Source organism: Rhinolophus sinicus, linkage group LG03 (assembly GCF_036562045.2).
Source record: "Rhinolophus sinicus isolate RSC01 linkage group LG03, ASM3656204v1, whole genome shotgun sequence".
Classification (NCBI taxonomy): domain Eukaryota; kingdom Metazoa; phylum Chordata; class Mammalia; order Chiroptera; family Rhinolophidae; genus Rhinolophus; species Rhinolophus sinicus.
This window is the reverse complement of record NC_133753.1, coordinates 188,497,407-188,785,764: the sequence shown is the minus strand read 5'-3', so window position 1 is coordinate 188,785,764 and position 288,358 is coordinate 188,497,407. Positions and strand designations below refer to the sequence as shown.

The following is a 288,358-nucleotide window of genomic DNA, read 5'->3' as shown; positions in this document are numbered from 1 at the left end:
TGCATAAAAGAAAACATAGGTACTAAACTTATGGACCTTGGGTTCCAAGAGCATTTTATGAATTTGACTCCAAAGAAAAGGGAAGTAAAAGCTAAAATAAATCAATGGGACTGTATCAAACTTAAAACCTTCTGCACAGCAAAAGAAACAATGGAAAAAATAAAGAGGCAACTGACTGAATGGGAGAAGATTTTTGCAAACAATGCCACCAATAAAGGGCTAGTATCCAAAATATATAAGGAACTCATACAACTTAACAAAAAAACAACAAATAATCCAATTAGAAAATGGGCAGAGGACCTGAATAGACATTTCTCCAAAGAGGACATACAAATAGCCAATAGACATATGAAAAAATGCTCAACATCACTAAGAGAAATGCAAATAAAAACCACAATGAGATATCACCTCACCCCAGTTAGAATGGCTATCATCAACAAGACAAATAGTAACAAGTGTTGGAGAGGCTGTGGAGAAAAAGGAACCCTCATACACTGTTGGTGGGAATGCAGATTGGTGCAGCCACTATGGAAGGTAGCGTGGAGGTTCCTCAAAAAATTAAGAATAGAGTTACCATATGACCCAGAAATCCCTCTCCTGGGTATCTACCCCCAAAAAATCTGAAAACATTTATCCATAAAGACACGTGTGCTCCAATGTTCATTGCAGCTTTATTTACGGTGGCCAAGACATGGAAACAACCAAAATGTCCTTCAAAAGATGATTGGATAAAGAAGTCGTGGTATATATACACAATGGAATACTATTCGGTGGTAAGAAAAGATGATATAGGAACATTTGCGACAACATGGATGGATCTTGAGATTATAATGCTAAACAAAATAAGTCAGACAGAAAAAGTAGAGAACCATATGATTTCACTGATGGGTGGTATATAAAACTGAAAACAACAAAAGAACAAGACAAAAAAATGAAGAAACAAAAACTCGTAGACATAGACAATAGTTTAGTGGTTACCAGAGGGTAAGATGGGAGGGGGGTTCTGGAAGAGGGTAAACGAGGTCAAATATATGGTGATAGAAGGAGAACTGACTCTGGGTGGTGAACACATAATATGAGATATAAATGATGTATTACAGAATTGTACACCTGAAATCCCTGTAACTTTACTAACAATTGTCCCCCAATAAACTTTAATTAAAAAATAAAGTGTCAGTGGTTGCCAAGGGTTGGGGGGAGAGAAGGCTAAATAAGCAGAGTACAAGATTTTTCATGCAGTGAGACTATTCTGTATGATATTATAATGGTGAATACATCTCATACATTTGTCAAAACCCATAGAATTTGTAACACCAAGAGTGAATCCTACTGTAAACCATGAACTTTGTGTGATAATGACATGTCAAAGCAATGCGGGTTCATCAGTTATAACAAATGTACCACTCTAGTGCAGGATTGTTGATAATGATGGGAGACTATCCATGTGTGAGGGCAGCGGGGATTTATGAGAAATCTTTGCATCCTCCACTTCATTTTGCTGTGAACCTAAAGCTGCTCTAAAAATTATATTCTACTTTTTTGAAGTCTCTGACAAGAAATAATTCCAGCCTCCACTTGTCAGATGGCATATGTAGGTGCCATTTATGGCTCAAGCAGACATCGTTAGTAGGCCCACAAAGATAAAATCTCTAAAGGAGACAGAAGGGTTGGAAGGGATGCAAAAAGTTTGCCTTAAGCCTGTCAGTCTAGGCAGTGATACGCTGTCATTCAAGCAGGATGCAGATTATATTTTCCAAGATGGCCACAATAAGAGTCCCATCCCACATTTCTTCTTCCTATGTGATGCTGACATTCATCCCACAGAGGAGTGGAGCTTTGTTCCTTCCCCTGAATCTTGGCAGGCCTGTGATGACAGCAGAATTGATGGTATGGAACTTCCCACGGCTAAAACATATAAGGCCGTGTAGATTCCAGCTGGTCCTCTTGAGACATTTGTTCTGGAACTCAGCCACCATGTTGTGAGGAAGTGGCAAGACCATGTAAAGGCCAGGGGTTACTTTCTGGCGAAAGCTCCAGGAGGTCCCAGCCAATAGCCAGCATCAACCTCTTGACACATGAGCAGGTGAGCCACAAGATGACCCTAGCCCCAAACATCATTAAAGCTCCCAAGCAAACACCACCTAAGTGCAGTCAACACCCACAACAACGAGAAAAAATAATAAAGTGATTTTTGTTGCTTTGGTGTGATTACTTATATGGTAATAAATAACCACATAAGTACAACAGGTGCAAAAAGAAGCCCAGGTGGGTGGTTGTTGCTATTTAATAAACCAGTAGAAAACAATAGTTAATAATATCATGTCTAGTTCTTACGTTCATTTTTTAATATGTTGATCAAGTTATCCAAGATCTCTCTTAAGGACTACCATATTGCCCGCCATTCCTAAGGGTGCTACCAAGATTGACAGGATCCTGCTTTCTCCAAGGCAAATGGCCTACAGGCACCAGCTGCCTAGACAAATACAAATTATGTTCAAATCATTATCCATATTTTTAATCTAAAAAAATTGCTTATCATTCCATAGGTACTGAGCTGATAGAACCAAGTCACAAGATATGAAATCCTAGAGATACAATTCATTTTAACCTCCTTATTTTCAACATATTAATTCATCTTTTACTTTTTCTACTGATGCAGTCATACATCTCCTGGGATCAATAGAAACCTTGGTAAGGCCCATGGCATGTACTTTAACCTAATTATAGCAACAACTCCAATGGCCTATCATTCACTTGGATGCAATGAGATGCATGACTTAACAGGGTCACATTCTTGGGTTAATTCTACTCTTCAGTCCGCTAAGATGCAGCTGCTTGAGCACGTCCAAGGACGTAGAATGTGGCCACTCATGCTTCCAAGCCAACCTCCACCCCCTTCATTCTCTGCAAAGAAATTCTCTCCCACTTTAGGGCAAAGCATAACATCAGCTCTCTGGCTTCTGCTGCCCAGTTTTTCTTCTTATTTGTATTATCACACTCCTCATCTCTTCAGAGTCTGAGAATGATGTGTCCTTGCTATTCCAAGTCAAAATTGTCATCTTTCTCCTTAAGCCTACCCTTTCCCACCTTCTCAGAGACTTTCCCCATAAATAATTCCCTCTTTCCTGTATCTTCAGACCCTCCCACTTTCCTGACTCTTGATGCTCTGCCAATAAAACTTTTTTAATTTTCCCATTCTAAAGATTAACTTTTCCTTCTGCTTGCAGCTCTATAGATACCACCCTATCTTTCTTTTTCAAACATCCTTCTCGAATATCTTGTCAATATTGTTTTCATTTTCTCAATTCTTATTTATTCCTTATTCTAGTATCATGTGGATATTGGCCACACCATTTGAATTGCTAAGGTCACCAATGATCTTCTGAAATTATTTCTAGTCTTATTGAACTTGATCTTTGTAGGTCTTTAGAGATTTTAGACCATTTCATACTTTGGAAATAGTCTATCTTCCCTGATTTCCGTGTCACTCTCCTAATTGGACCTGCCTTCTTTCCCTCCGTTCTTCCCTTCTTCCTTCCCTCTGTCCCTCTCTTCATTCTTTCCCTTTTTCTTCTTTTCTTTCTTTATCTCAACAACATATATGTTCTTGTATCAGTCAGCTTGGGCTGCCATGACAAGATATTATAGAAGAAGGCGTGGCTTATAACAGAAATTAATTTTCTTTACAGTTCTGGAGGCTAATTAATCCCAGAGCAAGGTGGCAACCAATTCAGTTCCTGGTGAAGTTTCTCTTCCTGACTTGCAAATGGCCACCTTCTCACTGTATCCTCTCATTTGCCTTGTATGTATGCAGACAGAGAGAGAAATCGTGTGTGAGGAGCAACACACCTTATATTTATAAAGTGTTTTACAGCGTATGGTGTCCTTTCTGATCTATGTAATTATCTAAACTATATGTTAACCTCATAAGGTAGATAAACCAGATATAATTTCACAGATGAGGAAACTGTCACCTTTATCAAAGATGACATGATTAGAAAGTGACAGAACCAGGATGAAACTCAATATCTTCTGATATTTAGTCTAGTGCTCTTTGAAACTTGCCAACCATTTCAAACTTAAAAAATAAATCTCTCTGCCTTTTCTAAAACATCATCAGGATCACACTGGAATGTCCAGAGCACAAAATTGCTTATAGGCTTTTGTCTACTTCTTTCTTTTTGCCATTTTAGGTTTGAAATGGCAGCTCTTGGGATGATATCCAAGGTTTATACTGTGAAAATTTTATTTCCCAGGACTTGGGAAAGTCTAGTCAATATTGTTGAAATACAAAACAAACAAACAAACAAACCCAGAAGATTGTCCTCATGTAATATTCATAGGACAAATGAATTTTTAAAACTTGCCAAGATGGCTGAGCTAAAACTTCACAAGTTGTGTTTCAAAATACGTTAGAGTTCTTCTATTTGTGGCCATCACAAAGTAACTTGTACCAGATTAAACTTCTCACCAGACAGAACTATAAAACTGGACAAAATATAGAAACTGATTATTTTAAGATAACAGGCAACACAAATCTGTGGTTCCTGATAATCAGAGACATAAGATGAGCATCACGGTTACACCAGCTTTCTTTCCGCAGGTTCTGCAAAGAATAGTGCAGGGGGAGGGAGCCCAAAATGCCAAGGACTCACTGGGCTGAAGAGGCAGATACCACAGCTCTGGCTGGAAATTGTGAGGCAGGAAAGGAGGAGAAGGGAGCTGTGCAGAAAAAGAACATAAAAGAACAAAACAAAACCCCAGAATTCTGCATATAGTTCGCCTTAGTCTTTGGTCCAATACATAACTGTGTATGCATGGGGCAAAATCCATATGATGAAACAAAAAAACAACTACTGAATAAAAGAAACTTACTGGAAAAATTTGAGTTGAACAGCTACTAGGACTCACTGAGGCTGGGAGACATTTGAGTACTGGCCAGACAGAGTAGAGACATCTCACTGAATAACCCTGACATGGAATAGAGACCCAGAGAAAGTCATGCTAATCTAGTTCCACAATAAAACCTACTCTAAAATTTCCCTTAAACGGCTTAAACATGAGTCAAGCTTTAGTAAATTAACTATTGTATCTGCTGGAACAAAACTTAATATTCTATTAAGGAAGACGGTGAAAGCCAGTTATTCAGCAACATAGCATCTATAGTATCCAGCCTACGATAGAAAATTACTAGACTTTTTGAAAAAGCAGCAAAATATGATGCAGCACCAGAAGAAAAGTCAGTCAACAGAAAATGTAAATAGTTTATTTTCAGCAATTTTTATCGGGATAAATCTCAATCTTTAAATGTTTTAAAAGTATGATAGCTTTTTGGAGAAGGACTACTTTCTAAAATAGATACAGGGATAAAGAGAAAATCTTAAAAGGAGTCAGAAAATACGAGTGACTGTTAACCTCATTAAAACAATTAGAAGACAGAATATATTAGATTGATATCTTTAAGGTACCGTGTTTCCCCGAAAATAAGACCTAGCTGAACCATCAGCTCTAACATGTCTTTTGGAGCAATAATTAATATAAGACCCAGTGTTATATTATATTATATTATATTATATTATATTATATTATATTATATTATAAGACCTGGTCTTATATTAAAATAAGGCCCGGTCCTATATTAATTTTTGCTCCAAAAGACACATTAGAGCTGATGGTCCGGCTAAGTCTTATTTTCGGGGAAACACGGTACTGAAAGGAAAACTAAAATTTAAAAAAAAAAAAAAAAAGGAAAAACAAAAATCTAAAATTTTGTGAAAATATCCTTCAAAAATAAAGGAAAAATAAAGACATTTTAGTCAAACAAATGCTGGAAGAATTTGTCACCAACAGACAGCACTACAAGATATATTAAGAGAAGTTTTTCAGACTAAATGAAAATGGAAATTCAGTTCTACACAAAGGAATGGAGAGCTCCATGAAAAGTAAATATGTAAATAAATATAATTTTTTTCCTCATTGCTTAATTCTAGAGGAAAATGGAAGTATACTATTGTAAGTATTATAATTGATACTTATATTAAATCAAACAGGACTCTAATTATAAGGTATAGATTATCAGACTGGATTTTTAAAAAGCAATATGCTGTTTGTAAGAGAGAAAAGGATGGAAAAAGTATACTTCTGAAATATTCATCATATGACTTCTGGAGTGGCTATATTAATATCACATATATTAGACTTCAGGACAAGAAATATTGTCAGAGTTAAAGAGGGACACTCCAAAATGAAAACATGGTCAATTCACCATGAAGATGTTAAAATTGTAAATGTGTATACACCTAACCATAGAAATTCAAAATACACAAAGACAAAACTAATGGAACAGAAGGGAGAAATAGGAAATTCTACAACTAAAGTTTTAGATTTCGGTGTCTCTTCTCAGTAATAGATATAGAATAAGTGTACAAAACACTCTGTGTGGGTATAAACTTGCACAATGTTGTCAACTAACTTGACTGACACAATACGCATTTTTCCCCAAAGTGATCGTGGAGCATTCACTAATATAGACCATGTGTTGTGTCATAAAACAAGCTATAATACATTTAAAGAATTGAAATCATACAGAGTATATTCTCTGATAAAAAAGTAGTTAAGTTACAAAATTATTTAAAAATAGATATCAGAATATACCCAAATATTTGGAAATTAAGAAACTATGTCTTAACCCCTAAGTCAAAAAAGAGGTTAGAAAATGAATAATAATGGCAATACCACATATCCAAATTTATGGAATACAGTGTTTAGGGGGAATTACATACTTCTACATACTTACATAAAAAGGAAGAAAGGATTAAAATGAACAGTTATTGCTTTTACTTTAAGAATATAGGGGGGAAAGTGCAAATCCAAAATAAGCAGAAGGAAAGAGCTAATAATGGTAAGAGTGGACATTAGTGAAATATAAAACAGATGTATAATAGAGAAAATCATGAAAACAAAATGTAGTAGATCGAGAATATTAACAAAATTGATAACACCTAAGCGTGGCTGATCGCAATTAAAACAAAGACAACACAAATCACCAACATCAAGAATGAAAGCGAGAACACCAGTAATGACCCATAGACATTAATGGAATAATAAAGAAAGTTTATGAACCACTTTATATTAATAAAGCCAGCCATTTAAAGAGCAAATTACTTGAAAGACACAAATTACTGAACCTGACATAAGAGGAAATGGAAAATCTAAATAGTCCTACAATAATTACAGATGTGCATTTTTACTCAAAAATCTCCCCAAAGCAAACTCCAGGTCCACATGGCTTCCCTCATTAATGCTACTGAACAATTAAAGAAGAAATAATATCAATTTCATAAAATGTACTAGAGCTCAAAACATGGTTTTTGTCTTTACTCTTTTACCTTCCGAGTAACAGTAGTTTTAGAGATTGGCCCAATCTCTAAAAGCTATGACTATCATACAAATCTTACAAATTGGGTTGAGGAACTAGAACTAAATCAGAACAAGAAATCTAATTTAAAAACACCAATGTTTGTGATTCTTCCCTGAGCTCAGTAGTGGGCTAAGGGCACCAAGCCAGAGAGTTCAGATAGGTTTTACCCTGCTCTGCCACAGTTATACTATGCTATATGACCCTAGCTACTGCCTCATTTTTCTGTTCTCTTTCATGAGTTATCCAAACTCACTGCTTCCACTTCCTCTTCGCCCAGTCCCAGCAGAGACATCTAACTCAGCCTAGAAATGAGGAGAGGCCAAGGAAGCTTCTATGAGGAGGTGATGTCTATGCTGGGTCCTGAATGTTGCACATGTATTGTATGCAGAAGTAGGCAAAGAAGCCAGGAAAGGCAGTCTGGCCAAAGGTACAGACATGAGAACCTTGGCATGTTAAAGAGGTTCTTCCACATAGGACCAAAGAGCAATAGAGGGGTTCAGTCTGAGGCCACATTCTGAATGTGGCATGCTTTTGAGGATCTGATCTTTAAAAGTGGGAAGCTACTGAAGGATTGCAAGCATGATCAAATTTGCAGTGTAGAAGGAAAATTCTAATAGTACGAGGGAAGAATTGTAGGCCTGTTTATTGGATATTGCAAGACGATGAGAGTCTGACCCATATTAGAGACAGCGGAGAGACAGAAAAGAGGATAGTGGATACAGGTGCAGAATCCATAGGACTTTGTAGGGATCAAATGTCAGGGGTGAGGAGTAAGAAGGAGACTGATTCCCAGGTTTCCTGCTTAGATGGCTGTGTGGATAGTGTGTCATTCACTAAGATAGGGGTCCCAGCAGGCTAGGTAGATGCTATGCCTACACTTGTGAATGGATGAGTTTTGAGGTGAAATGTGGAGGTCTGGTAGGCATTTGTATATATCTCGCACTCAGGAAAGAGGACTGGAGATTAATATTTGAGTTTCATCACCACTTGAATTAAATGTACAACCATGAGTACATAAAATGAAAAACAAGAAATATGTGGCTATTGAAGCCATGTGAATAGATGAGATCTCTAGGATATAGAAAAGGACATTAGATAATTAGAGTTAAAGAGGAATTTTCATGTTACAGTTATGAATATATAATTTTTTAAAAATAAATTTCATTGGGGAATATTGGGGGACAGTGTGTCTCTCCGGGGCCCATCAGCCCCAAGTAGTTGTCCCTCAATCTAGCTGTGGGGGGTGGGGCACTTCTCAGCTCCAAGTCCAGTTACCTATATTTGCAGGGGATACAGCCCACCATCCCATGCGGGAATTGAACCGGCAACTTTGTTTTTGAGAGCTCGCACTCCAACCAACTGACCCATCTGGCTGCCCCTCCAGCAGCCCAGTGGGGAGCTCGTTGTCCTCAATCCAGCTGCGGAGGGCACAGCTCACCGGTCCATGCAGGAACCAAACCCACAACACCGCTGCTCAGAGCTCAGGCTCCAACCGAGCCATCCGGCTGCCCCCTGAATATATAATTTCTATGTAAGCAAACACTTTCCTTGTTCCAGATCCAAGTTGTATATTCCTAACTTCTGATAGTAATTTCAAGGACGACTTCTTTTAATCATAAAGGAAACTATTTGAGCAAAACAACAGAAAAGCTAACTCAGTGATTATCTCTTGATTACAAACTATTAGGAAAAATATTAAATGTATAAATGTGTACTAATGATGGTGTCACCATAGGTTAGCAATAATTAATTCTCCTTCAAGCTATGAATTTTACAACAGATTCCCTCTCCTCTACAAATGCTACTCCCAACACCTCTTCCTCGTGCTTTCTATTGTCATAATACCACACAAAGTCCTTTGAAGCTATAATGCAAATTAATATCCACTCTTCAACAAGATAACACCAATATTCTGATGGTAAAGTCAGATGGGATTTACTGTGAAGCTACTAACAATTAGCCTTGTGTTCATTTGGATGTACAGTTTCTAATATTTGCAAAGGTAAGATATTTTTATATTCTTTTCTCAAAGAGGTCGCCCAAATTATAGGAGCTGCAGCTATCCTGCACCTCCCCCCCAGAAAAGGACCATAATACAAATGTTACAGACAATAGATTAATGAACTTAATCTAATAGTTTTTAATTAATTCAATTAAATTAATAAATTTGAGACTTGGGCCTCACACTCAAGTCTTCTGACATCAGGGCCTTTGTGCTTTCCACGATAGCAGGAGTTCTCCACCCTGGTTGCACCTCTGAATCACCTAACGGGCGTGCAGTGTTGAAAATCATTGCATTAATGCTGCCTCTGTTAACATTTCTTAGACTTAAATGAGTCAACAATTCCAAAAACACATTCTCAAGGGAATTTTCCAAAAGGCAAAATAGTGGAAAAACAAAATGGAAGCTCTGTGTTTATTTTTAAATAATCAGTTCGTTGATAATTCAATTATCCAAAGTTGTTTTCCAATCTGGAGAAATTCTAATATGACAGACTATTTATATTTGTTCCACAATCAGTTATTGATAATTTTTCTGACTTGGAATGCAGAATTACATTTCTAGCATATCTGTGTTGTAATCTACATCAGTTTGAATCAAATTATTTTTATTCAGGTTTTATTCAGTTGTCCTTTGAACCTTCCATTGAGGACCACCACCTGCATGGGTATCTTCACCTCATTGATATGTTGTCCCTTGCTTGATATTCTAGGTATGGAGGAGAGAAGTATTTCCTTCCACAGAGGAGTATTTCCCTGCTATTGCCTAGTTTAAGCCTTAACATTCTTTATGAAAACTATTTTTTCAACCTGTCTTTTCAACAATTAAATTCCATCTCTAATAAGGGGCAGAAAAGCAAGAGCAACTATATGTGACAGAAATTACTTGAAAATTTTCAAATTCCCTAGCGATTCTTTGGGCACAGAGTTTGCTGTTGTTTTGTTAACCTCTTCAGCCATTTGAATTAAAGTGTCATTTCTTACCTTCCATGTACATTTTTATTTTTCTCCTTTTAGGCAACTCAAACGGACCTGTGATGCAGGAAATAGATAACTGAATAAAAGTCTTAGATGTTTGGTCCCAACTGAACAGCTATGTAAAATTGACCAGGATTCTTAAACTCTGTGAAACTCTTTTTTTTTCTTCTGTAAAATTAGAATATAAATATTCTAATATAAATCTGTCCAATTTATGCAGTTGGTCAATGACCAAATGTGATATCTCTACCATGTTTTATTTGACAGGAAGATATTTGCTCTTTGAGTGCAAAATCTTTGACTAAATATATGCCAGTTTGGAAAGCTGTATCATGAAGTATATTTCCAAGAAATAGTTTATCCAACTAAGATTTTCACCTGAGTGAAACTTTACCACTAAACTACAAGAAGCCTGATGTCTTTCTTCACTAATTGGAAAGGATTATTTACATTCAATATTTCCTTTTATTTAGAAAATGTCTCCTAGGAAGAAATATATTCCCATAATTTGAGAATACGATGTTTCTGAAAGGTTTAAAATATGATTAAGATTGAGCCATTTCAAGGGTCACTCTTGATTACTAGATATGAGTACCTATAGAATTATTTCCTTGTGTAACATTATTTCTCAAAGCTTCTGAAGTCAGTAGAAGCTCTCCAAATGTGTGATGATAAAAATCACAGCAGTGGCTAAAAGTCCATGAAAATGCTAGAGCAAAGACTGCTGCTCACATAGAGTCATTGAATGAGACAGAAAACACATATATTACCTATTGAGCAGAGGGATCTCTCATTTGAGAGATAATGAAACAGATTAAGTAGTTATGTCAAGAAGATATTTTGTTGTAGAATTGGGACTAAAACCCAAGTCCCCTAAATCGAAATGTAGAGTTCTTTTAACTACTCCATACCAACCATCGAGATAGTCTAAATATCTTTAGATATTTTCATATTAAAATAGCAAATTTTTTAAATTGGTGGAAGTGGGGAAAGAATATGTTTAAAATGTAAGGAAGCCACATATTCAGATTTTTATCCAAACTTTAACAAAGATTTCCATTTTATAATGAGATATATGAGATTTGTTCATTCATATAACATCTGAGTTCTTGATTCCAACACAGATTTTCTATTAAACTATTAGAGCCTAGTTAAAACATATTTAATTTAGTTGCTTATTCATATTTGCAGTACTGATCTTAAGTTAGAATTTAATTATAGAAATCATTACACTAAATTAATCTCATTGGAGTTCATTTTATTATCCTTATGCAGCAACTTTCAAAAAATTATCCTTAAGAAAAAAGAAAAAAAAACCCAGAATAGTCTCATATAAATTCTTTCCCAATTGATTGATCCACTTTAAAATCTACTAAACAGCCTGATGAGGTAAATATTCTTCTTTATTCAGGCCAGGCATTAGGTGTACATTTTCAAAGTAATGATTATCGAGATGTTAGCATCACTAAATATTGTCAGTTCTGCAAAATTACACGTAAGGTGTTCTGGACATTTTTAATCTGCATAAAATGTAAAGCAGGGAAAATCACCTAGAAAATTTAGCAAAGATAGTCAGTCTTGGCTTTGTCCCCGGAGTGGGGGAAGGGGCATTCTACACTAAGCCTTCTGCTACAGCTGCTCCCAAATTCCTGTGTGGCAGTTGCAAACAGGAATGCTTTCCTCATAAATGTTTAACTCCAAGGTTATTGCCCTTTCTTTAAGAACTAGACTTCTTTCCAGTTGTTCCCTCTTAAGAAAGGATTGCAGTAGGTGGATATAAACTTGTTATCAAAATAGAAATTATTTTTTCTGATAAAGAAAATAGTTCTCAAACATTATGATGGTAAGAGGGCCTGATTACGTTGGAGTCCCAGCTCTATTATGAATTAATGTTGGAGAATCCCTCTACCCTCCCTGAGACTCGTTTTCCTCCTGTGTGAAATGATAATCCTTATGGCCCATTCTATGTCAACTCTGAATCCTCCCAAATGTCCAGCTTCATTGTTCAAAGGAGGCCTGTGAGATCTTCACCAAAGGCTAAGATTATACAAAAAGTGAATAATTTATTTTGCTAAATTCAGTGCCACAACCCTTTCTCTGTTAATGAATGAATGAACAGAGTACAAATAATGACAATTATGTAGGAGCCAGGAGAATGAGAAGGCTGGATATTCATTGTTAGAATGACTAATAACCTAGATTACCATAAGATGTGTCAGATATATCAATGGAGTGAATGAAAACATGTCTTCTAGGAAAAAAATAATCTCCCCATTTGAGGTAAATGATTTTTGTTGGGTATATTGTTTGCTGATCTCTTTCTGTTTCATGCACACAGAAAGGGCAAGCTACACTTTCACATGAAATCCACTCAGAAAACAAAACTGATGAATTCTGAGAAGTGTGATGAAGGAATTTAACCTTCTGCAGGAGGGTATATCTGGTGAAAGTTTCCAACCAATTTTTTTTAGAGATGAATCACCCACTGTAATGACTATGATATCGTCTAGAAAAAAACATGGGACCAAGAGATGGAAAAACTTGAATTTGTCCCCCCCCAAAGAAGGGGGGAACACATCTTTCTTGTTTTACTTTGCATCCCTAGAACTTAGCTTGGCACATGACATAGAGTGAGCACTTGAAAATGAGGAACTTCTATACTGCTTCCTGTGTAAGTGTGTGCTGAGGTCTCTCCTAGGGAGGTATAGCTACAAGGCATTGAGAATGAAGAAGAAAGAACAGAAAGCAAATAAAAGGTGGTATGTATGCTTACTGAGCCAGGAACAGATTGCTAAGACAGACACAGCTGGTTCCTAGCGCAGGATGTCATCCAAATGGACAATGTAGAGCCCCAGAGCCTCAGAACCACCCACCAGGAGGAGAAATTTGTTTCTCAGTCCCTACCTATGTCTCATCTCTCATTTCCCACCCTGTGGCATTGACTCCCACACACTTGAGTGATGTGACCTGGCCCTGCTGGGCAGCTGCTGGAGCAGCCATATTGCTTTGCCCACACACAATGCCTCATCTGAGCCCAGAAGTGGAGGTAGGTAGAGGAGGTAGAACCTCTGGCTAAGTCAGGCTGAGCTTTGGCACAGGAGTGGCTCTTCCTTCAGAGATGTCATGGAGGTCATGCCAAAGGCCAACACCCCCAGAACACCCCCCCACACCAGGCTTAGAGAGTCTAATGGCTCTGAGCAAATGGCTAAGTCCCAGGAGACAAACAAAACTAAGTGAATGTGGGGAGGTGACAAACTGGGTCAGGGACAATGTGGCATTTTAGAAAATTAGTTAACCCAAGTCTTAGTTTCCTCAGCTTTAAAATGGTGATCATATGTATGTCTTCACACGTCCTAAGGGCATCATGAGGATAAAGTGAGACACAACTTCAGCCTTCTCGCCCCTCTCCTTTCTCTCTAGTTTCCACCTCATAAACCTCCTGCGCAGGAAAAATGCGCCTACCCACCAACTCCGTGTTTAACACCAGGTGCTGTTAAAAAAAAAAGAAAGAAAGAAAAAGAGAAAGAAAAGAAGAAAAGAAAAACCCACACAGCCAATCAAATTGGTATCGCCAACCTCAAGTGGGCTCTCCTCCAGGTCACTCAACCTTGGTGCGTTTCCACATTAAGCTCACACTCTCTCTGAGCCTTTGTTACTGGACCAAACCAGGTCCAATTATTCAGTAGTTGCCAGCCAAAAGACAACTCGGAGATACTTTTATGGGAAGGAACAAACTTTATTGTGAGCTGGCAAGCAAGGGGGGTGAGTGGGAGGCGGGGGTCACTTCCCAAAGTGGCATGTCCCCGAACAAAGATTGGATTCTTCTTTATTCAGGGAAATCAGGCATAAATATCAAGGTGAGCTTCATCGTGGAATGTGTAGGTGGGGACATTCCTACACATGCGCAGTTAGAAAAATATGCCTATAGGTACATCGCATGTTTAAAAATGGCTGAAAATCTCTGCCCCTGGGAGGACATTTCAGTATTATAATGAAGGTATGATGAGAATAGTTCATGAGGAGGTCAGCAGAGGGTCCTCCAGGCTGTTTTGCCTGGCTTTAGGCAGTTTCAGAGCTATCAGCCCCCAAGTCCTGCAAATCACCTTGAAAAACAGCTCTCTCTGGCAATCATCAATGTCAGGGATGACATAGGTATGGAAGAAAGTTTAATTAATTAAGTCTCAGTCCTTCTGTTAAACGCTTAGCAAATTACAGGATGTGTTTACACAAACCTTATAAAATCTAGGGTGAGCTAAGTGAGTACACATGTTAATCTAAACAAAGTTATTAATTCTAAATAAAACAGTCTATGCTAGACTACCTACAAGTCTCGCTCTTTCTCGCTCTCTCTCTCACTCTCTCTCTCTCTCCATATATATATAATCTTCAGTTACACCTTTCCTCACCTTCCCCTCCTCTCTTTACTCTCAGCACTCAGCCTTAGCCAGGGGCAGAAGTGGGTTTTGTAAGCCTTACAGGTAATGCAGTATTTGGAATCCCTCTTAAGAAAAAAACTACAGATATGAAGTTTGTCATGAAAGTGAATGCTTATTTCAAATGAGCAAAGAAAATACACCAAATACTAGACACTTGGGAATCCAGGTCCTTTACTTCTGAGATCTCGTTAGACAATTACCAGAAATGCTTACTGATTGCAACCTGGTTTACCTTCCTAACCTAGAATACCCAATAGGAGTGCTTCTCAAACCTCTCAGGAGCCATGAACATGTGGGGAACTTGTTATGATGTAGATTCTGATCAGTAGGTGGGCTCTGAGATTCGACATGTCTGCCAGTACCTAGGGCATGTCCAGCAGACTCAGGTGTTGCCCAGTCACTAACGAAACTTCAAGTAGCAAAGCTCTTAACTCCCAGCACTTAGTAGGTCCAGTGCGATTGAGGTCTCAGGAAGCTTAACTTCATTCACTACAGTGCCACCCACTCCCAACCATGCCAAACAAAGGAGTAACTCAAAAAGTTGATATAGGTGTTGAGAAAGTGTTGAGAAAGAATAACTGTAGCCACTGGGTAAAAGATCCTTTTCCAATTCTTAGCTTCCACACACCACAGGAGAACCTTTTTAACAACCAATCCTTCTGTCAACCAGTAGGTTATTCAAAATGCTTTTTGATATACACACTCTGACTTTTGCCACATAACTCAGAAGGCATTTGAAGAATCAAATGGCTTTGCTAGAACAAAAGTCCTTCCAGTCTCATCTATTTATTTCTGTGAAAAGTTTTTTGGGATTATATTAATAAAAGTAAAAAAAATAGGAAAATATTGATGTGGAACTCTGTCTCGTTCTCACAAAAAGTAATATTAAACAATGGATACTTAAACTACTTGGCAAAAAAAAAAAATCCCTCCACCTATCTCATTAACAGATACATTTTCAGTACCTTTTATATGTTTAACAATTACTGTCAAATTTTATAATGCGTTATATTATTTTGACCAATTGTAAGCAAATATTAATGTAAAAAATTCAATACACAAGAACAATATTTAATACTTAGAAGTTTATCGTTACAAGACTTTCTTAAAATTTAATTTCAATGTCCATATTTTAGTGCAAACATTGCTCAAAAAAGATTTCCAAACATAAAGATGTATTATGAAAAAATCCTGTAAAAGAAATCAAATGGAAATAAGATTACAAGGGAAAAAGAATGGCAAAAAATTTCCAACTCGTTCATGAATATTTTAAATGAATTACTGAATATCAAATTGTTATTGTATGTTGATTTTACTAGATATGCTTTAAAAGACCACCACACAATAGTTTTATCTTAACATTTCAATAACTACAACATGCCTGTTATACTGTGATGTATAATTAGAAATATGTTTTTGGCCTTCATCCCCATTTCATCAGCTCCTAAAACCCTTGGGATTTCCTAAGTGAGAGAGTGATACAGGTGTCTTTTGTTAGGTTAATGAGGTGGCTTTTGGACCCCACTAAGGATGGGCACCAGAAAAACCAACCAACCATGTGATTAGAGGGCTTGAATTTTCAGTCCAACACACCCCACCCCTACCTCCTGGGAGGGGAAAAGCACTGGAGGTTGCGTTAAATTGCGTGATTTATTCAATCATTCCTATGTAATAAAGCCTCCATAAAAAACTCAAAAGGATGACGTTTGGAGAGCTTCCGTGTTGGTCAGCATGTGCAGAGGGCATGGAAATTCATAGCCCTTTCTCCATATCTTGCCTACGCATCTCTTTCATCTGGATGTTTCTGAATTACATCCTTTTATAACAAACTGGTGATCTAGTAAGTAAAATGTTTCTCTGAGAGCCACCCTAGCAAATTAATCAACCCAAGGAAGGGTTCGATTATGTGTTCAACTAAATTGAACCATGATTCTAACATTTTAATAACAGTAGTTATATTTTATAGTATGTCAGCTTAAACATAATTTCTAAGGTCCTTGGATAACCTTACACCTTAGACTATAATTAAACTGAATTAATTAATGGAGAGCCTTTGGATATCAAGATAACTTTCATGTAAAATAGAATACTGAAACATAGACAGCTAAGTCATACACACACACAATCACATCCCAAATATACACATCACATTATATATATATATATACATATATATATATATACACATACACACACACACACATATACTAACACATCCCAGAAGTATAGCCATCCTATAGCTTAAAAAAAAAAAAAGAGCGAAAGTGTACTGGGTCAGGATATCCAGGACTCTCTCTAGTGCAGAAGCAGAAAACTTCATGAAAGCAGAGAGCTAATCCAAGACCTCAGAACAAGAATGAATTACTTAGGACTGAAGGAATCGATGAGTGACTAGTGTAAGCATTTATTTTAATGTTTCATTTTCTCATGGGTATATAAAAGAGTCTGTTCTTATGCTCTCCAAGATGGGGGAGAAATTATTCTGCTGAGACTCTCCTTCCCCCAGTGCATTCTCTTCCTATCTATCAAAACACTTTCTCTTGTTTTTCTCATCGCCTATTCATAATGTCAATGGCCAATGGATATTAACTAAAACACAGCCAGGCTTAAAGAGAGCCCAATTTGGAGTACTACTACTGAGGTTCTGTCCAGACCCTTGCTATCTGGGCTAGCTTATTTTCAAAGCCGCTGATCACCTGTGGGGACAGAGCCAGGAGTGCAGTTTCCAGGCTCTCAGCCTCACATGGAAAGGTGCTGGCTCAGGTAGTAAATGGCCATCAACTGTCTTTGGGTGGCCATCAGCTGTGGCTAGTTGGCCATCAGCTGTAACCAGTGAACCATTGGCCACTAATATAACTGCCGTGGCTACGCTAGCAGAAAATGGGGGGCTAGCAAGAAGATGGTGGCTGAGCCTGCAAGCGGCAGAGTGAGGGTTGCGAACAGTGTGGCTCCTGCTTCTTGTGTCTCCAACCCAGCAAGAATATGGCAATATGACTCCCCTATCTATGGCTCCATGGGTGTTCCTTTCTGGCCTCACCATGTCCTGCATTCTTGTGTGGGGAGCGGGACCAGAAACCCCACAGGCCGCCCCGCACGACACCACCATATACCGGTTACTGTCTAAATGAACTTCTCTTGCAAAAGAGAAAATATATTTGGGAAAAAAAGTTTTTTTCATTTATTTCTATGACTTTGACACAGAAACAAAATTTATTTCAATCAAAACAATTTACAGAAGACCTTTCTTTTGATGAACATTCAAGTTTATTGATAAGATAATCATCATCATAAGTCATTTTAATGGTAAAGCAGAAAACCTGCTACTTTTTCCAATGCTTCCTATATAAGTATTTCAGTTCACAGTTATTTTTGAACTCTTCTTTCCTTCTTGTCAGCCTCTTCCCATCCCATATATAATACTTAACCATTGACCTGCCTTTTGGAAGCTACTGCCAAAATAGAATGTCTCTTTTCCCTTTGTTCTCCGTTCCTACTGCCACTAACCTAGCTAAGACCAGGGTTACTTCTAATCTAAACTGTGACAACATTGTCCTAACCCATCTTCCTGACTCCAATCTCCTCACTCCTTCAGCCTAACTTCCTCGCCCCACTGCCAACAATCTGCAGCCTTAATTATCCACACAGAACCCAGCTATAATCATTTAACTACTTGGCTCACAGAATAAAACTCACATCCTATCGTGGAATTGCAAGACCTTCTCCCATCTGGTCCCACCTTCATTTTCCCATTTGTAGGTTTTATAGACCCCTCACACTTTCCAAATGCGCTGCTTCTGTTCAGAGTTCCCTTTGCTTAGAAAGCCCTCTTTTCTCCTATCTATACCCCATCTGTGTTTGCATGTTTGAATTATACCTGGGCCACAGTTTCCTCTAAGAGTGTTTTCTGATCCTTTTATGTCTGTTAAGAAAAATCGTCTCAAGCTTTCTGTTTCTAGAAACGTTGACCTTTACCTCTACTGTGTATGATCATTTACTGCTCTTATGTTCTGCTTGGCATCCGTGGATTCCTTTGAACCTCTAATGTCTCCATATTGATGGTTAAGCTTTAATTCTTATAAGAGAATTAGAATACTTCTCCTGTTTCCCATCATCTCAACTGATTATTTTGGGGATCCAGGATTTAATAACATCCCCAAGGAGCTCCCACATGAAAACACTATTTTCACTGTCGTATATAATAAGCTCATATAAAAATTCTTTATCTCAGCAAATGCCTGATTTTCACTTTGCTGTTAAGGCCTCAGACTCTGTGAAATTTCATGTTTACTTGTAGATTTTCTCCTGGTAGAAAACATAATCCTCAAGGTTCTGATTTTCCTGCCCTGTAGAACATTAACCAATTTTATACCTAACCTACTTGTCAGATTCTAACATTCTTTTCTCAAGGTGCCAGTGAACACTCAGTTCCTCAAAATACTTTTTGGACCAGCTTTATCATTCAGTGTTTCCCTCATTAATGAGTTAATAAAACTCTTATGTCATTCTGTATTTGCATGAGAATATTTTTAACTTTTTAAAAATTATATTTTAACACTATCACTTAGAAGTACATTATACGACTCCTTTTAATTTCTATAAAAATCTGTTTCACTTGTAGTTTTCTGTGCTGTCCATTTTATTACACTATCAGCTCCTGGAGGTCAGGCCTTTGGAAAAATTGACCTTTAAATTCTCTAGAGACTTTACATTGTACCTTACAAGTGGTACACACCAATAAGTATCTGTTAAATGTAAGGGAAAGTATAAAAGAAAAACTAACTCTTTTTTATATCAACTACTTAAAGAAATCATTTTAATTGGAAAATATTGGTTTTAAAAATCTATTTTAAAACATAGATGTTTTTCCCTCCTATTTCACTGGAAACAACTTCAGAAGCCCTCAATGACCATGCCAGCTTGATACCTTCTTTAATTTGAAAAAGTTGTCTGAGGAGTAACAATTTCACTCAAGGAAAAGGCCCAGTATCTTCAATACCATACTTTTAGTATTTGTTCTTATAAATAACATGAAGTTTCTCAAAATAAATGATCATAATAAAATAATCACTGAAAGCAAACTGGAAACTTTCCAGCATAATTTTAGTAAAACAAAAATATCTCTCATTAACGTATAAAAACAATTAAGGAAATAACTTTTTGTCTTAGTGTTTTTTCAAATGTTGCTTTACGTGAAGTTCTTGAGAGCTGAGATCACCTATGTTAGCATGATCTGATTACTCCAGGTAATTCATGCCTTGAAAGATAAGACTGTAAACCAATAATTAACTTCACCTTTCGCTCCAGGAAATCCTTGCAAGCCCATATATCAGGCAAACAGTTTGCTCATCCAGGCAAACAGCTCTCCCATCAGAGCAATAGTTTGCTCACCTATGCAAACAGCTTGCTCATCAGAATCCTGCTTTGCTATGTTACCAAACCTATGTTTTTATGTCATGGGCCTTCAGTCCTACTCAATCTTTGCTTTGAAAGACCCATCTTAAACACTTGGTCCAGAACTCAAAACTCTGTTTAAAAACAAAAAACAAACAAACAAACAAAAGTCAACCATAAAGCACCATCTTTCCCTAACCTCTTCCTCTTAAGATGATGATCTCCTTTGCTGCAGGAAGTTTAATAAATGCAGTCAACTTTGCTAACCAACAGATCTGTGGGGAGGAGGCAACATGCTATAATCAAACATCACAAAAGAGTTATCTACTACTCCAAAAGCTAGTGTAGCAAGCCTTATGATGGTTTTCAAATTATTCTGCTGTAAGTCATTGGCTGATACTGAACACTGCATGTTAAAGATAGAATTAGACCTCTAAAGGATACTTGGAGTTTATAGATAACAATGTTATAGAAATGTAATCCAGACCGTACTGGGCACATGGTGTGTCTTCCTTATTTTTCTATGACTGTTCTGTGGAACCCACAGGGAAGATGAAAACATGAATGAGTTTTGAAATGGTTGGGCAATCCATCTCACCCACACAATATTCACTACTCAGAATTGACTCCAGGCAAAATTTTAAAAACAGACAATTTATCTTTGAAATTCCCATTTTCTCTTCTTTATAGATTTTATTTTCTCCACTCTGTCAGGAAACCAAAACCTTCCTGTAGGCCTCTTGCTTCTATTGCTCACAGGTCTGGATCTTATCCTGGATCAGTCCTTCACCCCTCGGTATGACTGGGTTTCCAACGCTTTACCTTCCTCCCTCCCCCTCATCCCAGCCTTAAAGTTATTCACCTGTGTCATCTCCTCCATTATACTTTCTCCCAAGGTATTTCCATTTGAAATCTTTTGTTGTTGTTGTTGATGATGATAAAATGAAAATATTTATCAGTTAAAGGAATTTCAGAAAACTAAGAAAATTTTGGCAAGACCAGAAAATTCCCTACACTTACTCCATTTAGTGTGTCCTTTTAGTCTGTAAGAAAGCCAGTCATACTAACACTAAGGTAATTCAGATTATTGTAGTGAAATAGGCAAAAATATCCAATAAGAAGAATAAGTTGTCATGCAGGGCAGCATGCAGGGTCTCTAGTCCTGCTCCCTACACAAGAACACAGGACATGGTGAGGCCAAAAAGGAACACCCACGGAGCCATAGATAGGGGAGTCATATCACTATAGTCTCGCTGGCAGCTGGGTTGGAGACATAGGAAGCAAGAGCCACACTATCCGCAACCTGACATCCACTTCCCTGCAATCTGCAACCTGCACTCCACCGCTTGCTAGCTCAGCCACCATCTTCTTGCTAGCCCCCATTTTCTGCTAGCATAGCTACGGCAGTTATATTAGTGGCCAATGGCTCACTGGTTACAGCTGACAGTCAACTAGCCACAGCCGATAGCCATCCAATCATGGTTGATGGCCATTTACTACCCGAGACAGCACCTTTCCATGTGAGGCCGAGAGCCTGGAAATTGCACTCCTGGCTCTGTCCCCGCAAAGTAAAGATACCGTAAGAAGCAACCAGATAAATCCACATGTGACATTCTGGAGGACAACTGGCCTAGACACATCAACAATTCAATGTCATGAAAAACGAAGACTTTTCTAGATCAGGAGTCAACACATCTTGTCTGTAAAGGTTCAGATAGTAAATATTTTACACTTTGTGGGCTGTACGGCCTCTGTCACAACTACTCAAATCTTTACAGAGTGAAAGCAGCTATGGACAGCACTTAAATAAATGAGAGTGTCTGTGTTCCCATAAAACTTTATTTACAAAAATAGGCATTCTGATGGATTTTTCCTGCAGCCCTTGTCTGAGATGACAGACTTACTATAACAACAAGACGCATTATATAGTCCTGGTTTAGGTTCTTCTTGGAACAAACCAGCTGTAAAGACATTAGGGGCAATTTGATATGATTTGGGTATGGGATGGGATAGCTTTGTTTACACAGAAAAGTAGAAAATGTTAGATGACAAAAGCAGATCATTTACCACATATGTATCCAAGCCCCACACCAGGCTCCCCAGCCCTGAGCCAGGGAAGAAGCATTCCCACAATATCTGACAGTGAAAATCAGCTGGAAACCCAGACACTGTCTTAAAGAGCTTTTTCACAGACTTGCCTGCTTGCAAACACTCACCTGGTCTCTGGTGGAGGCGCAGCAACAGGAGAGGTGCCAGAGTCAGACAGGAAAAGACTGAGTTGTGTGGCTTTGCCGAGAGGGCTGAAAGGAGAGGACCCATTATCCCTGTGTGGAGCCTGCCTCACGTGTAGCCTACAGCAGGGCGTCATCTTTCCCATGTTGAACCCTCTTCCAAAGGACCAAATCTGAGATGGCACTGGTGTGGTGAAATCCGCCCATGCGCACCGCTTTGGTGATACCCAGAGTCTCTACCCTGCTAGGCTAGTACTGCATCGCCCCAGGGCACTCTGGGCTGCTGAGTGGCCGGCTCCGCCCCCATAAGCAGCAGACAGCCTGCAGAGGCCCAGGGACTATTGGTGAAGGACAGTAACCCAGACCCTGCACTTTGGCCCCTCTGGGGCTCTCAGGGACCTACAGGTGGCTGGCCGCAGTGTTCACAGGGCATTTTTATGAAGTGGTAGCAGGCCCAGCAGGAAACAATACTGCATTAATTCTGTAAAAACTACTGCCCACCCCCCCCCACAGCTCCCTGGAACCAGGCCCCTCCCACTTAGGGCTGCCTTGCCACGGGCATTCTCAACACCAGGTCAACCAGTCTGGCCCACACACCTAAGGAGGCTCTTTCAACATCTGAGCCTTACTGGCTGCCAGCAGGTGGTAACAAATACAGGGAGCCCTGGGCCTTTTGCTAAGCTGCCTCAGGGCCAATACTGGTGGCAGCTGGTCTTCATTCACAGCTAGGCCACCCCCATGACTCCAGGTCCAGCACAGGCAGCAACCAACCACATAAAGCTGTGTAGCTACTACTGGGTAGCCTGGCTGATCACAGGCAAAGCTGAAATAGGCCTTCATGGGAGACGCTCCCAAAAGACATCAGAGAAGACACACTGAAAGTCTGGCTTCAGATCACACCAGAGCATTACCTGGTTAGCCCCACAATTGCACACCCAAAGGATAGACTCAACAGGCACAAGAGCCCATGGGAGCAACCCACTTGGAGGGGTCAGCCCCTACACAGCAGCTCATAAACTGTGGGTGCAGCCGACCTTCACAGTCAGTCAGCCTGGAAGACAATCCCATCCACTGATCCCCCAAAAGTAATCTAGCTAGAACAAGAGCATACACAAAAAGGACACTTCTAGAAAACATGCACAGGTGATCAGGGAGTTTGCACCACTGGACCACACAGGACATTTACCACACCCGGCAAAGACTGAGAGACACAGGAGGTCTGCCCAATACATAGGAGCAGACACAGAGAGGCTGCCAGAATGAGAAAACAAAGAAACATGTCCCAAATAAAACAGCAGGAGCAATCTCCAGAAATAGAACTAAATGAAACAGAGGCAAAAAAACATACCAGAGACTGAGTTTAAAATACTGGTTATAAGAACGCTTAAGGAACTTAGTGAGAATTTCAACAAAAGGATAGTAAGCATAAAGAAGGACTTAGGAACCATAAAAAAGAATCAGTCAGAAATAAAGACTACAATAACTGAAATGAGCCCACTAAAAGGAATCAACAGCAGATTAGATGAAGCAGAGGTTTGAATCAGTGATTTAGAAGACAAGGCAGCAGAAAACACTGAATGGGAACAACAAAAAGAAACAATTTTTTAAAAAATGAAGATAGTATAAGGGGCCTCTGGAACAACATCAAGTGTAATGACATTCGCATCATAGGGGTACCAGAAGGAGAAAAGAGGGAGCAAGGAGTTGAAAACCTACTTGAAGTAATGACTGAAAACTTCCCTAACCTGGCGAAGAAAATAGACATATAAGCACAGGAAGTACAGAGAGTTGCAAACAAGATGAACCAAAAGAGGCCCACAACAAAACACATTATAATTATAACTGCAAAGGTTAAAGACAAAGAGAGAATTCTAAAAGCAACAAGAGAAAGACAACTAGTTACTTACAAGGGAGCTTCCATAAGATTGTCAGCTGATTTCTGAAAACAAACTTTACAGGTCAGAAGGAAGTGGCAGGAAATAATAAAGATCAGAGCAGAAATAAACAAAATAGAGGCTTAAGAAACAATACAAAAGATTGATGAAACCAAGAGCTTGTTTTTTGAAAAGATAAACAAAATTAATAAAACTTTAACCAGACTCATCAAGAAAAAAGAGAGAGGACCCAAATAAAAAAATCAGGTAGAAAGAGGAGAAGTGACAACAGACATCACAGAAATATTTTAAAATTTTTAAGAAAATACTACAACAAACTATACACCAACAAATTGGACAATGTGGAAGAAATGGATAAATTCCTAGAAGCATACAATCTTCCAAGGCTTAGTCAAAAAGAAACAGAAAACCTGAACAGACCAATTATTACTAACAAAATTAAATCAGTTATCAATAAGATCCCAACAAACAAAAGTCCTGAACCAGATGGCTTCACAGGGGAATTTCACCAAACATTCAAAAAAGAATTAACGTCTATTCTTCTCAAACTATTCCAAAAAAATCCAAGAGAAGGGAAAGCTCCCAAACTTATTTTATGAGGCTACTATTACCCTGATTCAAAACCAGACAAAGATATTACAAAAAGGAAAACTATAGGCCGATATCCCTCATGAACATAGATGCAAAAATCCTCAACAAAATCTTAGCAAACCAAATTCAGCAATACATGAAAAAGATCACACACCATGATCAAGTGAGATTCATTCCTGGTATGCAAGGTTGGTTCAATATCCACAAATCAATTAATGTGATATACACCACATAAGTAAAATGAAAAATAAAAATCATAGTCATATCAACAGATGCAGAAAAACATTTGACAAAATTCAGCATCCATTTATGATAAAAACTGTCAGCAAAGTGGGAATAGAGGGAACATATCTCAATGCAATCAAGGCCATATATGACAAACCCACAGCTAATATCATACCCAATGAGGAAAAGCAGAAAGCATTCTCCTTAAGATCAAGAACAGGACAAGGATGCCTACTTTGAACACTTTTATTCAACATAGTTCTGGAGGTCCTAGCAACAGCCATCAGACAAGAAAAAGAAATAAGAGGTCGGTGCCTGGTTAGCTCAGTTGATTAGAGTGTGGTGCTAATAACACCAAAGTTGCCAGTTTGATCCCCACATCGGCCACTGTGAGCTGTGCACTCCTTAAAAAAAAAAAAAAAGAGCATCCAAATGGAAAAGGAAGAAATAAAACTGTCATTATTTGCAGATGACATAATACAAAAAAAGTCCACCAAAAAACTATTAGAATTGACAAATAAATTTAGTAATGTAGCATGATACAAAATTGATATTCAGAAATCAGTTACATTTTTATACATCAATAATGAACTATCAGAAAGAGAAATTAAGAAAATGATACCATTTACAACTGCATCAATAAAAATACTTAGGTATAAACTTAACCAAAGAAGTGAAAGACCTGTACTCAGAAAATTATAAGACATTGAAGAGAGAAATTAAAGAAGATACCGATAAATGGAAACATATACCATGCCAATGGATAGGAAGAATTAATATAGTTAAAATGTTCATACTACCCAAAGCAATCTACAGAGTCAACGCAATCCCTATCAAAATACCAATAGCATTTTTCACAGAGCTAGAACAAATAATCCTAAAATTTATATGGAACCATAAAAGACCCTGAGTTATTATGGCAATACTGAGAAAGAAGAACAAGGCTGGAGGTATCACACTACCTGATATCAAATTATACTTCAAGGCCATAGTAATCAAAACAGCATGGTTTTGGCATAAAAACAGACACATAGATCAATGGAACAAAATAGAGAGCCCAGAAATAAATCCATGTGCCTATATGATCATTTAATCTATTAAAAAAGAAGCAAGAATTTACATTGGGATAAAGACGGTCTATTTAATAAATGGTGCTGGAGAAACTGGACAGATATATGCAGAAAAATGAAACTTACACCGTCTACAAGAATAAACTCAAAATGAATTAAAGACTTAAATGTAAAACCTGAAACCATAAAATTTGTAGAAGAAAATATAGGAAGTAAACTCTCAGACATTACCCTTAGGATTATTTTTACTGATATATCTCCTCAGACAAGGGGAAAAAAAGAAAACAAACAAATGGGATTACATCAAACTAAGAAGTTTTTCACAGCAAAGGAAACCATCAACAAAACAAAAAGACATCCTACTGAATGGAAGAAGATATTAGCCAATGATACATGTAATAAGGGGTTCACATCCAAAACTTATAAAAAGCTCCTGCAACTCAACACCAAAAAAACAAACAATTAGAAAATGGGCAGAGGACCTGAACAGACTTTTCTCCAAAGAGGACAGATGGCCAATAGACATATGAAAAGATGCTCAACATCACTAATCATCAGAGAAATGCAAATAAAAACCACAATGAGATATCACCTCACACCTGTTAGAACGGCTATCATCAACAAGACAAATAATAACAAGTGTTGGAGAGGCTGTGGAGAAAAAGGAACCCTCATACCCTGTTGGTGGGAATGCAGACTGGTGCAGCCACTATAGAAGGCAGTGTGGAGGTTCCTCAAAAAATTAAGAATAGAATTACCATATGACCCAGCAACCCCTCTCCTGGGTATCTACTCAAAAAATCTGAAAACATTTATCCATAAAGATATCCAATGTCCATTGCAGCTTTATTTATGGGAAAGTTCACTTTTAATTTGTAAAATATAGAAGAAAATTATTTACTCAAAATCTTTAAAAATTAATATGTTCCTTGGGTGACTGGAAAGAATGAAGAAAGCTTTAAAATTTCATCTTTTAATTTTTGTATAATTTTTTATGGTAGGAATACAAATAAGCTAATTTCTTTTTAAAATATATTTTGTAGAATGAACTAAAACAAAAATGATTCCACAAATAAATAAATCTCCAATTATTTTAGACTTTCTTCTAATTTTTGATAATTTTTGGAACTGTCCTCAACAGAATAAGAAATAGACTGCACACAGATTTGTGACTTGTAAATCACATTTATTACTGCCCACAGGAAATTTCATACTTAATGTATGCAATGAATTATGTGTAGCAATAAATGTATGTCATTAAAAATATATAGAGAGCTATTAACTCTGGATTTTACATTTTATTAAAGGAATTCTGTAATGCATTTCTAAGTGGTTATTATTTAACATATCTAGGCGGAATTTATACAAGGTAAGTATTTCTGAGTAAAGTGTATTATTTGACTCATATTTTATTTTATTTTATATTTTTACTTTACTTTGATTTTCTTCCTATAATAAGTTTGAGACTGTAGTTGTAATACTTGTGTAGGCACATTTGCTTGGGCCAGGTATTCCGCAGAAAAATGTAGTAAAGTGAAGTCCCAGGTCAGATGATGACAACTTACTCTACAGGTAGGTGCTAAGGGTACTTTTTCTGCACCATGGAACAGTGACCTCCACACCGACACAATAAGCTTTCTTAGATAACACACTAGACTTCTGTGGACTTCCCATTTCCTTTTTGAAAGTGAAGGTGTTTGGATGACTCCTTCTGCAAAGGCCCATTTAGAGCTGCTATGCCTTGGCTTACTAATTGTGTATCTCATTCATTCTTCTTTCATATTCATTTTTTCATTACAGATAAGAAAACAAACCCTGCCATAAACAGAGCGTAGCTGGCTTCTCACTCCTATTCCCAGTGCCCTCAGCTCATCCTCTATTTGCCCCAGATCAGTCCTCCCAACACGGCTACCCCTCTGTCCAGAGCAGCCAGGCTCTGCCTCACTCCTGCAGGCTTTCCAGAACCCACCCAGTCCCCATATTAGCAGCATGCACAACAGTTGAAAGATGGTTTTAAGTTTCCTTCTTTGCACACTCTTCTGCAAAGTCTCTGTACTTCTTTAAACTCATGCTAATGTCAGATATGATTGAAAGGGCAGCAAGTCGGGGTTATGAATCCTGATTGTCAGACTCTAAAGTGCCACACAGTGAGATCGCCATACTGATGAATTCTCCGATTCTTCTCCCAGAAGAAGAATCCAGCCTGCACTCCTCTTCCTGTCTTGTTCCTTTGACATGTCAGCCCATAAGCACGCCCTTCTCCTCTATATATCACAATCATAAAACGAAACTAAAGTTAATAATGGCCAGGAAAGAAATAGAGACAGTGACAATTTTACAAAGTTTTGCGTATAAAACATGACAAAAATTAAAAGAGTAAAAAAATAAAATAAATATTGCAGTGTAAGATAAGAAAAAAGTCACTGTAATGGGTTGAATGGTGGCTCCTCAAAAGATTTGTCCAAGTCCTAACCTCTGGGACTAAGGTCACTGAAAATATGAAGTGATCTCAAGATGAGATCGTCCTGGATGAACGAGGTGATCCCTAATCCAATGGTAAGTGTCCTTATAAGAAGAGGAGAAAGACACGGGGGAAGGCCTTGAGAAGAAGGAGGTGGAAGATAGGATTGCCAGCAGCCATGGGAATGTAGGAGGGAGACATGAACCAGATTCTCCCTCACTCTCCCAAAGGAACCAACCCTACCAACACCTTGATTTCAGATTTCTGGCCCCCAGAACTGTGAGAAAATCAATATCTGTCTTTTTAAGCCACCCACTCTGTGGTAGGAACCTAACACAGGAGTGGATTAGTACTTTTTATTACAAAAATATATTTTTGAAAAAGGACGCAAGATTTTTGCTTCCATTTGAGCTTTCACGGTAATGAGTAATAGCATAACGTTTTCTCTTTTCAAGTCTTCCCGTTGCAAAGTTCTCAGCGACTTCGTCAACATTGATCTTCACACATTCATGTTCAATGCACAGCATAATGAGATCTGTACATCGAGTTTCAATCAATAGTTGATTGAATCCCGCTTTTTGTTTATTTTCTTTTAGAAGAATTTCACATTAAGCCTCAGACCGGCAAGCAGTTAGGAAAAGTCTTAAATGCAAGAATAAGTTTGGTAGAGAATCATAAAAATCTGATCTCGCAATAAATTCCAGGAACCATAATACTACCCACGTCTTTGCTATCCTTTCTAGCAGCTTTTAAATTTCTCTCCTCCATTGAAAAATTATAAATACAGACAAAAACTCCAAGTGGCCACATAGGAAGGCAGAGTGAAAGTAACTTGTTTCATTTTCACATGCACAGAGCTATCACTGTTTACTTGGAATCTACTCTCTACACACAGGAATATGTAGTATCAGAAGGATTGAAGACACAAACTTTACACAAATCGAGAGCTCAAACAATTCGGAAACTTTCCCCTGAAAGACACGTGAGTAGCTGAGCCTGTCTGTGGTGCAGGCTGACTGTATAACTGAGAATTCTCCAAATTAACTTCCAGGTAGAATTTAAATGTGCTAACTGGAAGCTTACATATGTATTTTGTTTTCCTTTGCTTCAGGTGCATAATTAAAAGTCAACGATGAATGCAGCAAATGTTTAGCTCTTACAGCAATACCCCATCGGGGTGCGGAGTAATTGATGATTACTGAGGGTTTGGAATTGGTGATGCGTGCTGATAATAAAGAGACCGACTCTTAGTCCACTGTTACTACTGTTTGCTCCATAAACAGCGCACCACCTTCCCGCTGTACCCACAGTGGACTTCTCCCACCACCTTGCCTTTGGTATTCCATTGTCACAAAGGACAAAGAAAAGGAGAGGGATGTTATATTCATTTCCTAGGGCTGCTGTAACAGTGTTACAAACTAGGTGGCTTAAAACAATGGAAATTTCTTCTCTCACAGTTCTGAGACTCGGGGTAGAATTCTTGCTGGCCTCATCCTAGGAGCTTCCGTTGGTGGCCAGCAGGCCTTGTCCTTCCCTGGTGTACAGCTGCCTCCCTCCTGTCTCTGCCTCTGTCCTCGCATGGTGTTCTTCCTGTGTGCCTGTACCTGTGTCCAAATGTTCCTCTTTTTATAAGGTCACCAGTCATATTGGATTAAAAGTCCATCTTACGATCGCATCCTAACTCAATTACATCTGCAAAGACCCTATTTTCACATTCAGAGGCACCAGGGCTTAGGACTTCAACATATCTTTTTGGGGGACAAAAACACAACCCATAATAGAAGTTTACAATTTCCGAGTGCTTATTAACTGTAAAACATTTTGCATTTTTTAATGGAGAGGTCGTTTGGGGTACCTTTTTAGTGACCCTACAGATGATTCATTTAAGATGTTAACAATTCCTTTTTAGTAGCAATGTACTTAAGGGTGTATACACTTTTTTTTTTTAAATCAGACCGATGTTTTTAAAAATTGACTATTAATTTCTCCAGGCCATTTCAAAAAGAATCATGGAGCTTTGTCTCACTACTTAATATTGCTTTTTTTCCTGGAAGTTGTTTTTATCTCTATGTTATTGAAAACACTTCTAAATCACTTCGGCCACTTTATGTTAGCGCTCTGATTTTTTTTTTAACCACATATATTTTTCCTTTTCCAAGTTTCCATTTCTTGGATAATTTGTAGTCTTTTAAAAATTATCAATAATTTGTGTGTGTGTGTGTTTTATACATCTTTAATTTCTCCCTAAAGCCTTAGGTAATAAAAAAATATTTTTCTCATTTAGCTTTACCAAAGGTTGGGAGGTCATTTAGCCTAAATTATGAGATCTTGTAAAATTCTGCCCTTCCTCCATATATGTTTTGTCATTTTGTTTTTTATACCTTGTTTCTCCATTTTTTAAAAAGCTCTGAACATCCATATATCTTTTCCCCTCTTCCTCCTAGTTTTTTAATATGAAAACTTTTTTCAGTACTGTACTGGGTTTAGCATTGTATAGATATTTGTGTCCCACAATTTTTCTTACTATTTCTTCATTTTAGTCCCTACTTCCTTTAGAACTGGAGAGTCTACTAGTTCCTTCCCAGCATGGCTGTCTGCCAAAAGGCCCCTGAATTCATGACATAATAAAATAGCATTGATGTCATGTATGTATGTATAACTTATACCCTGACTCCTGCCTAAAATGCTTTGGGGAGTTTAAAGAGAAATTCAATGATCATATTTGTTGAGCCAAAAATACCCCAACTTTTTCATGGTGGAAAAGTTTATCGTGTGGATTCTTATCTGAATGACTTTGAACATTCACCTAACAATGTTAGAGAAGATAAAATGTGTGGGGACAGAGCCAGGAGTGCAGTTTCCAGGCGCTTGGCCTTACGTGGAAAGGTGCTGGCTCAGGTAGTAAATGGCCATCAACTGTGATTGGATGGCCATCAGCTGTGGCTAGTTGGCCGTCAGCTGTAACTGGTGAGCCATTGGCCACTAATATAACTGCTGTGGCTAGGCTAGCAGAAAATGGGGGCCTAGCAAGAAGATGGTGGCTGAGCCTGCAAGCGGCGCAGTGACGGTTGCGAAGTGTGGCTCTTGCTTCCTGTGTCTCCAACCCAGCCGCCAGCGAGACTATAGTAGTATGACTCCTCTATCTATGGCTCCGTGGGTGTTCCTTTTTGGCCTCACCATGTCCTGCATTCTTATGTGGGGAGCGGGAGCAGAGACCCCGCAGGCCGTCCCACACGACAAGCAGCGAGCAGGGTCTCCTGCACAACAAAATGTTTTTCAAGCCTGTACTTACAGTTCAATGCCACCATCATTCTCAATTTGAGGTGAACATATAAAACTGTAATCAATTAAAGGCATCGAACAATCAGATGTAGACCACAGATGAAGCTTTTTCATGATCTAAAGTGGTACAGCCTCTGAGAAGAGGCACTGGAGAAGATGGGTGTCCCCTGAGCAGACTTCTAGTGACATGAGGGCACTAAGTCACGGTCCGGGGCCCAGCAGGAAACAGAATTTATCCTGAGGCTCTGATCAAAGAACTCCTCACAGAGGCATGGGAAGGGCTAACAGAAAACACAAGAGATGGTGAGCCACCGAGAGAGCAGGAACAGCAGAAGTTTTTCCAATCCTAAAACTGGAGGGAGGAGGACAGGAAATGGTGTGGAAAGAAGCCTGGTGAGAGTTGGAGCCTTGGAGGAGGGACCATGGCTTACTCACAAAGGAATCAGCTACTGAGAGAGACAGGCTACTGAATAATGGAGGTGAAAATACCCTTCCTCTCTCCCCTCCCAACATCTGAGCCCCTGCCAGTGCTTCTCTTTGGCCAAACGCAACTGGAAGGGCGAAGGAATCCCAGGGTTGTACTTCCTTCCAGGCAAAGAGCAGGACGAGAGGCTAGAGAATACATTTAGGGGGACAAATGGAGACCAGCTGGCACAAAAATGCACTGAATTAGCTGGTTGGCAGAAACCAATAAGCCCTAACTGGCTTCTATTTTATTGGTTGTGTACGGGCATCATTTGAGAAACTGGGATCTCTTGCAAATTGCAATTCAAGCTGAATAAAGTGACATCATTTCTGAATTACTCAAGTTTAATTTCACACCATTATATTCACATTATTCAAGATTACTGAAAAATAGAAAATAGGAGTGAATTAAATAGATATAAGAACTTGACCTACATTTGAATCATATTCAAAAGTCACTGGACTGGGGTGTGTGTTTTTTTTTTCTTAACTATTGTCATCACTAATGGTTGCCTGATCAAAATGTGCATCTGATTATGTATTCCACCACTGGAATCCATGTGAACACTACCAGGCAGTTTTCAAAGTGTGTTCTCTCATTTTATCTAACCAAACACTCACAAAGGTGGTGGGAAGTCAGTAGGACAAGAAAGCAGAAAATAAATGCAAACTTCTGCTATGAGGCAGACCCTTCAAATGTCTGGCTTCATGCATTGTACCCAAATCCTGGAGAGGCGCTAAATTGTTCAAGGTCACACAGTTAGTAATAGACAAAACCAAAATTACAGCCCAAGTTGGCCTACTCCCAAGTTCTTTCCATTACACCACACCGCACCCATTATAAAGATAAGTACATAGGCCCAGAGATGCCATCTATTATATTAAATCAAAATTGACAGGAAGAGCTAGAGTCCAGAGCAAGCCTTACCTGGTGCAGTCTCTAGTACATTGCACCCGGAGCAGGGGCCATGAGGAAAAGCACGTGTTGGATATACTGGAAGAGGAAAGCCCACCTAGAAGGTTCGGAATGGGAGGGGCCATGTTCCCTTTCATTGCTGACCTCATTGTCCTTGGGTACCACACACAATGTGGCCGATAGGGCTATGTCTGGCCTCACACAGTGTGTCCTTCTCCAAGCTCCTTCTTTGGGGGAAGGCCATCTATCTAGGTCACTGCAGTAATAGTCCCAATGAAATTCAACCAGGAGACAGAGAAATTATGGCTCTGATTTATGCTGCTGTGATAAACTGTGAGGTGAATTGCAATAAAGATGATGCTGTGATGTCCCGAATGAAAAAAGAAAAGAAAGAAACAAAGGAAAAATAACAGGATTTTCTATGTCAATGAAAAGTTAACAGAAGGATAGGGAAAACTAGGAAGAAAAAAAAGTAATGTTAATACGAAGACCTAAGAGTAAATAAAAACCAGAGACCCTGGCAAGAATGCGTGCCAGAGTGTAAGTATCATGCCCTTTAATATAACTGTCAACTTCAAAATAGATGTTATTGAAAAGCGAGTGTAGTGAACGATTGTTTTTATGCTTCAGAGATGTTCCATTTGGCAGTGAGAGAGGACGTTTGTCACTGTGTGTACCAGACCTAATTAGGCTGACACCACGAGCAAATATGTGGCGCATGGGACAGTACTTTAAAAGGAAACTATATGTTATTTCAAATAGGTGGTCTCCATTTTTAGCATATGATTATTTCAAATTCTATATGATCAGTGAGGAAACTTGGATTGGCATTTTAAACAAAGAAGAACGATTATCAAATACATTAATAAGGATCTAGTGCCATTTCCCCCCCAGTATTGATCAATGTTTTTAAACTATTTTTTCCAGTCACTGCTGCCTCATAGGAAGAGGAAATATAACTGAATTTTACAAACATTAATTTCACACATAATTATGATTTTATACATGGAATTTGTCTGGAAACACTTTATATTCACAGAATAGAAGCAGAATGTAAAGCCTAGAGATCTGAGTCGTTTTCTATCACAATAGAAAGGAAGGGGAAACTTAAACAGCAAATGTGTTAATTAGGAAATTGCAAGGGAGTCTTGGAGGTTGAGGGGGCAACTTTTGATCCCTCTGTAAGCTAAGGCAGTCCACTGCAGCAGCTGGAGGGGGGAGAAGTAGACTGAATGTTTGTAAATGCAATCAAAGGAAAGCACTACATATGCATAAAACACTAATTTTCATCAGTGGATCCCCATGTGCTGTGTGCGTATGTGTAGACAATTCATTATTATCATCACTATATATAACTCCAGTCAGTGTGAGCTAGGAAAGAACAGCTGTCTCCCACCAAACAATGTGCCCCTGAGGAGTCCCTAAGCAAGTCTCTGAGCAATCAAAACTGATTAAAAGGATGGTATTAAACAGCAGCCAAGGCAAAGCAAAGAGGCAGAAGGATGGAGAGACCATTACTCCAAAATCAGACTCGCATCAGCCATAGGTATCACTAAACCGTGTAATCATGCTGATAGCTGTTTACAGTCATGATTACTTGTTCTAATGAGGAAATTAAAAAGGTCTTTGTTATACCACATATCTAGTTATGCAGGTATAAATCATGTCATGTTCCCAATACACAGAGTATGAGGTTCATCCTCATGCATTTGTATAGAGTACAAGCACAGCAGGCATTAAGAATTCAAATTATTGATGTTCTCTCTAACGTCAGCACCCTGGGAGGTTATAGATTGATTCCAATGATGCCCTCCAAAACTTTTAAGTTTCTCTTTTTGCAGGAGGGAGTGTATCAGTCTTTGAAGCGTTTCTCTCTCTCTCATACACACACAAATCCACGTGCACACATGCAAACACACACAAATGAACATGCACAGAAGAGCCAACTGATTACACTATTGTCATTCTAGATTTGGGGGGGGGGGGTTACCAACTATATATTATCCAAGTTTGCCCGTCATCACCCAGTAGTAGTTCACCCTTTTTTCTGTAATAATAACCCTCTGATATTTAGCTGGTATGTGGTGCATGACTACAGAGAATAAAAGCGGATTTCTCTGCTTCCCGCACAGCTAGCTGGGCTCGGTCATGTGGCCAGATTCTGGCCAATGGTGTATTAGCGGAGACAACGTGTGCAACTTCCAGGTTAGTGTCTTATAGGCAAGGATGTGCTCTACCGTCTTCCTTCCTACCTTCCTTGATGGATAGTGAGCCATCTTGGAACAGCCAATCATATCATAGGGATGGCAGATCAACCAAACAGAAGGAGCCTGGGGCCTTAGAGACTCTGCAGAGCAGAACCAAGATACAGCCCGAACTCCTAAAACAGAGAAAAATCAACCATCTTGTCTTAGATGTTGCTACTTTGGATCTGAGTCACTTAAGGACTTCTAGCTAATAGAGTTATTTAAACGTTTGTTAAATCTATCCTCACAGTGAAACAACCTGCCACTGTGATCACAAATCTTCCAAAGGATCTCTGTGAAGAAATTCTCCAAGAGGAGCTGCAGAAAATGGCTCAGCCATTGAACTGTGTTGTCTGGCTGACATCCATGTGACAAGAACAGTAATCATGTGGAAAGATACATGTCAGTGTGTGTTTAAAAAGAATTATTTGCATTACTTTTTAAGTATATAAGGGTTGCTATATAATTATATAAGCACACCTCTGAACAAACATAGGCCAACAGTGTAATGCGTGTCTGATCACATCTGCATTAGAACGCCCGTCATCACCTGATAAAGGAGGTCGGAATTCAAGTCCTCTGGATTGGTAAGGAAGGAATTTCAGAATATTCACATAATTCATAATCACATAAATCTCTTGAAAATTCCACTAGAACATATCAAGCCTTCGTATACTACTAATGCTACTAGCAGGTAAGCAACCTCTATCTTTCCATAAATGATTGCGATTGTTTATAGTATCTTATTCTGATCCTTTGTTTAATCAACTGGAAGTGGAATTCCAGTTTCCATTAGGAATTTACTATTTGAAAGTCTGGGGAGCAGCAGAGCTGATAATAAAGGAGTTGTCTGGTGTAAGACCTGGCCAGGTGTTGAAAGCATCTATTCCAGAATTAAGTATTGATTGGTGTCCTGGCTGCACCCGTTGTTAGATGTTTTCAGTACTTCCCATATTTATCGTTGCCATGGGGCTTTACTCCTGTCCTAGCTGCTGGAGAGGTGGAGTGAATGACAATTAGTCCTTGGATAAATATTCCCCTCCTACCACAGGCCACAAATGCGGGACAGAAGCCAGCTACATGAGGTTTACACCAGAGAAAAAGACTCAGTGAGGAAGCGAGAAAGCAAATCAGAAGGCAGAACAGAGATGGAATGGGGTGTTGGCCGCAAACACCTCCAGGTCTGGCTTGTCAGGATCCATTGGGGACCATTTAGAGGCCCATCAGCAATGGTGCCAAACCTGCATCTGGGCGAGAAGGATGGTTACACCTTGAGCGGGGTCTAGGGTTCGCTCCTCTTTCTTTCTCTCCTCGACTAAATTTGAGGTTCCTGCCTTTCTCCTGGGCTGCTCAGACATTGACTGACATCCTCGGGCAGTGGGGACAGGAAACCAGTATCACGGATGGTAAGAGGTGTTGGTAGGGTGTTTGGGGTTGTGTGTGCGTGTGCACGTGCATGTGCATGTGTGGGTGTGCGTGTGTGGGTGTGCACGTGAGCATGTGTGCGTGAGTGTGTGTGCATGCGTGTGTGTGTGCATGTGTGTGTGTATGGGTGTGAGTGTGTGTGTGTGCACGTGCGTGTGCGTGTGCGTGCGTGCGTGTGCGTGTGTGGGTGTGCACGTGAGCATGTGTGCGTGAGTGTGTGTGCATGCGTGTGTGTGTGCATGTGTGTGTGTATGGGTGTGAGTGTGTGTGTGTGAGTGTGCGTGTGTGTGGGTATGTGTGCATCTGTGATTTTTGAAGTTTTATTTATTTATTTATTTATTTTGGGATATCATGAAAACTCAGTTTGAGTCCTAGATTTTTGAGTTGTTATTTAGACTTTTTAGTGTGGAAACTTTCAAACATACAAAAATAGAGGAAATAGGATGATAAGTGTTCTGTTTCAGCAATTTTGTTTTATCCACAACCACCACCACTGCCACCACCTCCGCCCCCGGATCAATTTTAAAGCATATCTTAGGCAAACATATAACTTCATACAAAAATATTTCAGTGTACCAGTCTAATATAAATCTAGAAAGTAAGTTTTAGCTTACAACGAGAAGAATATTTCTTTTGTTCTTTGCAAAAAGTACAGTTTGGACCCTACTCTTCAAAAGGACAAATTGCTAATGTACTTCTCTCTCTTGCTTACTTTTCTCTGCCTCCAGAATAAATTCCATCAGGATAAATTAGTTCACTTTCCTCCTGTCGCCCCTGAAAATTCTACCCATTGCTCAAATGACAGTAGGAAAGAATCGTGCTACATCAGTTCCTTTTACTAATACATGGAGTTCTCTTTCACACTCAGTAGAAAAAATGTTCACATGGTATAAATGAGAGGTCCAAAATTTCGCTTCCACCAGTGGATCAGTCCACTGCCATTCTTCAGGCCCCTTCTTGTGATGTGAAGGCCCCAACATGAATCTCCAAGTTCGTTCCCTTCCCACTAGTACTTCCTGCACACAGCCTTCAGGGCCATAGGTCTTAAACCCCATGTTCATCATGTCACTGCTGCCCCTCGAGAACCCACACGGCTCCCTATTACCTAATAGTCTTCTACCTGACTTTTTTTTTTTTGCAAGAATCTCCACCAGTTGTGACTTCTATTCTTATTCATCTGTTCATTTCTCCACCTCTCCTTTCCAACCAGCACAAGTTCTTAAGTACAATGGTCACATAGTTTTCCTTCCCTTTGCCACTGCACAATTTTTTCCCCATGATGCAATTCTCCCCTTTGGGTGTAACTTTTTCGTGTTTGGTTGTCATTGTTCCCATTTAACTGCATTTTCTTCCCTTGTGGATGAGGTCAAATAGCAAGATGGAAAAAATTACCTCAATTAATTTTTTAGTTGGGAATATCATAGGTCAATTGTTTTTTATAGGTCATAAACAAAAACATGGGTCCTGTCACGTTAAAAGCATTAATCTGAGTGGAATTCCGTGTTTCAGACTGTACGGAAGCAAAGAGTAATGGCTGCTTATTTGCTATCCTTCCTACAGCAAGCTTTTGCCTTATAGAATTGTTTTGTGAAACATGATTTGACACATAAACTATGTTACACCATACAGTGATCATTTATGGAATATGGAGTGCTACGTGAAAACAGGTCTTAGACTCTTTCGTTCATTCAGCAATTTTTTACTGAGCCCCTATTATGTTCCAAGCATTGAGGTCTCATTCTAAGCCCTAAGGAGATATCAATAAACTAAATAGACTAAGTGCATATATTCATGTAACTAAAACTCTAGAGGAGGATCCTGAACACAAACAAGTAAGGAAATAAGTATATCATGTAATCTCAAGGACCAATAAGTGCTATGAATCAAAATAATCCAAGATTAAAAGAAAGAAATCAATACATGGGATGACCATTTTAACTAAGGTGGTTAAGTAACATTGGAGAAGAGACCTGAAAAAACCCGTAAGAGCAACCTCTTTAAAGACTTTAGACAAGTGTTCTAGTGGGAGGGGCTACAAAGTACAAATCCCTGGGCTTTATATGACCTTGGTGTATGCAGAGATCAGAAAGAAAGCCCATGCTGATAGACTGGAATAAACAAAGGAGGAAAATGGTAAATGATGAGATTATTAAGATGGGCAGGGGCCAGTTCATGTAGGAGTTTACAGGCCATATTATGGTATTTGGATTTTGCTCTGTGTTTGATAGAAAGCTGTGGATTAGAAATATACTGACTTGCATTTTAAAGGTTCACCCTGTGGAAGTTATAATAATGGAGCAGGGAGATGATGGTGACTTGGTCTAGGGTGGAAGAAGGGAACGTGATAAAAATTGGGGTTGGATTCATGTGTTATTTAAAAGTAGACCCAGCAGGACTTGCTGATGGGTTAGAAATGGCATATGAAGGAAAATATGAAATTGGGAATCAAATCTTGATTTCTGACATGAATAACTGGAGGAGGATTGGTTTGGGGAAAGGTGGAATCAGTTTTGAGTTGGAAATAAGTTTGAGATAACTCAAGGAGAAGATGTTGATGTGGCGGTTGGTTAGAAGAGCCTGAAGCTTAAGAGAGCGCTCAGAGAGAGGCACAAATGTTGGGGACATCATCATATAGGGCATTTAAAGCAATATTTGTGGAACCTCCCAACATTAAGAGAAGGGGAGAAATGATGGATTCATCAAGAGAGCAAAAGAAAAAAAGCCAATGGGGTAAATGGACAACAAGGAGAAAGTCATACAAGGCAAATAAAGTGCTTCAAGGATAGAGTGGCTACATCAAATGTGCTGAGAGTTCAAGTAAAATGAGTATCAAGAATTTTACGTTAGATTTGCCAAGATGGAAGTCATTAATGACTTGAACAAGAGAACTTTCAGTGAGTGAGTGAGTGAACAGGGATAAAAAAACTAAATAGAGGAGATTAAAAAGAAAATTCGAGGCAACGAATTGGAAATAGAAAATATAGACAACTCCTTAAAGAAAGTTTGCTTAAAAGGTAAGCAGAGAAGTGGGGTAGTTTCTGGAGATTCTAAAATCAAAGGAGAATTTTTTAAAAAAAAACTTGTGACACATTGTCACCTTTCTGTGTATGGATGAGCTGGATCCAGTGAAGAGGTACCAATTGACCACGTAGGAAAGAGAGGCAATAGTTGCAGAAGTCGTTGAGTCAGTGAGCTAGGACAGGACCCAAGCACGGGAAGAGAAGTTGGCCTGTGATAGGATCAGGCACCCTCCATCACATCAACACGACAACAGGCAGAATAGGAGAATTTAGACGTTGTTAGGTTGATAGATTTGCTGGAGGAAAATGAGGTTGTTCTCCTCTGATTGCTTCTATTTTCTAAGGGAAATGAGGAGCAACATAATCAGTTAGGGAAGAGAAAATGTCAAACAGTTGTCTCAGAGAATGGGAGAATTCATTGATTAAGGAAATGTAGCATATTTCAAGGCAGTTCTGAGGTCCTACGTGAGATCCTGTACTCATGTGTTTTCTGCAGCCACACTCAACTGCGTGGAATAAGCGTCAAGAGTTGAGCTTAACTAGAGTTAGGGTTTTATAGTCAAGTACAAAGGTGAGCAAGGGAATGAGGGTATTTGTAAGGGAGTCAAAATGGATAGAATACAGAATCTAAGCTGCACAAGGAGGGAAGTATGAACATTAGAGGGACAAAGAACAGTCAAAGAGAGGTACATCAGTTGATTAGAGGCTTTCAGAAAGTGGAAGAGTTCTTGGACTGGGAGTTCTAGGGTCAATGGGCTAAGAAGTTAGGAGGTCGTGTAGGGTGTAAGACCCCGGAAGTCAAGATGATGGTGGTTGTTCAGTTACTAATCATGAAAAGACCTAGGGCATAACCATTCTTTAGAGCTGAGCTATATGATATGGTAGCCAGTAGTCATTTGTGGCTACTGAAGCCTGAAATATGGCTAGTTCAAAACGAGATACACTGCGAGTGTAAAATACACATTAAGTTTCAAAGATTTGGTACAAAAAAACATAAAACATAGCATTAGTATTTTTATATTCATATGTTGGTAGACTATTAATTATTGCCAGTGGGCAGAAGATTCAAAGGACTGTGTGATTGTTTGAATTTGGAGAGGTATGGGAATTCATGTCCTAGAAGGATGACCTGGGAAACTTGGATCTCTGCTGACTTGGAAACCATGGTAATTTGACCCTATGCTCTCACACAGTATATAAAGGAGCTGGTCTCCTTCTCATCTAGGTCTCTTGACATTCACAGGGGTGACAGAGTGGTGTCACCGTGTGGAAGGCATGATTGTGTGTTCTTACCATCAACACAGTAGTTCAAACTGTGGTGGGAGGCAAAAGCACAGGGGATTTTGGGGAACTACCACTGCCCCCGGCCGTGTTTTAAGAAGCACTGTTCAGGTTATTTTTTACTTATCTGCTTGGCGCAGTAGGCTGAATAGTTACCCCCAACACACACCCAAATTCATGCCCACCCAGAATCTCACAATGGAACCTTACTTGGAAAAAGGGTACTTGCAGATGTCATTGGTTAAGGATCACGAGATGAAATCATCCTAGATTTAGGGTGGGCCCTAAATCCAAAGATTGGCATCCTTATAAGAAGAAGAGAGGACCCAGAGACACAAAGGGAAGAGGTTATGTGAAGATGGAGGCCGAGACTGAAGTAATGCATCTACAGCCTAAGAAACACCAAATATTGCTGGCAGCCGCCAGGAGCTAGGAAGAGGGTTGGGACAGTTTCCTCCTCAGATCCTTCGAAAAGAACCAATACTGCTGACATCTTGATTTTGGACTTCTGGTCTCCTGAACTGTGAAAGAATACATTTCTGTTATTCTAATCCAACCAGTTTGTGCTAATTTGTTCCCATAGTCCTAGGAAACGAATACACTTTGTATTAAGTGTATTTCTGGGGAAAGGCTAGGGCTTCAGAATGATATTCTATCAAGTCACCCATGATGCTAGACATGTCATCAGCAGTTAATAAATGTATTTCAAATTAACCCAACCACTTCTCAAGTCTATGAGAACAAAATTTCTTATACCCTTTTTTTTTTTTTTAAGGTTTATTCGACTGACAATTGTTAGCAAAGTTACATAGGTTTCAGGTGTACAACTCTGTAACACAACAAAAATGTTTTTCTTTCACTCTTAAACTGTTCACATAAAGAAAAATTCAGGGAGTCATTTAAAGCCATTTCCTTACTCTAATACACTTTGTGTGAGTGGCATAAAAGTTGAGCAACATTGTTTCAGCCACCTGGACACGGGAATATAAATTCCTTAATTTGCCCCGTTTCCCTCCATTAGTGTTTGCTAAGCTAGAAAGTCTGCATATATTTTTCTAAATTGCTCTTTCATTGAGGTCAAATCCCCTTATTATTCCAAGAAAAGCAAGTTCAGGAATTTCATTAAAGTTCTAAAAAATATTAGCCTCCATCTGCACAAGCATTTTTACAAAGTCCATTTGTGCTTTGGAATAGGAGAAGAACACAATCATAGTCAAGATATTAAGCTTTGTATTGATAAACCTATTTTCTGCCAAATGATTCCTGATCTCACTTTCTGGGTTAGGAAATGGCAACAGTTGGAAGTTGGCAGCTGGACTATGTCCTCTTGAATTCAAGTGACACTCTTTACCCCAATGACATTGTTCACTAGTAGGATTTTAATGTTATGGACAAATTATTTAGATTTTTAAAATCTGCTGTCTAACCAGGTTCTCTCCCCATTGAAGAAAGGCACTTAAGGAAAAATATAAGGTACTCTTGTAGGTGGGCGGGTGACCTGGAGAGCATCAGTCATTGCTTAACCCAAAATGGCTTTGGGGGAAATAAGAGTGAATGATTTAAAAGGCATAAAACAAAGAATGTTTCAGCCCTGTGGGGTTAGGGGGCAGGAATTGGGATGAAAGAAAAGCCCCTGTGTTTCTCCCAGCCTCATGCAAGAATGAGTGTGGACATTTCTCTCTATCCCAGTGTGTCACCACTGGCCGTTCTATGTTTGGTATCTTTCACTTTGAAGACAGAGGGAAAAATCAAAACAGGGAAAGGTGATATAATCAGAGAACAGTAGGAGTGGAAAATAGGGGACTAGAAAGAGGAGGGGATAAGACTTACTTTTGACTGATGTAAAAACAGTATAATAGAAGTTGCCAAAAGAAAGCAGTGCAGAATTTTCTTTATTTCCCCCTCCATGTCTCTACCTCAAGTATTGGTGGATGGGCAACCAGAGTGGCAGGCAATGCAGACTGACCTGAATTAGGAACAGCTTGCTGTGACAACCCTCCCAAGAATGTTCTTGATAAACTGGCTCTAACTAGAGCAGCAGGAATCCTTTCCTCCTCTTTTCATTTCACATTTATGATCCTTGGATGATGCTGATTGAATTAATTTTACAATACATTCATCTCTCTTACTTCTCTTCCACCAAGCTTTTTTTTGCACTTTGCTCTACTAATATGTCTATTAAGAAATATTTTTTAAAATAAATAATACATATACACATTAGCATGAGAAATAGCCCTGCCGAATAGTAATCTGTGGAAGATACATACAGTGCTTTTTTCATACTTGTGCTTAAAATATTCAGGGGGCTCCTTTTATGAAATCGCTTACAGACCCTATGTCAAATCCCTCAGAAACTGCTCAGTGTGTCATAGAAACTTAACCTTTGAGTATGGATGAGCTTTCTGGAAAGTCAGAAGCCACTCAGAAGGAATAATGGAGTCTGAAGTGGGTGGTCAAATTAGGTGATATTTTTGTACAAAAAACAAATTCACAGAAACTGTGTTATCGAATGGAAAATGCCTGCTATTGGCATAACTACTTTGGAATACAATACAACTCTCAGTTGTATTACAAGGAGGTCTACATAAGGAATGATATATGCAACATTGTTTATCATGGTGAAAAGCTATATTTATACAGTGCAATGCTACAGTAGCCAAAGCCACATGTATCAACATGGATTAATCTTAACATAATTTTTAACAACAGAAAAAAAAATGTTTCAGGTGGATATATACGGTAGGATGCAATTTATATAAAGTTCTAAAATTTTGCAAAGCAACTATACATTTTTTATGGATATATACATATTAATGAAAGTATAAAAACATGCATGCGAAAGATAAACAACAAATTTAGGAGAGTACTTAACTGGAGAGAGAGGAAGGATCATGAGAAAGTTGAGGCGTATATAATCTACCATAGCCATCAAGTTTTATTTCTTAGGGGGAAAAAAGGAAAGAAAAAAAATTTGAACAAATAGGGGAAAATACAATTTGACAAATTGGTGAGAATCTGAGTGTTTATTATAGTACACCTACACCTTTCTAATTGCTTGAAATTAATTGCTTGAAATATTTCATTTGGGGGGATAAAAACAAAGATAAGCAGTGACCAAAATAGACAGACACAAAAAATCTCTGCTTTCATGAAACTTATCAACCAACCAGTAAAGGAAGTCAGAGTGCCATGGAGATTTTTTTTTTTTTTTTTTTTTTTTTTTAAGTAGAGAGCTAAGAAGGAAAACTAGAACCTGCAGGAAAGAACAGATTCTATTTAAGCATAGTGGCCAGGGTAGACCTTTCAAAGAAAATGTGCTTTGTGCAAGAACTGAGAAGAGCTTAGGAACCAAGCTGTGTATTTTTCTGGGGTAACAGCTTTTCAGGCAGAGGGGATTCCAGTGCAAAAGCCCTCATGTAGGAGATGTCTAGAATGTTCCAGGGAGTACAAGGCAACCATTGTGACTGGAGCAGAGGGACATGGGAAAGAGGTAGATGAGGTCTGAGAGGTGACAGACATTCAGGGCTGAGGCCAGGGCGAGGCAAGAGAGGCAGTCATCTAGAACACAAAATGAAGACACTCCAAAAACTCAGTACTCAAGAAAATAATGTATTACAACAACATCCTTTAAAAGTCAAATGAATGCAAACAGGCCACGATGAACAAAATATCAAAATTTTAAATGAAGATAGGATCAGTATTTTATTCAGTTTACTGATTTTTCCTTTTACCTCAGAACCAACTATGGGACAACCCGGCACTGACACTAGTCTTGTCTCCATTCAAATTTTTAGTATTTGATTTGTCATGAATTTTTTTGTATTAATTTTGGTTTTAAAAAATATTCCCGTGAAATATTGTTTGTGTTGGTGGTCCCCTTCAATTTCGCACTTGAGACTGTAGTTTTCTGTGTCTCTTTTGAGTCTTAGCCTTGAAATTATTTTGCATTTTAACAAACACCTCCCCACCTTTATAAAAAAAATGGACTTTATATTTTTAGGACAGTTTTAGATTTATAGGAAAATTGAGAAGGCAGCACAGACAGTTCTCATATACATCACACCCAGTTTTCCCTATTATTAACATCTCACATCAGTATGGTCCATTTATTACAATTAATGAACTAATTAATTGCAATTACATTTACATTCTTATTAACTAAAGTCCATAGTTTATGCAGATTTCCTTAGTTTTAACCTCATGTCCTGCTTCTCTCCCAGGATCCCAAGCAAGACACCACATCACAATTAGTCACCACGCCTCCTTAGCCTCCTCTTGGCTGTGGCCATTTGTCACATTTTCCTTGTGTTGGATGACCTTGACAGTTGTGAGTACTGTTCAGGTATTTTGTAGAATGCCCCACTACTGGAATTTGATGTTTTTCTCATGATAAGACTTGGTTATAAGTTATCAGGAAGGAGACCGTGGAGGCCAAGTGCAATTTTCATCACATCCCATCATGGGTATCGACCGTCACCCTGATTCTGACTGTTGATGTTGAACTTCCTCACCTAGCTATGGCAGTGTTTGTCAAATTTTTCCACTGAAAATTTATTCTTTTTTTCCTCTTCCCTTCCATACTGGATTGAAGTCACTGTTTGCAGCCCATACCTAAGGAATGGGGAGCTGTGCTTTCCCTCCCTGAGGGCAGAGTGTTTATATAAATTGTTTGGATTTTTGCACAGGAGATTTGTGTCTTCCCTGCATTTGTTAATTTACTCACTTATTTATGTCAGTATGAATACATGGATATTTATTGTATACTTCAGGTTATAATCTAATACTACTTTATTCATTTTGCTGCTCAAATTTGTCTAGTTTTGGCCAATGGGAGCTCTTTCAGATGGCTCCTGTGTTCCTTTGACAGACTCTATCATTGTGGGGGTTTGGAGAGAGTGGGGGACTTCCTTACTCCCTGATGCTACCAGGTGCTCTAGGCTGATCTGGTACATTTCCTGGTAGTCACTGACAAGTGAGGTCTGATAAACCTGGATGTGAACTCAGTCTCTGTGCTTTCTATTGTATCACATATACCAAGCTCAGTAAGTAGGGCTTCTTGTATGTGTTAATGAACTACTTTATCACATATTATGGACACTTTGCATTAGTGACATTAGTGACATTAGGTACCTAGTTGATGACTGAGGATGGAGTAAGAAGTCTCATAGGCCTTCCTGTAAACTTTTCGCATGGGGGGATCCCCTGTGTTAGCTTATATTCCTGTTCCTGCACACTCGCTGCCCTCCCTGTGAGAGGATGATACAATCCTGACTGCCTTCAGGGAATCCAGGCTCAAACAGAGTCCTGCTTTTCCATTTGCTGTAGGAGTAGATTGTGTAGTAAGCGGAACCTGGCCACTAGGGCCCATTTCCTGTCCAAACCTTGGCTACTTTTTCTCAAAATTTCTTTTCAATATTTCACTGCCTCTGTTGATTCTAATGATGCAAACATTGAAAGCATTTTTTAGCCTATTGGGGCTTTACAATTTCTTTAAAATCTTACCTGTGTAATAAGTGTCCTTATTGCTCTAGTGAAATAATCCAAATTTGGAAATAAAGTATTTGAGAAGTTCTTAATTTTGTGTTAGAGTGAGGGGCCCACTGGGCTTTCCTTCCTGAATAATTACGTAACTGCTGGGTCACTCTGTTCCAAAATCCCTGATCTCATCTTTGAAATAAATGAGTCCTGTCACTTTTGCACATATGTGTTCTTCTGCCATCCTAAGAATATGATGAGGGCGGCCAATTAAGTTCACAAACTCATCCTAGAAAAAGTGCTACAGACCTCACTGCTGAATATCACTATGGTCACCTTCAAAGTGCTCCCCTTGGGAAGCTATGTACCGATGATAGCACTTAGTCCACCCTTCAAAGCAATTTTGGAACTCTTTATCTGGAATGGCCATCAGAGCTGTTGTCGTATTACCTTTGATGTCCTGAATGTCATCAAAATGTCTTCCTTTCAATATTTCCTTTATCTTCGGGGGAAAAAAGAAGTCATTGGGGGCCAGATCAGGTGAGTAAGGAGGGTGTTCCAGTACAGTTATTTGTTTACTGGCTAAAAACTCCCTCACACACAGTGCCGTGTGAGCTGGTGCATTGTCGTGATGCAAGAGCCATGAATTATTGGCGAAAAGTTCAGGTCGTCTAACTTTTTCATGCAGCCTACACAGTTTACTTCCAAATAGTAAACTTGCTTAACTGTTTGTCCAGTTGGTACAAATTCATAATGAATAATCCCTCTGATATCAAAAAAAGGTTAAGAACATCGTTGCAACAAGTTTGAGAACTTAGTTGTCCAGCCTTGTACATATACAATCACTTAAATATATTCCTATGGGCAGTATTTCTTCCATAAAATATAATCAACCTGACTATTCGCATGGCCAGCAATGGGAAGAATAAGCTTCTGTCTTGGTCATCACAGCTTTACGTGAATGTCGCCTAATTCAAAGGATAGCTTCTGTAGTGGTGCTGAACCACACTGAAAGTTAGAGCATACAAATCATGGTGTTATTTCTATCACCCGCCCCCTTTATCTTTGGGTGCCAAGGCATGGGGGTACAAAAGCAAAGGGACAGGACTACCAAGGGGCTCTCTGGAAATCCCCCCAGTAATTCAATGATTTGAAGCACTTCCTACAGGTCTCCAGAACACGTGTGTGCACATATGTGTGTTTGAGTGTGCATGTGTAAAGAATTCTGCATGTGTATGTGTGTGTGTGCGGACACACACACACATGCAGATAAGTTCATGAACTTATTGCAACCATGTTGATAAACTTTTTTCATATCAGAGGGATTATTTATTATTAATTTGTACCAACTGGGCAAACAGTTAACCAACTCGACTATCTGGAAGTGCTGACAAGCCTCCATGAAAAAGTTAGACGAAAACAACCTGGATTTTTCACCAACCATTCATGGCTCTTGCATCACGACAATGCACCAGCTCACATGGCACTGTGTGTGAGGGAATTTTTAGCCAGTAAATAAATAGCTGTATTGTAACATCCTCCCTACTCACCTGATCTGGCCCCCAATGACTTTTTTCTTTACCCAAAGATAAAGGAAATATTAAAAGAAAGACATTTTGATAACATTCAGGACATCAAAGGTAATACGATGACAGCTCTGATGGCCATTCCAGAGAAAGAGCTCCAAAATTGCTTTGAAGGGTGGACTAGGTGCTGGGGTCAGTGCATAGCTTCCCAAGGGGAGTGCTTTGAAGGTGACCATAGTGATATTCAGTAATGAGGCATGTAGCACTTTTTCTAGGATGAGTTCATGGACTTAATTTTCAGACCTTGTAAGATTAAGGACTGACGATGAAGAAGGGCAGCTTCTGAAGGACTTTTAGAGGCCGACTACTCAACAGAGATGAGGACTGAACACAGTCTTAGCTGAGCTTTCAGCCAGAGTAACTATTTTCTAATTGCAACATCAGTGAGTTAACATTTTCACAACTGTCTACCACTGATATAAACGTTAACGGATTTGAGAGAAGTAGAAAGTAACGAATTTGAGAGTGAGGGCAACCAGTTTTGCTGTCTGGACAGAATATGCAGAAGACAAAGAACTTTTCCTTCACTCGTGTGGACAATAGACCTCATAACAGAGATGGATTCCTCTCAGGATTCCTGTGCACACGACCCAACCGCTTCAAAGAGGAGGCGGATTGCAGGGCAGGCTAATCAGCAGCTCCGTGATTCAGAAAAGCAGTCATACCCCTGGGTCCCTCACTCTAATGGGCAAAGGACCAAGTGCCTCTTATCTGTGCTTCGTGTCACTCCAACTTTATCCATTGTTTTCCTCCCTTTTTCTAACCTTTTGGGTTTTCTTTCCCTCTGTTTAACACAAATTTTTATCTTAAAAATGAATACACTTCAAAATACACACAGTCGTAATTACCTTATGGTACTTAATTATCTTTTATCTCCAACAGTTGTATGGTGACTTTTAATTCCTCAGAAGACTTTAAACTAGTTCCTGTTTAAGTATTGAATCAGGGACTTTAGAAAATTATATTTAAATTAATATTAAAGAATAATACTATTACTTAATGTTAAGTATCTTTTTAAAAATGACACTCGAGATATTTTCACGGATAATTTAAGTGGATATTTAATTTATAGGAGTACATAATTTGTGACATTGTTTCAGTCTTACAAGAACCATCTTGTAAAAATGATGGTTATTTAAATTATATTTTAACTTAGCTATACTCCCAAGTTGACATTTACATACTCTTAAATATTTGCAATAGGTAATAAAATGTATTTTGACTTATAAAATAAATGTAAGAAAGTTCATTTAATTTAGTCCTTGTACAAAAAACCCCAAATATTCTGTTTTTATGTTCCATTATCTTAATATGGCAGTAACGTACTCTTTAATAAAAATAAGATATACCTCCATCATTTAAAACCAAAACTCGCAAAGTAATTTAACTTGTCAAATGATTTGCCTTGAGTGGGTATATTAAGTGAATCTTAAATTAAATTTAAATGCTACAATTTATTTTACCATGTGAATTGCAACCTCCTAATTCTTGGTTTGGAAGTCTTCATACAAAATATTACTCAAAATATTACTGAACACAACCTTTCCAATTTGTTGTTGGCTCAGGAGGCTGTGTCCTCTCTCACCTTCGTGTTGCCTCTGCAGTGATGCCACTGACAAATTGTGGCAAACTCTGACCCGTCTTTTAATGCAATCAAGGAGTCACCCAGAGGTGTGCTGTTGCTGGGTGCAATAGGCTCCCCAGACCTGACTGTCCCAAGACCTTGCAGCTCCACGTTCAGTGACATCATATTCGTAGCTTGAAATTAGCCATGGTGGAAATATTTACACCAGAGAAATCAGCAACACTACAAATTACAGTGATTTTTTGTTTTGTTCTGTTTTCTTGTCTCTGAGGCTCGCTGTTACCATTTATCTGCCCACCACTGATATAACCTCATTGGTGAAGACCTGAGTTAATCAGACAGAGCCTCAGTACCGATGAAGAGAGGCTAGGTTAGGCTGTGGAACCAAACAATCCTAGAAGCTCAAGATCTTATCAGAACAGAGGTTTATTTCTCAACTCGAGCACAGTCTGCTGCCAGTCTAAGTAATAACTACTCTCCAGGTGGTGCCTCAGGCTTACAGGGCCCCCCATCCTGTACTTGCACCATTTGGAGCACGTGACCCCCATGACCCTTATGGTCAATGCTGCAGGGAAACAGCACATTAGAGAGTCTCATGTGGAACTAAGATGCTTCACTGTATTAGTTCCCTATTGCTGTTGTAACAAATTATCACAAATTCAGTGGCTTAAAAAAACACAGGTAAATTATCTTACAGTTCTGGAGGTCAGAATCTAAAATGGGTTTACTGGGTTAAAATCAAGGTATCAGCAGGATTGCCTTCCTTCCAGAAACACTAGGGGAGAATCCATGCCTTTCCCAGCTGCTACAGGCTGCCTACATTCCTTTACTTGTGGCCCTTTCCTCCATCTTCAAACCCAGCAGCGTAGACTCTTCAAAGCTTTCTCCTGACTCTGGTCCCTGCTTCTCTGATCACGTCTCCTTTTTTTCATCTGCCTCTTTCTTCCATCTTTTAAGAACCCGGTGATTACGTAGCCCCCTGGATAACCAAGGCTAACTTCTTTGTCTTAAGACCTTTACCTCAATCACATCTGCAAAATTCCTTTTCCATACAAGGTACTATATTCACAGGTTCCAGAGATCAGAATGTGGATGTTTTCAGGGGGTCATTAGTCTGCCTGGCTTAACTGGACTCGTTGATGTAAGAAATATCTAAACCGAGAGAATGTGTATGAGTTTATTAGAGCCAAACTGACAATTGCTAGGAAGCAAAATATCAATGAATTGAGAAAATGCTCTGGAGAATGGTAGTTCTGCAGCTTACTTTACACGTTAGAATCAAAGGAGGAGATGTAAGGAGGGTTACATGAAATCCATTGGTGGTAGATTAAGGGGGCCGGAGAAAGCAAAGTGGGGAGATCTCTGGGACTGAATAAAAAATAAAATGGCGAGACACATTCTTTTAGATTTGTGGGTACAGCATAGTTAATAATTAACACAGGACACAGAAATGGTATTAAGGGAACCAAATGATGAGGGGTTCTGTGGTCTCCTGCTCTGGTGCCAGTGGTTGTGCCCTGATAGGTCTGGAAAAGGAGATTACTCTAACAGTTCCAAGGGTATGTTATCTTAGATGCAAAAAGACAAAAGACAGGTTCACTCAAGGTAGATTGACCTTTGTCAAGGAAGCTACAGGGCCAGGATGTGACTACCTGCCATGACCTGCTTTCAGTGAGGAATTTTTATGTTCAGGCCATCCTATGGGGTTCCTTTTGGTGTCTGAGTTTGTAGGACCTGCCATGCTAGCCTACCCAAGTTTGTCAGGTTCACTGTGTGGCCCCTTTTTTGTCCACAGGCTAAACATGCTTCTGCAAGAAAAATAAACATTTTCACAGTCTTTGAAAAGGTTAGTATTGTCATTATTAATTCAGCCTTCAACCCAGGTTTGTGTGTGTGTGTGTGTGTGTGTGTGTGTGTGTGTTGTACAAATATACATATAATAGGGATATATAACTATACATATACAGGTAACCCCCGTGTAACACAGCACTTCTATAACACGGTTTTGCTCTAAAGCGGTTCGAGAATTGGGGAAACCCTCATACAACACGGCATCCTAGAAAATGGATTCACTCTAACACAGTCTGAGAATTAGAGAAATCCCCAAACAACACGGAGCGTAATAAGAGCTTATAAGAGCAAAAAATATCTCATTTGAAATTAGGGAAATCCCGAACAACACGGAACATAACAAGAGCTTTTAAGAGCAACAGATCTCATTTGAAATTTTTCATTCCAGTGTGGATGTCGTATCAGATTTGACTGCAGAATTTTAAAATTTATTAGAATTTTAAATCCATTTTGTTTGTGGAGTATTAAGTTCAGAGGATTAAGCTATCTTGTCAAAAAGAAAACACCTTCAGTTAATGGTGCTTACTAGTAGTGATGACGAAGAAAACATTATTTAATACATATTAATATATATTAATATATGTATTAATGTGTTAATACATATATTAATACATAATGTGTGTTAATATGTATTTAATACATATTAATATGTATGTTATATTTTTGGTGAAAGTTGCTTTAATAAAGATATTTCTCTTAATTGTAAAAATATAATAGTATATTTTTTAAATTTTGGAACCTAACCCCCTTTTTTGTATTAGTTCTTTGTTTCGTATAACATGGATTTGCATAACATGGCATTTTTTAGGAACCTAACCATCGTGTTATATGGGGGTTACCTGTATTCCATTTCTCTTATCATTTGCTTCTTCAAGGACCATTCTTAGAAGATGCGTACATTGGGGGAAATTCTCCTACTTCTTGGTACTAGTAGAGAGAGAGGAGATGGAGTCTCCAAGCATTTCTATCAAACAACTGTGGCTCCTTGTAATTCTTTACTGTTTATTTTTATATAGGATGCATATTGGGACTTAAGTCCAAGAGTTAGGCATTGTCATAAGTTTTATGCATCAGTCAGTAGGATGTGGGACCCCCTTTTCCTGGCTAGGGACTCTCCCAGTCACTAACAATCAACCCCTCACATGAGTTTTCATGCCTGCAGTTCCGGGGAACCTATGCCTTTACGTTTCTCTTTAAAAGAAGAATTTAATTTGATGAAAGGGCCTATTTTCTTTTTTTCTCCTTTTCTTTTTGTCTTCTTTTTTTCCTTTCTATCTTCCTACTTTCCTTCTTTTCTTTCTTCCTTCCTTCCTTCCTAATGAAAACTGGGATTAAAAGTCTCTAGAATTCTAAATTCCTATACTGAAACACTTGATTTAAAATGAGAAAATATATTTTGACTCAATCTGATTCATAAAACAGGGAAATTTATCTTCAAATAATCACCTTTAGGAATGATTTTTGTTGTTCAAAAGCTAGAAATTAAAAACAAATGTAGAGTCTTACAGGGTAAACATGTTGACCTATAGACTTCCTTATGATTTATAAATATATAAAGAACACTGAATTTGATAAATCAGAGTTGAACAAAATACTGTCTAATCAAATAGCCTGTTAATGAGAAGAAATGTGCGTTGCTTGATTCTTGTGGAAGGTGAAAGCCTCTATGTTTGTGCTCGGCCAATTACAGAAGTCTATTTAGGTGAACACATGAATAGTAAGTCAGTTCCCCCAAACAATGGTATCACATGGTAGAAAGCATGGATGTTACTTCTCTTGATCATCAATTTTACTTCTACTGAAGTCTCTTTTCCCACTACTCTCTTGAAAGTGAGAAAGAAGCATGCATACCATTTCATCCACATGCAAATTCAGAATCAAAGAATAAGAAATCTTTTTGTTTTAGGCTTCAGAGTGATCTACTCTCTTTGGCAGTTACACAGGTCATACAATGGGAAATGCAAAAATCTAGGGACCCACTGAAGCTTAATTACTCTCCATTTTCCTCTGATCCCTTCTCAGCAGCCTACACCTCTGCCTTAATTCATCGCTAATAGAGGGCAGAGTCAGGGTTAATAGCCCGCAGCTCAACATTCATGAAGTCATTCACTGATCATTAAAACATCCTGAAAGTGCTTTGTGTTGAAGGTTTAATAGCAGCAATATATGGAGACTTGCTGTTCACAAATACTAATAAGGAAATAAGGAAGTGCGTGCGTCTGATGGCTAGCATTAATTCTGATTACAGTTCCACTTTCTTAACATGAATTCAAAAACAAAACATTAAGAAAACTTCCAGAAGGATGAGATTTCATTAGCAGTTTCTGACCCAGGAGCAAGTGTCATAATTTGGGGGATCAGTAAGTTCCCTTGGTGCTAACAGAGACATGTACGGGAACTGCCATGGCGCTGGCCTGGGATGTTATTCTAATCCTGGTGCCGTCTTGCAGTCTTTCCAGCAGACATCAATTGAGCACCTACGATGGAAAGGCTCTAGACTGGGGACAGAGTAGTAAACAAGTTAGATATGACCTTATGGAATCTCTATTCTAGTCACCTAGAAAAACTCCCTGGCCTCTTAGACTGAAGAATCTGGAGAATGATGAAAGAAATCATGTAGGTCTATATGCATCATCAAGAATGGGTTTCAAGCACATTACAAACGTTTTGCACGTATAGCTATTTGTGTAACTTTAAAAGTATAAAACAATAATATAGATTGTCTCTCAATACATAAGTAGGTTTATAAGTATTTTTTAAAGGACTGGAGATGGATATTGATTAGTGTTTTCTTTTTTCCAAGTTGGGGTAAAGCGTAGGGAAGATGGAAACAGGATTTGGGAATAGAATCAGGATGGTCAAAGGAATCTTATTTGTAGGAGTCCAACCCATTTATTACAACATTCTGGGAAATAACACCACTTTGTTGTGTTTCTGCCAAAAATACATAAAATGTATCTAATCATAAGGAAATATCATAAAGACCCAAATTAAGGGACATTTTACACGATAACTGGCCTATACTCTTTAAAACTGTCGAGGTCATGAAAGACAAAGGCAGCTGAGGAATTGACTAAGGAGACATGACAGCTAAAGGCAATGCACGATTCTGCATTGAATTCTGAGCCAGAAACAAAAAAATAGCTATAAATGACATTATTGGGACAATTGGAAAATGTTGACTGAACTATGACTTAAATAACAGAACTGTATCAAAGTGAAAGTTCCTGATTTTGATCATTGGAGTGTCCTTGTTTGTAGTAAACACACATGAAGTATTTTGGAGTAAACTAAACACTAGAATTTATCCTCCAATTGTTCAAAAAATAACTGTAGAGAGAGAAAGAAAGATCAAAAGCAAGAGAGAGACAGAGAGAGAGAGGGAGAGAGAGAGAGAGAAGGAAGGGTGGGAAGGAGAAGAAAAAGAAAAGAATAAAGCAAATGAGGTAAAATGTTTACAATTGGTTTATCTGGATATAAGATATAGAGAAGTTCTTTGTATTATTCTTGCAATTTTCCATTAAGTTTAAAATTATATTTTAAAAATTTATCAAGAAATGGTAATATGTCCCTATATTACCAGCATAATTGTGTTCAGTAGCTACGTAAAAAAAAATAAAAAAGATTAGAAGCAAATATGCCAAAATATTGACAGGATTAATTCTTGGTGGTGGGAGTATGGGTTTTTTTAAAATTTCATTTGTAATTTTCTACGGTTTTGAAATTTCTAAGAAGAAAAAGAAAAATCTAGAGGATTTATAGGAGAGTCAGTTAGGTCTAGGCCTCGGCACCATTCAGTGGGGATTTTGGAGAGTCAGAATGAAGTTAGGACTTATCTCTTCCATCAATATATTGACACCTCAGGGCCACTCTAGACCTAGTCTTCCCATCCAGGGCCTTGACAATGGTCTTCAAGACCCAGGTGTAGAGCTTTGGTGGTGACCCCATTTGGAGTGTCCTTGTGCCTGAAGGTGAACTCCTCTGCCCTCAGGAAGATGGAGCAGGAGGCCTCTGTGGGCCCTGGAGGCAGGCTGAGGGCCCCCTGGGCAAGGTATTCCGGGATCCCAGGACAGGTAGGGAATTCACATGGGCCTGTTCCATTGATGAAGACTCCTCACCCCAGGGGAGGAGCACACACAGTCAACGGTCAGAGTGGGACCATCTAAAGCAAGGTGCTGGGAACCAGAGTCTAAGGGTGGTGTGATCCCAGGGTTTGACCCAGGATCCAGCTAGGGCAGATAACAGGACACTCGTGCTCCTCCAGCTGCTGAGAACACCCGAGATTCTAACTACAGCTCGCTGGTCTTCTACCTTTCCACAGGATTCTTCTTTGCTTCCTCCCTTGCTTTCTCTCCCCTTTGTTTTCTCTATTTCCCAACTCCTTCCTTTTAATATTTGGTGTCTTTCTTCTTCACTTTTCTTCTTCAGTCCCACCTCTGTTTACAGAGCCAGCCCTCTCAGGCAATAGAGTGGTGTGCAAAGTAAGAATTTCCAATCCTTATTGGTGCCTCACAGATGAACTTACATTATAACACCTATCATTTCTAGGATGCTTCATATAACAAAGGCCTTCAAGCCACAACCTACTCATCTGTTTATTGATTCATTCCTCCTACATGCTTTTATTGAGTGCCTACAAAACACCAGCTTTAGAAAATTGCAGCAGAGCAGTAAAAGCACATAGTCTTTGCCTTTTTCTTCCTAGAGTAGGAGACAGCAAGTAAACTAAATAATCCAGGTCAGAGGGATTAACACTTGATAGTGTGAGCAAGAGGTTGTGAAGACACAGGCTAGAATCCTAGAAAAGATGGTTCTGAGCTGAAGTGCTGAAAGGTGAGTAGGTGCTGTCTACCTGAAGAGGAAATTGAGGACATTCAGAAATGATAACATGGAAAAACCTACATGTATGAAATAGGATGTCTTTCTGCATGGACCAAAAAGTGAATGTGGAGGGTCCAAAAATAAAAGAACTGAATCAAGAAGAGCCATACACACATGCTTGAGTTCAGGTTTTTCTAAAGGTGAAGGGAATTGGCCACTAAATGATTTTAAAACGACAGAGTGACATTTCTAGCAGAGTGGACTGAGGGGGACAAAACTGGAGGCAGGGAGGTCCCTTAGGAGGCCTCCCCAGAACTCCAAGCAAGAAGGGAGGAGGGCCTGGATGAAGGAGGCAGATTTGGGAGACACTAGGAAAGGGGACCCTGTAAGGCTTGGTACTTGATTGGGTAACAGGGGGAAGGGGAGCTAGGGAAGTCTAGGGAAAGTGTTTGGTTCCTGATTTAGGCAATATATTAGTCTGGGTTCTCCAGAGAAACAAAACAAATAGCAGAGAGAGAAAGGTTGATTGACTGATTGATTGAGTGATTAGCTGATTGATTGATTTTAAGGAATTGTCTCACATGATTGTGGGGTCTGGAAAGTCTGAAATTTAAAGGGCAGGCCAGCAGGCTGAATACTCAGATAAGAGTTGATATTGCAGTCTTGAGTCAGAAATCCATTGGGTAGACCAGCAATTTGGAAACTCATGCATGCTTTCTGTGTTACAGTCTTGAGGCGCAATTCCTTTTTCTGAAGGAAACTTCAATTTTTACTCAAGATCTTCAATTGATTGGATGAGGCCCACTTGCATTATGGAAGATGATCTGCTTTACTTAAAGTCAAGTGATTGTAAATGCTAATCACATCTACAAAATACTTTCACAGCAGCATATTGACTAGTGTTGGACCAAACAATTGAGCACGATAGCATGGCCAGTTTGACACATAAACTTAACCATCACAGACACCTACTAGCATGATGGTGGTACTAAGCATTAAGTTCAAGAACACAGGAAGAAAAACATTTGAGCAGGAAAATGAGTTCAGCTTCAGACATATTGAGTCTTGAATGCCTGTGAAACCACCGAACAAGCTGTTGAGGAAGCAATTTGATGTATGGATTTGGAACAGATCACAGAGATGTGTTTGGATTGTGCCAGTAAGAAGGGAATGTTTTTTAAGTGAAGATGAGTTGGAAATTTCAAACACGAGAGAGAAAAACAAAGACATCCATCAAATTTGCTGGTCTGGACATCAATCATAAGACTGTTGAGAACGTGGAAGCTGAATGGTAGAAAGAGGAAAAATTGAAACTAGGTGAGTACGTGTAGACTGCTCTTTGAGAAATCTTCCCAGACAGCCCACTTATTCCCAGGAACATCAGATGCAGCAAAGTTATATTTAAGCAACAAGAGTCATTAACTGGAGTCCAAGATACAATTCAGAGGAAGGGGATGAACTAGGCAAGGGACACCATTACTATGTTACCTTGTGTGACACGCCACTGAACTACTCTGATCTTTAGTCCTCTTATCTATAAAATTGAAATCATTAAATTTGGCTTACAGAAATGAGTATTAAATTATATTTACATGTATAAATTAACAGTAAATTGAAAAGAGATACAATTTTTAGTAGTTATTATAAGTTGTTATTCCTATTAAGCATTTACCCAATAATAGAAGGATCTTATGTCGAAGAACTTGGTTGAGTCTTTACTGAAAGCCTATATCATATTCTTTTATACAAAAGCATTTAGATTTATTTCATAATTTTATAGATAATAAATACAGATCTTGGAAAATAGAACCTCAGAAAACACTGGAAACATTTAACTATTACTTGAATTTTTGATGCATTAAAAACCATGTGGTTAGGCTTTCCTCTTTTCATATTTATGAACTAAGAGCTATGGTAACAAAAATAATTTCAGCATGAAGCTGTACTTGTATTCTTAACTAATTAGGGTCTGCAATCTTTTCGATAATTTGAACCTTTTGTTATCTAGGCTAAGTTTTCTTTGGAAAAATTAAAGACAATCTATTTTTAAAAGTAATTGTCATCAATTCTTTTCTTCCCACTGAAGCCAGTTACTGTGAATTCATTAAAAAAGAAAAAGAAATGTTTTAAAAAAAGAACTTAGTGACTGACAAGCAGGGCTTTCTGCTCTCTGAAGACAAACTACTGATGAGCCATAGGGGTAGACCAGAGAAATGGTTGGCTGGTCCCTGGATGTGTCCATGTTTATAACGGGATGACATCTGTACTCTGATTACTGATGTGAATAATGCACATTTATAGCACCTAAAAATCTCAGCTCCTTCAGTGTTTTCATACCAGCACTATTATGTAGGTGAGATTCATTCATAAATATTTATTACCAATACTCAGCTATTAGAATATCCAAAATCCAGGACACTGACAAACACCAAATGTTGGTAAAATGTGGAGCAACAGGAACTCTCATTCCTTACTGATGAGAATGCAAAATGGTGCAACCACTTTGGAAGACAGTTTGGTGGTTTCTTGCAAAACTAAACATACTCTTACCATAAGACTCAGCAATCGTACTCCTTGATATTTACCCAAAGGAGTTGAAAACTTACGTTCACACAAAAAAATGCACTTGGGTGTTTACAGAATAAATAATATTTAATATTGTCGTTAAATTATTAATTTAATAATACAATTATTAATTTTAATAATTGATTAAAATGAATTAATAAAGGGAGGCAAACTTGGACACAGGGAAGAGTTGGGAGCTGTTGCTGTCACACACAAGAGAAAGGGGCAGGGGGCGGGGGGGGGTGGGGGGGGATCTGGACCAGCACAGTAGTACTGGGGGTTTTGATTAGACAAATATTCAGATTGCAGAATCAGCAGGACTTGATGGCTGATTGAATAAGGGAAGTGAGGGAGACAGAAGAAATGATTTGCCAATCCAAATAACCAAGTTGCTTTCAGTTTATGTTAGAGATGGAATGTTGATGTCCCCCCGAAATCCGTATATTGAAGCCATAGCGCTCAATGCGATGGTGCTTGGGGTGGAGTCTTAGGACGACGATCAGGTTTCGATGAAGGCCTGAGGGGGGAGCCCCCATGACAGGTTAATGTCCTTATGAGAAAAGAAAGAGACCAGAGTGCTCTCTTTTCTTCACCAGGTAAAGACACAGCAAAAAGATAGCAGTCTGTGAGCCAGGAAGAGAGCCTCACGAGGAACCGAACCTGCGGGTCCAAACTTGATCTCGGACAGACTCTCCAGACTCCAAAACTGTGAGCAGTACGTGTCTGTTGCTTAAGCCACCCATTCTATGGGATTTTGTTACATCAGCCCAAGCAAACTAAGACAGTTTATAAATGTAACATTCATTTCCGTAGCATCTGCACTTCCTTGAATGGTTTTATATTCACATAACCTTACCTGGTTTTAAGTCAGTAATAACTGTAATGTAATTAAGTACTTCATTTTCAATAGTTCGCAGGAATATGTTCACTGCAAAGAATTTACTTTTTTCTTTATGCCTTCATGGATCTCCTTCTATGCTCTAACATTTCTATGAAGCTTCCACTATGGGTAGTGTTTGACATTTGTGATCTAATTCTAACATGGTATTTGCTCCCACAGGTGAATAAACATAAATTCAGATGTGGTTCAAGCATGCCCTTATTATTAAAAAGAAGTTATTGAAAGCAATTGTCACTGACGAATGACATATGTGTAAATACCTTTCAAAAAATAAATACTGAATATTATAAACACATTAAATTTTATTTCAAGATTCACTAATGTTTCTATCTTTATTAAATTTGAAAAATAAGTTTTTACAACAGCTAACAGCAAACCATGGTGTAGTCTATGCCCCTAGAGAAAGGCCAAGGCTAATGGATACATTCAAAGGTTAAGTTTCAGGGCCCTAGACCAGGTTTGATTCCTGCTGTTGTATAATTGCAGGCCCATGGCTACCCTAGTTGGTTAGCACGCTGCACTAATGAGGCCAGAGCAAAAGTTCAAATCCTCAGGCAGGCAATTTATTTTTCTCTGCTTGTGGTGATGGCTGGAACACCTATCCCAAGCCAGGCATCTGAAATGTGTGTCGGTCGTCACTGTGTTAAGAGAACGTGCCAAGGGCTTAATGAAAATCTGTCCCCTTACAAAACATCTCAAAACACACGTGCAGCTAAATGGAGGCACGGTGGTGTCACCTTCAAACACAAGGAGTAGAACATTCCTCATGTTACAACAAACAAAATTCCTGCCAGAAGCAACTCATAAATGTCACCTAGAATGAGCTTAAATTAGACTCCACATGAATAATTTCTTCATTTTTCATCTTTGACCAAACAGCACTAAATTTGCCATTAAGTAAAAACCATGTGAAGTGCACATTTACCTGCTTCCTTCCTGTCTCCCAAAATTGTTATGAGAATGAATCGGATAATATCTTGGAGGCATTTTAAAATAATAAAATATTAATCCAAATTGTCCCCTTCTGACCCAGCGGGGGAGTAGATATATTGAGTTTTCACAATACGAAAGCAACAGACGACGCAATTCAGCCTCAGACAACAGTCAATTCAGAAAAGGAAAACAGAATTTCTAGCCTGCTATCTGAGTGAAACAGTTGAGTGAGTTAATGATAAATTGGAAGCATGAAGTGGACAGAGCCATAGATAATTCTGACATAACTATTCTTAGATGTTCGGTTGACTAGAATTCAGAAGGTTGGCCCCCCTCAGAAACTATCTAGCAAGTTCAGTGAGTTTATTAACAAAAGGTCTCCCTGGGACACAGTCCCACCTGTGACATGGGGCTCTCCCTGGCATGAAGACCTGCAAGAGACACCTGACCAGCTGGCTAACTGGATATTCAGGTAGGACCTTAAATAAAGGACAAGAAACAGAAGTATGGGAAATTACAGAGGCCTGGGTCTGGCCTTTAGATTTGTAGCTGACTGAATCCATAAACTGAAATTCCAGAAGTCACACTTGAACTGTCCTTCTCGTGCACATGTGATCGTTTACTTAAACGTTCTTCTCATGCACGTCTAATCATTCTACTTCCTAAACGTTACTCAGTCCTATCCATTCCACTCCATTCCCTCTGCCATCACTCTGGTTCCGATCTCCACCATCCCCTACCTGGATTATGTGAACCGTCTTAAAACTCCTTTAGTCTGGTTTTGTTTCCTGCCATTCTTTTAGCCACATTCCTGCAAAAGTTATCTTTAGAATAAGTGCAAGTATGCCTTAAAACCCTCAATGGCTCCCCATGGGCCTTCAAATACAGGCCTTACAGTGGTTTGCAAAGCCCACAGCAAGGGAGCCTCATGTCAAAACTCTCTTACCATCGTACATTGCCTGCTCCAGCCACACCAAACTTATTCCTGTTTGTCAGATGTGCCATTCTTTCTCTCAATTCCAAAACTCACCAATGCTTTACCCTTTGGTGAAGCATTCTCTCTCCCAAGAATCCACGGCACTGAACGCCTACTCAGCCTTTAGATACCAGCTTAAATGTCTCTACCTTTCATGAGGAACCTTCTTTTTTTTTTTTTTAAATTTATTGGGGTGACAATTGTTAGTAAAATTACATAAATTTCAGGCGTACAATTCTGTATTACATCATCTATAAATCCCATTGTGTGTTCACCACCCAGAGTCAGTTCTCTTTCCATCACCATATATTTGATCCCCTTTACCCCATGAGGAACCTTCTTGGAGCTCAGGACTTGGTCCCAACCCCTGTTTTCTGCTTCCCTAATACCCTACACCTCCTGTTATCCCTGTAATGAATATTTATTATACCAATTGTAGTAATCAATGTAAATCTTGTCTTTTCTGCTAGGCTCCAAGTTCAGGGAGGCAAGGACAGAATCTGCTTTGTCTCCCTGTGTTTGTAATGAGACAAAAGCTCCATGAGCTCAGGGATTTCCTTTATTTCTACTCTATTCCCAGCCTCCAGAGCAGTTGTGATCATAGCAGACACTAAATAAGTTCTTGTTGAATAAATAAATGAATGGTAGCCATTCAAAAAATGTTTGTTTAAAAGAGTCCATGAAGGAAACTCAAGGCCACACAGAGCTAAAACAAAAGAAAACAAAACAAAACAAAACAAAACCTCAAAACTATCAAACTCATCGGAAATATTTTTTAAAAATCAGAATAGTGATGATTTATTTCTTATTTCACATCAGGAATATGATCTGCATCTGTTGTTTGCTCAGGGCACTCCCTCTTAGTAGGCAAACCTGCTTAGAGGTCCAAAGGGTATTCCATAATCATAGAATTCATTTCAAAAGGGTTAGAGGTCTTAAAAGACACCTCCACCAAACCACGGGCATTGAATGCATTGTATTCCTTTTTTTCTACATATTTCTAACTGATGGAGGCCATGGTGGTGAGGGGGCAAGAGAGTGATCTGATTCAAGGAGGTAAATATAGGTGTTCAATATTGTTTAACACACCTCAGTGCTCAGTCCTTGGAGCAAAGATATTTGTTTATGGTCAGGACATGAGCGAGAGTTGCCTCTTCTGCAAAGCAGGAAGGTTAAGCTACATGCTCTCTAAAGTCCCTTCAGACTGAGCATCGTTTCAAAAGTCAAGAAACTGAAAGTTAACTTCAATCATGAGCTTTGTCATTAAAGAATCCATTGCTATACTTCGAGGCGTAACCAGAATGAAAAGTTCTAGAACTGGGAGTCTCACAATAAAACTTCTTTCTGTGTTTTCCTGATTATACTCTGGGAAAGTCCATGAGGGTATCTTAATTAACCTAATTAGAAGTCAGAAGGTCAATCTCAAGAGGCAAAATACAAGATCTGACAATTAAGTTCGCGAACCTGCCACCATACACTTGCATTGACAGCACTATACAAACAGCTCAGTAAAGTTTCATAACGTTGGTATATCAGTGTCTCACAGTTGTATTCGTGTCAACGTGTGGCGGTGTCTTGCTGAGTGACATTCATTATTGTAGTTGCGTGTTTTTGTGTGCCATTGTGAGAATGTCTGAGCTTGAATTAGAGCAATGAACAAACATTAAATTTCCTGTTAAACTTGGCAAGAGTGGAAGTAAAATCAGGGACAAGTTAGTCTAAGTTTATGGGGATAATGCCATGAAGAAAATGGCAGTATATAAATGGATTTAATGTTTTTCTGAGGGGAGAGAATGCGTCACTGATGAAGAGAGGTCAGGGCGGCCAGTAATGAGAACTGACAAAAACATTGCAAAAATTCATTGAATTGTGCGTCAAAATGGTCAGCTGACTGTAAGAAGCATAGCAGACCAAGTAAACATTGATAGAGAAACAGGAAAATCTTAACTGAAAATCTTGGCATGAATGTGTGTGCAAAAACGGTCCCAAAGGAGCTCTTGCATCACGACAATGCACCAGCTCACACGGCACTGTCTGTGAGGGAGTGTTTTAGACAGTAAACAAATAACTGTATTGGAACACCCTCCCTACTCACCTGATCTGGCCCCCACTGATTTCTTTCTTTACTCAAAAATAAAGGAAATATTGAAAGGAAGACATTTTGATGACATTCAGGAAATCAAGGGTAATATGACAACAGCTCTGATGGCCATTCCAGACAAAGAGTTTCAAAATTGCTTTGCAGGGTGGACTAGGTGCTGGTCTCGGTGCATAGCTTCCCAAGGGGGAGTACATTGAAGGTGACTGTAGTGATAGTCAACGATGAGGTATGTAGCACTTTTTCTAGGATGAGTTCGCGAACTTAATTGTCATACCTCATGCGTAATTCTTACTTTTAGATTTGAGCACAGATTGTAACAGGTAGTTCTTCTAGAAAATTTGCAGAAAGTGTTTTCCCCTACATGTTTACAGAGACAGCGTCTTCCCTCTCTCTGAATATCCAAAGCTCAAATATGACCTGGTATACAAAAACAGTTGGCCTCACTTGCTATAGAAAAGTGAATAGCATTTTTAAGAAACTTTTTAACATAGTCAGATGTCTAGCATGATAAAGGGAAATTATCTCTATAGTAAATGCTTACTGTATAGGGAGGTAAATTTTGTAATAGAGTTCTCTAAAAAACCATGTTTCGTTCTTCCTTCAGCCTCTGCCCAGTCAACACGCAGGATGATATGAGAACAGAGCCTGAGTTCTGAAGAAGGAAAAGAAATTAGCTTAAATTAAAGGTACAGAGATTTTAGTCGGGCATAAGGGGAAACTATTGATCTTTGCTATGACAAAATATGGAAATAGGCCAATCAGAAGTTGTGAAGCTTCTATCTTTGGGTATTTTCTATAAAGACTAAAAAATGTTCTGCTTGGGGTTCTTCATTTGTTCATTCATTCATTCATTCATTTGATAGAAACAATTGATTTCCTAATGACTGATTACCAAAATATGGAGAAAGCCTATTTCTGAGCTAAAAAACAGCAATCAGGACCATGTGGTTTCTTTTGGTTTGTGGCATTTCTCAAATGTTATGATGTGTTCAATAATATGTATATGGAGAGAATGGCTGAGAGAAGTTCACCTGGGAAACATTTTGACGCAAGCAAAGAGTTATCCTGTTGCTGATTGTCATATATGGTTCTTTGTGATAAAGAACATTTCTGTGAAATGAGGGTAAGTCGTCCAGTATAATTTACTTCCGAGGGGAAAATGACCTCAGGGACAGTGAGCGCTCCATTACCAAAGTTATCCAAAAACTAGATGACCATCTGTCAGATAGGTACTAGATGAAAGTCCCATATTTTATTTGGAAAATAAAAATAAGTAACCTCAAAACGCTATCTTCTATGAATATAAAACAGTTGGCCAAATTGTTGAGCAGCAATGTTAATTGCCAACCGACACCCTAACAGATAGAAAATGAGTCCTGGCCATTCACACACACACACACACACACACACACACACACACACACACACACTCAGGAAAGAATTAAGCTCAATTCCAAAGTTCTAGCTCGATTTCTCTTTTTTAAATTGTGGAAAGTCACTTCAAATTCATGGTGAAGAGATACCAGAGAACTACCAGAGGTGGTATTCAACAGCCCAGACGGCAGAGGCACCAGCTAATCAGAGTAGGTGGGAGTAAGGTGCCTTCAACCCCTTGCTAGGCCAGGTGTTGACCCTTATTTGCTGGATCTGGGGATACCTGAGGGGAAGTGAAGGAAATGGGGTCGGGGCAACTTAAAGGGAGCCTTTGCAATAGTGGCTATTTATCAACTGGTTCAGATACATTTTCCTATTTTAACAAGCAGTACCACCATGCTGGGGCCTACGGGTTGGCAACCAGTCCTGGGAACAACCACTAGTGTGAATCCAGATCCCGTCGATCCCACTGCACCAACCCTCTCTGACAGCGAGTTCTGTGGGAAAGAAAAGAGAGAGGCAATCCATGTGGATCTAGCTAGGCTTTTCCTCCTCTCTACTGTGTGACACAGCCATTAATAAATGGGGATATAACAGGCTGGGTTTCACAACAGAGCAGGGAAGATCTGGCTGGAGGGTCATATGCAAAGAGGATTTCAATGACTGCGTGTCAGACAAAAGGAACTGGGTTGGAAATAGGGCCCCACAGGAGTTCGTTCTGAGACCAGTGATGTTTACCCACTTCCCAGTTATCTTACTTCATACAATAATACTTAAAATAATTGGCAGCTTGATGGAGGCTGGAAAAATCAAGAGTTCTAATTAGAGACTAAAGAAAGTATGAATTAGGAGTTGGGGAGAAATTCTGACTTTTTGAAAGACCAGCACAATTTCAAGTATCATTGATCACCTAGAAAAAGGCAAGGAAGAAAGATATTCCATGCAATCGAGTCACTAGGATAGGTAGGAACAAAAGTTCACAAGTATGAGACAATGTGGGTAATTTACGTGTAATTATTATATTAATGTCTGCTATAGCTGTCATTTCAGTTTCACCTATTTATTTATTTACTCAAAATATACTGAACCTTTACCATTCAACCCTTTAAATAAACTTGTTAAAGTATTCTGTAAGGAGAAAAGCACCATATCAATGACTGCTTCATAAAACTAATAAACTTTATAAAACTAACTATAAGCTTTTTATAAAACTAATTTTAATTACAGAAGTCATAATAAATCCATTTCTTTTTTAAAAAATGGGAAAAAAACTAGGCATTAAAGAAGAGTGGAATAACCATATAATCTACTATCCAAACCAGGACACTCTGGAGGGTGAATGGAAGTGCATTTAATAGTTATACCGGGACATCAGGTCTAAACCAAGACCCACCAGACCAATTGGGACACTCAGTCACCACACAGATAAGAACCCTGAAGCCCCTTGGAAACACCCTGCCTTCTCCCAAAGGCTGGATTTTTGACCTTTCTCAAAGCTAAGTGCGATTATTATTTCAGAAGAATTACAACATGAAAAGCGTTTGAAATTTATAGAATGTTTGACAGAAAATCGGAGCTCTTTTTGTAGACTCAAGGAAGGTAACGTTAGATAAAGGAAACAGAAGCACGAGTCTCTGCCAGGACATGACACATCTTCAGCTCACAGTTTACCTGGGGGGGTCACGTCTCTGATGCCCACTCCTGTGCGTCTTGCTTTGAAGCACTTTCTCCCAGCACATTTTGGTGCGATTTAACAAGGTCTGACTCTCACCAAAGGGCCTTAAGATATATTGGCAAAGCAGCTCCCCCTTACCAGCAGCAGTCTCTCAGAAACCTCTCTGATCAATTCTTTTTATGCTTTACATGGCTTTGAACGGCTCTTATTTCCATTTAAAAAAAAATAAGCCACTCAAGATTATTTCCCCACCAATATTGTTATTTCAATCTGCAGTGGAAGCAGAGATGCACTTACATTTGTGGGGGGGCGGGAATTTATTTTTAATTTCTGACATTCTAAAGAGAGTAGATAACATGCATTCAACATCCCAGATAAAAAAGTTATAGGGAAAAACTACTCTCCACCCTTCACTTATTGCTCTCATAGGGAGGGGACACACATTTGAGTGGTGGCGGGAGACAGAGCTGAGCAATGCAGGCCTTCAGAGAGACATGGCCTTCTGCACGCAGGACATTCTGCTCGGCTGAAGGAAAGGCGCTCACCTGTGCTTGTCTGGCGGGTTGGGGGACAGCTGGAGTAAACCTTTTGAATTCAGAGAGAGTATTACTTAGCCTATTTGGCCCACATTCATAGCCATGATTTCCCATCAGTTAATCAATAATAAAAGGCCAACTTTTTTTTTACTCCCTGATTGGCACCCAATTTTACCAGCTTCCTGAAGCCCCAGAAATAATGATTACCAATCCTGTAGCATGCCAAGATGACCCTACTGTGTCACTTCTAATTGGCTGGCAGAGAAGGACAGAATCCTAGACACTTAAGTAGGAAGGGGCTTTAGAACTCATTAGAGCCAATTTATCATTTTAGACTTGAGCAAACAGACCTAGAATAACGTTGCTGAATCTGTGACATGCAAATCCATTTAAGCTCCTTATGACTTAATATTTTAAGTGTATGAGACCTACTTTTCCACGTGCAGGAACCCTGAAAGTCTTCAGTTCCCAAAGCTCTGTACTAACATATTCTACATTTGGGAAAGCAAGCAACCCCAAAAAAGTTTCTTTTGTTTCTGGAACAATTAAATTATCCTCATGAGGATAGCTGTTGTAGGTTGCTGTCTTAAAACAAAACGAAACCAAGAACACCTTAACAATGTATATTAAACACAGTTCCAGGGCCTAGCAGATGCTCAATAAATGAGTATTAGCTGGCAATGGAAGAGATACATTAAAAACAAGCCCACCCACCATTGTTTGCATTTATTATAACTACATATTTTATGTAAACATATCATTAGGAGCAAAGCAGTTATAACTCTGAGGCTCTGGGCAAGTAGCCAAAGCGATTCTAAGGCACACAGTCCAACATCACTGGTGTGTAACCACACACCTGACACAAGTAGTAAATCACCTTATCACGTCTGCCTCTCCTGGCTGGTATTTCTCTTCCTCCTTTAGTCAGCAGAACTTAAGGCTTTCCTAATTTTTATTAGTTCTTCTTTCTTCTGTGATCACAGATATTGGTTCTTCCTTCTAGGATTTCTCGTCTTTGTCCCTCGTGACATTTGGGGCTGGATCACTCTGTGTTATGGGGGGACTGTCCTGTGCATCCTGGCATCGTAAGCAGCATCCCTGGACTCTGTTCACTAAATGCCAGTAGCACCTTCTCACTCCCCAATTGTGACACCCAAAATCCTCCAGACGTCACCAAATGTCCCCTAGGAAGCAACACCACCCTAGTCCCATGGTGAGAACCACTGTTTGAAAGGAATCTGCTGGAAACAACGAAGCCAAATCAAATTTAAATTCAAGGAAGCATCTGAGAGTTGAAAGGCTCTAAAAGGACTCCCCTCCACATAGTAGGAGTTTGTTTTCTTCCCAATGGTTCCCTTGACCCCGGAGATCGCTCCATATGCAATTCACCAGAAATTCTTTTTTATGACCCTCTAACCATTTGGGACCATTTCCTCTTGTGATAAACTGTGCCGTCCTTTTCAGTTCTAACCTGTTTTGTAACTAAAGCACTGTATGTTTGTGGAGAACACCAAATTTATTGCATTCAGGCAAATAATCAATGATTGGGTTTTCTTTTTTATGGGGGAGGTTCTTAATGAAAGGACATGGGGTGACTGGGAAGAGAGTGGGGAAGTCGCTTAGGGAAGTGTGCCTGGCCAATGTAAATTTACCTGATTAACATATTTGTTGATCCAGTGATTCTAGAAAGTTCTTTGCAAAGTTGGGTAACTTTGGTCATCCCTCAAGATGCCAGCCATTTATCCATGGAATTAGAATGTGACCAAATGCAATATGGGGTAGAGGTTTCCTGTATGCTTGTCTGTGCAGTACCCTCGTTTAAATTCCCTCCATCTTGCTAATTTATGGCAAAACTCCATCCAGCTCCATGTCATTAGCAGCCACCAGGGAGTATTTAGGAAACATGCAAAAGGAACAGTTCCTTTATTTCCTTTCCCTGGAGTCTTATTTCCACTCTAAGTTTTTCTCCATTTCTTCTAGTTTGAACAACTGAAAATTGGCTTGAAAAATAACTTACCACTATAATTCATCTCTGAGCCAGTATTTTTTTTTAACTTTTATGTTTCCTGAAGTGCATGTGTTTCACTTCCAATTCCAAATTCCAATGAGCAAAATGAACTCATATTTTTCATCTCCAATTAAATAATTCATTTCTCTAATTCTAAAGTATTCATTTCATCCCATCATGTTGACAGAAACTCATCTAGCATATTCATTAGAAATGCACCTTTCCTTCTGTCCCCTCCCTTGTGATGTTTTCTGCCATGATTTTGGTACTTGTTTCAGAGTACGCTGAGCCACAAAATCAATACCTCATTAAGTTATTTCAAATCGGTGAGCTACAGCTGCATCAGAGCATAAGCATGAAATATGGTTTCATCAATAGAATCCCAGACTCTGTCTACACAAAGACAAAACAATTGGGTAATTTAGTCATTCTGTTGTTTTTCTTTTTAAAAAGTCAAATGGGTTTCTTGGTGTTGGGTAGGCCAAACAATAATTTGCTTATTTTTGTCACATCCACGGGCCACAGAACTGATAGAGACTGTCATGATATTCCTAGTTCATTTCTTTGAGTTCCCGTAAGACTATAAACAGAAGAATGCCTGTTCTGTCCTTAAATGCTGCCAAGAAAAATTCTCTGCCCATTGCCCATGCGCATGTTCTTTCCTTATCTAACAAGCATGAGAGTAGCCAGCAATTATTCAGTAAAAATTGAACATTTACTATGAATAAAGCCCAAAATTAAAGAGATTTTTTTTAAAGATTATGAGACATGAGCCCTATCTTCAAATGGCCTGCAGTCTAGGTAGGGGGCCAAGACTAGCATACATGAGGAAAAAAACCCAAACCTGCCAACAATCCAAGGCAGAATGCTGGTCAACAATGTGGACGAGGGGCCAACATTGGAGAAGAGCCAAAGAGAAGCAAATCTTCAAGGTCTGTCAACATTTTTTTAAAAACTTATTAGTTAATAAAGTCTTTACCTACATTCCAAATTGTACACTATATCTAAAACAGTATTCTTCTGCATAGGAAAATGTGCTGACTTTGTTAGCAAATTAGTCTAAGCATTACAAGTTAAATTTATGCATTTAAGAGTCTGTGCTGTCTAGAGATAGAAATGGACTCATCACCATGAAATCATCCAAGAAACAAAACAGCAAGGATCTGACTTCTTCTGGCAGGTGAATAGGTCCAATAAGTCAACTCTAAATTTTTAGAGCAAATAAAGTTACTTTTTACCCTCAACAATGGCAAGAGGCGGCCAAAGTCCGGAAGAAGATTTTGGAAGCACTTCCTCTACATACCACAGGCTTTTTTTTTTTTTTTTTTTTTAATTTATTGGGGTGACAATTGTTATTAAAGTTACATAGATTTCAGGTGTACAATTCTGTATTACATCATCTATAAATCCCATTGTGTGTTCATCACCCAGAGTCAGTTCTCGTTCCATCACCATATATTCGATCCCCCTTACCCTCATCTCCCACCCCCCACCCCCCACCCCCCTTACCCTCTGGCAACCACTAAACTATTGTCTGTGTCTATGAGTTTCTGTTTCTCATTTGTTTGTCTTGTTGTTTTGTTGCTTTTGGTTTATATACCACATATCAGTGAAATCACATGGTTCTCTGCTTTTTCTGTCTGACTTATTTCACTCAGCATTACTCTCTCAAGATCCATCCATGTTGTCACAAATGTTCCTATATCATCTTTTCTTACCACCGAATAGTATTCCATTGTGTATCTATACCACAACTTCTTTATCCATTCATCTATCGAAGGACATTTTGGTTGTTTCCATGTCTTGGCCACCGTAAACAAAGCTAGACAAATAGTAACAAATGTTGGAGAGGCTGTGGAGAAAAAGGAACCCTCATACACTGTTGGTGGGAATGCAGACTGGTGCAGCCATTATGGAAGGCAGTGTGGAGGTTCCTCAAAAAATTACGAATAGAATTGCCATATGACCCAGCAATCCCTCTCCTGGGTATCTACCCAAAAAATCTGAAAACATTTAGAGATAAAGACACGTGTGCTCCAATGTTCATTGCAGCTTTGTTTACCATAGGCTTTTAAAAGCACAAGGCGATGCCTCAGAGCCCTCACAGCCAGGCTTCGATTGCAGGGCCCCTTGGAAAGGACTGTTTTCTATTTATACTCTTTCTCGATTTTCTGTTCCTTTTTCAATACTAATATTTCTTCTTACCTTATTTTTCTTCTTTTTAAATTATTTTAAATTGTCTTTTTATTGAAGAGAACCCATATTCAGGAAAAGTATACCGATATTAACATGTAACTTAATTGATTTTAATACAGAAAGTGGACACAACATGTAATCAAAACCCATGTCAAAAAATAGAGCATTGCCAGCAGCAGAAAACCCTTTCATATCATCCGTCTCCCAGTCACTGTCTTGACTTCTAAGAACAGAGAATTCGTTTTTCTTGTTTTTTAACTTTTTATAAATGGAATCATACAGTATACCTGCCCAGCTTCCTTTGCTCAAAATTGTTTATGAAATTTATCTATGTCACAGTGTGTAGCAGTGGTTTACATATTCACATTGTTCTTTAATATCCTATTATATGAATATCCTACAATTTATGTATCCATTCTACTGCTGATGAATATTTGGCCTGTTTCCAATTTAGGGTTATTGCAAAGAATGCTGCTATAAATATTCTTGGTAAACACACGTCCACATTTCTTTTGGGTGATATCCAGAAATGGGATGGCTGGTTCAACAGGTATGCATAAGTTCAGTTTTAGTAGATATTGTATTGTTAAAGAGTTTCCCTGAGTGGTTTTTTGCCTTTCCAATAGCAGTCTATGAGAATTCTCATTTCTTCATATCTTCTCCACCATTGGTTTGTCAGTCTTTTTCAGTGTATCCATTCTGGTGGGTATATGTAGTACCTTGTGGTTTTAACTTGAACTTTTCTGAAGACCAATGATGTTGACCATCCTGTCATATATTTATAGGTAATTTGCATATGCTATTGTGCAAAATGCCTATTCAAGTCTTCTACCTATTTTTCATCTCTTTTTTTTTCTTTTTGATTTTTGAGAGTTCTCTATATTTTTTGTTGGAAATATCTTCTCCCATACTTTGGCCTGTCTTAATTGTAAGCAGTTCCAGTGTTGGTTAATTCAGCAGCTTAGCAATGTCAGTTTTTCTGTAGATCTCCTGACTTTCCCTCCAGGGTTTCAAGATGGCTCCCACATTGCCAACCAACCTGTCCTCTCATAACAATATCTAAAAGCAGGAAGGAAGCAGAAAGAAGGCTTCTTTTTGCATGTCTATTTCTTTTTATATGGGAAGAAAATCTTTCTTAGAACATCTTTCATTCTTCCAACAACAGACTTCTCCATTTTCACGAGCCAGATTCGGGTCACATGCCAACTCCTAAGCCAATCACTGACCAAGAGGAATGGGGTTGCTATGATTGGCTCAGAACAATCATCATTCTTCTCTTAGGGGAGGGTCTAATAAATCATTGTTGTCAGGTTTCTAAATAAAATTGGCATTCTGTTAGCAAGGAAGAAGAAAAAAGGGAAAATGAATATTGGCTAGACAACCAACCACATCTACCAACCACACTCATCAGGTGAACTTCAACTGAAATTTGAGGGTAAAATGAGGTAAACATAGCCATTTAAAACTGTAAAATTAAGTCTTAGTTTTAATTTTAATTTAAATTGAAAAACATAATGGGCTGTTCAAGGTATTATTTATAGTTAAATAAAAATAATGAGGATTTTGGCCTAGAAATAAATTTACAGACCTAGGTATTGCTGACATACAGAGAATGGATTAAAATGACCTTGGAAATATTAATATAAGCAGGCAAATACAGTCACAGAGATAATGGAAGGTCTTGGTAGGATTTTTATCATAGTGATGGAAATTATCCAATTAGTTGTAAGTTACTAGATTATAAATAATTTGGGAATAATAACTGTGTCTGTATTAATGACAACAGTGTATACTTATGGACAATTTGACTGTTTATACAGAGATCTAGTATATAGTATCTCCTTTGAACCTCTTAACAACTCTGTCAGGTAGACAGGGCAAATGCTATTATCTCCATATTTATAGATGGGGAAATTAAGAAAGAGGAATAAAGAGAAATTTAGAAATTAATTAATAAATTAAGAGAATATATTCTCTAAGATCACAGAATTGATTTATGCAGTTGATTAGAACTCAGGTCTCCTGCTTCCTAGATCATTTATCTATCTATACATCCATCTATTTATTAATTCATCTATTGACATATGTAATAACTAAAGATCATTAATAATGATCAAATTAATGAAATATGCTTATGTTAATATTTCTCAGCTAAAGATTTTCATATTTAACTGATGGTTACTTTCTCTGGGGGAAGAAAGGCAGAGATAACTTTTACATATTCATTTACTTTATTATTTATTTGATCCAACATCCTAGAAAATATACCATGAAGGTTAGCCCTCCAATACAGTGTGGCCCCAGGTATGTTGTGTAATTTCCATGACCTTTGTTTTTTCCAAAGTTTCCTGACAGTTATTGCAGAGGATGTCTTGCAATCATAATAAGAACCAATGGGCCAGTCCAGCCACAACACTGGTTATCAATAGGCTGAGGCTGGCACACAACAAATGGGTTTGCCTATGTTTGTTGAAGGAATTTAAAAAATCAAAAGGAAAAAGAGATTGCAGATCTAGAAAGAGATGTGAGGGAATAAGGTCAAGTATACAGGTGGAAAATGGAACCTTATTAAGCAGAAGTACACCTCATTCTGGAACTGAAATGACTAAAGCAAAATGAAGAAAATAAATTTATAGGTGGGAAGAAACTGGGAAGATGGCGAAGTGCATGTCAATGCCTTTAGTTTGGGATAATTTGATAACAGTAATAAAAGTGAAAAATGTGCTTGGTGTCATTATGTGCAAGACATTCTGCTACGCATTTTCCCTGAATTATCTCATTTGATCCCCTTAACAGCCTTCTGAAGTAGATGCTATTATTATTATTATGCCTAATTTGCAGATGAGGAAACTGGGGTTTGGGTAGATTAGCTTGCCCAAAATCACAAGGCTAGCACAGAGCTACAGGGCTTATGATCAGTACAGCACTGAAACTCTATGGCATGAGATCTCTAGATCCACTGGTTACATCACTTAGCTTGAGAGAATGTGAGGACCGAAGCTTGCAGACCTTCCTCATGGTATTGGGCACAGATGTGCATCCTCACCTAGGCAAGAGGTGCTGAGGGACAAACACCTTAAGGATTTATATACATATATATATTCCATTTGGCAATAAGCATAACATTAAATTAGCTTAGTTTACATAAGGCTTAAATGGTATTTGATCTTAGTTTTCTATTATTCTCAGCTGATTAGTCTTAAAATATTGTTATAGCTGAATTGGCACTTAAAAGAGTCAATTTTTACAATTTCTTTTGAAAATTAAAGTTGCTGTGTCAGTAATAAGTCAGGAGACTCAGCATTTCAACTGAAATGTCCAATATCTTCCCATTAATTATCTCTTTTTGAATAAGGAGCATAAATCAAATGAGTCAACTTCACCCAAACCTGATAAAATCTTAACATTCCAAAGCAGCATATATTGAAGACACAATATTTCTGAACCACCATTTCTGGGAAACACACTTTCCTTTGTGGTCCAGAAGAATGAATGAATTTGTGACAATCTCTCTATAGTCTTCTCTCCATTGGTCCAAGTGACCTGGAGAATTGGAGGAGGAAGTTAAGTAGGTATAAGTACCTTATCTGGTTAGAAATGCATGCGATCACCAGGAAGAGTATATTTGTTTTGCGTGAGTGAGGGGGTGTGGGTGTCTCCAACTGCCCAACAAAACACTTCTCTCCTACTTTGATTTCATGCCTTGCCCATATGGACACTCAAAAAACTGGGTCTCCAACGTCATGGATGAAGGCATATGTTAATACTATGAGGCCTTAACCTCTTTGTCGATACATACAAAATCCAAGTAAGTTGTTGAATAGTTTCTTTGGCTCTCTCAAATTAAAAAATATTATCATAGCATTTTTTTTTTTTTTTTAGTATAGTCATCATGTACCTAGCAGTCTCCTCCAAAACAGTGGAAGCTTTTGCAATGACTTGCATAATATCTACTTCATAGTACTCAACAAAAAATAGAATTGAATTGAAAATACAAGTTGTAGAGACTATAAGATGTATATTTAGGGTGTGCTGAGTAGTATCCATATCCTGTGATCTAAAACATTTCTTACTAAATTCATATATGTACTAGTTGAATATACTGATATTTTGGTTCAAACAGGAGAAATTCTTACTTTCCCATTTATTGGTGAAGATACTGTTATTCCAGAAGTTTTAACCTTTATTTTTGAGTCACATGTCCCTTTGACAATCTAATGAAACCTATCTTTATAATTAAAGGAAAAGCTCAATTTTAGTTAGAGGTTAAAAAAACAGCAAGAAGGTAGTACTATTTTCCATCTGTTTGCAGCCTCCCTGAATTCTATGATACATGGACACCAGGTAAAGAAGCCCTCATGAAATCAATTTGAAATGTGCATGTTATGTCCACAATGTAGGTAATATTCTCTCTTTATTGTTGTTCTATTTTTTGTTTAACAATGTGCCAGATTTATTGCATATGTTCCCATGTCTTGCATATAATCCCTCTACTCTTCCAAACACTTTGAAAAGAAATGTCCTCCATGGATAACTAACTTCGAATAATTGTATATGGCTTTTCCCCAAACTGGTAACACTAGTTAGAACACCCCTGTGCAGGTAAGATGAAAACAAAGCACCCAAATCTCCATGTTTTTCTCTTTATTTTCTCCTAATTAGCCACATGGTCTGCGCTGGGGAGTAGAGAATAAAGCACAGTGTTACTATATGTTTAGAGCCAACTGCGTGGTCTTTCTCTTCCTTAACAAAGCTGCTTAAGCCACACAACTGAGTCTTGAAATTAAATCCTAAGGACAACTCTTTTAAATCGCACGTATATCAGTTCCTCAGTTTCTCCTCTTTAGCATACGCATTTATGGAACATTCTTTTTATCATGCAGTGAGAATTTGCTAGATCTGAGAACGCTGTGGAAATTCTTGGCTCTGTTTGTTATGAAATCCTAGATAAATAATCTCTCCAGTAAATGGGAAAGAAGAGCTGAAAGATCATTGAAGATTATTTAAGTTGTCCATTACAAAAAAAAAACAAAAAAACAACCCACTAACATTCTTCACCCAACTATTTTAAAGAGAAAATAATTTGAATAAAGAAATGGAATCCTTTGGTGGCTTCTTTTTCATGCAAGCTATAAGCCTCATTGTTATAAAATTTATGTAGTTGGCGGTGGGTGGGAACTAAGCCATTTCCTGAGATTGTACTCTTGCATTAGTCTTTTTAGAAATAGAGGAGCTGAAGCAAGAAATGGAGTGTGCCCTTTTATTACTTTTTTTCCCTTTAAACTAAGCCTTCTTTCAGTGACCCGTGTCTACATCCTCCACAAGCACAGCTTCAATTTTCTCTGTGAAAAATGGGCTCAGGCTACATTCTTCTCAGCTGGACATTTAATTTGTTCTGGCCTTTCTGGAAAGCATCATTCTCCTGGGTTCTGCCAGCAGCAGAGCAATGGCCCTGCAGCGTGCCATCAGGTTCATCAATGCGAACAGCAGGCATTGTCCGAAACAGAGACAATACCTGGCTTTCGGACGTTGAGAACGCTCTGTCTGCAGTTTTCCATCTTGTGTCTCCAAATCCTAGTCAGCATGAGACACTCACTCCTTAGCTAGGAGCAGCTGTTGTGAAAGAGTCGCTGGCCAGAAACATAACCAAAGGCCTATGTGGCAATGAGTTTTTTGAAACTGCTTGAAACAATGCACTGGATCTGAGACAATATCCAGGGAGAATGTGCATTGTAATCCCAGTGGCTTGCTCAGCAAGGTCCAGTGTTCTGTTCTGTTTTCTACTTGCGAACCATTATCGATGGCTTAGAAACCAGGCCTCCAGGAAGGGATTATGTTCTTCAACAGATTGTATCATACTTTGATGCCTTCACTGATTTCCCTTCCCATTCTCACTAATGTTCCAATTGTGATCTGAAAGGAACCATGGTTAGACCACAGCGGCTCTGAGCTGGGCCTCAGCAGGTAGAGGATGAGTTCTGTGCACAAAGGAACTTTGCAAGTGTCTGCTGCCACAGGATTAATTTATTTTGAGAAGCTGCTTTATATGATTGCCACCCATGGCCCTAAAACTCCATAAAATCTCCACCAAACTTGAAAGGCCCCACTACACAGCAAAAATGGTATCAAACATGAAAGTTTTTTCATTCCTTATTCATTGAGAACATGGGTTCTTAAACTTTTTTGTGTGCAATGGATCACTTTGGCATTTTCATGAAATCTATAAACTCAGAAAACGTGTTTGTTTGTTATTAAATCCTAAGATAGAATAAATAATATTAGAGAGGAAACCAGAGATACTGAAATATCATTATCAAAATACGGAGATTTCTGGTCCCGCATGTAAGGAGCTTAGAGTTCGCCGCTGTATCCTAACAAGTAAAAAGCTGAACAAACTGAAAAGTCAACAACTCTCCTTAGATCCATCAGAGAAGTGAAGTCATAGGGCACACCACTGGCCCCTAAATTAGAGACAGACGGGCAGAAACCAAAAATCACAATTTACTGGAGCAGAAACCACTTCCGGAACGTGTTCCAGGTAGCAGAGCCTGAACTATAATCGGTGAATTGCTGCAGGTTTGGTGTAGACAAGCTTAAGAGTTAAAAACTCTAGGAGAACAGTCTCAGGGTGGGTTGTGGGGAGATAAAGGTACCACATTTTCGTGACTTTTACCTGAGTTCTACCACATCTCACAGTGAATTCTGGAGAAAAATCCCCTGTGCTTCTGGAAGGGGGAGGTAAAAAGTAACCAGTTTGAAATGCTCCAGAGCATTCTCTTCTTCTTAACCAGGACTGCCCTCAGGGAAAACTAGTTAACCACTAGTTAACTAACTACCGGAGGGAAGGGACATAACCAACTAGAGCCAGCTCCAGCCCCACCCCAGCCATTCTGTCCCACCTAAGGGAGGTAGGAGGGGACCGAGAGGAGCTGGTGAAGTTCAGTCCGGGACACAGGCTCACCAAAAGATGAAGGGTAAAGACACAAGCAACTGGCTGAATCATTCATTGCTTGACTTGAAAACAAGGGAAAGTAACAAAACAAAACAAAAAGATATTTTCAATGGGGAACATTTTGTAATTTTATATGTAAATGGGAAGAGAGACCAGGAAGGTATTGAAAACAAAGGAAAGAGAAAGACTGGCACAAGATGTGGCAGCATGGAGTCTAGCTCCCAAGTGGAAAGGGTGGCATTTAAGAGAACCCCGGATCTCTGTTCCTCTGAAACAAGAACCACTTCTAATGCTAAAGTGGAAAAGAAAGAAGGTATAGCACACTTGTCAAGTAGACCATCTTCTCTTTGATAGGAGGTCATGTCATTGGCTGAAGTGTTGATAAAGGAGGACTGGGGTTGAGGCATGGTAAGATCTGGGGGCCATGCCATAAAGACTTGGCCAGAGACACAAAAAGGACACAAAAATGTGGAGCAACATTGAGGGACTGTCTACATTATTCTTTCTTAATTCAATATTTCACTTCTACTCTTAAAAAACTTGAAGTGAAGTGAGAACAACTGGCAGAGGTATAGGAGTCTCTCCAAGAATGTTTGCAAGCCTGGGAGCAGAAGCTGAGAAATGGCATGGTGTCCTTTCTCCAGGAGGTGAAGGTTGGCAGGTCTGGTGAGGAGAAAGGACAAGGGGTTGGAGTCTGGTGAGACTTGTTCAAGTCACTGTGGAACCCATCGAGACAGGGAAGATGGAGGAATGCTTAACGCATGCCATCCTTACAAGATACCCATCAAACAAACATTAGCACCTACACTTTACAGATGAGGAAACAGGCTCAGAAAGATGAAATAAATTCCCCCAGGTGACCCCACTGGGTAAATGATAAGCCAGGATTTTAACACAAGTCTTTTTGAAAATTTTCCGATTCCCCACATCTCATGTAGAGTAGCAACGGTTAAGTTATAAGCCTGCGTTACAAGTGTGAGGGCTGCAGAAGACATGCAATCGGGCACTGATTACACCGATTCTGAACGCCACTTTCTGGACAGACGAAAACTCTGTCCTGGGTGATGCTAAGACCCATCAGTGACTTTAGCTGAAAGCTCCTAGTAACTGCTGCAACTCAGGTGGTACCTGAGTGAAATACTAGTTGACACCTTAACAAAACGGAGTCTTACGAAAAGCATCACTGCACGTCTGTGCAGCAATGCACAACATAGTAAAAAATGAAGCAACTGTTTCTTTTCCTGGAAGATTTCTACAACCTCCTCCTTGGCAAGCTCCAGTCTCCTGTCAGTGTTGGGTTATATAGAAGAACCTTGAGGTTCGTCTCGTATGTGGTGCCGTTCTTCAAAATTATGGCCCTTAACCAAAGGCTGAACTCTAAAAGTTCAACTGCCATGCCTCTACTCAGTCAGATGAAGGATAAAGACACAGGCAACTGACTGAATAGTTCATTGCTTGACTTTGATTTTCATACTTCACTTATAGAATGTTTTACTCTGCCCCCGCCTCTGTCTAACTCAAGCTGTCTTCTTCCACACAAGTGAAGCTCTAAAAATAATTAAAATGTATTTATGGGCTCTAATGGGGGGATGGGGGTCCCAGTAATAACTGTGACATGCTGTGTGTCCCGAGTTTAGAATTAATAGCCAACCTTCTTTCTCAAAGACCCTATCCAGAAAAATCAATTTGGTTGAAATTGCTTTATATTAGGAGTGCTATAGATGGTTTACTTCTTGCTCCCCGCAGAGTTAACTATTCTCAGGCCATTAGATTAGAAGTGTGAATTGTTATATCTTACAAAATACAAGAATGGCCCAAAGTTTACAATAAATGAATAGCCTGATGCTGCTATGTTCACACATTTCAAGTTCGCTTGTTTCACACTGGTAGCAGGAAGTGTGACTACCATTTCCAACTATGGCAAAAGTGAAAGCATTCAGTGATGTAGGAATGCTTTCTTACACAAGGTGAGAAAGCTTAAGACCAACTTCTGAAATATACCTGGACTGTAGATTTTTATATAACTACCAAGTTTATCCAAAAAATTAGAAGTGGAAAATGATTTTCAGAAATAGAGATTCTCTAGCCCTTTCGACAGTGTGTGTGTGAACAGCTCCTTTATTTCTCAAGTTCAAGGTCTCTCCCATTCCTGGACCAGACCGGCTGTGACCCACTTTCCCATTTGTGGAGAACAGGAGGGATTTGGGGGAGGGGGGTTCTGACTTGGGGGGTTCAAAGTGGCAGTAGTACACACAAGCTATATTTGGGTGCTGCTTTGACAAGTTTAGGCAGGAAAGACTTGTCACAGCATGACACTGACCTGAGACTACTGCATTGGGGCCACCATCCAGAAGAGGAAGCAGGCAAGGGAACTCCCGGTGGTGAGGGAGATCAGAGAGGGTCCCTCACATCTAAGTGACATGACTCGGCAGGCCAGCGGGGAGTCTCTGGGTCAAGGGGCTTCCAAGGGCAGCAGCACTGACCTGGGGTCTTTATATCCCGGGGGTTTATCTTTTATATAACCAGCAGATATGGGACAGTATCACAGGGTATGCAAACAAGGCAAGCTCTAAATGGGGGGGGGGAATGTGTTTATTTGGGGTATGTTTAAAACAATTGAATGTGTAAAAATTCGAGTTTGACAGGCTTTTGAGCTAATGGGTCTCGACCTGCTGTGAAGAAATAACAATCAAGGGGTCAATCCGCAGAGGCCATCTTTGGCTCATTTGTATAACATCATCTCTTCCTTGCACGTCCTCTATCGCTGCATGGAGTTGCTGTTCTTGCTCAGTCACACCTCATCTGAGCCTGCTCCCAGGTTCTAGGGTTCTTGCCACCTCCACGTAGCTGCACCAGCCCAGCCCCCACCAATCCTGTGATTCCTTGGTTCTCCACAGGGATTGGGGTTGTGATGCTCAGACTGTTACTCCATCTCTGATGGTACATCCTGCCTGGGCTTTGTCTCCATCCCTGTGTTTTCTCTGGTACCCAGATGGTGTCCTATCTCCTGACTCTCTTCCCCTTTATTTTTCCGTTGTTGTCTTAATAGGACTTATCTCAGGCTGCAATTCATTCATTTTTAAAATGTGTTTACTTTTTAAATGTTATGCGTGTTCACCTTTCCTGTACTAGAGAGTGAGTCACCTGAGAACGCAGACCTTCTCAGCTTTGCTCCCCCCTGGATTACCAATGGCTGGAATGGTGCTCGGCACAGAGTGGATGCAAAGTTACTGACTGAAAGAATGAATGAATGAATGAATGAATGAATGAATGAATGATGAATGAATGAACGGAGAGATAGTATATATGCCTCATGGCCGCACAATCTAAACCTTCTCTGAGAATGAAGTGTACCTTTTTTCAAAGCCATTTACTTTAAGTAACCATCTTCATGCATAAGTTCCAGTAGGTTTGCTTTAAACACAAATAGATGATTAAAGTTGCTTTTTCCTACCTTTCAATATTGCATCCTGCTGCAGGGATCACTTTTTAATGATTAGCTTAGATTTGGGACCAAATGAGTCGCTCATATCAGTGACTCCCCAGGAAAAGTGACCACATCACGATATTTGTGAATCACGTGTTTCTGGACATGCGGCTTTAAAGATGGGAAAATGCTGCTTACATCTCATTACTTTATTAAATATTTATTAAACACCTATTATGTGTCACATACCAGGCTAAGTCCCCAAAGACAAAAACAGTAAAGGAAGACAGACAGAATATAAATTACGATACTCTCTATGCCAGGATTTTTCCAAAATATGTTCTGAGCAGCATAATACAAAGATATTTCTTTGAAGAAAGACCATGTTTTCCATAGTCAGAGGGGTTTGGGAAACCCTGTAGATGAGACCTTCTTATGAAGATCCATCATGCAGATGAAAATGGAAGAGGCTGTGAGAAGTCCTGTCATTTAAAAGCAATCCTAATGCAGAATTTTTGAAACTTAGATTTGACTATGGAAACCCTAGTCACATACCTCAGAACTGCTCTTTGGGAAAACATTCCTGGAGTATGCTCTTCTAGTCAGCTCAGCTGCAAACAAGCAGACAGCAGGGCCCAGAGCAATTGGTCGTGTGAGAAACTTGAGTTGCATTCCAGGGAATAATGATAAGGACTCAGGATCTTTCAGGTCAGCAGAACCACCTTTTGCAACATCCATGTTTATCCACATTTGCATTCGGGCTTTTAAATATAATTGGCAATCCACTTACAATATTTAGTCACCCCCACTAGCTTCTTATCAGAAGCAGCACTGATCATTTCATTAATTTCAATACAGGGTTTGTGCTGCGACTGCTTTATTATTGTAGCATACAAAAGCAGGTTTACCAGGTCTTACTTAAAGGAGCACTGGTTTAAGAGACTGAAAAACCCATTTCAGCCATATTCATAATAGCTAATGTGTCTTGAGTTCTTACTATGTGCTAACCTCTTTACCTAAATTATTTCCTCTAATTCTAACAACATGGTTATGAAGTAGCTGCTGATATTACTTCCAACTGACTTAGAGCAAAAAAACAGCTAGTACATGTACATGTGTGTATGTGGGGGGAGAGGGGAGGGATCTAAATCCACATCAGGCAATCGGACCAGAACCTACTTAATCACTACACTAAACATATAATGATCCCTTTGGATTTGCACCTTCCCATACAGTAGCCACTAACCCCCTGCAGCTATCAAACACACACGCATTGAGATGAGGCTGAGGGAACTTCCACATCTGAAGATGAACGATGAAAAGGAATTAAAAATGCAGCCTGAGAATGAGGAAACGGGGCAAACGGAGCATCCTGGAAGCCAAGGGAAGAAAGTGTTTCAAGAGGACAGAGAAATCAACTGTATCAAGTGCCAAAGATCACATTAGATAACTACCGAGAACAGACCTCTGAACTTGGTGGTGTTGAAGGCAGTGACGGTCTTGGTAGGAGTAATCGTGGTGCCTTCATCGGTGGCTCATGTCCATTCAACCAGAGAAGAAAAGTTGGAGACAGAGAGCAGAGACAACACTTTCAAGAAATTTTGCTCTAAAGGGAAGGAGAGGAATAGGACAATATCTTGAAGGTGAAGTAGGTTCAGGAGAAGGGTGTTTTTGGTTTTTTTCTCGAAATGGACAAATAAAATATGCTGATAGTTATGATTCAGTAGATTGGGGGGAAATTGCTGATGTAGTTGAGAGGGCTTTTAATTGCTGGAGCAATGTCCACGAGGAGAGACACCAGTGGACGGGTTATTCACAGAGTGCTGGCTCAACCATAATAAGAGAAGTAACATTACCCGGGCACAGACACAGGTAGATGGGTAGGTGTGGTGGTGGGAACTATGGCAGTTCTCTTCTGATTACTCCATCTTTTCAGGAAAATAGGAAGGTCATCAGCTGAGATGTGGAGATCTGAGAAGAGAGGAGAATGGATGAAACTGTCTCCTAGGGAGCAGAAGGTTGGATGCGCTGGGGAGCATACCTTGATGTTAGCAAACATGAATTTAGAGTGACACCAATCCACACTGCTGTGTGTTTTTCTCCAACTATATTCATGGAGACAAAGAAATGCTACTAATCAAGAAAAGAACAAGGGGGCTGAGATATTGACAAGGAAATGATTTTAATGATTGAGCCTGGAAGGTAAGGAGTGAAGTTAGGGCATGAGGGCTGTAAGGGACAGTGAGACGATGGTAGGACCCTGGGGGGCAGCAGGGTTGTTGGACGGTTGGAATCAGGATACTACAGGGAGAGAGTTTTAAAAGTAGGGTGTAGGAGAGATGCAGAGTTTGTAGTTATTGAATGACCAAGAAGGAGTGAGAGTCTGAGATGAAAGAGGATAAGATCACTAGTGCATGAAAGTCAAGGAACCGTGAGGCTACCCAGGCCCTGAAACCCGCAAGAATTAAGTCTGGAGTAGGATTGGAGACAGTGAGTCAGGAGCTAAGATCTTTTAGGAAGGGGAAAGAGTGACAGGGGAAAGGGACACATAGGCAAGCGGCCCAAGAGGACTACAGTTGGATTGGTTTAGCTGTTGTGAGTGTAACCAGAGTGAGACTGGATGGGATCTGACAGACTCAACTGCTTGACGCAGCCACAAAGCAGCCAGCTGTATGAACAGAAGTTGACAGAAACATGGATAGAAACAATCTGAACCCATCAGGCACCCTTCCCTGTGGCATCTCTACATAGAGAGCAGCCAAAAGCCTGTAAAATTCTGACTGCTAAAAGCACACTATGATATTGCCTCCTATTTGGTTTACAAACACATGTACACATTAACGGAGTAAAATGAACAACTAGATTATTTATTATCGGGGTCGGCGGGTGGGGAGTGTAGGGGACTGTCTTTCCCAAAACCCAGTGAAGCCTTTCACAGCCAGATCTTTAAATACTTGACAACAACTGGAGAAAACTGTCATTTTAATTACTTTCATATGAAACATTTTCAAAACCCTCCTCATGTAACCATTGCCACCCAGCCTTTAATTATTCATCTCTTTGTTTCAGTCACCAGCTCTGCCAGGGCAAGCCCATGCCAGCGTTCTCATCCACCGCTTCTCTCTCCAAATCTGGAATAGCTGTTTCTCACGTCCTAAAACAGCCATGTTTACAAAATAAATGGTCAATGGAACAGGCATTCTATTCAAAATCAGGAAGCAATTAATTCCACCGGGCCTATAACTCAGATAGTCATTTAAAGGAAGGCATTCTTGACAGGTAAAGAGACCACGTACACTGCATCATGCTCTCCCTTCAAGGTCTTTGTTGCACACATCCTGACTACCTCAGACATCGGCTTGGCTCACTTCTTACTTCAGTCTGGCCTCTGTTCAAATGTTATGTCCCCAGCGAAGCCTGCCTTGATAACCCTCTCTAAACTGGCACCTCATTCAATGCCTCTCTCACCCATTGAACTACTCTCTTTTACTTTCCTTGGTCGTTACCTGGGACTGTGTCTGTTTCCGTTACCAGGGGACACCCAGTGTCTAGGACACTGGATCTGACACAAAGCAGGCACTCCATAAATATTTATTGAATGAATGAACAGATGAATGTACGAATGAACAAATGAATGAAAGAAAGGCCATCCTGGGGAGAGCAAACTTTTACAAATGCTTTAGTTTCATAATAAGAAAGCAATAGTTTAAAATACACATTGAGGAAATTTAAACCATTAAAATAGAGCCATGTCACAGAAGGGAATATAGTGAAACTTTCTGTTGAAAAGAGAATTCTAGTGAACCAAGAAAAAGCAAAAAAGAAATATCAATCTAGAGGATAATTTTCCTTGAAAGGTAAGTACTCAAAAACAAAGTGTTATAATGGAAGTGTTTCATCAAGCACATTGCATGCTTGACAAAGCACTTTCATTTAGTGTAATTTATGTCATGGTTGGTTTGAGCACGCCAAGATACACACATATTAAACATAACAACGACACAAAGGTGTACACAGAACTCCTAGTCTAGCTTTGAGAAATAGGTAAACCTTACTTCTGGTTGACAATCACATTGGTATTTATGGGAATTGCTGTGTTAAATTACACAAGGTATTTCTTGCCAAAGGATCAATTTAATGTGCTACCCTAAGGAGCATCAGTCGTCTGAATAATTTCCTCCTTATAGTTTCAGGCATTGTGAGACAGCATTTGCAGATATTCCTGGCTGAAGTCCAACTCCGTATTCACAAATTCATTGATTTGGTTGGGGGAATGACGGAGGACGGGGGGGATGGGGGGTGGGTAGGCACAGAGGCCAAAGCAAACCAGCTGAATTACAACTTCCATTTGCGGTGCAGACCTACAAATAAAATATAACTATAGCCCAGTTTCAGAAATTTCACTCCTATCCTGTTTATTTTCCATTTTCAAGAAAGAAACTCTTCTAGCCTAGAGATATTACATATATAGATATTTGTCTGTCTATTCATTTCTAAGTATGTCTTATATATAATTCACTCAGCCCCAAGATTTTGCTCCATTCTTTTGTGCCAGAACCTTGGCATTTCCTTAAGCAGAAATCTACAAATGTCCTCCTGAAATTCTTTGCTTTAGTTTGGGTAACCTAAAAGTCAGAAAGGAAAAATATTCCCATCTACTCTAGACTTCACACCTAACTAGCTACCCAAGTTAAACCTTTCATAAAAATGTGTATTTTTTAAAAGACTTATAACTTGTTTTCAAGATTTTAATCCACTTTCCTGATACATAATCCTGTGGTATGTGTCACATATGTTACCCAAGTAGGAAAGGGACTATGTACACAGTTTCAATCTGATAGAACTTGAGGTTGACTCTCTTTAGTCTCAAATTTAGTGCACAATCTTCCAAGACTAAAGGACTTAGAACAAAAAGAAGGTGAGATGTGTTTCTAGCATATCAGATAATCTTGCCCTATATGCTGAGAGATGTATCCTCTGTTCCCTAGCTGGTGGCCACTAGCTTCCTGTCATGAAGTCACTCATTCATTTCCCCGTTGTTCATCAAGCCTTTCTGTGAGCACCTACCGGTGAGACGAAAGGTGTTGAAACAGTACCGCTCATCAGTAATGATTTCCTGTCCTGTTTTCATTACTGTCCCTCTCACGCTGGAAGGCATAGTGTCTTGCCTTTGTGATTTGCAGAAACTCAGTGTTTCACATTCACCTAGTGACTCTCTCAGAGAGGGGTCATCACCTAACTTCAAGAAGCAGATATTTGGATGCATAATCGTCCCTTGAGGGGGTGCTGCCTTTATCTTCTAGGGTATTTCAGGATGTCCATGAAGGATGCTCACGGAACATATTCAAAGACCCTTGATGGACTAATTTCATTGCACTATGCTGGACTCAGGAAGTGGTTCTTCTCCAAAGAGTCGGATCAGATGTCCTATGGCATTTGATGTTTTCTTTACCTTCTTCCGCCCTGAATAATTGATCAAAAAGCATTCTCAAATTCTGAACAACACAAATACAGAATGAATTATTAACACAAGCTTCCCCTAATCGTGTTGTCTTCCTCTGTGACTTTATCCTCCTTGCCACGCTTATCATGACTCAGTAAAAAAATTCTCTCTCCTGTGCTCTTCCGTCAATGGGCTGGGTACTCGAAATGTTTGTGTCTTGTTTCTTTATCTGTAAATGGACTTAAATGATTTTATGGCCTGTCAGCTAGGCTACTTTGTCATTTTGATATCAAGATTTAGGAGCAGGAGTGATTCTTTTCCCCCAGTGCAATCCAGCTGCTACTCTAAATGAAGATTTGAGAAATCTCCCAGTGTTAGGTGAAGGTCAAGGCTTAGAATTGAGGGGTACAGTTAAACTGGTTATAAGCATAATAATGGAGCCAAGTCATTGCCAGCACTTGTTCAAAAGTGGAAGCAGATGAGGAGAAAATCAAGTGGGAGACGGAAATTAGGGTTTAACGGCTCATCAACGAATTCTCTGGAGAAGATTCTTCCAGTTGCTTCCTTGTTCTCTTACTGCATGTCCTGGCAGATTTCAGGCCTTTCCCTTAATGTCAAAAAGTTTCATCCTCGTGGGTATGCTCTGCCTCTATTTACTTCTTGCCACTTTTCTCTTCATCACTCCTCTCTCCACCCCACCCCAGCCCCCTCTCTCTTTCCTTTTGTGCCCATTGCTATTTTCCCTATCTGAACTGGAGCTGAACGACATCGGAGGGGCGGAGAGCGAGACAGAGAGGGAGAGGGAGAGGGGGAGAGAGAGAGAGAGAGAGAGAAACAGAGGTGTGCACTGTCTCCTGGAAGCAGAGAAATACAGTTAAGAGCAGGGAGTGACTGTCATGCATTGACTTTCTCTGCCTCCCTTTGTTCCCGGTCCAAGAACTTTCCGTCGAGATGCGGTGCACTGTGACCTTGTGGGCAGGAAAGAAGACTTGGTGCTGGTGGTGAATGCTCTAGACTAGCATATCCGTAATGAGTGTGCAGCCTAGCGAGGGTGGTGCCTTCAGGGAGCCAGGTGTCTGGGACTCCGCAGTGACTGCTAGGAAGCCAGCAGTCTGTCAAAGCAAGTGGAAGGGGGGTGGGCAGGGAAAGAGAGAGTGAGGCGGAGAGAGCGAGATGGGAGTAAAGAAGAAGAGAGAGGGGGTGTGCATTGGGCTCTGACAGGAAAACTTGGCTAGGTCTGGGGGTGGATGACATCAGACTTTAAAGATGTTTTCTTCAGCACCTTTAAAAGGATAGCTACATCCACAAACGTCATGTTGGCAGTCTAATTAACTTATCCTGTGTGACAGAATGCCATACCTTCAAATGGAAGATGCATTATGCGTCACTGGAAAACACTGCATCTGATATACACATGTTCTCAAAAAAGGTTTCTTATGGGGTTATGAAGATTAGACTGAACTTTGTTTACTTGGGTTTAACATTTATTGTAAACATGTCATGGACCGGGCCCTGGAGCAGGAAAGGATGAGGAAGGCATGGTTTGTACTTTTGAGAAGCTGATAACTCTACCAGGGTGGGATATCGGTCCGTCTTCTTGGTTGCCAGCAACAGCAACCACTCTGGCTATATTCAACAAAGAAGGTATTTTTAAAGGAGTTTGCTGAGTAGCTCAAAGAATCACCAGATAGCTGGGCACACACTACAACTAGGAGAGGTCACTAGTGCCAAAGGCGTGTTGAGGAGCTGTCTGGTCGGGCCACTAGTTGTGACAGCATGCCCTTTTGTCACCTAACCTCGCCTTGAATTCTATTCATGACGGAACCCTGTTACATGTCCCCACGCATCAGATATCAATCTAATTATTAAATGTAAATCCCTGCCCCGAGGGGAGCCCAGCTAGAGCACAATAAACATTTGTGGCTGTGAAGTGTCGCTTAGGTCCAACGCATCTTGTCAATGGCATCGGCTTCTGTTTAAATTAAAATATAAGAAGCAGAACATAGAAGTAATGGCTTCCATTTTATCGAGCATCTTTCGTGTGCCAGGCACATACCGTGTGGATTACTTCCAATCATTGTTTAATCTGGACCCCCAAGTCTCCACCAAATAAGCCTCAAGCAAACAAGCCTCTGCGGCTTTCACAGGGGTTCCATTTCCTTGCAAAGTCCACTCCCTGCACCCAAGGATTTTGGGGGTGGGTCAGTGTGAGCTGGGCTCCTCAGGTCTGTTGAGGTGACCTCAGAGCCACATGGACACCACACCCCAGAGGCTAACTCCATGTCTCAGGCCTCTGTCCTTCGATTAGCTCCCACTGGCACCCAGCCATGCCTCCCTCAGTGTCGTCTGGGCGGAGGTGGCCTCCAACAAGGGTGAGAGGAGACCGTTTTTGAATCACACTCACAATCTCCATTTGCTCCTCTATAAAATGGGGGTTCCCGATTTTCTTTTATCTTATGGTAACATTCTGCCCCCTCAGTGGCTTGCCCTCCCTCCCAGCAACTTGGCTGCAGCTGGACCTTCCTCGTCTGTCGAACATACCTCATTACTCCTGAATCCCAACTGTGGACCTGATTTTTGTGTCTTTCCTCACTGAGGAACCCCAGTCTCTGGAGATGTATATTCTGAGAAGGGGGTTTCTTGCCAGGATCCACTCCCCCATTAATAGTCAAATGATATTTGTTCCATTATCAGCAACTTAGCAAGGAGATATTATTATCCCTGTTTTATGTAAATGCTTCCAGTATGAAATGTGGTAAAATCAAAACAATTATTTTGCTCAGGTGACAGAATCATGGGTCATTTTTTTCCTTTATTGATGTTAAATTATTTATTTGTTCATAAAAAAGCAAATAGACTTCCTAGGAAACTCAAGGACTTACTGCATCTGTCACAGAATAGTAGACCAAATATTAAATGTATAGAGGAGAAATTTTTAATTATATCCCAAGGACTCTGCATATAAAACCCCACAATTGTTGCCAGCAATCACTGCCAGGCTGTCACATTTGCCAAGAAAGCAATATTTACCTTTATGGTGACCTACTAGGCACTGCAGGATTTGTGTCTACCACCCCCTTTGTTGTCACATTCTCTCATTGGCTCACTCCAGCCATGTTAGCCTCTTGCTAGTCTTTTTATTGTTGTTTTGTTTTGTTTTGTTGTTGTTGTTTTTGTAATACGACTGACTCCTTCTGAGCAAAGAACTTTAGACCTTGCAGCTTTCTCTGTCCGTTGGACTCTTCCCCCAGGTGGCCTCATCCTTCCCTCTCTCCATCCTCAGGGCTTTGCTCTAATATCCCCTTCTCCGTGTGACCTTCCCTAACAGCCCTATCTGACACTTAAGCCCACTTCTCCCATTCCTGTCCGTTTCTGTTTCATTTTTCTCTCGAGAACTTGCCCGCATCTAACACTGACACCATAATAGCAAACACTCCTAGAGGACTCATTATATGCTGGGCCTATTCTAAGAACTTTACACGCACGCTCTCATTTCACCTTCTTGGCAACAGTGCAAAGTGGGTCCCCTACTGATCCCATTTCACAGATTAGGAAACTGAGGTGCAGAGAAATTAAATAGTTTGTGCAATATCACACAACAACTAAGTGGTAGAGTCAGGATTTCAGCTCAATGCAGTGTGGCTGGAGAGTCCACCATGCTTTTACTACTTAATGCGTGTATTTTGTTTATTTTGAGACTTTCCCCACTATATTGTAAGCTCCAAGAATTTTGATTCTTTTTTTCTTTGCTGTATCCCCAATGTTTGGCACAGTGCCTGGCCAATAGTAGGTGTCTAATAGATATTTGCCTAATTAATTAATCAGTTAGCTAATTAATATACAAAAAGTACAACAATTAAGTTCGCGATCTTAATTGTCTTTTTTGTACAACTCTAATACCTACTTCAGCTTCTGGTATATTCTTGCCGATGTATTCAGTGCCTAATAAATATTTTTTAACATGATGTAAATCCATAATGGCACATTTGCTTAACCATGTTCTCCCATTGCCCTGCTCAGGAGGAAACAAGTGAATTTTAGAACAAATTTAAGCGAATGTTAGAACAAAACTCTTTCTATCTGACTTTTGGACAAAGACCCAAAGGCCAAGAACACAACAGTAAGGACCAAGGGTCCCACATTCCAAAACAGTGATTCAGGACAGGCAAAGAAGGGTTGAGGCTCTTTTCCAAAGCCGGAGGAGAGTGGGAAGGTCATGGAGACAGGCTGGGCGCCCCTCTGCAACACGACAAACTCTCAGCTCCAGAAACTGAACCTGACAGCAACAGTATCTTCTGAGACACGCATGTCAGCTTTCATCTCTGTCTCTGTGCCTGGCCTCAGATCCAGACAGGAGCCACTCCACAGCACTTGGCCTCAATGATGGGCACCTATTCTCCACCCATGCTCCCCAAGCCTCTCCCCGGGCGCACCTGACAGGAAGCGATGCTGAGGCTCCATCTCAGTTAATCCACTAGGATATGCAACCATCTTGAAATATGCTGTAATTCATATCCACCCTTTTCACCTGTGTCCAGTCCCGCAGCCTAGATTCCACGCCACCCCACCCCTCCACGAAGACAAGAATCACGATAAAGATCAGAATTATCTGACTGCATTGCCTGCGACCTCTTGGAATTAAGCAAGGTCAAAACAGCAAGTCACAACACTTCCATTCTCTTTATTAACCTGTTGGGTTAGGGACGAGCTGCTTTAGCTGTGCTTCCTCCCACCTCTGCAGAAGAGCTCAGACTGCATCACAGTTTCATTCATGGAAGCCGGCAGCCTGCCCTTCCCCAGTGCAACTCTCCAGATACAGTCTCCATCTCTGGGCAGCTGCCGGCCAGCCTCACCATCTGTCAGGCTGGCCCTCTGCCCATGGGGGAATAGAAGCCAGTGGTTTATGGCAGCCAGTGAAGGCGCCCAGGAAGATGGGGATTTGCTGGATCAGTGGCACTGTGTTTCCACATTCCAGCCCTCTGGTTGGAAGCCCGTCCTGATGCCACCTGTTGACAGTTGTACTAGGGGAAGAATCTACATCTGACAGCAGAAGGCGCACCTGCCCCAAGCAGGGCTGGTAGAGCGATGATTCCTGACGCAGCCCCTAGGGCTCTTCCTCAGCCTGACGCCTTGTGAAAGGAAGGTCTTGGAAAGCTCAGCTCCATGTGTGTAGTCCATCCCTGCTCGTACATTACGCAAAACCACCCGGGAAGGATTTGCTAGTGGGGAAGAATTGGACCAAACTGACTTGATTGTCTCCTTGTGATCTCTGATTGCATGTCTGCATAACAGAAATAATTAGAACCTGGTCTCGGCTACAAGATGGTGTGTTTACTTTCATTGCCAATTCGCTTCATGGTATAACTTCTCGAGGGAGGGAAATTGGTGTATAGAAACTAGCCTGTCTCAGACCCCCAGTGAGCTACATTCCTATCAACTTGTGTTCTGTCTTAGGACAGAATGTCTCCCATTTGAGGAAGGGAGGTGAGTGCAGGAGGTAGACGGGGAAATAGGCATAAAGAGACGATAATTAATTACATAGGCCGATTTGCCATCAAGTCAGGATTCTGATAAACTTGTCCCTATGCACCATGTGTAAAAAAGAGAGAAATGAGCGTTTTCTAGGATACGTTAGACTTCAGTAGAACATCTGTGGAGGTCATTACAACCCGGTCAAGCTAATCAGGTAGCATCTAGAACAACTGAATAGAAACACACTCTCTTCCACAGTGTGAGAGAGTCTAGTAGTTTCGATGTCATCCTTACAAAAACACACAGTACCAATTTGGAGGCTTTGGGAATGGAGCTGAGGAATGGAACACTCCCAGACGTACACTCCTTTTAGGGGACAGAGAGCCATGAGTCTGGTTTAGCTGATTTATGATGCCAGCCAAGAATCTATGGGAAGGCCCGTAAGCCCAAAACCAGGCCTCAGGGGCCCCTTGGCCTGCTTCTATTCTGAGGCCACAGGAAACAAACCACACCCCAGTCAATTCTCTGTACGTTTCCACTTTCATCACATAAGGGAATTACAAAAAAGCATGGCAGAAACAACTCCCAATTACCTTCTTCCCAAATGCCAGTGGGACAGGTGTCTGCGTGCAGGGCACACATTACTTTTAGGGACACACCTGGGTGAGGGAAGCTCTGATTCAACATTTGCATCATCCAAACCACTGTACGTGAGAGCACGCCTCTGATCCTGCAACTACTGTCTACTTCCTTTCCCTGTTATGGACTTTCAAGAGACTAATTTATTTATTTGTGCTTCAGTGAAACCTAAGTTTATGATGGTCCATAAACGGGCATTGCTGTTCAATGATACAAGCTCTCTGCTGGGTTGCCGTGCCAGCTGCGGGGAGAGGCTCCTCTCTCACTGTGCTGGAATTCTTTTCCCACTCCACAAATGAGTCCCTGGTCACCAGCTAAATTGTGCATGGCACAGACCACTATCCACCATTTGCTGAATTGAGACCATGCAATTTACTTTCCTTCAGAAAAGAACTCTAACTAAAGCCAAGATGTTGGAGGCCATTAAACATATTTCCATCCATTAAGTAGGCCAGGAAATTGCTTATTCCTTTCACTGACTTTCTCTACATGAATTGAAATACGCATGAAAGAGGCATAAGTGTAGATTATGAAATACTATTGATTTTCCAACTTCAGTTTACCTACTTTAAAACATGTTCATACTCAAACATAAATGATACATTATTGGGACATCATGTCACAGTCTCTTTATATCCTTAAGTGAAATGGGTCTTGCATCATTAGCAGACTTCCGAAATGGACTTAACAATTGTGATAAAATTATGATCTTAAAGATCTTGGATATAAAAAGAAATAACCTGATGGGAAGAATATGACTCCCCAGAGCTAGGAAATGGCTTGTTCCTAAACCACTTGCTCCCTTCTGACCTTTGATTTCCACGTGAATTCTTCAACCTAACTTCGGTATCTCCCAAGGAACAAACCTCTCCAAAGTGACCTGCTCCAATAAGTCTTCCTTTTTCTGCTTTGCTTGCGCGCACAGACCTCTTAAATAACCTGGCTGCCAGATATTTCTCCCATTCTCCCATCGCTTTCTTATGCATTCTTATCATTAAAGCTTCTAGCTTCTAGGACAGCATTTCAGAAGAGCACTTCTAGGCTTGTTTTTCCTGAATTCTCTGCCCAAACCAAGCATGTATGCTTTGCCCCGTTTTGCTTGCAGGTACATAGTTTGAATTTCTCTTGTCTCTGTGCTGTGTGTGCATGTGTGTGTGTGATGCTTCTCCAACTGGATCTACAGATTCAGGAACTCTCATTATTTGTCTTTTACCTCTCTGCTTGCCTAGAGCCTCTGAGACAGTAGACAGTCAAGACAATGTGCTCATCAAATGAACTCAATGATGGACTCTCATGAAATCTTAAAATTCAACTCCAGAGCCATCCCTTTCATGATATTACACACACCCCAAACCCATGTGAGAATTAAATTTTCCTTCATGTGGGCTTTTAGAGCACTTTCCCATTATTGTAGTACTTATTACAGACTCCGTCCTGCAACATATCCAGTCGTGCATGTTTCTCTCCCCTCTGAGCCAATTGTATACACCTGTGCTGGCTTTACATGTATTATCTCTAATCCATACAGAGATCATTCCATGTAGATATTACTATCTCCATTGTCAACACCAGAAAAATGTAGCTTATAAAGTAATAAATAGTGAGTAAGAAGCTGAGCTAAGATATTATACTTGCAAGGTAATTCTTCTGCCCTTTTCCTGGAGTTTTTCTTCAAGAGAAGGGAACCCCAAGAGATCCAAGATAGCAGAGTAGATAAACACTGTGCCTGCTTCCTTTCATGAACACATTAAAATTACCACTACATTATAGAACAATCAACCTGGAGAGTAATCTGAAATCTAGCTGAACAGGAGTTTTATAACTAAGGATATAAAGAAGAAGCCATGTTGAGACTGGTAGGAGGGGTGGAGATATGAAACTGTCTATCCCCAAACCTCCCTGTGGTGGTTGACAACTGGGAGGGATATTTCAGCATGAGGGTTCTCCCATGAGGAGCAAGGGACCCCAGCCCCACACCAGTCTCCTTAGTCCAGAGCACTGGTACCAGAAAGAGGAGCCCCCACAACAACTGCCTGTGAAAAACAGTGGGATTCTGACCATCCGGGTAGGAGGGAAGGTTGCAGGAAACCCAGCTTTTGCTGAGTAGCTCCAAGCTCAGCACTGGCATCAAACCAGAGTCTATATTAACCTGTTGACAACAACTCTTCCCACTCTAGTGACTCCCTGAGACCCTGCCTCATGCAACTCACGTATAGCATGAGGCTTTATCAGTAGCTGAACTTTAAGGAAGCTGACAGGTGGCAGGCCTCGGGATGTCCTGGCATTTTATGGCGCTATCCCAGGCCCAGTACTGGTGGCAGCCATCCTTGGTTTGTAGCATGGCCTCTCCCACATGCCTCCAGGTTTAGCACAGGCAGCAGACAATCGTGGATCACTTTGTAGCTCCTACCAGGTAGTGCCTGGCTGCTCACAGGCAGTGGATGACCTGGGCCTGCACTGGAGCCCCTCCCAAGAGGCCCAAGAACCAACATACTTGGAGTTTGGCTCAGACCACAGCAGAGCACTCCCCAATTAGCCCCACAAGCAGCACATCCAAAGGCAGTCTCAACAGGCACCAGAGCCCAGTGGGGAAAATCCCACTCAGTGGGGTTAGCCTCCCACACAGCAACCTGTAAGCTTGAACATGGCCAAACCCCATGGCCAATTAACCCAAGGGTCAATCCCACCCACTGACATACCAATAGTAATTGAGCCTCAACTGTAACAAGAGGGCACACACAACCCACACAAGGACACTCCTGGAGCACCTGGAGGAGTTGACCGGGAGACTGTGCCAAGGTCCCACAGGGCCCACTACATAAGGCCACCCGGCCAAGACTGGGAGACATAGCAGATCTATCTAATACATAGAAACAAACATGGAGAGGCAGCCAAAATGAGGAAACAAAGAAATATGTTTCAAATGAAAGAATGAGAAAATTCCAGAAAAAGAACTAGATGGTTACATAATTGTGCAGTTGGATTTTATGTACTATAGGCTGACAAAAGCTTTATGCTTTAGGCTATATAATATTTTGAACTTGTTAAGTGAGTGCAGCTTATGCCAGCTTTGTCCACAGACCATTAACAGTCAGAATTGCTTGCACAGGATTGGAAGCTGATAAGGTCCATAAGCCTCAGCAAAAGAGCAGGGCAGTGGAGGAATCAACAAAGGCACAGGGGACCAGAGCCACGAAAAAGCATAAGGGCTCCAATGGTGGTAGCAAAGGCACCACGGCCAAATGTGATTCATACAGATGCCTTCCATATGCAGTGCCTCATGGGACCTGTGTAAATCAATGCTGGCCCTGCAGACCTCAGCAAAGGTATGGGTCATTAGCAAGTGAGGGCGGCCTCTGAGTATAGATGCTACAGCTTGTGACCTACAGAGGTGCAGGTTTTCCTACGCAGACGTGGCTAAGTCAGTGGTTCAGCCACATAGAAAAGAGCCTCCTAGACATCAGGATGCAGAACCTGTTTGCTGTTCTTAAACTACAGTGCTAGAGAATTCCTTTTTCACTACAGAGTGCCGAGTGAGGTCCTAGATTTGAACTGTTAGTGTCAGGCACCAGCAGGCAAAGCACTGGGAAATGCAGACTGGTAGGTTATGGACCTACTGGGTGGCCAAGACAGAAACATCACCTACTGGTGATGGAGGTTACAGTCATTTCAGATTTCTAAACTTAGCAAGAAGGCAGCAATGCCTCAAATGCCGCTGTTTGAGAGTGGAGATGTGGATTTCCTTCTAGGCATGGTAAGTGCCTTTGCCAGGAGAATTCTTTTCCCAATCAAGATTAAGTTCAAAGCTCAGGGATTCCAGACACTATTAGGTTGGTGCAAAAGTAATTGCGGTTTTTGCAATTATTTTTAACCTTTTAAACCGCAATTACTTTTGCACCAACCTAATAACATACGTGCTCTGACAATTAAGTTCAGGACTTGTTGCAACGATGTTGCTAACCTTTTTTTATATCAGAGGGATTATTCATTAGAATTTGTACCAAGTGGTCAAACAGTTAACCAAGTTTACTATTTGGAAGTGCTGAAAAGGCTGTGTGAAAAAGTTATATGACCTGAACTTTTCGCCAACAATTCATGACTCTTGCATCACGACAATGCACCAGCTCACACAGCACTGTGTGTGAGGGAGTTTTTAGCCAGTAAACAAATAACTGTATTGGAACACCCTCCCTACTCACCTGATCTGGCCCCCAATGACTTCTTTCTTTACTCAAAGATAAAAGAAATATCAAAAGGAAGACATTTTGATGACATTCAGGACATCAAGGGTAACACAACGACAGCTCTGATGGCCATTCCAGGAAAAGAAATTGCTTTGAAGGGTGGACTAGGTGCTGGCATTTGGTGCATAGCTTCCCAAGGGGAGTACTTTGAAGGTGACCATAGTGATATTCAGCAATGAGGTACGTAGCACTTTTTCTAGGATGAGTTCACGAAGTTAATTGTCAGATCTCATAGTCTGGAGAAGACAGAAGCTGGATGATTTTCTCTAGCTACCATCTCCCAGATTTTTCTGGTTCTCTGCTATTTCTTGTGGCAAACTACTTTCTGGGGTCTAAAAACCTAGTTTTGCAGGGAAGAGCTGCCCTTTGAGTTAGGGATTTGCTGTTTTCCTCTATTTAGTGGGTGAGTGGGGGGGGGGGGATCAGAGCTCTGATACTTGTGTGTGTCCTGTTCTCTCTGTGAACTCTTTGAAAAAGAAAGGTACTCAGGAGGGGACTTTTCATTGAATGAATACTACGTCTAGAGCCTAAGAGGAATAATGCCCATTTCAGGTAGAACCAACCCAGGCATCACCTCAGACGAGACCACAAAAGATGGCCCACAATGCCTAGGAGGGAGCCAAAATTATTTTCTTAATAAGAGTAAAATAGCATTTGTTCTTTTCATTTGTTGACATGCACACTGGTGATGCAAACTCAAAGGTCTGGTGTGTAAACTGCTGGCACCTTAGCAAGCATGACACCCAACTGTACTAGCAGTCATTGAATTCTTGACCACCACACACTCAAAAATATTTTAAATCCACTTTCCCTTAAGAATGTCCTTGACAAAACTATAAAAAGTATTAATTTTACTAAGTCTCATCCCTTGAGTACATGTCCTTTTAATATTCTATGTGACAAAATAAGAAATCCCTCATAGAATACTTTCGCCGTGTACCATATTGCAAAGGTTGTCTCGAGGACAGGCACTTGTGCAAGTGTGTGAATTCAGACCTGAAATAGCCTTTCTTTCTTTTCTTTTTCTTTTTTAAACGAGCATCTTTTTTACTTAAAGGAACTACTATGGTTATCCAAACTTGGTTATTTGGAAACTATTTGCTAAAAAATGAACAAAGAGCATGTCAGTTCAAGGAAAACAGCAGACAATAATTGCCACCAATGATAAAATACAAGCTTTCAAGCCAAAATTAGAGTTTTAAGAAATGTGTATACACCACTATGAGCTTGATCATTTCCTAATCTGAAAGACTTTTCTGATGAGATGGATGGTGATATTAACAAATGTGGGTGTGTGTTTTTTATATTGTATAGTGAAATATGTCAACATTCAGGAGATCTGCCTACCTCAGGGAACCTATATTTTCCAAACGACCAAAATATGGAACAAAATATTAACAAAATTATGCATGGGTAAAAGATCTTTTCAAAATGTCAGATATTCCAATAGATTTTAATGTAATGAAACATGTAAAGTACACTTGATATTGTTTCAATTTCTACATTTAACTAACCTTTAAGAAATTAGCACTTTTCAAGTGTTAGTGTAATATCAAAGAAAAACTCCACAATTTTCTGAAACAGGTTTGAAAATACACTTCCCTTTTTCAACTGCATATCTGTTTGAGGCTGGAGTTCCTTCAGATTCTTCAATCAAAAGAAGAATTTTACAACAGATTGTGTGCAGAAGCAGATATGAGGATCCAGATGTCTTCTCTTAACAAAACATGAAAAAGATTTGCAAACATGGAAAAAAAAAATGGTACTCTTTTTCACTATATTTTTTGTATTGGAAAATATTGATATTTTTAATAAGTATATGTTATTTATGTTCATTGTAATGGGTTTGTTTTGTTATGGTTAAGTGAATTGATAAGCATTTTTAAATGTCTCGGTTTCAATTTCTAATATAATCAACATTGACCACTACTTTGGGGTTCTCAACAATTGTTCAGAGTTTAAAGGTAGGCGGAGACAAAAAAGTTTAAAACTATTGACATAGGCAATGAGAACTTTCTGGCTAAAACAGCCAGAATATGAAATTAAGGGATGAAGGGATTATACGATCTTTGAATTTTTAGCTCACATGGAAAACAGAACTTCCTTCCACACATTAATTCCTGTGTATATGAACTTCACCTTGCAGGGAGATTTCATCTTTGGACTATAATTTCCTGCTGGTAAATTTATAATTGGAGAAGGTTTGAAGTCAAGTTGGGATATCTATGTTGTTGTACTACATATTATTGTACTTCGTTAATAATGGTGTCCCTTAATTTCATCTCAGAATTCTGAATTGGAGACACCAAAATGAACGGAATTGGACCATGTGGCTGATGATAATTAGGAATAGAAATGGAAGAAAGATTACGTTTTCTGTCTTGGGTTCAGGGAGGCGTTGGCTTTGGTTTCATTAATGCATCTTTCTACCTCATTCCAAAGAGTGTCTATAACGGAAAAATCACACGTGTCCACAGACTATCTGAATCTTATCTGTTGCTGATGATGAGCAGTGCAGTACTTTTCTTCTTTGGCCACAATTAAAATAAATAAATAAAAGTTTAACCCAATCATGTCAACACATAACTACAATGTAACATGATGGGTATGCTGATAGGAATGTGTGCTTCATATATAGAAAGACTAAAGAGAGCTGTTAACACAGTAGGGCACAGGATGAGTGTTCAATATCCGCAAAGCAATTAACGTGATATACCACGTAAAGAAAATGAAAACTAAAAATCATATGGTCATATCAATAAATGCAGAAAAAGCATTTGACAAAATCCAGCTTTCATTTATGATAAAAACTCTCAGCAAAGTCAGAGTAGAGGGAACATAACTCCACATAATAAAGGCTATATATGACAAACCCACAGCTAATATCATACTCAGTGGGGAAAAGCTAAAAGCATTCTCCTTAAGATCAGGAACAAGACACTTTCACCACTTTAACATATTACTGGAAGTCCTAGCCACAGCAATCAGACAAGAAAAAGAAATAAAACGCATCCACATGGGAAAGGAGGAAGTAATACTGTGATTATTTGCACGTGACATGATAGTATATACAAAGAACCCCAAAGATTCCACCAAAAAAACTATCAGAACTGATAAATGAATTTAGTAAAGTAGCAGCATACAAAATTGAAACTCAGAAATTGGTTGCAGTTTTATACACCAATAATTAACTATCTGAAAGAGAAATTAAGAAAACAATCCCCTTTACAACTGCATCAAAAAATAAAATAAAATACTTACAAATAAATTTATCCAAGGAAGTAAAAGATCTGTACTCAGAAAACTATAAAACATTGAAAAGAGAAATGAAAGAAGATAGAAATAAATGGAAACATATATTGTGTTCATGGATAGAAAGAATTAATATAGTCATGTCCACACTACCCAAAGCAATCTATAGAGTCAATGTAATCCCTATCAAAATACCAATGGCATTTTTCACAAAACTAGAACAAATAATCCTAAAATTTATATGGAATCATAAAATACTCTGAATTGCCATGGCAATGTTGAGAAAGAACAAAGCTGGAAGTATAACGCTACCTGATATCCAATTATACCTCAAGGCCATAGTAAACAAAGCAGCATAGTTTTAGTGTAAAAATAGACACATAGATCAATGGAACAGAATTGAGAGCTCAGAAATAAATCCATGTGCTTATATGGTCACTTAATCTATGATAAAAAAGCAAGAATTTACATTGGGGTAAAGACAGTCCACTCAATAAATGGTGCTGGGAAAACTGGGCAGATAATGTGCAAAAAAATGAAACTTATATCATATATAAGAATAAACTCAAAATGGATTAAAGGCTTAAATGTAAGACCTGTAACCATAAAACTCCTAGAAGAAATGTAGGAAGTAAACTCAGACATTACCCTTAGTAATATTTTTACTGACATATTTCCTCAGACAATGGAAGCAAAAAAAAAATACACATGTGGGACTACATCAAACTAAAAAATTTTTTCACAGCAAAGGAAATCATCAACAAAACAAAAAGCCATCCTACTGAATGGGAAAAGATATTTGCCAATGATACATGTGATAAGGGGTTCACATCCAAAACTTATAAAAAACTCATACAACTCAACAACAACAACAAAAACAAACAATCTGAAAATGGACAGAAGACCTGAACATTTCTCCAAAGAAGACATACAGATGGTCAATAGATATATTAAAAGTTGCTCAATATCACTAATCATCAGAGAAACACAAGTAAAATCCACAATGAGATACCACTTCACTCCAGTCAGAATGTCCATCATAAAGACAGCCTCTTCAATAAATGGTGCTGGGAGAATTGGATAGCCACATGCAAAAGAATGAAACTGGACTGCTATTTGTCACCATGTACCAAAATTAATTCAAAATGGATCAAAGACTTAAACATAAGACCTGACACAATAAACTGCATAGAAGAAAACATAGGTACTAAACTTATGGACCTTGGGTTCAAAGAGCATTTTATGAATTTGACTCCAAAGGCAATGGAAGTAAAAGCTAAAATAAACTAATGGGATTATATGAAACTTAAAAGCTTCTGCACAGCAAAAGAAACCATCGACAAAATAAAGAGGCCACCAACTGAATGGGAGAAGATTTTTGCAAACAGTGCCTCCGATAAGGGGCTGATATCCAAAATATACAAGGAACTCATGCAACTCAACAACAAAGAAACAAACAACCCAATTGAAAAATGGGCAGAGGACCTGGAGAGACATTTCTCCAAAGAGGACATACAAATGGCAAATAGACATATGAAAAAATGCTCAACATCACTAATCATCAGAGAAATGCAAATAAAAACCACAATGAGATATCACCTCACCCCGGTCAGAATGGCTATCATCAACAAGACAAATAGTAACAAGTGTTGGAGAGGCTGTGGAGAAACAGGAACCCTCATACACTGTTGGTGGGAATGCAGACTGGTGCAGCCGTTATGGAAGGCAGTGTGGAGGTTCCTCAAAAAATTACAAATAGAATTACCATATGACCCAGCAACCCCTCTCCTGGGTATCTACCCAAAAAATCTGAAAACATTTATACATAAAGACACGTGTGCTCCAATGTTCATTGCAGCTTTGTTTACGGTGGCCAAGACATGGAAACAACCAAAATGTCCTTCGATAGATGAATGGATAAAGAAGTTGTGGTATAGATACACAATGGAATACTATTCGGCGGTAAGAAAAGATGATATAGGAACATTTGTGACAACATGGATGGATCTTGAGAGTGTAATGCTGAGCGAAATAAGTCAGACAGAAAAAGCAGAGAACCATGTGATTTCACTGATATGTGGTATATAAACCAAAAACAACAAAAGAACAAGACAAACAAATGACAAACAAAAACTCATAGGCACAGACAATAGTGGTCAGTTTAGTGGTTACCAGAGGGTAAGAGGGGTGGGGGGGTGGGAGATGAGGGTAAGGGGGATCAAATATATGGTGATGGAAGGAGAACTGACTCTGGGTGGTGAACACACAATGGGATTTATAGATGATGTAATACAGAATTGTACACCTGAAATCTATGTAATTTTACTAACAATTGTCACCCCAATAAATTTTTAAAAAAGAATGTCCATCATCCATAAATCACCAAACAATAAGTGCTGGCATGGATGTGGAGAAAAGGGAATCCTTGTGCCCTGTTGGTGGGACTGCAAGTTGGTGCAGCCACTGTGGGAAACAGTATGGAGGTTCCTCAAAAAAGTAAAAATAGAACTATCTGATGACCCAGCAATTCCACTCCTGGGTATTTATCCAAAGAAATCCAAAACACTAATTCAAAAAAATATACACATCCCTATGTTTACTGCAGCCCTATTCGCAATAGCCAATATACGGAAACAACAAAAATGCTCATCAATAGACGACTGGACAAAGAAAGTGTGGTACATTTATACAATGGAATATTACTCAGCCATAAAACAGAATGAAATCTTACCATTTGCAACAGCATGGATGGACTATGGGATATTATGCTAAGTGAAATAAGTCAGACAGAGAAAGACAAATACCGTATGAGCTCTCTTACATGTGGAATCTAAAGAATAGAATAAATGAACAAACAAAACAGAAATAGACTCATAAATACCGAGAACAAACAGATGATTGCTAGATGGGAGAGGGTGGGGGGTGGGTGAGGAAGATGAAGGGATTAGGAAGTACAGATTGGTAGTTACAAAATAGTCACGGGGATGTGAAATACAGTATGGGGCATATAGTCAGTAATGCAAAAACTATGTATAATGTCAGATGGGTACTAGACTTACCAGAGGGACCACTTCTTCAATTATATAAATGCCTAACCACTGCCCTGTATACCTGAAACTCATATAAAATAGTATTGAATGTCAACTATAATTTAAAAAAGAAAAAATATATATATGGTCACGGGATGTAAAGTGCAGCATAGCAAATATAGTCAATGGCATTGTAATAATTATGTACGGCGTCAGAGGGATAGCAGACTTCTTGGGGCTATCACTTTGTGAGGCATGTAAATGTCTAATCATTATGTTTTTTGTACACCTGAAACTAATAATAACAAAAAATGAGTCACACACACACAAAGTTATACTCAGAAAACTCAGCGTGTTCACAAATCTTAAAATTGTCAATCACAGAATAAGATTTCAATCATTGTCACAAAGTCTGCATAGTAAAGGAAAAAAGGAAACATGCAACCCCAAAGAGTTTTAAACAAGTACAAAGTAAAACATACTATGCTTAATACTTAATGAACTAGAAAAAAGTTAACTCAGACATCTAATTTTCTGATGACTTTAATTAATACCAATTACATAGATGTGAAACTATCTCATCTACTGAGATGTCTCCAATTTGGGATCTGAAAGCACTTATCTTGGCATTACGTTTTATCCAATACACCGCACACCATGTAATGGTTAAGAACACGGCCCCGGAACCCGACTTCCTGGAACCATAGCTTCGCTCTGTAAGTGCCACAGTTTCCTCATTGCTGTTATTGGCCCCCAAAATTGATAGGTTGAAGTCCTAACCCTTAGTACTTCAGAATGTGGCTATATTTAGAGACAGAGTCTTTACAAAGGTAATTACAGATAAATGAGCTCATGAAGGTGGATCCTTCCAATATGACTTGTTATCCGTGTAAGAAGAAGGAGAGTGGAGGATGCAGGCAGGCACAGAGGGAAGATGTGAGAGGACAGTGAATAGGCAGCAATCTACAAGCCACGCAGAGAGGCCTCAGAAGAACCAACCCAGCTGACTAATTGGTCTTGGACTTCCAGCCTCCGAAACTGTGAGAAAATTCCTTTCTGTGGTTTAAGCTTCCCAGCCTGCAGTAATTTGTGATGGCAGCCCTGGGAAATGAACACATCTGCTAAACAGGACAATACTGAATCCACATCATAGGGTAGTCGTGGGGATGAAATAAATCAATACAGGTAAAGTAACAATAGTGACTAACATTTCCTACCACTTACTAGATGTGCCAGCACTAAGTGCAAAACCTGGCTGCTGCTCAGTCGATGCACTTACTGTATATTTTTATTATTGAAAAAAAAATCAAGATTTACTCAGTGAGAATAAAATATTATTCTGACCATAATTTTAGATTTGCTGTTAAATATTAACTATGGGGCTCACCTTGCTTGCAAACTTAGGGGAAAATTGTCATCCCCTAGCATGTGTGGCCGCCATGTGTAGTTTTTGATCGGTACATGGATAAACTTCTATTTGAGGAATGAAAATAATTCATTGAGCCTCATCCAGGGGGATTCATGCTATTTTATGTGTCAGACACCTAAAGGAGGTGTTCAGTTCTGACCCACATTTCCCCTCTTTAGATGCCGTAACCTCTTTACTTGGAGTGGTAGGAAGTTGGATATAAATTTTTAAGTGCTGTCAGAGTATACTTGCTATTTCTGTGGGAGGCAGAGACAGCTGGAATAAAAGCATGGTTCAGGAAGAGTCAGAAAAGCAGCACGAGAGTAGCTAGTAAACTTGCCTGGATGGGGCAGGGAGTGAAGACAAAATGGATACATTAAGCGCCTGGTGGTGAATTGAGAAGTTTAATGCAGGTTATGATATGATGATAAACGAGCCCGTTGGGTGCAGTGATTTTAGTATCGACACATAGGAATAACTGAGAAGCAGAGACTGTGCAGTGATCCTAGAAAGCCTGAAAACTTCTTACCATCACGGCGAAGGGGTCACTTGACAAAGTCACCTTGGGAGGAAATTTCCTCATAACCCTTCTGCTGGTTTTATAGAAAGGCTACGTGCAAAGGAACCCAGGACTTGTGCTGAGTTCTTCTCCATTCTGGCCCTGAACCAGCGGAAATTATTAAGGTCAAATTAAATAAAACACAGTAATGAGGAGAAAGACAAATTTGGATTTCAGAAGACTTCAGCCCAGTTTCTGTATGTCAGGGACATGCACTGACTTGAAATATACGGCAAAATATAGGCTAGTGGAAGTGCAGCTGACTTTGTTTAATGACTATTTAAGAATCACGTATAATGAAGACATCGGCAGTACTGCGGACTCTTGAACAATGTGGGGGTTAGGGGTGTCCACCTCCCCTATGCAGTCGAAAATCCACATATAACTTTGGACTCCCTCAAAAACTTAGCTACAGTCGTCCTTCAGTATCCACTGGGGGTTGGTTCCAGGACCCATCTCAAGTACCAAAATTCGAAAACGCTTAAATCCCTCATGTAAAATGGTCTAAAACAATGCACACAGTCAGCCCTCCACATCTGTGGATTCCCAACTGCGGATGGAAACTATTGTTTTCTCTCAGTGGTTGGTTGAATCCGCGGGTATGAAACCTGTGGATTCAGAGGGCGGGCTATATTTATTGAAAAGAATGTGTGTATAAGTGGACCCTCGCAGTTCACACCGTGTTGTTCAAGAGTCAACTCTATTTACGCATAATGAGTGATTTGAAGTGTATTTTTTTTATTTTAACAACTTAAACAGTTTTATGTTGTTCCACATCTTAATCAAATATCTTGTGATTAACAGATAAACTTCAGCTCAGCCTCTTGACCAACTAAATGATCATAAATTCCACATTTATTGCATCAGGTAATTGAATTCTTGGTCATTCTTTGTTTTATTGTCTGTCCGTGCTCATATCTCACTCCCAAACCCACTGCTAAGATGACTGCCCCATTCATTTACAACAAATCATCTTCCAGGAATTAAACCAACTTCTTAGTCCATGAGTTATTTTCTGTATATTCTTAATGTATAGTTTAGTTTAACTCAATATGTTAATTTACTAGGCATATACCAAACTTGGATAATTTTATCCCACAAAAAGCCTAAGCCCCACCAAATTAAAAGACAAAAATAAAAAGCAGAACGTTTTCTTGCCTCTAAGTCAGTTAATGTGATATTAAGTATTAAGTTGCCCCAAATAACATTTCCTGTTGTGAGCTATTTCAAATATGTTGGGAGTCTAAAAATGTTTTTTAAATAAGCTTGCCTTTATCCTGCATCGTGGAGTCATGGCTGGAGGGTTGCGGCTGGCGCTACACTGTCAACTAGGAATATTCTGTATAGCACAGTTTGGTTTTGTATACATTGTATACATACAATTACTAGCTGAGTGCTGACTGCAGATTTATGACTGAAAAGACAGGGTTTCTTTGCCAAGCTGTTAATTGAGTTTACCATTGTCAAAGTAGCTGTCATTTTGATTTGTACATAAAACCAAAATGATAAAGACATCACTGAAAAAAAAATTCTTGGACTTACGTTTACAAAAAGAACAAGCTTGATGATTTGCAGACTCTTTTGAATAGATTAGCTGATGTGAACTTTAAAATTCATCAAACCAATTATTTTACTGAACTGACTGCTAATTCATTTTTAAAAATGAAAAAGTTAGCCCCTTATGTAGAACTTAAATTGCTACTCTGTATCCTGACTTTGTCTTTCAGCTAAATAGCTAGCTGTAGGCCTTACATTTCTTAGCGGTTACAATTTCTATTTGCATGCCTCCTGGTCCACCTTTGACAACCCTAGGTAAAAGACATTTAATCAATGAGGAATCGTTATGTTGTAATCAGTAGTAATGTCATTGACTTCTATGAGACCCTGCAACCAACAGTCTCAGGATGGGATTGGAAATGGAAAACATAGAAATAACAGTGTCAGTTTCCAGACAGGAGAGAGAGGCCTCCCTATTGTTTCTGCTCAATGATGGAAATTGTTATTACTCAGATGGATATTAAGGAACAGCAGGAAAGTGAACTTGCATTGCTACAGATTCATGCATAGAGTGACTGGGAGTGTTAATTTGTTATCGATGTAACCACATGAAAGTTATCAACATAATTTCCTCTGATAAGTGATTCATCCTAGGAGAAAACAAAAACTATGAAGCCTCTGTGGATAGTTATCAGACGTCTGCAAATTGTTTTTCCTTCTCTCACCCAATCTGTAGGTATTCCAGCAGGCCTGACAACACTAATGCTATGCAAAGGGAAGCCTGTGATTTACTGAGGCATATCCTCTGGTATAAACACGGCAAGGTTTATTATCACTTATAGAAAGTGTCTCCAAAGGGGTGACAACGCATGTTATAAATAGTGTTTTCTAAAGATCAGAAACAAAATGAGCTGGGCTTGGCATTTGAAAACACATTGCAGACAGACCAGGGTGAATTAGTATGCACCCTGGAATTATCTCAGCCTCCTAATGGCACTAACATTTATTTTTACTTAATCGCAGGGAATGACAACTGGGAGAGGAAGACAATAAGTATAAAAGAATGAAATGTGCCAGATAGAGAGAATTCAACATCCTGACCAATTTCAGCCTCTCTCGGGAGAACTTTGTGTCAGCACTTAAAGAGGAAAAGAGAGGAGGAGGCACCATCTTCCTTCTGTTCATTTGTTTTGACCCTGTACTTCTGTTTGGGCCGCAGACTAAGCCATGAGTCATTCTGCGTAGAGAAGGGAGGGCAGAGGGAGAGACGCGGAAATGGAAGCAAGTCCTCCCTTATCTATTGGCCAGGACTTGCCAGGGCTTTATTCGAGAAAGCCTAAATATAATTGAAGCTAATATTATTAGCGTGCATCAACTCTCGGATTTTTTTTAAAGATCCATTTGTTTGATACGTTCATTTTCATAAAAGCTTTTGCATGAGTTTGATGCTTTTAACTTTCACTCTATTAACCGAAAGTGGTCAGGAAGAAAATGAATATTCCAGAGCAGCAATGGGTTCTTGTTTAAGGACCTCAACCAGATCGTTGGCATATAACCACCAGAGTCCCATTGTGTTTTTTTTTAGGGTGGTCCTGCAATACCAACTAAACAAGACTGAACACTTCATTCTTAAAATGGTGCCCACCTTGCAATGCCCTACAGTCACAAATGCAGAGGAAATGGTTTGACCAATTTTAAGTTTTTACTGTCAACCTACCAATAGTTAAACGTTTGTCTTAATATTTCTGGAAACTTCTTTCATTCATTGTTCATTTTTTCCAGCCTCACACGGGCAGCCCTCAGTTGTGAAGATGAGATGTAAAGTCATAGCACAGTGGCCAGTACATACAGATGTTCAACTATTTCTCGCCGTTCTCCTTAAATGTCCATAGCCTGTGTCTGCCTAACTTGGCTAAATCATATGATGGAGGATTGATTTGTCTTGAGATCAAACCAGGAACGGGGCCAAATGAATGAGGAAACAGTTGATTAGGCACCAACACACTGAAGAATGAACAGAGTCTGTGGATTCAGAGACTAAACACGAATACCAGTTTGGGCACTTAATAGCAACACGACTTTGGGCAAGTTACTCTAATTCTCTGAGTTTCTGTTTCATCTTCTGTAAAACAAGGTAAATAATACACTGCAGGATATTTTTGAGGACGACATAAAAATACACAAGTCAAATACTGCACGTCCTCGAATAACATCATTTTACTCAACATGATTAAATGGGGATGAGATGCCACAGGAACGTAACTCTTACTCACATCACCTAGCCTATGGTAAAACTGGTTTTGTTGTATGTCATGTTGCTTAAAGTCACAGAACCTATCAACAACATTAAGTAAGGACTTACCGTATTGGAATTAAAACATATGTAACACCTAGTACAGTATTTGGCTCATAGTAAGTACTCAATAAGTATTTTTATCATTAATTGAAGAAAACACATAATTTTGATAATAATGTTGTTAGAAAGAAAGAACAATACTGATATTTTCAGTGCAGATACCATGAAACCTTCTTTTTTCGAAGGCAGCAGGTGGTAAGTCCCACCAGTAGAGCAACTGGATTTCACGCAAACAAATTTGTTCTGCCAATTTCACCATTTGAACACAGTGGGAAAGAGGAGAAGATGGTTGTCCACTCAAGAAAGGGGGAAAGGAAAGGATTTTTAAGTTTTGAAATGTGTTCTCAAATAAATCAAGTGCTTAGAGCCGGTAAAACGAATTTAGGCTATTCACGACTTTCCCTTTCTGAGCCAGGCTGTGGATACTTAGGGATAAAATCATGCCCTCTTATTTTCTTGCTTAAGTCACTCCTTACTTGGCTACAGACACAAGTAAAAACAAGCTAATGGGAACTTGAAGTCCAAGAGCATCCTAGATCATAAACGTATTTTCCAAATGGCTGGAAAAGCTTCAATATTTTTAATCCTGTATTTACATCAGAATTATGTCACCACCGCCAGACTGATGATTCAAGGACAAGTGACCTGATCTCTAATTTAATATCAATTTCATCACTGGGTCACCTCTACATAAGAAGCCAACATCGATGTCCTAATTCAGCAACATAACCTCAAAAACTTTTTGAATATTTGAATTAAATGAATTCAAATATGGACCTAAAAGTTCAAATTCATATTTGCACTCAGGGACCTGTTCCAATGAAGCCCATACCTGTTATTTGTCAAATACTTGAACTCCCTGGCTGATTTCTAAATGTATTCATTAGCTACAACCCCCTAAGAAAGAAAAGAAGGTCTGTGCCCACTGAGAAAACTCAAGTGCACTGGAACGTGGACGGTAGCAGAGGATTTTGAAAAGAAAATATTGCCTGAGGACAGACAGAAGAAAAAGGCGCAGTGCTCTTGGTCTCTCAGAAGGCCGCTGTTATTTCTGGCCCCAGAGAGCTGTGAGGGAAGAAAGAAGCTCTTGTTGACATCACGAAGGTGGACAAACAAGACAAAGGCAAAGAAAAAGAGAATAAGACAGAAGAAACCCGCTGCTGCAGGGAACCTGGGCCTATGGGAACATCTGACTGATGCCCAGGCACTTCTGTGATGTCCAGTGAGTACACCGCCTCCCCTCCTGCCTTCCACCCCCTGCGTCCATTCAACAAATATCACTAAGCACCTGCTATATATATGCCAGGCAATGCTGGGCACTGTGGGTGATCACTGTGAATAAAGGGACACTCTGCTCTGTGCCCAAGTTCAATTCCAGGAACCACAAACAACTCTTGTATACTTGGATGCCATTCCAGCCTCAGAAAATCCTATTTTACCAAGCACAGCCCAGAATCCTAGTGGTAAGACTTCTGTCACTAGGTTTTAAACTCCTAGAAGACAATGCCTGTATTCCATACACTTAGCGCAGTGTCTTTCACATAATACGTGCTCACAATATGCTATGAATAAACTAATGTGAGAGTGGATATTTCAAGTAGAATTTTAAAATATTTTATAATTACAAAATATATCACATTGACTGTATATATAATAAACACTATAATTGGTATTTATTTATATTTATTATTTAAAGAATAATACGATAAGTCAAGACTCAGCTAAACAAACAGATTTTTAAGTATTTGAAGCCCTCTATGTGCATTTCTCCAATTGCCGCCCGATTCCTCACTCCCACTGTGTAGTAACTGATATCACTGCTTACAACCTTGGTGACGTATTAGACTCCTACTTCTCTCTTACTCCCACTGACTACCCAGTTCCATCCTGATGGTGGAAGTGTATCCTTTCCCTCCAACAGACACTTCTATGGCCCTGCAGTCATGTTCCACTTAAGAACGGGGATTTGTTCTGAGAAAAGTGTCCTTAGGCGATTTTGTTATTGTGTGAACATCACAGAGTACACTTACACAAACTGGGCGGCACGGCCTACGACACACCTAGGCTGTGTGTGTATAATCTTATGGGACTGCCATAGCGTATATCCAGTCCAGTGCTGACTGAAACATCGGTGCATGACTGTATTTCCACCTCCCATATTTCTCCCAAATTATTGAATTCACCCTCTTCATGGACTAAATTTTTTCTTATTCACATTTTGTTAATTAAACAAATCTTCCCTAAGGTATTATTTTTGTAAAAGAACAGCTTGAGCAGTGAGATAGCTTTTGGGTTTGTTTAAATGCATTTCCGGGATGTTGATATCATACTAGCCTCATTCTCTCGGGCACGCACAGCATACACAGCACACACAAAGGAACTGTGACAACAGACCTCACATCTCTTTTCATTAATTTGTACAAATTAAAGCTGCTGGCAGTACATCAATCGTTATTAATTAACCACCTCCTTGTACAGGGCACTGGGTGAGAAGCTGAGGGGGATATAAAGATGTCTAAATTAGAACCTTGTAGTCTAGAGTCCACACAATCAATTAATTCCATTGGTTGACTATTTGAATTCTTTGTTATGTTTACAGAGAGTAACGGCCAGAATTGTTAGTCCTCTATTATCTCTCTAGCCTTTAGCCCTTTAATTAACTGGACTTACTAATGTACTACACACATCCACTTCATAACTTATAGCCACAAATATAGTCATTTTTAAATCCTGGTTCAAAAGATATTTTGTTTCATCCACCCCTAATCGTAGCAAAAGTCATTGTCCTTGAGACAACTCTAATGCTTCCCCCACCTCCTTAATTCCAAGGACATGGACTTTGCCAACTCTTGAAGGGAAAACTTGGGAATTTCTGTCCTCCAAAGGAGTCCTCTATATGCAATGCCCAAACTGCCTGCAAATTCCTCACTCCCAGAGTAAAATAACTAATACCTTTGCTTAAAACCTAGTGTCATATTAGACCCCTTTCTCTCCTTTACTCCCAGTTCCCATTGGCTACTCAATCTTGTCCCGATGCTGGGAATGCAGCCCTTCCCACTAGTAGACATTTCCATGGCTCTATAGCATGTGCCACTTAAGCACTGGGATACTTCTGAGAACCGTGTCAAATGAAGTGTGAAGAATCCCATTTTTCCATTTTGGAAATCACACTATGCTTTCTGTGAGGCTGGAATAAAACATGTTAATGTGCTGAGAGTAATTGGGTAATTCGGTCCCTTTGCATTACCTGTGGACAAAGTAAGATTATCATTGTTTTGGGAGCCCTCCAGGAGAGGGGATGAATTATGTAAATGTGCCAGGACTGGTGTCGATACCTAAAGGTAGTGTCTGGCATACCTGATTTCTCAGAGAACGCGGGAGCTCACAGTTATGTCACTTGATAAAAAAATAGTCCTTTTTATTTTTGACTATACAGTCACAGACAAAAAGTGAGGTGATATTAATGGTGTCTCAACTAAAAAAAAAATAAGGAGGTTGAATTGATAGCTTTTTCTTCTTGCAGTGAAAACAAAGGGCATCCTTACAAAAGTTAAAAAAAAAATGGATTAGTTCAATGAATTCAGTGTTCATTCATTGGCTTTCTTAGCCAATGACTTCTCTTAAACATCTTATTTCTCAAGAACAAGCTGTGTCCCACCACCTGTGATGAAACTGCCACAGGAAAATGTGGTTTGAAAGTTTGACAAGGCGTTCATCACAGGGGAGGTGATAAGGCATGATGAGGTTTTTGTGATTGAGTTTACATGCGTGCACTGAAAATTCCAGCACTAATAGAATAGCTTTATCGGTCATTTTTCTTCTCTGAAAAAATGTTGCTGGACTGATGAGCAGTGCAGCAGTTACCATCTCAGTCTGCCATGTGACCTATGTGAGTCAGTGTTCTCCAGAGAAACAGAACCAACAGGATATGTGCCCATATAGGGAGAGATGTACTTGAAGGAACTGCCTTTTGTGATGGTGGAAACCAGCAAGTCCAAAATGTGCCAGGGTAGGCTGGCAGGCTGCAGAGCTGGGGAAGAGCTGCAGTTTGAGTCTGAAGGCCAGGTGAGGGTAGAATTCCCTATTCCCTTGCGCAGAAGGCCTTCAACTGATTGGATGAGGCCCACCCACTCACATTATGGAGGGTAATTGGCTTTACTTAAAGTCTGCTGTTTAAAATGTTCATCTCTTCTAAAAAATAACTTCACAGAAACATCCAGAATGATGTTTGATGAAATATCTGAGTACCATGGCCCAACCAAGTCAACACAGAAAATTAACCATTACATGACCGAAGTGGCTTAACCTCTCTGTAAGGGACATTTACCCAAGGTTTCCTGAACTATGGTTAAAAATGTGACATCAGGCCAGCCCGGTGGCTCAGGCGGTTAGAGCTCCGTGCTCCTAACTCCGAAGGCTGCCGGTTCGATTCCCACATGGGCCAGTGGGCTCTCAACCACAAGGTTGCCAGTTCAATTCCTCGAGTTCCGCAAGGGATGGTGGGCAGCGCCCCCTGCAACTAGAAACGACAACTGGACCTGGAGCTGACCTGCGCCCTCCACAACTAAGACTGAAAGGACAACAACTTGAAGCTGAACGGCACTCTCCACAACTGAGATTGAAAGGACAACAACTTGACTTGGAAAAAAGTCCTGGAAGTACAAACTGTTCCCCAATAAAGTCCTGTTCCCCTTCCCCAATGAAAAATAAATAAATAAAAATGTGACATCATGAGAGCTTCGGCAGCTGAATTCCAGACATCCGTCCTCCGTGAGGACCTTGTAAGCTCTTTTCAACTCAGGCTGCTTTTCCGGAAATTATACTCAATTCAGTATTAACCAAATATGGGTAGGGAGCTCCTGCTCCGTTTACTTTGTTTTATTTTATTATAACAAACAGGTATATCATGGTTTACAATGTAAACTTGGATGCACTTATTAAGATAAATCTAGACTTCAGGGAAGAGTTTTTGTTTCCGTATGCCGTCTTGGGCTGTGTGCCTCCATGTCTCCCGGAGGCAAGTCTTCCTAAACTTACATTTCTTTGCCATTAGGTATGAAAGTTGGAGAATTGCTGTGGGCGCTTCATCTGGGTCATCTTAAGCTCTTGCCCACCTTGAATAGGACATTTTCCATTGGTGTCTCCGTGACGCTGAAGCACAGCCGGACTACTTAGCATCACTAGGCCAGAACACTTTCAACTCCCGTCCGCAAAGGAAACAGGGACACCATTGGGCGTATTCATTCTGAACCCAAGTAGGCAAACAGTGAACCATGTCTGCTGAGCACACAGGCCTGAGTCCAAGGTGGGCTGACCCGTGCCTCCTTCCTGCTGCTGGAAGACGACAGGGAGAGACATGAGGTGTGAATCCTGTAGAGCAATCCAGCACTCAAGCTTAGGACAAGTGGGCTTAGCAGGAGGAATCTCTGAATTACTGCTTCCGATAAAACAACAGCATATGACCTTTATTCATCAAGCAAGCTGTTACGGGCACTTACTATACAGTAACAGCCCTCTTCTAGCATGCTGGCTAGGGTATGAGTCGTATGTGGGGCTTGCTTTCAAGAGGTCTGTCGGGATTCAAACATACATAAGTATGAGGGAGAATCACCAACAGTGGGCTTCATCCTAAGTATGTTTGTTACATAATTGAATTTGGTCATTCCTTTTAAGTCTTAGCGAAAAACCAATTGCAGAAAGGCTTTAACTTAACTCGATGATTTCCTCCTACTAGAAATTTAAAGGAGAAAATACCCTATTATCTAATAAATTATCTGCATTAAAAATGCATTAGTAATCAATCTTCAGAACATCTGGTGACAGCCATGTTGCTTATTAAAAAACAACAACACAGTCTCTTTTCTCCGAGCGTGCCTTTTATGATTCTTTTAAAAGAAATTCATTAAACTCAACCAAAGAAGAAAGTAAACTGCTTCACAATATATTAGTATGCTATAAATAAGAAAATGCTTTGCATAATATTTTAATTGCTATTTTAATTGAATGTATTGCTGTCCAAAATGTCTATTGCAAAAACTAAAGAACAGTTCTTACCATTGACTGGTAAACCCTAGAAAGAAGACCAGCAACAGCATTTATTGTTCCTGTGCTTCTAACGGAAGGACCAAGGATTCTAAAGTTCTCCTAGAACTAGCCAAAGCAAACAGCATTTTCCTCCTACTTGGAAAGCTCAGTGAGCACATGTCGTCTGGAGTCCTCAATATTCCTGGTTAGAAAGGCAGATGCTTCAGAAGTGCATTGGCTCTTATACATTTCTGTTGATTGTTGAATTTTCCTGTTTTCAAGCCCTAAATGCGTCCATGGTTCTTAGTACAAGTATCAGGAGAGACAAAAAGTATCACAGAATCTAATCAGCTATGGCTTTGGTTTGCGTAGTTTCAGACAAGGTGTTCATTTCTATATTGGATGGATGATGAGGCATCATTTACAAAATAGAAGAAGAGGAGACGCCACATAATGACTCAAAACTCCTAGAAGCCAACAATCCACTCTACGTCCTCTGTGCTCAGAGAGATGGGTGGGAAAGAAGTATCTGGAGAAAGAAGGCTGAGGAGCTGCCGGGTCACATGACATCCCGCCAAGCGAAAAGAAGATGGTAGTGAAAGAGCATGAAAGGAAAGAATCATTCGAGGTTTGGGGAAAAGAAGAAGAATGTCACACAGCTGGGAAGCTAGAAAGCAGAGTTAGAGAAGTAAACTGTAATTGTGGAAATAATAATGACAAAGCCAAATTCAGAAAATAAGAGGTCTTGCTCTCATTTTGAATACCTCTGTCTCCTTCCCCCTACTTGCTCTCTTTCTCATCAACTCCAGCATAGTCCTCTTTCCTTTCTTTTCTCCTCCTCTGTTTCTGTTTCTTTTATGTATGTGTGGCCTGTTTCCCATTTGCTTTTGAAGTCAGCCTCCCACAGTCACTGGCTGGAAGGAAAACCTGGTCCTCTTCCCATTTCCACCATTCATTTACTGGACTCGTGATCTTTGACGAATTTATTGTCCTCTCCGCACCTCAGTTCCATCAGGGGTAAAATAGGGACATTAGCAGATACCTCATAGGACAGGTACATGTAATTTTCCCCAGGAGTGCTGATGTCAAGCCCACTGTTGTGTAATTCCGTAATTTCTCGGGGAGATGTTTATATCCTGACCCCTGAGGCCTGACTGCCCACCCTCCCTGAGGGTACCCACCATCTACTCCCAACCCTCATGTCAACTCTGTTACTGCCAATTCCTGAAGTTCCCAAACCTGACTGATTATCAGAATCACCTGAATTTTTCTTAAAATATTAGTTCTAGGGACCAATCGAATGAGAATCTCTGAAAGTACTAAATCAGAATCCTGGGGGGGGGGGTAGAAGGAGGGTAGGGTTGGTTTGTAAACAGGCCCCCCATTTCAGAGGGCAAAGAAAGAGGCAGCCCATCCGGATTGGTAGGTGGCAGGTTTAACAAGCACGGGACTTCTGAGCTTGTCTTAGATGGCTGCAAGACCTTTGCACTGCCTGCCAGAATCTTAAGTGTTTATATAAAGGTCTTGACCGGGGTTAGTCCTGTGAATTGTCCAGATGGTCTCAACCACACTTTGCTCTCTCAAAGCTGTGTCCATAAAATGGCTCCCGCTGTGGGAAAGGTGGGCAGACACACACATTCCAAGGACAAGGGAAGGGTGAGAAGCCACGGATTTCCTCGGTCCAGCTCCAGGGTCAATCCCAGTCACATCCCCTCCTCCAGCAGGTGGGACTCAGAGGCTCTGCATGCACTTCTTGCAAAAGCTCTTCACTTAATAATTCTCAGGCATCCTCAGGCTTGGGCCCCATTCAAGTTCTATTTTCCTGTGAGGAGCATTCACCCAAACCAATGCCTGCTCTGTGGCCTTGCATTTTGGTGACCAGTAATGTTCTAGAAACCGACTTTAGTGGTTTTCCTCCCCCTGGAGTTGACTGAGTCCTCCCCCTGACACTGTCTCATTCCTGCTCCTGGCCGTGTCCTTCCCAGACTGTCCCATCCTCTGCACTGCCTCTCCCAAGCCCAGCTTTCCCATAAAGCAAGCCAACCTTAGCCTTTTACCTGTTCTTTCCCCTGGAACATAAACAGATGGTCTCCTCACATCCAGGGTACATATCTGACCACGCCTACTGGTCCCATGCTTAGTTCTTACTCCAAGACCTCATGGCTGTTTTCTCCCAAGCCTTCCTCCATTGAAGGGCATCAAACAATCCTTCTAATTAGTCATGCAAATCCCACATAGTAGTGTGTCTCTCCTGATCCCACTATAAATGCCTCGCATCCCTTATCCGGGCCCACTATGTGGGCATCTTGAGCCCTAAAAAACAAACCCAGCCTGTTGGGACTTTCCTGCTAGCACTGAGTCAATGGAATGCAAATGTTTCCTTGGCAAGAGCCTCAGGAAAAGCCTGAGAAATCTCTACATAAAGACGACAGGAGCTGCCCACGTGGCTGTAGGCATCTCATTCAGTGCCCAGACCCGGCTGTGACTCAGAGCCTGTCCTTGTCACTGCCACTTCACATTTGTGTATTTTGTTCCTTTCATCTGTGTTCCCTGGCCACTGAAAATACATCACACACACACGAGCTAGAAGGACGTGGATGAAGGCGTCGTGGGCACATGAGCAGCCTTGAGCCCGGTGCCAAAAGAAATGAACTACGTCAGTGTTTGTGACGAGGAGCTGCCTTGGGCACAGCTCCAAAGAGTGAGTGTGCAAGGGAAGTTGGAGTAAAGAGTGTATCAGCATGTTTTCAGCTGCAGGGTCCTAAGTACTCAATTAAAAGTAGCTCAAACAATAAGGGTATTTATCTCATAAAGCAAGAAGACCAGAGGAAAGGTAATTCCCAGGTTGGAGCAACAGTTCGATGATAGCATCCAAGGCTCTTTCCATCTCTTTGCTCTGCATTTCACCGTGATGCAATATCTACCCTCAATGCTGCAAGGTGGCTGCCACAGGTCCAGGCATCATGTTATGACCACAGTCATAACAGCATCCGGTGAAAAATGTTGGTGTTTCCTCTTGTGAATCTCTTTTTATTAGGGAATCCACCTTCCCTTAAGATCCCCCACATATACGCACATGTACAGCATTCTTCCTCTTAGATCTCACTAGCTAGAACCAGCTTCCAGAAAATGTAGGAACACATCTGCAATGTATATATCCTGGTGGGAAGCTGGATCTGTCAGGAATTATGAAGCCATGGGGCAGAGACAGGGGCAGAGCGGCAGTGGAGTTAAGAGCCAACACTAGCTGTCCCAGGGGCTCAGGACTGGGTGAGCAGAGGACAGAAGAATTTTTCCTGCCTGAACATTGGGCGGTCGCTCTTGGTACCACTGTGGAAGTCACCATCCAGACACATGTAGCTATACCTCAGAGGTGAAGATCCAGATACTTGGGCAGCACCGTTTTCAGTCACTGCTTAAGGATATCAAAAAGCATTTTACATCTTTCTAGGCAGCAGGAGAAACCTGAAAGGCATACACCACATAGAACCACAAATTCTGTCAAAAGCTGCCTCCATCAGCTCAGATTGCTGTAACAGACTCAGTGGCTTAAGCAACAGGAATTCATTTCTCACAGTTCTGGAGACTGGGAAGTCCAAGATCCAGATACCAACATGGTCAGGCCCTGCTGAGAACCCTTTCCAGGCTTGCAGATGGCCGTGTTCTTGCGATATCCTCACATGGCCGAGAGAGAGAAAGCAAGTTCTCTCGTGTCTTTTCTTATAAGAGCACTAATCCCATTCATGAGGGCCCCACCTCCTAATACCATCACATTGAGGGTTAGGATTTCAACATATGAACTGGGGAGGGACACACACATTCAGTCCATAGCAAGGCCAAGAGGAAAAGAGGCGAAACGGGTGGGTTCCAGTGCCTGGACTCCCAGCTCAAACTCCCGGCTAACGGTGGGCAGAGTCCACCAAGCACACTGAATAATCGCTGCAGCTCACCAGGGTTTCCACAGAGTGGAGCCGAACTGAAAGAAAGTGAATAAAGGCACTATTACAGAAGTTAATTTCACTCTAGAGCTTGTGAAGCCTGCAAATTTGTGGATAAGGAGAATTAACAAAGAAGAATGTCAGCAAGTAATTGTAGAAGCAGAGGCTTACACATCAGAATCTGGGCTGGAGTCCAAATCTTGGCCATGGATCACGGCGTGACCTTGGACAAGGCACTCCAGGCAGGGTAGGGCCTCCAGGACATCATTTAAATGACGTGCGGCATGTTCTCAGTCAGCAGCGAGAGGAAAGAGGGACTATTCCCAAACAGGGTACTTGGCAAATTCAGGTGGCACAAAAGTTAGGTCTCTAATACTCACTGACACAGTGAATAGTGAGCGAGACCCTGAAGTGTTTGGCAATTCTGTAACTTCCATAGCGGTGCTACTTCTGTGGAGAGAAGGGGCTCCACACCTGTCTAGCCCTCCTTACACGCCCGCTTAGATCTTTACCCTCCCCTCCCCTCCCCTTAGTTCTCATGTATCTGGTGCTTTATGGGGCCAGAGGCTCTGCAAGCTCGCTCCTTCAACCCCTGAAGCATGTCACCACCTGGGAATTGTCTTCTAAGCCTGTTTCTTCTGTAATATTTGCACTTTATCAAAACTTACCATTCTTTTGCTTTAGAGGCAGTATAATAAGAGTGGATACATGTGTAGGGTCTGGGGTCTGGGCAGTGGGGATTCATGTCCTGGTTCTATCACTTGTAACTGTGTGAACTTGGGCAGGCTGTTTAATGTCTCCATGCCCAAATTTTCACACAAGGAAGAGAGAGAGAGAGAGAGAGAGAGAGAGAGAGAGAGAGAGAGAGAGAGAGAGGAAAAAGGATTAGAGTAAGTACTTCAATGGATTGATGTGAGAATTTAATGAGTATTACAGACTGAACGTTTGCGTCCTCCCACTTCCCAATTCATATATGGTGGTATTTGAAACCCTAACATCTAATGTGATGGTATCTGAAAGTGAAGTCTTTGGTGATCAAGTTTAAATGAGCTCATGAAGGTGGGGCCCCAATGATGGAATTAGTGTCCTTACAAGAAGAGGAAGAGAGACCAGAGTTCAGTCTCTCTCTCTCTCTCTCTCTCTCTCTCTCTCTCTCTCTCTCTCTCTTTTGCTCTCTCGCTCTCTTGCTCTGTCTCTCTATCGCTCTATCTCTCTATCTCTCTATCGCTCTATCTCTCTATCTCTCTATCTCTCTATCTCTCTATCTCTCTATCTATCTCTATCTATCTCTTCCCCCATATTAGGTCAGAGCAAGAAGGCAGTCATTTGTAAGGCAGAAAAAGAGCTCTTATAAAAATCTGACCATACTGGCACCTTGACCTTGAACTTCTAGCCTCCAGAATGATGAGAAATAAATGTCTGTTGTTTAAGGCGCCTAGTTTATGGTACTTCATTATGGCAGCCCGAGCTGACTAAGGCAATGAGTTAATGCACGGAAATATAGAATGAAAGACACTGATTGTGGAAAGGACTTATAGACATCAGTTTGTTGATACCCTCTTAAATTTTGTGTCCAAAGTGAGTGTCCTATTCATCTCACCTAGTCCCAGTCCTGGTTACAATTCCCTGATACTTGGGAAGCACTCAGTGACAATTAGTTGTTTACAGAGATTAAAGACAGCAATGTATTCATTAATGATACTTTTACAAATATTTTGGAGTTTATTTCCTAATTGTTCTGGTAAGGAAATCCATCCACAGATCCCTTTCCTGGTATTTCTGGGTCTTCGCATTGTAAATGAGAAACAGGTCAGAATGGGATGAAAATAGCATAAGTTGTGTCACGGTCTGACCCAGAAAGATGTCTGACCTGTGGTAATAGATCAGCCTAAATTTGGGTGGAAGAGGTTTGCCCAGATAATCAATCTCCATCCAAATCCTTAAATACAGGACAAGTTCAGGATGGTTTTTTTTTCCTCTGAGTCCCACCTGCCTCGTTAGGGCTGACTCGTACCCTGTCTGAGCTGGAAACTATAGAAAAGATTCTCACTTCATGTTACATCCCAGCCACCCACAATCGATGTCCCTCCTGCATATGATGGGCATTGTGACAAACATCACCAAAAATATTTCTCCCTGTGATCCCTCTGGATATCTGTAGCCCTTTTCATTCAGGGAATTGAAATTACTTTCCAATACCCACCTATCTTTTCAACATCCCAATGCATCAGCCCAGAAGAGACATTATTTCTTCTACTTTTAAGTGAGGACACTGCATAAAGCAAGCTCACACCTCACCTAATCAGTGCGTAATGAGGTAGTACAAGCTATTCATTGACACCATGGTTCTTGGTCTTCTTTTCACTAATCCCCCAAGTTCATCTTCGTCTCTTCACTGCTGCTCTCACCTCAAAGATTCAAATATTAGAGTTCAGTTGGATCATTAGCAAAAAGATCATTGCAAAGCACTTTTAACTGGGATTCTCATTCCCAATGGGTTGAGCTCTTCCCAGCAAGTATGTATGAAAGGGAATCTTTCTATTCTAATTATCTAATTATGGACCACCAGGATAATCACTGTGGTTGTTGGTCAAGAAAGTAAAAAGGGAAAGAGCAGAGGTGCTGAACATTTGTGGGGGGGCCAGAGTCCTGGTGCAGTGGTTATTTGGAGGAGTGAGTAAGACCATGATGTCTACATGAAGAGTCCAGAACAGGTCACTAATGCAAGTAAGCCATCACTGAACTCTCGTGAACAAGAAAGAACCACCATAGAATTCTGGCTCTGTTGTAGGAGTCAGGAAACCAGACTCTTGGTCCAAGATATGTCCCTAACAAGGTGTGTGACTTTAAGAAACTCATAATATCTGGATCTTGGCTACCTAATCTGTAATACGAGGGATTTAGACTAGACAAGTGGTTTTCTACATGGGTCCCTCTGACAAGTGGAAGTGACTTAAGGCTACTGTGGGAGCAGGCATGAGGGACCCAAGCTGATGGAACTCAGGAGCCACTCTGCTCAGGCCAGAGCAGTTCCCCTTTAATCCATTTTATATTAGGACACCATCAAAAATTTCTGTCTAAATAAAGAGCTCTGTAGTTGATAATAAAACGAAACAAAACAAACAAAAAATGATGGAATTGATGGTCTGAAATATTTCTTTCAATGTCACTGGTCAATGATTTAATAAACCAAGTGATATGTTTTATACATTTACCCTCTGTCAATGTCCTCCAGCCAAAGATATCAGGAACACACCATCATCAAAAAGGCTGGGTTTATTTTTTTGTAGCAGGGAGTGGGTACATTCATCAAGAGGAATCATGAGGCACATCATTAAAATGGTATTAGAAGGAACGTATTCTAGGGCTTGGGGTTTGGTTGGGTCATTGGCAAAGGGGGAGGTGGGTAAGGGGAGGTAAGCCAGTTCTAAGGAAGTAGGGGTTTTGTCTAGATTGGGTGCTGTCAGAGAGTGGGAAAATTCTGTGGTTGGGTATATTAATACAGCTTATCTATAGGGAGAGTAGACTAGAGCAAGGGTAAAACTATAATTGGTGAAGAAGCAGCAGTCACTCATTTCAGCTGAGAGAGAGGATCGGTGGGATTTTATGAGCTGCACAGTGACCTTGTTTGGTCTCACTTCATCATGGTCTCAGTGACTGTGTCTGATGTGTTCTGTGAGATTGTTTATGAGCAGAAGAGCAGGGTCTAGTGGTGAGCATCAGGCCAGCTCCCAGATGTCAGGGTCAGCTTTTTATTTTCTCACCTCCCTTAAAAAGATGTTTTAACTTTAAGCCAAATCCTAAAGTCAATGCCTACCCCTCCTTAGATTTCTCAATACCATCAGATGTTTCTGTGAATAAGCTGGTGAAACATGCATGTGAAAAATCTTCCTCACAGTGTCTCTCTCACCTCCCTCCCCTCACACACCACAGCCCATCCCACCCAGAGCTACTGAGAGATTTGTCTGCCCTGTGTTTATATACTTGAGAAATTCTGGGAGATAACACAAAAGAGTAAACAAAGAACAAAAGGGGAGATGGATGAACATAGCTGGAGACATGTCGAATTTTTCATTAATGCAACTCAGTGCATCAATCAGCCAGACAAAATGAATACTGCCTGTTTTTCCTTCAGTTGGTGACCAGCCAGAAGCTCCATTAGCAGCAAGGTGAACTCTTTTGTAGAGAAATAATTTGGAAAGTATGTGTGTCCCCTTGAAAGAAAATGAAACTGAAATGAAAATGTGTAATGGAGGAGAGATCCAAGATGGCAGAGAGGATAAACACTGTGCCTGCTTCCTTCTGTGAACACACTAAAATTACAACTAATTATAGAATATTCATCCTGGAGTACTATCTGAAGTCTAGCTGAGCAGAAGTTTTATAACCAAGGATATAAAGAAGAAGCCACATCTTGACTAGTAGGAGGAGCAGAGACACAAAACAGGCTAGCCCCAAACCCCCGTGTGGTGGTTGAGAATCAGGAAGGCTATCTCAGCCATGAAAATTCCCTCTGGAGGAGTGAAGAACCCCAGCCCCACAGCAGGCTCCCCAGCCCGGAGTACTGGTGCTTGGAAGAGGTGCTCCCACAACATCTGGCTGTGAAAAACAGTGGGGATTCTAATCATCCAGGTGGGATGGAAGGCTGCAGGAAACACAGACGTCCTCTTAAAGGGCCTGCACACAGACTCACTCACTCACTCACAGGCACTCACCTTGGGCTCTGGAGGAGGGATGGCAAGTTGGGGGGTGTTGGAAGCATATGGGGAGCAGACTGAGGTGTGTGGCCTTGGGGCAAGGCCTGGAGGACAGTCACCATTTTCCCTGTGTGAGGCCCTTCTCCTGTGCAGCCCACAGGTGGGCACCATCTTTCCTGTGTTGAGCTCTCCCCCATAGGCCACGTCTGAATCTGAATTAATCTGGTGAGCTCTGCTGGGACCCTGCTCTACCCAACTCTACCAATGCTGGAGACACTTTCTCAGCGAGCAGCCAGCCCAGTCCACATTGCACTTTCTTGAAAAGTGGAGTCCACAGGCCTAGTGGAGTCCACAGGCTCCAGGCAGGGGCAACTGGCCTCAGTGTGCTCTGAGACTTTTGATGACTACCTCCAGGCTCAGCATTGGTACCAAACCAGAATCTACACAACTCTTCCCACTCTAGTGACTCCATGAGACCCTGCCACACCCAACTTGCATACTGCATGAAGCTTTATCGGTGGCTGAACCTTAAGAGAGTTGACAAGTGGCAGCAGGCATTGGGGTATCCTGGTTCTTGCAGAGCTACCCTCGGCCTGGTACTGGTGGCAGCTGTTTTTGGTGCACAGTATGGCCTCTTCCATGAGTCTCCACATTTAATACAGGCAGTGAACAACCATGGATCACTCTGTAGCTCCTACTAGATAATCCCTGGCTGGTCACAGGCAGTGGGTAACCTGGGCCTGCACCAGAGCCCCTTCCAAAAGGCCCCAGAACCAACCAACATACTTGGGGGTTGGCTTCAGACAACAACAGAGCACTGCCCAATTATCTATAGGGAGAGTAGACTAGAGCAAGTGATACACACAAAAGGTGGTTTCAGCAGGCACAAGAGCCTGCTGGGGTGAATCTCATTTACTGGGGTAAGCCCCCTGCACAGCATCCCATAGGCTGTGGATGTTGCTAAACCCCACAGCAAATCAGCCTGACAGTCAATCCCACCCATTGACATGCCTGCCAATAGCAATCAAGGCTCAACTATAACAGGAGGGCACGCACAACCCATACAAAGGACACTCCTGGAGCACCTAGAGCAGGTGACCAGGGAGAATGTCCCAAGGTCCCACAGACACCTACTATATAAGGCCATGTGGCCAAGACTGGGAAACATGGCAGATCTATCAAATACATAAAAACAAACACAGAGAGACAGCCAAAATGAGGAAACAAAAAATATATCACAAATGAAAGGACAGGAGAAAACTCCAGAAAAAGAACTAAACAAAATGAAGGCAAGCAACCTACAAGAAACAGAGTTCAAAACAATGATTATAAGGATGCTCAAGGAAGTTAGTGAGAACTTCAACAAAGAAATAATAAGTATTAAAAAAGGACATAGGGACCATAAAATAGAACAAGTCAGAAGTGAAAAATACAACAACTGAAGTGAAGAATGCACTAGAAGGAATCGCCAGCAGACTAGATGAAGCAGAGGATCAAGTCAGTTATTTAATAGACAAAGTAGTTGAAAACACCCAATCGGAACAACAAAAATAAAAAAGAATTTTAAAAATAAGAATAGTTTAAGAGACCTCTGGGACAACATCAAACATAATAACTTTCACATCATGGGGTACTGAAAGGAGAAGAGAGAAAGCAAGAGGTTGAGAACCCATTTGAAGAAGTAATGACTGAAAACTTTCCTGACCTGGCAAAGGAAATAAACAAACGAGGTGTGACCAAACAATACAGTGAATGTTTAAATTACAAAAAAATTATTACAGTAAAAGACACATTGCCATTAATCCCCCTCAAAATACTCCCCCTCACTTTGAACACACTTAATTGATCATTCTTGCCACTTTCTGAAGCAGTTCTGGAAGTTCTCTTTCATGAGTGTCTTTAGTTGTGCTATCATGGCTGCCTCGATGTCCTGAATCAATTCAAAACGTTTAGCTTTCATGGTCATTTTGACTGGGGAAGAGCCAGCTGTCACATGGTGCCAGATTCAGTAAAAAAAGGTGGATGAGGACACACCGTAATGTTTTTATTTGACAGAAATTGCCATGTACCAGAAACAATGTGTGACATGGAGCATTGTCTTGATGGAGGATGATTTATGGTACACTTTAAAACACACCTTCTCTCAACCATAGCTCACACCCAACTGACTGCGCCGAACAAGTTGAAACTTGTCACACACTGTCACTAAGGTTTGATGTGCCACTTCCCACATTGAACATCCCTGCCTTTCTGTTGGATGGCACTCGACAGCAGCCTTCACTGTATATTGTGATCACAATGGAAAGGCTCCATGTCACACATCGCTTCTGGTGTGGCAATAGGGATGAATGGCAATGTGTCTTTTACTGTAATACATGTTTTAAATTTAAACACTCACGAATTTTTTATCATACCTCAAGCCCAGGAAGTATAGAGTCTCAAACAAGATAAACCCAAACAAGCCCACACCAAGACACATTACAACTAAAATGCAAAGGTTAAAGACAGAGAGAATCCTAAAAGCAGCAAGAGAAAGGCAATTAATTACCTACAAGGGAGCTCCAGTAAGATTGTCATCTCTGAACAGAAACTTTGCAGGCCAGAAGGGATTGGCAGGAAATATTCAACATGATGAAAACCAAGGACCTACAACCAAGGTTACTCTACTCAGGAAGGCTGCAGTTTAAAATTGAAGGACACATAAAGAGCTTCCTAGACAAGAAAAAGCGAAAGAAGTTCATCACCACCAAACCAGTATTATAAGAAATGTTAAAGGGATTTCTTTAAGATGGAAAAGAAATCAAAATTATGAATAATAAAATGGCAATAGCTACATATCTATCAATAATGATCAATCTTTCAATGTAAATGGATTAAATGCTCCAATCAAAAGACATAGGAGGGCTGAATGGATAAGAAAACAAAACCCTTACATATGCTGCCTACAAGAGACTTACTTCAGATCAAAAGACACACACAGATGGAAAGTAAAAGGATGGAAAAAGATACTTCATGAAATTGGAAATGAAAAGAAAAAAATCTGAGTTAGCAATACTTATACCAGACAAAATAGACTTTAAAACAAAGGGTGTAGCAAGAAACAAAGGAGGACCCAGTAATCCCACTTCTGAGTATTTATCTGAAGAAACCCAAAATGCTACTTTAAGAGGACCTGGGCCTCCACATATTATTACAACATTGTTTACAATGGCCGAGATGTAATGGCAGCCTGGGTGTCTGTCAATGGAAGAATGGATAAAGAGGAGGTGGTACATATACAGTGGCATATTGCTTGGGCATGGAAGGGAATGTGTTCTTGCCATCTGCAGCAGCATGGATGGACCTGGAGGGTACTATGCTGAGTGGAGTGTCAGACAGAGAAAGACAGATGAAATGTGATTTTGATTATATATGGAATCTAAAGAACAAAATTAATTAACAACAACAAAAATAAAAAACCTAGAAACTCATAGGTGCAGAAAATATTTTGATGGTTGCCAAATGGGTGGGGTTTGGGGATATGGGTGAAAAAAGGGGAAGGGGTTGAAAAGTACAAATTGATTGTTACAAAATAGTTAAAGGGATATAGGGTATAGCAGAAGGAATATAGTAAATAATATTGTAATAACTACGTATGGTGTCAGATGGGTACAAGATTTGTTGGGGTGATAGATGGGAAGGGGTTGGAGGGCACAGTAAAAAAGGTGAAGGGATTAAGAAGTACAAATTTGTAGTTACAAAATAGTCATGGGGATGTAAAATAAAACATACAATACAGTTAATGACATGGTAATAAATTTGTATACATATAGTGCCAGGTGGGTACTAGACTAGTCAAGGGGATCACTTCTTAAATTACACAAATGTCTAACCACTATGCTGTACACCTGAAATTAACATAAAGTGATATTGAATGTCAAGTGTAATTGAAAAATTTAAAAAGGGAGAGGAGGTGAAGGGGAATAAAGGTCCAAATTTCCAGGTATAAAACAAACAAGTCATGGGGATGTAATGTACAGCATAGGGAATACAGTCAGTAATATTGTGATAGTGTGGTACGGTGTCAGATGGTTGCTGGACTTATCATAGTGATGACTTCTTTAAGTATATGAATATAGAATAACTATGGTGTACTCCTGAAACTAATAGAATATTGTATGTTAGCTATATTTTTAATAAAAATATTCTTTAAAATTCATTAAAAAGAAAGAACAGATGTTGACAGAAAGAAGTTTAAAAAATAAATAAAGATACCATGTTCTTAAACAAGGCAGCTTGTGTCAACTTCCCAAACCAGATACATAGATTTGGTGTTGCTTCAATCTAAATATCAGCAAGATAGTTTTATTAATAAAATGTTACTTTTTTCAAGAATAATAAATGTACAAAAACAACTACTAATAAAAAATGAGAAGAGTTGCTCTAATACATAAATAAATGAATAAATAAATAAATATGAAATGGACACTTTATTCTTTGCAGAGGTAAAAGGGATGAGGGGATATGAAGATAAATTATATTTGAGCTGTAAGGATATATATGTAAAAATTATTGACAAGTGGCAGCAGGCATTGGGGTATCCTGGTTCTTGCAGAGCTACCCTCGGCCTGGTACTGGTGGCAGCTGTTTTTGGTGCAAAGTATGGCCTCTTCCATGAGTCTCCACATTTAATACAGGCAGTGAACAACCATGGATCACTCTGTAGCTCCTACTAGATAATCCCTGGCTGGTCACAGGCAGTGGGTGACCTTGGCCTGCACCAGAGCCCCTCCCAAAAGGCCCCAGAACCAACCAACATACTTGGGGGTTGGCTTCAGACAACAGCAGAGCACTGCCCAATTATCTATAGGGAGAGTAGACTAGAGCAAGTGATACACACAAAAGGTGGTTTCAGCAGGCACAAGAGCCTGCTGGGGTGAATCTCATTTACTGGGGTAAGCCCCCTGCACAGCATCCCATAGGCTGTGGATGTTGCTAAACCCCACAGCAAATCATCCTGACAGTCAATCCCACCCATTGACATGCCTGCCAATAGCAATCAAGGCTCAACTATAACAGGAGGGCACGCACAAACCATACAAAGGACACTTCTGGAGCACCTAGAGCAGGTGACTAGGGAGAATGTCCCAAGGTCCCACAGACACCTACTATATAAGGCCATGTGGCCAAGACTGGGAAACATGGCAGATCTATCAAATACATAAAAACAAACACAGAGAGACAGCCAAAATGAGGAAACAAAGAAATACATCACAAATGAAAGGACAGGAGAAAACTCCAGAAAAAGAACTAAACAAAATGAAGGCAAGCAACCTACAAGAGACAGAGTTCAAAACAATGGTTATAAGGATGCTCAAGGAAGTCAGTGAGAATTTCAACAAAGAAATAATAAGTATTAAAAAAGGACATAGGGACCATAAAATAGAACCAGTCAGAAGTGAAAAATACAACAACTGAAGTGAAGAATGCACTAGAAGGAATCGCCAGCAGACTAGATGAAGCAGAGGATCAAATCAGCTATTTAATAGACAAAGTAGTTGAAAACACCCAATCGGAACAACAAAAATAAAAAAGAATTTTAAAAATAAGAATAGTTTAAGAGACCTCTGGGACAACATCAAACATAATAACATTCACATCATGGGGTACTGAAAGGAGAAGAGAGAAAGCAAGAGGTTGAGAACCCATTTGAAGAAGTAATGACTGAAAACTTTCCTGACCTGGCAAAGGAAATAGACAAACGAGGTGTGACCAAACAATACAGTGAATGTTTAAATTACAAAAAAATTATTACAGTAAAAGACACATTGCCATTAATCCCCCTCAAAATACTCCCCCTCACTTTGAACACCCTTAATTGATCATTCTTGCCACTTTCTGAAGCAGTTCTGGAAGTCCTCTTTCATGAGTGTCTTTAGTTGTGCTATCATGGCTGCCTCGATGTCTTAAGATAATGTTTGGGCCTAGTGGGCAGTGGCTAGCAGTCAGACACATGGTGACACTTATCGCTTGCAGAAAGGGGTCTTGGCAGAGAGAACTAATAGGATAGATAGAATAATAGATAATAGATGATAGATATAGATGCAAACAAGAGGAGATTTACTACAGGAATTGGCTCAGGCAGTTATGGAGACCAAGAAGTCCAACAATCTGCCATCTGCAACTAGAGAACCAGGATAGCTGAAGGTAGAATTCAATCTGAGTCCAAACGCCTGAGAACCTGGAAATCCGATGTCTGAAGGCAGGAGAATGGATGTTCCAGCTTGAGAAGAGAGAGAAAATTCACCTGACCTTCACCTTGTTTTTCTATTTGGGCCTTCAGTGCTTTGGGTGGTGTCCATCCGAGTGGGTGAGGGCCATCTTTTCTACTGGGTCTACTGATTCAAATGCTAATCTCTTTCAGAAACACCCTCACAGATACACCCAGAAATAGTTTTACCAGCTATGTGGACATCCCCTAACCCAGTCTAGTTGACATACAAAATTAATGATTAGAGCTTCTCTATTTACACTATGATTAATAATTTCCATTTAAAAGACCGTTTTTGTTTAAAAGCCTGCAACACACCATTAGCAATCCAGGTGGTTTGGATGAGTGCCTTCCCCTCTGCAAACCAATCAGAATAATTCCATCATTTTGGCCATTATTTTGATTGGTCAAATGAATACCTAACTTAGTTTTGTTCAATCAAAATGAGTCTTTCAACTTGAGAGAACTAGGAAGAAGTCTTTTTAATCTGGGAGGACTGGAGTCTGATTAAGTTTCTAGTCCAAAACAAGCTTATGAGAAATATAAGGGAGAAAAGAATGTATTAACTATTTTGGGGATGCAAGAAGCAACTGTGGGACTCTTAGGAAAATGGCATAGTTTCCCCAACAGAAGACAACAGAATGGGGGGCAGGGGGAGAACATATAGATATAAAGAGATCTAAAAATCCTATTAACCAATCACTATGTATGGAACTTATTTGGATTCTGATTCAAATATCAGAAACAATTAAGAAAGTGTGAACAGAGAGGGTATTTGACAATATTAATACCCTATATTAATTTGATTAATAACTATTGTTACAATTTTTAGGTGTGACAATGATATTACAGGTATTTTTTTTAAAGAGTCTTTGTCCTTCAGAAATTCAAACTGAAAATCTGTATATGAAATAACATCCAGGACTTGCTTCAAAATAATTGTGGGGTGGGGAGGGAATAGATGAAACAAGATTGGGTGGGTGTGACTAGCTGGTGAAGCTGGTGATGGGGAAGCTGGGTTCATGAGATCATTCTCCCTAGTATTAGGTATACTTGAAAATGTGCACTAAAAATTTTTAAATGAAATTACACATATACTTTTTTTATACAATAATTCCACTTCTGAGAAATGATACAACGTATAGACAAAAAAAGATGTTCATTTGAAGATTATTAAGAATGGAAGAAAACTAAATGTTGAAACACAGGTCAAGTAGATTACAGTAATTCTGTAATGATATGCACCCTTCAACTATTCTAGGGATAGTTTTTATAGACATGGGAATGTGCTTGTATAATATTAACTGAAATGAATTATCAAGATTATAGTATTATCTCAAATAAGTGAAATATGTATCATATAACAATACAGTAAGATAAGAAGGAATTTTATTCTTGTAACAACACCGTGAGAAGGAATCAAATGATAACTATTTACAAAATGAAAACTGAACCTCAGTTGCAGAGACGTTGAAGCAACTTTCGCAAAGGTGACCCTGGTAATCTGCTAGTGGTCCTAAATCATCTACCTCAGCCTCCCTGCTTCCTCTGCCAAGATCCCTTTCTGCAAGCGATAAGTGTCACCATGTGTCTGACTGCTAGCCGCTGCCCATTAGGCCCAAACATTATTTTTAATCCCTCTGCTCTGGTAGATAATGGTTCCAAATTCCAGGACTGGAACGATAAGGGCTCCCTCACGCCAAGCACTGGGAGCCTGGAGCTGTGTGGTGCGCCTGGGGCCGCTGATAAGTGATAGCACTCCGTCGTTCCTGTTAAATTTAATTTCTCCTGCCTCAGGTTGCCCTGCCTGGCCCCTCCAGAAGGAAGGTGTCCCGCCAGCCCATCTTGATTCTGAGGAGTTTTATCTGCACCTCGTGATTAGCCTTCTATTTGTATGCAAATAAGTGCTGGCCTTTGTTGCTTGTGTATTATTTGCTATAGTAAATAGTACTGTGTTTCCCTGAAAATAAGACCTAGCCGGACAATCAGCTCTAATGCGTCTTTTGGAGCAAAAATTAATATGACATCAGGTATTATATTATATTATATTATATTATATTATATTATATTATATTATATTATATTATATTATATTATACCTGGTCTCATAGTAAAATAAGACCTGGTCTTGCATTAATTTTTGCTCCAAAAGACGCATTAGAGCTGATTGTCTGGCTAGGTCTTATTTTCGGGGAAACACGGTAGCTCTTCTGAATCCAAAGAGTTTTGGGAATGTGGGACATAAGGACAGGAAATGACCTTATAGAATAAGGAGTCAAATTTCTTCATTTTAAAGATGAGAAAACTAGGACTCAGAGTGACCAAGTAGATGCTTCAGGGGCATTTTACTAGCGAGTGCAGCCAGTCCAAATATTGAGGTCCCCATCACCCATATTATCTCTACCCTAGAACCCGGGTTCAGCTGGAAAAAAACACCACAGCAATCCATTAATTACTGTGAGAGAGAGAGAGAGAGAGAGAGAGAGAGAGAGAGAGAGAGAGAGAGAGGCTGACTGACTCAGAAACAGAGGAAAGGAGTAGCAGTTTTTATCCCCAAATCGTTGGCTTCCAAACTGTGGGACTCATCCCCTTAAAGTGGGGATTGTGCTCAGTTAATAATAAACGTAGTCCATCAAGTCAATGAACTTCTATTTTTTAAGAAAAAGACGTTTTTATCCTTTAAAGAAATGTAGAGGACTAAATTATTGACCATTTAAATTTGGTAAACAGTCTTGTTCATTTGATACTGTTACATGAATTAAACACGGAGGCTGTTACCCTGAGGTGGCTTTAATGCCCACACACCTACACATGCAAACCAAAAATCTAAGCCTGTAAACGCCTTAAAGTTACAAAATCAAAACCTAAGGACAACTAATCATAGTCAATGAGGCTTTAAGCTACAGCCAATCAATCATTTCCTTGCTTTGCTTCAGTCTTTTCTCTGTAAAACTCTCTTCTCAGCTCCTTCCAGTTTGGTGCTGCCCAATTCCAACTGATTTTTTGCTCAAATAAATTCTTAAAATGCTTACTATGCCCCATTTTATTTTTTTATCAATACTGAAAGTACAAAAACTACCAAATGAATGCCTAATAAATATTTTAATGTAAAAGGAAAAGAAACCTCATTAACAACAACAAAAAAAGATTAAGGTTTATTGCCATATAAAAAAGGGGGGTGGGGGGACAAACGGAAATTCTGGGAGGTTCTGGCTATGCCTAGTATCCTGATCATGGTGACGGTATCAGGGGTGTTTGTGTATGTCCAAACTCATCAAATTGTCCACATTCAATATGTGCAGTTCTTTTGTTTTTCAATTATATCTCAATAGAACTTCAATAAAATTGTTTTTAAAAAGTTGTCGGGTGTGGGGTGGGGGGGACGGCTGGATGGCTCAGTTGGTTAGAGTGCTAGCTCTCAACAGCAAGGTTACCGGTTCAATTCCCGCATGGGATGGTGGGCTGCGTCCCCTGCAACCAAAGATTGAAAATGGCACCTGGACTTGGAGCTGAGCTGCGCCCTCCACAACTAGATTGAAGGACAATGACTTGGAGGGCCCTGGAGAAACACACTGTTCCCCAATATTGCCCAATAAAATTAAAAAGAAATTGTCAGAGAATGCTATTGTAAGTCAAAAGGGAAAGATAAAAGATGGGTTAAAATAATAATTTGAAGATGAAAAGAAAGGGAGTAACAACCACAATTAATTAAAAAGTAAATCATTAGCATTGGGGTGGCTGGTTAGCTCAGTTGGTTAGAGGGTGATGCTGATAACACCAAGGTTACCGGTGTGATCCCCGCATGGGCCACTGTGAGCTGAGCCCTTCTTAAAAAAAAAAAAAAAAAAGTAAATCGTTATAATAGACATCCATGCAAATAATAATAATAATAATAATAATAATAATAATGGCAAATGAGTCATCTTCATCGTCTCCATCTGCTCTGGCAGGACTAGAAAATGCCCTGGGGCGACAGCCAAGCACTCAGGCCCAGCCAAGAGCACAGAGAGAACAGAACTTCCCACAGTTCTCTCCTAAACAAGGGAGATTCTGGAGTTCCTGCCACTGATAGGAACACCACCCAAGCCTGAGGACAAACCTTTATGTGGGTGTGCAGTTCTGGAAGGCAGCAGCCTTTCTGAGGCACAGCTGATAAACACGGAACTTTGCCTGACAGTGTCTGGTAGAAAACTGATGTAAGCGCAAGAATACTCGTAATTGCCTATCTTTACCCCAAGCTCCAGACATTCTGGCGATCATGGCAACATGCTCAGGAGTGAAATTCAAATGGAAGGCACTGGGCTTTAGATGGCAAGATGGGCAAGAAAGCCCCAAAGGGCCGTCAGAAGGGCCTACAGAGGATGCCCCAAATGGTTCAGGGGGCGCTCAGAGGGACCTAGGAAAGGCCGGACTGGTTCACACATGCAATTTGCAGAACTGTGACCCCTGTGGGCAGCCAAGTCCCTATGTTGATATGCTTGGGACATATATATTTATATATATATTTGTACCCGAATGAGGAAGGGAAAGTTACTTGTGCTCAGAGATGAGGGTGAGATTGGGACAACATGGCCAGTAGCCTCCCGCATCCTGCTCACTCCCATTCCCATCTCAGCCAGGCTAGATTTGAGCCCCAAGAAAGAGGTCGTAGGTCAAAGCATGAGATAGATCTCTTCAGGGACTGGGGAGGGGGTGCCTTTTATACAGAAGGCACCAGTCTAACTACTTTACATACATGATCTCATTTAATTTTCCAACTTTCCTATGAGGTAGGTACTATTATTATCCATATTTTACAAATATAGAAACTGAGTCACAGAGTGGGTAAGCAGTTCTCCCCAAAACACACAGCACGAGGTGGAACCAAGATTCTATCAGAGATGGTCAAATTCTTATCCGCTGAGCACCACTGCCTCAGTACCTAGGGCCTGGGTGACAGAAGACATCTGGCTCCAACCTTCCCAGAAGGGAGTGAAGGGGAGCCAGTTCTGGCAGAAACCTTAGAGCAGGAGCTGCAGGGACCCCTGACCAGAAGTGTAGAGCAGATGGGGAGAGGATGCCCCACCCCCAGACACCCCCAGACATGCCTGGACCACACATCCAGGGTCAAGCAGGCGCCTAGGTGTTGTCAAGCAAAACACAAAGGTTTAGACTGTGATAAAGGACACACACATACACACACACACACACACACACACACACACGCACACACACACGGGAGGGGCTGTAATCCAGGAGGCACAGATTGAGGTAACAACGCAAAATGTGCCCTGAAGGGAACGAGGCAGGTTTAGAAAGGCAAAAACCGTAGGGACTTGCGCCATTTAGGTCGTCTATGTAAATGAAGGATGTTGGCTAGGTTAACGGGGATTGGTTAGGCCCATTATTTAAATGAAGGATGCTGGTTGGTTAAACTGACTGGCTTCTTCCAGAGTGAAGAAGGCAGATGGTCTGGTTGCCATGGTGAGCTTGAAAGTTCAAGAGTTCACTGAGTGGGACATGCAGAAGGCAAACTTCTTTATGGTCTCCCAGCTCAAATTTTCGTTCCCTTGACATAAACGACTTGGCAATTTCCATTCGGAGTGCTGTGAAGGCGTGGGTGTTGGCGTCAGCGGGGCCCACACAGGGTCCCAGCTCTGGAAGGGAAAATGGCCAAAACGAGGAGGAAGACTCTCCTTTATGCTTCCTCCAAACTGCCAGATGACAAAATTAAAATAATTTAGTAACAAGTTTGATGTTCTTTATTCAAGACAAAACAGTTGATGTGTGGGAGGGGTCGTGCAGAGCGTTTCACAGGCAGTGAAGATTCTTCCTGAGGGGCTTTGGGCAGCAGTGAGTTTTAAGGAGCGAGCGTTAGAAGAGGCAACTCAGAAACGGGCAGGATTGGCAGGGAGGTCGCGGATTTCCTTAGAAGACGGGCAGGTCTTCCTGTATTCCAGGGTGGGGTGAGTCAACTCGGGCTGAGCTGCAGGACTGAGGCTGGTGTGGTAGGTTTCCGTGGCAGGTGTTTCCCATGAGTACAGGCTGACTTAGGCTTAGGTTTGTGTCCTGGGCCAGCCTCCGTCTGCAAGTCCCAATATACGAATTAATGTCATCAGCGCCTAGGCCTTACCCAGCCTCGTCCTTCACTGGACTCTTGCCGGGGCCTCAATGACTCAAATGACAGGCATAAACTGGAGAGGCTGAAGCTGTTATTACAAACTAAGCTAACGACACCATCTCGGAAACGTACTCAGAATAACCATCAACCTCACTGAGCCCCAAAGACTTAGAAATACTCTCTGGGCTCCCAAACTAGTGTGAGAAAGTGGGCATTGGTGGAATGGGATGTGTAAAATGTGAAGTGGTTGCATTTACTATTCAGAAGAAGAAGGAGCTGGACCACTCTCGTGTCCCCTGGCATCTGGGTCTCTCGGCAGGTATGTAAAATGTGCCCAACTGCCACCATCAGCAGACTGTTGACGCTGTTTCTGCGGAGGGAACTGGCAGGAGGTGCCACCAGGGGAGAACCGACCTTGCTCCTCCCAGGTGACAAAGCCTGTGGCGTCTTGCTTCAATTAGGAAAGACCAGCTCCCATGGTACCCTTCTTTGTGTCCCCAAAGGAAACCAACACATTATTATTCCTCTATCATCCCACAAGTTCCTGAGCCTTGAAAGACCCAACAGGGGTGGCAGCTGGAGCATGGCTAAGGGGACAGCGTCACCTTTAATTGCTTCACACATGGATGCCGGTTTATGGGGCCTTCATCTGTCCTTAACACCTCAGCCGGTGATGGACTTCTGCTGTGGGAAAATGCATGCCCGTCCTCTGCACACTGTTTCATAACTGACAGGGAAAGACGCCCTCTCGCTCTGTAAATTGTATCTGGCCTTTCCAGCCCAGCAGTAATTAATGTTTGTTCTCATCCAATGGGCAGATTCAAAGAAATACAGCTCCCGTTAGCTCCTGCTCAACTAAGAAAAATGCTCTTCTGTTCCTGTGACTCAAATGCTGCTACCAAGCTGGAGAGGTGTGAATCACAGAGCTGGAAGGACCAGGGAGCCCAACAATGCCCCCAGCCCAATAATGTCCAGACTCCTCTTTTTCCCTTCCCCACCCATTCCACACCCCCCCCCCCAAGGAACGAGAAGTATGATAATAACTGATGTTCACTGAGCACTTACTCTGTGCTGTCCTAAACATGCACGTGAACCAGCTCATAAATGACACACGGGGACTAGCTCTCACAGGATGAACATGAACTAGGTAGGTCAACATGGTGCCGATGCATGAGCTCTTTAGGCGTGGTCACAAATCTATGACCCTGAGGGTCACAAGAACTTGAACAAGAGTTCAAGTCTACTCCTGCAACCTACGAGCTTGGTGACACTGGGCAAGTCACCAGGAGGAGAATCTTGTTTTACTGCACTTTCAGTAAAGATACTGCATGTTTTACAAATTGAAGGCAAAGCGCCCCACCAGCAAAAAGAATATGACTTGCTTTACTGCGGTGGCCTGGAACAGAACCCACAATATCTCCGAGGTATGTCAGTACTGGATCAAAGCCCAGTGGTAATAAGGTGACGCTCTGGGGTGGACGTCTGCTTGGGCGAGTTCCCTTCACTTTGTTTCTTTTCCTCAGCCTATACTCAGGCAGCCGACTCCCAAATGAAATGCTGGTGATTGGTCACCAGGGGTGTGAGGAAAAAGAAGAGAATGGACCAGCCAAAATCCATCACCATCCTTGAAAATAATACCAGTGATGTCATGTTTGTACACCTGTAAGTTGGAGCTCAAGATTACCAGTTGTAGGGGTGTTAACTGGCAGGGCCCCTATGGAGGACAATTTGCAAATACGTCAACATTCCAAATGCACATCTCAGTTGACCTAAGTGATTCTACTTTTAGGGATAGATCCTAAAGAATGAGGGGAATGTGTGTGCACAAGGATATTTATGGCCATATTGTCTGTACTAACATGAGACTGGAAAAATGTAGATGGGGAACTGACTAAATAAATGACAGTATATTTATACAATGGAATTAATACGTAGCTATAAGACAAATAAAGGCAGCTTTAACTAAATTCAAGTGGAATAATCTCCAAGATATTTTGTTAACTGAAAAAAAGAAAGGTGTGATTGGTATATTTTTTAAAAAGTCTATAATCATTTGTTCATATATGCATAGAATATCTTTACAAGGAACTCACAGTCTGGCACTAATCACTGCCCCTCGGTAAGGACTTAAGGTGAGTTGAGGTCTGGTGTGAGAGAAATATTTATTTTCTCTGGATAAATACCCTTGTTAAATATTGAACTTGTACCATAGGAATGAATTAGGTGGGCCTCATTCAATCCGCTGAAGGCCTTAAGAGACAAAGATTGAAATCCCCTTAAGGAAGAGGGAATTCTGTCTTAAGACGGCCTTCAGACTGGAGACTGCAACACCAACCTGGGTCTCCAGCCTGCTGACCAACCCTGCACATTTCAGCCTCCCACAATGGCATGAGCCAATTCCTTAAAATAATGAGAGAGAGAGAGAGAGAGAGAGAGAGAGAGAGAGAGATGCATTGGTCATGTTTCTCTGGAGAACCTGACTCATACACTGTCAGAGGGACAAGTCCTGTCATCACAGGTCACACAGCACTCTTGATGCAGCCTCTGCTAGTCTCGTATTTATTGTACGCGTATGTCCAGTCCAGCCAGCTAGGCTGTAAGGTCTTTGTGAGCAGGTACTATGCCTCCATCATCAATGTGTTTCTAACATCCAGGTGAGAAGCTGCACCAGGAATGAGTGACCACCAAAGATGTGTTGCTGAATGAAGCAGCACTTTTAGTGACAATGGTTCTGATGCTAAATGCTTGGTTTGGCTCATCTACAGGTCAGCCTCCAAACTAACTCAGCACAGAAGAGGAGCAGGAAGGAAAAGAAAAGGAAAGAGAAAAAAACCCACCCTTACCAGTTGTTTTCAATTATTAAGACACATTATCTTACATGGTTTTTCTTACAAGCCACCTGAAGACCTGTCAGAGGTAATCATTGTTCACGAGTCATCGAGCCGGCCACAATAGTGAAACTTCCACAACGGGGAACTTAGCCTACACTGCTTTAAAATTAAAATCAAGAATTCTCTTTTGAAATGAGATATATTTAAACAGAATAAAATATAAAGAAAAATGTTATCTGTGATTGTCACCCTCCCTGCAGAATTTCATGGCCCATTTTAAAAGAGAAAATTATGACCCTCAACTTCAGGATCAAAGTACCATTCCTGAAAATCAAGATTAAATCCCAGATTAGAGACCTCTGCAGACGGCTCTCATAAAAGTTTTTTTTTTATCATTTGCCATAGTTTAAAGGATTACAAGATTAATTCATCTTTGACAAGTCATCTGAATCCTTATGCGAATAAAGAACCAATTGGGTTAGTTTTCTGATCAATAATGCTATTTTCAATGAACGCCAATGCCAACAATCCTGTCCCCTGGGAAAACTGATTTATAAGCATGTCAAATGGAGATTTTCTTTTACTTCCTGTTTTTACTGCTCTGCCTTCAGCTGTCAACCCAGAATGTAGAGGTTCTCCCCTGAGAGCAAGGAGACCAGAGAGTGTGAGGCCTTCAGAGGTCATCCTTGAAAGCAGGAAACACTCAGCTTTGATCTGGTCTATTGAAATCAATACGGCATGGCCGAGAGAAAGGAAGCAGGTGGTAGAGTATAGTTACATCAATATTTTTCTTTATTATATAGTTTGCATTCAATTCTGCTACAAGACAAGAGGATTAAGTTGACCATGAAAGATACAAAAAGAGTATGTGATGAATCATGTCCCAAACGAAGTTTAATCAACACTGTAAGATTTGTGGGAGAGGCTTATTTTTCTTTTAATAGAGTTATCTTAGTTCTTCCATTCTATGTTATGTGGAAAAGTATGGTCTGAAGCATAAACATGAGAAACATGACCTGGTAGTCCCACCATCAAAAGATACAACCGCTAACACGTTAGCATGTTTGATCACAAGAGTTTCTCTATGCATTTTTCATATAGTTATGAATCCTGCTTTTCCATTTAACACCATAGTAAAATAATTTCTCATGTGATTATAACTCCTTATAGGGACTAATGAGCAATAGAGGTGGGATTCTAAACCTGATTTACCCACCTCCAAAACCCACAATCTTCCCACCCAACTAACTACCTTAAAAAGAGTCATTCCTTTTGATCCAGTAAATCACCTTTTGGGAATCTATATGGAATCTGAAATGTGCAAGATGAGCCTGGGACATCTTGAAAGGCAGAAAAGCGAGGAACTATTAAAGACTAAATAGGTCACGTAAAAAGACAGCCAACTTGAAAGAGACCCCTTTAGTCCAATGGCACAGTATGACTACCCAAAAAGAATAATCACGTTCAATGAAAATATTAATATACAAAAATTCATAAGTTCATGATACTTTTAAAAAACTTACTAGTTGCTATTGAAGGTTGCTGGGCACCAACTCGTTACTCTGAAAATTGATAAATATATATTAAGTTGGTGCAAAAGTAATTGCAGTTTTTGCAATTATTTTTAACCTTTGAAACTGCAATTACTTTTGCACCAACATAATAGAAAGAATCAAGAATTGGCCCTGCCTTTTCTACATAAATTGTATTTCAGGGCAGACAAATAATTGATGAAGATAATTCTTCTTTATAGAGAAGAATGGCTAACTAATGCAGAAGGAATGACAATGAGGAAATTGTAACTTCAATCCTTAATAACACACCGGATCTAGGCAATGGTTGTCGGCGAATGCTACAGCCCTACATGAAATTTCATAAGAAACTCACAGAGGATGGAGCATCTTCACATCAGCTGGGCTGATGACTGACATTATGGGAAGTGAGCCAACCAGACATCATGAGCTCTTGATATGATTTCACAGGAAGTTCACAAGGTAAGAAATATTAAGTAAAACACATCTGAACTTTAATTGAATCAAGTCACAGATCTAACTACCAGTTTATAGGGAATACAGAGAACAGAGGAACAAGTTAAAAACATCATAGAAAAACAGTGGTGCAATTCTGAAATATGGGACATAAAGGATAAATAATCCGATTTTCCCCAACAAATTCAATGGCATGAGAGGGAAGGGGGCCTATGTAGACTAAAATGCTTAAGAGATAGGGTAACCATGCAGCTTATGGTCTGTGTTAGTTCTTAATATTTGAATAACCAACTGTAAGAGAGCAACTTTGAGACAATTGGGGATCTGTGAGTATGCACTTGGTATTAGAACATTTAAGATATTGTTACTTGTTGGGTATGAATGATAATACTCAGGTGGTTACTTTTCTTAAAAGTGGAAAAGCATACAAAGTACTTTATGAGAAAAATGACACAATGTCTAGTATTTCTTCAAATATTCCAGGGGGAAAAAAATGATGGAGTGTGTGTGTGTGTGTGTGTGTGTGTGTGTCGTGGGAAGGGACAAGAGATAGAGATGGATAAATGAAACAAAATTTGCAAACTTTTGATAATTGTTGAAGCTGAGTGATGGGCACGTGAACGTTCATTATACTAGTCTCTCTATCTTTGTGTGTATTTGGAAAATTCCATAATAAAAAAGCTCAAACACTAAAAAAAAAAAAAGAAAAGAAAAAAATTTGATGTTTAAGAGGACATTAAAATATATAGAAATGAAATCCCATACACAAGGACTAGAGAGGCATGGAATAAATAATCTGAAAAAAAAAACTGTCAGAAAAACCCGCTTCATATGCTTTTTGTTGATTTCTTATCTATATTTAAAATGGAATAATCTAAATATTATCTGACTAGTTTTGAAATTGATGATTAAAGAAACGATAAATTATCTTCTACATTCTTTTGATAACTAACACTACCACCAATTCCAACAGAAAGAGTATCAAAACTCAGTTTAAGAAAGAAATTCAGTGAATTACAAGATCTGTTCTACGCTCAGTGAACATGTCTTTCCTGCCGCAAAGAAATAATTTGGAGAATTATTGGAGAACATAAATTCTGCAGAGCAATTGTCTATAATCTTCTTTAAAGAGGTTAAGGTGCTGATTTTCTTTTTCCCAAAAAATCTGATGCTGTAGATCACAAAGCGAAACAAAATTGTAAGTGGTGGGAGGAAAAGAACACTCATAATAGTCCTGCTTTTCCAGGGATACAGTGAAGCAAGCCAACAGCATTCAGGGGTTAAAAATAAGTCCATTCACCACATGCCCACACACATTCCGTATAATGACAGCTGAAGATCTAATTTTAAAAACACACTACATTTTCAAAATACCTCTGAAACATTTATCTAAACAATGGATTAGAACTTGATTAAAAAATAAATAATTGAAACACCGAAAGCTCATTGAAGGAGACGCTATCTGGATGCCTTCCCATACAAACACAGCCCTTTGTGTTCAGCAAAATGTTTTCTGCTGAATGAAACGACTGAACATTTTAATTTTCAATTTGTGAGGGGAAAATGATTTCTTCTTAGTCACTGGTTTGTTTTTAACCCCAGAGTTACAACAACTGGGAATATAAAGGCATTTATAAGATGTATAAACCAGAGCATGCTCCTAGGTCGGGGTCCTGGGAAGCAGACTCTGAGGTGGACACAGGTCCTGCACTGGGGAGCGTCTCAGAAACACCTCTGTGAGGGTGAGGGAAGTGGGGTGGACAGAGGGAGAAAAGTGAGCTGTGATGCGGTTGCAAAGAGGTCTTAGCCAACACCACAAGGAGATCCCAGCTGAAATGGCCCTTCCGAGTTTTCCTCATGGAGGCAAGGGCGCCAGGCCTCCCTAGCCTCACATAAGCCCATCTCTAGATGGCACTGCAAATGGGCTGTAACCTTGGGCCTTTCCTGAGTGGGACTCACTGATGAGTCTGGTCCCTATGCAGCAGTCATAGACACCTCTTCTGATTGCTTTGGAAATGGATGCATTGGTCCTGATGGAGAAATCCAGGGAGTGAAACTCCCTGCCTGTTCCCGTACACCTCTCGAGCCTCCCAGATCTAATACCTTCATAGAATAATTCCAATCCATCTGAAAATAGCTCCGTATGGTTCTGAACAATCTCTCTTTCTGGGGAAACATGTATGAGGAAGGTTTAGCGGATAAACTACAGCCCCTGCCACTACAGGTGACATCATTATCTTCCTCGTCTACTGTTCCTTCGAGGCTCCCCACACCCCAGAAAGCACTTCCCCTAGTCTGCGTTGCCTTTCTGCTGGGGTGAACCAGACCCATCCCTGAGTGCTCTGAGCCCTAGGTCACCATGGGGACATGGTTGTGGTGATAAATGGCCAACTTCAAGCCATAGCTACTGCACTTGCTCATTTACCGTTCAAATTTGGCAAGGGAGTACACACAACAACCGGGAAATCACTGGGTAGACGCGGCTGCAAGTAGGCAGCAGCTGTAGCTTGAAGTTTGATGGAATCCTTACTGTATACCCTGAGAGAAGGGTTCTCTCTCTGGGGACCAGGATCCAAGCGAATCTCTGTGCAGTGACAAGCAAGCACAAATCCCTGAAGCAGAGCACTGGGAGTAATGGTAAGTGGGGCCAGAATGACTTCCAACTCTTGTCTAAGGGACCCAGCACCTTTGCCTGCTGGGAGCACAGCACTGTATGTTGGGCATTGATTTAATGTCACCTCATCCTCACAGGGTATCACTTCCAGGCTGTCACCTGAGCTGTGTTTTCAAAAGGCTCTATTGGGCAACAGCTTCTGGGCGTGGTATGGTGTGGGTGGGATCCAGTGGGATCCTTGGTCCCGGGTACGACATGTGGGCTCCCATGTCAGTTTACCCATTAATCTACAGACTCATGGATGGAGTCCCTATGGGTAGGAAAGGCAAAGAACGTTTTTGAATATTGCCGATTCCAGTCAAGATACGATATTGTCGATTCCATATTGAAAGGGATCCCAGGTAATTAAGCTGCTAACAAGTGGTATGTCTCCTCAGGAGAGAGTGTTGTTTTGGGGTCTCAGTGTTGGCTTCTGTTGCTGGCAGGTTGGGTATTCATTAGTGGCAATACACACATGAGTAATTAGCTGACATGATGGCGGTGTGCTCTCAGTTACCAGGATCCCTGGGTTTGAAGGGTGGCAGAATGGTGAATTAAATGACATGATGGGGCCACAGCCTTGTAGTGCCGAGTGGATTAAGGGTGGCAGACCTGCATTGGAATCAGCAGGTTGGAAAATAATCTTACTTATTTCCATTAATCTTAGAATATATATGTTTAGCTCACATTTATTTCACTGTTTAATATTATTAGTGTGTTGGGTGTTTATTTAGAAGTTTGGTGATGTTGTGTGACCATAAGTAGGCCGTAGGAACTTCACCCTTGTATCAATTAGCCTATGGTAAAATCGGTTTTGTTATATGTTGTTTTGCTTCAAGTCACAGTTTCCGAGAACCTATTGACGACCTTGAGCACTTACTGTACTCACAATTACCACTTTCCTCAAACCTCTCAAATACACAGATCGTGCACACACCAATGCATTCCCCCCACACCCCAGCTGTCTCACCACAGGGAAAGTTTTGACAGTTGCAGGGCTACAGCCTGCCCAAGGCTAGCAGTACTCCACCCCCCACCCCCAGGGACGGTGTCCTTCCTGACCGCCCGCCAGCTGGTGACCCAGTTCCAAATCCCATTTAAGAACCTCCTTCCTTGGACCATTCCTGGCACCAATGGTTTTAGTTATGCTTCTCAGAGAAACAAACTGAGATGGAGATTTCCATGCAGGACTTTCACCAGGCAGTGCATTCAGGGTCAATATCTACAAAGGAGGAAAAGAAAAAGAATTCCACATCGGGGGGAAGCTGAACTATGATGTTGTTGCAATAAAGGCCTTAGGCAACCCCGTGGAGCATTCTGGAGCTGGGGAAACCTTCAGCGTGTCCGAATCAAGGCAAGGCGGCAGCGACTGGATGAGGCTACCCCTGCAGAGGGGCTGTGTGGCCTTGGGCCATGCTGCTTCCTTCTGCTAAGGGCCCTTGCCAGAGAGGGACGTACATGTGAGACCTCAAAGGACAGCATCCTGGCCGCCTCAGTTCTGGAGGGGAGGGCTGGCTGCACACAAATGGGTACATATTGAGCTGCTGAGTTCAAGTATCTTGAGGCATCCACCACCCCTAGATCTTTTTTAAATAACTTTAAAAAATTATTTTTATATACTTTACTGTCACACCCTAGTTACTAGGGATCCTAGGAGAAGACCCAATCACAGCTCGCTGTTGTGATTGTAAATGTTCCTAAAGGAATTCCAGGGAATGAAAGCAGTAAAGTAGCAGTAGTTTACTGTTTATAGAAATATTAAAATCCACTTTTGATGGGTAAAATTAGAGGGGGGGATTGAGGGGGAAGGACAGAGAGAGGGAGGGAAGGAAGGAAGGAAAGAAAGAAGGAACAAAGGAAGGAAGGAAGGGAGGGAGGGAGGGAGGGAGGGAGGGAAGGAGGGAGGGAGGAAAAGAGAAGGAAAGAAGGAAGGAAGGAAGGAAGGAAGGAAGGGAGGGAGGGAGGCAGGGAAGGAAGGAAGGAAAATAAAAGGGTAAAGACCAAGCCCTCACAACTCGGTGCAGCAGTCATTTCTACTTAACATCATTATTATAAAAAGTTTGTCTACTCCCCCGTATTTTAATAAACAACATTTGCTGCTCCTTGGCATGGCTGGGGAGGGGGACATTTTAAAACCATGATGCTGAATTCACAACAGTGGCAAACCTAAAGAAGTCTACTACAATTAAAAATATATATGAAGTTGGAATCAACAAAATAAAGTGCCTACTAATGTATGTAGCATGTATAGACGTCCAAATAAATGCAACTTATGTGACCCTGAACTTAAATTCAGCACAATGGTGTAGGTAGAGGCAGAAAAAATAGGTTTAAATTATTTTTATCTTTGTAGCTGCAAATTATTTTAACTGCCCCCCCCAAAAAAAAAACAGTAGTTGAAGTGGTATCTCAGGATGCGCACGCCTTGTCATAAAATTATCAATTTGGATTCTATTGAATTCTTCAGAAGTTTACTTCCACGTACCTGTAATTTTTTCACATGATTCAACATTAATTCGTAGCCAAGACTTTTATTTTCAAACAGCTTCAGGCTTTATTTCTCTGTGAAATTCTGTAAGTTGGAGATTATGAGCGTGAAACAATCAGATCGCGCTCTTGTTTACAGAGTTTTGAATGTGTTCAGTTTCCATCCATGTGAATGTAGTGAGTAATGCATTTTATTCGTTTCTAAAATATATCAACTCACCGTATCTTTATTCTTCAGAAAATTTGATTCCTGGCGAGGTGGTTTTTCAACAAACTAAAGACAAACTTTCTATGCATTCATTAAGACATTTATTTAGAAAAAAAAGACAAAAGATCTGTTGATGCTGTTAGTTTCATTTTAACACACACACACAATCAACATGTCTAACCCCCTCTCCTCACCCACATATAATAATACATAGTTGGACTTTAGTTTGTAGGCAGCTGCCAAAGAAAGGAAGTCAGAGGCCGCTGCTCCAACCCTGGGACCCTGAAAAGCTGGTTGAACGGCAAAAGCTAGCCCAGCCCTTTCTGGATCCTGAGATGCCTGCTTCTTGCTCACAGAGTTGAGAGAAGTACCTGACGCTGCACGGGCACATCCCTAGCTTGGTGCCCGCACAGCAGCATTTGGTTAGACCCACAAGCCCTTACCCACAATGCAAGACTCCCCAGAGCTCTGAATACTGAGAGATTTTGTGTAAATCTTATGGTATTGAAACCTGGCCTGGACAGACATAAGGCGATTTCTAGGACTTGGTGTGAGTGGAATAAGTTCGCCTCTAGAAACAGGAATGTGTTCCATTACCAGTGGTCCTCCAGGTCCCACAGAGGTCTAACGCACCCTATTAACTTTTTAAACCCCAAAATTTATGACTCTCTAAACACATCTGACTTCCAGTATCTAGCTGGCTCTCAGATAGAGGTTGGGGATCTGCCCTTGCTGGCTCTTTTCCTTCCCTTTTTGCAAACATGAACGTGAACCCCCTCCTTCCTTCCTTGGATGTCACTGGCCAGTCTGGGATCAAAGCCACCCTTGGTCAGCCATCCTCCCGTGTCAGCACCTGTTGGGCACCTTGTCTCACGTTTTGGTATTCCTACAATGCCCCTGCCAGGGATTTGTAACTGGCCCTATTTTAGATGAGGAATCGGAGACAGAGAGAAACAGAAGTAACTTAGCAAAAGTCAGGAACTCCCAGGCGGAAACCAGGCTCGCACCCCAGTCTCTCATAACAGTCGCTGCTCCTTCTACACACCAGGTGGGATTTACTTGAGGAAACACTGTTTCTTAAGGAACACTCAGTATGCAGCCAGGACACTTCCCCCTTGTACTGAGAGGCAGTTAAGTGTAACACAGTGGTTCAGAGTGAGATCCTGGTGTCCAGAGACCCGTTGGGGGGGCGGGGGGGGAGGTTGCCAAGTCAAAGCTATTTTCATAATAATATAAGATGTTATCGGCCCTTTGACCCTTGTTCTCCCATTAAGTTACAGTGGAGTTTCCAGGATCTATGTAACATGTGTCATACAATAAATAGACTGAATGCAGAAGCAGATATAACAGTCTAGGTGTCTTCTGTGACCCTGGATGTGAAAGATAACTGAAAATGTAAACTCCATCCACCCTTATTACAGGCTTTTTAAAAGAAATATATTTTTCGTAAAAATATATTAATGTTAACATGCAATTTTATTATTTTTAAATAAACATTTAAAACTTTTCTCAGCCTTAATTTCTGATACAGTATATAGTGATAGATGCGACCAACAAAAACGGAAGCTCTTCAGGGACCTCAATATTTTTTAAAAAGTGGAAAGGGGTTCCAAGATCAAAAGATTAAAGAACTCCTCGGGGGTAGTGGTTAAAAATGCAGCCCCTGGAAGTGACTACCTAGATTCATAGCCCAACATTGCCACTTACTAGCCCTGCAGCCTTCTTTATACCTCAGTTTCCCGACCTGGAAAATGGAAATATTTCCTACTTTAGAGTTGTTCTGAACACGAAGTTAGTTAACACATGTAATGTGCATACAACAATATCCTGTGTATAAGGTATTGGTTTTTGCTCTTATTGTTACTGATTTTTACATATTACATATTTTTGTGCTTATTACCAGAAGAAATACCCCCAAGTTTCAAGATGAATAGAAAATATATACTACCAAATTACCCAAATAGATCTCATTCACTTGGATTAGAAATAGCAAAGACTCGTGGAAGGAGAGTCATGTTTCAAGCATAAAGGTAACAATAGTTTCCATTTACTGTCAATTTAATATTCTCCTCCTCTGGCACTAAGCATTACAAAAATCTCTTCAGAAAAAACGAAAACCCCTCACTTTTATAAGTAGAGTCTTATGCTCCACACTTGCAGACGCTGTGTTAGAAATGGGTAATCCTGGGCAGGGCAACCTGCTCGAGACCCATTACCCCAGGTGACGAGGTACTTGAGGATGGAATACCAAACATAGTGATTGGTGATAAAAGATAAGGGATAAGATAACGAATGCCTTGACTTCAGGATTTAAAGGTCATCGACAATGAAATCGACATTGTAGATTTCGGAAACAGATTTGATGTCTTTAACATAGTTTTAATGTTTTGCATAGTTTCAGGTTTATGCTAAATATAGATGCATCCTTTCCTCTAAAGAAATGCATCATGTTTACTCAGCAAATAGTTTATACTAAAAGGCTTTTTGGAGTTGAAAAGGTACTACAGTGACTGGCACGTACAATGAGGAGAAACAGCTTTTCCCTTGCCTGCTGTCAGTTACTGACGTGTCAGAGTCCCATCAGACCGTCCTGAGCACCCAGGTTCAGCCCACAAGTGATCAATAAATTATTATTCTAACATTAAAATGTTTGCAGCAGCGTGAAGCTAACCAAATCTTCCTAATGTCCATCAATGTTGGTGTCAAAATGGGCTGATTACAAATGAGTCTAAAATGAAATGACATGTATTCTTCAAAGCACTTAATCTCTAGATTGCCAAAAATGATCTTACAAAAAAGTCTGCACATTGAGCTGGCAACACTGCTGGTCTTCTGCATATGAATTATTGTGAATTCCAAATTAATAACGTCCAGTGGGATCAGAAAAGGGTTTAGAAATAACTTTTTAAAGAGTTTATTAGAAAGCAGCTTAACAATTATGAACCCACACATAACCTAAATTGGCAGAGAGCAAAATTCGTTCACGTTCTAGGCAAGAAAATGTATTTTATTTCATGTGTGTAACATGTGTTACTCATGTGTGCATCATGCATGTAACATTAATGTAAACATTTGATTCCATGTATTTCTAGATTTACAGGATTGTTTCAGAGCTGCTGATAATTTCATAGACTCGAGGAAATGTTTACAACCCAGTGAGTGTGCTTCTTAGGACAGGATAATGGTCAGGCTTCTGTCCAGCGTATTGCAATATTAAGAATAACCATCTCTGGCTTTCTTCTGTGTCTCCTTAAAAAAGTTACTGACCGGTGATGAAAGGAGAACTGACTCTGGGTGCTGAACACACAATGGGATTTATAAATGATGTAATACAGAATTGTACACCTGAAATCTATGTAACTTTACTAGCAATTGTCACCCCAATAAACTTTAATAAAAAAGAAAAAAAAGTTACTGACCTGTCTTGAGTCTATTTCCTCATCTGTAAAAACAGGAATGCTGCCTACACCACATGGTGGAGGAAAAGAAATGGTGCATGAAAAGCACCTTATACACACTAAAACATGAATTCACACCCCACAGAGCAGGAAGACTAGATAAGCCTGTGTCTAGTCTGCAGCTACGAAGTGCAAACAACCAGCACAGCCGCCGGGGGCTTCCATAACATGCAAGGGAGGGAATACATTACGTTTGTTCACTTTTTATCCCACTTTTTTTTCAAAACAGCTTTGTTGAGCTATAATTCACATATCATATAATCCACCCATTTAAAGTGCACCGTTGATTGGCGTTTAGTATATCTTGAGCTGTGCAGCCATCACCACAATCAGTTTGGATCCCAGTCTTGATGTCTTAAGACAGACATGTCAATTCGCCAGGGCCACGTGGCCCTGAGGTCACTCCCAGGAGGAAAGATTCCACAAGCCGTGGCGAGCCGGCTGCCGCGGCGAGTGCCAGCTTAGTGTGGATGAAGAAACTTGGATAGCTTTACTCTGGCATCCACCATAAATGCAGACAACTAGCTGTCATAAAGGCAACAAGCAACAACAAGGGGAAATACCCATAGGGATTGGATTACAAGTATGGATTTAGCAAAAAGTTAATTTGGGGTTACTTTGGATTAGTTTTAGATTTAATCAAAAAGAAATGTGAAGAATAAAAAGCTGGAGAAACAAAAGCACTATTGCAACACCATCGTAAGTGGGGAAATTTAAAATGATCAAATATGAAGTTAATACGAAGGTACCAGCATTCCCTAGGTTTTAAGCTGCTACCCTTGTTTGCCAAGTTCTGCCTACTTCTCCAAGGTGACAGGAATAAGAAAGCAAGAAAGAACGTGTGGCTGTGAAAGGACCAACATGGGGGAGAACTGGTAACTGTAGAACTGGGAACGGGCAGGAAGCCCAAGGGATCCTAACTAAGGGAGACAGAGAGTGGGGAACTGTGTGCCACGAGAAAGAAAAATAGACACAGTTCCAAGGAGAGGATAACCAGGAAACAAACTACCAGACAGCTCCATACTTTCCTACACCACAAACAAGTCCCCTCAAAATAAGCACTTCGTCTTGTTTCTTATCTTGTTCATGCAAATGCAAGGAAATGATGTTTAAATCTCTCTTGGCTTTGTCCTCCACCCAAATAGCATTTTACTCCAGAAAGGCAAAAACAAAACCAAACAAAAAACCCACAGAATTTTATAGAATTGTGATGAGATAGTGTTGTTTTACACACCCAGAATCAGAACTAAGAAGGTATCTTACTGAAGCCTGGAAGTAGATACATAAACGGAGGGAGTATTTTACAGATCAGCAAGCGCAAGGTCCTCGCTGCCCCCCACAGGGGAAAATGCTCAAAAGCAAAAGTGTACCGATAGGAGCGAGGTACACTCTAGTGCCGGCTGGTGTGGAGACGCGCTGGAGGCCAGAGGTGCCGGCGCCAGGGAGAGGTGAGCGCCATGGGGGGCTCGCTGGCTGCCGCGCAGGCGTCAGGCGCAACCAACCAGGTGTATCACATTGAGGGAATGAAAAGACGACACTGCTAAGAGCTACAGCACGGTATCACGTGCATGCAGGTAAGTGTAAATTAAAATATACCTCATGGGAAGCTCCACCTCATTTTCCCAAGATACAGATTTAAAAACGTGTCAAACAACCAAGGATCCAAGCTGGCAGCGTCTGTGAACACTGTGCCCTTTTCCTCCCATGAACACAGTAAAATCACAACTAAATTATCAACTTGGAGATCCACCTGAAGTCTACCTGAACCGAAGTCCTATACTAGGAATGTAAGAAGCCACCATGTCAGGCGGAGTCTCTGGTCCCGCTCCCCGCACAAAAACGCAGGACACGGTGAGGCCAAAACGGAACACCCACGGAGCCATGGATGGGGGTCATATCACTATATTCTCGCTGGCGGCTGGGTTGGAGACACAGGAAGCAGGAGCCACACGATCCGCAACCTGCCGTCCGCTTTTCTGCCAACCAACCCACCCACCTGCGCTTGCTAGCTCAGCCATGGCAGTTACATCAGTGGCCAATGGCTAATTGGTAACAGCTGATGGCCAACTAGTCACAGCTGACGGCCATCTACTACCCGAGCCAGCACCTTTCCACGTGAAGGCGAGCTTGGAAACTGCTTTCTGAGCTGTCCCCACACTCCGTGAGACTGGTAGGAGGGACAGAGACATGCACAGGCCAGCGTCACCCTTGCCTGTGGCAGCTGAGAATCAGGAGGGATCACCTCCGTGTGGAGCAAAGGACCCCAGCCCCCCACCCGGCCCCCCAGCCTAGAGTACCAGTGCAAGGAGGAAGAGCCCCCACATCTGGCTGTGAAAAACAGTGGGATTCTAACCGCTGCGTGAGCCTGGAAGGCTGCGGGAAACCCACACGTCCTCACAGCGCCCGCGTGCAGACTCGCTCACTCACCTCAGGTTCCAGCGGTGGGTCAGCGACTCCAGGGCAGTTGGAGAAAAATGAGGAGATTGAGCCGTGTGGCTTGGGACAGGCAAGAACTGGTGGGACAGCCACCATTTCCCGTGTGGTACCCTACTCCCGTGCAGCTAGCAAGCGGGTGCCATCTTCCCTGTGTTGAGCTGTCCCCCACGCCCACGGCCAAATCTGCATCTGAATTGGTCTGGTGAGCTGCACTGACTCCACCCTGGTGATCAGACACCACGCCTCATCCAACACGCCTACCGCTTTATCAGCAGCAGGCCTCAGGGTGTCCTTTCTGCAGAACCACCCCAGGCCTGGTTCTGGTGGCAGCCATCCTCCCACGTCCCTCCAAGGTTAGCACAGGCAGCAAACAACCACAGATCACTTTATAGCTCCCACCAGGTAGTCCCCAGCCAGTCACAGCAGTGGCTGACCTGGGCCTGCACCAGAGCCCCTCTCAAGAGGTCCCGGAACCAACACACATGGAGGTTGGCTCAGACCACAGCAGAGCGCTGCCAATTAGCCTCACAAGCGGCACACAAAGGGCGGTCTCAGCAGGCAAGAGCCTGCTGGGGCCAATCCTGCTCTGTGGGGTCAGCCCCTCCCTGCCCCACACAATGGCCTATAAGCTGTGGATGTGGCCAAACTCCACAGCCAGTCACCCTGAGGGTGAGTCCCACCCACTGACATGCCAACAGCAATCAAGGCCCAAGTATAACAAGAGGGCACACACAACCCCCACAGGGAACACTCACGGAGCACCCGGTAAGTTACTCTTCTTAATGTCAAACTAAGTTTGGAGCAAACAAGTCACTCTTGAGTTTCCCATATTATTCTGACAGCCACAAATCAGATAACAGCTGAGGCAATGAAGACACTGTCCAGTAGACAGGTCCTGAGTCCAGTGGACACACCCCTCACTCGGTGAAAACAGAATCTTTAAACCCCGTCCAGAAATGATATTTGAGAGCCAGTATGATTCTGCCTTTTATTATCAGGTCAGAACAGATGAAGTACAGGGAGACATAGCAGCAATGAGGCTCCGTCGTAGAATTTGGCTTCCACTAGTGCTCAGTAAGGACACACGTGAAGGAGATGACGGCTCGTGAGCAGCAGACACTCAGAACACCACCTGGGCCCGGAAGTGCATCTGCTTGGTGGCGTTGTTCTTCATGCCTGTCTTCAGCATCCACTTGGCCTTCATCCTTTGGACATACTGCATGTCCCGCTGGCTCCTGGAAGCTGCCCCTTTGGTTAGGAAGGGGGTAAGAAATGAGGCAAAGGGCTGTTACTTGTCATCAAAGAAAACCCAATCTTTTCGAAGAATCTCAAACTTAGCTTGGGGCTCTGTATTTACAGAAAAGTTGCTAGCTTGGAGTCTCTACACAATGGGCCAGGGGTTACGTGCACCCCGGAACTGCATACCACAACTTCTCTCTATATACTTCTCTCTGAGATAAGTATACTTTTCTCTGAGATAAACCTCTTTTGTTTTCACCATCTGGAAAGGGTCTACAAGCCCAAAAGGTGAAGGCCCACTGATCTGCGGGGACAGAGACAGGCAGAGGCTATAATCAAGTCAGAGAATTCCTGACAAGAGTAACATGAAGTCTGTGTCTGCTACGTTTAAGTGGCCTCACAGCTCCCAGGCAGCCACGTGAAGGCAACCACGTGGATACACAGTGGCACTGAAAATGGGTTTCAGTTGTGCAGAGCTTTCCAGGCCATCAGAAAAGCTCTCGTCTTACCAGTTCCAGTGGACTCATGTTTTCCTGAAGAGCTAAGGATAGAGCTTCATACAGCAGACACAGCAGAATAGATTTAAATATTTCACAGCGATGAGGTATCCAAAATTAACAAGTCAGTGGCCTGCTTTATTCCTGACTCTTACTAAGTTTTCTTTGGGAACGTTACAAAAAGGAGTGACAGCCATCCTTGATTATGTGCATGGACGGTATGACACGTGCATTATGATATTCAACACGCATGAGTCTACGACGTAGGTCCTATTATTATCACCTTCATTTTGTAAGTGAGGAAAAAGAGGCCCAGGTGAATTACATCACTTGTGCTCATCATACAAGAACCTACCAGTGTATCAGACAGCTCATGTTATTTACCTCGGCTCAGGCTATTTGCCACGAGGATACTATCTAGTTTCCCTGTGTAACCTCCTGGACAATTTCAATGTTTGATGACTACTAAATAATTATTTTGGTAACTATTACCTTCTGAAAAAGTAGTGGTGTATATGCAGTTTTAGAAAGTTACTGTGGCAGGAATACGAAGTTTTTAAGTCACATAGCTTTGGGCTTTTGCCGTGAACATATTAAGTGGTAATGGAAGCCAAAGAGCCAAGAGGCTCAGATTTCCCTAGAGAGGCCCCACAAAGACAACATAAAAGGAAGCGGCTTCAGCCCAGCCCCTTCCTGAAAACGAGTTCCTGGGCGGGTCCACGGCTGTCCACCTGACATACCTGTGCTGCCATTCCATCCCAGGGCTCTGTACTGCTGGAGTACCCGGCCCACGGCCTTCTGATTCTTGGCAACTGCCACAGCTCTTGACAAACCAAATCGCTGTTTATAGTATCTCATCAAGGAGCGATGACCCACTCTGGCACCTATTTTTCAAAGAGCAATATTTAAACACTAAGTTGAATAGTTTTTCAAGGCAGAGTTATAAAACAAAGGCTTTTCAAATCAGACTTTTAAGGGTATTGAGCTGGAAAATGGATGTGCCAGAGGAAACGGTGCTCTATCTGCTGAAGAAAGATGAAGCAGCATATTTAAAAATGAAACAAATAAAACCAAAGAGTACAAAGATTGTTTTAAAAGAATGGCAAGTCACTGATAAGTCAAAAACTCAGCACCTTGTACTTACTTATATACAATACGCCTCTTCCTCCCTGGAAATTCACATAGCAACACCTACTAGTACAGCTAATAGGACCCTAGGAGGTAAGGGATTGTAACTTTTTTTTAATAAAAAAGGTTAAGCAGAGAATGGTCTTGATGTTTAGGACTACAAGCCACAGTCTAGATCTAGACCTTTCCTTTGCTTAAATTCTCTATGGCAGCGGTTCTCAAACAGGTGATTTTACCCCAAGGACAGTGGGAAATGATTGGAGACATTTCTGGTTGTTACAGATAGAGGGCAGCTGGGGCATCTAGTGGGTAGAAGTCATGGTTGTAGCTAAACACCCCACAATGCACAGGACAACCCTCCACATTGAAGAATTATCTGGGCCAAAATGTCAATAGTGCCTAGGTTGACAAACACTGCCCTAATGCTTTCTAAATGATGGAAATCATCGGGTGAACTAGAATTTTAAAAGATGCTTAAATTGAATTCTCTCTACAGCTTTTGCTTGTTTAAAAGGATCTAGTAAAACTATGCAAGTCAATCATGTTTTCAGAAATGATTGTTTGGTTCTTTACAGGAAATTGCTGACCCCTACATCTCAGCTTCACAGCAGGTGAAAGGGAGGGGGCAGGCCTCCGGGACAGTGAGCTCCAGGCGCCATCAGAGCAGTGGCTCTCAAAACGTGATCTTGGGCCAGTGGTATCAGCATCACCTGAGAGCTTGTGTCTTCACAAGAATATGAATTAATATTAATCAAACACCTCCCAAGACAGATTTAACCATGTAGAGATTTAATAACAGCACACACAGGGCAAGAACCAGCTATTTCCACCGAAAATGAATAAAGGAAATATGGCTAGGTAGAACCGTGTGTACAACTTCTAGGAAATTTGACATTTATACATATAAAATCATTTCTTTCAGAATCCTGTGTAGAAAGCTCATAAACAGGATACTATGAATATAGCGCATGGCTGCATTTGCTTTTAGGATCTAGACATTTAATTTACATGAAAAAATTCTGTCAGTTTATTTTAAGTCTCTCTACCTGGCAAACTACCTGAAAAGCTTACTTGCTACACAGATATGGAAAAGCAGCTACCTCCAGTTGACTGTTTTGTGATCAGACTCAAGGGATGACAAAAAGAAACATCCAAATCAAAGATGATATGGGCTTTGGATACCAATATGGATGAAAACACATTCTGCTGAAGCTGACTGTTCTGGCACCTTAAGAGTTAACAAAGCTCCTAGATCACAAGAAATAAAGAAGACACAGCGCTGGGTAAACATTCAACTTAAATGGAGGCTCTAGCAGGAAGGCCCAGCATCATTCACTGGGATTTTGTACTTATACGTTTGGTCAGGATGCTCCAAGTTTGTAACGATGACTACTTCAAATCATTAAATGATAATGCTGGTCATTAGTACATAATAAATCAATACTTTTATATTCTTAAGCAGCATTTGGAAATGTGTATTATTGAAGTTGGACTTTTTAAAACATCCTTGAAAAGGTTTCATTACTCAATGCCAAGGTTTCCGACAGCTAGCAGCAGAAAAGAAAACTTGCAGTGTTTCGAGCTGCCCTTGCCCTGTCAGTGACAGTGAGCACCTGATTCCACGCCATGTGCTGAGAACTGCTCAACGTGAAGGCCCTCACGGAGGAAAATTATTTTTAGAACACACTGTTGACTGCCCAATAGGTAACAGATGGTTATGTCTGAGTTACAGTGAAGTCACAACCTGTCCATCTACCTTTCACCACAGCAATAACCACTTACAGAACTGTCCACTCCTACTTTAACAAACAGCCTAAGAACCGATGACATAAGATACTGGAAAGGAAAATACCTCCAACTATAATTTTCCTATGATCGCCTCTGTACCTCTTGTGGGTCCACCAACAGCTCCATCTGGTCAGCGAGCAGCTAACGGGATGTGTCTTTCACACCAACTTACTCCACAGCAACTGAAGAGCAAAGAACTCCAGCGACTGAGCCAGACCACGTTTCAAAATAATGCCCACAGTGCCCTCTACCGGACGCTCTTTGTCACTGGCTCTGGGATCAGCTACTTGATCTGAATTAACGAGATTCAAGGTATCACAACTACTGCTTTTAAAACTAGTTTGAAACTAAATCTACTAAGTGTGGTGGATAAAATATGATTAAGCTCTTCACATTAGAGTCCTTCTCAAATTAGCTTCTTGCTAACATCCATGCCAAACCTTTCCGTAGAAAAAAACACTTGCATGGCCTAGTTAAGCAATCAGGCAAGAGAAAGAAATAAAACGCATCGAAATTGGGAATGAAGAAGTTAAACTGTCACATTTTGCAGATGACATGATTCTTTATATAGAAAACCCTAAACACTCCACCAAAAAACTATTAGAAATAATAAATGAATACAGTAAAGTTGCCGGCTACAAAATCAATGTACAAAAATCCACTGCATTCCTATATACTAACAATAAAATTTCAGAAAAAGAAATGAAAAAAGCAACTTCTTTTGCAATTGCAACAAAAATAAAATACCTAGGAATAAACTTAACAAAGGATGTGAAAGACCTATTCACTGAAAACTGTAAGTCAGTTTTAAAAGAAATTGAAGAACATACAAAGAAATGGAAAAATATTCCATGTTCATGGATTGGAAGAATCAACATAGTTAAAACGGCCATATTACCCAAAGGAATACACGGATTTAATGCAATCCCCATCAAAATCCCAATGGCATTTTTTAAAGAATAGAAAAAATCATCAGAATTGTATGGAACCACAAAAGACCCCAAATAGCCAAAGCAATCCTAAGAGAAAAAAAACAATGCTGGAAGTATCACACTCCCTGACTTCAAATTGTACTACAAAATGACAATAATCAAAACAGCATGCTACTGGCAGAAAAACAGACATACAGACCAATGGAATAGGATTGAAAACCCAGAAATAAACCCACATTTATATGAGCAGACAATTTTTGATAAAGGAGCCAAAAACATACAATGGAAAAAAGAAAGCCTCTTCAATAAATGGTGCTGAGAAAATTGGAAAGCCACGTGCAAAAGAATGAAACTAGACTGTTATCTGTCACCATGTACCAAAATTAACTTAAAATGGACAAAAGATCTAAACATAAGACCTGAAACAGTAAACTGCATAGAAGAAAACATAGGTACTAAACTTATGGACCTTGGGTTTAAAGAGGATTTTATAAATCTGATCTCAAAGGCAAGGGAAGTAAAAGCAAAAATAAATGAATGGGACTATATCAAACTAAAAAGCTTCTGCACAGCAAAAGAAACCATCAACAAAACAAAGAGGCAACCAATTGAATGAGAGAAGATATTTGCAAACACCTCAGATAAGGGGCTGATATCCAAAACATATAAAGAATTCATACAACTCAACAACAAAAAAACAACAATCCAATTATAAAATGGGCAAAGGACTGAGCAGACACATCTCCCAAGAAGACGTAAATGGCCAGCAGATATGAAAAAATTCTCAACTTCACTTGCTATTAGGGAAATGCAAATCAAAAGCACAATGAGATATCACCTCACACCTGTTAGAATGGCTGTTATCAACAAGACAAATAATAACAAGTGTTGGAGAGGCTGTGGAGAAAAAAAGAACCCTCATACACTGTTGGTGGGAATCTAAATTGGTACAGCCACTACGGAAAACAGTATGGAGGTTCCTCAAAAAACTAAGAATAGAATAAATCCCTCTTCTAGGTATCTACCCAAAAAAACCTGAACACATTTATCTGTAAAGATATATGTACCCTGATGTTCACTGCAGCACCATGGAAACAACCAAAGTGTCCTTTGATAGATGACTGGATAAAGAAGATGTGGTACATATACACAATGGAATACTACTGTGCCATAAGAAAAGATGAAATACTGCCATTGGTGACAACATTGATGTATCTTGAGATTATCGTGCTAAGCAAAATTAAGTCAGACAGAAAAAGAACCATGTGACTTCACTCATATGTAGGATATAAAACTGAAAACAACAAAGGAACAAGACAAATGAAAAAGAAACAAAAACTCAGACCTAGACCACAGTTCAGTGGTTACCAGCGGGTAAGGGGGTAGGAGTGGTAGATGAGGGAAAGGGGTCAAACATATGGTGCCGGAAGGAGACCTCTGTGTGGTGGACACTCAATGTGAGATACACATGATGTATTACAGAATTGTATAATTGAAACCTACACAATTTTACTAACCAATGTTACCCCAATAAATTTAACAATAAATAAAGAACCTCTTGGCTGTCGGTTAGGTCTTTCCAGAGTCTGTGTCTAACAGCACAGCATTTCTCAGCACTCTACCACCCAACCAGTTACCTTACTACATCCAAGGCTACGTCAAAGCGCTGTCCTGAGGCTTCTTATCCAAGTTTAAAATAACATGACTCAGTAAGTGACCTGCAGCTGTGAGCCAGGAAACCTAGGCTTTAAAACCAGGGACATTCAACTTTCAAGCTCATCTCACGCCGCTTCCTTTGACCAACTGATGATACAGAGGCAAAGCAGTCTGCTCCCAGTACTGCAGGGAAATACGATTCCAAGGCCCTGAGGCGTGTTGTAAAAATAAAACATCTGCCTCAACATGCTAACCACCCAGGAAATACAGGTATTATTCGGATCTCATCATCTCTTCCATTCCATTCCTTTTCCTTCTCTCATGTGTCTTCTGTAGCATCTCCCATTCTTATTAGCTAATCATAACATTGTAAACAATAGTGGATGCTTCTCGTGTTCTTGGTTTCTTCATCTCTTTATACCTGTGTTAAATTCCCACTATTATGAATACCTTTCCCCAAAGCAGAAGACAGAATTCAAACTCTAAGCCTCCCCGCTACAACCAGAAACAGACGCCGTGGGCACTGTCAATCAGACACACCCATGCCAGCCTACCACTTGGAAGTCTGAGCAACACAAGGAAACAGCAATCAATTCAAACAAGAGTAAGGTCAAGATTAACAAGAAAAACCTAGATGAGCCCCCCCCAAAAGATATTAATATATAAACAGAACAGAATAGGTCTGCATATTTGAAAAGGAATGACTGATCCAAGCATTCTGAGTCAGAACAGAAGTGAGCAAAAACACCAACCCAATTTAAACAAACAGCCAACACAGAGCAAGTGGCAGCCTTCAGAGCATACCACGTCCCTGAGGACACAAACACACACTGAGTTTTATGTTCTACTTCCCTCAGTATGGAAAAGAATGGATAAGAACATGCCTCCCCAATAGTCTCACTGGCATCAAGCTATTTATTTCTGACAAACGCACTCACCAGACGGCAGAATCAGCTCCATGGTTTCATCATCATATTCCAACGTCTTGTCAGAGGACAACTCGTCAGTCTCAGGGGGCTCCTCCCCATCTTTGTGATCTGGGTAGCTACTCCTGGAAAACAGTGAAAGGGCATTAATAGATAGATTGACACCTCAAACTTAACTGAAAGACATACATTGTATTTGCAAATGTGGCAAACCCACCAGCTACCTAAAAGGTTTGAGAGAAAACTTGTTGGCCTTTACTCTGTAGTAAAAGTTGCAAATGACCTAAGAACTCAAAATGGATCACAGAACTAAATGAAAAACGCAAAACTATAAAGCTCTCAGAAGACAACACAGGAAAAATCTGGATTTCTGGGGCTTGGTGATGACTTTAGGTATGACACCAAAGGCACGATCCATGAAAAAAAATTAATGAACTGGACTACACTAAAATTAAAATCTACTCTGTGAAAAACAATGTCAGAGGATTAAAATGCAAGTCACAGACAAAAGAAAATGTTTGCAGAAGGCACATCTCATAAAAGACTGTTATCCAAAATATAAAACTCAACAAGAAAACAACCACCCAACTGAAAAATGTGCCAAAGACCTTACAGAAACCTCACGAGGAAGATAGGCGGCTGGTAAACAAGCATGTAAAGATGCTCCACATCACATCAGCAGGGAAATGCAAATTAAAACAAAGAGATGTTTCAATCTGGCCCAAGCCCAGAGCACTGACAACGCCAGTGCTGCGAGAACGTGGAGCAGCAGGAACGCTCACTCACTGCGGGTGGGAATGCAGAGGGGCACGGCCACTCTGCAACGCCGGCCACTCTGCAACGCCGGCCACTCTGCAACGCCGGCCACTCTGCAACGCCGGCCACTCTGCAACGCCGGCCACTCTGCAACGCCGGCCACTCTGCAACGCCGGCCACTCTGCAACGCCGGCCACTCTGCAACGCCGTTGGGCAGTTTCTCATGAAACTAACGCCATACTCATTCTCTTACCATATGGTCCGGCAATCTTGCTGCCTGCTGTCTCCCCAAAGGAGCTGAACACTCATGTCAACACAAACACCTGCACATAGATGTTTACAGCAGCTTTATTCACAATTGCTTAAACTTGGAAATAACCAAAATATCTTTCAGTAGGTGATGGATAAATAAACTGTGGTCCATCCAGGAAATGGAATACTATTCAGACCAAAAAGAAAAGAGCTGTCAACCCATGAAAAGACATGGAAGAACTAAGAGAAAGAAGCCAAGCTGAAAAGGCTATATATTCAAACCACATGAAGTTTGGAAAAATCAGATCGATGAAGAAAGTAAAGATCAGCGGTTTCCAGGGTTTGGGGTGGAGGAAGGGAACATACAGGATTTTCAGGGCAGTGAAACTACTCTGCGTGACGCTGTAACAGTGGATACATGTCATACATTTGTCCCATGTACAACACCAAGAGCAAGCTCTAATGTAAACTATGGATTTTGACGCTGATGGGTCAGTACAGGTTCCTCAGCTGTAACAAATGTACAACTAGCGGGATGATGATGATAAGGAGGAGGAAGGCTGTCACGAGTGGGGGCAGGGGGCATACGGGAAATCTCTGTACCTGCTGCTCAATTTTGCCAAGAACCTAAAATTGCACTAAAAAAAAAAAAAGAGTAATCAAATGACCTAAAACTGAATTCTTTTACCTATTTGTTTCTCCCTAGGTAGGTAACCAGAGAGGAAGAAGAGAAAGGAGAGCTAGAGCTGCTGCTCTGGTCAACTTAACCATTATAATAAGTTCTACAAATTGATGGTTGCCTGATGGGCGGGGGTGGGGGCATTAAGAAATACAAATTGCCAGTTATAAACAGTCACAGGAATGGAAAGTACAGCACAGGGAATACAGTCAACAGTATTGCAATAACTATGTATAGTGCCAGGTGGGTACTAGATTTATTGGGGTGATCACTTTGTAAGTTATATAAATGCCTAATCACTATGCTGTACACCTGAAACTAAATAGTGCATGCCAACTGTAATCGAAAATTTTTTTTAAAGTTAAATAATTTCTGGAATGGTGCTGTCCAATAGAACTCTGTGATACAGAAATTTTCTGTGTGGTAGCTACTAATATGGTAGCTACTAATCATTGTGCTTTTAACCACTGAGCTTTGACGTGTAGTTGTACAACTGAAGAACTAAAGTTTTAAAATTTCAATTTCTAATTAACTTAAATAGCCACATGAGTACATCCAGTAATTACCATATTAGACAGTGCAGTTCTAGAACAATCTTTATGTTCCTAGAAATGTTCACAAATACATAGAAAATAATTGGAGAAATGCACACTAAATTGTTAGCAGTAGATGATAACCCAAAAGAAAAACAGACAAAAGACTTGATCAAACACTTCACGAGATATCTAAATAGCCAATTAACATATAAAAGGTTCTCAACTACAGTAGTAATCTCCAAAGTGGCAAAAATGAAAAGCTCTCCCTCACTATAAAAGAGAAATGAGAAGTCAGCAGGAAAATGCAAAAGGACAACAGAAAAGACCAGGACTTTTCTGAACACTTGACTATGTCACAGGGATTGCATGCCTGGCCTGGTTAACTATACACACCTGCTTGTGTAGCACACTAGGATTAGCTGTTCAAGATTGCCTAGCATAGATTCGGTGTATGACATACTATAAATTATACAAGTTTCTAGTAAAGGGTTAATGAACCACCTATGGGATAATCTCACCCATGGGATAATCTCAAATGACTAGGACTGGCCCAGTTCAGCGACCATCTCAACTCCCTTAGGAGACAGATTGTGATTCAAGGACTCTCAGGGAAACCAAAACATGACACCAAATTTCTCTGCCTCTGTTCACAAGGTAACTGGCAAAACTGAACTCTTGACCATTAAACCATTAAAACAAAACAAAACAAAATAAAAAACAACCCAAGTTTTCAAGTCACACAAACTTCACTTTGGGTCTACGATTTCTCCTTATCAGATTTCTTTATCAGATGTGTTTAACCCAGTTACACTCAGTTTCTTATTTACAAAATGAGAGGGAATAACCACCCATAGAGAAGTGTTCTAAGAGTTACAAAGTGTATATTGTACAGCGCCAGACACATATCAGGCACTGGCTTCGCTTCACATTACAATCCAGACTTACCTAAAATCATAGAAGTCTGCGAATTCCAAAGCAGCATCACCCTCTGTGAGGAGCTTACAGTGGCTTTTGTCATTCATATGCGCCTGTACAGCTTCTGTGGAGTAGAACGATTTTCCTTTCTCGTTGCACCACAAGCAAATCTTCCCAACACCAACTTTCTCTCCTGGAAAAATAATTTAAGGAAAAAAACATGAAAAAAGCTTTTGCGGCCAGATTAAGTCTCACCATTTATCTGCACAATTCATAAAACAGGCATCAAGTTTCTGATCTTCATGAAATAAACAGGTAATGAAATCAAAGACTGATGAGAAACATAAAACTAATGTTCCCTTTAAGACCTGCCCCCCAATAATGTGCTATTTCCTCCTTCAAAGGAAAGCTATTATACTTACCCAAATACCGAATCAGTCCCTTAAGATCCGAAAGATATTCTATATCAGGAATAAAGAAGCTGTGGATTTTAGTCATATGAGCCACATTCTTCATAAGAGAGCTTGAATGATGGGGACAAAATAAGCAGTCCGTTATAGGGATGGCACCGAGGGGGGCGCTTCCCCCAGCCTCTTCCTCCTCTGCTTCCTGCTCCAACTCGTCCATCGATTCAGCATCCTCACAGTCCAATTCTTCATCAGAATCAATATCTTCCCACTCTTCAAGCCAAAACATGGTTAGTTTAAAAAAAGTGGTGACCGCAATCAAAGAAATCACAGAAACAAACACCAGGTGGTACAGTCCTATGTTTGGGAAGACAGGGTGCTGACCTCCTAGGACACACCCTCTTGTAGGATCTCAGTGTTAACTATTCCTTTACCACAGACCAATCTGCATGGCTAAGAAATACCTTAATCTTTGTTTTCCAGCCCCCAGTAAACTCCTTGAAGGAGTCTTTGCTTTTTCCTAGGTCTGTATGAACTCATATGAACAGCGTTAACAGGATGTGTGATGAGAGAGACAAGGAATAACTTATAAAGTCAAGGAGACTAGGTTGCTGGCTCCAGCTCCACATTTCAGGTTAGTTCGCTGAGTTTGAACTCCATCTTATCGTTTCAATCCCACAAATTAAGTGCAAAATCATAACTAGAAACGCAACAGAACTACAAATTCCACAACAGATAACAGGTCCTCCTCCTGTGCATGCGTTTAAAAGCCTCCTTATTCAAAAAACAGAAATCGATTCATCCCTCCCCACCCCCAGAGGTTTCAGGCCTTGAATCTACAAGTGACCTCAACAGACAGAACTCCCCCGGGGATTCAGCCACGTAGGTCACTGCGGAAAGCATCTAAACCGCCCTCACTTAACACGGAGCATCAGTGTGGAAACGTGAAGGGGGCCGACGCCTGGCCCCCACCCCGCCCGCCGCGCACGGCCCTCACCGTCGCCATCCGGGCCCTCCTCCGCGCTCCCTCCCTCCGCGCCCTGCTGCCTGGCCAGCTTCCTCGCCTGCTGTTCAAACCACTGGAGCCGGGGGGGTTTCTCGGCCGCGTCCCGGTCGTCAGTCGCACGTCCTCCACCCGCCGCCGCCACGCGGCTCCCGGCCTCGTTCTCGGGCGCTGGGGGCGCCTTCTTGGGCGACGGCTGGGCCTTGATGGCCTGCTGGATGGCCGCGTTCACGGCATCCTTGTCCACGCTGTGCACGCCCAGCCCTTTCTCCAGGTTCTTCTCATTCATCATCTCCACCTTCCGAGTCACCGCCTTCTTCTCCAGCTCCACATGCCGCCGGGACTTGAGGTGGTTTTCGTAGGCATTGAAACAGGCAAACTTCTTACTGCAGACAGTGCAGTAGGTGGCCGTGCCCTTGCTCGCCTGCTCCGCCACGGCCCGCTGCGCCCGCACGCGCTCCTGGAAGCCCTCGGCGGTGACCGGGGCCATGTCCGCCACCTTGCGCTTCAGGTTGTAGCGGTGCCAGTCGGTCTTGTAGTGGGCGCGCTGCATCTCCGCGTCGTCGAACGCCACCCGGCAGGTGATGCAGGTGTACGTCGCCGTCGCCGTCGCCATCGCCAGACGGGAAGTAAGAGGAGACAAAGGTAGAAATCTAGCGAACAGCGTCCTGACCCTACGAGGCACTCAAACCTTGACTTAGCTCAGAGCCCACGGAGAACCACAACAGCGCTGACTTCCCCAATGGCTCTGCCGGAAGAGGACGTACAGGAGGAGGGCTACTCCCCGCTGGACAGGAAGTCCCGCCTCTCACCCGCGTCCTTTCCAATGAGCGGCCAGGGAAGGCGAGAGCTGCTATTGGCTAATCAGGCCCCGCCTTGTCGACCTGAGGTGGGTGTTAAATGGGTCAGCCTGAGTTTTGATTGAGTCCAGTAAGGTAGGTGATGATCGGCGGCATCCGCGGTCTCCTGGTTCCTTTGCGTTATGCGGGGGCCATGAGACGTAGTAACGGCGACCGCTGCGAGAGAAGGGGGAGTGGGGCGCCCAGGGCGGCTCCCGGGCCCCGAGAGTGGCGTGGCGGCCACGCGACCGTGCGGGCTTTTCCGAGGACCGCGCGCTGCGCCCCTGCCGCCCGCTGAATAGGCGTCACGAACGCGAGGGTTGCTGCTGATCCGCGGGTGAGCCCGCCGGCCGGCTGGAGTCCAGCGACCCCGGAGCGTCAGTCCTGCGCGCGGACTAAACTCGTACGTGAAATACTGGCCGGCTGGGAGTTAGGAGCCAGCCGTGTCGCTGCCCAGTAGAAACATAATTCAAATACGATGTGCCGTCTTAAATGGAACGGTAGCCACGACTTTCAAAGGCAAAAAGAGTTGATTGTTATGTTGTATTTCACCCGATATATCCAAAATACTATCATTTCAATATGTAATCAATCCAAAAGATTTAATGCTAAATTTTACATTCGTTTGTTGGTACTAAATCTTGGAACTCCAGCGTGTATTTTACAACAGCACATGTCAATTCGGACTCAGTTGACTCTGTGGCCTCATCTGTAACAGCACCGTTTTATAGGAAACACGAAATGTTAAAAGCGTAGGCGTCTTAGGCTCTTCTGCACGGGCTCGTTAAACCGGTCCGCGCTGTCACAGAAACGAACACTGCGTCTTCAGAAGCCAAGGGTCACTTGACACCACAGAAGACAGAGACATTTAAAAAAATCTAGCTCAAGCCAATATTGTTCTTGCTCAGAGCCATCCAGGGGTTTCCCCTGACTCAGAATGATATTCAAATACCTTAATACAGTATCTGAATGTTTGCTCCCTCTCACCCCCACCCCCCCCACCCCCGCCCCATCCCTCTCTCGTCAATTCGTATGTTGAAAACCTAACACCCAATACCCAAGGTGGTAGTGTTAGGAGGTGGGAGTTTGGGGAGGTGATTAGGTCATGAGGGCAGAACCCTCATAATGGGATTAGTGCTATTTTCAGAGACCCAGGACCCCACACAATGGAAAGTCTGAGCGGGATGAGCGTCCTCACCAGACGACACTGGCGCACTGATCTTGGATTTACAGCCTCCAGAACTATGAGAAGTAAATGTGTTGTTTATGAGCCACCCCGTCTGTGGTATTTCGTTACAGCAGCTCAAACGGACTAAAACACTTTATGTGCTGGGAGGCTCTCTGCTCTGCCAGCACTGCTACCGCTACCTCTGACCTGCTGCCACTCTGCTCGCCCCACTTCAGCCACATTGAAATTGTTGCCATTCCTCTAAAAAGGCTAAGCAAGCATCTTTTGTTGGTACTAAGTCTTAGAAGAAATCCTTTCATCTTCTGCTTGGAATGTTCTTTTGCTAGCTTGCTTCCTTTTAAGGTTTCTGCCCAAATGCCTTTATGAGAGAGGCCCATCCATACCCTCTTGTCAAATATAGTGCCCACCCCCAGTTAAGTTTGCTAAACATAACTTTTCTGTATAGCACTGTGGTAGTTACCTATTACTCTATACAAAATTATCCCAAAGTTTAGCAGCTTAAAACAACAAACTTGGATTATCCGAATTTCTGTAAATCAGAAATTTGGGTGGCTGGGGTGGTCATGAAATTGCAGGAAACATACAGGCCAGGGCTGAAGTCACGTGAAGATTTGACTGTGGCGGAAGGATCCCCTTGGAAGATGGCTCATTTACAGGCTGGTAGCAAGGTTTTGTTTCCTCCAGGCTGCAGGAGTGTCCTCATAACAGGGCAACTGGCTTCCTCCAAAGAGAGCAAAGTGGAAGCCGTCAAGTCTTTTATGACCTCGCTTTGGAGGTCACACAGTCATTTCCACAATGTGCTATCAGAGGCACGTGCTGCTTAGGGGTGGGGATAAGTTCTGAGAACTAGTGTTAGGTGATTTTGTTGTGCAGACATCACAGTGCACTGACACAAACCTAGATGGCATAGCCTATCACACACCAAGACTGTGTGGTGCAGCCTATTGCTCTCAGGTTACAAGCCTGTACAACACATTACTGTACAAAACAACTGAGATTAAATCAAGCACGAGAGAAAATGGTGCAGTGTGACACAGCATACCGTTTTATATCGAACTTGTTTTTATGGGAGGGTCGTGGAAATGGACTGGAAAAACAAGTTTGATATAAAACAGTACATTCTAAATAACAAAAAGTATAGTAAATACATAAACCAGTGACATAGTCTTTTATCATCATCAAATATTATGTACTGTACATAATTGCATGTGCTATACTTTTATATAACTGGCAACACAGGTTTTTCACACCAGCATCACCACAAATATGTGAGGAATGTGTTGCGATGTCACTAGGCTATAGAAATTTTTCAGGTCTATTATAATCTTATGGGACCACTCTCATATATGCGGTCCATTGTTGACTGAAATGTCATTATGCGGTGCGTGTACCTACAAAGGTCAGCTCTATTTAATGTGGGAGGGGTTTACATAAGGGCACGAATGGGGTGTCTTTGGGGACCATTTTGGGAAATTGGCTACCACTAGTATTTGTTGTTTGTGACTGGTTTCCCAGCTTTAGCCCTGAAAGTCTTGTATGCCCGGAATCCCCTCCATCCGGGGCAAACCAGGATGGTTAGTCACATTATAGATTCGTTATCCACATCTGGACTGTGAGCTCAGTGAGAGCAGGGCGCTTTCATTGCTGTATCCTAGAGCAATGCCAGAGTAGTGCTGAGTCCTACATTGCGCAGCATTTTGAAATGAATCTTTTGTAGTACAAAAGTTAAGTCTGATGGTGATTTGTATTGCAGGAAGCTTGATTTTGAGGTGATCAAAATCTTGTGAAATACCGGAGGCCTCTGGACAGAGACCCATTTTAAGAAATGTAGCTAAGTATTAGTAGTCATTACCTGGATTAAGCAAAACAATGTCTATTTTCGTGCTTCTCTAAAGAGTAAAGAAGATGGCTACATGAAGTAAGTAACTTCTGGTTTTACTTTTTCCTATTATTGTTCTTACCTGGTTCTTCCAGCATCTGTTCCTTCTTCAGATCATTATTTCCTCCCTGCTCCCTGCAGTCCATTTCCACGACCCTCCCATTTCAGCCTCTCTGAACTCTCCACGTTCTTTACTTTTCCTCCTCAGAGGAGCATTGTCTTCTCCACCATATTCATTCTTCTTCCGCTGTCTCCTAGCCAGTTTCACTCTTTCCTCTTACCCTACCCTACGGTACTTAATCTAACTAATTTTCCTAAACCATTGTTCCTTTTATGTCACTTATTCTGTTCAAGAATGGTTGTTGCCCGTAAGGGTGAAATTTAAATTCCTTTGCCTGGTTTTCAGTATCTCCTATCACCCTTCCTCCATTATCCTTATTTCCAATACGTGTGCTTTTCCCGTGCTACCAAGCAATTCTCTGACACCAGCTCAGAGTCCTACATTTCACCTTAATCCTTACACTCTACCTGGAAATAGCATCAGACCCTACAGATTGTTACCTGTGCTTTGACCGATGGGCTCTAACTGGAGGCTCCCATCACCCCCTTCTCAGTTTGATTAATTTGCTAGAACAGCTCACAGAACTCAGGAAACCAGTTTACTTACTAGATTACTGGTTTATTACAAAGGACGTTATTGGATACAAATGAACAGCCAGAAAAAGAGATACAGAAAGTGTGGTCAGGAAGGGTCCCAAACACCAGAGCTCTGTCCTTGTTGTGTTTGCGGTGCCCCACCCACTTGGCTAGGATACCCAGAGCTTTCCAAAAGGCACCTCGTTAACAGATTAAAAGACAACTATATAGCTCTCATCACTTAGGAAATTCTAAGGGTTTTAGGAGCTCTGTGGCAAGACCAAATGTATATTTCTTATTATAAATCACAGCATGACCTATCCTTTATAATATTCAACTGATTCTAAATTAAGACACCCCTATTTTCATTTTTGGGGTGTTATAAATGGTTAGTTAGTTGTATTAACTAATACACTAAAGATGGAGTCAAGTGCAATGAAATAGAAAGGAGCAATGGGGTCTTTACAACAGAGAAACATCAGTTAGATCAGAAAAGTTTTCATTAAGTTGATATTTCAGAAGGGTCCTGAAGGAGGGGGGACATTGAGGGCTTCTGCAAGTGGAAAAAGGGATCAGGTAGAATAAATACTGTGGAGGAAGGAAAATAAGGAACATATTTAGGAAGAATATAAGTCTACGTTGGGTGAAGCATAGGATGCAGGTAAAGAAGGATAAATAAGATGAAAATATTAAGGTATCATTGGGTAAAGCGAGGAATGCTAGAGCTTGCTGTTCATTCTTCATTTAGTAAATAGTAGGGACTCAAAAATCGTTTCAGTTTATATGGGCATCGGGAATAGAACTGGGTCTTCAGTAGACCCAGCAGCAGCAGCTGGAATTGACTGGAAAAATCCTAAGAAAAAGGAGCGGGTCTACAGAATAGCTCAATGGTAAATGTAAGTCAATTGACTAAAGGACCTGTGAGTTAAATTGTCCACAGCATATCCAGAATACTATGTTAATGTGTCTAATCACTGTTGAAAATGTTATTAAAACTGTTTGTTACCGAATCAATCATTCTATTGCAGAATTTAAATTGAGACTGCCCATGACAAAACAATTTAGATTTGAAAATATTGAAAAGTAGAATTCCTTTTGGATACTGTGACACATCCCTTAAGATAGTTCACTTGATTATCAAACTGCTGATGTTATGGTACAGTCAGTAAAAGTGACGGTACCCATGATGAGGTGCTTCCTTAGCGGTCCTCGAAGGCATTGGGATGTTGATTTTTGGTAATTACAAAATTTAAAAAGTTAGTAGGGTCACCTTGAAGTCAATTGATACTGTAATCACAATATTTGCTTGTGACAGGTTTACTATTTTCACATTTCTATACTGCAGTAGCAACTTGGTTTTTAAAAGGAAAACTGTAAAGGGGATTGTGTTGATGAGGTTAACTTTTGGAGGGTAACAAATATAGAATATAAAACTAACATACATTTATTAAATGGTTTGCAGTTTCTATAAATTGTGTTCATAAAAATATTAACTGAAGTGTTACAATTTTCAGTAAAAACAATTTTAAAACATTTTACTGGCTCTTAGTTTTTGGATATCTAGATATGCCAAGTTTTGTTCTTAATAACAAGAAATAGGAATTTATAGAAAAACCTGGTTCTTACAGCACTTAAAACATATAGGTCACATGGTTTCTGGGTTCTCTGAAAAAACAAAATTAACCTAAATCAAATACAATTAGTCTTTAATATGTGGTAAAATTCTGTTAAACTATTCAAAATTATGATCCTTCTTAATATATATTTTTAAAAAGTAGATAAAATCAACATATTAGAAAGAGAATAGGCTTTGGGGTCAAATGACTTTTCCCCTTACTAGTTACGTACCTTTGAACAATTTAACCCTGTTCTTCTGAAAAATACTCTTAATCCACTTTACCATAGAGTCGTGAGGTTTACACACGATCCTAATGGTAATTGAGTGTTTTCTATGTATTAACCCAACGGTTGGCAAACTTTTCCTATAAAGGGCCAGATAATAAATATTTTAGGCTTTATAGGCCTATGTTTTCTGTCACAACTATTCAACTTTTCGGCTATAGCATGAAAGCAGCTATAGGCAGTACATAAATGAGTGTGGCCTATTGTAATAAAACTTTGTATTTATGGATGATGAATTTTGAATTTCATACATTTTTCACGTCATGAAATATTCTGATTTTTCCCTGAACTATTTAAATATTGTAAAAATTAACCTTAGCTAGTATTCCGTATAAAAACAGGTTGGCCCACAGGCCATAGTTTGCCAACCGTAGTCTGACACATTTAATCCTCATAACATACTATGAGGTAGGTGCTATATCTTAATTTTATGGATGAAAGTAACAGGTACAGAGATGTTAGGTGATTTATTCAGAGTTCCACAGCCAATAAATGTTAGAACCATTAAAAATGACTAGTGTATAGTATAGAACCTCACACATAGTCCAGAGTCAGCTGAAATAATAGACATTTTTGCAAAATTTTTCATCCTTTTATTCCATAGCATTTATTGGATTATGAGGCCCAATATAGTGCTAGGCCCATTAAAAGAAACTTAAGAATTTCCTTGTAAGTAGGTACTTGTTGATTTTGTTTTAATGCTTTAAAAGATGGCTTAGTTGAAACACAGGCAGGGGAAAAAAATCACTATCTTGGTTTTATACAGCTTTTTTTTTTAATCCTGAAAGTGTTTTAGACACTTTTTTTTCTCATTCATTCTCAAAACATCCTTGTGTGAGAAGCATATTTCCAACATTCCATCCTAACTGAAATGCTGCAATGGAAATGGAGGAATAATACACAAAAATATATTTCTGGGACTTTCTCACTTCATCATGATAACAATTGACCTACGACAAGAGTTCAGTAAAGGTTTTCAGAATAATTTCAACCTTATAACTAACATAGCTGGAGCAGTGTAAAGAATTACATCAACCTAAATTATGAACAGAAAAGGAAAATGTTTAAATCACCTTTTTCTTAAATGTAGATTTGCTTTTAGCCTACAATCAGTAGTCTGCTGCATTTTGCCACTTTTGTAAGAGGAAAAAAAGTTGCTGCTGGCATTAGCGACTTTTGTAACAGGAAAAATAGTTGCACCTATTTCAAATATTAGAGTGAATGCCTACATATGTGGAGGATGGTTGCCAATTGCAAAACCTTATAAAAGTTTCTTTTCCTGATATAATACTACACTGGGGAAGGGCAGTTTTTAAAAAATGCCTTTTGAAGATTTTTAGGATAAGAGAAAAAGCAAAGATGTTTCAGAATGAGAATGTAAACACTGCTTTAATCCTGGGTTGACCTTCCATAGCAAGCTTGATCTTCCTGGGCCCTGCTTTATTGTTTCAGATGAAAATGCATGATCAATGTATGCTATTCCCATTGTATGGTTTTGCTCAGCATTTCCTACAGGAAGTGAACAAAACATTTTTCTACAATTCCTCTATAATTAAAAACAAAAAAATCCATACTTCAAATTTTAATGACTGCATAAATTCTCATGGTAAGGGATTCGTAGCCCCCCACTGTACTGGATCAACCACAGGGTTTATTGTGACTGTATCTTAAAATCAGAAACAAGATTATAATTCCCTTCCCACCAACACACACACACACACACACACACACACACACCAAAATACCAAAAACCCTTGACATCCCTATGTTTGTTTGAATTCAGAATACCATTATTGCATTGTGTAACTTGGTTGTCACATATATTCTTGAACAAACAATATTGAAGTGTATATACAGTGACAGTGGTACTGTGTATAGAGTTGGGATGCCTCCTCCATTGTGCAGGTAACACATTTTCTACCCTCCACTATCCTCATCCCCCCTCTATCCCTAAGCCCCTTTGAACTTATAGTTTATAACATTTGATTTAGCGTATTTGAGTTTATCTTCTCTTGTAAGCTTGTCCTGTGACTTGTAACACATTCTTTACTTACTTGGATTATTAAGCTTCTTTTCCCCTTAGTGAAGAAATTGAAATGACCTTTAACTCTTTTACTTCATAGCCAAGAATATTTTTTTAAATGAAGAAACATACACATTAAAAAAAAAAAGGATCCTGGTAACAACTATTTTATAAATATGTGACTGTATTTTTCTTCATGTCCAGAAACTCTTACTGAATAGAATTCAGGTATATTCCTCCCAAACCCACACAGGTCACAAATCTAACACCAGGTTTTCATTTGTACCAAAATGGGCAAGATAACGAAGGCACAGGGTCACTTTGTATGAATGCAGGACGTCACACACAGTCATGAGGCACTAATGACATAGAAGCAAAATCAACCACAAAAAGCAAGTGTTCCAAGTCTGCAGTAACTTTTCTCCCTTTAACATTTGGCAAAATTCAGTCTAGATATTTTAACATCTCAGAAAGAAAAAATAAATAAGAGATGCTACATTAAAATGTCAGATGACCTATAATTAGTCTTTAGGAATAAAAAGAAAGGGGACCACAGATTTCCTGTCGTCTTGGATTATCCTTCCTTTCTGAGGGTCTCAGATGTCTGTATGCATCTGTAGAAATGCCAGCTGGACCCGAAGATTGAAGAGATTGTTGGTAGTTGCTGACATGGTCCCTCAACACTATTAAAAGTTATAGCACAAAAGCAAGATCAGCTTGATTTCTGCTCTGTAGTGCTTTGTTAAAAACCTAAGTCAAATTTGATTATTTAAAGGTGACCTAAAAAGTTGAATATAAAGGAAAAATACATTGTGGCTTCCCAATGAGAAATAGATTAATATTTAAACTTCAATGGCAAATATAAATAGACTTTAAAGCCACACAAGTTTTTCTCCTGTAGGATAATCTATACAGACTACAAAAACAGTTATTGTTTCTCTACTGCTGATGACCACGTCACTCACAGAACATACCAGGAGCTAGTTTCATGGGGTTAAGAGACTTTTTCCATGACACTATATGAAAGATGAGAGCTTAACCTAGGTCTGAGCAGGTAGAATACCCCTATTACAAATATGTGACAATTAAACAACAAAACACAGCCCAATCTCGGTTTACATCAAAACCACCATCTACGGGATATAGAATTACTTGCTTTCTAGGGGTTAATACCACCCATTGCAAGACTAGCGCTGGCAGTCAATGGAACGTGCCATTTACAAATAAGCCTAAGTCTATAGCTACAGAAAAACATGGAAATGTATCAGCCTATCCGAAGGAGTTAAATATGTTTTTAAAATTTTTCCTAGGAAATTAATTTTGATATTATTTCCCAAGTCCTTCAACTAAAGATGCCTTGATATTTTTTGTCTTTTTACATCAAAATCTACCAAACACGTTGAACTGTTTCCAAGCATTAGGAACAGAGGAGTTGGTATAGCATGTATTCATGATTAATTGTTAATATTTCAGTGAGTTACAATAAACTGTTTTTGCATGCTTGAAAAATTAATTGTAAGGAAAACATAAGGAATACTTATGGAGGACCTCAATAATTTGGTGTGGGTTTTTTTTTTATGCTTTATAAACAAGCCCTAATATTCATCTCTCTATATATACAGTTGACCCTTGAACAATGCAGGGGTTAAGGGCACCACCCCTCCACACCCCTGCCGCACACTCAAAAATCTGCATATATCTTTTGACTCCCCCACAAGTTAATTACTAATAGCCTACCATTGATCGGAAGCCTTACCAATAACATAAACAGTCGATCAATCCATATTTTGTATATGTATGTGTTATATACCATATTTTTACAATAAAGTAAGCTAGAAAAATGAAAATGTCATTAAGAAATCATAAGGAAGAGAAAATACACTTATTTATTGAAAATAATCCATGAATAAATGGACCTGCGCAGTTCAAACCCGTTTGTTCAAGGGCCAACTGTGTGTGTGTATGTGTGTACATATATAAGCATTTCCATGCTTATTACATAAAAATAACTATCAGAAATATCAGTCTATCAATTTTAGTTGATATATGTCCAATTAATTCACTGCAGAAGGGAAAATAAGACAAAAAAAATCTAAAGTAATCAGTAAAGCTCACAGTTCAAAAACATTTTTTTCCTTTTCCCCTTTTTTTTTTTTTTTTTTTTTTGCTTGTTTGAAATTTTTTTGGTAGTTTATCTGTGCTCTGTTATGCAAGCTGATTCCCAGACTAATGGCCTCCGAGCAGATTTGAAAGGAAGCCTGAAGACTTCTTATTTTGCTGTGCTTCTGCTTCCTGGTCTTGTGAAAGTCCCAATTCACTCTCAATTTGATCGAGCTCTGACTGGTCAAGGAGTTCAAAGTCATCCACTTCTTCAGTGTCTGTGTCCTCTCCTGGGCTGGGTGCAGCCTGACTAAGGGCTTGCTGCGCGCCCTCTAACTGGTCCTTGATAGCAGCAGTCACTGCAGCTGTGATGACGTCCCCAGCCAGGTTGCTCATCAAGTGAAAGGTTTGGTCACTGCTCAGAGGAAGGGTGAGCCCAGCTGCGGACTGCCTCTCTTTGCTCGCTCTGCGACCGCTGTCCAGCTGTTCCTTTTTCCTCTTGAGCTCAGTGGGCAAGCCAAGACTTATTTCATCTTCATCATTTGTTCCCATGCCATTTTCTGGAGATGGAAAATCTGAAAGATCTCGAGTGAAAACTTCCTCACTAGGTCGGTCAAGATCTGTGAAATACATAACAGAGGTTCTTGTTTAAGCACCACCATAAATTTGAAATAAAAGATCTGTCTCAAAAATACCTGATTTTAATCTGAATCCTTTGGGCAACCTTGGCATTCATCTAACCTCCTGGTTCAGCTTAGATCAACTTAACCACATGTCGGACCCCTCCCAAATCTGGGACACTATCTCTCCAGGACACAAATACCACGTGTCCCGCATACATCTTTAATTTTCCTTGTAAGCACAAAACCGTGTACAGAACAACTGAAGATTCAACCCATCTAATGTTAGCTTGAGGCTTAAGCTCAAGTTTAAATGTTCAGCGTAAACAAAAATTCCATCCCGCCTCTGGGGAGAGAATTAGATTAAGCCAGTGTGGATATGTATGATCACAAAATAAAAAATATGTCAATTGGAGGTTTTCGTGGAATCTGGTACAGTAGATGTGGAATATTACCTAACAGCCTTTTCACCTGTGGAGATCCGAGTATCTGTAACCTGCGTTTGTTTAAAGCAATGAATTAGAAGAAGCTATTGCTCTTTCTATTCCATATTCAAGCTCAGAGCTTATGGAAACATTCCATAAATACAGCTGAAAGTGACCATACCATTTTAACCAAAGTCGTGTCCTGAATGTGTGTGTGTGTGTGTGTGTGTGTGTGTGGTGTGTGTGAACACTAAGATTTGGGACATTTGAAAGCAATGCCCGGTTAGTAGGCAGAGAGTGATTTGATTTGATTTTTTCACTTTTCATAGAAAATCTCGCAGTATAATGGTTAACTCTTTACAACAGTGATTCGAAATCTTTCATGTAATTACTGAAATTCAAGCCTCGTATGTGGGCTGGATTATTGTTGCCCTTTGTGTAAACCTGAGATGGGACGCTTCAGAACAAAGCGCTTTCTTATCCTGCTCGTGTAGATATTTTGAGTTGAAGAGATTGAGTGGACCCAAGAGAGCCTCTTGTCCTAATGCAGTTTAAAGATGAGGAAATTGAGGTCCACAGAAATTTTGTCTCCTGTTCAAGGTCATACAGTTAGTAATGAAGAAAGCAAGATGACAATTGGGTCTCCTAATCCCCAAATATGTCTCCTTTCAAACACTGCACAAGCTCCCTCTTTCTTCTGAAAAAGAAAGTGTGTTCTTCCTTGTAAAACTACATATAAAACAATTTATTCACAATCTTCCATTATAATCTCATATTTTCGGTGTATGGCTAACAAGATTTGAAATAATCCAATGAGACTAGCAACAATTATGTTCATGCACGAGTTGTGTCTCTGTTTTAAATTGTATTTAACTTAATCATTAAAAAACAAGAGAGGTTTTTTTTTGTTCGTTTGTTTTTCAACTAACTTTGAAGAAACATGAGAAACCTTGGAGTCAGCTTCTGATTTGGAGAACTTGCCCTCCATGCTTCCGTCCCTTTTAATGAGGACTAGCCCTGGAAATGCGGGATTAGCTTCTCTCTTCCCCTCCTCCCATTATTGCTGTAAACAATGTCACCAGACATTTCAGAAGTTAATTTTGTTTGCCGTCAATATTCATTTGCTTTCAAAATAAAGGCGGGTTTTAGACACTGACTTGCTCAGATTTTTTTTCTCATACTCAAAAAAAATAATAGCTTTGATATAATTCACATACCATAAAAGTTACCCCTTTAAAGTGTACAATTCAGCCGTTTTTAATATATTCACAAAGGTGTACAACCATCACCACCATCTAACTCTAGAACATTTTTATCACTCCAAAAAGAAACTCATACTAACTACCGGACACTCACCATTCCCTCTTCCCAGCCCCTAGCAGTCACTCATCTCCTTTCCGTCTATATGGGTTTGCCTACTCTGCACATTTCATATAAAGTGGATTTGTGTGTCTGGCTTCTTTCACTTAGCCCAGTGTGTGCAAGGTGCATCCATGTTGCAGCAAGTATCAGTACTACATTTTGACAGCCAATGGCATCCCATGGTATAGCTATACTCCCTCGTGTTTAGCCATTCAGCATTCGACAGAGTTCAACATTTCTGCAAGCACTCACTAACAAAAAGAAGAGTATCTGGAAATGGGAGCATACCGTCAGAAGTGTCTGTCTGTGGAGTGTATCCTTCTGAAAGGTTGAAGGTCCCGTTGTCAGTCCAGGAGACCTCGGATACGTCTGTGTCAGACACAGAGAGCTCTCTGGCGGCCACGTTGAGGCTAATCTGTGTCAATATAAATACCAGGCCCATTTTAAACTTCTGTGGGAAATCTTTTGAAAACTCCACACTAACACCGAAAAATGTCAGAATCATAAAAACCAGATGAGTATTTTCCTTTCAGGACTGTTCAACCATCTTAGAGAAATAGGAGGAGACTCTTAGGAAAACCATTCAGCAGGAGTGCATGTCAATAAATTTATAGCCAAACCACACAGGAACAAATTGAAAACTAAACAAAAAATACCTTAGGACAAAGAGCTGAAAAGTCTAATTCACTGTCATCTTTGTGACTTTTTTCTTTGTCTGCTTCTGTTGAGAAAAAATTTGGAAGCTTTCAGTTTCCTGGCGAGCGTAGACATAGTGTATTTTATTATCCATTACATCTCCTTACCCACATTCCTCATATTCTCCAAAGCCTTCACAGAGTTAAATGTGCGCACATAACAAGCTTCACATATTGGCAAACGTCTGAATTCCAAGGCAAATGGTCCATATCAGTGGTTCTCACAGTGTGGTCCCTCAACCAGCAGAATCAGCATCACTGGGACCGTTTTTTTAGAAGTGTCAATTAATTCTCAGGCCCTACCCTAGACCGACTGAAGGAGAAACTGTGGGGTGGGGCCAGCAATCTACGCTTTAGTAAGCCCTCCGGGCAGCTGTGATGCTTGCGAGAGTTTGAGAATCTATAAGGTCATAAGCCAAGTTAAAAAGTGAAAGTTGATCACATTGGTTTTTCCGGTATGTATTCTCTTCCTTCCCTGGTTCTTTCAATCCCACTTATATGGCTCCCACACTCTTAGTCCTGCTTGTGTCATTTTTTATTTGCAATCGTCCACCCCAAAATAAAACAGTTTAAATAAAGTAAATCATAAGTAGCAAATATAGAATGGTTGAATCCTTTTCTCCTTCCCCTGACAATTTGGATTAAAAAGTCAATTTACTGTATGTTTCAGAAAAGAATAAAAGTCAAAACAGGAAGAGGCTATGTTACTTTGGGGGGATTAGTTTCTGTGATATTAGTAAGCGGCTAAAATACCCTGAAACGTATTGAAGGTTGATTTTATAATAAATAGCCCCGATGTCTCATTTCATGCATGGAACCTAAAATTCAAACTTTACCTACCAGATCTCTCACGTTTCTTCTGATTAATATATTCTCCAATTCCAAAATCTAGTTTCAGCAGAACTGATTTGATTTTGCTGTATATTTTTTGTCCCATATCATTACACTTAAACAGTGGACACAAAAATGCACACAGTACTGAAATATAAGAAGGAAGAGAGTGTAAATAAGATGATCTTTCTTTCAAAAGGCTACAGCTTTCAATTTCACAAAAATATTTCAGTTTCCTGGACTGAAAACAGAATTTTTTTTCTTAGGGAAATGCCTTTGTGAAGTAAGTTCATAATTTCAATTCTTCCCCCGTAATGAAAACATCTATACACACACACACACACACACACACACACACACACATACCATACTTCTAGTCATTGTTTTCAAAGACTTGCAATTAAATCAATTCCCTTCCTTCAATCCTTTTACCGTCAAAATTTATACAAAGATTCCATGCTTTCCAGACAACGGTCCTGGATTAAAATCTCAACTCTGCTTTTTTTGTTAAACACCCTGCACCATGGGGAGTCACTATGTATTAGCCTCTCCTCAGTAATATTGAGATCGTAACATTATTTCTCAGGGCTGTTGTAAACAATAAATGAGATGGACAGATATGATGTGGCTGATGTCTGCGTCTATTCGACCCTCCTCTCTGGCCCTTTCTCCTTCACCCGCTGCACAGGGCAGACCAACAGGCTCCTATCCTACGTGAGTTCTACGGGGGAGAACAGACTCGAGCTCGGACCATTTGCCATCTGTTATGCCTCAGGAATACAAAAAGAAATGAAGGTTGTATCGTCTTCCCTAATGTTTATTTCTTTGTTGTTGTGAGGAAATGTGCCCATTTACCTTTCAAATGGGAGCTGCAAACTCATATATCTCTAGAAGCCAAGGTGGTACATGTAAATTTTAGAAGCTGGTGTGAGAAAAACGGGGAGATGCGAGTTAGTTAAGTGGAGTATGCCCTCTCCACCGACAGGTGGCAGCACTAGATCATACTTCTCAGGAGAAGCAGGAAATCTACACCTGTTTTTTTAATGGCATTTTCAAGTTATAGGTGATATACAGTAAATTCACATATTTAAAGTGTCCAATTTGATAAATTTTGACATATACATACAACTAAAACACCATCGCCACAATCAAGATGGTGAACATATCTACCACTCAACCTAATTATTTTGGGATTCATCCAGGTTGCTAAATATGTTAATTTTTAGTGTTGAGTAGTAATCCACTGTATGGATAAACCACAGTTTGTTTAGCCATGCATCTAATCATGGACATATGGATTGTGCTCCATTTTTGGTTACTACAATGAAAACTGCCATGACTATTCATGTACAAGTCATTTGTGGACGCATGTTTCATTTTTCCTGGGTAACCAAGCTGTGGAATGGCTGGGACCATATAGCAGTTTTTAAGAAACCACCAAACTGTTACCCAAAGTGCTTGTACTATTCTCATTACCAACCAACAGTATGTGAGAATTCTAGTTGCTTTATATCCTTGTTAATGCTTTAATATGATCGGTATTTTTCATTGTAGTCATTCTGGTGTCATGGTATCTCGCTGTGCTTTTAATTATCTTAAAATAATTAAAGCTACAGAATAATTAGAGCTACAGAATGAATATGCACAAAGGCAAAGGTATTCGTGTTTGTGGGGGTGGGGGCATAGAGCTTATTTATAGTTTTAAGACATTGTTTATAATACTGCCTTTTGGCAACTATTGTTCCTATTTTAAACTATGTCTCTAGGAAAAGGAGAAACTTCATACAGGTCGAAAGAAAAGAATGATTGACTTTCTTTATAAATAAGAACACACCCCTCCTCTTCCAAACTATGGCAGGTCTCGCAGACCATTAAACGATACCATACGCATCACATAAATTAGCCACATGTTCCACTGTACTTACAGAGTAGATAGCTGAGTATAACCCCAGGAATGTAACTTCCCAAGATCGTAAAAAATGTGCACACACTGCAGACCAGGAGACAAAACTAGAAATTATAGAGATAACATGTGACAGTTAGCAGAACACCAAGACATTTTAGAGCACAGGATACACACACAATTATTTATCTATCTGCGATCGATCGACCATGTTATGGCAAATGTTTTCCAAGCAGTGTTCTTTTGCCCTTAGGTCTAACTAATGACTGCTGTGTTGAACCAGCCTTAGTTCTCCCTTCACACTTGGTAATAATCATTTTGACATTCCAGAAGTTAATTTCTGGTGCAGAACACAATGTCTCCCATAAATCATGCCCGTCGCTACATTACTGCCAGATGCAAGAGAACGGGAGATTTATAGGCCCCCGGAAACCTTCACTCAGAATCACTCACTAAAATACATCAGCCTGGTAACTAAATTTGCAAGTTCTAACTACTTCGATGAGCCCAGCGAAATTCATAAATACAGCAAAACATGTTACAGAAATTTAGAGGCATTCACATAAATGTAACAGTAGTTTGCATAGCTGATAAGCTGCTGGGGTAAATCTACTGGCCATTACTATCCTCCTGCCTACCATATCCGTCCCTCAAACTGACCCCACATCTAGGTCACCTAGAAACCAACTACCAATGAAATGAAATTCCTATAGCGAAATGTGATTATTTCCCTTCGGTCAGTCATGACCAAAAAAAAAAATAAATCTTGGTTGTTTTAAGAAATTAAAACATCAAGATAGCAAAATTCTCCTGTAAAGTCTTCACATATTTTTTCACATTCTAATCTTAAAAATAAACTATCTTCTTTTGCTTTGTCTTTAAATTACGGTGTTAAAAACTGCTAAGCAAAGAAAATAAGGACATTTCAAAAAGATACACGAATGAGAGATTTATAACTCTGATCAATAACTGATTAAGAGGAAGATCAAGGGGGTCTGCAATTCAGATTAACTTTGATTTTTCGTTCTTTGGCACAGGGTTAACAAGTGAACTAGTCAAAAGGAGAACTGATGAGCTTATGGGACTAAATTAAGAGCTGTTTCTGAAACAGCAGAGGCCCTTGAAGAATGTGGAATTCTAATAGTAGAATGGAAGAGGCAAGACCATAAAAGTTGAAAGGACAACTCAGTCCATAAAAGCATTACTATATTCAGAATTCAGTTTTGCAAAAGGATTTCATATTATCCACTAAGCTTGTAGCATCATCCTCTTAAGTTAATTGACTTGGGGCCCAGTAATATAATCCAATGCAGTTTTAAGTTCAGAATCTCCTAAAACTGTTTAATCGTTTCAGTAAAACTGGCATAAAAAATGCAACCCCCCCCCACATGGATATCTATGCTAAAAACCACCTGTAGTGATTTTAAAAATGCATCCATATACAACGTTGCTACCTCACTATGCTCAAAATGTGTCCAAGTATAGTTCTATTATTTAATACTAGTATTGCAGTTAAGAGAGATGGATATTAAATGCTGACATTCCTCAGTTCTTTCCAATTATAGGTGGACCTTCAAGAAACTTGAAACACAACATGGGAAGGGAAAGAGTCCATTGATGGCTCTATGCCTCATCTTTGGTGTGAAGATCACAGCTGAAGCTGTCTCTACACACAAAAATATACAAGTGTGTATGCTTCTCCATGCAATCCCTTTCAAACCACTTACGACTCTTCTCATGGGTTTTCATCTTAACTGGAAAAATTTTCATTCCATGTATATAATCACTACAAATATTTTTGCCACAGGTCTTCTGCCTTAAATAAATCATATAATAATCTTCACTTTTTGGATTAAAATGGAGACTCAATTATCTCTGAAAACACCCTTGGAGGACTAGGTATTCATTTCATTTCCCTTTGACTTCAGAACCAGGCCAGATACTATAAACCGAAATTCTCAGTAAGAATTTCACCTTGGTCTGGCTGATAAGGCCAATCACCACTCATTTCAGTTAATGAGCCAGATATATACATATAAAAACAGAAAACCAATCCAATTTCAAAAGATGAGGGTGAGGATTTTCTAATGCTAACACTAACATTTCTGAATCTTGCTGCTATCAGCTTTTATGCCATGTGTTCCTAGGAGATGATATTCTGAATTGGAGAACACTTACAAGCTGATAAAATAGGTTAATTCATTTGCTTCTGAGTTTACTGCACATTTTAAAGCACATGCAATAATTCTCCTGTACTGGAAAACTTGCCTTGCCAGGGCTCTGCTGTTTGAAAAGAGACATTTCTTGAAGAAATACGCTGAAATTCATCCACGATTCTGCAATACAGTGGCTGAGCCTGGGCCTTTCCTCTGGTTTGGAATTGATAACTTCCCAGCTAAGGAGAAAAAAAGAAAACAAAAACAAATTTTTTTAAGCTGAATTTTGGATGAGTCATTCAACATTTATTGCTTCAGCAAACATTTATTGAGCACCTACTTTTGGTCACACTCTAAGGAAAAGCCCTGTGAATTCGGAGGTAAACAAGCCAGACAGACATCTGCCTAACAAAGCTCAAATGCCAAGACATACAGGCTACACCACCAGCTACGCAGTTACCCAGTTACGAGATGAAGGATAAGCTAAGGAAGAGGTGGGTATAGGGTGGGGGCTTTGGTATGTCGTCTCTGAAGCAGTCACTTTCAGTTAAAATCTGGATAAACAGGCACTTACCATAAGGGCTCAGAAAATTCCAGAAAGAACAATGTACAACATACTCGAGGTGAGAAGGAGCTGAGTGAGGGCACTAGTATTCTATTGAGGCCTGGCTGTGGCTCCAGCAGAGGGAACCAGAAGAATTTCATTGTATGAAGCTGGGAGAGGAGCAAGTGGCCCTGTAGGGCTTGTTAGGGACATCTCAAACCTTAAGGACAGGGAAGCCACAGTACTTTAAAAGAAACCTCGGCATGGATCTTGTCATCATCACCATCACTGTCGTCACCATCATCATCAACACCAACAATGCATTTTCAAACATACTATGATTGGTCAACTCTACAGAAAACTGTTAAACACATCAGGATCTCACAGCACCTCATGTTTCTCTAGGGTATCTTTCCCCAACCATCGTCATAGAATATGTTGAATGTGATGCACGCCCAGGCATGTGCTGTGTCCCTGCCCTCATTTTTCCGTAGGAACATCAGTGAGCTAAAAACTAGGAACAATCATTCCAGGAAGAAGATGCAAGCAAATGACAAAGACGTCCAGTTCAAATCCCACTCTCGCAATCTTAACTCATCACAAAAATAAACCAATTCAAACAAACCCTGCTAAGGGCCCTCAAATTCATTCATTTAATAGATAACTTATTGGTGCCCATCGTGATGAAGGCACTGCCGTAGAGCTTAGGATGTAGCCATAAACTAAACAAGTTTCCAGTAAAAGACAAGGGTTACTAGCGAGCTGTCATCTGAGCTCTGACTGCAGGGGTCAGGTTAAGGCTGACCTCTGGATTCAAGCCCGGGAGCCCTAAGACAAGTCAAAACTATCTTGGCCCTTAGTGCTCAACTACACAGAAGTTGCGTACACATACGCGTAGGCTGTTACTTTTTAATGTACTTTCAATACTAACGCAATTTGTAAACTAAATAAAATTTCTTTTGCCAATATAAATTTTAGTCCAAGTTTAAATAAAAATAGCATTAAAAAAGAAAAATAAATATTGCTTTTTCCTTCTTCTTTGTTCTCTCAGCCTCAACTAATGCTCTGCCAGAGAGTTACTGAGCTAAGCTATCCGGGCTGATGCTGTTCCACTAGGCAGATATTTGCCAAATGATGTCCTGCGGTCGTAAGAAATGAACTTTGGGGGATGCTTAGGTACCAGGGAGTGGTTTATGTATCCATTAACTCTACTCCATCACTGACCAAATCTAGAACGTAGGTTTCCATAGCTCATGAATGATTTCAGACCTACTAAAAGAAACACTAAGTACATGGCCACTCTCTGTTGCCAACGTGCGTGCTTAACGGGAAAAGATTTTGTACAGGAGAGCGAAAGCTGCAACAGCAAGTGAAATAAGGAGGTTATTAAACAGTGGCCACCTTTCTCAGAACACCACAGACTAGGTGCAAATCTGCAAGGCGAGGCTAGGCTACTGTTCCGTTTAATGGACCATAAAGATAACCGAAATATAAATTTTAATTTCTGCTCTCTCTGCATAAGGAGTAGTAGTTAGGGATTTGGCTGAGCTGTTTGGCAAATATAATTCTAATAATAAGCAATGCAAAACTTACAATGGAATGATTTGACTGTCATTCTTTTAATAATTAAAATGAAATGAACACTTCCTATTTGGAAACAAATTTAAAGCACATCATTTCATTAGGACAATGAACAAAATAAGTGAGTTGTGTTTAAGCAAAAGAGGGACAACAGCAGTGGAAATGAACTCCAACTCCACATTTGTCTATGGACCTCAGAATCCTAATATTGAGAGGGAAAAAAAAAATCACATAATATATAGAGTATGTTTTCATTTATGTAAGACTCAAAGTCACACTAAGCTGACAGATTATTTAAACAAGGAAATGATTAAAAAAAAAAAAAAAAAAAAAACAAGATTCAAGAGAGGGCTTACCTCACGGGGGCGGGGGGGGGGGGGTAAATGAGAGCAAGGCCCACACGGGAGCTTCCTGGGTACTGGGCATGTCTATTTTTTAACTTAGGGGATGGATACTTGGAATTGACTTAACTACTGCTCTTAAAGCTACACCTATATATACACCTGCATACATATATGGACTCTACTTAAAAATATGTTGCTACTTAAATGTATAATCATGCTTTTTATTGAATAACATCCTTAAATGATTGTATCTCACTTCACATCCAATAATCAAAGTATAAATGTTACTTAAGGTTTGCCTCGGTTTATGTACGACGAAGTAAAAATAATATTTCTGCTGACAAGAGCCACGAAAAATAATTTTTTTGAATAAATGGTACTTTGTATAGATGCTGGAACCTTCTTCTGATACTATGTTTAGGATACATGTCTCAGAAGTAAAACTACATTTGTAGACATATTTTATTACCCTAACAAGTAAATGCCCTAAAATTGGAAAGGAGCTTTGTCTAATACTAAATCCCTAAAATTACCTACACCATCTGCGCAGAGATTAACGTTATAGTAAAGTCTTCGTACAACTTAAGGTGCTTAGTACAACAATTAAATACAGTGGTACCTCGGTTTTCTCACGTAATCCATTTCAGAAGACTGTTCGAGTTCTGAAATGTTTGAAAACAGCCAACAGCTAGGCCTCAGGATCTTGCACTCAGCGGAAGCTGAGTGACATGTTCGACTTCCGAGGCGTGTTCGAAAACTGAAGCATTTACTTCCAGGTGTACAGTGTTCATAAATAAACCAAAATGTTCATCAACGGAGACGTTTGAAAATTGAGATACTACTGTAACTAAAAATTCTGTTTTGCATTTAAGGATCTTACTTCTTTTCATAGTGAGCTTCAAATGGATATAAAGAAACCTCAATACCCATTCATCCATTACCTTATTCATTTATTCAATAAAAAGCTACCAAGTTCCCCTGTTTTTGTCTTCCATTATATTTGGTGTATTTAGTATTATTGTTATTTCAAGTCAACACTTAGCATTATTCCTTTCTGTGTCTACAGATATCACCACTTGGTTTTAAGAAGAAACAAGACAATATTCAATGTGTGAATATTTTCCCTAGCCATAAAAAGACACTCTCACATTAAATTTCTCCCCTTGAGAAAAACCCTGGGATAGTACGTTGGGATTAGGGTTTCCGGACGGGAATTCCTGCCCGTTCTCAGGAATTGTTTTCGCTTTCCCATTCCCGAATCCCGAGCTATAAACTGTTTTCTGTTCTCCACGATGAATCGTTTCCACAAAGTGACGGCCGATACTAACAACCACCTGGGTTCAAGGAGCTGATTTTCCTGATTTCCCGACCAACTTTTCTCAGGTTTTGGGAACGGAAAAACGCAAACAATTCACAAGAACAGGCGGGAATTTCTGACCGGAAACCCAAGTTGGGACAATAAATTCCATTGTTACTTAGATTTATATTAACATTAAACCCTTAAATAATTCTAATTGATATTTGAATTATTGTTATAATCAGCAACAAAAATGTGAAATTCATTGTGTACAGTTGAAAATTATTTTCTAACCTAATGGGTTTGGGAAATGCAGTAAAGGTTTGTGATAAAAAGAAACATATAGATGGTGCTGAATAAAACTGAACGGAAATATGCATGATTTAAAAAGGAAATCTGAACTCAAGGGCAAAGAAGAGATGTCACTCTACACTTCTTTAAATGAAACATGGACCCAGAAGAATCACTCTCTGGGAGTGTCACAATAGTTTTAAATTGTCCAGTGATTACTTCTGAGCACCACTGGAAAGAACATTTCTGTGGTCTTCCATTACATAGTCTACCATCAACTTACGTCACCACAATTCAATTATGTCACCAAAATGTAACATAATTAATATAGCTACGTAATTTAGAGTGAGAGAGCACATTTAACGTCAATGTTGCAAAGTCCCTTATTATTACCGACGAGGAGAGTAAAACCCAAGATTCCGCTGCCAGTTTGGGGCAGAGCCGCAACTCGAGGACCAGACTCCTGATTTCCAATGCGGTTCTATTTCCTTTAAGCACGTGCCCTAGTCAAAGGATGAATCAATTCAGCGACATTCTTTGAAGAAACCCCATACTGAAATTCAGAACGAGATGGAACGCACGATGCTCTTCCTCCCTCCTTCCTGGAGCCCGGAGGAATGAGGTGTGATGGACCCAGACCCACGCATCCTTGTTTAGGACCCACCTTTTCCGGGCAAAAGAGAGCACCTTGTGTGCAGAATCCAAATACTCAGCGGAAACTAAGATTCCTGCTTGGTGATTGGTTGACGTTTAATACAGGTGATGTCTGTACGTACACACACACACACACACACACACACACACACACACACACAGAGTGGCTCCATAATGAAACTCTAGGTTTTCCTAGAGAGCCTTACCCGGAAAACACATAACCAGAGAAAGGATCTCCTGTGAATACTGGACGATGCTTGGGAAAGATCTTTTACACAGTGTGTGGCTCTCTTCCCACCCTCCTTGGCACTCATCATGTGCACCAAAAGGTCCAAATAACATAAAAGGACGCTTAAAAACAGTGTGAAGCTTTACTGAGTCCTTAACCAACGAGTATAACTCTTCTATGATTGAAGCTCATCCAGAGGAGAAAACTAGTCACCAGGAGTATCAGTATTAATATTCCAGGGTTGATTTTTTTCCTCCTTAGTTTCAGAGAGAACATGCATTTGCCAGGTTCAAAGGGAAGTCAAGCTCTTTGGTTCATCCACCCATCTTTCTTTCTTTCTTTCCTTCCTTCCTTCCTTCCTTCCTTCCTTCCTTCCTTCCTTCCTCCCTCCCTCCCTCCCTCCCTCCCTCCCTCCCTCCCTCCCTTCCTTCCTTCCTTCCTGTCCTTTCCTCCCTCACCTGCTTGCTCCCTTCCTTCAGCTTTCTCTTTCACTCACGCCTTCACTAGGGAGTGAACTTGCTGCACACTCCAGCCAGAGGTAAGGACCACGTAAGAGTCCCTCTCTCCTGACCACCATCCCCAACCTTCTACATTCTTGGTGAGTCCAGTTGAAGTGGCTCCAAGCAAGAAGCCACACAAGGCACCCTCATGGCCACACCATCTTTCAAATGGGCTTTGTCCCAGGATTTACAGTCGTGCAGTGCTTGCAAAATAAGATACCCAAACTACAGCAGATTTGTGTACTTATGTTCTCCTTCTTAAGAAACACTAAAGGACAGATTTTTGACAGAAGACATTCTGTATGGTCAAGATAAGCTTTTATTTAGCAAAGAACCAACATATGGTTTCACCTGTCTGAGAGAATCTAAGGGAATAAAAATGAGGAAGATGGTTCCTCAGACAAGCAGCTTCACTTTATCCCAGAAGGGAACTGGGTGGAATTTGAAGGCAACATCCCCTCTCTCTGCCTCCATATTCCTGTTATTAATAGAATACACTCAGGGTATACACATTAAGTGGTCTGGTCAAAGTAACCCTTCTAGGCAGTTCTCAAGCTGAGTGTGAACCCCCAAGGTACTGTTTAAACCCCAGCCATCCAGGCCTCACTGCAGAGAGTCTGATGGAGCAAGCCTGGGGGGAAGCTCAAAAGTCTGCATTTTCAGTAGGTATCCCAGGTGTTTCTTACCCTAAAAGTCACTGCAAGAAACACTCCATGAGAGAGTTACACAGAATTCCTGTTGCAAAGATAAAGACAAGAGACGAATTTGCTTTGGGCAAGATGGTCTATGAGGGACCCACAAGTTGCCCTCCCATTTGGGGTCCTGCGATGGCCCAGCGCTGCCTTGAGCTTCTAGGCCACGGAGCAGCAAGGATGGATGCTGGTGTCTACCTGAGTTGAGGAGACAGAACTCAGTGTCCAAAGACAAGACCAAAGAGGCAGGACAGAGTGTGGCAAGCAGAGCCTGCAGAGAGAACGCTGACCATCTACGGGGACCCCTGGAGCCTCCAGTGAGGAAGCTGGGGGCCAGGAACAAGTGACCAGAAAGGACGAGAAGGGACAGAGTCCTGAGCTTACACCGGTCCTACCAACCAGACTGGAAAACCCCAAATTCATGCACACTGGGTCGTACCCAGAAGGGTCTTGCCTCAGGAGCAGAGAATAATTCATCCTAGACTAAATACTGCTCTGGTCCTAACAGGTCTTAAAAGCACACTCCGAAAGCATCAAACTGATTTTAAGTAATTTACGTGTGTCAGACATAGGAGTAAAAAGTGCCAAGTTTTGTTATGAACCAAGTAACTCACATGGGATCTGAATGATTTTACTTTCTTTGATACTTACATTTTAAATTATTATGTGCCTTTTTTTTTCTTAAAATATACTTAACACACAGTGTTTAAATTTTATGTGAAAAGACAAATTAGTCTTTGCGCAGCTTACTGGCTACACGCTTGAAATTCAGAATGCAGTACATAGTATTCTCCATGAGGGGGTGCTATAAGCCCAGGAAATGTGACACGTGCTCTATAAATAGATTGTAATTCTGTAAGAAAGAACATGTGTTCGCAGCCTGTTTCATCTCTTTCACCCAAAGTGCCTTTGAGCACTACAAGAAATACTGCTGAAACAAATGAATCTTGGCATAGAACAAATGATATCTCAGCATCATTTCCCTTCCGTTCGTTTCTATAAACCTGTGCTGAGGATACTAGGTGACTGCCAGGCATCAATCCTGGATTCAGGGATATAGAGTTGACTAAGGCACAACCCCTACTCAACAAGTGAGAGTTTATGTGTGACCCCCAAATGATTTCTCTCCCTTTCCCTCCCTCTCATTATATATGAAACTCACTTTTATAAAATGACATTCAATTGTATTTAGGACTATTAGGGGAAAACATCGAAAACGAAGTTGGGGGTTGGATATATGAGGAGAACCCTGTTATAAATATAAGACACTATCTTTTTGTTATTGTACATTTTACAGGATAACATCTTTCTCTAGTATATACTCGTGAACCTAAGAGTCAGAAAATGTTTTTATAACAAAGTTATGTTTCCTAGCAAAATAGTCGAAGTTTTTAAAATATCAAAGCTCAAATCCTTTCACATATTTCTTGAGCTTTAGATTTGAGGACATAATTAGCAGCAAGAGACAGGTAACCTGTGGTGGGTGGAGAAAGAGAAGGGGAAAGCAGTGTGTGGGGCGTAGACAATACGAATGACTCCTGATGGGGCTGGTTTGAGTTTTGGGGTCCTGTCAGCCCCGAGAGGCAGAGCCAGCCATGGACATCCCCTTGGTGGGAGCCCATTCCCTTTTGGCCTCGAGCTGGTTTCAGTTTAGTTTCTGGCATTTGCAACACAAAATAAAGTCCTATATTTTTCAGTGGGAGCAGTGAAGAGTTATATGTTTTAAAGCAGGAGGTAGGAACAACTAATTAAAGAGTTATGGAATAAGGTTACACAGAGAGATTAGTGTCACAGTGTTATTTAGATGACAATTTTTAGTCGAATGGAACAATGGAAATAGGGTGAATAATTCAAGTCAAGGCAGTTGGTTAAAAGGAGGCTTCGGCAGCATGAAATAAGAGTACGGGCCAACACTTAGCAGGGGCCAGGCACCGCTCTCGGGGTTGTAAACTTGCTATCGCATCCTGTCCTCAGCCCTGACTTAGGAGTGAGGTGCTGTGTATCACCCTCCTTACAGACGAGGAAGCTGAGGCCTACACACTTAACTGTCTCTCTTAAGGTCACAGAACGAATACATGATGGAACCGTAAGGAGTGGAGCTGAGGCTGCTCGTGATGTGAGAGGAGATACAGGCAGAACACTCTCTGGACTGGAACATGGGGGTCGTTCAAAGATGAGTGGGAAAGGACAGTAGAGCCGTGACATGGGAAGAATACAGAATCCCTACATACCAGGCGACAGAAACAGAAACATCTGAAGAGCAGCTTTGGTTCCCAGGTGGAACTAAGGACCGGCGCACTTAGATTCATTGCTATTTTCTCTCTCCACCACTTGGGTTCTTTCCAAGTCAGGACCCACAGTGACTCCACAAACGTGCCCGTGACAACCACGATCAGAGCGCCCAGGGGCTGAGTTGTCTGTACGAGCCGGGCACGGGGATAAGCGCTCTGTGTACCTGCTCTCACTGAAGGTTCTCCACCTGAGCCCCGCCCCCCCCATCAGGACATCATTTAGTTTTGTGGCAATTATCCATTGTAGTCACTGAATGTTTGTACTGTTGTCTCCCGTTTGACTTTAAATTTCATGAAATAATTCACAGACATGGCTCTGGCGCTAGCAGCTAACAGAGCTTGACATCTCAGACACATGAAATAGTGAATGAATGAAAGACTGAAAACAATGAGGGAATATCAAAAAGAAAATATCAAAAACAGTTAACAGTGGTTAACTAGTGACATTATGTATTATTTTTATTCACTTACCTGAATGTTTCTATACGTGAAATATTGGCAATAATTAGCATGTATTCCTTTATTTATATAATATATATATATATAATAATGGGCAAAAGGTCCAAAAAATTAGAAACTAACTTTCATTTATATGGAATTGTTTTGTTTTAATATTTTTCCCCCTTAGAAATGGAGAGTTAAACTGCGTTCCAAACTGCCTCCTTTAGTCCAAAAGTTTCCTTAACTAGAAATCAGTATTTTATGCGAAACTCCTCCTGGCAAAATGTAGGTCCAAGTGCATGACTTGTCCATGGGGAAGCCTGGATCCAGGCACACCTCCTGCAGACAATACTCTCACACAACCCAAGAGCATCTGTGATACCTTGGGGAATAGGACGGGGCCCATTATCTGGGAGGCTGAGCCAGAATGTGAAAAACCAACCAATACCCAGCCTTCACATGTGACAGGTAAAAACGAGTCCCTGTTTTGTCTTTGTTGGGCAACCTCAATCCACTGGAGAGATTTCCAGATATTATTGTATCCTCTTAAACATACACTGACACACACAGACACATGCACACACCGACGGACAGACACACACACACACACACACACACCTCTCTTTAGTCACTTTGTAGATTTTCCATAGCCCCACGAACTTACACTGAACTACTCATTTCCAAACATGTTTAGAAGACTTCTGTCACACCACCTCCAGAGAACGTACGTTACTTTACACTATTTGACGTTATTTTTAATCTGTAGGAATTGGAAATTGAAGGCTAACAATATTTTTCAGTAAATGAGTTATATCAACATCCCCGGTGACCAAACTTTTTAAAGAAGGGATTTGTTATACCTAAGTTGTCACTTAGCAACCGTGACAAGCAGCTGCTTCAGCCATCACACTTAAAAATAAGCTCTGGCGGGGCGCCCTCGCAGCCCTTGCATTCTCAGCTGGTGACTAATGGTCTCATGCTCTCTGTTGGTAGTGAACATCTGTTGATGGTAACTCCTGTCGAATTTTTCTTAGAAAGGTCAGTCAGTATCCAGTTACAGATTTTAACATTTTTTAGGGCAATGTGTTAGAATTTTGTTTAATCCTGTGGACACATAATATGTTGCTCCGTGTGCACGCACAGAGAAACAATAAAAACAAGGGTATGTATCTCCGCACAAACATGCACAACATTAGAACCATGACGAAGCAAATAAGATGTGTCAACTGGAGGATTAAAATAAGCAAACACAAGATTAAGAAATTTCATAGCGCTGAACTTGAAGCCTTCACTTTCTCAGACCAATTAACCACGTGAGCAACGCCTCCCAAAGCTGGACACCAGGAGGCACCACCTGGGTGCTGGGTTTTTCTGCCCTGAGAAGCTGAGCCCCACCTCCCACAGGGCAACCTGGGGTTCTCTCTTTGGGGCGCTCTCTCCCCTAAATTTCAAATGAATCGGAGATCAGTCACTTTGTGACATTGCTCCTTTGTCCCTTCTGTCTTAACTACGCTCTGCCACTTCCTTGGTGCAGAGGCCATCAATTATGCATCAAGATAATCTGGAAGGCTGCCGCCATCACGTTACTTCTTGTGTTATGCTAGTTTCTACGAACGGATGCCAGGTAGAAGTTATTTTCCAGCGTTTTCAATTTTGTTAACTTTTCAACAACCAGACTTTCATAAACTCAGGACATGAACAATTTAAATTCCATTACTAGCTTGGAACAAGCACCTACTTGAGACCTGCAGGAGCTTAAACACCCTTTCATTTGTGAATGCCAAGATTTGTTTCAATCACTCTCCCTGAGGGAAGAAATGGTTTCTAACTTTATCCCTGAAGGACGGATAATATCTGAGAGTCAAGAAACATTTCTCAAGGAAAACAGAAATTATTGTGAAGCAAGCTGGCTAATTTGGATATAAGCCTTTCTTTGCTTTCTATTTGGGACCCACAATTCCCAATGAAGTATAATCCAGGATTTACTGTAATTGGAGTCAAAAGTAAGTATCCCCTCCCTGCTTTTCCACCTTTGGCCTAGTTATCTGAAACCTAAACTGTGACAATACTAAAGGATACATTTCTTACAGTGCAAAAGTTTTCATCAACAATATAGTTCCTAATTTTGTTTCTCAGAGACCTTAACCATCTCACTGGGCCTGCACAAGTATATACAACCCAGACAGACAGAATGATCAAGTTGCTCCAAAGTGCGTTTATTACGAAGGCCAATCAGAATTAATTTTGTTTGAAGACTCTGTCGTCAGTCTTTGTGGTAAGGGAACGTTCCCCTGGAATACGGCAAATCTGGAGTCCGTGACTATCAGACTATCGGTTATTGAGACATTCATTCAGGATGCTGGGCTGCAAATTACAGGATAGAGTCTCACTTTAGCTCTTTAAAGAGTACAGCTCTCGTTTATCTTCCTTTACAAGCCAGCCCTGGAATGACAACTGTGGGTTTTCAAGGAGCACACCCTTACCAAAAGGCACTCTTATCAGTCATAGGAAGCATGAGAATTTCATGACAGTGTGTCAAAGCCTGCTAAACCTGCCATCAGCCTCCCTCAAAAGCAGGTTTGAAGAATAAGCATGTGTTCATGGTAAATTAGTACAATGCAATCCTCAACGACAGCATGCAGGGGTGATGGGTATGTATTTGGGAGTGTGCAGGAGGGCGCAAACTAGAAAGGGACACGTGGGCGAGCAGGTAGAAATGGATACCTGCACACGAAATGTGTGACGGGGTACAGTGGTGGATATTATACTGTGGAGTGAGGACAGATTTCAAAAGAAGTTATTTCTCCTCATAATAGGTTCTTCAGGAAAATAATCATTTTTAAATTAACGTGGCCTGTCTGCTTTAGAGAGAGTTCCTCCAGGAAGGCATTTCTCCCACGTTCTCATACACTGGGAAGGACAGTAGGAGTTGGGCTCATAGTGACCAGGAAAGCAGTCAGCCTTCAGTGCAGTCCTCAGTACCGTTATAATAGTCATTGCGTGTTTTATAGCTGAAGACTTAAAGATTTCCTGAAAACACAGAGTTCTCCAACACTTTCATTTCCATTCACAATATTCGTGTGCTCAAAAACGCCTCCTTCTTAAAAACCAGTATTCCTTTGTGACATGTAATTCGGTGCAAGTCAATGAGACCTGAGTGAGCTACGCTGAACCCGGTGCCGCCCGTGAGAGAGGCCTGCCTACGACTCCGTCTCCCTCCACTTCTACCTGTTCAGGTATTCCTCTCTGCCTCCAGAATTCAAGTTTCCGTCAGTGTGTTCAGGAGACTCTGCCTGCTGCCACGTGGGCGGTATGCTTGGGAAAACTGCCAACCATATTGGAGATCTGCTTGCCCAATATTCTAGCCATTTCTAGGAAATCACCTTCAGTCAATCAGGTAGCACAAGAAAGTGATGTGTGTGTTCACACCTACCACCTCCCTCGGGCACAGTATTAAGCCCATACCTTACTCCTCTCACTCTAGGTCACTGTTTACTGGACTTGCCGTCAGTCAGTACAATTTTAAATAGCTTCTTGTTTGTTCCACATTTAGTTTATTATTGTTCCATTTTCTGCTTGTACTCTGTAATTCAGTGATATGAAACAGACTTGGTAAGATCCTCTAGTAAGATGAAATAATAACTCTTTGATCCACTTCAATTATTTACTTTTCCTAGGCGAGGACCACCCAGAGCCACAGGGACAAAACTACTGTGAAATACCAGGTTTCCCCGAAAGTAAGACCTAACTGGAAAATAAGCCCTAGCATGATTTTTCAGGATGCTCGTAATACAAAATAAGCCCTACCGTATTTCCCCCAAAATAAGACCGGGTCTTATATCAATTTCTGCTCCAAAAGACGCATCAGGGCTTATTTTATATTACGAGCATCCTGAAAAATCACGCTAGTGCTTATGTTCTGGTTAGGTCTTATTTTCAGGGAAACACGGTAGCATTTAACTGGGCCTGGACATTCTAAGGGTTGTCTCCACCCAGCTAATTTAGATCAATTAAGTGGTGCTAAACATTTTATCCTGAGCTATTTGGGAGCTCACAACTCTAGGTGAGAGCCATACAGGTATAATGAGTCTTTAGGGAAGTGACCACAGCCAAAATGGAACCAATGGAGCCAGATGGCCAAAGAAACCTGTCATTAAACACCACAATGACTATTTTAAACAAACATGCAATGAAAGAGAGAGGGAAACAAATATATCCCTTAGCCAATACGTTGGAATACATTCTATGCTTTAGAATTGTATTTTGATCAGAACTGACTCTACCATGCTTGTTTTCCTCTTTTTTTTTTTTCCTACCTCATGTAACCATAATGCATTTTCAAGAAATGGAAAAGAATGGCTCATCAAAATGTTGGCTTCTTTTTTAAGTAAGATATATGCCATTTCTTCTCCTGTGATGAACAAAAGCCTGTGCTTTCTAATCTATGTAATCTTTAACCAGCTCCAGCGGGGTCTGAGTGATCTCTGTACATAGAACCGGCAGACACCCCAGAAGCGAAGCTTTTTGGTTAGGTTCACTCAAAAATTAAGTTTACTTTGACGATATAGCACAGAGGCCAGGAATGAATCAACTCTGTGAATTGTTATGAATCAACTCTTTGAAATTATAAGAGCAAATAAAATTCATGTTCTTTTAACACACTATGCTAAAGAACGTGGGGCTATAACACTACATATCAGGCACACGTGACCACAGGAGGCCATTCGACTTTCTGACCAGTTCAGAGGAGGACCTGGGTTTCTCCGGTCTGCAAAAGAAGGAGCTGGACCAGACCGGATATTGGCCGTTCTGGAATCGTGGCCCCTTTGACACATCTCAGGAAATCAGAGGGTCCATGGGTTGAGTACTCCTGGGTTGGATGATCAATGACATCTTCTGCTTAAGGATTTTGTAATCGGCTATCCACTCACGTTTGCTTGAAAAACTGAGTTCAGAAAAACACTGAATAAGTCCTCAGCTTTTATGAAATACACAACACTCACTTTCTCATGTAAAAAGCAGATTTGAAAGAGGAATACTTAAAGCTGGCAATGTCCCCTATCACATCCCTGGTGATACTAATGGAAAAGAAAATCTTAGCAGCTGTCTGTGACACTTCAAGTACTGATGGCAAAGTGTCAGATCTCAGGACGAAAGAGGTTCCCAGCGAGCAGGCCTCCTAAGAAGCCGAGACAAAGCCAGGTACTTCCATTCTCTGAGGCTATGAGGATATTAAAAATATAAATGGTTAAACACAGGTTATGCCCATTTCAGTTGTCCTGTAACAGAGAAGCTTACAGCCAATGGAATGCTGATTCCCAGGCCGCCCGTGACGCAAGGCCAGAGCAGATGTCGCGACGGCTGCCTGCTGCAGGCTGGGCCAGCTGGGTCTGTGACGTGGCCTGGATGCTGCAACCTTCCCTGGTTTGTTCCCTTTCAGTAAAATACACAACTAGGAAGTCTGGGTTTGGACAAAGCAGCGACCTATGATTTCACTAGAAACATGCGTTGGAAGTTCCAGAGATGGGGATTGGAATGTAAAGGCAAATTCACCCAAAACAACGGGCGCTGTTATCCGTCAGGACCTAATCAGCCGAGAGTTGTTAACAACTCTTTTCTCAAATTTTCATCACGGAGTTTCAAACAGCTATCATATCCTTATATATTATAAACAATGGTCAATTTTAAGCTCTTTTTCCAGTATTAGATAACTTCCCCTTCCTTTATCTAGAATAGTATAAATTATCTATTCATTCCAAACCTTATTAACAAGAAATCAGTATGAACATTCTTAGACTTGGGGAATAAGTTGAATGCTGACCGGAGACTAACAAACCAACCTAGTACATTAACTCAGTTCAATCAATATTAACTTAATATACATACTGTGAGAGCTATAAAATTGCCAACTAATGTAGGGTACGGAGCAAAGACTGGTATTCTTGCATAAAATACACCCCCATGAATTATCTGTGATTTCCGGTTTCATGTATTTAAAGAAGAGGAAGAATTTAATAATAAGTTAAACAATCCACATAAAGAATCATTCTTATGTACATCCCCAGCCAACCTTTTCAGTTTTGTCCACTTTTTTTAAAAAAAAAAGTAATATTTATTAGTAACTTGCCCTTACTGACTCTCTCCAATGCATTCAACTTATTTCCAAAGAAGTAAACAGCTGTTATGTATTAAGATATAAGTTGACCTATCGTTTCAAAAGTCAAAGTGACAGTGGTTTAAATGAGATAGCACTTCGTTTCTCCCTGTGTACAGCAGAATAGAGTGGTCCAGGGCTGATATGGGAGCTCCATAATGTGGGCGATCCAGGCTCTTTTCACATTGTTTCTCAGACACTCTCAACGTCACACACTTCCATCCCATGACCCAAAATCATTACTGCAGCTCCTGCCATCCCATCCGCATTGCAGCCAGCAAGAAGGGGAAAAGGGAACCAGAGGGCACACCCTTTCTCTTAAAGTCATGGCCTGTGAGTTGCATGTAAAGCTTCCACCTACATCCTAGTCACCTGGAACCTAGTCACATGGCCATGCCTAGCCGCAAGAGAGCCTGGGAAATGTAACTGAATTACTGGTGGCCATCATCCAGCTGAAACTTGAGACTGTATTACCAAAGGAAGGAAAGCTGGGTATTTGCAAACAAAGAATCTCCCACAACAATACTCTTTTTGATCTCTTATTTCATCAGTTTACGTAATTTATAATTAAAATGACGCAATTACAAAAGCATCATAAAGAGATTTGTAAATAAACACACTGATTTGGTAAGCACACAACTCCAATGGTGGAAGCAGTTGCATACTAGAGGAGGGATAGACAAACATTTTTGAAAAGGGCCAGATAGCAAATATTTCCCGCTTTGTTGGCCATGTGGTCTCTGTACTCAACCCTGTGGTTACAGCACGAGGACAGCCACAGATAACATGCAAAAATGAAAGACCCTGGTTGTGTTCCAATACAATTTGATTTACAAAAACAGGCTGAAGGGTGGATTTGGCCTCCAGGCTGAGCTAGTCGGCTAGGTTCAAGGGTTCGTGGACGTCCGCCATGTGGCTAAACGGCATTGATGGAGATCAGTGATTAACCCAACAAGCTGCCTGGGAACCAGTCAAAGAGCTTCCACTATAAAACACCTCCCACGTACTGTGCATGTACCAAGGACAGGAACTACCTTAGGAGCTTCAGCATATTAGCTCTAATCCCCACTACAACTTGACATGGTGGGTAACGGTCCCCATTTTCCACATGAGACTGCAGACCCAGCCAAGAAGTGGCAGCACCAGGATAAGATCTTTCCAGGTCTTTCCAGCTCCAGCCCGTCAGCCTCCCACACCTGTGCTCCAACGGCTACATGAAAAAGAGGCCTATTGCTCATAATAAATGAAATGCAAGCACACGATTTCTTGTCATTTTACTAGTGAAGCTATGATATGCTAGATTTGACTCGTAAAGTATTACAAGGTTTCCTTGTGATCTTAAAATAGTCCTTGCCCTAGAAGCTTATCCAGGATTCAGCAAAGAGGTATCTAACCTTCAAATTTTTCCTGGCTAAACTTGCTACTCCCTCAAGCTTCAGAGCATAGGTAACTAACGGGGGGAGGGGGAATCAAAGTGCCAGCAACATCACTGAAAACTTTTAGGGTCTTTCAAAGTTAAATAAACAAAGATTATTATTCCCCCACCGCTCCCCCAAACCCCTCACTTCCATTCTCACCTTGGCACAGCGTGTTTCACTCACATAATCATACCCTCTCCCCAAACATGGCAGATCACACTAACTTGTCGTAACATTCTTTCCACAACCTTCTTGACAAACCCTCACAATCCTTATCTGAACGCCAGGCACCATTTCCAGTTTACAGGAGTTGGCACGAGATAATGAAGCCATCGGCCATCAAACCCTCATACCTTCCTTATGGACACAAGAGCTTCCCATTTTCCCCGCTGCTGTGCCCAAAAAACCGATTATCAGCTACTTTCTTTACCATCAATGCCAATGTTTGTTGTACCTCAGTTTACTGAACAAATCTCTTGTTTCAGCAAGCAAGACCATTCAGTCTAGGTTTATAATTCATCTACATGTGTATTCCTTTTATAACAAAATCTACATCTCAAAGACTTCCTTTGCAAAACCAAATAGGCTTCTAAAGGAAGTCTTCAAATAATTCAAAAACGGAGAAGCTAAGACTATTTAACATTCATGTTCAGTTTAATTACTTTGTAAGGAAAGTTATCCACCAAGTTATGTTATAAGCTATTCCAGAAACATTTTGTTAACTTCTTAGAAAAGAGATCCATGTTTAAACCTACAAATGCCACAAAATTTGTGAGTCCTACATAGAATACTCTAATAGGCACTAGTAATTTCCAAAAAGTATAAACACATTTGTAATTGCATCACCTTACTGGTTTACATTTTATAGGTATACATTGAAAGTGCTCCACTGATTGATGGGCTTGTTTTGTTTTCAAAATAAAGCACTTGCTTATAGTTCAACTAAAACACCACCAGGAGATGTCACTTCACGAGTCACAGAGCAGTATTTGTGCACAGCTGCTTGTTCTGTTTACAGCCAGCGAGGAGGCCACATCATGATGGTAATTACTACACGGCACTCCTCAGGCACCGCCACGTGTGGGTGTCTGCCCGACTCTGGAGCACCAGGCTCCACCCCTGAAACACAGCGCTCTGCATAAATCAGTTTCCAGGCAGAGGGGACTTTGGGGTGTTGAGCCTTTCCCTCACCTCTTCCACATGGGGCACTCGCAACTGCCAGTCCCCCCCACCCCCCGCCCCCTGCTCCTCCATCCAAGACAAAGAATCCACAGTCTGGGTTCCCACCCACCCAAGACGCTACGGAAACCACAGAGCAACATCTTTAATAGCCCTCAGTGGCAGTTCCCCAGTGGGTGACAATCACGCCCAAGGCAGGCCAACCCTGAAAAAATGAGGCTATAACAGGGGAGGGGGTGAGGGGTGGGGTATGGCCGGGCCTGGAAGGCTGACAGGAGCCTCCTTTCAAGGAAAACACCACTGCCCTCTTGACCACCACCTAACGTGTGTGTCCCCCAGGGAGAGCCGGGGCCCTCCCACTGTTTCCCAACTCCTGCGTCAGGACACTTTGTGACCTAGATGGAGTGCCATGCATTGCCACATCCAGTTTGTGCCCCTTTCCTTTGCCAATGTGGAATTCAGAGACAGCCGGTACCGTGGGTGAGAAGGCAGTTGGTGGTGTGAAGGTACAAGGAGCAGAGACCAGAGTGAGAAGAGATGAATGTACGTGAGGAAACAATTAGGAAACAATACGGGTAAGAGCCGAGCGGGGGTAGAACCGTCTTGCCCGATGACATCTCACTCAAAGAAGAAACTGGATGAGGTCATGTTACTCTGGCCAAAGAGCCAGAAGCCAATATTCCCCCTGGAGGCCATTTTTATTTTCCCATTCAGAGTTTACTGGTGGTTTCATAAGAACAGCTGAGAAAACACAGAGTTTTAACTCACTTGTGCCTGAAGGTCTTTCCACTGAGTTTGGGCTGGTTCTCGTTATAGTCTCACTAGGCTGCCAGGGGGCCAACCAGCTCCAGAAACAAACTGAAATCCCTAGATTTCAGTTGAAAGAGAAGTTTGATTGCTGAAGAAAATTACTGATTTTCAAAGCAACCTTTCTTTAGACATTGCAAGCTGATGCCCTATTTTCTCACACACAAAATTGAGGCATTTCTTTCACCCTATCTCCAGCAGTAACTGATCTCTAGAACTGAATCACTTTTGTCCCTTAGTCCTAAGTTAAAAACTAGGTGAATGGAACAGTTCATTTTCTGACTCTTCATATATATGGATATATTTAATTTGTGTGTGGCAGAGGCTATTCTCTTGGTAATTATTGTATCTCAGTCCAGTCCATAAAGGAGGTCGTTTATAATACATAGAAAACAAGGGCTAAAATAAACACCCAGGGAGCAGAGCCAGTTTGTCCACAGGACGCACGTATACAGGTAGCACACCTTCATCCAGAAAATGATGCCCCATAACCAGGGCCCACGGCTTGGGGACAGAGGCTGGGATGGGCATCAGGTCCTCACCAGGTCTTAATATATGGTTCCTCAGTACACAGCCATTCCAGCCGTGGGTGGGGGGTGGCCCTATAAGGGAATGGGGCTAAGAGGCCCGATGGGAAAGAAAACAAGAAAGCCGAGGGAAGAAGAGCATACAAAAGTGTCTTCCAGAGGGTTCCATACACTTGCTGTAGGTGAGCGGTCATTTTACCTCCCAATGGCTACATCAAAGACGGAAATACGATTGTTGAGAAGATTCACAGTGATTAAATATGAGAAGATTCACATATGATTAAAACAGACCAACTGCACAAGAAATACATGCACGGCCTGAACGTGAACTTCCGCCTGTGGCTTCTCAGCTCACTGTCAGCTGCACTGTGCACATATCCTCGCTTCCCCCTCCAAGTGGCAAATCCTTTCACTCAGAGCACAGGTTTGCGGTGTGACACCCACGCTCACTTGGGTGAAAGCAATCCTACGAAGGGTCAAAACTGTATGGACCCAACACACACCCCTCGTGGCCCTATGCCCAACACAAAGACCATGCAGACTGTCCAGACCAAACCAACAAGGAATGCACTGGGCGATCCTGCCTGGTTGAGACCACCTGTAGGCAGAGCAGATGGACGGCGTATGTTGAGTGTCTCCCACACACGTCATGACTGGAGATCGGGATATTCACCCAGATTAGACCACAGACGACTGAGGTGTTTTCACTCAAAGTGGCCTGTTTTGTACTGCTTAAGGCAGTGTATAACTGAAGTAAGTATCATTATTACTTATTATTATTATTACTATTATTAACTATTTTGTGAGGACTTACAGTGAGCCATTTACTAAAATTAAATATTTAATGTGGATCACCATATTTAGTCTATAAAAAGTAAGTATCATTATGCCTATTTTATTGATAAACAAAATGAAATCCAGAGTGATTAAGCGACTAAGACTTGCCCAAGGTCACCCAGCTAGTTAACGGTGAGGCTGGGATTTACAGCCAGGATTGAAAACGACTTTGCATAATTGCAAGGACCATGTCTGCAATAGTCACTCTACAGAATGGTGAAAATAGATAGGTGTTTATGCCTCAAGATCTGAGCTTCAAAGAAATACAAAGTTATTCTAGATAAGTAAATACAGTTATCAAGAAACTAGACCACTGGAGCAGTCCTCTGTTAGGAAGAGATGTCGTCGGTCAGCAGTTGTTTTAAGAGCAGGCAGCGGAGTCAGGTGGAAAGTTTCTCCATAGATGTTTTTTCAAACGATAACTGATACAATTTTTATAAAAACAAATATTAAGTAAAAATTTTTCTTTTTCTAGACGTTTTATAAGAGAGCCCCCAAATTCTTTCTTCCCAAGGTAAAGTGGGGTCCCATCTCCTCTCCCCTCAAGTCTGGAATTTTTGGCTGCTTGGCCAACAGGACGTAGGGGAAATGATGCTGGCCCGGCCGTCGGAAACTAGCCGCTCATATTTCACACCTTCCCATCCAATCATTCCCTAATTAGAAAAATTAAAAGTGATATATCACTCTCATTTGTAGGGCAACACTGTTTTCAATAATATAGTAATGATGTATGCATGAAATTCCAAAGGGTAGACTCTTTTTCAGGCATTAAAAAAATGCTTCCAAAATGTTTAGATGCCATTGGGAAGCGCTCAGGAGAGGGGGGGGAAAAGCAGCATACAAAACTGTATGTAACATATATACAATTATTGTAACTGTGCCAAGAAAATCTGTCCAAAGAAATACTAAAAAGCAAAATATACCAGTATTTTTTTAGGGTAGTAAGATGACAGTTGATCCTTTCTTCTTTAAATGCATTTTCCCCATACTATTTTTATATCCCCAAATGAACACTTTTAACATCTTCTAGTTGAAAAACATGACTGCATATGAGACTTGCCCCTCAGGCAAGCCCGTGTACTCACATACCTTCTGTGGGACCCAGATTTACACAGTGAGGAGAAGAAGCGAGACAACTGGATTTGGACACAGACGGGACGAAAGGCTGGGAGTAAGGAAAGCCCAAACAATGGCCTTTTCCTGTTAGCAACGGCTTCTCTTGGCAGCCCTGGGACAGCCCTTTCCAATGGCCCACCACACAGTAGCTGCCACCCTCCTTTGGCACTGGAAACCAAAGAGACCTTCATCACATTTTAGGGATGTCAAAAGATTCGTCAGCCCATATTCATAAAATATAAATCAGCTTTAACAGGGGCTTGACGACCGGAAGCTTACGGGGGAGCTGCAAGGATTTGGGAAGCATACTGCCTGTTCACTGGTGTTGATTAAGATATCACACAACACACAGAAAAACCTCCTGTAACAAGGGCAGACTATGTTGTTCTCTGTGTTCTTAATCAATTTCAAATATTAGCCCAGCTGGGTCAAAGTAGAATTTCAAAAGTGGTAAACATTTTCTATGCCTGAGAGCGATTTTCCATGACTGTGTTGGAGGGAGGAAAAAAAAAGACACCATTATTAATTCCTTTGACAAGCCTTTACTGAAATGCTTGTATGTCTTGGGGATACATCCATGAAGAAGATGTAACACAGAATTAAACGCAACTCCTGCATCAGCCCACAATCAATGTGTGTGCTGGAATCGACCTCCACAAGCTTTTCGGAACCAGTTTGGTACATCTTTTCCCAGTTCCACTCTCAGTGACCTCCTGTGGGTGGCTTGAAAAGGAATCAACAAATGGTACATTAGGGCTTCCCCTCCCCTAGAGAGCCAGTTGTTAAACGTCATCGACCAGCACACATTACCCACAAAGGCCCAATGACGGGCTCCTGGATCCCTGTCCACTCATCTCCAGCCACTCTCTCCTTCCTCCTGTGTGCCAACCATACGGACCTTTCTCAGTGTCAAACCCACCCAGTGCGTCACCACCATATGACCATATGTGTGTCTAACTACACAGGCTCAGGACTCAGCAGCCTGATCCTTCACTTCATGGCCGCGCCAACTTTGCTCTCTCTGCGCCTAGTTCCAGCGGACTTTCTCAGGCAACCAAAAGCTGAAATATGCTTGCTCACGGGAAACCCATTTCACGCAAAGCTTGAGATGGGTACACTAGTCAGATTTCTTTGTGAGGCTACTCTTAACCTCACCTCATATTTTAAAGAAACAGCACTATCAAAGGAGAGGCTTCATCAATACAGTAAAATCAATCCTGTAATGGGCCAACTTGAATTATTCAAACATCTGGATTAAAGAGTATACTTAAAGCAATTTCTCTCCAGCTTTCCAAGAGTAAAATTCAATGTGATGGTCGCTGCCATTTCCAAATACTAACCAGGCCAACAAGCTTTTAAAGAGCTGTGGGTTTCTTAGATGGAACAGCCCTTCGTCTGTCCAGAAGTCTGGTATGTGGCCACCTCACCATTCCAGAGCAGTAAGATCTGTGAACAACTGAAATTGCCACGACAGAGTTATAGTCAGCCTTTTTCAATCAAAGCGTCAATTAAGTCTTCACCACAGTATATGATAAGTCAAGCAACAATGCTTCAGAGAGTCCTGTATTAACAGCCAACATTTTGCTTCTTAATCACGAAAACTTCATGTTTTCTACTTATTGGTTAAATAGTAGACCCTTCTAAAGAATCTAGAAAACCAGCTGCTGTCTGTGACTGTCCCATGGTTAGCAGGACACCAAGTCACCCTTCCTCACTAATGATTTATGAAGAGTCTTGTCCAAAAGAAAGACACTAAAGCCTGTCACACACACAGAGCACACCCAACTGTGTCAGCTGCAGGGTCAGACTCACTGTCAGAAGCTGTTCTCTCTCTGCAGATGGTAAAACCCCTCACAGGAGTCCAAGTACCTATTACAGGTGTGAGACCCAGTTCTCTGTCACCCAGTGGGTGACCACAAACTATGCTGTAATAAACAGTGCTGTCTTGCACTCCCAGTATACGGCCTCCACCCTTGGGTTTTCTTGATGTGTAATGTATGCTGATTTCTGAAATGCTTATCCACCTAATTCCCAATTTATCGATTTAGTTGTGTTCCAAAGTTAGCATTTTCATACCTCAGAACCCACGTTTCCATGAGAAATTATAAATGGTGACATTTTCAGGCCAATTCACAAAAGCATATTACCTTATAGTATTTGAGTGGCCCCCACCTTTCCCCCAACCCCCAGCTTCAAACCCTCTAATGATTTCTCACCACCTTAATTAACGTCCCACCTCCTACTGTACCTGTGAGACACCGCAGGCCTGGCCAAACCTCTTCCCCACTCATTGTTCTCTGTTCCTGCCTTTCTGTTCCTAACAGGTGCCAATTCACACACCCCTGTCAGGCCCTGTGCCCATGCTGGGTCCACTTCTCAGAGAGCACTCCCTTTACATCCTCACATGGCCGGCTCCTTCAAACCTCAGCTCCACGGGCGCCTCTCAGCGAGGTTTCCATACCACATATATACAAGGTACTCTCCCACATTACCTTTAAAAAGATGTTTTAGCCCTCATTGTCTGAAATATTCACTTATCTTTTAATGCAAGTGTCTTGTCTCCCCCATCCAGACTGTATGCGCCATGGGAGCAGGGGTCTGACCCATCCGCTCAGCACCTGGCATAGCATCGGCTCAGGCGCAGCACTTGTAAGTACATGCAGAGTGAACCAGGCAGTGAGGCCATAATGATCTCGTGTGCAAGTGCGGACCTGAGACACACTCAGAGCTTGGTCTCGATGGCCCAGGGTCCAGCCCCCTTGCTGGCAGCTGGAAGTGGGGATGTCACGCCTATCACACCCCTCCCTCCACCACATATGGACCACCTCTGAGGGCCTGCACTGCTGCCCCCACAGTGGGGCCTCACAGTAGGTGGGACGAGGAAACACCTAGAGCCAGGCCTCTGGCCGGAGTCTAATTTTCCTCGTATTTCTTGATCCTGTCTGCTTCCCCCGTCACTGCCCACACTTTTTTCCTTCTTCTTTGGCACCCCACACTTCCTGCTTGGGTTTCAGCCTTCCACATCCTGCAGAAGGGCATTCTTTCACACCCTCTCCCCGCATCTCCTGACCTTGAAACTGGAATGGAGTCTTTAGAGGTTCTCACCAAGAGCATTTACTACTGCAACATGGTAAACAGTGAGGAGGAGGGTCTCTCACCTGCCTCCCTCCCCTCCCAGGCAGTCGTGTTCATGTGTTTCCATTTGGTGAGTATAAAACGGTGCCGCAGAGCCGCTGGGCCATGAGTGTACAAAGCAGTCCGAGCCGCGGCAGCTGTTGCACACATCCTGACACACTGACGAAGCTTCATATCCTTTGTTTTTTTCACTTATTTAAAAGACTACATTCAGGGGTGGCCGGATGGCTCAGTTGGTTAGAGAGCAAGCTCTGAACAACGGGGTTGCCGGTTCGATTCCCACATGGGCCAGTGAGCTGCGTCCTCCACAACTAGACTGAAGAGAACAAGCTGCCGCTGAGCTTCCAGAGGGGCGGCCGGATGGCTCAGTTGGTTAGAAAGTAAGCTCTCAACAAGGTTGCCAGTTCAATTCCCACATGGGGTGGTGGGCTGCACCCCCTGCAACTAAGATTGAAAACAGTGACTGGACTTGGAGCTGAGCTGCGCCCTCCACAACTAGATAGAAGGACAATGACTTGGAGCTGATGGGCCCTGGAGAAACACACTGTTCCCCAATACTCCCCCCCAAAATTAAAAAAAAACAAAGATTACATTCAGATTTAGCTCACTGTCAGTTACAGAGCAATTTAAGTCACCAAATTCCAAAATGGGATTAAAATAACATGAAGAAGCCTGGATATGAAATTCAACCATAATCTGTTGCGCTCAAGCCCTAAAAACAAGATGTGTCAGCAGATCTACCACTTCTAATAGTTATTTCTCATGTAGACATCACCGAAGGAGTTGTCCAGTGGCATTTAATTTCAAATTTAGCAAGAATAAAATTCTCTCCCTCTCAAGTGTAATCTTGTATTTCTAGCCTAGCTCTAAACTTTCCCTCTGTCCGGGTGCCCTTTCTAACTTTCTGCACAGATAGGGAAAAAACAAACTTTCGAAGCAAAGCAAAGTATATTGTATAGAAAACACCAAATGTTAAGAGCTGGGAGCTACCTCATTGAAATAAAAAAGTGGGGGGAAGGGTACATTGCTTCAAAGGAGACGGAGTTTCCCATTTTCAGCAAATATATTATCAGTCCTTAGTAATAATCATTTTTATTAGATATATACTCTCCTTTTATGTTTATTCTTTGTAACCAGTAAAACATTCTTAGAAAATAATCTTATGTTTGTTTAAACCACAAACTTAGTTCAAAATAGTTATAATTACCCACAATTACAATTTAATTGTGATATTACATTTCATTAAGGCAACCCTTATCATATTTCTACCAAATCTCTCCTGTCAGTCTCTAAATGATCATGTCCCCTAGATACTCGTATTTATTGCAGGTATGAAAATCATCCATAAATACATTTCATTCAACAAGTATTAATTAAAAATGCCAATTCTGCATAAAATTCTATGCAGAGAGCTAGTGGGAATGCCAAGATGCTAACAGAAAAAGAGAAAGTCCTATTTTCAGAAATGTTAAAATGTCATGGGGGAGGGGGTGATACATACAATACAGGTAGTTCAATCCATTAGCTCAAAACCAAGACTGACGTTTACATTTCTCTGAAAATGTTTTCTTAACTAGTTAGTTAGTCCATGTCCTAAATCTAGGCATTTTTATAAATGTCGTCTTTAAGTACTTGATTTAATTTCTCATTTTATATAGAAAATTATCTCATTATTCAATTAAATGTCAACGTAATGTCCCCTTTGATGTACTGGGAAGAAATTTGGAAGAAAATAAAAATTAGAAAACTGAACAGAAAAGTAGCTTTGAAGGACATGATTGTAACTGATTATAACACTAACACACACACACACACACACACACACACACACACACATCATTTAACTATGGCTGTAAAGGGATGCTTATCTTCATGACAGGGACCAAAAAATATATATATATATTTGGCATTCCTACTTCTAGAGAGTTACCAGTTTCTACCCTCTTTGACAAAATTGTCAATTTCCCTTTTTCCTACTTTAATAGCTCTCTTTCTACCTCTTCATATCCTAATTTCCATGATCCTAATTAGAATTCCAATGAAACTGATTCATACAAATTTTGTTAACACAGAAATGGGGCTAGAAATGGGCCCTCAATACAGGCACAAATGATGCTCATATTAGTGGGAATTACTGCCTGGTTCCTTACCCATCTCTATCCCGCACCCTTCTTAGAGCCAGATAGTAATAAAAACATCACTACAATTAATTTACTGAATATGGGCGCTCAACTGATCACATTTTCAAAGATAAGAATTGTGGTTAAAAGAAAAGTGCTGTCATATCAAAATTGGTCTAATATTTAGCCTTTAGAAATGTTCAACAAGTCTTTAAAATGCAAACATTTTACAAAATGTTCACTAGCTTCGATTTCCAAAAACTATCATCTAAAGTTAAAAATCAAACATCAAAAATTCAAGTAGACTTTACAGGGTGTAAAGGGAAATATTTTTAAAAATTTCATGCCATCACCTCCTCATTTAAGAAAAACACTCACACATGTTTCTAAGGGTATAGTTTAGGATAGGCTATATAAGGGTATACTAATTTTATCTCTCTCTCTTCAATGTAAAGAAAATTGTTTCCTGGAATTAAGGGATAACAGTCCTAATTTTTATTTTTAATTTTAATTTAAACTACTTTTTAAATTAGTCATAATAGTTTTAAAAAGATAGCTAGCGAATGAAATACACTCAAGAAGAAATATATATCATAATTACCTTTTGCCTGGTCCCGCGTCCTCACCTTCAGGCATTTCTGCCTCTTAGAAAATACTAACACAGTGGAGAAAGCCGCAACACTTCGTGCCGCAATGTTTTCTCCTCCACTGTAACGATGAGTATCGGGAGGGAAAAACCCCAGTGATCAAGTTCTTTCCTTTTTGGAAAAAAAGCACTCCTCCCTTACAGAAAGGAGGTGTTTACAAACTTCCAAAGCGCCTGCCTGCCTTGAATGAAGCTAAGAGCCGAGTTATTATGACTGCTGCCTTCTAAAAATAAATAGGTCACCTCTTACTCCAGTACCGTGACAGGCAACGGGGAGCAAGCACTGCCCAGCTGCCCAGCATTTTCTGTCCGGTCGTGTGAGAAGGTGTCACCACCCAGCTACTAACCTTTATTGGGATGACTTCGCCTAGTCCTGCCTACCCTTTCTCTTTCCTTTTTTTTCCTGGCATGACCAGCACCCCACAGGAGGGTGGCGTGGCCTCGGGGAGCTGGAAACTTCAGCCTGGGCTATCAGATCTCTAACTCACAGGAGGGAGCTGGAGGGCAGAGAGCAAAATGGGCTGTACGTGCCAGAACTGAGAGGTTTGTTTGTTCTGAGAACGCTTAGCCACTCAGCAAAAGAGCGCTCACTCAAAAACAGAAGGAAAAAAAAAAGGAAAAAATGCCAATAAACAATTGTGTTTTGACGGATATTGTTTTGCAAGAAGATCTTTCCTTGGGTCATCTAGATTTCTCAACTCGAAGTAAGTATGCACACGTATGTGAGTCCCTGTGTTCCTTTGGGCAACATGGTTTTGCCCGCAGGACTTCCCTCTATCACCAGGGAGCAGCCTGACATTGGCACATGGCCGGGCTGTGAGCCTGAGATGTTTTTAAAGCGTGGCTTATCACTGCACAGGAGTCATCAATCACTAGGTACCCTCATTTGCTGCAACTTCTAAGAGCAGGACAAAAATCACTTCAATGCTACTTGCTTCCAAAAAGCCTAGGAGAAAAGTTCGTTCCTAGGTGGTCAAGAGGTACGAATTTCCACTTATAAAAGAAATAAGTCATGGGATGTAAGGTACAGCATGGTAACTACAGCTAACAAAACTGCATTGCATATTTGAACATTGCTAAGAGAGAAGATCTTAAAAGTTCTCATCACAAGAAAAAGTATACAACTATGTGACGACAGTGTTAACTACATTTACCGTGGTGATCATTTCATAATATATACAAATAGCTAATCATTGTGTTGGACACCTGAAACTCATACAGTGTTATATGTCGATTATATCTCAATTTAAAAAATAGAAAGTATAGCTCCTTGTTCATTTAAAAAAAAAAACGGCTAAAAGAAATATTACTGAGATTCCCTTAAGAATGTACCCTTAAAGCTTTGCACAAAAACTTGAAACCACTTTTTTTTTCTCGTTGGTGACATTAAATAAGGCAGTTAAGCAAGATCTAATTATTATGAAACAATATATATATTTTTTGTTTTTACGAACTTTTAAAAAAAAAATGTGTGCTCTATTGTCACGTTATAGCTAATCCGAGCAATATGTCTATAGCTAACGCATATTTTACATTTATATTTGTCAAAGTGATTTCTAGAGCATTAAAGAATTGAAGAGTTAAAGCAAATAACATATTAATCTAATTCCTTTTGAAAGTGTTAGCTATTTTGCGATACGTGCATGTCACAGTTTGAGACAATTCTTTAATATTTCACTCAAGATCTAAAGTTGTAAACTTCAAAGTCTAAGATTAAGTCGGTGCAGGTACTCAAACACATAACTCAAATACCGTTGACCTTGAAAGAAAACAGTCATAAGCAGAGTTCTGAAGATCAGGTTTTGCAGGAGCCTCTCAGACCGGAAGCAATGGGCTGTGTTGTTAGAAATTCCAGGTTTGAAGAATTGAAATGTTGAAACACTGAAAATATTATCAGTGAGAACATTACAGCACTTCTATTTAACCTTATCAACAAAAACAAAAATGCTAATTCTGTCTCTCAGTGCTGATAATTCAACCCTGTTAATTTTCCCGTTTGTTCTCCTAAGCTCCTATGTCACTATTTCTTGATAACTGAGCACAGCTTTTGCTGAACTTAGCTACTGGGTACCACAGCACTGAATATATCCCTAAAACCAGCCTCTCAGTTTTAAAGGGCAATGAACTGATTAGTGCTACAACAGGTCAACCGCCCATCACTACCACAAAATATTTACTAAAATACTTCCTTTAAGCACTCCTTCATGTGTTTTTAAATTACTTGCTCCAACCATGGATTCCCCTTTACGTATATTTGTTTTTACTCCTGAAATTCACAAGGACAAGAAGGGCAAACACAGCCAGCACAGATAACAAAACCAAGAGTGTAACTACATGACCGACACAAAGGGTGGCTTCCTCGCATCAATGATACCTTCTGCCCTGGGAGGGACTGGGGTGCCAAGGGATCCCTCATCGTTGCTGACCTGAAATCCACTGGGCACTCCGAATTGGAGGACTCAAAGGATACAGAGGTGGGAGAGATGAGGGCCAAGGAAGCTACCCAGGATTTTCAGAGGCTGAAAGTGGGGCCCAGCAGTTAGGGGACTTGCAGGTGACAACGCCAGGAGCCGCCTCCAGCGCAAAGTGCTCTTTTCCCTATGCCAGCTGAAGAGACAGCTGAGCCCACACATTCTCGCGAAAGCTCATGTGGCCAGACACTTCCATTGTTTAAGTTTCTTACATCCATACTCTTTCAAAATCCGACCCACAAGATTCTTGATAAAACGGGTTCCTGAGAACCCACACAAGGACAGGGTCTTGTTGAAAACGAGCTCAGAGCAGGCTGACTACAGTTTGGCCAAGAGAGGGTCTTTGTCACCTCCTAAGAGCAGGCACGTTTTTATTTCTTAGATTAGCACTCAGCACTATAATTGTATGGGCCTTCAGCACGGCAGCTCCACGTGGCTACTGAGCGTATGATATGTGGCTAGTCCAGATTTCTAAGACAGAATCAGAAAAAAAGAATGTACAACATCTCACTCTTACATTTTATACTGACTACATGTTGAGATGATAATATTTGGGGAATACTGCTTAAATAAAATATATCATTAAAATTAATTACACTTGTTTTTCACTTTTTCTTAACTTGGTTACTAACAATTTTAAACAATGTATGTAGTTTACATTACATTTCTATTGGCCTGTACAGCTCTAGAGCTACAATTCTCTGCTTCCTTGACAAAATTGGCCTACATTAGACATAAAACAAAAGTTACTATGAGAGCTAACTAACACAATCTTGCCAACTGTTTCATAAACTCTTCCGGGATAGCTTTAAATCAGAAGGGAAAAGACTAGAGATTACAAAAGGCAATTCACAGGACAGTACTGAGAAAAGTCCACTGAACATTTACTCCCTCAATATCTTGGCCTCTGCTTTTCTCCACCTACAACCCTCTCCCATCCTTCCTTCAAGAGTAAGACCTGGTAAGTTCTTCAAGGCCAGGCTGGATCCCGAGTTCTTGATTCCCTCCCCTCCTCTCTACTCCAGTTGGTACCACCAATGATCCATCTTCTCGTCAGTCCAGACCCTCCAGAATTCTACTGGCTCTTTCCCCTCAGCCCACCACTGACCACAGATCCCCTAGTTACTAACCTCTGGCTTCTGTCCCATACAGCCAAAGGTCCTAACCAGCGGCCTGTGGTCATGTAAATATATACATATATATACATATACATATATATATATACACACACACACATATGTATATATATGTACACACATATATACATATGTGTACATATATACGTATACATATGTGTATGTATATATATTCATATATGTATAGACACATATATATACACGTGTATATATACATATATATATACGTATATATATGTATGGAAATATCTGGAAAGGTATGTATGAAGAAAAGGAAACCAGGACAAGGGGAGAAGAACGAGGGAAAGAGAAGAGAAGAGGAAGGGAAGAAGAGAAAGGAAAAGGCTCATAAAGGACTTATACCTCGGTGTTAATTGTAGTTTTCTTCTCCAGCTTAAGGAAATAATGAATATTTTCCATTATATACTTTTTGCCTGTCTGTATTTTCTATTTTTCAGCAACAAATACAAATTGCTCTTGTGATAAGAAAAAAAATTTGTTCTTAAAATACGAAAAAGAAAAAAATGTTACTTTAAACTGGAAGGGGAAACATTTTTCTGCGGCTTCCTGTCACCAAAGGGGGTGGGGCAATCCCTGTTCTTTCACATGGGAAGTAAGGCCGGCAGGAGCACCAGGCTTCAAAATCTGTGAGAGTCTGGGAACTGACTGTCGGGCAGACACGTGTTGAAAGAATGAGAAAGGAAATCCAAGCCAGCCCTCCCCCCACACACTGCCTCGGGAGTCTAAGTATTACCCTCCCCGTTTCACATCCCACCAACGACTTCTAGTGTTCAGCAGATACTGAATTTGTTTACCACAAAAATTCAGACTATGTATCACCCACTTTGCAAAAGTGGAATAAGGATATGGAACTAGTATCAATGCCAAGCGGAAAAGGGCATTTTTTTCTTAGATTAAAAAAAACAAAACAAATCAAAGGATCAAACCATCATGTATGTACATGGTGTGAATGACGCCATTCGGTAATGACAGATCTGATGAATAATCACAACATGCCACACTACTGAGAGCTGGTCCCCTCTCTCTTGCTCTCCGGGTGGGGAAATCATACTGAGACTTGTCCTAGATCCGTGGCTTTCAAAGCAATAAAAGCGTTTCCCCCCAAATGCTATGTTATGCCAAACCTTAGTATATAAGACACAACCACCAAAAAAAGTTACTCAGGTTTAAATGGGGGCAGGGCACTGACACGTGGCCTCACCTATCCATGAAGGCAGCCCCTGAACTGGGTCCTTGGAAACCCAGAGCTGCTCAAGATACAGTTGGAAAACTATGACCCAGATCATCTAGGAAGAGAAAATGGGAACCTTCCTTCACAGTCTCTTCTCATGATAATTAGAACAGACTCAATTCAGTTACCCATTTTATCCTTTTACCTTTTTAAAGCTTTGCACATGGAATGTTTCCCTCAAATTTCTTTTCATCCAAAAATACCGGGCTCTCTAAAACCAACACACAGAGCCTGTGAAGCACCCCCATCCCTCAGCTTTCTGGTCAACCTCCTTCTTTCTTTTGTTGTATCACTGTAGTCACCCTACTTCCCAGCCTGGAACAGGCCCCAGTTGCACCTCTTCTCCTGATGTAATTAATAACAGACCCCTTTCACTCTCATCAATGCACCTGTTTAGGCCATCAATTGTAGGGTAACCCAACAGATCACCATTTTCTTTCCCCTACTAGTCAGCATGTCTATTTTATTAATATGTGCTGGACTGTCATGTCTGGATTTGTCACATAATTTGTTATGGTCTCGCTGGGGACCCCCAACTGAAGCCAGATCTTTGCCACAGACCACGCAGTGTGGCCAGTGAGTGCCTCTCACACCTTTCCAATCCTGTCCATGCTACACCTGCTGTCTGACCCTGCGATGGTTGAACTGTGTTCCCCCAAAAAAGATACTGAAGTGAAGCTGTCTGGAAAGTGTGGTTTAGATGGAATAGAGTGCAGTAGCCCAGGGGATCCTGGAAACGAGCCAGGCTGGTGGAGGTGAAAAGGCCAGGTGTGGAAGACAAACATGGGAGGAGAGTCAGCGAGGCAGGAAGGGAAAGCGGGCCAAGGAGAGAAGCTAAGTGGGAGCGAGACGAGAGACTCAAGAGCCCCAGGGTTCTGTCCTGTGCCAGCTACACCTTTGTCATGCTCAACTCTTTGGGGGTCTCTTTGGTGTCCTAACTTTCTAATCAAATGTGTTTTTTAATGAAATTCATTATATGTTGTTAATTTTTAAATTGTGATATTTAGGAGTTAATGACCGTTTGACTCCATGAAGCTAAGTGGAAACACCACAAATAACCCATGTACCCACTCCTTCAGTGGGCTCACAGCAGGAAGGCTGGGGGATTGGGGGATGGAGAAGAGCGGGAAGTGACAGTGAATTCAGAGCACAGAGACAGCCTCGGGAAAGATGGAGAGGAAAGAGAGGCAGTCTGGCGACGGCTTAAGGAAGAGAGGAGAAAGGGACTGTGAAACAAGACGTGCTCAGGCGTCACATCACCCTACTTCACTGGCCTGTTCTTTTGTTTGGTTTTTATTTTCTCATGTGTTTCTCTGAGGCCCATTTTATTGCACTAAATACGGTCTCCACAAACTCTTGTTTGTGGTCCCCTCTCCGAGAGCCTGTTGGTCACCTGTGACGGGTCTTGGTCCTACTTACCTCATCATTCCTTCTCTCCTTAAAATATAGTTGATATGCTTCTGCAGCAAATCAATTTTTTCCTTTATCTCTTCTCCCTCCCATCCTTCCCCTACCTGCGTCTTCCCTACCTCCCCCCAAAATCTATAAAACTCCAGCAGGAGTATAGACACTGGTAGAAATCAAATTCCTAGGGGGCCCAATGTTACCATTGGTTCAAGCTTCCCGCCACAGAACACACCTGTTCTGAATAATCTTGCTTGCTTTCTTATGTAAAGCTCTCTTCTAAGGCTCTACGTGTATTTCAGGGGTAAAGGTCCTCGACAGTTTTTGGTTCCAAGAAATTTAGAACAAACAGCCATAGGAGAAAAAGAAGTCTGGCAGATTTCACTGATCTTAGCACACAGAAGGAAATGGAAAACTTCTAAGACCATGAGTCCCAGAGACAGAGGTCTCTGTGGACGGGAAACCCTTAGAGTGACTGAACAAGAGTGGCACACAGCTCAAAATAAAACTTATCTCTTGAGCTTAAAAATAAAATGCAAGACAGAGGGCAATGAGAACCTTTTGTTTAACTACAGATTATGCAATACTTTTCATTCCTAAATAGCGCCTGATAAGATGCTTGGCTATACATTTACTCAGTATTTTGTGGAGAAGCCAAATTGAATGGAGACTTTGCAGCCAAACAGGCCTACAATGGTTAATCATTATTTCCATATTAGTTTTCCCTATTAATGATTGATCATCCGTTTGGAGATTATGGGTTGGGTGACCAGAAAGCCTCCTTTTGGTCCCTTTTCCTTAGTAGCATGTGACACCATTGTGGCTTTGGCTGGCTGGGCTCCACCTGCTGACCCAGCAATGGATGGGGATGAGAAATCTCTTCAGACTCGCAAAGAACCTCTCCTCCAGGCAATGGGGTTTGAGGAAATGTGCTAGAGACCAATAGCCTACAGCTTCTAGGCATTCCTGAAGAGGAAGCAGCCCCTTTAGAAGCATTTGCTACAAGAAAAGCTGGGCGTCTTGATAAGTGGGGAAGGAGAGGGCCTTAACTTACAGAGACTTCAAAGTTGCTTCTTGTAGAAAGGCAGATCCCTCCAATAACTTAATGGATCGGGTCTCCTGATTGCCCCAACCATTGGTTGACTGATAATAAATCGGGCCTCTCAGAAACTTCAGGCCACCTCAGGGATCCAACTGATACAGTAACAGCAACTCGAAGGTGTCCCATAAGTGACTTCATTTCCATCTGAGTAAAACCCCTTCAACAGCTAGCAAAAAGCAAAAGCTTTGAAAATAGAATGAAACAAATCTAAACCATGAATCTTGAAAAGCCTTAGAAGAGAAACTGGGTCCACCGAGAGCGATGAGCTAATGCCCGATTTCCTGCCCCCACAAAAATTCCTCACGAAGGGTTTCCCCCAGCATCCAGCACCTCTCTAAGCGTAACAAACTTATTTTATTTTAGTAAAATGTTGTTTATTTAATATACAAGATTATTTCATTTTAATTTAATTTTAATACACTTTCTGTTTTGGAGTAAGTTTAGACTTCTACAAGAGTTGCAAAGGAAGTACAGAGAACTGCATACCGCTCACCTAACTCCACCTGGGTTGATATCTTGCATTAACCCAGTACTTTTGTGAAAACTAAAAACCAACATTGGTATATTACTATGAACCAAACTCCAGACTGTGTGTTTCCCTCACTTGTTTCACCAACGTCCTTTTTTCTCTTCCAGGATCCCATCTAGGGGACCTCACTACAGTCTCCTACAAAAGTCTCCTGTCGTCTGAGAACTTCTCAGTCTTCCCTTGGTTTCAGGACCTTGACAGTTTTGAGGACAACTTTGTAGATATCAGGTATTCTGCAGAATATCTCTCAGTTTAGACTTACGTTTTTCTCACAATTAGACTGAGGTTACGGATTTTGGGGAAGAAGACCACAGTGGTGAAGGACCCTTCTCACATGAGGGGGTTCCCGATGTGCACTTGTCTTGTCACTGGCGATGTTAAGTTGGTCATTTGGATAAAGCAGAGTTTGCCAGGCTCCTCCACTGCAAATTTATTCTTTTTCCCTTTCCACACTAGTCTTTGAAAGGAAGTCTAAGTTCAACCTCCGCACAGGGGAAGGGAGGTGGCGGTGGCCAGGCAGGCACAGCTCCACCTCCTAAATGGGGGAGTAACGACATACATTGTTCGGAATTCTTCTGGAAGGGAGCTCTGTCTCTCCTCCCTCCCTCATCTACGTATTCAGTCATTTATATCAGTGAGGGCTTCCGTGCCCTCATGAGCACGTCGCGTTATAACCCACTTCTGTTATCGATTCTGTTGCTCGAATTGTTCCAGCCACAAGCTTGTTTCTGCCCACCCCGCCCGCTCCGACTCCTCCGACCCCTTAACTGAGAGACCTGGAGGGGCCACCTCTCTGTCCTCTTGGCACTGTGCCACTAGACCTGCCCAACTCTGGCCAGCCGACACTCTCCAGCCAAGTTCAGAGTTAATCACAGAGCCGCCAGCCCCCTCCACGACCGTCCTGCTTCCTTCCCACCGACGTCAGCACCAGCCAAGAGGCGACACCGGGACGGAACCCAGAAGTCGGAGGTGGGCCGACACAGGGGAACCCAAGCCTGAGCCCATGCGTGTGCCTCCATTTCCAAGGACATCTGCGAGACAGGGCACTGCTTATGGCCTTCCGTGCTGTGCCAGGTGCTCTGGGTAGTGTCCTCGGAGGTGAGCTGTGCACACGCGTGAGCTGCCGCCAGTGCGTTCTTCTGAAAGCCATGGCAACCTGCTGTTTATTTTCCTCGCTCTGGTAAAATGTCCAGGATTGAAATGGAGTTCCAATGTCCTTTCTACTTGTGCTGTTTGTACTTACCTTCCATGTTTCTTTCCTATTTTGAGTATTAGAGGGAGTCCACAGTTTAAAAATGGAAACGAGACTTGGCTTCTTGACCTGGGCCTGCTTTTAGCATCAAACCATGGCAATATCATACACACACTTCATCATAGGTTTTCCTAGCGGCTTCACGCTGCCAGATGCTGCCTTCTCTCTGCTTATTTATAACGAATGTGTGAATTTTTTATATCCAACTTGACTTTATATTTTTAATAAGACAATAAAATCACAAGTTGTATTGAAAACTGTAGAGGGCAATGACTTGTTTAAGACCCGGATCTAGCTTCTGTGTCCCGTTAAAATGTAAACGTCACCTCAGTCCTAAATATAAGTGAAGAGCAAGGGACACACACTGTGTCAGAAGCTGTAACAGAGGCCAGAAAACAACGTATGTCTCCACACCGTCTGTGCAAGAGGGGATATCGTGTTCACACGTCTTCTAGGGATGCTCAGGCCCCCTTCTCCCCCCATTAAAGTGCAACTGCCTTCAAGTAAGGAGATAAACAGGGAGTCTCACCAACAGTGAGAAACAGCTGTTCCTGGGAGTTTCACAATAACATGGAATTACAAACCCCAAAGGCAAAGCGAGGCTCCTCAACATGAGAAATAGGCTTCAGGGGATGAGATGGCACCTTTCTCGGGCCTGTGTGCCCATGGGGCCTCCAACGAACACGACACAAGCTCAGCCAAAGCTGGGAGACAAGAAAGAGCAAACACTGGGTTCCTAGGTGTGTTCGCCAGGGTTCCTTCCCAAAGGGGAACCTGGTGGGTGGTGTCGCACAGAGTCCGCCATGGAGGTGGCAACTGTCCTTTAACACATGCTTTGCTTTGTTTTACTTAAAATTATCCCTCAAAAGGAGGATGTGGCCACATGTCTGTGGTCTAACCAAATCTGTCATATAGCAGAGCTGTACATTCCAATTTCTTTACTTAGAATAGAAAAGTAGTGGTGGAGGAAGAATGGCTGAAATGACATCAACCAATGCTACTTTGGGAAGCCTTTAGATGCCATAAAGGTTATGGAATAGAAGTGGGAAAATAATATGAATAACAATAATAATATCATTAAATAGATTTATCACAGAATTCATAATTATTTGTGGGGGTGTGACCTCAGAGTAGAAGGGGCTGTTATTATAAATAAACCTTTCAAAAATTTCAAGAAATAATATAGTAAGTGGTCGTGTGATGCAGACGGGGGGACAGATTGGTGGCTGCCGAGGTGGGGGTTGGGGGACGAAGGAATTGGGAAAAACGGTGTCAATACGTACAAACTTCCAGTTATAAGATAAATAAGTTCAGGGGATCTATTGTACAGTATGGTGCCTCTAGCTAACAAAACTGTACTGTATATTTGCAAGTTGCTAAGAAAGTAGATCTTAAAAGTTTTCATCCCTTTAAATTAAAATCTACAAATGAAAACAAAGTCTGGGATTCTGTGTTTTGGTGTCTTGTCATTAATCATACTTTTTTTTTTTTTTAATGGAAACGATTTACTGTAAAAAGGTCCTCAGTCAATAAATGCTAAACCGCTAGCTGACAAGAAAATAACTTGTCATTTGTGTCCCTTAGCACTGGAGTGTGTGTCTGTGTGAGGAAGGGAGAAAGGTGTTTTTTCACTGCACTGGCCGAGTCTCTGGAAAAGGTTGCATCTTGAATTAGCAGCCTGACTGTTTGCTGTTCAGATAAATATTGTGTTGCTATGACTGAAATCGTCCTGCCACGTGGGTCACCCTGTCATATAATTAGCCTCTTATCATATCAGGTGCAAATCAAACCAGCAGCGCTTGCTGTTAATGTGGTAATTGAACAAACTAGAAACACTCTTTTCATGTATCGGCATCTGACTATCACCACCATCCCGCCGAAGGTACCTGCACGGTTATTTTACAGCTTTGGTCAACAGCAGAGTAAATAAAGCATCTTGATAAGTTCCCAGCTAGCACAGCCACTTTAGTTCCTTTTTTCATGTTTTTAATTGCATCCCTGTGTATTTTGTTAATTCACCATGACATGGGACAGAGCAGAGAGTGAAATTTAACCTTCAGTGTCCTTCAGGTGCAAACACACTATCAATCGAGACACTGTTCGCATTTATCCTGCCTGGTGGTCAGGTTCATTTTCAACCTCTGTTTCAATCAGCGTCAAGTCTAAGCGAAGCCTCATGTAGCTTTTCTGGCATCCAGAGAGCTGTGCCCTGGACTCTCCCATCACTTGGGTCTGTCCGCCCTGCCCCAGAAGGCTAGGCTGCACAGCAGGTCCCCTTCCCCTCTGCCCATCCGAGGTGCACATCCTAACAGGTTGCACGTGCATCTCCGTCTCACAGACCACTTCCAGGAAACCCACCCTGTCTCTAGTCCTCTCCTCTCTTGCCAGATTTTATTTACTTTTCAAATGGATTGCAACTCCTGGCCTGAGCAGTAAACCACGGAAGGGAAGAGTCTGTGGCATCTGAGCCTTTCATTGCACTGGGCACAGTGTATGTGCTCCAAGGGGCAATTCTGCCAGGTGACCCCTCGTGCCAGCCAGCCTGGTTCTCATTCTGGCTCTACTACCTACCTGCTGTGTGATCTCAGGCAAATTACTTAACCACTCTGTGCTTTGTTTCCTTACCTGTAAAATGGGGAAAATAACAGCATTCATACAGTTGTGAAGACAATTCATCTGTAAATGTTGTGAAGTAGATTGGACTGGATTAAGTATATAAGATTGCATGAGAATGTAAACATACGCAAAATACTGAGAACAGTGTCGGCATGTGGACTGTCCTACTCAATGGTCTGCTTTAAAAAATACTCAAGAGATAAAGATACTCTATCTCACATTTTTCATGTTGCTCTCTTCAATCATGGTGATCTTCCCCTTCTCTGACTTTCATCAGAATATCAACATAAGGAAAGAAAGAATGAATGAAACAATTTTTTAGATTTCCTATTCTTTCATTTTTGGTCCCTCATTACTGCTGGCCAGTTCACTCCTTGATGACAGGTAATGTAGCAGCTAAGGAGTTTACTATGTGTCAAGTGCTTTATGTTAACCATTTCACATAATCGTTAAAATGTCTTCAGGAAGGTGGTGTTTCTTATTCCATCTCACAGATAAGGACCCTGAGACTGAGAGGCGTGGTACCTTGCCCAAGGCCACAGAGCGTGTACCGGCTGAGCCAGGGCCATGTTTTTCTTCTCCTGAATCACCTACTGCTCACAGCACAGTTCCAGACTCATCTAGATGTTTATTAACTACAGTTGGGTTAATGACTGGTTCATTTAATAACTGCTTATTGATGCTAGTCGCAGGCCAGGCGCTAGGAGGACAAAGATTAGAAACGGTCCCTGTCATCACCAAGTGTAAGTCTGGTAAGGGACACAGACAAATCAACAAGCAATTACACAGCAATGTGATCAGTGCTATGATGACAGGGAGAGCACAGAGCGATACAGAGAGTCACACATGCTGAGCCGGGACACAGCCTTGGGGGCTGTGGTAGCAAAAAGGCTTCCCCGGGAAGTGATGTCTGCGTGACGGGACAGGATTGCTGGGGTGGGCTTGGGAGGGGGGAGACTCCAGGTGGAAGCAAGACAGCTCATGGCACGTCTGGGGACCAAAAGGGGGGTGGTCAGAGAGAACCGGAGGAGGGACACGAGGGTCTACCAAGCATTAAACAGGATTTCGGTTAACAAATTAGGCAGCAGACAGCCCCGAGTTGGGCTTCTCTTTCACAGCACACGCGGTGGACAAACCGATTAGGAAGCTTTGCAAGTGCCCTTCTGCCAACTTCAAGTTACAGAGGAAGGTCGTTCTGAGAGCATCAGGGAACCTGTCAGACCTCCCAGGGCCAGCCCCCTCGTTCTGCTGGGATGGAGGGAATGGACCCACCTCCTCCTCAGCCTTGAAAATCTTCCTTAGAAAACAGACACAGGGAGGCAGACACTTAGACCAAACATGTCCTGACATCCAGTGGATACTCAGTGACATTGAGTGTTAGTCGCCTGTTTGTCACTCAAGTCTTTGGGTATCAAGGTGCACAGTTTTCTAGACCATCAGGGGTTTCCTCTCAACTTACTAGTTGGTGTCCAAACATTTTTCTTTTGGTTTTTTTCCCTTTTTGCTTCTTCTTTTTGTGGGTTCTCCATGCAGACAATAAGGGGAAAGACTAAAGCAATTACCTAGATGTAAATTTTTAAAACATTTTTACAATGCCTGTATTATATGCATATTTCTGAAGAAATTTCTACAAATTATCTAAACACAGAGCTCACTGCATGAATTCTCTGTACAAAGTTATAATCTGAGTGACTACCGAAGAAGTCGGCCTTGGGTTGCCTTCCTGTTTATCAGTATCTTTGCTTTATAAACTGTTAGAGCTGATATAACATAGCTCCTGTGAAAGACCACGGTGAGATTTAAAACAATGCTAACTTTGAAGGTAGATAATTTAGAATTATTTCAGCCCACAAAATAGCCAAATGTGATTTTATATAATATGCTATCTGAATTCACTGCACATGGAACTTTGGAAAGATTTGAAAAAGATGAAGAAAACCCTTTTAGAAAGATGCTCATCCTAGATTCTAGACTTTGGAGTTGAAAGGGACTTGCAAAGGCTGAAATGCATGCTTCAGCAGCCGGGGGGATGAACAACAAAGCCTTATGTAAACTCAGATTCTCTTAACTGCTTAACCCAAGAGTCTGATCACCACCCCATTCCCACCCCCTCCAAGGACAAGTGCCGAATTTCAAGTGAGGGGAGGCTCTGTCTGAGGCAGACCAACCTACATGTCTCCAGGTCTAAGCCTCTTCTTGACTCGTGCTCAGGAATGGAGGAAAACTTCTGTGGGAAACAGCAGAGGCCCGACATGAAGCTCCAAGGTGATCACGGGGACATCTCACATCCTCATGGCTCTCCAACTGGAACAGCCCACAGTATCAGACAGGATTCCTGGTGGCAAATAAGACTGACTTTCTCTGGCTGGTTTGAACAGAATAGGAATTCACTAACAAGGGAGTCTCACGAAGGGCCAGAGAACCAGGTCCCAATGTTGCCTAAATGTCACCACAGTACAGCACTACCAGAAATACCAGTGGAAACACCTGGCAGCCCACAGAATACTGGTGAGTCTAGAATCTTCACCACTGCTACCTAGGCAAATGGTCTACAGGCTGCCACCCTCACCAGAATGGGCTCCTGAAAGCCTGCTTCTTTCATGACCAGCTTCTAATTCCGTCTGAGGTCCATCCATCGGGCTGGCAGAGCCTGGGTTACCTGCTTACATACTCGCTTCAGGGGACGCTGGGAAAGTGAGCTGTGGCTTCTATGTTGGCAAGGCATGGACTTATAAGGCAGGAAATTCCCCTTCATGGGACAGCGCTTCCAAAGGTCTGGGCAGCCAGAGAGAAGGGCGTGTTTTCCTTGCCGCCACTGGTTCACCATAATGAACATTTTACCAACCAAAAGAACTGAGCGTCAAGAGTATATTCAGCACAGCCGAGACTTTGATTCTGTGTGAGAACTACACTGTCTACACACACTCTAAGAGCCGAGATACGAGTGTCCCACTGGTTTGGAGCCGTGAGAAGACAGGCTCCCCGAGGTTATCGTCTGACGTGCAGAGCGCTCCACACTTGCCCAGCCCCACTGGACGGCAAGGACGATGCATAGAGCAGGCAGAGAGGAGAGATTACCCTGCTTGTTTCAGCCAACCGTCTCAAGGCCAAGGCCATCATGTGATAATGTGTGAATGAATCAGAAGGGGTAGCCCGGGTATTTCTGTACGCATATCAACATTCACACTTCAACTCCAGCCAGGTCTCATTTTCCTTTTCTGAGTTTTTACTAGCCACTTTTCACATGACACTCAGAACCTCTGTCTTATTCATCTGCTAAGAGTAGAAGCCCCCTCAGAAGTATACTCTAGCACCAGCGGTTGCTACATCGATGAAACGTCCCCACCAAACTTCCAATGGGCAATGTCTTTGGCTCCCATTTTTCTTATGGGAGCAAGATCATACATACATTCATTCATCAAGCATTTTTACTGAGCACTTATCAAATGTCAGGCACTGTGCTAGGCCTCAGAAATACGGCGGTGGATAAGGGAGGCATGTTCTCTGCTTTATGGAGCTCCCAGGGTAGTGAAGCTGGATTTTAAATAACTGAAGACAAATAATCACATAGACACATTTTGTTAAGACCTATGAGAAGCTGGGGCCTAACAAGGTCAATTTTCAACCAGAACACCTGTACTGTCTTTCTGCTTCTCCGTCCGGCTCCTGCTGTCCAATACATGCAAACGTATTTTCCATCCGTGTCAGTCCTATGAGATCTGAGGGCTCTATTTGATATCAGGGACGTCACATGTGGAGAGCCCCCTCCACGAAACGGACGCTGTGGTTTGTGACGCACGCTGAGTTGGGGGTGACAGAAGATCTATCTGCCTGCCTGACCTAAAATCACAGGGGAGCATCCAAGCAAGAGTTTTACAAGTTCTCTATCTCCTTTGGAGACTGCCTTCCCCTCCCACCCATTTCACTCCTCTTGCTCGAAATGGACCATCCAAATTCCAGGATGGATCAGAATTTTCAGGCCAGCTTTTCACAAAGGAGGTGGCCTTGAAATCAGTGAGCCTCCGCGTTCACGCCCAGAGAGAAGGAAGCGCTCACACGATGTCCTGAAGCTGGACGGTGCTGAGGGAAACTCAGACTCACTCCTTTGGTCTTCAAATAGGAAGACGCTGCCTGCTCACAGCGGAGGAGAGTGACAGGGCTGTGAGTCAGCATAAGTGGATGACCTGACAAAACATGAAATCGCCAACCTGGTTCACCCCTGGGACCTGGACATGTCAACACTTCAACACATTTTAACTTCTCTGCCAAGGTGCCACCAAGACACACACAATCTCAGGACGTATGTTTCCCATTTCATTTTCTCTCATCCCATCCCACCCAAGAGGAACTACCACCACCACTGACGTGCCCCAGGACACTGGATGGAAAACTCCCGGGTCACCGTGGCACAGTTTAGCGCTTTGCCAAGAGACTGGAGGTCAGTGCACAGTGTTGGTGGCACTAAAGCAAAAGGATGCCTGAGACTGACTGACATTAAAATTAGAGTTGAGATGTCTCATAACCTAAGGGGCTTCCAAGTCACCTCAGACCCTTGTTTTGGGGGAGCATTCTGGAAGACTAAAAGAATGCTTTCCAAATATGGATTTGCTTGAGCTTCCCCCGCCCCAGATGAGCTCCCAAAATGGGGAAGGCATATGCGTGGTCAGAGGAAGGGTTCTTCACTGTACCTCATGCCGCAATGGTCCCAAGATAGCAAAAGGTCCAATCTCAACTTACTGCTTTCTGGATGCTTCCCCACTCTCCTCAGATGAGCCCTGTGCCAATCCCACTCTTCCCACCTTGTCCTTCAGGGTGAGAGAGTACACACTCCAGGGCTGGTCCCAAACCGCTGTACGGACCTGACAACACTTGTTCTCCAAGCCCTTCCCAAGGGGACAGGCACACTGCAGACTTGCGTGGGCTTTCATCCGCACCAGGACTCCCTGAATTATAGTATTACCCATACAGAAAAAGTAAGGAAACAAGGCTTTGAGGTTTTGGAACTTGTCCAGGCCATGTACCTGTTGAGAGCGAGGTGGGGACGTTCTGTAAATGGCTCTTCTAGTGGCCTGAAGCTGCCAGCGAGGGTGTCCAGGCCTCAGCAAGGCTGCCAGCTGCCAACATTTGCAGCAACTAAACCGTGGGCATGGGAGTGGGTCGTGTGTGGTGTGTGGTCGTGTGTGGTGTGTGGCTATGGCCACAGGTCACATGAAGGCTTTAATTCTTTAAAGGGAAAAGGACAGTGTGAGGCATGGGTGGGGGCAGGAGAAAGTGGACTGCACCTTCCAGGTGGTGCATGCACATCCGGGGGGCCCTCTGTCTGAGGGAGAGAGTGACAGCCCTGCCTGGGACACTGTCAGCTGGCAGGCAAGGGCCACTGCTTTGGGAGTACATATTGGGCAGATGAACTACAGGAATTCTCAGCGTCAGGTATATCACAGAATATGGAGCAGCTCAGCTCTCACGGAAACACATGGGAAGGAAGTGAGATTCAGCTTCCTGGTGTCTGCGAGGTCACCGCAGGGCCCTCAGTCTAGCAAAGCCCCCGGCCTTAGAGGGGACTCGGACACTTAACTCCCCCACCCCACCCGCCTTATCCAAAACAGGGAGCAGAGGACACCTGGCTCCCACTCTGCCGACCAAGCCACCAATCTCAGGGGGAAAATGGAAACACCGTGAGGTCAGTGACTGCGGGCAGCTGCAGGATTAGTGGGACCCTGGCTCCCCCTGGGAGTCTTGTTCTGAGCATGAAAGTGGGTTCAACTCAGGGGCTCTCCTACTTGTCACACACAACGAAGATAAATAATAACAAGGACAGGTGGCTAAGATGAACTGAATGCACACCATTCTGTATTAAATGCTGTACATACATGACCTCACTCAAGCGTCCTCAAAGCTCCGCGGGGAGATTCGGCTATTACACCCCCTTTAAACATGAGCGCAGTGAGGCAGCGAGAGGTCTGAACTCCAGCCTGTCTTACCCACAGCGGCCTGCACTCAGTGCAACCACTGCCCTCGGGAGACCTACCCTGCCGGCGGGGTCACGGACCTCACCTTAGACTCAACAAGGAACAAAAGCACTTGATTGCTAACAAGAATCTATTACGGACACACTTTGTATTTTGAGATTTTTCCAGAGGGGATTGAAATCATCTCTTCAGACACGAAGTTCACATGTCATTGTAAGGCGCCTCAAAGAGCTCTGAATTAGAGACCATTTCCTCGGGAAGGAGAGAGGGCCTGACTTCATTCTCTGTTAGAATGAGCCTGGAGGAAATAAACAAGCTATTTTGCTCCTGTGATCACGTGCTCTGACCAGAAGCCAGCGGGACAGTCCTTACACTTCAGTGACTAATCAGATGATGGGCCGTGAAACACACCCCTGAATGTCATCAGAGTCCAGGCATTTACACTGGGACTCCAGAAATAAGCTGTCACCAAAGGGATGCGTGTCCTCTGGAAGTAATTTCCAGAACATGTTTCATAATCTAGGGCCAGGACTCAGTGAGCCAGACAGGAAAGGTCAAAACACAGCCCCTCGTCCTGCCACACCCAGCCCCATCTTTTTCTGCCCACACAAACTGCTGCCTGCGTGCTGCCCTGTCCCTTCTCAGCCACCACCAGGAAAGCCGGCTGTCCCAGGAGGGACGTCCTGCGGGGTCACTTCACTATCGCTGAAGGCAGGTCTCATCCTTCTTCTTCAACATGGTTTGAGTAACTGTCAAAAATTAACGCGTCGTTTACTCACCAGAGATTTAGATGCCAAATAATTACGGGTAACAGATTCTCCACTTAGTAAATGTGCCTGAATTGGATGACATGTTTTAAAGTTAACTTTCCTTTTTAAAGGAATGTTTGCTGGGAGTAGAAAACATGAATGACACTTACATGAACAGAGAAGAATTCTGCCCGAGGGAAGCACTCATTCAAATAATTTTCTTTTTAAATGTAAAACTTACGATGATCTTATTTATATTCTTGGCTGCTTTCAGTTAGGACAGAGCATGTGGCTGCTGATAAAAAGGCAGACACCCACTGAGCCGCTTACCAAAATTGCATCCCCTTTTGATGGGGGCCTAGGCATCTGAACAACAGCTTTCTCCTGCCGACCTGGATTCCGCAACGGAAAGGGACCAGCACAATAGGCTGTATGTCCAGTGGCAGTGGTCTCTACCCGACTGACGCATGTGAAGCACTTGTAAATTTCTTACGAGCAAGTCAATCACCTCATTACACTTGTTTATTGAGCAGAGTCACTTATCAAGTCAATAATGATAAACCCTGAGAGGACAAAGCGTTCCTGCTAAGTGGGAAGGCGGTGGGAGAACTGACAGAGGCTGGCCTCGGAGCTCAGGATTACGGGGCTGAGTTCACGCAGGAGCAGCGGTCGTCCTCTGCGGACACAGGCCAGGGCTACATGACGGAGTCATTGCTACCATGAATTCAGTGAGGACAGAAAGGATCTTAAAAACGGAGACTCTGAAACCCCTTTGATTCCGATCCCTTCAGGAAATTCGTACACATGCCTGTGAATGATTCACTTCGGTCACTGCAGGAAATCAAATCTGGGAAAGGCAGGCTTGTTAATGAGTAATTTGGAACTAACTGATGATTATATACAAGGGAAAGGAAGGAGAGGGATAGTGTGTGCCTGTTCCAGAAAGCACAGGTGCCGGGCACCCCACATCCAGCAGCTCCCCCATGCTGGGAGCAACCAAACAGAAGAGACCTTTCTGGGCACAGAAGGGGAACGGGGTGCAAAGTGACTGTGAAGACATTTTTCACGATTGGCTAGTATGTCCTGGGCGTCTTTTGGGGGGATCAGAGAGTAGAGCAGCTGCCGAACAGGGACAATTCTGAATAACTGAATCAATTCAGCCAACTGACAAGTCAACAAGCACTCTGTGACATCACTGCTTGAGGTGCCAGGAGGAACAAACCTTAGACCCGCTCCTACCCCACGGTTTACGTGTGTGAAGAGACTCAACTAATAATCACACGTGTTTGCATATTTTATTAGTTAAAATTGCCTCAATTTCACACTTGACTTTGTCCTTAGATGTAAAGAAATATCCAAGTTTAACAATAAAAACTAATCTATATGCCCATGGTTGAAACAACAACTAAAAGAGTGGTTTTAATTCTTGTTGCCTAAGAAAAACTACTCGGGGGGGGGGGGGAACAACATGATTGTTTTATTAAAACATAACTAGGGTGTGAGAGTGAGTGTGTGTGTGTGTGTGTGTGTGTGTGTGTGTGTGAAACTATAGCCTCATTTCTGAGATCTGAGGACAGAAACGTGTTGTTTCCAAAGTAGCAACTTTGTTGAGATATAATTTACAGAAAATGAACTATGCACTTAAAGCATAAAACCTGGTGAGTTTTGACAGAAGCTACCACCACAAGCAAGACACAGAACACCTTCAATGCCCACCTAAGAAACACCCACCCACCCGAGTCACACTCCTTTGAAACCCAACTCAGTCCCAGAAAACCACTGCTGCTCTGCTTTCTGTCACTACAGATGAGTGAAGGTGTGAGCTTTAATGGCACTGGGGGGGGGGGGGACTACCCATCTGACTTGTACCTGAAGGTTTTTCAGTTTGTGGGTGGGGGTATTGATTTCATTTTGCTCATCTACATACAACCATAGCCGGTGACAGGCTTTCCAAAGAAGACAGGCCTGGCGGGGGGGGCGGGGGGAGCTGTTAGTTTTCGAGTCGGCAGAACCTGTTGCCTCCCCCTCCCCCCAAACCTTCTTTGGTTTTTGCTGTTATGACAGGCAAGCAAAGGAACTGAAAGCCATCCCCCAGGTAAACACCGCTCAGATCTCAGATCTACACTTGTCCATCTTTACACTATGCCTCCACAAAGCATCCTTTTATTTTTTAGTGGGTAACACATTATTCTCAAAAGTCAAAGGACCTTTTAATCATTTTGACTGAAAGACATAGGTGCCACACAGCACACATGAAAGGGACACCCCAGCGTATAAAAGGGTGTCAGAACTAGTTCTGGAACCATCTGTAGAAAGTTTAATAAAATTCTTTTTGGCTTCTAAATGGAACAGCTCCTACTTTTATTTGTGTTCTCATTCACGTATTGGTGTTGACAGCTGTGCTTGCTTTGTTTTATTTGACCAGCTTTTTTGACATGTAATTGACACACAATAAACTGCGTATTTAAAGTGCATTACTTGATAACTTCTGACATTTCCACACCCATGAAACCACTACCAAAATCAATACAATGAACAATTCCAACATCCCCGTCCCTGGACTCCAGGCACCACGTCAGCTCCCTCAAATTCCTGAGGAGAGGACACCTTCAAGCTGCTTTAATTCCTGGTTCCTTGCATTTCTTGGTTTCAGTTTCCATACGATACTGAGTCCAAATAATAATTCCTCCTTTATTAATGATAGATTGAGAGGTTTGTGTTTGTTGTTTCCAAGAAGCTTCCTTGGAAAGACAGGTAAATTAGCTCCCCAAGACTCACAGTTCTCTGTGTCCACAAAGCAGCTTTTTTTTTTGCTCTGGGTCATTTGAACACTGTCGCTCTGGGGGCCAGGAGTGCTGGATGGATGGTGCTGGATGGATGTCGCTGGCTGAGACAAAACTCCCCACACGGGTAGTGAGCTAAAAGCCTTTGTCCCTCAGTGACAGACTCAAAACAAGTCCAGTCTTCACAGGTCATAAACTGCAAAGCTATGAGAGTCAATGACCAAAATCCCAAGGGGGGAAGAAAACACTAAAAAGAAAATTTGTTTTGGTACCTCTGCTTTCCCATTGCACAAAACCTTGAAATTTCCTATTCTTGATAAAGAAACATTCAACATCTGAAAAGACGTGTTAGAAGCAACATGTTACCTCAAAGATGGTTGTATAGTTTAAATATAAGACGTAATTATAGCAAGTGATTGGAAAACAGCAATAAAGAGGATGCTGATTTAATGTACACAAAAATTAACACCTCACCCCAAGTTTGAAATATTAATCAATGCGTACAATATAAATTTGGTGGCCGTATTCCGGTATCCCTCCCCCTCCTTTTTCTGACTTGGTCTTAAAATTATTTCAATGAGCAAAACAGAACCAATCTAACTATAGCTGTGGACTTGCTCCCCTGAAGGCACGATATACCCATGAAAACTTTCTCTGATGATGTAATACTTACAGCTATTTTTATTCTGTAGCCACAGGCTCTCTCTATGTAGAACAAACAGTAATGGAAGCTCTTTAAAAATCACTTGAAAAGTGAAAATGACACAGCTTCAACTTTGCCTGACAATGTACAACTCTTGTTATTCCTACCACTTCTCTGACATTTGAGACCTTCTCCCTTGTTCCAACATCAAGGGAAATACAATAAAATCCTGACATGATCTGAGGTCTGACGCTAGATCTCCAGCAGAGTGCCTTATGCATAGCAGGCGGTTACTAAATGTTGGAAGAACGGAGCCACTTCCAAGCTCAAGACACCGACAGGGAAAGTGGCCCCAAAGTTGAAGCAGGGACCCAAAATAGCAGCTGCTAGAGACCTAGAGGGTGCCCAGGGTAAACGTCCCCGCCCCTTCTCTATTCTCAAACAAAAAGATTGACATTTACGAAGCGTTTCATCCCTTTATGAATATCAGAAGAGGTTCGAGTGCAGAATTTCTGAGTCACATGCAAAATAAAAGATATTCTCTCGCAGGAAAGCATAGATGGCTAATAGACTCCTGCAGAGATAACAGGAGACGTTGGTCACTTCGGAATAACAACAACATTTTTAAAACATTCTACAGTCACGTTTCGACCATAGTCTTGCAGAGCCCAGCTCCCAGCTGGCTCTCTGTTAACTGTTATTGAATAACCGTGAGTGTTACCAACAGTGGGAATTTAATCTGTGATACAAAAGCATTAACTCTTGTTTCAACAGCACTAATTTCAGCTGCAGAAACAGGTTGATGGTTTTGCCAAGACTATATCTCGTTCTTCCAAGTTCCCCTTCCAATGTGTACTAAGAGGACCTTCCATAAATATACGGGTACACAGTATGTTCAGTCCTGTAACAGCAGGATGTTTTTAAAGCCCTTTAGCTCTGAATATATGCATACACACAAATATGCCACCATAATGTCAAATTTACCAATAATTTCATATCCTGAAATTATTCCTGAGTTAACTGCTCTGATTTTGGGAAGGGAGTCTGTGACTGGAAATGGTCCACAGCAAAGTATCCGAACGTCCCCTGAAGTAACTCCTGTAACTCAGGAGTCCCGGAGAGTAACAGCAATCGCAGGAAGGAGTTCCCAAAAAGAATATGAAGGGAGCAGTTCTTTGTCCCTAAGCGGGTTGTGAGGTGCTGGAACTACTCAACCAGAGGGACTAGCAAACCATTCCTTCTCCAGGAGTCTGAGCGCTAGACAGATTGCCTTAATGATTTTGTTTCATTGCCATCTTTTTTTAGAGGCTTGGATTACTGGTGGCTTTATCCTACTCTCTAACTCTGCATTCCTATGGCTTGTGTCAGCCAATTACTCCCTCTCCTTACCCTCCTTATTCACTTCAAAATGGGGGAGATGGGCAGGAAGAGAACCCCAGGCCAAGAGGTCACACAAGGTCCAGGCGGTGAGCTCGGGCAACGCGAGTGACGCGGTATTGGGGTGTCACCCCGGTCGCAGCGGCCTCATCCGCTTCTCACAGGCCTCCCTCTACTTCTCGAAATCACCTGCTGAGCAGAGAATGGCTTGTTTTCCATTCCAGAAATCAGTTTTCAGTAGCAAGAGGAAAACTTTCTCCAGGATTTTAGCTAACTACTCCCGACTATTGATTAAATTATTGACCTCATATTCTAACCAGCAGGAGAAAATTCATTTATTACAAGCTGTGTATTCTTTCACTGTTGGTGGATTTTCATGCCTTGAACGCAGAACAAAGACAAACTTATAAGTTGATGTCTAACTTTCCACGTGCCCCATACAAAGAGCATAAATTCCCCCACACCAGGAACACGTCTCCCCTTCCATGAGACAAGTAAAAATGGCTCAACTCAGGCACCGACGCATTTATTGAACATCTCGTATCTGAGCCAAACTGTGGGGAAAGGTGGCCTTTTCCAGTCCAGTTTAGTGAGGACTTAGATTGGGACAGCCCTGTTTTGACCTCAAATTAGTTTCAGATCTACTTCTCAATTTAAAAATACAGTTTCTTTTCCATTTCGAACTTCTCTCAATTAGAGTCTTCATTATCTATTCCAAGAATGGTACATCCATTAAAAGTCCTTTAAAGCAAGATGATTTCATTCCAACTTAGCTCCAGGGGGCGGAATGTCCTTAAATGCACAATTTATTCAAAATAAATATCCATTTCTGACTTGAGGATGTTTAGCTTGACACACGCTGGAATTCAAACAGTTTTCTTTCCAAGACAGATGACTCCTGAGTCATGACTGAAAATATCATCACATGTTTTAATAAAGATAACAACAGCTGACCCCGCAAAACTGAGGCAAACATCAAGGAAAAGATCTTTTAGAAATGCGTTTTCAGTGGAAGTAATAATACTATTCAAAATCTAAAGCTTGCAGCTCAGGAGAACTAAATACTGAAAGCACTTCTTGTGCTTTAAATGGCATTAGATGGCTCTGAAATTATAGTTTAAAAATACTCGCTAAGAATACAAGCCAAATGACTCCAGGATTATAAGTTCTCTCTCCCAGTTGTTCAGGTATTAAAAACAAGCACAAGTAAGAATAGCCTTGAAAAAGACTAACAAACAGCCTATGTGTAACGCAATCTACCCAATAAAAGTACTACATCATACGCCTTTCCCCCTTTTTACCAAATACCTCTAAATAATAATGTAGTCTCCCTCTCAACTGCCTCCTTCCTGCGTATTCCTTCCTCTTTCAAAAATACACAGGACTGAAAAGGAAACATGACTAAAATGACACGTGAAGAGCACACTTTTGGGTCCTCCGTTCAGAAGCATCACTCTTGCTGCTGGAGGCCCCGAGGCTGCCTGGAACGCACCTTCTCCCCCTGGCATTCCAGCATCTGCCAGCTTACCTAATGCTATCTTCAATTTTCCAGTAGAGATTTATGGACTACGAGCAAACCAATCCCCTGCCCAGGTCCCCCTCTGTCCCAGACATAATCCTGGCCCTAGTGACAGCCCAGACTCTTCCTGCGAGCTTTTCCCAGCAGCTGGCCAGCTTGCGCAAGGCCCTGACTGCTGGTGGAACACAGTTCTACCTTTCCACATACCGCTTCTGCTTCACCCACACCGTCACACTGTTCTATTCTGAAGACAACACCAAATAAGAAACAAACAAACAAACAAACAACTTCTCACTAGTCACAGTAGTCAAAAGGTGGGAACAATCTAAATCATCATCAGATGATGAAATAGGTAAAATGTGGTCTGTCCAAATAATGGAATATTATTCAGCCATGAAAAAAGAACAAGGTTCTGACTCATGCTACAACATGGATGAACCCTGGAAACATTATGCTCAGTGAAAGCAGCCAGGCACAGTAAGGCCATACATTGTATGGTTCCACTGATATGAAATACTCAGCGTAAGGCAAATCCATACAGACAGAAAGCAGAGTCATGGTTGCCAGGAGCTAAGGGGCAGGGGGAGGGGAGGGAATGCTTAATGGTTATGGGTTTGCTTTTGGGGAGATGAAAATGTTCTGGAACTAGACGGTATGATGTTCGCACAACACTGTGAATGTACTAGTGGTACATTCATGGTAAATTTTACCACAATAAAATAAAATTAGCAACGAAAAACAAGCTGCTGCTTTTCCTGGTCACTGTTTAATTTCTCTCCATTTGTTCAACATATTTTCTAATGTGTGGGTCATGCTACCAACCTCCATTTTCTTATCCTTAAGCCCCTGAATTTTGCTTCACTCCAGAAGAATTCTCCTTCTCCATACACATAAACCAGAAGCATGGAGAACGATTTCTAAGGGCCTAACGGTCACAAACATTCTGCTACAATCCAGTGCTCTTTCTCAGTGCTTTCAGGGCACATGTAACAGCCTTCTCCTTGAAACACTGCCCCTGGCTTCCAGGCACGGGGTCTTCACGACATTTCTCGACCCTTCTGTGCAGGCGTTTCCCTTTTCCAGCTCTCCCTGCCCAGTGGGAGCAGTCTCCCAGGCGGGCTGGCTTCCTTGTCCCCTCCCACTGCCTCAGACGTGATCACTTGGGCCATCACCTCTCTCACCCTCCTTGTTTGAGGACGCAGATGTCCCGTTAATTGAGCTCAAACTATATTTCAACGGACAGAGACGTGACCCAGCAAACCTACCCGCCACATTTCCAAAGGAAGCTGGTTCTCCTCCATATTAAGGAACAGTACATTCGTTTACCATCGCTGCGAATTACCAACTTTAGTGGCTTAAAACCACACAGATTTATCATCTTACAGTTCTGGTGATCAGAGTTCAAATGCTGGGCTGCATTCCTTCTAGAGGCTCTGGGGGAGAATCGCGGCCTCTTCCACTTCCTAGGGGCTGCCTGCATTCCTTGACTCGGGGCTGCCTGCATTCCTTGACTCGTGGCACCATGCCCATTGTCAAAGCCAAAAGCTCAGCATCTTCTCTCCAGACCACCTGCTCCCTCTTATAAAGACCCTTATGATTACATTGGGCCACCTGGATAATCCAGGGTAATCTCACCATCTTATTGTCCTACCTTACTCACATCTGCAAAGTCCCTTTTACCATGGAAGGAACATAGTCACGGTTCTGGGCATGAGAGGCAGACATCTTTGCGGGGGGGGTTCAGGGGTATGGGATGGATGTGGAGGGGTTACTCAGTCTACCACAAACACTCCAAGGTCTCCAAGACAGGCTTCCGCAGCGTATCTTTTGCACACTTTCTAACAAGCAGGGACCTCTGCCCTCAATATTTCACAGGTCAATTCACACCTAGAGGCCAAGAACTCACCAAGAAGTCCTTTCTCCATGAAAGTGCAAACTAAGCAATTTTTTGAAATTCAAGATTCAATACTGAGAGCTCTACACGTGCGTGTGCATGTGTGTGGCGGCGGGGGAGGGGGACCCACATGTTCCCATTTATTTCCAACAGAGGAGAAAGTATTAAGTCAGGGACCAGTGAGGAAAGGAGAGACTCCTGAGAGCACATAATCAACAACATTCGAAAGATTTCATAAGAGAGTGGATAGAAATAAGGCGTAAAATGGCGGTGCACTCAAAGTGGCACTGAGTTCTTAGCGGCCTCAAAATCATCAGCTTGTTCCTAAACTAAGAAGCACAGTCATCTGTCATTGACTTGTGAACTTCCTCCCCACTCAGTCTGTCTTATTCTCCACTGATGCGTCCTTCTATCACTTCTCTTACTCCCTGTTCATGTTTTCCACTCCCCCCACCACCTTAAAATATATGCGGACCCATGCATATGTGTGCATGTATACGAACACAATCTTTAATTGTGTTTTCTTCTTGGAACTGGAGCCGTACTAATGTTTTTGCCCTGATGAAATATGCAGGTCCTAGCAACACTTTGGAGCCAGGAAGCTAGCTAGCTAGGTTTCAACAGTAGCTATTATTCTTCGCTTCTACAACCTGCGGCTGTCCCATCTCTTATGCGCCCTCTAGTGGCGGCCAGCACAAGAACAGGGCAGGTCCTGCAAGGAAGTGTTACTAAAATACGTGTCAGAACCCAAGAACCGGTACAGATTTTACACAAGCTTTCAAATATACAGTATACAGGGCACTGTTCACTTTATGTGTTAGGCGTTTCTTTTTGTGATCTTTGGTACTGCCCTGTAGTAAACTCAAACTCCCAGAAGCAATGGTCTGTCTGGTAAAAAAAAAAAAAAGTCCAGTGAAAATAGAATGTATAAATAAATTGTGCTATGGTCACGTGATGAAATATTACACAGCAACAAAAAAACGCAGCGGAGCTATACACAGCAACATGGATTAATTTTTCTGAAAACTGTTTACTGCTAACACACTAGTTCCAGAAGACTATACAAATATGATACCACTTTATAGACCTCGAAAACAAAAATTTTATGTAGGAATACATGTAATTTAAATATATGTATATTTATACATATATTTATATGTATATTTATACTCTATATTCATATATTTGTATGTATACACACATTATATGTATATATTTTAAAAAGCAAAGGAACGAACAGCAAAAAATTCAGGACTATGCTTGCTTTTGGTGTGGGGAGGGAGGAGGGGAGGGAGACACACCAGTGTCAGCCCTGGTTGGCAGAAAGGTTCCCGTGTGTTCGTTTTATTGTAATGTCTTACAACTTATGTGTATATTACATATATTCTTCAACATATCAAATATGATCACTAAAATATACCTAAAGAATATGTACAGGTAGGTAGGTAGATTGATAGATTGACACATTGACAGCTGATATCTGAGAGATGGACAGACAGACAGATAGGCCAACAGAACCCAGATATGTCTTTCAGAAGAGAACGCGATGTCTTCCCAGATCCATTCCTGTTTGGCCCAAAAACTACAGTTTGGAGCATAAGGCTGTGGAGATCAGTCTTACTCTGGACAGAAAGAGTTTCCAAGTTTTACTTAAAGAAAACATTCTTGGAGGCTGGGTACCTAAATCATGAGCATATGCACTTAGCCCCCTTCACCTGCACCAGGAGGCTTCACTGTGATTGTCGCTGAGCCTCCGATAGGAAGAATTAAAGGACTTTTATACCACCCCTCGCATACCACCTGACCTTGGAAATAATAATGGCACTTTATTACTTAACAATACATTAGTCGTTTTTCTTCACCCCAGTCCTATGAGACTTAGTGCCAAGGAACATGGGGGCTGGTCGGGCTACAATGCCTCTGACTTATTTCTGAGGCTCCATCCATCCCCTCCTTGGAGCTCAGCTGCTTCTCTGGACTTCGGCCCTGACCTTTGTTTCAATGACTGGGCTGTGCCAGTCTCTCTCCTTGGAACCGGAACCCCATCGCTGGATGGCAGCTCTCTGGCACATAGGTGAACCGAATACCTGGCGCGGCGCTGCTTGCACGTGCCACCCTCCACATCTCCAGTCACTGGCCCAGCCCTGCCTGATACGACACCCTCCTCCCCCTTTCAGCGACCCTCGTACCTCTCCTCATGATAAAGGCTATGCATGTTCCTTACAGAGAAAGAATAAGGGGCAACAAAATCAAGAAAACAAAATCCACCTGTATTCCCTTCACACGGAGATATCTTATTTATATACCAACATGGAATTATAATGTACTGTGCATTATACCTCCCTGCACTTGCTGTAAATCTACAATTTTTTTTGTAATTAGCAATAAAGGGTAAACTTTCATATCCCTAAATATTCTTTTACAACATGATCTGAATTAGCTATATAATATCCTATTTATTCCAGTTACTATGCCTGCATTAAAACAAACAAACAAACAAAAAACCTTAATGATATAAAACAAAAATCAGTCTCATACACAGCTTCTACCTCAGGGCCTTTGCACTTGCTATTCCACCCGCCTAGAAGCTCTTCTTCCAGACATGTTTCACTACCTCACTCCTTCAAGTCTCTGCTCAAAAACCTTGTTCAGGAAGGTCTTTCCTGGGCACTTCATTACACTCGACCCTCCCTGCCCTCCTTCACACTCTTAGTCCCTGCAATTGCTTTAGTTTCCCTGAAACAAGGTTCACCATCTAACGTTATCTATTATAGTACGTATTTATTTTCTGGCTGACTCACTAGAACGTCAACTACATTCTACACGAGGACACGGCTGTTTGTCTGTTGTTGCCTGCTTTCCTTCCACAAATGTCTAGAAGTTCTGGCAATAAAGACATTCAATAAATACTTGTTGAAAGGATCAATAAATGAATAAGCACATATATATATAAGCTTACAAAAAAACTGGAAGAAAATAAAATTGAAAGTGAATTTAATTTCTGGGTAATGGGGTTATGAGGGATTTGGGTTTTCACCTTTTAATAAGTTTCCAATATTTTCAGTTTTCCAAATTAGCATTATTACTTTTTAAAAAATAAATTCACATTTTAAACATTATTAGGCAAATACGACTATAACAATGTTTGGGAACTATATATATATATATAACTATATATATAACTATATATATGTGGGAACTATATAACTATATATATATATATATATATATATATAGAGAGAGAGAGAGAGAGAGAGAGAGAGAGAGAGAGAGGGAGGCTTCCAACTACCTGTGAAGTCTTAATGTATATTCAAATAATTGCAACATAAGCAGTGAAGAGAAATGTTAACTACCAGTCATTCTTCCTTCTCTGGTCATTTAAATTTACTGACGCAAGAATGCTATTAGGAAACAATTCGTATAGTGTAATTATTTTAGATATTTATAAGGGAACTACATTTTCAAATACTTAATAACTTAGGCTCTAAATCTGCAAACATGGATTAAAATGGTCAGAGCTGGAATTGTCATTTGTTATCAAGTGGCGGTTGAGACCCCAGGGGCTGCCATGGGGAATGACGATGTACACATTGTCATTTCACTTATGCAAAGATGTAGTTCTAAAATAATGGGGAAAACAGTGATTGAACTCGTGTTAAATCAGATTACTACGGAATTACATTAAATGTTCATTTATTTAATGAAAATGCTAATTTAATTTAATGAAAAGTATAATCAAGTGTAATACTGAGTGCTTTTCACCTAGGAGCCCTAGGTACGAAGTCATTTAGGGTCACCTGAGGGCTGCTGTCCCGAGGGAGCCAGACCCCTGGGATTTTGCCCATGTTTTGACTTGATAAATCTGCTTGAATATAAGGAGCATGTGTTACTCATGAAAGGAATACGCAGCCAGGAACGGGTCTAACAATTCACAGCTCTTGTCAGCGAAGCCAGTGGGTGATGAAATGCATTTCCACTTTCATTTTATTTTTAATGCCTCAAGAAATTTATCAGTTACTGTCAGGAAGATCCACGTCAATCGCATGGAGGGCTTGTCCCCTGAACGCAAAACCCAGGCATGTACTTTAGTTTGACAGACACCTGAGAGAAAAGAATGGCCCTTAAATGTCTAGCATAAGGCATTTTTAAAAACTCATGAATAATCTTTTCCATAGGTACACACCGATGGTGAGGAAGAAAGCAGAATTCTCCACACCACTGTCCTCCAAAACAGCTTTAAAAACTGCTTATCGTCTGCAAATGGGGTAATTTTCAAAGTACCATTTTTAAAAAATGAACACAACAGAATGGAATCCGGATGAAGAACTTTGAGGAACTTTCAGACCCTTCTCAGTAGCTCTGGCTAAGAGCTATCTATCCGTCAATGAATGGATCCGCTCTTTCCTGCAAGAGGAAGAAAAGGGCTTTCTCTCCATTGTGAAACACATACTACAGAATTGTGCTCATTTATTATTTTTTTAAAGGGAATAAAAGGCCTATTTGGATTTTTATTTTGGCAGGGTAGAGACTTTAAAAGTGGTGCTTAGCTCCCAGGCTACCCCAGACTTCTGTTGCCAAACACTTACCCAAGCACATAGATATGCTTATGCTACAATCCAGCATATTCTGAATTTAAGTGAATTTTTCTTTCCCTGAGGAAAATAATTTTTTTCCTCATTTAATGCAACCTAATGTATCCTTTATAGCAAGGGTTTCTTTTAAAACTCATGGAGATGTGTGGGTCCCCGTCTATAGTTCTAATTGCAATTAAACTAAAAAATGCAGCTTTCAAATAGTATGCCTTATTAGAAAGGTACAAAGCAGAAAAGTTACAAAATACAGGTTATAAACACATTAAAAAATTCTAAAACTGTAAAATCCAGTAGTGTCAATGCACGAGTCAGAATTATTGCTGCGCCAAAACAACAAAGACAGCGACTCTTAAGCTACCATATTAAAAAGAAACAACAGGCCCAAAATGGAGTCACTGGTGTTAAGCTCATGTCTCCAAACCAATATTTAGTACATGTCCTAACTGCAGTTTCAACCTTCCCCAGGAATGTAATCTTAACTGGTCAGCCTAGAATTTTCTGGTGAGCACCAATGAGATCATCTGCCACATGGGCCCTTGCTTTCCATCCCCCAAAGGAAGATGAGGTAATAGCTTTCCTTATTCCTTCGCCCTTCTGCCTATAAAAGCCTCCCAATTTGTACAACTCCTTAGAGCTCCTTTCTGTTTACTGGATGAGATGCTGCCCAATTCATGAAATGGTCAATAAAGCCAATAAGATCTTTAAGATGTACCAGGTTGAATTTTTGTTGTTTAACACATGTGACTATTTAATGCTTTTTACTTGGTAATTCACCCTGTCTATGCAATTTTGATGAGTAATGATGATTCATAAATACAGAACACACAGTTTACACACTAAAGTCTATTCCTCTGAGGAGACAGTTTGGCAAATGCTAGATGACTTTTCACTTTTAACAGAGACATAATATTGTGCTCAAGGATTTAATTAGACATCTCTTACTTAAATGCCCCAACTCGCTCTGAGCATATGAGCCGGGGCAAGCTCAGAACTTGGGTTTTACAACCAGAGATTCTTGGCTCCTCTTCCAGGGGGTTGGGTTAGGGGGGAGAACCAGCTAGAATGCTTTGGTAGCTATGTGGACACTGACAGGACAAAGGGCATTTCATCCCATGAAGTGGGACCACACAACTGCTTCTCCTGAGAGCAGGTGAGAGAGAGTCAGGCTAATGGGAGCCATCCTGCAATGTGACCAAGCTAGAGGTAAAGAGCTCACAACTGCTAATCCGTGCTAGCTCTACAAAGACTGACTGTGAACTCTGCTGCGCTTGAGGTAAGGCAACTAGAGCTGATGCCCCTTACACCACTGAAAAGCCACCTCCACTTCCTGTAAAGGATACTCTGCAAGAGGCAAGAAGTCTGTTAGAAAGTCCCAGAGCCCACAGCCATAATATTCAAAATCATTACTTGCCATGAAAAATACCTGTATTTTCTGTAATTTGGCACTGAACAATGAAACAAGATTTACGATGAGAACAGCTCCTTAATCTGGGTTATAATGTATAAAACTATTAAAGAACTAGGTAAAAATTTTTTTTGAATTATTGATATGTGTGTAAGTAAAGTCACTTCTTTCTAATTTACACTTACTTAGAAAAACTTGGCCTAACTGAAAACAATTTTGTGTTTAAAAGATATTGAGCACAGTTTTTCCTTTGTTAACTGAGGATTTTATTCAGTCAGCGGCCGCAGTCACATGCAGAAATAAAAAGCTTAACATTATACTATGTATGGATCAAGTTTCATTTCAATACTAGGAACAAGTAGTCATAAAAGACGTTAATTTGGTTAGGTTGACAGACAGCTCTGTATAAATCCTGTTCACAGATCGTAGAGTTAGTGCTTGTTGTTTATTAAAAAATGGGTCAAGCATGAGCCCTTCTCGGAATTTCCTCACTGAGAATCACGTTTACACGGAATTAATTTTCCAGGTACAAAAATCAATATGTGAATAACATCTGATTAAAATTGATTCAATCTTTATTGTTGACGACGATATTGGAAATTAGACGCTGGCTCTACCGTTATGTACTATCCTAAGGTTAACACATCCTTCTCGTTACGTAATTACCATTTTGTTGTTGTGGTACATTTAAAATGTACTCCATTAGCAACTTTCAAGTATATAATACAGTGGTAACTACAGTCCCACACTGTATACATTAGCTCCCCAGAACTCATTCCCCTTGTAACAAAATTTGTATCCCTTCGACCAACATCTCCCCATTTCCCCACCCCGCAGCCCCTCACAACTACCAATCGACTCTGTTTTTGAGTTCAGCTTTTAGATTCCATATATAAGTGCGATCACACAGTATTTGGCTTTCTCTGTCTGACTTATTTCACGTAGCACAATGCCCTCAAGGTCCATCCATGCTCTCACCAATGGCAGAATTTCCTTATTTTGTAAGGGCTGAATAAATATTCTGTTGTGAATATATACCAATTTTATTTATCCATTTCATCTGCCAACAGACACGTAAGTTGTTTCCATGTTTTGGCTATTGTGAATAATGCTCCAATGAACATGGGGGTGCAGACATCTCGTGAAGATCCTGTTTTCATTTTCTTTGCATGTATACCCAGAACTGGCAATGCAGGATCATAGGGTAGTTCCACTTTAATTTTTTGAGGAACCTCCATACTGTTTCCCATAGTGCCTGAACCATTTTACATTTCCACCGGCAGGGCAGAGGGTTCCCTTTTTGAGGAGCTCCTTTTTAATTTAAAAGCTTTACAATGGCTTTACGAAGAGAGAATGGTTCGTTATTTGCTTCCTTTCTAACAGTGAACTTATGATCCTTAAATGAACCAAGTAAAGTCCCATGAAAAGAAGGCCTGGCTCATTCTGAGACTGAACACAAACTACTAGCCAATGCAGAGAGAGGAAAATCTAACCCTGGTTTGCTAAGCCGGGAACCCCAGCTGTGCAGGGCAAGGTGGTGATGGATGCTGATTTCTAACTACTGCCAAGTGAGGCGCGAGGCTTCTAAGCTCAGCACCTGAGACCGTGGAAGGGAAAGATCCTGACCCACGTGGCTCCCAGGAGCAAGACAGCATCTCTCTCTGCCTCCAAGGATCCTCTTATCCATCACTGTATTTTACCCTTAAAGTGGTTTTAAATTTTTCAATGTTAAAAACACAAGCACTATCCATACTAGATGTCAAGAATCACTGCAAACAATGTACCAAATCTTCAAAATAATTCACGGAAAAAATATTTTAATTTCACATCTTCAGTGTGAGGCACAGAGAAGAGAATGGCACTGCACAATGGAAACTGCAGTGAAAAAATATTGGATAGTATCCCTTCTAGAGTAAAGTACATCACGTTGAAAGAGGCACTGGCCAAACAAGGACATAAATGGATGACAGAATGAAAGAATACTGATGATTCTGACTCTGATCCCACCTCTGATCACCAATTATAATTGTGGTACCGATTCCAATGTGTGAAGCTGTTCTTTCCCCCAGACCCACCAAAGCGAGTCTCAGACTCCAACTGGGTGTCCTACAATTCAACTCAACTCTGACCCTCTCTACCTGGAGACTGAGTCAGGTTCCCACAAGTCAAGAGCTCAGTTCTACAACCCCGCCCCCGCCCCTGCAGATGCCAATCACAAGTGCAGGTTATCACCTGTACTTCTGACCAACCAGCTATCGATTGTAGGTTCCCACGACCCCATCTCTCTGGGTTCGATTAATTTCCCAGAGCAGCTCACAGAACTCGGAGAAACATTTTACTGCCTGGATTACCTGTTTATTATAGAAGAATATGATTCAGAAACAGTCAGACGGAAGAGATACATAGGACAAGATTTAGGGAACACCTTGGGGAATACTCTCCCCAAATCTCCACATGTTCACCCACCCAGAAGCCTCCCAAACCCTGTCCTTTAGGGATTTTTGGAAACTTCATTTCACAGGCATGGTTGATTCAGTCACTGGCCATTGGTGACTGATTTGACCTCCAGCCTCTCTCCCCTCCCAGAGGTCAGGGGATGGAACTGAAAGTTCTAGCCTCCTAATGACATCCTTAGCTCCACTGGCAACCTGTGCCCATCCGTGGTGCTTTCCAAAAGTCACCTCGTTAACATAACATAAGACAGCTTTATCCCTTTCATCATACAGGAAAACCCAATGGTTTTAGGGTTTTAGGAGGTCTGAGCCAGAAACGAGACGGAGACCAAATACATATTTCTTATTACAAATCACAAGATCACAAACACAAATCTCTCATATTACATCATAGACTTTTTAGGACTGGGAGGGATATTCAAAATGGTTCTCTCTCTTACTTTCTCATTCAGCAGATGAGAAAATTTGAGGTCGAGAGAGACATGAACTTGGCAAGACCACTAACTGGAGGGGTTGTTGAAATTAGGACAGAGGATTAGTTGCACCTGAATATACATGTAGGTGATTCTGAAGTGAATGAGACCTTTGCCAAAAAAGGTTATTTCCATTATCATGCCCTTCCCCAAGCACTAAAATGTTACAAATCTAAAAAAAAAAGAAGAAAACAGAAAAGCCATATTATAAGGAGCCACTCACTCCTTGACCAAACTCAATATGAGCAAAGTGAGTTCATTGGTCCTGCTGTGCTTGCTAATATTTTCTCCAAATGATTATCAAACACTGAAAACAGCTTCGATAATAAGTGCGAAATTCTCAAAAGCGAGCAGAAGGGTTATAAAATTACCCTTTACACCTGAAATAAGCATTATTTCCAAGAGCACAGCTTTTAAAGTTACATTACACAAAATACCAAGTTATGTTTTTCTCCCCATGGGATTTTAATGGCATTGTTTTGTCCTACTTTTTGTGCATTCATTTCATGCTGTCCACTTTGATATAAATCGAGCACCCCAACCACCTCTCTTTAAGAATATTTTTAAGGCAGAATTTAAAAAAAATAAGTAAGTACCTATAAAATTCATTTTACTAGGCTATTAATCCTTATGCTTTCCTCATTTCTCCACTTCTCATATGCACAGTTGGTGAAGTGCATTATGTTCCCCTCATCACCTGCCCTTGCTCTTTTCTCTCCCACTTGCAAACAGCACTTTACTTCAGGATGGGTGACGCCAAACAAAAAGGGAAACGACTTGCCTCTGGCTGGGCAAGGAGTCAAGAGGTTGGCCGACATTTGCTGCATCTGCACCCCCAAGAGCTTCGCACCTGCGCCTCCCACCCCAAAGTCCTACAACTGACAGCACGTTAACCTCCAGGAATGTTCCAGCAGAATCCCACGCTTGTGTTGCCCTGTTCTTCTCCCATTGCAGCAGTGCCGTTCCCACCCCAAAATGAATCCTGAGAGGAAATCCCCAGTGAAAACGCCTCCTCCCTTCACTTCCAGTCCACACACTGTGGGTGTCACAATATATCAACGTTGCTCAATATTATAGCAAGATATGAACTATTCCTTAGAACGAGGCTTATCTTGACCCTTGCCCTCAGTTCAATTGAATTTTCTTGTATTTTTCCTATTCTTGTACATCACTATAGGACTGAGGTCCCTGTCACTAAAATATTATTTCAGAGACCCATCTTGGCAGCTCCGTCACCTCCCCCACCCGGCCTTCCATGAGCCACAACACTGAGACGAAGGTCCCTACCTTTCACTGAGGCTCCTCCACAACTGCGCACCTGCAACAAGGAAAGTAAAACGTGAAACTTAACCAAGGTATTGTTCTGTGGAGGCATTTCTCAACTTAGAAATACTCCGACCTATTTAACATGCAATGCTTAAATCTTTAAACTCTAGAAACCATCCAATCACACAGCGTATACCTTCGATACCATAACTAATTCAGGCAACTAGTCCACAAATATTTATCGAGATCCTACAACATGCAAATCACTTGACTAGGTACCATGGGGGATGGAACATTGTAGAACACAGGGACCTGGCCTGGGGACTAGACTTCCCAGTGGGGCAGGCAAAACCTGCACGCAAGTAGACATGAACCAACGTAGGGGGTGTAGAAACTATACAAGCAGCACAAACCATGCGAGTTTAGGGAAGACAGAAAATGTGGCTGCTCAAGAAAACAACAATAACAGGTGGCATGAAAGTGAGCTGTGACGTGGTATTGACAAAAGGGGACGGACGGCATCTTACTTGAGAAAGAAGATTTTTACCTATGAGTATTTATTCTTTAGGTATTTAGAGCTTATATCTAGGCTCAAATGAAATCAACAGAAAAAATATATATACGTAGATCTCATTTGCTTTCTTTTTTTAAAACATGGATGGAAATACATATTTTCTTTCTTTTTTACATTTTTTTATTGGGGAACAGTGTGTTTCTCCAGGGTCCATCAGCTCCAAGTCGTTGTCCTTCAATCTAGTTGTGGAGGGTGCAGCTCAGCTCCAAGTCCAGTTGCCGTTTTCAATCTTTAGTTACAGGGGGTGCAGCCCACCATCCCATGTGGGAATTGAACCAGTAACCCTGCTGTTCAGAGCTCGCGCTGTAACCAACTGAGCCATCGGCCGCCCCTCATTTGCTTTAATTCTCCAGTAACTGTCTTCATTGGACTATGTCTTAACATTACACTCCCAGTTACCAGCTCTAACAAAGTCCAATATAAGAAATGGCCTTGAGGTGGTGTCTGCATTTTCCATCAAACAAATGCCACAGATGCTGTCTCTTTTGTTCTTCAGTATCTCTTATCAAAGCTCTATGTCCTCAATTCTTCTTAAAACTTAGTCGCAGGGAAAAGTTTCTCAGAATGGCTCATATCCTTTCCTCGGATGATTAGAACTGTGCGGTTGGTGCTGTTTCCCCTTCTGCCTTGACTGCCAGTCAGCTCAGGGGTAAAGCTGGTGCTCAGTCACGGTCACCACGTCAGACTGACTCCTGCTCTCCTGCTAGACCTCTCGTAAGCAGCCTTAGTTTCTATATTCTGCCTCCATTTTGTAAGCTGCCTCCCACATTTTGCAGTCAGATGGCATATCAAAACAAAGAAAATGAACAACACAAAAGACTCCAAGGAATGATGAACACTCGTGAGGTCTCAACTAACGCTGGAAAGTTGGACGGACTAAATTCTAGAGGCACCAACTCACCTTGTCATATGACATTTCTCTGACAACAGTGGAGCCAAGAGTGGAGAAAGTGGTTAACAGTGAGGCCTGTTTGCGTGTTCGTTTTGTGATTAAAAACTGGAAAGAATGAGTGTGGCTGCTGGCAATGGGACAGGGACCTTTCGAAGGGTAAGGACAGCATCACCGCAGTCGCTAAGCGCAGGCCAGGTAGGGGCTGCCCAGGGCCGAGGGACAGTGCAATGGCAAGAGGCGGAGCAGGGAGACACCTGAACTGGGGATGAAGAGCTGGTTTAACAGGAGCACAGGGTGGCAGCCTGGCCAGAGGGTCCACTGAGGACTGACTTTCAGCCTCTGTAAGGGTTGGAGGTCAAAGGCTAAGGTCAAAGACGAAGCCGCATGAAGAGGTGACAGAATCTGGACTGATGTACAAATCATCAGGGTGTAAGTCAGAACGACAGAGAAGGGACTGTTCACAAGCCACGGTGGCTCCATGTTCAACAGCAGCCAGAACGTGGCACAAATACATGGTGTGGCTTTCACAGGGGAAAGGGTGGGATGAGACAGGGGTTGCAAATGGGGGAGCCTGCTGAGCCTGCCTGCCTCCCACTGCCCAGGGCAGTAGTTGAAGAGCATCTTAAAGAGAGCTGGGGCGGGAACCTAGTTCTTCTGCAATGAGAGAGAAGCAGGAGGAGGTTAGGGCAGAGTCTACGGCTGCAGGAGGCTTTCCCACACTGCAGAAGAGTCCTCCAGAGCCCAGACGCAGGGGTTAAAGCAGGAACTACACCCTCAAAGTAAACAACAGCAAGAGTGAGAGAGAAACCCACCGCGGCTAGCTAGAGGGTGCTCGTGCTGGAGACCTGGGTTCCTGGAGCTTTCGCACAGATTAACTCACAAGGAGGAGCTCCATACTTTCACTCACCTATTTCATATGAAGCATCTAAGACGGTATTAGAGATAATAATGGAAGGGAAGGACAGATACAATTAAGTACTTAACAATAGAAGCTTAATGTCTTTTCCCAAAAACGTTGTGGGAGGAGGGGAAGTCGAGCGATGGAAGGAGATCCTCCTTTCCTTGTAATTGGTGCTATAAGCCAGGGTAGCTAATGAGAGTGTCTGGCAGTTCTGGTTGAAGCCATGGCATTACCATAATGGCATCTGGATCTAATTTGAGGCCGATTCTGGGCCTCTGAAACACCAATTCATCACAGCCGGGCCCTGGGGCTGCAAGGCCTGTCAAGTTGGGCTCCCGCCAACTATTTACAGGCCTCAAATGAGTCTTTGTCCTAGAAGACTGCTTAAGGGGACGAAGCAGGCAGCAGTGTTTCTTCAGCCATAGACTGAGGAGCGCTAGGAAAGCGTTAATCCCGTTTCTCCCTCCACCCTCACCCCCCTTCTCTTTTTACGCAGCAGTAAATGCTGTATTCAGAGCAATGTCACCCGGGGAAAACCCTGACAGAAACACTGGCCTGTGATAAATGTCTACCCCACGGGATGGAGCGTGAGCGCTCCACTTGGGCAGAGAGACCGGGGTGCGTGTGGACCCCACTGGAAGCCTGGCACCTACAACAGGCCCTGGCACACAAAGGCGCTCACAGACTTACTGACGAGGGCTCAAACCCCATGTGGTTCCGGTTATGTGTCAGAGTTAAACAGACTGTTACTGTGCCTGGAGAACTGCTATTTTACACTCTTATTCGACCCTCACACAGCCGTGTGGTAGGTGTTGGATTTTCCCATTTCACAGGACAAAGAGGTTCAGATTGTGTAGGATGCTGAACAGTGGCTCCCAAAGGCATCAGCTCTTAATCCCTGGAACCTGTAAAATGTTACTTTGCATTGAAAAGGGATTTACCCGAAGCAATTAAGCTAAGAACCATAGGTTTATTCTGCATCACCCAGATGGACCCCAAATGCAATCACAAGTGTCCTCGTAAGAGGAAGGCAGAGGGAGACCAGACACAGACAGGAAGAGGAGAAGGTAATGTGACCGTGAAGGCAGGGACCAAAGTGTGACACAGCCATAAGCCAAGGACGCCATCAACTGCCAGCTGGAAAAAGAAGGGAGTAGAACCTTCCCTAGAGGAGAATACAGCCCCGACAACACCTTGACTTTGGCCCAGGAACACTGATTTTGTACTCTTGGCCTCCAGAACTGTGAGAGAAGAAATTTCTGTTGTTTTGAGCCACCAAGTTTAATAGCAGCCACAGGAAACTAATACCGTCTACGAAGGCTCAGAAATGAAGTGAAGGAGCTCAAGAACCAGACCCTTTAGGCTCGTATTCTTCCAACTCTAGCACCTTAATTTTTTAGAGGACTGAGTCTTTGCAATGCAGATGTTTCCAGCAATTGGTGAATATGAAAGTTCTATATTTGCAAGAACATTAAGCCAATAAGTCAGTGCTGCAAACAATCTCTGTGTAAGGGACCAAGCGTGAGAAAAGGATAGTTATGAAATCTTTCAATTTCATCCTCGGCCTTCCACATTTGTCTGTTCCTTGTAACTTGTCCTGGAACCAAGTTTGTTACACCACTGAAAAGATTGAGACGCTCAGCTTGCTCTGTGAGTCAATTTCCTTCACTGAGCTAAAATGACTGGGTATAAAACTTGTAAGAGGCTATTTCTTCTAAGATTTCCTTGAGGGAGGTCCTGGAGGGTGAAAATGTTACAAAGTTGATTCAAGGAAAACAGGCTGTGTAAGTTATGAATCAAGGTACAAACATGAGAACCACCAGGCATTGATGTGGCCGACCCTATACAACATCCTATAGCACTGGAATGGTCCACCTCTGTGTGGCCTTAACACATCTCACATAAACAGAGAGTATCAGGGAAAGTGCCTGCGAGGGTGAAAAGTCGGGGAGTCTGTTCTCTGAAACACAAAAGGGGGACAGAGAGGCAGAGAGGAGAAGAGAGGGAGACGAGGAAGAACACGTGCAAGAATATAATCTTAATCTACAGATTTGTGAAAAGAGGTAACTGGACAAAAACAAATTTGTTCACCTTCCCAAAACACTAGAATGAAGGAATTACCTTCAAATCTTAAGACACACCAATGTAAAACTACACACAAACATATATTTTTTAAAAAGATAGTTAACATATGATTTAATTTAGAACTACAAAGACTTAAAATATACACTGGATTTAATCTCACCATAAAACATCATGATGGTAAATCATAACAGCTTTTATCCCTGGTCTGAGTTGGGATTTGGGAGGAGATGAGTGCCCCCCACCAAGGCCTCGGTGGCCCTGCCAGGGCTCGAACTCTGGATAGGTCTTATGTGCACGGATCCTTATGGACCCCAACCAAAATTATCCCTCCATTTGGGTTTACGTTTAGTGAAATCAAATGCCTCATTGTAACCTTCTCTTAGCTATTTTTAATCAAATCAATCATACCACATTTAGGTTCATGGGGCTCAATGTTCCAAGGACGGCTTTTTTCCCATTTACAAAACTAGCTCCAAGCCTGGTAGAAGAGGCCCCTCCGACTATGGAAAAAGTTGACTCAGATTTATAATACAGACAAATTAGTCAGAAAATACTTCAACAAAATTTTTTAAATAATTCAAGTTCTCACTTTTAAACTTAATGTTTAAAATTAATTCATTTTTCATCACCAACTAATTAAAAAAAAATGTAACCATTACTTAATTGTCCTTAAGCCCTGAATTATATTTGTCCACTGAGGGAGGAAAAAAATTATATAAACTAGTCCATTTTCCAATGGCCCAGTTTTGTCATGTGGCATGTACTAAATATTTAACTGTTACCCTCATTGCAGCCTACTTAAGTATCAAAATGGTATTTAAAAATAACAGCACTTAGATCCAAAAGAGAAACCAACATATACAACCCTTTGGCCCAAGAGCAGCAGCTATGACTAGGGACAACATCAGTTAAATAAATAAGAAATATTAAATAGATTTAATATTTTTAATAAGTAAACATGTAATCAACATTAAAAATAGCAGTCAATGCCTGTATCATCTGGCTTTTTGCTCGTTTTCAAAAGACTATTTTGGTGAATGTGCCTACACAAAGACTGGACATTCAGGGTCTAGAAAATTAAATACCATAAAAAATGAATTCTGATTTTTCTTACCTCTCGTTCTAGACAAAACCATATCCTTTATTATTTGCATAATAACACGCCCAAGTATCATGATGGAAATCAGGTGATACACTCTCCATGGAGTCAGTGCAAGGAACCTATCACAGTAAAAACAGACAAATTGTTATTTCGGTTTCAGAATTTTCATCTTTTTTTTTTCCAAATTAGGTTGTTTCTGCCACAGGAAATAAAAAATACATTCAACAATGATTTCACTTTTCAAAAGCCCAATGTGACCACATGAAAGTTATTTAATAGGCATCAAAGTCAGCAAAATAAAAATGCTTGTACCATGTGTATTTTTGTGCTAGGTTTTCTGTTCTAAACCCTAATTTGGACAGAGGATCTGCTGGCCTGGGTATGGCCCAAATATTGCTCTGCTAACAGATGGAGAATGGAATTGACCTGAAACAGAATTATGATGGGCTAAAAAGGCAGAGCTGCAGGGTTTTCTAATACGCACAGCAGAGCTACCGTAGATGCCCTATACTTGGCTCTCCTCTGGTTTTTTTTCCTCTATGCCATATTCATTTCTTTAACTGCTACCCCCTACCCACCAATTTCTTAAAAAAAAAAATAGCAGTTATTAAGGATCCAATTTTCTAACAAGCTTTCTCTTTAAGATCACTACCCTTTTGTGTATCTGCCCACCTCCTCTCCAGAGGAAAACAAAGAATCCTTTATCATGAGGCACACAAACCCTACAGTACTTTTTTTTTTTAATTGGACTTATAAAGAAATGGAAAGTCACAAGGAACTCTGAGGCTTCATATAGAGGTCAAAGCCCATTTTACACAAGTTAATTGACTAAGTTGCCAATTAATATTAACTTTGATGTAATCATAACGCATAGAAAAATTAACTTAACAAATGTCATTCAATGCTAACTGCAAGGCACTGTAGAGAATATAGTGAATTCAAAAACACATGAATACTGCTTTCTAGAAACTTACTTCCCCATCAGAGAGACTAACACAGACTGAGCTAACAAAACCCAAGGCAATGAGTCTTAGGTGCTATAATAGAACATGAGCAAAGAGTACAAGGAAGCAAAGAGAAGTGGCTTAACTACGTTAGGGGAAAATTTACAGAAGTGGCATATGAACTTGGTCTGGGAGGATGGATGCAATTCAGAGGAAAACAGAGGCTGCTCCCATTGGAGGATACAACATGAACAGAAGATCAGAGTCAGGGAAGGCTGACATGTGCCTGGGGCATGCCAAGTGTTCTGAAGTGGCCCCAGCAGGAGGAGACAGATAAAGGAGAGTGCTGGGAGACTGGCAAAGAGAGAAGAGACTGAGGAAACAGGCTGGGGGCAGACACTGTGCAGGCTCTGAATGATAAACTAGGGCATTTGTCTTAATGATACCAGCAATAGAGAAAAAGCCAAAGGTATAGGACAGGAAAATGAAATGCTGAGTGATTTAGGAAAATGCCTTGAGGCTGCAGAGAGGACGAGGTGGGATAGACAAGAAGCATGGAGTCCAGGACATTTACCAGAAGGTCATGCAATGTGTTTGGTAAGAAATGGGCAACATGAGCTACTGGTGAAGTTGTGTGTAAAGCCTTCTACCAGAAGGTGGGCAGCCCAAGTTTCCAGTTTGGTTCTAATGTTAACTGTGTATGACATAAGTTAAATGAATAAAATGAGTAAAATGAGTGGGTAGAACAGTGGGCTTCTTAAATATTGGTCTGCAACTGCCACCAGGTTGACTGCTTGGAAAGCATGTTAAAATACAGATTCCCAGACCCCAGGGTCCTCCTCTTGGTCTTCTAAAACAGGTAGTCTAATTACTAGTATTTAAATTCAATAAATATGTATTTATGGATTGCCTACACTGAGCCAGGCACAGCGCTACCAAAAGGGAATTAATGGTGAACAAGAAGCACAGAGGGAAGGAACAGACATTAAAAAACAAAACAAAACATAATGCCAATATTCATGACTTTGGTAACAATTTTTCCTCCACTATCCAACCACTGCTTACTCTATTTTTTGAGTTCCCATGTTTGTTTTAATCAAGATTTTTTTTTTTTTTTGTGTGTTTATTTTCTTTTTGGCCTACTGCCTCCCTATCGATTTATGATTAATTCTTGCTATCATCTGCGTGCCAGGCTCACTTGGTATTCCTCACCTCACAATTCCAAAAATTTTCATGGTGACCCACAGTAAGAAACTCATTTACATCTAAATATATACAAATAAAACCAAAATTTTAAAAAATAATATTTATCCTCACAATCTGTGATGCCTTCTGGTACTTTCCATTCAGCGCTATTTTATTTTTAAATGCTGACTGTGACTCACTAAAGTGACTCAGGATCCACACACGAGTTGTCACTCACAGTTTGACTCACACTGCATCAGAGGGAATCTGCACGTTAGCTTAGTGTGTTTTGGCCTTCTTTGCAGAATCAGGCAAAGCCCTAGGAGAGAGAGAAAGTTCCCTCAAGTGTAAAGTTCCTTAGAGCTAGCCAGGAAGAAGTCATTTAAATATGAAGAAAGAGAGAGAAGAGAGAGAGAGAGAGAGAGAGAGAGAGAGAGAGAGAGAGAGAGAGAGAGAGAGAGAGAAAGAAAGAGCAAGCAAGAAAGAAAGAAAGGGGCAAAACCAACTGAAACAGTGAATCTCATTAGTTACTCTTTTAGTGGAAGTTGCAATCTTCCAGGAATAGAAAAATTAGGTAATGACAGGACTTCACCCCAGAGCCAGGCTTCCAGAAAACCTCATTTGAAGACCACTGCCATAGCAACTCGAAAGAGCACTGAAGATGATGCCCCCATGTATCCTGGCATGTTGGCCAAGGGACTCAATAATTACTACGAATCCTCAGCCCCATGAGAAAGCCACCCAACAACTGCCTGGGGAAGGGGCGGTAATGCCAAAATTGCATGGGGTCACATGACGGTTTCTTTGGTAGGTTAGCGTCTTTGAACCCCCAAAATTAAGTACAGACATGTTTCGAGAAATGAATCCCTAATATTAATAATTTGGATCTAGAAAAACCTGCACATTTGGTGTTTTAATTATTTACACTATCTAAGATGATTCACAGCTCATGGCTCCAATTTAAAATATGTAGTTGTATAATTCAGAATTGTGATTTGAAATTAAAATCTTAGGCACACTTTGAGTTGAATTCATTTTATAGAAGTTGCCCGATACTTGGGAGGGCTTGGGTTGTTAGATGTCATTTTTCTAAGCTTCTACTTTGGTAAATTTCAAACACATACAAAAAGGGAGGCTAAGGTAAAATAAACCCAGCCTCCACAATTGTCCATTCACAGCCAATCTGGTTTTATCTATATTCCCGCACACTAAGCTCTACCCCTCATCCCCCACCCCCCACCCCGAGATTATCTGAAGCAAATCCAAAATATCATATAATTTGCAAATATTGCCATTTAACTTTCAAAAAAGGACTTTATAACCTAAAAACAATACTATCATGCCTTAAAAATTGTTTTAATTCCTTAATGTCATCAGATATTCTGTCAGCATTCCCATTTTCCCAATCATCTTTTGCACACACATGCACACACGCACACACATGTACACACACACTAAACGGATGAAACAGGATTTTAAAAAGTCATACAATGAAATTGAGAGATGCACGTTTTAGGTTTCCTGTAATTTACAGGTTTCCTCCCATCTCTCACTCTCTCTTTCTTTTTGGCTTGAAATTTTTTGTGGAAGAAACAGACTCATTTGTCCAGTCAAGTTTTCCAGAGGCTGAGACTTGCTCACTGTATCCTTGTGGTTTCATTTAACATTTTCCTCTATTCCTTGTGCAGACTATAAAAACTGGTAGCTGGGTCTAGAGGTTTGACCAGATTTAGGTTCAACTGTTTTCCCCTGTAAAACCACAGGATAGGTGTATTTCCATCAAGAGGTACATACTGTCTGGGTGCCTGGTGTCCCTATTTTTGTGATACTAGCAGCCACTGATGCTGACTGCCGGGCCAGTAACACCTCAGGAGACACGTGGGGGTGACAGCCCTTCATTCTGGCCTCAGGTGTTACCTGGATCACATCTACAAAGAGAAACTTCCCGTCCTCCACGTTTGATTACTGTGGGAGGCGGACCTCGGAGGAGGCAGGGTCAGGACTTGATTCTTTCTCTTTACCAGCTTTCAAGAGAATGGGCTGTTCCTTGGTATCCTCTAGAGCAGGGGTGTCCAAACGGCGGCCCCGCGGGCCAACTGCGGCCCGCAATCCATTGTTAATTGGCCCGCAGCAAATTCCAAAAATATATTTAGTTTACTTAAATAAACCAGGTGAGGCAATACGTACTTCACCTCGAGTGAGTGGCCTGGCTGTTTGTGTATTTTACTGCATACGGCCCTTGGTGAAAAACGTTGAAAAAAGTTTGGACACCCCTGCTCTAAAGGTTACGAAGTTGGTTTTCTTCAATGTTTTTGTTTGTTTAGTGTTACTATGAACATATTTGCTGTGCTTCCGTCCACTGTGGCACTGTCCCAACTGATCCTCAAGTGTCCCCTTCTGGCTGGTGGGAGCTCATTCAGGTTGGCTCCCAAGCCGCTTTGGAACAACCTTCATCATCTTTGATAATTAAGTATTTTAAAGGGACAGAGAAATTATAAAATTTACAAATGCATTCAAAATGTTTAAAGGAGTGTAACTAAACTTTTAATGGAGCCAATCATTCACCAATGACTATCTTGGAAACGGCTGTTAAAATCTGCTCGATTTATAAACAAAATAGGTTATGTTAGCTAAAATTCCAAGCTCAAAGACAAATGAGGGTTTTGAATGTGTGACCTTACTATATCAAAATTTATTTTTTTTAAAGTTTCCAACCAATGAAAACTGTCTTATAGGACAGAACACCCAAAAACTGCCCGTCTGGTCCTCGGTGATCTGACGCTGGCGTTCTGTAGCACCACTCAGGAAAATGCTACACTCCTCTGCTGCCTCATGAATTCCCTGGGTTAGCATCACCCACCACTGCGGAACTACATCTCATATCAGGAAGCTCAGCCGTTCTTGCAGCATCCAATTTCCTGCAGCATCCTATGATTATTGGGGGAAGGGCAAATTCTGTTTTCATTGCATAATGAGTGTTGGTCAGACGCTAGAGGAGCCGTGGGGAGAACACCGACAACCAGGCCTCAGCCTGCCCAGCGGAGCCGGAAGTAGACAAGTAAACAACTATATTTAACCCTAGTACCATTCAAAATGCTGTGGGAGCAGAAACGGAAGCCGACAAGCGTATAAGGAAGTCAGAGCCAGTGCTCCAGAGAAGGTGGCGTTTAAGCTTTGCCTTCCCAGAGAAGTGGACTTTGCCAGGTAGAGACAAATGCATCCCAGGTTTGGGAATGGCGTGCGCAAAGGGGACTGCACGAGTGCATGGAGGCCAGGCCAGAAGAGTGAGAAAGACTGCTCTTCGAGTGTGCCTCTCCCGACCCAGTGGTGGTGCTTCTGCCCTCCGGGACCAAACTGTGGATGAGCGAAACAGCTGACATTCGGTGAGTGTGAGCAGTGCTCTCAGAACTTCACATGGAGTCACTCATTCGGTACTTACACGAATCCCATGAGGAAGGCACCGCCATTATCCCCATCTCACAGGTGAGCAAAGAGAGTTTAAGCAACTTGCCCAAGACCAGGGAGACGTGGGACCAGGAGGGGAGTCCAGACGCTTGGCTCTAAGCAGGCTCTTACCACTCTGCGAAATGTCTCCATCTGCCTGTTATCGCATGAAAATAGCTGGGAGGACTGTCACCAGTTCGTTAGTGGGTCTGCTCAGGTGTGCCAAACGGACTTCGGAGATGCTGGGAGTGCACCTCAAAGACACCAGCAGTCCCCTCCAGAGTTGCAGGGACTGGGGATTATGCTCAGGCCTCCCTGAAGTGCTGTGGTCTTCGGGACACACATCTTCCTGACGCATCCCAGCATCCCGCCCCCCCCCCCCGCTGGCCAGGCTCCAGGTGGCGACTCTTCATACCAAATGCTCCCACAGCGTCTGGTCCCTACGGAGTCGGGGACTAGGAGGCACCTTTGTTCTGGACGCCATAGCTCTGCTACAGGCTTTTTGAAAAAATTACTAGACTTTATTGTTTTAGAGCAGTTTTAGGTTTACTGAAAAACTAAGCCGCCAGTACAGAGTCCCCATGGATCCCTTTTCCCCTGTGTACTCTCCCCAGTATCACCATCTTGCATCAGTGATATCACTGTTATCATTGATGAACCAATATTGACACGCTGTAACTAAAGTCCAAGTTCTCATCAGGGCCACTCTTTGTGCTGTACATTCCGTGGGTTTTGACAACGTCTAATGACATGGATCCACCATCACCGTGTCATACAGAGTATTTTCACTGCCCTGAAAATTCCTTGGCCCTTCCTGTTATCCCGCCCTCTCCAGCCTTTTGAGATGTGCTTCTTTCCCTGAGCAGGATTTACTTAAGTTTGTTCTGTGTCTTTCGTGGCTCATTTCTTTTTATTTCTGAATACTATTCCATTGGATGACATGCCACTGTTCATCCATTCACCTACTGAAAGATATCATGGTTGTTTCCAGTTTGGGGTAATTATGAATAAAACTGCTCTAAAAATTTACATGTAGGATTTTGTGCGTTCATAAGTTTTCAACTTATTTGGTCACAGACTTCAACAACTCGATCAGTGTGCTGCCTTATTTTGAATTTACAGGCAGTTAAAACCCCTAAAAATTCTATTTTTCAGATGCAATTTTTTGAATCTAAGTATGTGCTATTGAATTTGATGTTGGTTGACACAACCTAGCATTCAAATCTGCAGCCTTAAAGGTGCCATTAATCACACCCGTTTTCTTGTCCAGCTTCACGACACCCACACATCTGATATCCGTATGTCATGAGTCCTCGTCCACACAACTGATCGAAGGGATCCATCAGTACTGGATTTCCATCACTGCCCATTAGCAACTGCGCCCAGAGTGACCTCCATTTATGAATCAGCACTTTGTGAAGATGGCGGGTCATCCAGTTTGCCACTGTATTCTTGTCCATATTATTCCACCTTGTCCACAAAGGCATAATGTGAGATTTTCTTAAACATCTTGCTAAAATCTACTGCATTCCTAAGGTCTAAGCGTCAGGAAGTATTGATTGGCTTGGCTGATGCTGAGAATTACTCTGAGGTAAGGAGCTGTTCTCAGTGGAAGAACCAAACACCACTAGAACCTGGCAAATGGTATCACCTGGCACAGCCTGACTTGAGCCCCGGGATGGCCTTGCTATAGGCCCAGTCACAGAATTCATAGAAACTTGTGGTGACCACCTCACCCATGGAGAAATCTGGAGGCAAAGATGGTTACACAGAGTGGTCAGAGGATTCTTGAGTGCTGCAGAATAATTATTAAGAGAGGGGTTGTGGTCAAAATGCAGGATGCCCAAGAGACCATGAGAAGCAGAGTGATCGCATCGCAGACTTTGAAGGGGGAGAGTGTTCTGTGGATATGCGCCATTCTCAGAGGGCCTAATTTTTGAAGTCCAGTGCAAGACAAAAATGCAGAGACCTCACTGGGGGTGGAGAAGTCAAAATCCCCATCCCACTATTCTATATCCCCAACCCATGAGAAAGGGGAGCTCCCCAAGACAACTAGAATCTTCATTCCAGGGATCGGGACCTTGATCCAGGGTGGGTTTGAGGCCTCTGCCCAGTCACCATTCAATGCACCAAAGCGCTACCAATGAGCACAAAGGCAGGTGACCACCTTATCTTGCAGCTACAAGGCATGTGCCCTAAGAAAAGCCTTCTCACACCTGTGCTCAGGCCCCAGCAAAGGGCAGACGGCCACAGTGGAACACAAGCCTCCCTCCACTGATGCAACCTGGCGCTGGGCAGAGGACCCTGGGCAGTTGGGTAGGGTGGGGAGGGCGAGGCTGGGCAGAACTGGCACCAAGTGGCAAAGGAGGGGCTGGCAAGAACCCCATCCCGGGGAGATGGAAACACTTGTGAGCTGAGGCTCACATGCTTCATTGACCTGTCAGACTTCACACACAAAATACAAACTGAAAGATGAACTCAGTCAGAATTGCAAGACGGCAACCTCAGAGCATTAACCCCCAAGGGCGGGCCTTCTGAACACCAGGCTCTGTGTGAGCATCCAGGCCACTCGCCCATGTAGTCGGCCATACCCTCATCGTATCTTGGCGGGGAGGTCCCCATTACTGACCAATAAAGGCTTTCTTTCTCCTTAAAATGGCTTAAAGCAGCACACGGACCCTTGTCTTTATCCAAATTAGCCTCGGGACCTCTGGCTGCATCGATGGGTCCGAGAACCGAGACCACTCACTATGCATCCCTACGTCTCCAGCTGTCATAACATCTTCCTGTAGATTGCTGGGCTTTCTATACGCAATTAAAGAACAAAAACCACTCCATCTTTTTAAATATCATTTCTGTTTACTAAAATAGTTACATGTACTTCTTTTCGCTGACATATGAGTGAGGCATAACTTTTATCTGACAAAGTATATTCCAGATTTTGGAAACCAAAACAGGCAAACATTATACATAACAACTATAATACATAGACGCATGTCATGATAGGTAAACATTACATATGACAATTTATGCTATATGTAAATATACAAAATCATATACAAATACACATTTTATAGATACAGTCTTCTCTCGGTATCCGCAGGGTATTAGTTCCAGGACCCCATGGATAACAAAACCCATGAATCCTCAAGTCCTTTATATAATGGTGTAGTATCTGCATATAACCTACATACATCTTCCTGTATACTGTACATCATCTCTAGATTACTTATAACACCTCGTACAATGTAAACGTTATGTAAATACTCGTAGTTGTTACACTGCATTGTTTAGGCAATAAGAAGAAAAAAGTCTAGAGCACCTTTCTAGTTGCTAGTTGGGGTGCTGCCCCATTCATGAGTCGTTTAATAAAACCAATTAGATCTCCAAATTTATTCAGTTGAATTTTGTTTTCTAACAGATTGTAATTAAATTTGGTCATTTTTTTCTTGTTAAAAAAAAAAAGAAAAAGAAAAAATGTTTATTAATATTCAATAGAGATGTAACCATTAAGCCTAACTATACAGTAAATGTCTGCAACAACATAGCATTGTTTTTCGAATATTTCCATCCATGGTCAGTTCAATTCATGGATATGGAACCCGTGGATATGGAGGGCTGACTATATATAAAATTATATGTATATAAGAATACCCATTTGTCTTATAAAGGCATACTGTACAGTTTCGCTGCTATCAGAAAAGAAGTTCTGCAAATCACTACATGTCCTTTCCTTCAGCAAGCTGTGTCCAATTTCTACATCTCAGTATGATGGTTTGCTTTAAAAAGTACCACATTACCCAGCTGACTCACGATGAGCTTGTGATTTTTACAGGCCACAGATGATTTCTAGCCCGGCTTATACAGAATCATTTCTGATTCATTTTTATATTGGAAAGTTTGTCTATTTGCTTTTTTCTTCCTGTTTTTTATTTGTTATACTTTTTTTCATTCTCTGCTTTGGCTATATTATTTTGAATTTTAGTCTTGTTTTCAAGCCGACTGCCATAGCCCACTTGGTATTGTTGGGATGGTTTACAGGATTAGTCTCTGTTATCTGGGTCAGCTGAAAAATCAGACTTGATCCGTATGCTCAGAGACAAAGGAGAGTATAAGGAAAACAGGTAGAGATGCCAAGAAAGCCTAAAAGACTGTAAGGGTCAACCCTCTACAAAAGGTTAAAAAAAAAAAAAAAAAATAGAAGAGGCTGGGGAATCCGCGATTTATGTCCATTGTGGAATGCACCATGATTTTAAAGGAACAATTTCCTATCAAATCACGGGCTTTGACTAATATCAAATCAGTCTGCATTCGGGGCTCATGAGTCAGACCCCATGAGAGTTGGGCACCAACCCCATGAAGGTGTTCAAAACGAAATGACAGGCTGCAAACTAAATTACTCTCGGGTAATCTGCCATCTTGGCTTTCTGTGTACCACCCGTCAGGGTCACAGCTTTGCCTTGTCGCTTTACTGACTTTCAAGCACTCTGCATGCATAGGGGGCCCCAGGATGCCTGCTCAGCCTCGGCAATGCAGGAAGTCGCAGCAAAGTGACCGGGCTGGCCAGAGCACCAGGACAGGCACTGGGCTGTGTGGACAAGTCACATGACAAAACGGACACGAAGGCACTACCGCTACCTTCCGGACACTGCCACTCAGCGCTTCTACAAATCTCTAAAAATAGTTTCAAATAGTTGTATATCCACTTGACAAGGAAAACCTAACTACATTTTCCATTACTTTATGATGAGTTCTGCAAAGCCAAATTAAATGGCTCAACAAGATCCAACTTCATAAAGAAAAGAAAGGGATAGTTCACAAAAATAAATCAAAAAAACTTCTTTGGTAATAGATAAAAAGGACAATAGTTAGTCCATTCTAGGTGTAAAAACCTAACCCTCATTTCTGGGAACAGCATAACCGGTTTTATACTATGAAAGGAATGGTGTCAACAGCTAAAATATACATGTTTGTTTTTTATCTTCAAAGAAAGAAAATCTATGAACAAAAGCACTGGAGTCCTCCATAGTTCTGATGTTGGAATTAATTTATAGTACTTGCTTATAAATCTTTCAAAACAGAGATCCAAAAAGGGGATTTTGTTTTCCTTTACTGAAATATATAACCACAGACTTTGCCTAGATAGAGTCCTTTATGTAGTTGGCTTTATTTAATATTACGGTGGTTTAGATCATAAAAGAAGGGCCTCCTAAGGCATAATGATTTATCCAACAACATTCAAAGTCCAGATCATCACATTTTGCTGAAAAATAATTCTGTCATCTTCCCAGGAGTTCGGCATACTTGCAGCCATCTATCTGCCTTATTATCACAAAATTCTGAATTTCAACTAAAGTTGGCTTTAATATCCCTGGCCTTTTATGCAGATCCTGCAAAACTAGTGTCTGAAGATGCTACGTGATACTAAATTATTCACCATTAAGCCAAAAAAAAAAAAAAAAAAAGTGCCAAGTAAACTATGACCCTCTGAATTGTAAAATGCATCCAAGTTTCACACCTGTTTAACTGTGTGTTACGTTGGGGAGGGGGGTTCTATTTCTTAAAAATCAACAAAATATATAGTTTTAAATAGCTTGGAAAAAAAGCATAATCAAAATGGAGTGAGGTAAAGTAATAACTCAATTACAAATGGGAGAGTAAACTCAGAAGCCTTTTTTTTTTCCTAGAGAAGTACTTCTTTAGTTGTGATGACCAAAAAAATAAATTAGAAGCAAGAGAGGAGAGAAATATGAAGGAAAAATAAAGGGGTGAGCTTCCTTCTACAGGAAGATGAGAACTTTTGGAAGGCACCCACAGGCAGGGAGACGCTGGGTGGTAGCAACCAGAAAGTGTGCAGGCGGTGGAGATGGGGGACAGGGTGATAATCCAGTGAATTCGGGGAATGTGCCAGCTCAGCAGGGCACAGTGGAGAACCCACAAGACAGCGGGGAGAGCAGCAGGGAGTCTGCATGCTTGAACCCACAGAGTGGGAGAAGCCAGGGCACAGCTGGAGTGGAACCAAGTCCACCTAAGGTCAAGGCAAAGCGAGATCAGCCTGCTCTAGTCCTGCTTTGCATTGACTTGTGACAAAAGCCAAGGGCAAATCAGGAGCAGGTCAGTGCAGTGGGCCCCTGAGCGCCACCTAGAGCACAACATCGTCCCATCCACAGCCTCGCACCTGCTAAGAGAGGTGATCCCTGCAGCTCAGAAGGGGACTTCCACCCCGGGAGGGAGGGAGAGTACCTCTGCAGCCCCTCCAGCTGAGTGACCAGTAAGTTAGGTTTTAACTACCAGATTCGGTCACAGAAAGGAGCTAGAGAAGAAGAGATCCGATCAAAGTCAGACATTGCACTGTAGCAGGAGGGTAAGAGGGACAAAGGGAAGAAAGAGGGGACGGCAAAAGGGACGTGAAATCCAGGAGCACAGAGGCGAAAAAGAAATAAATACGTGAAGGTCAAGAAACTGTTGTCACAAGCAGCCCGGTTGGTTTGTTTGGGTTTTTATGCAAATTGCAATGAAATACACTGTATTCCTGGCCAGTGGTACCTGCCATAGTTTAATTTTGGCCCAAATCACAGCTGCACAGGGTGGCCAGCAAGCTGGTGGGGCACAGCCAGTGAGAAACACCCCACGTCCTCCTCTCTGTGCCTCAGTGTTTTCGTCTGTAAAGTGAGGCACCGGCAAGGTACGCCCTTCCCCAAACTGGCTGGCCAGCGGAATTACTTTGCAGCACTTTCTAAAAACACAGATTCCTGGGCCCCACTCTGGACCTGGGAGGTCCGAATCCTCAGGGGTGAGGCCTGGGGATTTACTGTGTTCACAGCCAGCTTTGCCAACACTGGACTGCAACGATCGCTCCGGTCACTGCCAGTCAAACACTCTCTGAGGCCATAAACCGCAAACTAAAGGTCGGCCATGTGACTGACCCAGACATCACGCTGCACTTTGGGGCCTCTCCCTTCATAAATAAATCCACGCACATACTGGCAGCAAGGCACAGTGGCAGGCGCTGAGGAGGTTGTGAAGAACGGCTTGTGGGTGGGGAAGGGGGCCAGACACACGCTAATAAATTCAATGAACACTATGGGCACACCCGAGACAAAAAGAAAGAAGCTGGTGTGGCTATAAGAAAGGACGACACCCTGCCATTTGCAACAACGTGGCTGGATCTTGTGAGTATCATGCTCAGCGAAGTACGTCAAATGGAAATGGACAAGAAGTGTGATTTCACTCATATGCGGGATATAAAACAGGAAGCAACAAATGAACAAGCAAAGCAAACAAGCTCATAGACACAGACAACGGTATGGTGGTTCCCAAAGGGGAAGGGAGTTGGCAGGAGGATGAAGCAGGTAAAGGGGTCAAATATACAGCGAAGGAAGGAGACTAGACTTTGGGTGGTGAGGGTACAATGCAATATAAGGATGATGTCTTACAGAATTGTACACTTGAAGCTTCATGTATTAACAAATGTCACCCCAATAAGTTTAATTCAATGTGTAATAAGGACCTACCATGTGCTGTGTATTTGCACATCTCCATCTCATTTAAGGCAGCAGCCCAATGAAGTCAGATATGTGGAAATTATATATTCATAAGTAGATTAGGATGGAGCAATTTGTCTAAAATCGTGCAGCCTCTAACTGAAAGAGTTGGGTTTTCTTGACTCCAAGTCCACTGCTCTACGGAGGCCCCTGGCATGTACTTTAATCAACTCATCAAAAGCACCAGAATGATCCAGAGAGCAGAGCTGAAAGAGCACTGTCATATTTCCTCCTGCCTTGTCATTGCCCATCCAGTTCTGGCCGACCACTCATCGGCTCACGTCCACATTCTGTCCAAGGGCCCGTTCCCATGTACCTGGCCCTGTCCAGGGTCCCGAAAAGGGATTCCGCCGCCCTGCAGTTCCGAGACCAGCGGCACAGGCACAGCTGTGGGTGATGCGCTGCTTCCTCGCCTCCTTCACTCTGCAAACCCAAGCTTGCAAGGAAGGGACTTCAGCCACCGTGCCTCATGTGACAGCAGACTTGGTCCTGTCCTGTTGGTCGGCCTGGTTCTCCAGCCCATCCCTACCCTGCTCCCCTCCTCTCCTCCCACAGGAGCCCTGCCGGGGCGCTTCTTCCCTAGCTCCTGCCAGGCCCCTTCCAGGGGAATGACTCTTGATCCTACCCGAATACCCCGTGGTCCAAGATGACAGCCACATACAGACGGGCTCCTGGACTGACCACTCCTGGTCAACATCCCAGGCTCAGCAACAAGTTCTCACACAGCCCAGACCTCCCTGTCCCAGTCTGAGACCACGAGGTTCCAGAACTAGGACTGAGGCTTGCATACCCCATGGGCCAAGTGTCCGGACTGAAATGCCTGCTGCAGTGTCCGTCTGCGTCAAGGTTAACGAGCCCTGCAGTTGGCTCTGTCAGCCCCACACAGATGACGACTCAGCCTATCTCCTCCCAACTCCTGCTACAAAGGCAGACATTCTCTCAGGCTGCTACACTCAGTGAACAAAGAGAGAACAACTGACGTATCTGAACAAACGATAAGAAACTGCAGATTAGAACCAACAGGTGACTTAAGATCAGAGAGTCCACAGCATCCTGACTTACACGCTGCCCTTAGGTTTGTACTTAGGTTTGGACAGTAAATTATATGGTCACTCTAATAAAGATCCAAATGAGCACATGACACAGAAGCAACCGTCCTGTTTGTTTCAAACGTCCAAAACATAAACTAGACTGAGCACTGAATGAGTCTTCTGTCCTCCTGGGAGGGCCATTATCTCAAGGCCAAATTCAAGTGCCCTTTATCAGCTTCATCACTGGCGCTGCACGCCCAGGCGAGATGGCCCACGGTCACCCCGTTAATGAACACCCCACTTTGTCTAAGAACACAGGGGAGCAGCCCCCACACAGACACGATCTTAATAGCAGGAACACAAGATCCAGTAGTTGACCCAGGAACACATCAGCCACTTTTATTTCTTATTCCTGCCAACATGTTAAAGAAACCACGTCATACCCAGAACTGGATGTGGACTCTTATCATTGTAGTTTCTGGATACATTACAGTGACAGAACAGTAATGACACTCTGGGGCGTCTGTCCCCATGAAAGGCCACTCTGGGATAGGGAAGTCAAAGCTAAGGATTATAATCCTACTTGGTGCAACTGTCCTGACTAACCCAGGGTGGCAGATGTTTTCAAAACTTCAATCAAAAAAAAAAAAAACCAGGGAGTCTGTGGTGTGTGCAATGGATGTCCTAATGGCTGGCATGGACGGGGAAACATGTGGCCCGTTATTCCCAGTGCGTGGGGAGCTGCGACTCTCGGCTGCTCTGTGGCCACCCTGGAGGCACAGGAGGAAGGAGTGGTAAGTATTTGGGCACCAATATTATGTATCAGTAATGTGCACTCTGGGTCCACACACCGATGGGCACTGTCCAGTGGATTTTGACGGCAGGGCCGCCTCAAGGCCAGAGACTACGTTCTGTCATCCCGGGTAGGAAAACCCTTTCTGATTCTGTCCTATGCATCCAATTAAAAAAGAAGACAGAAATGGAGAGAGGGAGACAGGGAGAGAATGCCTTTGAGTGCACAAGCATGGGAGAGGGCTGGTTGCCTCACGGACCTCCGTCCTCGAAATGTCTTATACTCTCTGTTTCTAGAACATTCCAAACTGAGAGTGAACCTGGGATGAGAATGAATCTCTTTCTATGGCTGTCAATTTTCCAAAGTCCCTCAAATGCAGCCCCTGATCCTGGGACTTCCAGGACCCGCAGCAGGGTTTGAGGAGCGGGCCGAGCACAGCCCCTCACTCACGCAGGTTATCCTGCCCACTCAGGGGCAGCGTGAGAGCACGAGACACGATAATGAGAAAGTCCTCCCACGTCAAACACGCACAGGTGGATTAGTTGAACCTGGACCCCAAAGTCAAGGCAATTTTTAAATCGGGCTCCCTTCAGCTATAAAGTTATTTTTTTAAGATAATATTTTAATGTCGTGCTTTACATTTTGTGATTTTTTAAAAATAGCACAAACAAGTAGCAAGACGAGATTTAGTGGAACATCTTTGGGTGGAAAACTGTGATTCTGGGAAAAAACCACAGGGCAAGGGCACTGGCCTGAGTGAATTCATGACCCGCAGGCCACAGACTCAAGAAGGGCTGCTGTCTCCAAAACCTTACTGCTGTTCTGCGAGGCGCCTATTTTCTACAAATGAGGAGACTGAAGCTCAGAACGACTATGGCACTTAACTGGGCTCATCTTGCTAGAAGCTGTTCACCTCATTCCAGAAGCCTCCTCCCCAGCCACAGGCACACACACGTGCACACATGCGTGTACACGCATGCACACACACACGCACACACACAGACTTGCCTCCATGAGTATTTATTTCTACCGTAGTGCAGTCCAAAAAGCAATGGAGAGAACTTAAATGTCTACTATAATACGGAATAAGTACAAAAATATAAGGAAATTGGCAGAGGGAAAATAACCAAAGGAGAAAAGATTATTCATGTCTGAGACTAGCCCACAAGAATTCAAGCCATAAGTTGAGCTGCAAGAAGACAGCCCCAAATTTGGTTCTGAGAGGAACCGTTCAGGCTAAGGGCTGGCTACTTCATCATGAGGAGTCCCTTTTTCGACTCCAGTAAGAGAAGACTAACACAGAGAACATTTCCATATCTTCTTACTATGACAAATATCCATCAGTAAAACACAGCAAATGAATAGTGAAATAGCGAATGTCAGAGGACCACCCCAAACCCCCTCGGAGAGCCCGGGAACCACAATAACAATCTGAACAGCAAGATCACGCTGACTCGTTCAAAGAGACTCTACGGGGATGTTTGTTTGTTTTTAATGCTTTTCACTGTTTGCCAAAAAGGAGCTGCAAAACAAGACAAGAAAAATGGTGACTGGAAGTGTCGCAGGAGGAAACAAAGTCCCCCTTCAACACATACAGTTTAAAAACTCACCTGGTGGTGCTGGAAGGTGCCACCTTTACCAGCAGGTAAAGGTTGTCTGTTCCCACACCCTCTGTGCACACACGGGCGTGCTCAGCCATACAAACAACCCTAACAACGTTAATTAAACAGGAGAGACAAAGCCATCCCTTAGCACAGCCCTCACCAAGCTCCAACGGCAAACATGTGTCTCTCCTGATAATTCTGCCTGAGATTTCCCGGACCATATTAACAGTCCAAACAAGACACACAACGCCTGTGAAAAACAATGTGGGGAAGAAGAATAAAAGAATACATAATAAGGAAAGATGACAGTCTCTCACTTAGTTCTCCAAATGAGTGACTCAGCTGCGGTGCTTATAACCTTTGACGGCAAACACAAACAAGAAAGCGAATGCCTCAGCTCAACCACAAACACAGTCAACGAGCCCCATGAGCCTGGAATAGCACAGGCCTCCACTGCAACCAGGTGAGACGTGAGTGAGGCAAAACCGTGCTGACCAAGGACAGAGACGCGCCCTCCGTTAGTCCTTACTGGGTCTCACCAATACCCCACCGTGCAGGCCACTGCGTCGGGCCTTCAAATCTGCAATACCCAAAAGGAAATGGTATTCAGATCAGCTGGGCTCTTTGGCAAAAAGCGTTTGTTTTTCAAAGTCTGTCAAAGGCACTAGAATGAGTCAAAATGCCATCCCATGGACAGCTGTCACATTCAGTAGCCACATGGCATTGAAAACAAGTCTCCTTGGCAGCCTGTGACCAAATTAGACTGCTCCGTTGCTTTCCCAGAGTGACGTTTTTTCCTTTCATAGCACTCATCTTGAGTCCTACTTGTGTATTTATTTGCTTGTTCATTTATTTGCTTGTTCATTTCTTGACCCCCAAGCTCCATAAGGAGAGGGCCCACTTACTCCTGTTCACTAATGTCACCCCAGCACTAGGTCACCGCCTGGCCCACAGGCAGTGACCTAGTGCTGGGGTGGCATTAACATAATCATTCATCGTGAAATCCCTGAAGCACCCAATCATTAACAGTAACAGCTTGCCAAAATGTATGGGGGCAGCATGAAAATTTGTGTACAATTTTCCAACACCTTTTGGGAAGCGACTGAGAACGTGGATGGACCTTGGCTTTGATTAATTTTTCTCTCTTTAAGGAAAGACCTGGGCTTCTCATTAGCTATTGGGAAGTCAGTCTGGCTCTCCTAACTGCCAGGTGCTAAAGCCCAACAGTGTGGGTGGTCACATCAAAGAAGATGGCGCCCTGGCCAACTCACGCACCCTCATCCCCAGGGGCATGGCAGCACATGTGCCTCCCTCAAGTGTTAGAAGCTATGCGTGGGCGAAAGCCACACCATTACACAACACACGTCTGGGCTTCTCTTAGGCATCTGGGAGTTCCTCTAGCCAGACGCCAAAGATCACAACTGACATTCTGGGGGCCATAGCCCAGAAACGGTTCTTTGGCTAATGGCCACTCTCTGAATGCTATAGGCACGTGGCAACCATGGGCCCATAAGCCTTAAGATATCCACCTGTCTGCACCAGGCAAAGCCCACCCACAGCAGAGATGCCACAGGCAACAGCGGAGCTAAAAGTGGGCACACACACAGAATCCAATGTCTTAGTCACACATGGCACATATACACAAGCATGCTGAACTTTTCAGCTTTACTTAGTGGTATTATTAAAAATGAAAGCGATCAATTTCTATTTTGACAAATGAAAGCTAGTGTTCACTAATACTCGTGAAATGGGGAAAAAACACAGAAAATCAATTTTTAAATCATATTTTCCATTTCTACTGGATTATAGTTAAACATCTATTTTAGGGAACTTAGAACTTGAGCCAAAAGTGAAATTGTATTGTTAAATATCTTTAAATATTTAGACATCATTTATTTTTAAAAGGTTAAGAGCTTAACGTACCATTTTGCACGAACCCTGATAAGAGGCTGGTTGAAGACTCTCACTGAAATTTTCTGACGTTACACACAACACAACAACGCAACTTGTGGTTTTGAATTTACCCAGAAGATATTTGGAAGTGAAATTCAAAAGGTAAACTAAGAAAATATATATTCATTCCTAAAAGAACGTCAATTAAGAGAGAAAGTAAGGTTTCAATGCTATCAATACCCCAAAACATAGCCATGCAGTGAGAGCAGAGCCGCAGGAAGGTTCATATAACGTCCTTCCTCCAGCTTACGGGGCCAGTTCTTCCTCATTCACAGGTGGATCGGGATTTTAGCAACTCATGAGCCACTGAGTCCCAGGTGAGAGGCCACAGGGCCGTCTTCTGACTTGTGGTGAAATTCTCGTTGGGTGCTGGTGACAGCACATGCAGTCTTGTGCACTGTGGTCCCTAACCTGTGTTCTAATGGACAGCTCTGGTCCCGGCTTTTACATTTTATTTCCCAAGAATGCTTGATTTGATTTTTTTTTTTTTAAACACTGAGTGCATGTACGGTTTTTGGTTGGGAACACCCTGTATTGTGTGTACCAGTTACAGGAGAGCTTTGATGAGAAGAGGTCAACAGCTATTTTAAAGAGGTTTTATTATCGAAACCAAAAATAGCCCTTACGTTGTATTTGAGAACTATTAAAGTGACCGTGTCCATTTTAACAGGTCTTGGCGTTGTTTTAGCAAACACAAGTTATCAATTTGTAGTTCACATAAAAATGTTTCCGTTGACTAGTAAATGCATTTTCAAGTGACGAGAACTCTCCCTACGAAAGGTTTTCCAGGATGGCGTCACCCTCATTATTTGAAAAAAGGTGGTACTGCCATTAGCTGGATGGCAAACATCTTGTATAAAGTAGGTGTGGTCAAGTCAAGCCATTATGACTGACAGCGAGAGCAAGTCCCTCAGTTGTCTCCTTTGGTCCAAAACAACTTTCACAAACTCTGGCGCTATGACAAGGGGGTAGGAGGGATGATGAAGTCTGAACCTCACAGACAGGAGCTTTTGAGGGCCCCAGCAAATCATGGGGAGATCTGTCAGTACACCCACTCCAGACTCTCAAGGCCCCCAGAGATGTGGCTGGGTCAACAAGTTTTCCAGCCTGACCTGAAAACTCTGATCAGTGATCCTGGCACTTGGGAACATTATTATTTCGCCTTCCTAAGTTTCATCACGCTCATTGTTTCAACACGTAGCAGCACGCAGTTTTAAAAAGGGGTCAGGAGGCTCTGATATGGGTCATGTTGTCACCAGCTCACTGTGGGGACTTGGGCCTCAGTTTCTTCATCTCTAAAATGAGATGATTAAACTGGAGCAAAAACTCCCTACCTCTTGTTCCATCATACAGACGCCTTCTTTTGAAAGGGTTTAGCTGCTAACAAAGCAAATAACCTGGTTTACAGGTCAGAGCTAGTGCAACTGGAGCACAGAAATGAGTATCTTCCATCAGCTGTTTGAAATACGGAAAACAGGTTAGGACCTTCCAAGTACTGGGGAGCTAGACGATTTTAATAGATTCATTCTACGATTCTTCGGCTGAAATCTGCTACTCTGGATGCGTATTTCCTTCAGTGCTACACAGAATGCCAAACCGTGCACAAAAGGGACCCGGTGTTCTTGAGAGGCTGACAAGCAGAAAGCGGCACCCATGTGGCATTAAGCTCCAAACCACACCTAAAGTGTAAATAGCAGTGACTCTCTCAACTCATTGTATCCTGGTCTATGACAAGTTAGGGTATTTGTTTTGAGCGCTGTACTAACAAGGTCAAGGCATGAATTCTCTCTACCTTTTGGTTCGTTTAGGTGCAGCCTATTATTCTAGGGTTCCCGCAAAGCCAGGCTCGATACCCACCCTCCAGGGCATGACTCAGCAAAGCCCACAGCATCCAGAGAGCAAGGGCAATCTTCCTGCACAACTTCAGGGGGCGCCACGCAGGCCGTTTTCTGTGTGAGTACTCCTGGGAGGCGCATAGAAGCCCTGTGCTCAACTCCACAGCGCTAATACGACGGACCACCAAAGTCATATGCAGCTTTCATATGGCAAACGTTGAATCTGGGACGTAGGAAAGCCAAAAAGAAATGCTTGAAGCTTGCCCTGAAAATCTAAAGCATGAGCAATAGTCACACAGCAAGCAGCCTGGCCAATTTCCTGCTTACCTAAATACCAGAGATCTGAAATCAATAGCTGGACCAGCTCCAGGTCATCGATAAGAGACCAGGCACTGGAAAGGCGTCCAGCTGCTCAAAGGCAACACTGGAAACAAGAGAGAAGACAGGGAGGGCACTGCTTCAAAATTCTAAGGGAAAATTACTTCCAACCCAGAATTCTAAACCAAGCCAAACTAGCAATCAGCTGGGTGAGATAAAGAGAGTTTCTGCACACAAGTTCTCAAAACATGCATTTCCTTTGTACTCTGAGTCTCAGAGCAAGAGCATGTGCTCTCTCAATACAGAATAGCTCACCAAGAAAGAGCCCAGTAACAGAAGAAACAAACAGAAATGAGAAACTCGAAACAAACATAAGAGAGCCTTAAACCACCATGAATATGCTTCAGGAGAAGCAATGGGGGCCTCCCCAACGAGGCTGCTGACTTTCTCCTGACCCGGTTTTCAGCCAGGGTCCAGTAACGGAGGCTGTAACACAGGACAGAAGGAGCAGGATGACAACGTGGATGCCCTAAAGGGACCGCAGGCCCAGGGGACAATCACACAGGACCGGAACAGGAAGATTTGGCTCACGGGAAAGGAGAAAAAGAAAGACACTGAAGTGTCAGCCTGATATGCTTGACCTTTAGCAAAAGGAGTTTCCCAGAAATGTTGGACAGTTAAAAAGATCAACTAGAAAAGAAATGCTAAGAATAACAGGAAAATAAAGTTGCACAAGAGCTGTAAATGTAGCATTCGCCTTAGTTCACATATAAACAATGCTTACACAATCTTAATGATAAAAACCCCAAATTGTGGCATCATTATAGGAGATGGAGGAGGGGAAGGGTGTGTATGTGAATTAGGGAAGGAGGGGGAAAAAAACAATGTCTCAGATTGCTCAATCAAGACTTGGCACTTAAAGTGTAACTATGTTTGGTGACGGATGTGGCCTTAGACTTATGGTGGTGATCATTTCGCAATATATACAAATATCAAATCATTATGTTGTACACTGTATGTATGGTTGCTGTAAGCTGTTGTATATTGTACAATATAATGTTATAATTCAATTAGCTTCAAAAATATTGTTAAAGAAATTATAAACGTAAAAACAAAGAAATAGCAATTTACCAATATTGTTTAGGAAAGCCTAAATAGAGCTAAAAATAGAAAATTAACAATAATTGCTCTGAGAAACGGAACTGGGAAGTGGAGGAGCAAGAAACTGCAGTATTTTTATTAAAAGTCGGGTGGAATTAATTGATCCAAGAGAGAAAGGGAAAACCAGAAAGAGTTTGTGTATGTGTAGAGAGAAAGAGAGTGATTGATTTTCATATGTAGCATTTTTCACATCATTTACCACACAGTCTGTAACTGTAGTTTTAATTTTTTTCTTTGTCTCAAGTGATATTCATCAGAGTTTTAGTAAGTTGCTGAGAATCAGAAAAACAAACACAAAGAAAAATAAAATATCTTCAAATTGTACTAGGTGCCATGAAAGATACAAGCAGATCTTGAAATGAACAGGCAAGACCCAGACAGGGTGGCGGGGACGACCCCAAGGAGGTGATTATGAGACTAATGACAGCGAAGGGGCTGTGGACAAGTTGGTGGGGACAGCAGAGCCTTGGAGATTGAAAGAGGGAGCCCAGGAGCTGGCAAGAGCTGCAAGCAGAGCAGGGAGGCTTTGCAGATGGGCCAGAGAGGAGCAGAACGATGCACTCTCCTGATATTCTCCGGTGCTCCCTTCAATTACAGACGCCAGCATCAGTGCCAGCCAACAGCCCAGCCCCGCACAGGGTATGGCAGAAACACTCCCCAAAGACAAGACGTCATTTGCCCAACACTAACGCACGCAGGCTCACAGCCCAGAGTACATGTTTTGGGTACCACCAAGCGTTGAGGAAGTCCACATGACATTTCATCTGGAGACAAAGAGCCATCCTCAGGTCAAAAGGGCAAACACATAAGGGAACTGAAATATGACGAAGCTGGACCACTTGACAACTCAAGAGAAATGCATCCCCGGTTTTGGTAGTTAACACTGAAAATGGAAAACAAAGGTGGCAGTGTGGAGCTCTGGTGGATGCCAAAATTTTACTTGGAAAAATAAATTATCTTCTTTCCCAAAAGCAGATAAGAGGTAAGCAGCTATGTGAGAGGCAGCTGATGTTTTGAGAAGTAAACTAACTTTATCCTCTAGAAGACAGAGGGGATAAGCCATCTAACCTCGCACCAGCATCTTCTGCTGCACCCTCCCCTTGTAGTAGAGTCGAGTTGATGGGGGCAGAACACACAGAAGCCTGGGTGGGATCCCAGCTCTGCCACATACTGTCATTTTGGGGCAAGCAACTTAAATGCCCTGAGCCTCATCATTCCCCCTCTGCAAAATGGGGCAATGATCCCTCGCTGGGTGGTGTGAGAATAACTATGTCAAGTGCCCAGCAAAGGAGGAGCCCCATAAATGGCCATTGTTAAAATCAATCATCACTGAAGATATCACCAAATGGAATCACACAAGCCCACAGAAAGTGCCCTCAAACTGGCTTTTTATACAATAGCCAAATTGGCTTAGTCCAGAAGCCCAGTGGGCCTGCATGGCCACAGGAGTGCTTGCCGTCATCTGAATTTGTCTTTCCGGTGAAAGGTCTGGTCAGAGTCTGGGCACAGAAGGGAGGCTGGCTGCCCCACGGGTGACTCCAGCTTTCTCCCAGTTCTAAGATTCCATCTGCAGTATGCAGTGGCCACACCTCGCCCCGCGTGCTTTCACTTAGGTAGTGTTACCTTAATTCCCCAAGACAAAAATACTTCCTTCCCCCAAAAAAACTGAAATAAGCAGAGAACAAAGCACTATAGAAAACCTTTCTAAAGAGTCTTTGAAAATACTTCAGCATTTTATGCTCCTATGAAACGCATGTCTGTAAAGATACGTGGCGACCATGGACACATTTGAACTCTCTTCTTTAGCAAATGGGAAAGTGCCCATGCAATATTTACTGTTAATGTAATACAGCACAGGAGTGACCACAATACTAAATATAGTACTATCCCATTTAAAAAAATGCACCTTAAAAAATAAAAGTTGGTCTATGAGGGCAAAGATGAAAATACAGGCAACTGATGAAAACGTATTCACTGAAGAAATGGGCAAATATAAATAAAATCAAGAAAACAATGGCATGAAGCAGCGTTTTCCTGCAATCATTCGATTTCCTGACTTCCTTCCCTGTGAAAGCCACAGCCAGCCTCCTCCTCCCTCCTCAATCTCAGTAGTTCATTCTCCTCCTTTAAAGAGAAATTAGCTGCCAGTGGCACGTGACTCCTGGCCACTTGCACCACAGGCACGCCCACTTTCCCCTCCTGTCCTCAGGTATCAGAGCAGGTGTCCTGAGCCCAGCCCCTTCAGCCTTCCCCAGAGCCACCTGCTGCCACTTCTCCCTCCCCTGTGGCACTGCCTCCATCCCCACAAATCCCAGGGTCCTTCGGAGTCCGCACCCAGGTGTCTCCAAGCATCTGAAGAGTGGCTGGAGAATGGCAGGGGCAAGGTTAGGCCTCTACAGGAGGAAAGCAATGGAAACAGCCAAAAGGCAGCTTCTGACATCACAAACAGGGTATCTCAGTAGGTGCGAAAGCCAGGCTTCAGAGAGAAAGCGCATTTCCTAAACTGCCGGAACTGGGCAAGTCAGGAACAGGCCTGAGGACCGAATCGCAGAGGGACCCAGGAGGACCAGGCAGGAGTCTTGCCCTCCACCGACACTGAGCTGTGCAGCTGGGGCAAGAAGGGGGTGGTGGGGAGGGGAGGAGAACCCTCCCCTTCCGCTGTGACTGGGAAGGCTCCGGCCCTCACGCTCTCCCCAAGGAGCGGAAGGAGCGCTTGCCGTCGGATGCCAGCCGAGGACTTCGCTTGTTTCTCCGGAACACCTCTCTCTGGGGCCTGCCATGCTCTAACTCCCCTGCAAAAGGCGCTCTTTGTAGTCACTCACCTAGTGAGTTCCAGTTTCCTCAACATTCGCCCCCAGGCTTCCTTCTCCCATCACCCAGCAAGTACTCCCAAGTAAATCTCACAACAACCGTGCCCCCCACCCCCGCAGCCTGCACCCCCAACACACCCAAATCTGTACTCCCACCCGGCCTGTCCCCTGAGCATCAGCCCATGTATCTTCTCTGCACTTAATGGCCCAAGGGCACATCAAATTCCACATCCCCAAATTGGGCTTGTCACCCTCCTCTCCCACCGCCCCAACGTGCTGCAGCCTCAATGACCCTCAAAATTGTTACCATCAGCCACTCCCCATTTATCATGGTAGGCAGGATCATTACCCCACCTCTGCCTCTTCTCCCACCCATGAAATCAGTCAGTCCTCCTGATTTTACCTCCAGTCGGCACTGAACCCACCTCTCTCCCACATCCCCACTTCCTCTCCTCACTGGTCTCTGGCTCCAGGCTCATGCTCCCCTAATTCATCCACTGGGGCCACAGGAAAGCCAACAAGCAGAATTTGGCACAGTTGCTGCATGACGTACTAAGCTAAACTCACAGTGATTCCCCTTGCTCACCCAGCTGCAACCAGTGACTCATGCTGTTCCACAAACACCCCAAGCCCACTCACCCCAGGATGTTTGCACACACCTTCCCTCTGCCTGGAACATTCCACCGCAGAGGGAGCTGCTTGGCTCAGTCCCTGATTTGCTCTTCAGGCTGCTCCTCTTAGAGACCGGCACTGACCACCCCAGCGAAGTCGGCCCTCCTTGTCATTCCCTGTCCCTTGTCCCTGCTTTAGTTTTTCTGTAACATCAACTCTCCTAGCATTTTGTAGATTCATTTATTGTCTTTTTCTGTCATCTCCACCACTAGAACAGAAGTTCTAAGAGAAAGGGGATCTTACTAATATTTTTGTCTACTGTTACATCTCTAACACCTAGAACAGTGTCGGCATGTAGTAGACAATAAATAATGGCTGAATTTTTGAATGGAGGTCTTGAAAGGGAGTAATATGATGGCATTTGTATCAGGCTAATAGACGGAGACTGCTTATCTGATAGAGCCCAAGTCCCTTAGCACAGTAACCATCAGTAACCTCTTCATAAACTGGCCCTAACGTTTCTCTTTCCAACCTCACTTCTGGACACTCCCCCTAATACATAAAACCATCCTTCCCTCCTCTCCCCCTCCCCATCTCTCTCTCATTCTCTTTATATATCTATATAAGTGAATATTTACGAGGGCTACTGTGTACCCGTCCAAGCTTCCATGAATTAGCTGAGCACCTAGTACGTACCAGCTCCTCAGTATGCATTAGTTCTCTTCCCCTTTCTATATCCTGATCATCCTGTCTCTTCCCCAGTCACCAGACCTCCACATTCAATACCAAGAAAACCTTAGTGGTTCTCCTTGGCCCGTGTGTGACAACTGAGCACTCACAGCCTAACCTTGCATTAGAACGATTTGCTTATTAATCTGTTTCTCACCAGGGATCAGAACGTGTCTTAGTCATCACTGTATTCCCAGCAGCTAGTGATAATGATACACCTCATTTATCTGTACTCATTTCGATCAATCAGGCAGCTTTAAAACATTCATGACCGACAGGAGAAAAAGAAAAAAGAGTAGCAAGGAGAAGCTGAGGTGAAGTTATTACCCAAAGAGCGTAACCATAAAATTGTGCAGAATCACTAACGATGAGCTTTGCAGTTATTACATTGGTGAGGAAAACCTGACGGGGGCTCTAGAATGAGTGTTAATCTGGTGAAAACAGCCGCATTTCTCAGGTCCTCAACCAGCAGCTCCTGGATCTAAGGTTCGAAGGTCTGAGAGAAGAGCCTTACGTGGGAACTCGTGAAAGAGCCACTGTGTCTAATGAAAAGCACATAGGGCCACCGAAACACTTGCTGAATGCTGGATATAAAACGACTACTCTCAGTGAACTGAATGAAGCCTTTTTACAGTGCAAGACCACTCGTTCCTACACGAGCCCCACCCTATTCAAGCTAGGGGAGTATCCTCCAGCCCAGCTCAGGGCACAAAACCTTTGACCATCGACAGCGTTTCTGAACCCACACTGGTTCCAGACATCCAAGAAGAGTAATTTATCTTCCCCGCTCCCCAGAATGTACCCTCAGCATGAGGCAGGTGAGTCTCCCATGCTGACAGCATCCAGTGCCCGTCCCCATTTACTCCTGGGGTTGTCCTACATGGACAGCCCTTACCGTTAACCTTACTTTTACAATTACACCTTCTCTTTAAGCCTATTCAATAAACCGCACAGAGCTTTCATCAACGATTCCAAATCCCCCCGATCTCCACTATTCCTAAACTGTACAGCCCTAGAGACTGTGACATACAATTCAGAACTGTGGTGTATTGTTTTAATTAATTCATTGAAACAGCCACGTCTCCTAAATCAGAGAGTAAGCTTTCGAAGACAAGCTCAGATTTTGGGCTTCTGGTCCACTCCCCAGACCCAGCACCACGTGGACCTGGAGCTGAAATACTCATCCACGGCTGCTACGCCCAGACGGAGTAGAAACAGGTGAGGAGCATGGACTGGACTAACAGGCTGAGAAGGCTCTGCTAATGCAGAAGCAACACTCTCCCAACAGAATTATTTTTACCCTATGCTGAAATCATTAAGTGTAACTCTGTAAATGTACGCGCTGATTGCTGGTCCCCATAATCTGTATTCTCTTACTCTTTAGAGAGACAGAGTAAAAACAATACACTTTGCAGAAAGAGAATGTGGCTTCAGGACCCAGCCCCGTGACTGTAGTCTAGGACTTCGCTACCCAATATGGCAGCCAGTAGCCATGTGTGGCTATTTATGTTTAAATGAAGTAAAATTAAAAATGCTGTTCATGAGTCACACCAGCCAGACTGCATATGCTCAACAGCGCAGGAGGCCACAGGCTACCATACTGGACAATACAGATGTAAACTACTTCCATCACTGCAAAGACTCCATTAAACAGTACAGGCCAAAGTGTCGAAGTCATCTTTGATAATTCAATTAATTTCTAGGGTACTTCGTTTCCTGTTGTGTAATAAGGGAACAATACGTGCCTCGCTGGGCTGTGAGATTTAAATGAGGTGCTAAATGTGAACATCCTTAATAAATTTAGTAATTGTAGTTTGACAAAGTACACCTGTACAGTTATACATACAGGTCTAGTTTGATGAGAGTCTAACATTGGTCAACAGTGGCAGCTGGCAGAGGGGGTTTCTAGCCATTAGAATAAAGAAATTCTATCGCAGGCTGTGTGTGCTGTCCAGGCAGAGGTGGTAAAATGCACACTGGTCAGACTGTCTCAGGAATGCTGCATTCAAGGAGGAATACAGATGATGGAGGCATGTCCAGAAGACTCTGGAAAACAGTGAGTGGAACGAGCCCAGAATCTCTCAGTTGGGAAGAAGACTCAGCAGGAACAGAGAATAGAATGAATCCTGAAACAGACACGGGACTGTACTGCAGAGATAACCAAGAGGTGGGTGTAACTCAGTGTAAGAACGATATTTGCTCCTTAGAGTTATCTAGCGATGGACACGCTGCCTCATAGAGAAGAGAGCGGAGGACCCCAGAACGTGCTCAAGCGCAGTGCTTCTCAAGCTGGAGTGGGTACGGAGCCACCTGGGGAACCGCAGAAAAGTCAGATGATCTGGCCCCGATCCTGGGATTCGGGTCCAGTAGGTGTGGCATGGAGCCCAGAATCTGCATCTTCACAAGCGCCCAGGTGACCCCATGATATTGCGGGTCAGAGAGCACTCTGGGGAGAGTGCTCTAATGCAAGGGGAGGGACCCCCCAGAGACAGCGAGGCTACACAGGTGCTCTTGGCACCGAGTGCAACCTTCCAAACCAGCTCTAGAGGACAGCATGCCAAGGACTCCCAGTGGGTCCTAGGCATTCCAGACTGCACCCATGCCCAGCCTGGGACACCACAAAAGTCACAGTACCCAAGGTCTCCTGCCCTTGTGGGGTCACCTCAGGCAAATCGCTTCCTTGCAGTTTTACTATTAGGTTGGTGCAAAAGTAACTGCGGTTTAAAAAGTTAAAAATAATTGCAAAAACTGCACTTACTTTTGCCCCAACCTAATATTTACACAGATGGAGGGTAACGTCATGCAATGCCACCGGCTCTGAGGAGAACGGCCCGAGTAGACTTTTCTGTATGCCGGGTCCCCAGCGGTGGGTTCAGAACCAAATCACATCAGAGAGCACTGTTGGCTGCAGAGGCTGACTGCCCCACGACGGTGGCTGCATTGGAAGGCATCCAGCGTCAGTATTAGGATGGGCCAGAAGGCTGAGAATAGGGGCATTTTGCTCCATCCCCCGGCCTATCCCAGGCAACTGTCACGTGGCCTACAAAACATGAGTCAGAGCCTGCCACGCCTCTGCCTGAATTTTTTCAATAACTTTATTCATAATAGCCAACCCTGAAAACAACCCAAATGCACATCAACTAGCAAATGGAGAAACAAATTGGGGCATATCCCCGAAGGGGTGTACTAGTCAACAACAAAAAGGAACAAATAACCGATATACACAACAGTGGTGAACCTCAAAACTTCATGAGGAGTAAACAAAGCCAGACACAAAAGGCATCATAATATGTGGTATCCTTTATATGAAACTTTAGCGAAGACAAATCAAATCTATAGTGATGGAAAGCAGATCCACTCCCAGGGTTAAGTACTGACAGGAACGGGACTCAAAGAAACCTTGTGCAGCGGTGCGATGTTCTAAATGCCAATGGCCGTGGTTACACAGGTGTGTACATTTGACTGTACACTTCGAGTGTGGGCATTTTATTGACACTGTACTACAAAAAGTTAATTCTTTTAAAATGAAACCAAATGGGCATTTGCTGTTTCATTGGGTCCATTCTCTTTTATGTTGTAGGAAACTGGGTAGCCAGGGACGGGCGTGGGAAAGAGATCTTCAAACTGTTTACTCTTTTGTACTTTTAAACTTTTGAACTGTGAGGCGGTATTAGCTATTTTTTAAAATAAATAAAATTTAAAATTTAAAGAATTAAAAAAATATGTCCCTCATTGGGAAAATGAGGAGGATACAGCCCTAAAACCATTGAGCTATTGCCTAGTCTAGTTCAGGTTGCGGAAAGCCCGCTTCCTGAGGCAGGGACTATACGTGGTCTGTGCTTTGCCAAATTCCTCCTGAGCTCTGAGTGAATACCATTTTTATTAGCATTCTTTAGTATTTTAGTACTTGAGTATTAGTACTTTAGCATTGTAGTACTTTTCATAAAATATATACATAGATAAAAATGCATACATACACAGTTTTTAAATAATTACAAGCTGAACACCATGTAACCACCACCCAAATCAGAAAACCTGCCTCCCAAAACTTTCCACGTGCCCTTCTGTGATCATACCTTCTCACTCCTCCCAGACAACCACTCTCTTGATTTCAGGGATAAGAACATCTTTCTCATCTCCTGTGTGTATACCCCTAATCAATGTGTTGCACATTTTAAAACTTTTTAAAACCTGAATTAATCTGCCTATATTGTGTGCTTCTTTGGACCAAAATTACATTTGTGAAACTCATCCATGTAGTTTATTTTCATTGTCATATAGTACTTTACGGTAGGAATAAATGTATCACAATTTACTTATCCATTAAAATATTCATGGACATTTTTTAAATGTTCAAAGCATTTTTTTTGTTGTTGTTCCCACTTGCTAGAGAGAAAAAACAAGTCCAAACACACAGTATGACCTTCGAGGTAACCACTGCCCCCAAATGTGTCTTCAGAAACACCTAGCCAGTCTCCTCTTCCCCACTTCCCTCTACCACGTGCCATTACATCAGTTTAGTTAGTATACTGGTCGAAATATTAAGCACAACTCCTTTGGGCTGGAAGGCTGTTGATGATATACTAGATGTACCCCAATCATTCCTATCCATCCAGGTCTGGTCCGAGCAGAATCTCCTTATGAAGACCGCACAATCGCTTCCTTCCACAATGGCACCACTCCCCCCAAATCGCATCAAAATAAACGATCCTTTCTCTGACTCTTCTGCCGTGATTTCCAAGATACACTAACTTCATGCAGCCTTGAGTTATACCTATTTGTCATGGCCACGTGTCAGTGTTGGTCCTTATATTACACAGGACTAAAATCTTACACATAACGGGTGGGTAAGAAATGTCAGAGCTTTATGAACTCAAAATCCTGAAAGCTACTGCTGGTAACTGATACTAAGTCATTCAGAAAACATGTGTTTAAAAAGTTAATTTCCAAAAAACATGAAGTAACATCAATTAAAGTGAACACGTTATCACTCTTGCTTAAGATCTGGGTTCCCCATATTGCTAACATTATTAATCTTTTTGTTTTTCTCATAAAAAATACAGAGCGTTAGCGGTCCTGGGACACCGAATGTTAGAGTATCACACAACTTAAGATTACATGCTAAGAAATACACTATTGAAGGAAAACCACGTCTTCTAAAAGTGTTTTAACCCCCGAAGCAACAAAGGGGCGGGGGGAGTTCAAATTTTTAATGAAATTAATAAATGGGTCATAAATTCCAGCTAACAAATATTTCATAATTTAAAAAGCCACACTATTATCTTTCTGTCAAAGAAAATACATACATGGAATGCAGACACTGCAAATGGGAGAAGATATAAAACAGATAAGAAGAAAGCTCCAACTGGACTGAAGAACTGATCGTGTGTGCCTCTCCATGAGACTCATTAAAAACAAACAAGACATCACTCTTGAATACTACTAAATATGCCTTCAATTATTTTATGCAAAAATCATTCTTTTCCATAGAGGTTATAAAGAATACATTACAGAAAAATGTTTGCAACTCATAGTATAGAAATTAGGCTAAAGTTCTTAATATAAAAAGAGTTCCTACAAATCAATAGGAAAAAAACCCAAGGGTTCAACTAGAAACATGGATAAAATATAAAAACAGACAATGCAAAGAAAACATGGTTATAATGGCTCTTGAACACAGGAAAAGATCCTCAACCCCAGAGAAATACAAATTAAAACCCCAGTGGGATACCCTTTTTCACCTATCAGATATGCAAGATCAAAAAGTTTGATAAAATGCTCGTGGCAAGAGTATAGAGAAACAGACAGTCACACACATTGCTGGTTGGAGTATAAATTGGTAGAACTCCAAGGAAGTGCAATAATTCAGTGAGATCCATCAAAATTACAAGTGCACATCCCCTGTGATCCAACAATTCCACTTCTTGGGAATTTATTCTACAGAAACACTAGCATGTGTGTAAAATAATGCATGTACGAAGCCATTAGCTGTAACACTGAAGTAACAAACATTTCGAAACAACCTTACAGTCCATCACTAGGACACAGGTTAAATAATTTGTGACAACCTTACAACGGAATTCTATGCAGCTGAAAATGGGCATGGACGTGATTTCTAAGATACAGTAAGAAGAGGAAAGACCCTTATAGTATTTTACAATTTGCATAGAATATTGTGTATTTGCTAAAATGTGCACTGCCTGGAAAGATACAGGAAACTGGTAACATTAATAAGGAAAATTTAAACTTAAGAAAGAGAATTTTATCGAATATATGGTGATGGAAGGAGAACTGACTCTGGGTGATGAACACACAACGGGATTTATAGATGATGTAATACAGAATTGTACACCTGAAATCTATGTAATTTTACTAACAATTGTCACCTCAATAAATTTAATAAAAATAAAAAAAATAAAAAAAGAAAGAGAATTTTAAAAATGTGTCCCTCATTGGTGAAATGAGTGAGACACAGCCCTAAGACAACTGAACTATTGCCCAATCTAGCATAATACAATAAATATATCCTCCTTATTTGAATGCTCACATAACTTCATAACAGGATAGAGAAATTTGGAATAATCTTTAGGAACACAGAAGTAAGAGACCCAAAGTAAAGTTAATTGACATTTAGGGGCCCCGATAAGACACAGCCAGTTTTTAGAGAAAACCAGGACTAGCACAGATCTGTTCTTTTTTAAAAATCCTTGAATTGCTCAGATTCACCTAGAAAATGGTAGGCTGTGTTATGCCTTGTGCATTTATTTGTTTCCTAACTGCAAGGTTAAGAAATCTGTCCTACAGCAGGCTATCTGCTGCCTAAGCTCTGTTTAATGTGTACCGTGTGGGTCATGCTTGTTATGAGGACACGGTTGCAAACAAAGACAGCTTTTCTCTGCCCTCCACCAGACTGGTAGCAGATGACAGGGCATGTCCTTCAATGAAGGAGCCAGACACTTCCCCTGTCCTTACAGGTGAAGAGTTCTCGTTGGAGAGACAAACCTGTTGATCAGGGGCTTGTCAGAGAACATTCCTATGTATTCTCTATGTATTTCACCTAAAAATAAGACTGTTTCCCACCCTGTGCACACCTGGGGAGGGGGCAGGGTGATGTACGTAATCCACCGTTTGCCTGTTTTCTCATCATGCAGTCAAGACAGTAAACCCAATCCTCCAGAGAACAGAAAAACAAGTCATTCAGTGCCGTCTCAGGTGGCTGACGAAGGCGGTGCAGTCTTGAGCGTGTACCTAAGCTGGTCCAGATATGCCTGCTGGGGGTGCAAGAACCAATACAAGTTCAAGCACGATTGCTCGGGCATGCTTTGGGGGAGCAGGTCAAGACCTGCGAGTTTTAGAAAGCAAAAAGCCGAAGTTTCTGAGCACGCTGGGCACACCTGTAAGTACAGGTGCAGGCGGGTCAGCCGACCACCTTGCCTGCGAGGCTGGAAACACAGACGCAGGATGACAACTGTTTACAGGGAAGTGTGGTGTGGAGGAAAGTTGAAGTGAGTGTCTACCTGTGAGAGAAAGGTGGCCGAGAAAGTAGGGTAGGGCTCACACTTCCTCCTCCGCAGTGTCCAGCGCGCACGACCCACCCAAGGCCCCGGGCGCCCCAAGGTCACCTGCCCTCCCAGGCGTCCCCCACCCCCACCCCGGCCCCGAATTCTCACCAGAACAGCAGGTTGGCCCCGACGAAGCCCAGCAGGCTGCGCAGCGGCCTCTTCCAGCTCAGGAGCTCGTCGGCGCGGCAGCCCAGCCACAGCACGGGCTCCCCCAGCAGCCAGGTCACCGCGGCGGCCACCCCGCCGGCGGCCTCCTCCACCTGCCGCCCCGCGGCCACAGCCGCTGCCGCCCCTTCCCCCGGCGCGTCCTGCTCCTGCTCCTCGGGGGGACCCCGGGGCAGCGGCGCCGGCTCCCCCGCAGCCCCGGCCGGGCATCCTTCCTCGCCGCGCTCCGGAGGCGCCGCGCTCGCCATCTTCAGCGGCGCTTCCAGGCCGGGACGGGCACGCGCGCGGGCGCGCCCGGCTGTCGGCGCCGAAAGGGCGGCGGGTCCCCGCGCGGGGCGCGCACCGCGGGGCGCCGGCTCTGGGTGCCTGTGACGTCAGCCTGGCCGCGGCGGGGGCGCGTCCCGGGGGAAGTGGGTGCGGCCCCGCTCGCGCAGGGGCGGGCGGCGGGCGCCGAGGGGCTGGGCGGGGGCCCGGGGCCCGAGAGACCGCGATCCCCGTTCCCTCCCGGTTTTGGAGCGCGGCGAAGCAGAGGGCCGCCGCCGGGGTGCTTATCTAAGAGGGAGTCAGGACTACCGGCAGAATCCGCTGGACAGCTTCACTTTCTCAGAGCCAGGGCCACCACTCGCCCATCCGCGGCCTTGGAGGGCTTTATGGGGCGTCCCTTCCCCTGGGAGCGGATGCCCAGTGCCCTCGCAGGGACAACCTACCCAACCGTAGAGAGGTCTGTAGTACTCTGGGAACAACGTGATGATATAAATGTCGGATTGAGAAAGGAAAAAAACAACATTTGGGTCAATTACTAAGCTTCTGGCCGGTTTTTACAAGTGAGGAAACGCCAGGCCTCAGCGAAGGGGGAAGGCGCTTCCTCTCTCACTGTGAGCAAAGTC

The 288,358-nt window shown here is 41.7% G+C and overlaps 2 protein-coding genes across 3 annotated transcripts; both read right to left on the bottom strand.

The window, feature by feature from the left end:
• Window positions 1–154,239: 154,239 nt before the first annotated feature.
• ZNF622 (zinc finger protein 622) lies at window positions 154,240–166,742 on the bottom strand. Its single transcript, XM_019753541.2, has 6 exons — window positions 165,974–166,742; window positions 164,992–165,249; window positions 164,600–164,762; window positions 161,444–161,556; window positions 155,742–155,885; window positions 154,240–154,513 (listed from the first exon to the last, which is right to left on the bottom strand). The coding sequence occupies exons 1-6, from the start codon at window positions 166,593–166,595 to the stop codon at window positions 154,386–154,388; spliced, it is 1,428 nt and encodes a 475-aa protein (XP_019609100.2). The 5' UTR covers window positions 166,596–166,742; the 3' UTR covers window positions 154,240–154,385.
• Window positions 166,743–172,994: 6,252 nt separating this feature from the next.
• On the bottom strand, window positions 172,995–287,830 carry RETREG1 (reticulophagy regulator 1). 2 transcript variants are annotated; one of them, XM_019753537.2, is made up of 9 exons: window positions 287,415–287,830; window positions 253,794–253,900; window positions 248,249–248,279; window positions 184,652–184,778; window positions 182,406–182,490; window positions 180,490–180,627; window positions 179,611–179,675; window positions 179,243–179,369; window positions 172,995–177,167 (listed from the first exon to the last, which is right to left on the bottom strand). In XM_019753537.2, exons 1-9 carry the CDS (start codon window positions 287,717–287,719, stop codon window positions 176,674–176,676), a joined length of 1,479 nt encoding a protein of 492 aa, XP_019609096.2. In that variant the 5' UTR covers window positions 287,720–287,830; the 3' UTR covers window positions 172,995–176,673. The 2 variants fall into 2 exon arrangements, with proteins under 2 accessions (XP_019609096.2, XP_019609097.1); XM_019753538.2 differs by lacking the exons at window positions 248,249–248,279; window positions 253,794–253,900; window positions 287,415–287,830 and adding an exon at window positions 211,298–211,825.
• Between the last annotated feature and the right edge of the window lie 528 nt (window positions 287,831–288,358).

Bases quoted from the DNA above. Each gene is read 5' to 3' on its own strand.
- ZNF622 (XM_019753541.2), bottom strand. From the start codon at position 166,595: ATGGCGACGGCGACGGCGACGTACACCTGCATCACCTGCCGGGTGGCG. The intron at 164,763-164,991 runs GTAAGTATAATA...TTATTTTTCCAG, and splicing joins GGGACTGATTCGGTATTTGG to GAGAGAAAGTTGGTGTTGGG. The intron at 155,886-161,443 runs GTGAGTGCGTTT...TTTGAAAAATAG, and splicing joins GGAGCTGATTCTGCCGTCTG to GTGCCAGAGTGGGTCATCGC.
- RETREG1 (XM_019753537.2), bottom strand. From the start codon at position 287,719: ATGGCGAGCGCGGCGCCTCCGGAGCGCGGCGAGGAAGGATGCCCGGCC. The intron at 248,280-253,793 runs GTAAGAAAAATC...TCCTTGTTGCAG, and splicing joins GGTTTTGTCTAGAACGAGAG to GTGCGCAGTTGTGGAGGAGC. The intron at 179,370-179,610 runs GTATTTTTTGTT...ATATTGACACAG, and splicing joins TTTCAGCTCTTTGTCCTAAG to ATTAGCCTCAACGTGGCCGC.